The sequence below is a fragment of the Dermacentor variabilis genome, chromosome 10 (assembly GCF_050947875.1).
Source record: "Dermacentor variabilis isolate Ectoservices chromosome 10, ASM5094787v1, whole genome shotgun sequence".
NCBI lineage: Eukaryota > Metazoa > Arthropoda > Arachnida > Ixodida > Ixodidae > Dermacentor > Dermacentor variabilis.
Genome location: NC_134577.1, coordinates 497,708 through 752,395, shown reverse-complemented (window position 1 = coordinate 752,395; position 254,688 = coordinate 497,708). Strand labels below are relative to the sequence as shown.

Sequence of the window (254,688 nt, the reverse complement as noted above, 5' to 3'; positions counted from 1 at the left end):
AGCAGTCTTACGATTTTACAAATCTTGCTTGAAATTTTTTGGAAAACATTTTATTTGCGAGAAAAAAGAAAGTGAAAATGTAGTAAAGCTACACCCTGCTACCTTGTACCACCATGAGAGGACAATACGTATGCGTGGTATCATCATCAGCAGCTGCAAGGTTGTAGTGACTTGTGTCATCCACTAGGGAGGTCACGAATCCATATCCAAAACTCGGTAGCGCCTCCAGTGCCTCCATAAACCTGTTGCCATACTGTTGCCTTTTTTCACGCAGGCGCGCATGTTTGTACTTCAGTCAGCTTCAATCACTGCAGTGTTGGCCTCGCCGTTTGTGAGACTAGCTGCCGTGTCGGACGCAGTGCGACTCCGGCTTGTAGCGGCTTCGCGGTGCAATGGCAGGCTCGAAGCCCCGACAGTACTTCCAAGTGTTTTTGAAATTGTACACGGCAGAATTTCCGTGCTTCATGTCGTCGAAGAAAGGGGAGAAGTTCAAATTCTGCACCACATGTGCCTGTGATGTGAACATCTCGCACGGTGGCAAGTCTGACATCAAGGTCCACATAGCTTCCAAAAAGCATCAAGGATACGTGCGACCTGTGGACAGCCAGCCAAGCCGAGCAAGTTTTGTACACAGTGACAGCCACCTCGGTGTGATTCGTGCAAAATGCCTCTTCGCAGCATTTTTAGTTGAACACAACATCCCGCTGAATGTCAGCAATCATGCCGGACCGTTTTTCCAGAAGATGTTCCCCAAGTGCGAAGAAGCGAAACGCTACGCCTGAAATGGCCGCCAACGCGGAGGCTCCTTGGCTGAATTCCCTAAAACAGCAAGTATTTTTGAACGCTGTGGATGGCAGTAACAATAAGGATATGCAGCTTTACCCTGTTCTTGTGACATATTTCGTTAAAAAAACGAGTAGAGTCGAAAGCTGCCTTCTTTGCCTCGGGACAATCCAAGGGGAAGCGACGGGTCACAAGATTGCAAATCTGGTTCTGGGCGAGATGAACTCTCGGAATTTGCCTGTTGGAAACCTGTTGGCTATGTGTTCAGACAATGCCGATGTCATAATCGGCAAGAAAAACAGTGTTACTACTGTATTGAGAGAGGCTCAACCAGGTTTGTTAGGGGTTGGTTGCCCATGCCATCTGATCAACTTGGCCACCCAAAAAGGAGCTTCATGTCTTCCTATAAAGGTTGATGAGGCTTTGGTTGACATTTTTTTTAACATAGAGAAAAGCTCGAAATGGAAAGATAGACTTAAAGAGTTCCGACACTTAGGCTGTCGTTGGGGGAGTGTTTGAAGAGGCTGCTTAACCAGTAAAAACCACTACTCAGCTTTCTTTTATCTGAAACAAAGCAGTGCAATAAGCAGGGCTTGTTTTTGGAGTCACACCGAATTCCGAAGCCTTCCTTACAAACCCCCAAGAACCCTGCACTGACCCCCCAAAGTCTGCTACACATCTTCACAAGACTGCTGCAGGCCCCTGGGGAAAAAATGCACTGACAGCGATGAACTCTCACTAAAGAGCAAAGGAGCTCATTCTGGACCACAAGCAAAAAACTGAATCTTTATAGCAAGGATTCTGGGGAAGCCAGCCACGTGACCCATGAGAAGCGCCTGTTTTATTTTTTGTCATCGGAGCTAAACAGGGCATGCTGTGTTTTTATCTAAAATGTCATACCGCTTTTTGAGAAGGCAAACTGCCTTCTTCAGGCACAGGCTCCTCAGATTCATGTACTTAAAGGGACACTAAAGGTTCCTATTAAGTCAATGTGCACTGTTGAAATACCATCCCAGAAACCTCGAAACGCTTCTTTCATGCGAAGAAGAGGCTTATTTAAAGAGAAAATGCATTCTGAAGTGTCCGCATACCTCTAGTGCAGTTCAAATCGCCCGCCCTCCAATCGAGGAGTGGGGACGTCATGGTCTCATAGTGACGTTGCGCCGTCGGTGAGTAAAATGGCGCCCGCAGACGGCGCTAAAGCTTTTCTGTGCAAAACACAAATACGCGGTCAGAAACAGAGCCAATACAAAGCCGACAGCAGAGTGAAAGCAGAACTATGGTGGCTAGTGGAAGGGAAAGCGCACGACGATAAGCTGGTTCTTTATTTTATGACGCCAACTTTGACGCTCGTTGCAATGGACGACCCTGACAACGACACATTGGCTCGCGATGCTGGGCTTGACTTCAGCGATTTAAGCACTGATGAACGTGACCTGCTGCTGAGGGCTCGCGCTGCTGGCGTCGTTGCCTACTACTACGACGGCAACTGTATGTCATCGCTGTACATATTCGCACATTTGTAGCTTTTCCTTCCTGAAAACCAAATGCCACACTCACCGCCCCGTCTTCGACCTGGAGTTGTTCTTGTGCTTTGGAGAATGCAGGCAAGACCGACAAAACAGCACTACAGGAAAGCATTGCTTTGAAAGGCACTACACACGACTTCAGCAAGTCGGCGTTGAACTCGTAAGCCTCTGGACGAAAGTGCAGCGAACACACTGTGCGATTTTTCGGCTCTTTGTCAACGCGCTGTGGCAGAGGTACGGTACTTAACCACTTCAAATGGAGAGGTTCCCTCGTTGGCACACAGTGATATGTAACGTTGGATTTGCCTCTGCAACTGCCCTTGGCCAAGTTGCGCGGACCGTTCGCGCATCCCACAACATCACATGGACGTGGCATTCTTGCTGCTTGTTCCAGATGCAGATTTCGCAAGCCAGCAGAAACAGCGCAGTATGACACAATAACAAAACAATTGAAACTCCAAAGCGCGCGCAGCGCAGAGTCGAGCGACAATGAAACCTTTCGACCACCCATACTACTGAAGGGTAACGTCAAAATGTTGTTCTTTCTTAGAATCGAACAGAAGTAGACAAGTAGCATTTTCTTATGTCTTATAACCTAATGAAATGATCTTTTTAATACGAGTAGTTGAGTACTAGTGACATAAATTATGATGAGGAGTGCCTTCGTCATCAGGCTTGTACCGGAATGTCGCTGGGGGTCTCATATCGTGTCATGCATTTACCTCAATTTCTTGGTTACTAAAGCTCTGTTCGCGATTATATTGACACCTTAGACGTTCTAGAGCATTGCTTTATCACCTTAACTCAACTTCATAGTAACCTTTATGCCCCTTTAAGGGCCTCTTGAACCACCTTTTTGAGGATCTCCTGTCTAGATTTGTGCGCCTAAGTGTTGTCATGGCGTGTCATTCATTGCTGGAAGTTGACTATGGAGCTGCAGAGAACCAGAAAGGTGATGAAGACATATTCATTGGCAGCGCAACCTACTCTGTGCTTGAGACACTGAGGTGCATTGAGAGAGAGCAGTTCTTCCCTGCTGCACATCTGTACTTAAAGGCATCATGCAATTACATTCGCCACAAATTCCCACTAGAAGACGTCAATCTCGAGATGGCTGAAGTTGCTCAAGTACAAGCTCTCGAAATTGCTTCATTCAACAGCGTACATCATCCTATTATGGTGTTCCCTGCTGTCCTACCCCAGCAGAATGGTGAATCAAAAGAAGAAGCAATCGACACACTTGAAGACTTGCAAGCATATCAGGTTCCAGCATCGAGGTCCAATGAGACGAAGCGTGGTGGTTCATTTGTGCCGTCATGTCACAGAAATGAATATCATTTTTTTCACCTGTGCCAAATCATCCACGACAAGACACTAAATCAAGCGAAGGTAACTACACTTTTTATTTATTTTTTCTACTTTGACTTTTCTTTGCGAGGACATGATCAGCCTCTTCAATTTTCTTGTTCTTGTTACCCGTGGGCTGCCAGGGACAGCCAGAATGCGTGCATTTTTCTCGTGTTGCCCCGACTACCACGCGGCGCACTTCGGTGCGCATTCGTTTTTCTCTGGCCAAGTGGATTTTGGCCTGGCAGAGTTTTGGACACTTTCTGGCTAACAGATGAGAAGAAGAAACAATGGTCACTCGCCGCCATGACTAGGGACAAGACGGATTGCAATGTGTTCACTTCAGGGCATCACGTTCACTTCGATTTTATTGCAACTTCTCCAAAAAGTCTTTTGTCTTGCCGATGTAGGATACTCAGCAGTGTGAGTTGGGTCTCTGTGGACCAAGCATCTAACATTTTCTTCTATATTCCTTCGGTAGCCACATTAGATGCCAAAAGTAGGCATTCGATTGTGGCCAACATGCTTTCCTTTGTAGGTTCTTTTCTTTTTTTTTTTTTCCATTTCGACGTCCCCACTCCACAAAAGAAAAAAGGACATTGTTGCGGTGCAGCAAATTATGCCGTGATGAAAGTTCAATTTTTTTCTTTCTTTTGCAGAAAGTAATGGGCCAAGCGACTCTTCATTTGCTGGATACACCTATATTATTGCGATATCAATTATACGGACAGTCCAGGTGGGTTCCTCCCGTCGCTGTCATTTTGCGTATAAACTCCAAGGGCTATGATATCGTGTATGCGTCAGTGAAAGCGTAGGGGGGTAGGGGGGATGGGTGAGCCGACGATGATGACTCAGTCTTGTGTCCACAAAAGAGAAAGTTTGGAAGACTTTTAAGCTTCGCCTTTAAGAGCGGAACGCAATAGCATTAAAAGATTGACTGCTTCGCATGCCTCTCGGCAACTGGAACGTACGTAACTGTAATGTTTACCGGGAAACACTGGTTGCAAACACTATGCACGAAGGCGGGCTTTGTGGTAGAAACGCGGCCTCTTGCGTGGGCTGCGACGCAGCGGAGGCAAGCGCCAGGAACCAGGCGCGCTGCTCCATGGCCCCCAAGACACCCACGCGCCGGCGTGTGCAAATGGCGCAAGCCGCGCCTGTTCTGTGAATTGTAGAAGTGTTGGAAAAGGGGGTTCCTTGAGTTTTCGCGTAACAGAATTATGTTTTCTCATGTAGTCAAATTTCAATAAGAGAGCTATCATGTCTGTATGTTGCGTGTATGTCATAGTTTACAATTTTTTTTGCATATTGTACAACATGTGGATGCAACGTCAGCTTGTCTCACGGTGACAAAGGTGACTTGAAACTACACATTTCTGTGGCGAAGCATCAAAGCTATGTTCGCATCACTGAGCAGCAAGACAACATAGTGAACTTCCTCCGGAACAGCTGCGATGACAGTGTAATACTTGTGGAGTGCTTGTCAACTCAACTCTGATGTCAACTGGATGGATGTCAACTCAACTCTGAAACGCAACTCAAGAATTCGGAGGTGGCCAACCTGAAATTTATTTCACAGGCATCGCTCTCGAGTCTTCGTTTCTTTATTCACAGTTTCCCGCAGCTGCTGCCCCGAGATTCCAACGAATCTGCAGAAGATGCTTTAGCTGCTCTTGAAGCAGAGTTTGCCACACTGCAGACGTAGTCTTCCAGAAGACATTCTGAGTGAACAAAGATGGGACGTGCAGTGGTCTATGGTTGGAAAAATGAAAAACACTCATGGAAAACGTGTATCACCAAGTTGCTAAAGTGATGCTAAATTTACTCATGATACCGCATAGCAACGCAGAGTGTGAGAGGATTTTTAGCACGGCGCGAAAAACTAGGACTGAATTCCGCTCATTAATGTGCAACACAACCCTTCAACACCAGCTGCTAGTGAACGTACTTCAGTCTGGACCATGATTTGAGCAGAGTTAGTCAGGCAAATTTCAGAAGTGAGCAAAGTCTGCTACTGCAAGGTCTCTGCAAAAGGACTCAACGAATGCTGCCTGAAAGTTTGAACGAAACACCTCCTCCCCCTCCCCCTTCCCCCCCCCCCAGTTCCATCGGTAGTTGAAACAGTAAATGCAACTCTCCCCCTCTCCCCCCCCCCCCCCCCCTTGGCGTGAATAACAAGTCTCCCGATTTTTTATCTCGCCAGGTTGGCAGCTATGGTTTTAGCTTTGTGTGATACATTAGGCCTACAGCGCAGGCACTGTCTCTCCACAGAACTGGGGCAAGGTGCTGCACAAGCATCTTGGCACGCTGTCATCGCCCGCCGCCCTTCAGCAGATAAACACATTGATGATACAGCACCAAATTAGGCTTTTAAATGGACACTAAAAGTAGTGGCACACGCCTTGTAATAGGTGCAATTTACAGACCCACAAATTTAACTTTTTAGAATCGTTTCACCAATACCTCTGCATTATTGTACCTACTAATGCACAAGTATTGTTGCAGGAACTTTTAACCTGCCTAACAGTACAATGACATAGTCTGGACACAGGACCAACTTTGATGGGGCTGCTGATGTGAACCATATGTGGAACATATTTAAGTGTGTAGTTGTATATTGTCTACAATACTTTGTTCTTGAGAGAACAGAAACAGTAAGAAAAGCACAATCCTTGATTAAATCATAACAATATTCAACTTAAACATAAACTAAAATGCAAGAAAAAGAAACAAAATGTGGGGCATGAATGAAATTGCTTACCTGTCCTTAATGCTTACTTAAAAACCCAATAAGTAAAGAAATCTATTAGTACTTGCAGACATTAACTTGTTTTATGAAAACCCCACCACGATTTTGGCGTCATCTAGCCTTGTTTCATAATACCATTCATTACGTTGAAGTGAATGGAGATATTGTTACTGACCCTATGGAATACTTTCCTTGCTCCTTGAGATTGACATGAAAAAGTGAGCTAGTCCCAATCGTATACCGAACGAGTTCCTTAAAATAGTATGCAGAGTGGGTCTCGAAGTATCTATTAACAATTTTTACCACATCATTTGTACATCTTACATTATGACTGGCTAATAGCTAAAGTAGTGCCTGTCCACAAATTTGGAAGCAAACATACTATAGAAAATACTGACCTATCTTGATCACATGCAACCAGTTGCTAGAATGCATGCAGTAACACCTTGTTATAACGAAGTTGAAGTGGGGAGGGGGTCGTAATTACTTCCTTATAAACATTAGTTCGTTATAGCCACTATCCATTTCTATCCACAATTAGCAAGCAAGAGAGGATGTACTACACCAAATTTCACAGCAGCCCGCACCGCGAAAAAGAAAACAGTCGCCGCACGCTTCTGTGAAGCAGCTGGCAGCTCACTTCGCAGAAAACAAGTCCATGATAGATTTTTGCCACGTCTTCTTCAGGCGAATGATGGCTTTTCCAGCTGCAGCCACTATTTCGAGTCCGTCCTTGCCGTCATCGTGAGTGCCGAAGAAGCGGCGCATCAGGTCTGCTGCATCCAGCGCCTGTGTGGGTGTTGGTACGTGTGAAAAAAACTTTGCGAGGGCGCTGCGAGTGCACTGGATTGGGGTGGAGACGCACTTCGCAGCAGATTCAACATTATTTTGCTGCGGGCGTTGAGATCGACTGCATGCGTATGCTCTTAAAATAATGCTTTATTTCAACCTGCAAATTTATATTGCCACATTTTTGCTATGTATACACATTTGAAGCATGGGTTATACATCATGACGTCTTCAATTTTGCTGTCGTTGTCAAGTGCGTCGTCTACTAGCAAGCACGCGTCGTTTCGGCCAGACTGGGCGGACGCCCAGTTTTCCCGCAGAAAGTCTGTGCTTTTGTGCGCCCGCAACTCTTGTCTGTCAGTACAAACTGTAGTTTTAGCCAGGTGAACTGCTGTATTTAACACTGTTTTCTAAAAGTAACAGGTAATTTTTTCCACAGAAGCTGCCTTCCTGCAACATGAAGCTACGAAGGAAAATTTTATTGATATCGTGTCATTTTATGCGCTTTTCATGTTGGTGGAATATTGAGGACAATCATCATAGCAAGGAGTGGTTTACCGTAAGCCTGAAACATCTCCTAAACAAGAAAAAGCGCCTTTATTGATCAGCAAAGAAATCTAACTCCCCTACTACATGGGACCGATATCATCAATGTACAAAAATGTACATTGAAAACTTAGCTGCTGCAAAAAATAAATTCTTTTCCATCGATCTACATAGAATCCTACAGTCGAATCCCAACAAATTCTGGCGCATTCTATCCCCTAGGTCTCGCCCGAACCAAATAGCGCTTATGGGAACTAATGGAGAACCAGTCGAACCAGATCAGTTTGCCAGCGTTTTGAACCGCTATTTCGTCTCGGTGTTCTCTCCTGTAAGCAACTCTACTGCCATAACTTCACCAGAATCCTCATCAGTGGCGATGCCTATGAACCAGGTTGATACTAACGGTATCAGCAACCTTATTGCTTCTCTAAAACTGTCGTCGTCAGCAGGCTGTGATCATATCAATATTTAACTACTAAAAAACACATCAACGACTTCGGTTCAGATACTACAATTGATCTTTACCCAGTCTTTACAATCCGAGGAAGTTCCGAATGATTGGAAAATTGCCCAAATCATCCCAGTCTTTAAATCCGGTGACTGCAAATTAGCCTCTAATTACCGTCCTATTTCCCTAACCAGTGTGCCATCAAAATTATTCGAACACATTATATCCACAAACCTAATGACACATCTTGAATCTATCAACTTTTTTATTCGCACCAGCATGGTTTTAGGAAACACCTTTCATGTGAAACCCAGCTTGCAGAGTTCATACACGATTTGCTCAAATCCATGGATGCCAACCTCCAAATAATGCTATATTCCTCGATTACTCCAAAGCATTTGATCGGGTCCCACACAATCATTTACTACAAAAACTTTCATCACTAGGAATACCCGTCAACCTAATCCGTTGGATCGAAAATTTTCTTTCAGGGCGCAAGCAGTTCACTTCTACAAATGATAGCCACTCTCCTCTTTCCAATGTAACATCGGGAGTCCCTCAGGGCACCGGCCTGTCACCACTACTATTCCTAATTTACATTAATGACCTCCCTTGCAATATAAAATCGGAATTACGGCTTTTTGCCGATGATTGCGTCATATACAGAGTGATTAGGGCAACCAGCGATTCATCTTTTCTTCAGTCCGATCTTGACACTGTCTCCTCTTGGTGCGATAAATCCCTCCTCTCCTTAAACATTAACAAATGCAAATCCATGTCTTTCACCAGAAAACGCACCGTGAATTTGCACCAATACAGTATTGGCTCATTTTCCATTGATTCCGCATTATCCTACAGATATCTTGGCGTCCATCTAACACCATCGCTATCATGGGTAACTCACGTTCAAAACATCTGCGCTGCAGCCTCTCGCACACTCGGATACCTGCGCCGTAACTTGAAGGCCGCATCCTCCGACATAAAAAAACTAGCATATATAACATTCATTCGCCCAAAACTAGAATATGCCTCATCCATTTGGCACCCATCACAAGTGTACCTCGCCGCTGACCTTGAAGCCGTGCAGAATCGTGCCATCCGATTTATATCATCATGCTATTCAAGAAAAACCAGTATTACTGCACTGAAACACTCCCTAGCCATCACATCACTCGAGTCACGCCGCATAATATCTCGCCTCTGTCTTCTTCATCATTCTACTATCACCCACACACGAGACACGAAAAGCTGCAACCCCCGCACAGGACGTCTAGCCGCCTAAGCCATGACCATAGCATCGCACGCATCAACTGTCGCACCTTAGCTTTAAAGTCATTATTTTTTTCCGGACGTGATAGCACTATGGAATGGCCTGCCAAATACCATCGCATCATGCACTAACCGCAAATCATTCCGGGATAAACTAAATGACCATTTTTCATGAGCGCAAAAGGTTCCTGTCATATTCAATTCGGCACTCTGAACAGCTGATTATATTTTTTTACTTGTTTCCCGTGTGATGCATTTTTCAGTGTATTTTTCTCTTGTATTAATTGAGTGTTTCATATATATATCTATATTTTTTTTTTCTCGTGTTTCAATCCCGTGAATTTTACTTTGCATTGTATACGTGTGACAAGAACATTTAACTGTTACATACTCTTTTTTTGTTATTGTTCTCTTTTGTCAATTTATTCTTTCTCTTTGACCTTGATTTTGCTCCCCCCTTATGTAATGCCTTCGGGCCTTTAAGGGAAAAATAAATGAAATGAAATCAAAGAAAACAATGTTAAAGTGAAATAAACCACGTTTATTCACTGCGTGGCGTAAAGAGATGCAGATGACCAATGCAGTTTTAGGTAAATCTAAGAGTACATAGATATATATATCAAAGACATACGTGCAAGAGAAAAATGACCAAATATTCTAAATGTACTGACTGAAAAACTGAAAACTTCTGACCAGAATAAGCATGTTTCCTTTAAAAGCTGCACCAGCCCCGGTGACACAATTGAATTTCCGTGAAAAGGAACCAAAGCAATTATTTGACGTTAATACGAACAGCAGTGCTAGGGAAAATCCACTGCATATGTTGTCGGGATGCGCGACTCTCGCGCGTCCCCTGATGTTTTTCCCGCATAGCTCCCTTTCCCTGCAATCCGGCTTCGCCACGTGGACTGCGTGATGCCTGCGGCAGTCGGTCTGGTTGAGGCGCAGTACGAGAGATGGCGAGAGTGTTGCGCTGCTAACGCCGCCTCCGGTGGGGTTACTTGGGAGCGAAGAGGAGAAAGCTCTCTCTCTTTGGTTGAGAGCCGGCAAGCGCAGCGGGCGTCCCGCGCAGGCGCCGATCCATGCTTCTGCAAGACCGTCTCGCATGGCCACCTTCGAACGTGCCACCGTTCGCGTGACCGTACGCGCGAACGACCAGGCGTTGGGATCCAGCATGGGGTGAACATATTCGCTCGCTATCCAGTCGCGGTGAGTCGGACTGCCCAGATTTGTCGCGCGCCCATCGGCATGTTTTGTGGATAGCAACTCGGCTAGCAGGCATTGATCTATGAAAGGTGCAGTAAATGCCCTTGTGATTGTTTGCACTGCTCTGTTGTCATTCCATTGTCCCAAGAGCATGGGTGTGAGAATCCCACAATGTACTCGCACTGAATCGGGGAAACCGGGAAGTCTTTACCAATGTAGTCTCCGTGGCTTGTCTGGCATTCTCCTTCAATGTGCCAGCAGGCGAAATGAAGTAGAAATGTATACTCTAATCGAATAGTATTTGCTATTCAAATCGTATTCGAATTCACAATATTCACTATTAAAAATTATCGAATGGACACGGCAGCCCTGCCGTGACGATGTCACCTGAAGTACCTTTGTATGTGCAGGTTTGCGCGTCGACCCTGATCCTAGCCTCCGCCACATCGCCGGTTATGGGGGTCATTGGACGGCAGCGCTCCGATTCCCCGGCTCCGATCGACGAAATGCTGTGGCAGCTTCCTGGATTCATTGCCGACACCCATCGCCATGCACCAAATATGACTGATCATCGCCTCGTGGAAAACGACCTCTGCACACCATCGATGAGCACAGTGATGTCACACCATCGTGATACGTCACCGAGCCTGCCAGCTATAAATCTGCTACCGAGACCTACGATCATCAGTGGACACGGCAGCCCTGCCGTGACGATGTCACCTGAAGTACCTTTGTATGTGCAGGTTTTGCGTCGATCCTGATCCTAGCCTCCGCCACATCGCCGGTTATGGGGGACATTGGACGGCAGCGCTCCGATCGACGAAATGCTGTGGCAGCTTCCTGGATTCATTGCCGGCGCCCATCGCCGTGCATCAAATATGACTGATCATCACCTCGTGGAAAACGACCTCTGCGCAACATCGATGACCACAGTGACGTCACACCATCGTGATACGTCACCGAGCCTGCCAGCTATAAATCTGCTATCGAGACCTACGATCATCTGTGGACACGGCAGCCCTGCCGTGACGATGTCACCTGAGGTACCTTTGTATGTGCAGGTTAGTGCAAAAAGATACAGTTTTCGTGGTGATTACCTTTGTCTAGTTGTGCTGCCGTGTCCACAAGTGCTGCTTGATTGTGTCTGCGACTGTTTTTCAATGGCATGCATACTGCTTAAGCTTTCAGGGGATGTAGAGGAAAACCTGGGGCCTGTTTCTGAAGCTACCCTGAATGAAATTCTACAAACTCAAAAAGATATTTTGGCCAAAGTTACTCAAATTCAAGAAAAACAAACTTCGTCCGAGGCAGGTATAGTGAAAATGCAAACAAGACTCGATTCCATCAAAGCAAATCTCGTGGTCCTAGAGAAATCCCAAATAAGGCTATCAAATATTGAAGCTACTATGAGTGATTGTCAGGCGGAAATTGCTGCACTAGCTAAACAAGTCAATGGCTTGGAAAATAAATCCCGGCGTTGCAACCTGATTGTAAGAGGTATACTGGAAGAAGAAAATGAAAACGAAGAAACATTGCTGAGAAAAGTAAACAATGATGTTTTTGAGGCAAAACTCGGAGAGAAGCTAAGTACCTTAGAGAGAATACACCGTCTTGGTAAGGTGAATGCAGGTAAGCATCATCCAGTTATCCTTAGGATTGGTGATTTTAGGGAAAAATTGAATAATAATTGAATGAATAATTGCTACAAGCATTTCAGAGGTCCATTCTAAAAGAGTGCATGATATTCGGAAAAAACTCTGGAATACCACTTTTGACGAAAGGAAAAACGGGGCCAAGGTAAAGATGGTATTCGATAAGATGAAGGTGAACAATATCCTTTACGCCTAGGACGAAACTACGAAACAAAAGTACAAATGCCACACCCCTTCTGGGAGCGGCAATTGACGCAGGAACAAAGGGTCAAAACCGTTCAAAGTGATAAATGTGAATGCCAGAAGCATATTAAATAAACTTGTGGAATTAGAAAGCCTAATCATAGAACATGAAGCTCACCTAATAGTAGTCACCGAAACTTGGCTGCACAAGGATGTACTCGACACTGAAGTCGCCGCTCCTAACTATAAAATAGTAAGAAGGGATAGAGAAGACAGAGGGAAGGGGGGAGTTGCGTTAATTATCAAAAACAACATAGCACTTTCTGTACTTTTAGATGTGAATGGCGTAGAAGCGCTATGGGTCAAGTTAAAATTGGATACACAAACAGTCTTCATTGGAGGTGTTTACAGGGCTCCAAATGCTCCGTTGGACATCCTGGTAAATCTACGAACATTTATGGACACTTACCTGCCTCAGGATAGTAGGACATTGTTACTTGGAGATTTCAACCTACCCGGCATTGACTGGTGTTCGCAATTACCTGGAACTCGAGAAGTGCCAGTTGTGAGCAGTTACTTGAACTGGCTTTTTGTCATAATTTAGTTCAAGTTGTGTCTGATTACATAAGGATATGTCCTACAACATCATCCATACTTGATTCAATTTTTGTTTCCGAACGAATACGAAGTTCTGTCTGCGAATGTGAAACACTGGAGGGCTTGTCAAATCACAGGATGGTTTTGTTGTCATTAAAGGCATCACCAGATGTCATAAGTACTTCGTCCAAAAAAAAGTTTCTTTAATTTTCATGACGCTGATGACGCTGATGACGCTGCTGTGATAGACTGTCTTGATTATTCATATTCAGATTTTATGCAACTGTATGACTTAGGTGCTAGCACGGACCAACTATGGGAATTCTTTTTGGAATTAGCAGAACGGTGCCTTAATCACTTTATTCCTAATAAAACTAAGCGCACGAATAAAAAGAATCCATGGATAACTAGAGATATACTTCATCTCAAACGAAGACTTAAACGCAAACGTAAGGCTTACTCACCCCTAACCCAAACCCCGAAAATAAACTATGTATTCGCCGCATGAGTCAGGATTTAAAGAGACTTCTTAAGGAATCAAAAGCGAGATTCTATAATGTGACGCTTACAAAATTTCTTCGCGAGTCACCTGACAAATTCTGGTGCTATATAAATCTGTCTGAAGTTCTGCACCCTGCTCAGACCGAGGAGAACGCCCATAAGCGTGCCGAAGATTTCAATCTGTATTTTCCATCTGTTTACATACGTGATAATGGTATACTGCCTCCTTTTAATGTTGAAACTGAAAGACCTCTTATTACTGATTTACAGATTGACGAGCAAGGTGTTCTAAATCTGCTATTACATATTGACATCAAAAAAAGCCAAAGTCCAGATCGTATCCCTAATGAGTTTTTATATGATACGCTGAATGGGTATCTAAATACTTGTCCAAAATTTTTCAGTCTTCTTTTAGTAGCGGATGCTTTCCAACTGATTGGAAGCGAGCAAAAGTTATACCGTTTCATAAAAGCGGAAATAATTCTGTTAGTAATTATCGCCCAATCTCGCTCACTAGTACAGTTTCGAAGTTACTTGAACACATCATATCCAAAAACCTGCTCGGCTATCTCGACCAGAATGATATCCTGTATTATTGTCAGCATAGCTTTCGAAAGGGACTGTCCACGATTACCCAACTGATAGAAATAGTTCATGACCTCGCAGAAACAATAAATTCATGTGGTCAAACAGATATTATCTACCTTGACTTTGCAAAAGCATTTGATAAAGTTTCGCACCAAAAATTGTTATATAAGATTAATGCGGTCTTCAAAAATCAAACACTCACACAATGGTTTTCTGCGTATATATCCTCCCGTGAACAGTGTGTAACTGTTAGAGGTTGTCAATCCAACATTCTTCCCGTTGCTTCTGGTGTTCCGCAAGGTAGCGTCTTAGGCCCACTCCTATTTTTGATCTTTATTAATGATTTACAAAGTAACATTGATGTTCCATTAAGACTTTTTGCAGACGACTGTGTGATGTACAGTACCGTAAATAAAGTTGATGATCAGATTAAATTAAATTTAAACCTGCAAGGAATAGTGAAATGGTGTAACAACTGGCAGATGGAGTTAAACTTTAAAAAGTCTGTGTTCATGTCAGTAACAAGAAAGAAAAATGTTCTTGATTACAATTATCAAATCAACGGTTATATGCTTGAAAGAGTCGATCAGTATAAATACCTAGGCATAACATTTACATCAGATCTACGATGGAATACCCACATTGAAATTGTCATTTCCAAAGCTTTTAAAACACTATGGTACCTGCGACGCACTATGCACAGTGCTACTCCGGATGTAAAGTGCCTCGCTTACAAAACCCTAGTCAGACCGATAATCGAATATGCTAAAGTAATATGGGATCCTCACACAGCAACTAATCGTCACAAGCTTGATAGGATTCAGCGACTCGCTGTAAGGTTTATCTTTAATAAATACCGCCGGAGCCATTCTTCAACAGAACTCTGCCAACAAGCCCTACTACCTATGCTAGAAACCAGAACCAGATATGAAAGACTAAAAACTCTTTACCTCATTATCAATAATTATCTTAAAATAAATAAATAAAATTACCTACTTTGAGATCAAAACTAATGAAACATCAAGGCATCGCCATAGTAAGTTTATCCCATTACCGACTATAAAAAATAATTGTTTCAAGTTTAGTTATTTTCCCCGAACTTGTAGGGACTGGAACTCTCTTCCAGATTCTGCTGTTCGGTTGACATCATTAGCTGAATTTCTACGCCACTTAGATAACTTCATCTATGGCACTAGCATAGGGCGATGAGGTCAGATTGCTGCTGTATAAGATTGCTGTTCTGATTTCTGAGTGATACATTTTTGTTTTTGTTTATGTGTGCATTTCACGAGATGATCTTTTTTTTCTTTAACTAATGTATAACTTTGGTTTTCAATATGTTCTGTACTACTTAGTTTGCTGTTCAGTTTCGTTTTGTTTTTTTCCACTCCTGTTACAGCCCCTGAATGAGGCTGACAGTATTAATAAATGAAATGAAATGAAATCGAATAGCCGTTTCCGTTCGAATATAACGCATAGCAGTACTTTTGAAGTATCGAAGGTGAGGGGCTGGTGCAAGTGAGGACTCTTATTCTGAATGATTGTGCTGCTGGAGAGTCGTGGCTGTTGCGCAGAGGCGCACCAATTCTTGAGAGAATTAACGCATGGATGCTGTTCTGCTGAACAAGTTCTCAGCTGTCATTCAATATAAACGCCCCGTTTTGGGGCAGTCTGTAAATCTGCTAACTTGATTCAGGCAAGGAAAACATTTTTTGTCAGTATCACCATGTCTGCAACCCATTAAAGCTGGGTGCCCAATGTGGTACCACACTTGCCTTCTTCAACAAACACAGCAGATCTACAAATATTTCTATGTGTATGTGAGGCGTGCCATTCCTTTGATTGCTTCATTATTGTTCTTATGATAGTGCACCAGATAATTGAAAGCAACCATTTATAATACAGACGCTGCTTAGTTGAGCGGATGTACAGTTGGGAACAGCATTAAATTTAGGTATGAAATATAAGATAAGTGCAACATGTTTTTCTCAGAAATCAGACTCGAGAATAATTTCTTTTCGATTACACCCGTGAAAAAAGCCGAAGGATGCAGCTACCTCTTCTTTTAATTTTTTTTGTTAATAAAGTTCTGGCATTTAAGTCTGGCGATATGATTATGAAGCACCCTGTTCAGTTCTCATCACCTGGGGTTCTTTAACGTGCACCTAAACAGAAGTACACGAGTGTCTTTTTTTTTTTTTTTTTCATTTCGTTTCTATCGAATTTCGCGGCCTGGTTTGAACCCGTGAGCTCGAGTTTAGCAGCGCTGCGCCATATCCACTATGTAGCCACTAATTAGGCTACCATGCTGCCTTTCTTTCTTTTTGCTGTTGTTAAGCATGGACTGGACAAAAAATTCACACGGCTGATGGGCCAAATATTAGCATGTGTAATAGCTACCTACAACTCTTTTTGGCTCCCGAGGTCCCACCACAATGAACGGACCCGTACCAATACACCGCATTTTGTTACGTGAGGAAGACAGAAACATGAATAGAATGTTGCACTGCAGCTTTTTTTCTTTTTCTATAAGAATACTTTTCACAAATTTGACTACAGGGCGCTGGATGGGGCAGATATGTTTTGTGTTTTAAGTGCCAAGCAGGAAGTTTACACGTTTTTCCGTCTGCGTTTCCCAAGACCTACTGATGGAAAACTATATGCGCCAAATTACACACGAGAGATACATGCTGCTTGAAGAACAAGAAAAATTCTCCAAAGGGAACCCTACAATAACATAGTAGAATGAAAGCTGACACTGCGGCCGCAGTGCACGCACGATCACTGAGGCATTTAAAAAAAATATTATATAGAGAAGACAAAGAAAGGCATCTATTTCTAAGGCATAAATGTGTGTCATATCCAATTATAAACACTGCTTCAGCGGCCTGAACGCATATACCAGCGCATGAAGTAGTACGAATGACCCTTCCCTGAAGTATGGTGGCTAGAAGTTGTTCATACCTGAAGTATCGCCAACAGTTTCCAATGGCGTGACCTTGATGTGGCCCAACCCACTTTGATCGCAGTGCTGCCACAGTATTTTTCATTCTCGCACTCCTCACTGCAAAGATGCGCCGCCCCAGCCACTGAAAACATTTCAGGCGAAACCCACCTGAAATGACCCAGTCGGCTAAGAGTATAAGTAAATAGATAACTAAATAGAGAGAAAAATTATTTTAGCTGTGTTTTTAATATTGCCCTTCCACAGTACCAAAAAAAACACTTTATTGGGATAAGATGCTTGTTAAGCCAGAATGATGCAAAAACAAAAGATGGGTGGCAATGCTGCCCTGGAATTTTATGCACTAGCTCACTGTGACGTCATATGTTGGCGACTTCTGCTTAGGCTTTGTTAATTTTTCATCGGTAAAGATTGACTGCATTGTATTCCAATATAGCCAAAGACTTGGCAAGCCACAATTTTTTTTTCTATATTTTCCCCGAAGACACACCTTTAGTAGGATACTATATACATGCTTTATTAACGATTATTTAGCTCTAGATGCAGCAGGCAAGCAGCAGAAAGCTCAAAACAATAGTGACTGCCAAGAAAAACATCACAGTGACTTCCACAACGACTGCACTGTAGCAGATTTGGCTTACTTCATAAACTTTTCTAAAAATAAACTTGGAGAAGTTAGTCGGTAATCCTCTGGTATATGGCATTTTGTATTGTGACAAGGCAGCGGCGGAGGTACCATCACAATTTCCTTTTTGCACGCATTATTTTGCAACCGTGCACCACCTAACCTTCTAACCTGTTTGACTTTTTTTCACCAACAGAATGTATTTTTTGTAAAGCTTTATTCATCATTCATAAAATCTTACTACAATCTGAAGTTCATAAACTTTAGAAAAACATTCGGAGGAGTTGGCAGGTATGATTACCCGACTCGCTACTGTGAAAGTACAGCCCTACCGTTGGCAGTACCAGACAAGCTTCCAGCATTCCATGCATGCTATACCATCCACAAAATAATGGTGGCCTGGTTTAGCATACGTAAATGTCACAATGTTTACTAACGTGGTTTTGCTGTATGTTGATTCAGCTTAAGAAGTGGGAAAGAATCCTGCGTTTCATCACCTATACTTACAACAATGAGGCATGAGACCACTGGCTACAGTCCATTCTGCCTGCTTTTTGCTGGACTGTCTCATCACGTGCTCGACTCCATGTTCCTGTTTTTCATTCATTACAACTCCATTGCCAAGATCTTCTACCGAGCAGAACAAGCTTGTCGACTTGCTTGTCTGCACAACCTAGCTTCTCAGGACTGCTCAAAGATATAACGGCCATCGCCATCACGTGGTCTTCGACCCTGGTGACCTCGTGTATTTGTGGACACCACATTGGAAACACAGATTATATGAGAAATTGCTTGCACTTTATGCTAGCCCTTACGTTATTCTAGAGCGCATCAATGATGTCATCTACAAAGTATCATGCCTAACAGAAATGGGACGGTGCAGTGCTAAAGTTGAAGTCACGCATGTTGCACATCTTGGGTGCTACAACTGCCACTGAACTACTCGCCCAGCGTGCTTTTTAATGTCTAATTAATACATTCAGCAAACTAATTTGCAAAATATTTTGCTCGAAAATATCATCTTTATAATGCAAACCAGTTGTGTGGAAGCCTGCAAGGGGGATAAAGATTCATGCAAGGGAAATTTGGCATCCACTTGACTGTGGAACAAAGCTACGTTGGAAACCCCAGACAGGTTTCTCGAAAAGAAAGCTTCAAAGTTGATGAATAATTTATCCTGGACCAGGAATCGAGGTTTCTGAGAAACTTGTAAAGGTTTTCTCTATCTTCATGCTATGACAGGGTGGATGACAATTTTACATTTCATACATAACATGTCTTGGTGGCATTTCCGCCATTTCAATTTCATGGCAAATAGCAAAACATAACGTTAATATTCCTAATAAAAGTCATGCCTGCAGCACAAGCACAATAAATATTAATTGTTGATAGGAAAAGGTCGCACTTAGATACTGCATACCAATTTTTCATTTGAAGCAGGTCAATGTTGCCTTTTCTTTTCTTACGATTTCAGTCACTTCTTTTGATGTATATTTAAGAAGAAAACGCTTACCACAACTCCGAACTATACAGGAGATAACGTAATGACCTTAGAAAGCGCTAATTTTGCAGCATCTTAAGCCATGTATTGAGCATTGACATGGTTTACAAGCTGAATTATAGTGTTTTTGATAGTGGGATACATGGCAGTTTTTCTCCAAAAGTTTAGTTGAAGCTCTTTTTCTTTTGAACCTTTCCAAAACTATGTACACAATTGTGTAGATTCTAAAAATGTGTTCATTACAACTGCATTAATTTGTTCAAAACTAGGCCTTTGTTTATTTACCAAAATCTTATGCTTCCTCTCTGGCAATCTGTATATTTGCAGTGCCGTCTGATTAAGGGAGCATTAATTATGCACCTAAACAAACAGCATTTGCCAGTGTCAGCAGTTAAGTGCAAATAAGATATTTTTTCTGCTTTTCTCAAATTCCCCGCGACATTTATAAATTCGTCAAACATGTGAAATTCTTCAAGTTGTACATACAACAAATTAGAAGCTGCCTTGCTCCTAAGAGCACTCTGGCAGGAGCAGAGTTAGTGCAAGGTCACAAATGTGTAGAAAGCACGGTAATGGATGTGAAGTGACCCCCTGCCGATCCTTGGGCTGTAACTGACTGCGTGCGTTCATTCTAATTTTTCTTCCCCTCAGAAATTATTGTGCGTGCCATATGCAACATGCCAGGAAGGAACAACGGTTCCCGATGCAATGACACTTTCAGTGGAAAGGGCATTGCTAGAGGACATTGCTCCTGGTAACATATCATAATTTGGTGAAAGCGACGATGAGATTGGCCAGCAAAGACTTTATTACCATAGTTCTGCCCACAAAAATGTAAACAAGCTGGATGCATTACTGCAAGACATACCTCCTTCAGACAACGTCCAGAAAAAATACTATACTTTCATCACCTATAGCAGTTGCACTTGGTCATGGAGAGAAGGCTGCTAGCGTTAGTGAGAATGCACTCTTAAGTGCACTCAAGATAACAAAGACATATTGACCACTTCAAACCCCGCAGAAGAGTGTCTGTCATTCTCTCGAACACCGCTGGCACATTGCAGAGCCTGAAGGCATATCTCTGAACTGGTAAAGGCCATCAGGCATAATAAAAGCGGTCTTCTCACGGTCCTCCTCATGAACAGCAATCTGCCAGTAGCCAGAGCGGAAGTCAGACAATGAAAAATACTTCGCCCCATGTGGACAATCAAGTACATCATTCATGCAAGGTAAAAGGATACACGTCGTTATTGGTAATTGGTTGTGAGCATTGATACCTGGCACTGTTGCGCAGGTATTGGACAACCACCATGTTGTCCCAGTAAGAACATGTGCAGTGCATCCAAATTTGAGGACGGGACAAAAGGCAAGTAGAATTATCCACAGTGGTGACAACCGTACTTGGGGCCACGATACTGTGGTTCAGAAGGACATCGAGAAGCGGAGCGACAATGTAGTCGCCGTCAAGAACAGATTGCCAAGGGCTCAAAAGCAGTAGCAGCTTATGGCAACCAAGCAAAGTCAGTGGAGCACAAGGAGGGAAGTGCATCATAAACACAACCACTGTTGTAGGGAAGTTGCAATTGAACAACACTGGTGAAGCAGGGCAGAATGGGCTGAAAAGAAGTCTCCGCCCAAGATCAGGTCATGCGGACACCACTCCAGCACAATAAACGAAATGGACAATGGACAGTCCCTACAATGGGAGGCAGGCTGCCATCCAGTGAATATATACAGGATGTCCCAACTATCATGCACCAAGATTTAAAAATATGCTAATGCTACTTAGCTGGACAGAACCAAGGTAATGTTGTTTGCTGTCACTTGAAGATACTTGCGTTCTTTTTTGCATTCTGCCTAACTGCATAATTAGTCTTAGTTAACTAATCAAATTCTCAAATATCATAATTAGATAAAAAGTGTCAAATAGTGTTTTTCCAAACATGAAAGAAGCCCGTACGCAAAATTGCCTCACGGCTGGCCGCTCGAAGCACTTTGCAAGTATTTGCCAGCTTCTTTCCAACAATACTTATGTAGCACGTATTGAGCAACAGAAAGCTGTATGGGGAGTTTTTCATGTTGCTCTAAAATTTTCTCAGTGGCACTTTCAATCTAATTATAATATTTGAGAAGCTGATTAAGACTAATTGTGTAATTAGCAAAAATGCAAAAAATAATCCGATTATCTCCAATCGATGGCAAACAACATTGGTTCTGTCCAGCTACATGGTATTTGCATATTTTAAAATCTTGGTGCATGATGGCTGGGACACCCTGCATATATATAAAATTTGAAAAAAAAAAAAAAGAGAAGTGCATGCAGAAAAACAAAAACAAACATTTATTTTGTGTTTTGGACCTTGACTGAAACATATAAATTAAGTGTTTGTTTTTGCTCTTCTGTGTGTGCCAGCACTTTTTTCAAATTGCTGAACACCAGGTCCCGAAGAACTACTTCTTTCATATATCATGTAACCGAGAGGTAAATTCTCAGACTTTGACTTTGTGGGACCGAAGTTCAGATTCACACGAAGCACTACAAATTTATTTGCTTTTCATCTTTCTTTATAAAGTTCTTGAAAGTACTCTGGGATTTCTGCAATGAACACCGGCGCCAGCAGTGGACATCAAAACGATTAGGGGAGCGAGCCCAAGCAGCTATTGCTGTGAAGAATTAAGTTTCACAACAGCATAACCTCACAAGGGTCAACAACAGTACATCTTCAGTGCATGGCACAGTGTAACTTGGTGCAGTGGGACACTGTTGCAGCAGCACTTGTCATTTCCTGTACTATTGCTGGTGCACTGCCTTGCGTCTTGTTTTACGGCTCCAAATCAACAAAGTGAAGTAGCAAGGCGCAAGCATTACCTTCACCAAGGAAGAACCACAACTCAAGAGACGTTATGAGCCACTTTACAGAATCCAGTGGGATTCAGTGAGCAAGTTCCAAATAACATAGCAGAACTGTATTGCTGTGAAACTGAGGAAAGGTATAATGCAGAAGCCTTATAAATAGGGATGTGTGAATACATGAATATCCCGAAATTGAATAGTGAATGTTTAAGCAATTCAATTCGCAAATAGAATATGTACTATTCGATTTTTTGAATATTCAGTATTTAATGTAGAGACCCACGCAGTACCGCATGTCACGTGCACCAGCTAGCCCCTCGTGCCAGATGCCGTGCAAGTGGGTGCCTCACTTTGTTGTTTTTGTTGCAAAAGTGGCACGCAATAGGTGCTTTGCACACACATTAACCACTGCCCTTCTGATTTCAGAACTTCTGACAGGTGGCAACACTGACCCCGACAATGAAAAAGTGTCCGCTCTTTACTGATGGCGCCGACCGTGGTTGACCTGTGCAGCACCAACAATGGTTACGCATAGAGCAGATATTTAGTCATGTGATGCACGGTCTGCGCTTTCATCTGTTGCGCAGATTGGCCTTGCAATAACCCACCCACCTGCTGAAAAGTGTGGGGATGCGCGACTCTCACACGTCCCCTGATACCTTGTTTTCCCGCATAGCTCCTGCAGTGGAGCTTCGCCGCGTGGCCTGGCGCCCACGGCGGTCGGAGTGGTACAAGTGCAGGGCGAGAGATGGTGCGAGTGTTGCGCCGCTGCGGGGTTACTTGGGTGCGGGTAAGGCAAGGCGCGCTCCGTCTTTGGTGGCGGGACGGCAAGCAGCTCGGACGTGCCGCGCGAGCGCCGATTCAAGCTTCTGCGAGACTGTCTCGCGTGGCCGCCTTCGAACGCGCCACCGTTCGCGTGACCGTACACGCGAACGAACACGCGAACGACCAGGCGTTGGGATCCAGCATGGGGCGAACATATTCGCTTGCTGTCCGGTCGCGGTGAGTCGGACTTCTAGATTTGTCGCACGCCGATCGGCATGTTTTGTGGATAGCAACTCGGCTAGCAGGCATTGATCTATGAAAGGTGCAATAAATGCCCTTGTGATTGTTTGCACTACTGTGTTGTCGTTCCTTTGTCCCAAGAGCACGGGAGGAGAACCCCACAAAAGATAGGAAAGGCTTACTGTGTTTTGTAGGAAAACTGGAAAGCATAACTTTCTATGCAATAAATGATTGCCATAAAACACAGGTATGCTGTTAAACAGGGAATCTCATTGGTATTCAGTACAACATAACATCGCTAATCGTTTAGCTTCAGACAGGAAATAGCACTTCGTTCAACATTTTATTGGAAAAATTTCTCAGGCATTCACATATACTAGAACTGAGCCATATTCACTGTTGGAATACTAATTTGAATTTCCCTTCAACAAGAGTGGACCATACTGTATGTATGTCTTGATTTCTATGCACCCAAGTTTGCCACTGAAAGTTTGCCACTGAAAGTTTGCCACTTTCTTGTTATGCAATGCTAGGAGACTCCCCCGAGCATGTGCAACATGTTTACATGCCAAGCATTTGCAAGCATTAAACTTAAGAGAAATTTTCTGTTATTTCATATCAAATTCAATATTTGAGTCGTAATCTATTCAGTATCTGCACACCCCTACTTATAAAGGATTAAATGGAGCTCGTTTATATTTTCGTATTGTCAGTCTTCAATTTGTAGAAACACTAAATGCACAAAAGCCATGTAAATTCAACAGTTGTAATATCATCATCATCATCAGCCTAGTTACGCCCACTGCAGGGCAAAGGCCTCTCCCATACTTCTCCAACTACCCCGGTCATGTACTAATTGTGGCCATGTTGTCCCTGCAAACGTCTTAATGTCATCCGCCCACCTAACTTTCTGCCGCCCCCTGCTACGCATCCCTTCCCTTGGAATCCAGTCCGTAACCCTTAGTGACCATCGGTTATCTTCCCTCCTCATTACATGTCCGGCCCATGCCCATTTCTTTTTCTTGATTTCAACTAAGATGTCGTTTACCCGCGTTTGTTGCCTCACCCAATCTGCTCTTTTCTTATCCCTTAACGTCACACCCATCATTCTTCTTTCCATAGCTCGTTGCGTCGTCCTCAATTTCAGCAGAACCCTTTTCGTAAGTCTCCAGGTTTCTGCCCCATATGTGAGTACTGGTAACACACAGCTGTTATACACTTTCCTTTTGAGGGATAGTGGCAACCTGCTGTTCATGATTTGAGAATGCCTCCCAAACGCACCCCAGCCCATTCTTATTCTTCTGGTTATTTCAGTCTCATGATCCGGATCCGTGGTCACTACCTGCCCTAAGTAGATGTAGTCCCTTACTCCTTCCAGTGCTTCGCTACCTATCGTAAACTGCTGTTCTCTTCCGAGCCTGTTAAACATTACTTTAGTTTTCTGCAGATTAATTTTCAGACCCACCCTTCTGCTTTGCCTCTCCAGGTCAGTGAGCATGCATTGCAATTGGTCTCCTGAGTTACTAAGCAAGGCAATATCATCAGCGAATCGCAAGTTGCTAAGGTATTCTCCATCAACTTTTATCCCCAATTCTTCCCACTCCAGGCCTCTGAATACCTCCTGTAAACATGCTGTGAATAGCATTGGAGATATCGTATCTCCCTGTCTGACGCCTGTAATATATAAGTTGTAATATACTTGTGCTTTACTCTATAAATTTATAATAACTAAGTGCTTTGTACAAAGGCCATGACTATTCAACATTTCTAATATACTTGCACTTTATTTGAAAAAGTTATTTTCTGCATTCTTGCTGGGTTTAAGAGACTGCCATAAAAGTGACTTCCATCACTGTACTAGGTACCAGCAAATGATAAACATACAGGGAACAGTCCTGTGGCCACAACTTTGAGGTGTGCGACGAGTACACTGTGCTCAAGTCCTCTTTTTTTTTTTTTGTCTCCAAGAACATGCCTTGGCTTCTTTGTCATGATGACCAATTCTGCTGCTCATTTTTATTAGGGAGCTCATTCCAGGAAGTTGACTCTGCCGCTTTGCTGAGTTGCACCAGCCTTTCGTACGTACTGTTGTGTGGTCCATAACTCATACCAAACTCCTATTTAGTTTCACTGACTTCATTTTATTTCTATTATTACATTTTTTTCAATGCTCACTGCTAGGACAATGTCTCGCCTCCATCTCTGTCCTTTACCAAGTGCTAGAATACACTACTGAAACGAACATGCATGCACTGTTGAGCATGCTGCAGATAATAGGTTGGCCCGAAGTCTGAAATCACTGAGTTAATTGTTTCATAGGGTTTAATGTCGCAGAGCATAAGCTGGGCTCCATATTATTTTTGACCACCTGGAATTCTTTTAACATATACTGAAACCCAGGTACACTAACATTTCTGCGTAGCCCTTCCATTGGAATGTGGCCACAAATAAGGACCATGACCTCGTCCTTAGCAGCAGAGAACCCTAACCACTGCAGAATGTGATCACTTACACGGTTAACATTGGCCTCCTAGTTGATGCCCCTTAAGCAGAAGTGGCTAAAAATGTGTATAGTGCTTACTGGTCTTACTGGGAAGAATTTTGTTTCAAGGATAATTAAACAATTTGAATTCGAAAAAGAAAATACTATGCTTAAGATCTGTTCACCAATTACAGGGTTTACAAAGTGTACTTACACTTAGTCTGAATGTCCACAGAAGCCTCGCCTGCCAATAAATTTTAACACAACTGTAGATGGTTCATTTAGTAAAGTGCAAAAACAAGCGACAACACACCACGCCTGATAAAAGTAACAAACGGGCAGTTTTAAAAGGTAAGCCTCGATGGTCTTGATGCCTTGGTAGTCTGGTAAACTCTGTCTTGTATGGAGCCTTTACCACAGCTGCTGTTCCATGACTTGCATTTAATGATAAGCTTTTAAAAGTTTCAATGCAGCATTTACATATGGCAAACAATGTCTGCACTAGAGCAGCCTCCTATACTTTAAAAGCATGCTGTTTTAACACGTCACAGTAAAAACATGTTCAGAAAGTGAACAGTGCATAGCAAGACTTTGAGCAATGAACTCACTGCTGCAGCAGTCAAATATGGGCACCCTTTTGAAACTGCTTTGCACTTTATTTCTCATCTAATTAAAATCGCCAAACATTTTCTACAGGTTCTGGCATAAGATGAACGCAAGTACTCGGTGTATTAACAAAGCATTTGTGCAACTGCTGTTTCTGCTCAACCATACTGTATGCACAGAGGTCCATTACAAATAAAAGTGCTCATCTGTCAGCAGCTTGCTTGAGTACTGTCACTGCACCACATTCCACTGTGCTGGCTGGTCTGTAGGCAGGCTGGAAGAAGCTGCAGTGGTTTGATACAAAGGGTCCTGTGCCTCTGGAATGCACGTGAACAATGAATTACACAGCACCTGCCTACCTCCCAAGCTACCACTTGGCAGCTGCCCAAATGAAGGCCTCTGTTTAGGTGTCAGTGTGCGCCCAGAGGCACTGTCTTCTCCAACGACGTGGTCAGACTTTTGGTCACAGCACATCAAGACACATCAACAATGCCAGCACCAACACTGTTACACAGTCTCTTGAGCCTGTCCACCACAGCACCTAGGAAAGCGTTTGGGCTGCAAGCAACATCGGAAGTGCGGCCACCAACATTGGTAATAAAGGCCACTGGCCGGTAGCTGCACCCGTTTCGTGCGAGTCACAGCTGTCGGTGTGTGTCAGCTCAAAGGACAGCCATGGCCAGAGCAGGCCCTGGGTGCACGCAGGGGGGCTCTCGGCAAACTGCACACGCTGCGCCAACACAGCAATGCAGTAATGGCGCTGGCTGGACACTGCACTGGCTACCAGCAGGCGTGTGCCGTTCTCCTCCCAGCTGCCATGGCACTCAAATCCTGCAGGTGAAAAGTGCCATGCACCTACAGCACAACAGCAAAATGAAACTGCTCTCTGGACTGCACAGCTTTCATCCTTGTTTGGCAAATCCCTTCCACACTTGTGCACAGAGCAAAAGATCTAGCAAAAGATGACTGCTTTTTCACCAATGAGCACAATACAATTACCATATGAAAATTGAATTTTCATGCAAAGCTGTGCGCCAACATGTATCAAATTAGTGGAACAGCATTTTTGCCCCATGTTCACTGAAAACACTGCAATAATTTTTTTCTGTGTTATATGCTCTCTTTCATGTAGTTCTTGTATACTCTGACGCATGATGTTCTAAATGACCACTATGATGCTTGTGCTTGTTACTTGTTATCACAGCATGTAAGACTTTGTTACTTAAACACAATTTATTCATCCTTTATATTGCTAACCTTGCTACTGTAATGCCCTTGGGCAAATGTACCTATAAAAATAAACAAATAAAAAAGGTGCCAGTATAGCTGATGGTGCACACTGGGTGCTGTTCTTATCACGTAAAAGTAACATTTAGCTTCACATTTGCTTTCCTGACATAGATTAATCTTTACTAACATCGGCCCTTCTCGATGCATTTCTCAATTGCGGACCTGTATCCTAATTTATTTCCTTATTCAATATTAATAATATTTGGGGTTTTACGTGCCAAAACCACTTTCTGATTATGAGGCACGCCGTAGTGGAGGACTCCGGAAATTTTGACCACCTGGGGTTCTTTAACGTGCACCTAAATCTAAGCACACGGGTGTTTTCGCATTTCGCCCCCATCGAAATGCGGCCTCCGTGGCCGGGATTCGATCCCGCGACCTCGTGCTCAGCAGCCCAACACCATAGCCACTGAGCAACCACGGCGGGTTTATTCAATATTGTCAACCCTCTACCAAAGGTACCAAGTGAAAGCAAAGAATAAAATACAACACACGCGCACATCTATATAATAAATGTTCTTATGAATGTGGACCTAAAATCTCTTAAAGCACAATTCAGTTTGCCAGCTTTTTGCAGAGTTAAAAAAAAATGGTACTCATTGTTTCTAAAAAAAAAAACATTTTCAGGACAACTAATTTAGCACAGAATTGCTTGTATTTTCCAGAAAGTCATGTTCAGCCATCGTAGATTGCTGCCACAAAAATCACGGGTGTTCATTGTGACATGTAGTGTATAATGTATTCTCCCAAAATATTGTTGACGTGATTTCACCACATCGGCTTCATGTAAAATTTTCATTTGAGAGCAACTCCGCAGAAAAAATTTTTTACAATATTGCTGTCACTAGATGGGGAACAAGACATTGAAAGATAAACCTGAAGACAGTGCTCATGAACTTTGTGAGCTACCTGCCATCTTATCATCTGCTAAGTCATGGTAAATGTATCTTATTTCACTTCACTTTATTACCTTAAAAACCCCATTAGAGGGGTATTACATAAGGGGTGGTTAATAATATAAACATTAGAAACAGGCGTTCATTTTGAGATATGGGTGACAACAGCTTCAGTAAAGGCAGATGGGCTTGTGATGGCTGCGATGGCTTGCGGAAGGCCGTTCCAGTCCCTTGATGCTCAAATAAAAAATGATGCTTGAAAAGTGGTGGTCCGGGCACGTGCGCGTGCAACTTGAAGCGGATGACCGGTGCGATGAGATATGTATGAAGGGGGCGTGATGTACGGTGGGTGATTTAGGGAGCTGAAAAAAAATGAGCGGAAGAAAGAGAGGGTGGCAACCTGTCGACGGAAAGAAAGCGTTTCCAAGCCAGATTGCACTTTCATCGATGAAATGCTGATATCGTATGAATATGAAGATTGAATGAACCTAGTAGCACAATTTTGCACAGCCTCAAGTGCATTTATGATATAAATCTGATGCGGGTTCCAGATGGGAGATGCATATTCAAGTTTCGATCTTACAAATAATTTATAGGCCAACGCTTTTACTTGTTGTGGGGTATGACGCAGATGTCGCCTAAGAAATCCCAGTGATCTATTAGCAGCTGAGATGATGTTAGTAGCGTGCAAGCGCCAGGACAGATCACAAGATAGGATGACACCGAGGTATTTGAATGATTGGACTGATTCTATTGGAACATCAGCAATGGAATAGGTAAATGTGAGGGGGTTACAGCTGCGAGTGAAAGACACGAGTTTACATTTGTTAGGATTTAGGTTCATTAGCCAGCGATTACACCATTCTTGTACATTATTGAGATCGTTCTAGATGAGTATGTGGTCAGATGTGTTAATAACTTTGCGGTAGATTACACAATCATCTGCAAACATGCAAATGTTACATAATACATGCGTTGGTGGATCGTTAATGTAAGTTAAAGAAAGAAGTGGTCCCAAGACGGATCCCTGGGGGACGCCTGATGTTACGGGGAGTCTGCTAGAATAATGGTTATTAACACAAACGAACTGAGAGCGGTTAGTCAAGAATGCTTCTATCCATTTTAGTACGTCGGGGTGTAAATTTAACTGAGACAATTTTAGCAGCAAACGTTTATGAGGAACTGTGTCAAATGCTTTTGCAAAATCCAGGAATATGGCGTCAGTCTGAAGGTTACTGTCAAGGTTAACATGCAGGTCATGAAGGAAAATTGCCAGCTGTGTTTCGCAAGAGTAACCTTTTCGAAACCCGTGCTGACAAGGGTGAAAAAAACAGATTGAGTCTAAAAAGTTCATGATATGCGAGTATATGACGTGTTCCATGATTTTGCAGGGGACACTAGTTAATGATATAGGACGATAATTTAATGGGGTGTCTCTGTTGCCTGATTTGAAGACTGGAACGACCTTGCCCACTTTCCAGTCAGATGGTAAGATGCCTGTAGAGAGTGACTGCGAAAACAACAAAGTTAGGTACGCAGCAGATACATGGTTAATATTTTTTAAGAGTTTGGAATTAATATCATCTACACCTGCTGACGATGAAACCTTGATGTTATCAATAATCGAAGTGATTCCGTCTGCCGAGAATATAATTGGTGACATACGCGCAGTTATGTTAGTAGATGTGGGAAGGTCTGGAGTTGAAGTCTCGTAAATACAGAGAAAAAGGCTGCGTTAAAAATGTCAACACACTCGCTGTCGCTGACCACTTCGCCATGTGCATTTAACACGCTGATCATGCGCACCTCCTTGGGGTTTATTATTTGCCAAAATTGACGAGGGCTGTTCGTAAGCATTTTAGGCAGTTCATCGTGAAAAAAGGAGAATTTAGCTTTCCGTATAGCCCTCAGATAATCGTCCTCGGCCACAAAATATTTCTCCCAAGCAGAGGGGTGTCCGTTTAGTTTGGCTGAGCGGAAGAGACGTTTCTTTTTGTTTTCAAGTCGCTTAAGCGTTTTAGTGAACCATGGCTTGTTACGATTTCCGCGGAATGTTATTCTCGGTATGAACTTATCAACGAGATCACCTAGCTTGTTTGTAAATATTGACCAGTTTTCATTAGTAGAACGCGTAGAACATAACCTCACGAACGTAGGAAGATGCACTCATATCACTATTAATTGCATCATAATTACCTTTATTGTACAGGCAGATTGTTCTGCTGACTAAATGGCGTTTTACGGGTTGAAACGAAAATGTGGCGTGAATTACTTTATAGTCGCTGACTTCAGGTAGATATGGTATTGATCATAAGCTTTCCGGATTACTGGTTGGGATGAGATCTAAGATGCTAGAAGTGCTCAGTGCAACGCATGTAGGTTCTGATACAAGTTGGGTTAAATTGAAATTAAGGCAGAAATCCACAAAATCTCTGGCAAGCTCAGTGCCCATAGTTATGGGGAGGTCATTGCTCCAGTCTATTTGAGGAAAGTTAAAATCACCAAAAAGGAGGACTTCTGCTTGCGGGTGTTGATTACTAAGGTCACTCAAACTGTTATGAAGTTTTAATGAGAAATCTGGAATATTATTCGGAGGCCTGTAGCAAACACCTAGAATGATAGTATGGGGGGAAGCATGAATAATTAGCCATAATACTTCAAGATCAGAAGTTATGTTTTTGGCTACGGAGCACGATAACTGCTGATGCACAGCAATCAGTACACTGCCCCCCCCCCGCATGCCTTTGCGATCCTTTCGGTATACATGAAATTCCGGTAGGTCGGCTAGTACTTCTGTACCTGTTATATCTTCTGTCAGCCACGTTTCGGTTATCACCATTATATTACTGTTGGATGATAAAACAAGGTTGGAAAAAGCGTCACGTTTGGGAAGGAAAGTGCTTGCGTTGGCAAAGATTACAGACAATGATATGTTAGACTTGGGTTTGACAGTGTAGCAGAAATTTTCACGCAGGGAAATTGCTATATTAATTCTTTGACAGACAGCGTTTGCTCATCGTAGACGTAGCGCTTATGGCCCATATGCAGTGTTTTGAATCGCAATGAAAAAGGTAATGATTTGCTTTTCGTGAAAGTTATGAGGTGCCTGCGAGCGTTTTGTACGGAACGAGTGAAATCCTCTCCAACGCTGAAGTTGGTTCCTTTGAACTTGCGGCCGTTAGAAAGAATCAATTCTTTTGTTTTACGGATGGTGAATTTTGCTATGACAGGACGGTGGCGATTAGTACCTGTGCGATGACAGAGACAATGTACGCGCTCAATTTCCTTCAGCTCGATACTAATATTCAGATGACCGTGGCAGTGCTTGATGATAAGTTGCTCGGTCTGGGCAAACGCCTCTGATCCAGTTGATTCAGGGAGGCCATAAAAAATAAGGTTATTGCGTCGTGTCTGGTTCTCGGCGTCATCAATACGCGTTTCAAGCCTGTGTACCACGGTGGCCACTTGAGCGGTAGACGTTTTGACGGTTTCAAAGTCGGAGCGCAGGGAGACAAGATTTTGATAATGCCCCTCTAGATCAGTCATGCGTTTGCCCATATCAGCAATAGCTTTGTCTGTCGACAATAAATGAACTTGCAGGTCTTGAACCTGACTGATTAATTATGACTGTCCAGCAGACAAGTTCTTCAATTCAACTAGTAAAGCGTTGGAGTCCGGCCCCGGGTTGCTTTCGATATTGCCCGACATCATCAACAAGGCACGAATTACATGAGAGCACTCAAGAGCGATAAGAAGGCAGCAGTGCGGGCTCGGCAGCTGAAGCAGGAAATAATTGCTAGACTTCTTACAAGAAAGACTGTAAGCTTTACCAACCTGCATGACAAGAGTGAATGGTTTAGCGATCTGCGTCTGTGCACAGCCGCCGAGCCCACAAGGCGCCACCGGCAGTGCCTGCTCTTTTGTAGTTGACCGTAAGGTTGATGTCGATGACACGTTCATCCATGCTGCATCGAGCACCACCGTCTTCAGTAGCGGTGTCATCGAAAACGCAGATCCTTATGCTTCTCTTCTCCCCATGATTTGTTTGCTTTACCTCCAACTTCAATATTCCTTCTTAATGTGGATGCACCACTCTTTATAGAAACAGTTTGCAATCTTTATGACATCCTAACTTTTAAAACCTTTCGGTTCTTTACTTGAAAAGAAGACTTAATGTACTAGTGGAATAATAATGCCTCCTAGATTGTTGTGGCTTCATCTGACCTAAATGTGCATTCTAAGCGACAGAATTGTAACAAAGTGCTTTTCTTCCTTAATTTGGAATTTTATTATTTTGTGGTTCTCGGCCTTTGGCTCTGGTACAACTGAACATCAGCAAAGTAAATTGTTGTATATAGTCAAGCCCAAGTATAAAAAACACCTTCGTTCCACGAAATATGTTCACTATATTTAGACTTCTGTAACTACTGATAAAAAACAGAACGAGGCATAAAACAATTTATTTATTCTCCAAAATATTGACACGTGTACTTGTTTATCTTTATCGGGTGACTTTTTTTCACCATCTAACAAATGTTAGCGCTCCGCGCAGGACGTGCCTGCATTTATAGAAAGTTTCTTTAATGTTATCGATGGTTGTATCCGTGGTCTGTTGTCAGCGAATCTTGTGTAATCTGATTGCATGTATACATGATGCGAATTGTGTAGTACTTTCTGGAAGACGCACATGCACCAACAATTACTCTGGAACCTTCGATGACTTATGTATAAAAGCCAATGTGCTTGACCTGCTGATGAGATTTCTGATTATCGCCGACTGTGTTCACCACTTTCATTGTGGTTTCATAGTCACTTGCTTTTGTGGGCACATGTTTGCCCAATAAAAGTTAGTTTCGCTGTTCACAGTTTTCCTACTGTGTTCTTGGCGGCCATTACTATGTGGCAATAGGCTCCCTAAAATCGCCCATTGAGCTTTAATTCGGTAATATTGACCCGATAATAGCGCTCTTCAAGTTTATTGACGAGTGGACGTGGTCATGTGTCAAGCTATCTTCACATGCAACATGCTTGAGGAAGGCTATGAAGCCTAAGACAGCGCCAGTGTTGAAACTGTTAGAGGGAAATGTTGGAGCCTTGCTGCAGTTTTGTGGTTATGCTCATCACCTGAAGCCTCCATGTCTGAAAGTTGTCTCAGCTCGCCAACAACTCCTTCTTTAGAGATGGTCTCTAAGACACCCAAACCCTCACGAGCAGCAAAAATAATCTAATGTTCGTCTGCAGTCTACAAGGATATCATTCGTGGCTCGGCTGAGCCGACACTCTGCACTTTGTCTTCGTAGACATCCACTAAGCAGAAGGATATCCAACTTCCCAGCTTTTCAAAAGCAATCTTTTGTTCTTGGAGGCTTGACACCTTTTGAAGATGCCTTCAGCATTTTTGTTCTGTCTAGGAGCAACATCCTGGGGCCTTGCCCTAGACTGATAGCTTTGCTAATACGTTGAGATCTTAAACTTCGTCAATCCCTATTTTTTTGCATAAATCACCATTCTCATCACCATTGGCAAGCATTTGATGAATCGTTTCTTTGATGTCTTTTCTTCCCTTTTTCTTTCTTTTCTTTGAAGTTTCAAACCTCTGGGGAAAGAAAAAAGTTTGTTCTACACTGTTCAAGTGTGTCGGCAAGCACAACCTAAAAGAAGGTCCCATGGCCACAGTCGTGATCAGTGTAAGAATATTCTAATACACTCTAGTCGTGATTACCTCTGTGACACAACAATTGTGACAATCCATGTGCCAGCCAAAAAAAACTAACAGAGCATGAAAATTGAGGTGTGGCTCTGCTGATTGCTTGCGTTCATGTGGAATGCACTGTGTAGGCACCATGCAGCCTCGCTTATCACGTGGCTTTTTGAGATGCTGCCTCACCACATTTCATTCTGTTCTTTGTAACTGAACCAATCAGGGCGCGCTTGGCCGAATCTCACATCACATTGTTATATGTGGGCTCGACTGTATAACAAAGTATAAATCTAAAATGTTTCTCGCACATACTGGTGTGTGGTGAATATGTGGACATACAATGAATATGATATAACGGATAACGAAAGTTTTTTTTTTTTTTGTCAGATGAGGCTTCATGACAACATGATTGTGACAGTGGATGCATGTAATTGTTGCACTGTTGCTCCACCTTGAGCATTGAGATTAGACACCTGTTAGCTTGGCATACAGAAAAGCAGTGCAAAAGTATACTCAGAGGGCAAATCAAACATGGACCGAAACGCACAAGTAGTGTAGTGCACCAATGGTTGCTGTGCAGTTTCTTGCCATAAGCACTCTCTATTCTCACCAGTCGTTGCTAATATGTGTATGCTCAACTAGTTACCGACACAACTGACAAGACAGAATGGCACACTTTATTATAAATCCTCCACAAAGCACTGCTTCGCACCACCACAAAATGCATAATAGCATAGGCGGAAAGTTTTCATTTTTCTGGGGAGGGGGCTAAGGCCCAACCTGCTTTCCAGACCCCACCTTTATATTATAAACGAGATTTATCGAGGCTCGTAGCGACAGCCAGTTCTAGGATGCACCGAGTACAGTCCCCTAGCTCGAGCCTCTGCTGCGTGCTTGATGCTGCTCACTCTGTACTCACGTTTGTTATTGTCCTTACAATGGCCCCTGTCATATGCAAGAGGCATGGGACACAAAAAGAAGAGGACGATGTGCGCCGACCGGTCCGAACGGCACGCGCCCTCGAGGCGCATGAACGGAGGTATGATCGGAGGAGAAGCGGCGCCAAGGTGGTACTATCGACGTGGCTCTGGGCCGAGAAGGTTGGAGAGCCAGCTTCGTACTGGCGACGGGACGACCCATGGAGGTTCGGACAGGCCCGTGACGCTGGCGACCCAGGGTGTGGCCGTCGACCTCGGCAACGTTCGAGCGAGGCTCCCTGGACCTGCTGTAGCCTCCCACGACAGTGCCGGGCACTCCAGGAATTGGATCCCCCTTCTTCGGCAGACTAGCACGGACGGTAGTCCCCGGGGCGTCCCGCCAGCACTTGGAGAAGCGGCGGAGCTCGGTGTTAGGCCTAGCCAGGCAGGCCTGAGTGAAACGTCAGCAACATAGTTACGGACGCCGGCATCCGAGACGGAGAAGCTGGTCAGCCGGTGCCAAGGAAGCAAAACTTGCGGAGTCGGCGGGAGCATTGACGGTGACCAAGAGCCAACGCACATCGGACTTAAGAGGAAGCTTTAGCTCGGGCCCAACTCCAACGCGGCCTATTCAAATACATGTAAAACGCAAAAACATTTTTATGAGATAACCCCTAGACCGATTTTGATGAAATTTGTTGCATTTGAAAGAGAAAGTTAAATTCTAGTGACTGTTGGAAGCGGAATTTCGATTTAGGGCTTGAATTTCCCTAAAACAATTTTCAAATATTTGACCGTTTGAAAAAAATAGAAGCACGAAGTTTACAAATTGATAGCTATGCATCAAGAACTGATATCGCGGTTCTGTAAACGGCATCCATTAGATCATTCAAAGCGGACAAATTCAATATGTCATTTTACATCTTACATGAATTTGTTACGTTGGTTACAATGGTTTTACAAAAGTTGTATTTCCCTATGATTAAATTTTTTTGTATTCATGTGTAACATATCAATTTTGTCCGCTATGGATGTACTTTTAGATGCAATTCACAGAATTGTATTATAATCTTTAGTGGTTAAGTTACAGAGTTGTAAACTTGATAGTTTCGTTTTCTGAAAATTTCCGATTTTTGCCAATTTTTAATAAAAGATTGACGACCTAACTCAAAAATTCGAAACCAACAGTCACTAGATTTTAAGTTTTTCTTTTGAATGCAACAAACCTCGTCAAATTTGGTGCAGTGGTTGCCGAGAAAAACGAATTCTCCTTTTACATGTATTTAGATAGGAGCACTCGAGCTAAAGCTTCCTCTTAAGAGTGACGTGCGCCAATGGAACCTTGTAAGAGCGTTCTTTTTTGTCAGCGTGCAGCCATAGGCCAGGGTTGCCGGACTTTCGCGCGAAACGCGCTAAGGACGCAGGTAGGCGAAGATAAGCACACTGTTTTGGCTAAGCAAGTGTGGATTTTTATTTTTCGCCGATTGAGTTTTGACTTTTCCTTTTCCAGTGCGTTTTATATTGGGGTAGTCATTAGTAAGGTCTGTTTGCTGTGCTCACCTGCGTCTCCCGACTCCGACTCTCCCAACATCCGCACGGCCCCGAGATCACTGTGACAGCCCCGCGGAAATAAAGGAGTCATCCTGGTGACAGTTTTCTGGAAGGACGGTAGAATGGTGATATGGCTTGAGACACTGAACGTGAACGACTTCATGGTTACGACATTTCATGTGCGGCGTTAGCGGCTCAACCAGGTAATTAACAGGTGACATTCTCTCGAGAACGCGGTATGGCCCATCATACTTCAGAAGGAATCTTGAAGCGAGCCCAGGCGTGCGGTGTGGCACTAACAACCAGACGAGGGCATCCGGGAGAAAAGTGGGAGTCGAGTTGATGGTTCTGGTCATCCAAGGTGAATTGGCGGGCCAGCTGGCGACATTCTTTGGCATGTCTGGCGGCTTCCGAGATTGGCAGGCATTCGGATGGTTCCGGCCGGCAGGGCAGAATGGTGTCGATTGTGTGCGAAGGATGACGGCCGTAAAGAAGGTAAAAGGGTGAGAATCCGCTAGTGGCCCGAGTTGCAGTGTTGTAGGTGTAGGTGATAAACAGAAGAACTAGGTCCCAATTAGAGTGATCAGGTGAGACATACATGGTGAGCATGTCACCAAAAGTTCGATTAAAGTGTTCTGTGGTACTGTTGGTCTGTGAGTGATAACCAGTGAATTTATGATGAACAATAGCGCATTCAGCAAGCAGTTGTTCGAGGACTTCAGATAAGAAGGCCTCTGTCGCTCAAAAGTTCATGTTGACTTCCATGACAAAGGAGAAAACGGCGTAGTAGGAAATTGGCAACCTCCTGCGCTGTAGCATTTGGTAGAGCAGCAGTCGCCGCATAACATGTTAAGTGGTCTACCACGATTATCCACCTGTTGCCGGTAGGAGTCAACGGAAGTGGCCCATAGAGATCTATGCCCACGCGATCAAAGGGTCGGGGATGGGCACTGTAAAGGCTCGAGTTCACCGGCGGAGTTGTGTGGTGGCGCTATGTGGCATTGGCACTCATGACAAGAGTGGACGAAGTTTCGAGCGAAATTGTACATTCCCCGCCAGTAATAGCGGTGTCGAAGTCTTTCGTAGGTCTTGAAGACTCCTGCGTGGCCACACTGAGGGTCGACGTAAAATGAGGAGCAGAGCTCTGATCGCAAGATTCTCAGAATTACAAGTAACGAGGTGCATCCTTCTGGGGCATAGTTGCATCAATAGAGTAGTTGGTCTCAAATTGCAATATCAGAAACTTCGTGCCAAAGCGTTCATGACGCTGGAACTTTTGAGATATCCAAGAGAAGGTCGAACAGACATGCAGTCCAGGGATCATTACGCTGTGCGGCAGGGATAGTGTCAAAGTCCAGAGAGGACAATGTGCACTTGCAGCGTCAGCGTCGTAGTGCTTTCGGCCGGAACAATAAAACACGCGGATCTCGTACTCTTGAATTCGCAATGGCCAGCGAGCAAGACAGCCCGATGGGTCTTTTACTGTCAACATAGTGCATGGCAGCCAACATAGTGCATGGTAGTCTGTCACTACGTCAAAAAATCAGCCATTAAATATGGGCAAAACTTGCCAAGCGCCCACACAATGGCCAAACACTCCTTTTCTGTTATGCTGTAATTCGTCTCCACCATGGTTAACGTGCGACGACGTATTGTGTGTGGCCAGGTTGACGCTGTGCCAACACAGCGCCAAGGCCTACACTGCTTCCATCTGTATGGATTTCGGTTGCCGCTTGAGGGTCGAAATGGCGAAGAATGGGTGGCGTCGTGGAAAGACGGCGCAAGGTTGTGAAGGAGTCGTCACACTCTGGAGGCCTGATGAGACATCTCTAGCGCCACCAAGCAGCTGCGTGAGAGGCGATATAATTGTCGCAAAGTTTCGAACGAATCGCTGGAAGTAAGAGCAGAGGCCGATGAAACTGCGTAGCTCTTTCATAGTCGTAGGTTGTGGGAACACAGTAACAGCACGTAGCTTCTCGGGATCCTGGCGAATGCCCTTCTTTGACACGACATGGTCTAAAATTGTGAGCTGACGAACAGAAAATTGACACTTCTTCAGGTTAAGTTGCAACCCGGCGTTGGTCAAGTGAGTACGTGCTGGAGGTGGAGCAGGTGCATTGCGAAATCGTGGGCGAACACCACAATGTCCTCAAGATAGTGTAGCGGCAGCAGCATCGGCGTCGCACGAGGGATGACGTAGACGCTCGCGTCTACACGAGGCTCGAGCGGCTGGCGCTCCGGCACGGGCTAGCGTTCCGAAGGAGATCATTAAAAAGAATGCTACGCTAAGAGACGGACTGTCGGTTCTTCCTCTCCTGCGAGAGCCCGAGACTTTAACGGTCTACGTGGTCGCACGTCGCCACAGTTTGGTGAACCCGGACGTGATACTGCCATACGCTCCTGTGGTAGAGACGACCATAGACCAGACCGACGCTACGAGAGCTCAAGGCCAGAACCCATCCGAGGAACGCGGTGAGCCCTCCTGTTCCGCCATCGCTGTCCGCCTCCCACAGTACTGGGACCAGCATCCTTCGGCGTGGTTTCTTCAGGCCGAAGCGCAATTTCAAGTCGCTGGTATCCGCTCTCAAGCCTCGAAGTTCCATTACGCTGTCGCAGCGCTCTCGCCCGCCGCCATTGACGAGGTGGCAGATTTGCTGAACTCCCCATTGTCTGCCGCCGCCTATGACGATCTCAAGGCAGCACTGTTACAGCGCACAGCAGCTTCACAACGTTCTCGCATCCAGCAGCTTCTGTCCGCTGAAGAACTCGGCGACCGCCGCCCTAGTCAACTTCTTCGCCGAATGAGCCAGCTGCTCGGAAACAACGCGAGATCCATCGACGACACGCTGTTGCGCGAACTGTTTTTGCAACGACTCCCGGCTAACGTGCAGATGGTCCTGGCGACAGCCTCTACCATGGACCTTACCGGACTTGCCGCTTTGGCCGACAAAGTCATGGAAGTAGCCACCCCAACTATCGCAGTCACGTCACCGTCTCCGGGTGACAATACAACCGCTCTGCAAACTCTTCCCTGCTCTTCCGCAGTGCAATCTCCGCTCGACTCCTTGTGTGAGCGCCTGGAACGCATCATCTGTGGAGCGGAACATCGCCACGCGTCTCATCGCCCACGCAGCCGTAGTTCCAGCAGATCAAGACGCACGGGCACTCAAAATGAAGTCTCAACTACAACGCCTGGCGTTTGCTACTACCACCGCCGTTTTCGAAACGACGCTCGTCACTGTCGGCGTCCCTGCGCTTGGCAGGGAAACAGGCCGGCCGACCTCTAACGGCGACGAGTGGTCCGGCCCAACACACAAGTCGCCTTTTCTACGTGACGGACGGAGTTACGGGACAACGATTCTTAGTCGACACAGGTGCTGACGTCAGCATTCTCCCCGCCCAGCGCTCCGACCGAAAAGCGACTCCTGTGTCGTTTTTGCAAGCAGTCAACGGCACCAGGATTCCAGTTTTCTCGTCACGCTCCGTCATGCTAAACCTTGGCCTTCGACGAGCGTTCCGCTGGATTTTACTGGTTGCAGACGTCCGTCATGCAGTCATTGGAGCGGACTTCTTGCATAACTACGGACTCCTTGTGGACATCCAACGACGCCGTCTCATCGACTCCGTGACCCAGCTATCCGTTCCCGGTGTCCCATCATCAGGCACATCGCCCATAGCGCCTATTTCTGCCCTGTTGGACAAACCTTACGCCGCGCTCCTACGCGAGTTTCCCACTTTGACGCGCCTGCCGGACTGGACGCAACCGGTACAACATGACGTGTGCCATCACATCGTCACCTCCGGCCCACCGGTCTACTTCCGACCCCGGCGATTGTCCTCGGAGAAACTCAAGATCGCTCGCGCGGATTTCGAACACATGCTGCAACTTGGCATCATCCGCCCTTCCTCCAGTAACTGGGCATCACCACTTCACAAGGTGCCTAAGAAGACGGGAGACTGGCGCCCATGCGGTGATTACCGGGCACTAAACAACGTCACCGTTCCTGATCGCTACCCTCTACCGAACATTCAGGACTTCACGGTAGCGTTGCACGGTGCGACGATCTTTTCTAAGATCGATCTCGTTCGCGCCTACCATCAACTACTGGTCGCTGAAGAAGACATTCCCAAGACCGCCATCACCACACCCTTCGGTCTTTTCGAATTTCTCCGCATGCCTTTCGGTTTACGGAACGCGGGCCAATCCTTTCAGCGTTTCATTGATTTCGTCACCCGAGGTTTGCCTTTCGTTTTTGCATACATTGACGACCTTCTCGTCGCAAGCTCTTCGGCAGAAGAACATCTTAACCACTTGCGGTTGTTGTTTTCACGCCTTGCCAGTAAAGGAATTGTCATCAACGCCGCCAAGAGTGAATTCGGTCAAACCGAACGAGTTCCTCGGTCATATCATCGGCGCTAACGGCATTCGACCACTGCCGTCCAAGATTCGCGTCATCGAAAACCTTCCCCGACCGACCACACTCACCAAGCTTCGCCAGTATCTCGGTTTCGTCAATTTCTACCGCCGATTCATTCCCGAGTGCGCACGACTTGTGGCTCCGCTAGACGCCCTCCTGGTAAACAAACGCAAACAAGTGCTTCAGTGGACTGAAGAGGCCACCGACGCTTTCACAAGAGTCAAGTCTGCCCTCGCCGACGCCACGCTGCTTAGACACCCAAAGCCAGACGCACCCACTGCCATCAAGACCGACGCTTCAAACAACGCCGTTGGTGCCGTTCTGCAGCAATTCATCGACAATGCGTGGCATCCACTCGCTTTTTTCTCCAAGAAACTGAAGCCTGCGCAGTCCCGCTACAGCGTGTTCGGCCGTGAATTACTCGCTGTTTACCTGGCTATCAAGCATTTTCGCCATTTCCTCGAAGGCCGTGCATTCACTGTCTTGACGGACCACAAGCCCCTTGTGCACACAATGAATCGTTCGGCGTCCTGTTACTCGCCCCGCGAGGTTCGACACCTTTCCTACATTTCCGAGTTTACAACAACGTTCCGCCACATCAAGGGCACCGACAACGTTCCAGCCGACGTCCTCAGTCGTGTCAATGTCGTTTCCACGTTGACATCGGAACCTTTCATCGTCGAGGCCGACTTACTCGCCAGTCAACAGCGTGACGACACTGAACTTCGTACACTCCGGAATTCTTCAACGTCCCTGAAATTGGAAGACGTTGTTGTGACCCCAGATGGTACATCCGTCGTGTGCGACACTTCTAACGACACACCTAGACCATATATTCCGGCATCCCTTCGCAGACGTCTATTCGAAACCGTGCACAACCTGTCGCACCCTGGCATACGCGACACAGAAGCTCCTTTCCAGTCGTTTCGTTTGGCCTCGGCTAAACGCGCAAGTTCGCGACTGGGTTCGCTGCTGTTTGTCGTGTCAACGTTGGAAGATCCAGCGTCACCCCATTCCGCCTGCCAAGTCTTTTCTTCCACCGGATGCTCGTTTTGACACCGTACACCTGGACCTCGTCGGCCCTCTCCCACCCTCGAAAGGCTACTGCTACATACTGACATGCATCGACCGTTATACACGGTGGCCAGAAGCTACACCTATACCTGACATCTCAGCGCCTACTGTTGCAGCAGCTTTCATGTCTACGTGGATCGCAAGGTTCGGCTGCCCATCCACAATAATCACAGATCGCGGTCGGCAGTTTGACTCAGCACTTTTCAACGAGCTACTCAAACTACTCGGAACGACACGTTTTCGCACAACTGCTTACCACCCTCAGTCCAATGGACTAGTTGAACGTTTTCACCGGCATCTCAAGGCCTCCCTTATGGCACATGAATCGTCGGAGAAGTGGGTCCTACATTTGCCCCTTGTCTTACTTGGCATCAGAGCCGCACTCAAGAGTGACCTAGGTTGCTCCTGTGCTCAGCTAGTCTACGGCACCCACCTACGCCTTCCGTGCGATTTCTTTGTCGCCTCCCCCCAAACGCCTATGCCATCACCTGCCGACTACGTTGCCGAACTGCAAGCTTTCTTCAGCCAGATGCGCCCCGTGCCTACACGTTCACAAGAAGCAAGGTCCCCGTACGTTTCTCCCGCACTCAGCTCTGCTACCCACGTTTTCGTGCGTAACTGTGCCGTGTGGAAGCCTTTGCAACCACACTACTCCGGGCCATATTGTGTTCTAGAGCGTCGTCCGACGACGTTTGTTGTGAATGTCAACGGCCGATCAGACACAATTGCCCTGGAACGTCTCAAACCTGCCTACATAGAAGCACCCACGCCATCAGCTCCACCAGTATGCGACGCGACCCTGCTGCATCCTTCGCCGCCGCCAGTGCACGTGACACCCAAGACCAACGCCAAGACACGCCGCGTCACGTGGACTTTCCATCGTTCGTCGAACTTTCCTCCTCTCTAGGGGGGGAGCCCTCTGTAGCGGCAGCAGCATCGGCGTCGCACGAGGGATGACGTAGACGCTCGCGTCTACACGAGGCTCGAGCGGCTGGCGCTCCGGCACGGGCTAGCGTTCCGAAGGAGATCATTAAAAAGAATGCTACGCTAAGAGACGGACTGTCGGTTCTTCCTCTCCTGCGAGAGCCCGAGACTTTAACGGTCTACGTGGTCGCACGTCGCCACAATAGCAAGAACAGATTTTCCGTTTGATGCCACGCAGAACAGTATCCATCATTCTTTTGAATGTAGCAGGTGTGTTGCAAAGTCCAAAAAGCATGACGATGAATTCATACAAGTCATCTGGTGTAAACAAAGACAGTTTTCGGGCGATCGGCCTCTGCCATCGGAACCTGCCAGTAGCCTGACTGCAAATCCAGGGAAGAAAAGAACTCGGCTGGCCAGAGCAACATCAATGCGTGGTAATGGGTAGACATCTTTCAGCGTGATCTTGTTCAACCGTTGAAAATCAACACAGAAGTGGATGGAACAGTCTTTCTTTGTGACGAGTACCACGAGGGAGGCCCGTGGGCTCTGTGAAGGTTGAAAGGCGCCTAGACGGAGCATGTCATTGATATGGTCTGGAATTAAGCGACGTTCCATAGTGGACAGGCGATATGGTCTTTCGCAGCGGTGAGTGAGAGCCAGTGTGGATGTGATGTTTGACTGTCGATGCAAGGTCAAGAGATGTTTACACAATGTCGAAAGAACGGTGGAAATGCTGGATGATTGAGGGAAGTTGAGATCGCTGCGAATGTGTCAGGTTGTTGGCGGTGAACAGGCTGAACACAGCAGTCCATGTTGAGTCGGGTATGGAAAGGGCACTCAGTTCATAGGTGGCAGTAGAAGGCACTTCGTCAAGGACAGAAACCGTGTTGAATCGACTGACGCGACATAACCAAGGCATTCGTGGCGGAGCAGTGATAGTGGCCATAAAAATTATTGTAAATGGGCATTGTGCTGACACTGGCGGCAAGGTCAAGAGCTGCAAAGGGCAAGGGAAGTGCTTTTCAGGTAACAAAGTGATGAGAGGGCACGAAGAAGACCATCCCGTCGAATATAGTACTACACAAGACGGGTGCGAATGCTGAAGAGCATGGTGAAATACAGGTGTCTTCTTTCACAGCAATTTTAGCGGCAGGATGAGCATCGACCGAGGCCAGGTCACCAAGTTGGGAAAGTTCCATCTCAGCCGGAGCGGAATTGACGATGGCATTGTGGCGTGAGAGAAAATCCCATTCTAAAATAACGGCATGGGAGTACGATGAACTCAATCATGTATAAAACGTCCTATACGGTCGCACGGGCTGTACAAGCAGCGGTAGGGCGAATGGGTAGAGCACTCGCCGTTCGAAGCGATAATCCAAACACACGTCAGTTTACGAAGCGAGTGGCAAAACCTGGCATCCATAACTGAAATAGCAGCACCGGTATCGACGAGGACGACCGTAGCGACATCTTCGTTAAACACATCAATGACATTGGCAGCTAAAGGAGGAGGACTTCGGCATGTCGACATTTGCAGTTCTTGCCTTGGGAGTTGCATCATCTAGTGTCCCTCTTCGTTAGAGACGGGTCGTCAACGCATAGGGGAAAGCGACCAGCGACGTGGGGAGGGTGACCGGAGGTGTTCGAAGCGAGGACGGCGATCAGTCTGGGAGTGAGCTGGTAATAGCTCGAAGGGACCGTAAGGCGCATTTGGATCAGGTGGCACATAGGGCGCTCGTCGATCGTCGTGGAACGCCTGCGATCGGCAGTGGCAGAACCTTGCAACATGACTGGGATACCTACATGCAAAGCATATAGGGCGATTGTCCAGCGTACGCCACGGGTTAGCAACGGCAGTGGTGGCCCAAGGGGGACGGGAGCGGGAGGGCAGTGCACAGGCTGCTGGAAGTGACGTACGGGCACGCTGCGAGGGGCCATTCCAGCAACTGTAGCATAAGTGACCGGTGTAGCCACGGGATCCTGCTGGTGAACAGCCGGCAGCGCTTCTGCAACCTCTTCGTGGATCACGTTATGGAGATGAGACGGCAAAGTGCTGGCTTCTTCGCGGTCGAAATCCTTGATTTGGGTTATCAGGGAGGCTTGTTCAGGGCCGGGGGCTAGGCTGCAGAGCAACGCCATATTTAGTGGGGGCGTTGCCTTGTCAGGCTCAATCTCGCCCATGTGAAAGGGAGGAAGTGCACTGTTTTCTGTGGTACGTGAGACAGTGCGGGGAGGGGAGGGAGAAAGAGGGATGACATTCTACTTCGCCAGCAACTGCACATGTGGCGGCTGCGCGCGGCTGTATCTCGAGAGCGATTTGCGTTAGGGGCAGAGTGTAGGTATGTTGGCGACTCGTACCTTTGTGCGTGCTGTGTGTTCTCGGCGCTCACTTTGCATTGAAGATCACTTCACTCGCTGCTGCTGCCGCATTTCCTCATGCAAGCATTTTGACAGCGAGTGCCCACCGTCATAGAGTATGATGTGTTATGTTTGCTGTGCACGCTGACACCATGCTTGTTATCTTAGTTTAGGCACATTCGAAATGCTCTGAAGGCCTGCCAGTACACGTATTAGGCATATCGGTGCTCGTACTGTGACAGGAAATACCGGGTGCACGCATGTACAATTAAGGAATACATTCTGTGTCCCGTGGCAATAGCCCCGTCCCACGCTTGTTATGCTTCACTGCAATGCGTACTGTGCATGCTCCGGCACCTCAGCAACATCTACGTGCTCGCAGCAGGATAAAGGACGGACGCCTCTGGGGTTCCACTTCAGTGGGTCTAGCGGCAGCATCGCAAACATGTGCTACAAATTTGCCTACTTCTTCTTACAGGTATGCAATTGGTATGGTTGTAAATGCTATAGAAATGATGATCGCTTTTTGTTGCTGCTGCCAGACCCTCCCACATTCTTTTTCCCGAAAAGTGCTACCGGTCTTGTGCACATGTTGAAAAGCCTGTTGATTCTTTCAGGCGACATAGAAACTAATCCGGGTCCCATCACTGAAAAAATGTTCGCCGAATTGCTATCAGGACAGGCTAGCATAAGCAACGAAATATCTGCACTAACCTCCAAAATCGCCTCTTTCGATGATCGTCTATCTAAACTAGAGTCACTTGTCGCCAACACCAAAGATGCCGGTGAGCGCGTGCAGGAACTAGAAAATACTGTTTCTGGTCTCTCAGATATGATCCAAAAGCTGGAGCGTAAGAATGATGACCTTGAAAATCGGTCGCGACGGAATAACTTGGTTATTTATGGATTATCTGAAACACTGAATGAAACACCTGAGGCACTTCTTCCTTCAGTACTAAGCATGCTATAGTCAAAGCTTGACGTCACATGTGATAACATCGAGCGTTGCCACAGACTTGGGCAAAAAAGGACAGGTAAAGGTAGACCAGTAAAAACTGTTGGATTTTCGAACTAAACTAGATACCTTAGCTAACGCACGCAAACTGAAAGGTTCAAACATTTACATCAGTGAAGACTTTTCTGCACGCGTACGACAGGTGCACAGAAGCCTATGGCAGAATTCAACGGAACTCAGAAAAGTCGCAAAGAAAGTACGGTTATAACAAGAGCACCTGATTATTGACAGTGTTCGGTACGAGTGGAGCGATGCCAGAAAGTGCATTGTCAGGGCATCTGATTACACTGCTCCCAGGAATTCCAACTGACTTCCACATAAAAGGAAACTAACACTTCTGAACTTTAATGCGCGCAGCTTGGTTAACAAATATGTTTGTTTCAACTGGCTTGTAGAATGTCACAAACCATCAGTAATATGTGTTACTGAGACTTGGCTTCATGACTCCATTTCTGAGAATGAATTTTTGCTGCCTGGTTACTCGGTGTTGAGAAATGACAGGACTGTTGGTCGCGGTGGTGGCGTAGCGCTTTTTATTTCTAAAGATATTAAATACGTTTTGCTGCCGAAGCTTAATGATAGCGAATCGGTTTGGTGCTAGATTGACTTTGGCGGCTTTACTACTGTGATTGGCGCTGTATACCGACCGCCAAATGATGTCAATTCAATCCATGCTGTCACGGATTATATTGCAGTGAACAGGCTACAAAAAAGCCAGTTAATAATATGTGGCGATTTTAATGCCCCCTACATTGACTGGCGTTCTCTCTCTTCTACTGGACGTGATCGACCCATCTGCGACGCTCTAATCAATCTCGCTGTGTCATATGATTTGACACAGGTCGTTAGCTCGTGCACCCGAGAATCTGCTATTTCGGATTTGGTCTTCCTTAGTGATGGGCTCCTGTATAGCGAATGTGACGTTGTGGAGGGCATCTCCGATCACAAGGCGGTAATTGTCCACCTAGATATTGCTCTAGAGCCCAATAAACCAACATATAGTACTGTCCATGACTTTTCCCGAGCTGACGACAATTCTATTGTTGCCTCGCTTGCATCACACTTTGATGAGTTTATGTTTTCGAGTGATGCCTTAGGTGTTGACCTGTTAGTTGAAATGTTTCACAACATTGTCGAAGAGTGCATAGCTAATTTCGTACCAAAAAAATGTGTAAAGCGAAACCCGAAGCACCCTTGGTACACTAGAGAGATTATACAGTTGATTCGCCAGATAAAGCGCTTCCGCCGTGGCTCTCGCACTCAGAATGTCCGAGAAAACTCAATGCTCGCATCACTCAGACAAACTCTTAAGACTAAAATGCAGCACGCTAGAGACTACTACTATAACAACACTCTGATGACATTCCTAAAAGACAACCCATCCAAATTCTGGAAAACGATTGTTCCTCCTGTGTCCAACTCAACTTCTATGGTCATTAACGGACAGTCGTGTTCAAATGCTGTCATAATCTCTGAAGCGTTCAATACATATTTTAAATCTGTTTTTATTGAAGATAACGGCATTATCCCTACGTTTCACTGTGGTAGTGCTTCAGCATGTTTTCCAAAACTTCAGATAACGCTTAGCGGAGTTCACGGCCTCTTGTTAAATATTGATACTAGTAAAAGTGCAGGACCAGATAACATTCCAAACACCTTTTTAAAGAGATACTGTGAATACTGTGCACGGTATCTCACTATCATCTTTCAAAAATCTGTTGAATCGCAAACTGTTCCCAGTGTATGGAAGGTTGCTCAAGTTGTACTGATACACAAATCTGGCATTAGGCAAACAATTTCTAATTATAGACCAATTTCATTATTATCTACTTGTTGTAAACTACTAGAACACTTAATTCATAAGCATATTATACAGTACCTCAACTATAACAACATTCTTTCACATCATCAGCATGGTTTTAGATTGGGTTTTTCCACGGTTACACAACTAATTGAATTCACTCACGACGTTGCTACTACACTTAACAATTGTGGCCAGACTGACGCCATATTTGTTGACTACTCCAAAGCATTTCACAAGGTATGTCATGCTAAGTTACTTATGAAGCTTGACTCTTTATTCAGAGGCATACACGGCAATCGCTTGCTTGGCTGGATAAGAGACTACTTGCATCGGCGGTCCCAGTTTGTCTCATTTAATCAGGCGCACTCATCTTCAGTCGGTATTTCTTCCGGCGTACCACAGGGCTCCGTATTGGGACCGCTTTTATTCATTATTTACCTTAATGATGTCGAGAGTGTTGTTACTAACACTGCTGTTAAGCTCCGTTTGTATGCAGACGACTGTGTCTTGTACTTTAATCGTCAGCGTCAATGCCCAGGAGATGCTGAATAACACCTTCAATGCCTTCTGCAACTGGAGCAAGACCTGGCAAATGGAAATCAACTTCGATAAAACGGTATCAATGACCTTTTCGAACAAAAAGGAACCCCTGAAATTTGCCTACAGTAATGATGAGAAGATTTTGAGTTCTGTCACCGAGTTCAAATATCTTGGTGTAATTTTTTCTTCCAACTTAAAATGGCACAAACACGTCGACTTCATTTGTTCCAGGGCTCTAAAATGACTTGGATATTTAAAAAGAACACTAAAACCAGCAACCAAGGAACACAAACTTGCAGCTTACAGATCCCTCGTGAGGCCCACTCTAGAATATGCATCTGTTGTCTGGTCACCCCACTGGGTATCTGATGAATCAAAGCTTGAGGCTGTGCAGAAGAAAGCTATTAGATTTATTTATAATCGATATGATCGCAATTTCTCCCCTCCTCCGCATGCTGGCCTGCTATCGCTTGAGCCGTTGGCACATAGGCGCACGTGTGAAAGGATTATCATGTTGCACAAAATTGTACATGCTTCTGTCATTGTCGACGTACCTGTGACATTTGTTGGCTCCTCGGCACGTGTAACGCGAAGAGCCAATCCCTTGAATATTGTTCCCTTTCGAGCTCACTTAGATAGCTTCAAATTTTCTTTCTTGCCATTTACCATTGAATTGTGGAACACGCTACATACTAATCTCTGGGAATTACCACTTGAGCGTTTTGTAGACGAAGTTTGTTTACATGTGACATGTTGATTGTATGTTATCTTGATGTACTTACCGACTCCTGCTATGTCTCAATTTTGAGACAGCAGTATTTGTAAATAAATGAATAAATAATACTTTTGCGTATGCTTCACCAAGTAACATTTGTGTACGGAGGCGAAGCTGACTTTTGGGAACCAGCATTATGCAACGCAGCTGCCTTTCCAAGCTTCTAAGCCAATCGAAGGACCACAAAGGCAGAGTCCATGACATTGCTGACAGCAGCGAATTCTTTCAATAAAAAACATGGCATCCAACGGCAAGAAGCTTCATAGTGAATGTCGATGGAGCTAGGCCTAACATTGCCGCCGTGGTGGCTACAGCTGCCAGCGGATCTGTGTGGTTCGAGGCTGCAAGGCAATCAAAATGGCAGCAGTGGTGGATTTGATTAATGCCGTTTCGGACATGCTGTCACGGCAGAACCTCCAGAATATCTGACGGCGAGTCAATGAAGAGTTTTTATGTCTGAAATTTCAGACGTTTTGATACATTGACTCTATGGGGTACATGGTGGTGCCGCGAAGCCGTCCAAATTATCAGGAATCCAGAAAGTCTGTCGTTGACGGTACACTGGCAACTCCTCCAGCCGACGACAGGGCGTCAAAGACGATTCATTACAATTCCTGTCTGTTACTTGAGCCAGCATTACCTTGACTTTCGACCCTTTCATTAAAATTACAGTTAGCTTTCCCTGATAGAAGCACAAATTCCCTGAATTTTCCCTGAGTTCTTCCAGACTACTCAAAATTTCAGAGAATTCCCGGTTTTCTCGGTTGGTAGACACTGTGTTTCTTCTAAGTGACAACAAAAATGTCAGATTTGCACATATTTACTGATAACTTTTTCAAGGACTTCTTTTCTTGCAACTCAAGTATTGGACACTAATTGTCTACAACTTTATGATGTGACATAATATGTGACACTGTATGACAACAAAGAAAAAATAATCCTCAATCCCTGAAAAATCAGTTTTCCGGTGGTAACAGAAGAGTTAAGATGTCTTCAGGCTGCTGCTGAAGCAAAATGCAATAAAATTGTTAATGCAGAGCATTCTTTGACTCCTTCCGAGCACTTTGCAGTAGGTATGCCGGAATATTCTTGTTTAGCCTCATTTTGGACTTCTGTAACAAAAATAATTGCATGACTGACAATGGAATCGAACCTCTGCCTTCGAGCACAGCAGCCCAATGCACTAATCACTAGGCCATGATCGCACGCATACTGCTCTCACGCCAAATCTAACTAGCTCTTTGAGACGTTTCACGCATGCATCACATGCAGATTTGTCGTCTGCTTTCCTCATGACACCTGGTGCTTTGAGATGCCATCTTAGACTACGCAGTCTTTGGCATTGTCCCACATTCCCCAGTACTTTCCTCATACCAGCTAATGCTACATAAAAACTGTACAAATGCCATCGTCAATTTACCATAGACCACATGATACATACAATTACGTAACACTTACTTGCAGATCGCATCACCATCTTTGTATCTCGCTCAAACTCATTAAATACCTATGCAGAACCTAGCAATCGGCATGCCATATGAACTTGCATCGAACGGATGCAGTAATCCTACGTAATCCTTCCATGATTTCATTCAGGTGAGACTCGTAAGAGAACTGACGGTGTATGTCAGAGCCACATCCAAGCAGCAGCTGCAGCTGTTCCTGGTGGTAGCCACAGCCCCAGCTGAGCACCGAGTGGCCGCCACAGCCCTGGAGCAGTCCTGCTGTGGCACCTGCTTGCTGGGGCAGCAAGAAGAGGCGGCCCAGAAGGGGGCCACAGCTGCCTGCCTGGTGCTGCTGCACCAATGTAAGTGGCCGCGACAGCTGCTCGCAGTCGCCCTGCCGCAGCTCCACCACGTGCGCTGCTCTCCTCAGGAGCCCCAGGCAGCGCCTCTGGCTTGCACTGCATAGGGCATGTCTCCTCAGCCAGGGCTGCCACAACACATGTACGGTACCACCCACCACTGATGCATGGCCTGGACCTTAAAGCGTGTTTCAGCTGGGTCACTGAGAGCTGGCAGTGGCTCGAGGCAGCGCAACCGTGTGGTACCCATGAGCAGCACATCGGGTGACAGCACCTGGAGCGATGTGCCAGCCTCACCCAGTGGCTGCCAGGTGCCTCGTGAGAACCAGTCGGGCCAGCTGCACATGTGCCCTGCTGGCATGGGGGGCGGCCACAGGCGCAGCGTGCGTGATCCCTCGGTGGCACCACTCAGGGCGTCGCATGTGGCATCCCCCGACTGGGCCAGTTGCCACCCACCATTGGCCTGCTCGTAAGCGAAGCAGCGCAGCCGATCAGCATCCGTCTTGGCTGCTGCATGCACCAGCCGGCCAACCAGGTAGCGCACCGAGCCCTCTTTCCACGATGCCAGGCATGTCAGCTGCTCCTCTGCATGAGGTGACAGCCTGCAGTCTAGCAAAACCCAGCTCAAACCAACTCACCTCTGCTCTCGGAGCCAAGCACGCTGGCACAGGCCTGGAAGCGCAGCAGCAGCCGGCTGGGCTCTGTACACGATTCCAGACTTGAGGGGGGGTTAGCACAATCGCCACCACCTTGGTTGTAGCTGAACAGGAGTGGGCCCTGCATGGGGCATTCCTGCTCACTGCCATTGAGCCGGAAAAGTGAGTACAGGCTAGCGTCACCCGCAAACTCTGCACACACAGCTGCATGCGACGTCTGGTGCGAGCAAGGTGTTTCCTTGTACTGCAGCACATTCGCATGCTTTGCACTGATGCCCAAGCAGCGCACACAGCCAGTCTCAGACAGAAGAAACTTGCTTTCGCGGCCCTCCAGGCACCGGCCCCGTGTAGATATGTGGGTGCGGTTGATGCGCACAGGCTCCCGTGCTCCTTGCAGGAACCACTCACCCCACCAGGCTGCTGGAAAGTCGCAGCCATCTGCTTGGCGCACTGCAAGTGGTGAAACACACACACGTCTAAGGTATCGATATCATGATATGGAGACAGCATCTACACCTTGTGCTTTTCAGCTCCATCAACATGCAGTCCCCTGCACCAAAGGGCCCTCTGGTGCTTTAGCAAGTATTGCAAGACAGTTACTGGACAGGACAGCTACTGCACAAGACAGTTGCTGCACTGCATGAAGACACACATACACACAACTTTTTATTTTTCATGTGCTCTCATTTGATATATGAAGGCCTCTGCACTTACTGTTTATTTAGAGAAAAATTGCAGCGAATTTGTTATTAAAGAAGGTTTTCCTTAAACCTTTTCCGAGTGCACATGAATTCAGTTTTCCAGCTCGTTATTTTCAAGGCCTTTGTGATTCCTGAATGGAAACTGCATATGACAGCTCACATGACAAGATTAAATACAGTGACATCATCCTACACCAATCTCTCTGTAATGATGAGCTATGTGGGTGTATCCTGCATTCAAAATAGTTTAAGATATTTATGCCTAGACAAAGGTGGTGGCGTAGTGGCTATCGCATTGCCCCTAAGCCCAAGGGCAAGGGATCAAATGCCGGCCACGGCGGCTGCATTTCGATGGAGCAAAATGCAAGAATGCCCATGTGCCGTGCATTGAGTGCACATTAAGGAGAGTCAGACAGCTCTCAGTGATATGACTTTCTTTAAAACGCATAGTATAATATATCTTACAATCAAAGTAGATGACCCCAGAAATTATGCACTTGATTAGGGTCTCTCAGGGCAAATCAAATGTGCCAAGGTAACACGACCTGAATTCAAATGTATGCTAGAGAACAAACCAGTTTTATTACACATTTTGACAGGAAGCTGGTGAATACCTGCATGTATACAACATTTTTGCATTAAGAGGGCCCTGCAGAGCAAAGTACCTTGTGCATCACATTGGGAACATCCTGTGACAATAATTTTTTGAAAATGTTAGAAGAGCAGTAGGATGCTTTCTTTCCCATTCTTGTTTTTCCAAGCACTGTGGAAACTATGATACACAGGCAGTGATGGCATTGCTTCACCCAGCGTTGCATCACGGTGTGTCATGGATGGCAGAATCGTGTTTATAATTCACAAATTTTGTAATCTGAATGCCATAATTTGATTTCAGTGTTTATTTTAACACTTAGTGATAATGACACTCCTGGGGTCATGTTCTTAGATGGTCACTTTTGGCAATATCACTTTCAGAGCGCGCTTACCGGCTGATTGAGCAGAAACGGATGAGCTGGTTAGCCGTTGAGCACTACATTGCGTGAAATAGTATCGGTGAAAGTGATTATCCGAGAATGCGTACCCTCTGAATGACACCTATGAATTATATGTATTTTGTTTTTAGTACCTCTGTATCTTGTCTTTATTACTGTTGTGTACAAAATTAGTAGTCAGGCGCTCTGTTTTGGCCACAGTAATAAACATTACAATTTAATTCAATGGTATTGTGACATCTATATAGAAGGAACAGACAATGAATTCAGCGCAGGAAAAGATACATCAAGGCAAACAAACGTGCAGGCAAACAAAGATGCAGGCATGAATGTGCTAACCAATTCACAATGCACAGTTATCAACAGTGACGTCGATAATTTTTCCAACTTTGTGGTGAACACATACTGTTTGTAATAGTTGGGATATTGTTTAACTTGTTCCTATAAAATAAAGTATCAAAGAGAATACAGAACAATTTATCACTCCATTTAAGCACTTCCAGCTCACAGCAAGTGCTGTCTGCTTGTGAATACTTTGTTAAGCGCAAAAAGACAGACACAAGAAAGACGACAGGACAAGGCGCTACTCTCAACTGACATCATTTTATTGCGTCACTCCTTTATAGACCGCTCAAACCAGAGGAACATGCGCAGTGAGCACCATGCGGTGGAGCCACCAACATCCGATCCCAAGAGCGCACTCATGCGACCGAATCCAAAAAACCAAATTCAGCGCTGTACAAGGTTAAGGAAGGCACACTAATGCACAGTGACCCCAATGACTGAATGAAAAATGCTTCTGATAACTCTCGGGCGGTGGTGTCACGACTCTTCTTCAAGATTGTGGTATCACGAAACATGGGTTTGCATTTGCATGTTTTACAATGCTGAGCCAAATGCGAACCTGTGCCTGTTGGTATGGATCGCTCATGTTCTCTCAGGCGCTCGTTAACACAGCGGCCTGACTGCCCTACATACACTTTGCCACATGACAAGGGAATTTTATAAACCACACCGACGCTGCAGTCTACAAACTTCACGTGGTTCTTTTCACAATCAGGTTTTTTACTTGTTTGAGAAATACGGCTGCACAACATCGACAGTTTCTGAGGAGCGGAAAACACTACCGGAATTTTGTATCTGGTGGCGACATTCTTCAGATTGTGAGCCACTCTGTGGCAATACGGCACAACTTCAGGCCTTTTCTTTTGCGTGCTGCAGTTACTTTTATGCCGCTTGCCTTTCAGTTTTTGAAGCAATACTTCCGAGACTGACGTCACCACCACACTTGGGTAACCAGCAGCCTGCAGCCTATTTAACTGTGCAAGGAAACTCATGTTCGCAGAGTGATGACAAGACTTCTTTAAGGAAGATTCTAAACACATCAAGGCAATGGCGCGTTTCACAGTCTTTGAATGCGCAGACGCGTAAGGATCGTCAATAGAGTGTCATTAACTATTGACGATCCTTATGGCATAAAGAATTCTTTCGAGGTTGTTTCTTTTCTGGAAGACAACCATTCAGTAGCCGACATTTTTTCTATTGACGTCGAAGATCTTTACTATTCGATACCGCATGATGAGCTATTTCGCAGTGTGATGACGTGCATCGAAGAAAGTGGCGAGGTAGATTTTCGCAATGCGACAGGGTTGTCTTCGGAAAGTTTCATGTCCCTTCTTGAATTTTATTTAAGTGCAACTTTTATCGAGTTCGAAAATAACCTTTTTATCCAGAAAAATGGTGTGTGTATTGGTTCATGTGTGGCGCCTGCTCTTTGTAATATTTTTTTATCGTTTGTCGATCGCGCCCTTAAGAGTGCCTTAAACAATGACTCTGTTCAAATTTTTAGATATGTTGACGATTTTCTTGTTGTGATAAAACAGACTAACAACGAATGCTCCGTGACGGTAGCTGATATTTTAACTCTGTTCAATGACAATGGCAAAGGTCTAACTTTCACACATGAGCTATCTAGGGACGGTAAACTCCAGTTTTTAGATTTGCAGCTTTCCTTACAAACAGGCCACGCCTGTTGGATGTACTCGCCACGTGCACGTAAAGAACTTTTACCTTACGCGTCTGCGCATTCTAAGACTGTGAAACGCGCCATTGCCTTGATGTGTTTAGAATCTTCCTTAAAGAAGTCTTGTCATCACTCTGCGAACATGAGTTTCCTTGCACAGTTAAATAGGCTGCAGGCTGCTGGTTACCCAAGTGTGGTGGTGACGTCAGTCTCGGAAGTATTGCTTCAAAAACTGAAAGGCAAGCGGCATAAAAGTAACTGCAGCACACAAAAGAAAAGGCCTGAAGTTGTGCCGTATTGCCACAGAGTGGCTCACAATCTGAAGAATGTCGCCACCAGATACAAAATTCCGGTAGTGTTTTCCGCTCCTCAGAAACTGTCGATGTTGTGCAGCCGTATTTCTCAAACAAGTAAAAAACCTGATTGTGAAAAGAACCACGTGAAGTTTGTAGACTGCAGCGTCGGTGTGGTTTATAAAATTCCCTTGTCATGTGGCAAAGTGTATGTAGGGCAGTCAGGCCGCTGTGTTAACGAGCGCCTGAGAGAACATGAGCGATCCATACCAACAGGCACAGGTTCGCATTTGGCTCAGCATTGTAAAACATGCAAATGCAAACCCATGTTTCGTGATACCACAATCTTGAAGAAGAGTCGTGACACCACCGCCCGAGAGTTATCAGAAGCATTTTTCATTCAGTCATTGGGGTCACTGTGCATTAGTGTGCCTTCCTTAACCTTGTACAGCGCTGAATTTGGTTTTTTGGATTCGGTCGCATGAGTGCGCTCTTGGGATCGGATGTTGGTGGCTCCACCGCATGGTGCTCACTGCGCATGTTCCTCTGGTTTGAGCGGTCTATAAAGGAGTGACGCAATAAAATGATGTCAGTTGAGAGTAGCGCCTTGTCCTGTCGTCTTTCTTGTGTCTGTCTTTTTGCGCTTAACAAAGTATTCATGGATTCGCACCAACTAGCCCGCCAACGCATTGTGCTGTCTGCTTGTGTTACAATGTTCATGTTGATGTGAGCTGCATGGTCCGTGTTGGTCTTGAGGATTCTTTTGCAAGGACCATGAATCGCCCTTGTCACATTGTGGGCTGCAAACCTAGCAATTGGCGGCATGTCAAGCTGCTACAGCGCATCAGGCTGTCTGCATCTGATTGGCACCAGGATCTATGCATCTGTGGCCATCACTTAACACTGGAGGATTACTACCACAATAGGGAGGTTTAGCATGTCCAGTATTCCCGTAATGTCCAGTATTCCAGTATGTCCGGCATGTCCCAGTATTCCGGTAAACGCAGGTGGACTGAGTGTTTTGCCAGATGGCTGTGAGCAGCCTGCAGGGTGCAGCCACCTGATGGCACGGAGCTCAACCAGAAAAACAGAGCTAATATAGCGGTAACAAAGTGTATTCTACTTTGCTTCTGGTGTAAATTTTCGGCAGTAGTGTAACTGTGAACACATTGTCTGTTCAAATGTTTAAAATGTTTTACACTTGGTTACGGTAATATTAGCTCTGTGTTTGGCTGGTTAAGCTCAGCACCACCAGATGGCTATACCTTTCAGATCACTCATGTTTACGATAAATCCCCCTTTTATCAAAGCAGTAGTAGCATGGAGGGGCTTTAGTTTAAGCCATTGCCCATCCATCAAAACTCGCAGCTCGCCTGCATTTAGTGGAATACCGTACAAGCTAAGCACTGTGACGGAACACTCGCAAACACCCGCTGCTTTTATAGCTTTTGCTTGAGATTGACGGTCAGGCAGCTAGCGGAGAAGTTGGAGAGGCTTCGCGTGCTGGCCCCAGACATGGGAAGTGGACGTCACGATATCACATTATGACGCAGAGCCAGTGAAGGCATAGCTTAGCCTCAATCGCTTGGCAAACGAATTGAGGAGAAAAAGCATGGCTAGGAAAGAGGGTAACTTGTAATCGTCTGTAGCTTTCCGAATATGTGACGCTTCACTTAAATTGCAGCACAAATGTTTTACTCAAGCTATACCCTACACGTCTACAAAATTTGTCCGACCTGTTTCGCGGAGCCTTTGCCATATTTCTATTGCAATTTTTTTCTCCACGTGAAGGTCTTTAATATTCTACTGACCCCATAAAAATGCATGTGGTCACAGATGTCACACACAAATCTTTAGTGCATGTAGCTACAGAAAAATTAAGTACTGAGGGCATACGATGACCCAGGCTAATGGAATGAAGTCCCACTGTGAAATCAAAATTAAGATACTGTAGCAGATAAGTTGTACAGGTGAAAGCAGTGTTAGTGTTGGAGATGCTTGATTCGATCGTTTGCAGATGCTGCTTTTTTCTTTTTTTTATATAAATGAAAGTTTTTATTAGTTAGGTAGCTTGTTGTCCAGTTAACTGCCATTGGCATTTAAAAAGCTGTAAACGCATTACACACACTGTGTCACTATTCTAGGGCGCTTTTACAAATGTTGACATAGCTATTGTGACAAACATGGCTGCTTTTCTGTTTGCCAAATGGTTGCTACAGCTGTACGAAATATTTGTGTATTGTAAAAGAAAGGAAATGCACAACAAGGAACAGGGGTCATATTTTCTAACAATGTTTTTCATTTTTTAATATTTCTTCTTGCTCATCGTCATTTCTTTGTTGATTAGTAACTGTAAATAAATGAGAGCCCACTACCATTGCTATTATCAGACGCTATCAGACACTCAGTGGGATAGATGAGTATTGGAGGGAAAGAAGGCTGCAAAATAAGGCTTTAAGATTATTTCATTGCAGTGGTAGTCACTGCAAGTTGTTGAATTAAATACAGTTTGGAAGTGACATAATTCATTTCAAGTCATTGCTGTGAACCCACATTAACATGTAGCACAACTTAAGCCCTAGCATTTGAGGCAAAAGAGGCAAACATTTAGGACGCAAAAGCTTGCTGTGTGCTTAATGGCAGAAAAAAAAGGAGGGGGGGGCGAACACCTTAAATTTCTAGATTCTCTCGGACCTACCTCAGCTGATATTTTACAGAACCGTGCCAAATACAGTGACTGCAATTACTAACAAATGTAGTCCTTCCTTTTAGCTTACTGTGCTTTTTTCCAGAAACGATCAATATCTCATATTTTTTGTTCCTAAGCCCTACAGCAATCCAGCAATTTGCTGCTAGCTGAGGAAACAGATTCTCTATGTGCTTGGGATGTTCGAGATACCACCTTGAGAGTGCTAAACAATCTTTGTTAACCGCCATTGAAGTTTCCTTTAGATCCACACTGTGGGAGTTCCTTCAGTTTGCTGGGCACAGTCAATGCTGTGCCTCCAGCTCCAGGCTCAATCGCCAGTGCAAGGCAATGCCCAAATGTCTACAATGCTCCGGTCTTGGGACATTCACATGCTTTGCTAAAGTGCCGTTTTGGTGCATGTTAGGCGAAGAACTGCGAGTGAGGTATGGCTTCAGCTGCGAAACGGGCACGATGTCAACAAGCGTCGGACTTGAGGATGGATCAAACTGTAATGGTGAGATCTTGTAATTGACATCGTTAACTTGACATAGGACTTCATGAGGCCCTGTGTAGCGATAGAGAAGCTTCTGGGAGAGGCCGACCGGACGAAATGGTGACCAAAGGAGCACCCAAACACATGGGGAAAACTTAACATTGCGATGGCACCGGTCGTAACGCTCTGGCTTTTTATTGGGGGGAGGGGTGGAGGTTTTTTTTTTTCTTGTTCTCGATATTTCTGTTCGCAGTTTGCTTTTTCCCCACCAGGCATTAATTTTTTAACACATTCTGAAGTTTTGCAATCGTCAAAGCGGAAAGCAAAAATGGCCACCAATGAAAAATTTGGATTTTTTTTGGTGATAGTGCCTATTAGATGGCAAGACATTTTGTATACCGTAATCTTTGTTACATTATTTTCTTTGTAGATACAAGCGTGTCTTTACAAACGTTTTTCAGTTTTGTCCCACAATCTTTATTCTAGCGATATCTTTTGTATCGCATACATCTCGCTAATAGAACTTTGTGCATGAAAAGAGCACTCATTCTAGCTCTTGTTTATGCATTACATAAAATATTGAGCGCAGTAGTTCCTTCATAAAAAAAAAAAGATCTGGCGTAACCTACAAAAAACACCTATTTTCCCCATGGTAAGAAAAGAGTTAAGTGCAGTGTGGCATTCTGAATAGTGTTCATAGTGTTCTAGGCAATAAATGCATTAACTGTCCAGACATTTCGTGCTCCTGGGAGTGAGAGAGCTCTATATGTATGGTAAGAGCCAGCCAGGCCTTTCAGCTCGGTGCTTTAACCTGCGGTGGGTCTATCACTGTACACTGTCATGTCGTTAAGCCCCCTCTCTGGGTGATTTACAGACACCGTACAGAAAGACAAAAATTGAGCCCACATTTTTGCACCCATCTTGGGGCCCGATAGCAACTTCCACAGGGGCACTTTGAAAACAAGACTATGTATGTGAAGGAGACTAAGCTTACTATACAAACAAGAAAAAATACAGGCCGTGAACAAAAGGCAGAAAGAAAGCACATGCATCTTTAGACATGTGTACAAGAGGAGCAACTGTGGCACGCTGGCCTCTATGCAGATGTCCCAAAAGAAAAAGGCACTTGCTTGCAGAGGCAGAAAGCAGGAGTAAAGCACATTTTTTATACCAGAAAAGCCTGGAAATGCAAGGGCGACTTCCCAATGGTGGTTGTCACTTCTTGAGGGGGTAACAACGTGGCGGCCCAAAGCAGTCAGAAACACCGGGTGTGCTCTGTTTTTCGGATCGAGATGACTGGGCTGCAGCGCTGGCTCATCTGCCCAGCTGGTGTTGCTAAGTGCATGGGTGTGTTTGAGCACTATGTCACCAGCCTCAAAGCAGACGTCACAGTGACTTTGGTCATACTGAGTCTTCTGCTTGGCTTGGGCAGCTCCCAAGCTGTTCTTGCTCTAGAGAAAGCTCAGGCAAGCCAGGCACGAAGGTGCACTGCATATGAGGTAAGGTCTCCTGGTGCATATCAACCCCTGCTTAGGGCTGCACAACAATGGTTAGCAGATTCACCAGTTGCCCGCCAAAAATTATGAAAGCGTGGAACAGTTTTCTGCCATCAAAATGACAAATGCAAGTTCATTCACGTGGTCTCCACAATCCTTCTGGCTCCTTGCAAAGGCCGTGAGCATCGACTTAACGTATGAGTAAAACATCGGATGAGGTTGGACAGGGTTGGTAGGGTGACACGAGTTATTGCTTGATCTGAAGGATTGTACACGTCTCGCGGAACATCCGGGAAGTGAAATAGGATGTGTTGTCAGTAACCAGACGCCCTGGAAATCCAAAGTGCTAAACTTCATTAATTTGTCCAACACTGCCCGACCCATCACCTTACAGAGTGGAAAAAGTTCCACCCACTTCGTAGCAACCACTACCAAAACATGCTGAGAGCCTTGCTTACTCTTTAGAACTAGTCCCGTTAAGTCGCAAGAAGCAAACTTCCAAGGCCGCTGACTGTCAGTTGGCTTCATTAAACCTGGCAGACAGTCACCAGAAGATTTCACCATCTGACAGATGTGTCAAATCCGGCAATGACTGAAAAAAGTTCTACTTCATACCAGGGCCAGGTGACACTGGCAGCTGAGTCTTGCAAAGACCTTTGAACCATTCAGGTGTCCAGCCAGTGGTTCATCATGAGCAGAACGCAAAGTGCGCATTTCAGATTTTTCAGTATCACCACCTTAAATGGATCAATAAACTCCTCCTCAGTAGCGACATATCTCATCATGAGCCCATCGTTGTCCAGCAGTTAGGAATATTTGGGACTACCAGCAATACAAGCTGGCTCAGGTTCTACTGGGCTCGTTGCAACCTCAGCAACGTTATGGCACTCCGTTTCTGCTACTCTATGTCGTCATTGTACGTAACTGTAGAGGGATACTTGGCGCGCTCATTATTTTTGCCTTCTTGTCTTTGAGACTTGCCGCATAAGTGTTGGGAAAGCGGGGGGTGTGTGACCTCAGGAGTGTCTCTTGGGGGGGGAGGTGACAGCATGGTTTGGACACCTCAGACAATGGTTTCCCTGTGCCTGGATCTCGTGCAAGCCCTAAGTACACGGGCCACGGGTGTCTTGTGTGTGCACTAGAGCACTGCACAGGCTCAGGTGTGTAAAGAGCTGCCACTTAGTATACATTACTTATGGGGTTGTTGGAGAAGTATGGGAGAGGCCTTTGCCCTGCAGTGGGCGTAACCAGGCTGATGATGATGATGACTTATGAAGTTCTTTTTTTTTTCTACAAAGAATGAACATTGTTTCCCTGTAAGGAAAAATAGATTATACAAAAAACTACCCTTCAAACTCTTTCCCTGTTACCGCTTCTTGCAATTGCAGTATTACCACTCTCAGTAGTATTGTTTCAATGCTAACGCAAGGGGTGTCTCTATCTACTTGTGCGTTTATTTTATGCTCTGTGCTCGTGAATTCGACAGTTTGTGTGTGTGTGTGTGTGTGTGTGTGTGTGTGTGTGTGTGTGTGTGTGTGTGTGTGTGTGTATATATATATATATATATATATATATATGTATTGTAACGCACGGTTGAGTGATGCTACTTTAATAACTTTACGTTGGGCGAACTTGTACCCGACAAACAGCTAAGCAAGAGCCTCGCTAAAATGTCCACAGTCTCTTTCGCCGCAGTCCCGCACTTCTTCTTCTTCCCTCGTGTCCCGCGCTCATAGCACGTTGGTCCGATTGCGCGTGCCTTGTGAGCTCGTGTTGCCCGCTTCACTGCCACTATATTTCGCATTAAAACTTCTTTGTGGGCGAGTTGGTGCATACTTGACATAAAAATTTAAAATAAAAAAAAGCGCTTGTGTCCCGCCCTTCATACTTTGTGGTTGCATGTGTTTGCGCTGTAACAATTTTTATGTCAAATATCTTTCGCAGGTAGCAGTATACAGCTGGACGGACGAAGGAAGCAGCTGGCACGCGTAATTTGAAATCATCTTGTGTCATTCTCCCCCTTCCAAGTGTGCATTGTCCCGATGCTCATACAGAAGGCAGTGGTTTCTAGACTGTCATGAACTCGCAATGTTTGTAGGCGGAAGCAGTTATTGCCTGTCGTAGTATGGTTTCATTCGGATGACATGGACGATTTCTGTTTGATTCCGCCGTCATGATGAGGTTACTTGACCTTCTGGAGCAACTTCGTAGTTCAATGGACTAATTCGGCGAATTATCCTATACGGGCCAAAATAACGATGAAGCTTCTCGGATAGGCCGCGCATCCGTACGGGAGTCCACACCCATACTTTGTCTCCAGGTGCATACTGGACGTCTCTTTGTCGCAAGTTGTATCGGTCCGCGTCAGTTTGCTGCTGCTCCTGAATGCGGTGTCGCGCCAGCTGCCGTGCTTCTTCGGCTTTTTGTGTGAAGTCGCTGACATCATCGTCATTTTCTAAGGTCTCATCTACTGGTAGCATTGCATCTAAGGTTATGGTGACGGTCCGGCCGAAAACGAGTTGGAAAGGTGTCATTTGAGTCGTCTCTTATATAGCGGTATTGTACGCGAACGTTGCGTATGGTAGTATCCTGTCCCATGTTCGGTGCTCCATGTCCACGTATATTGACAACATATCAGTCAGTGTTCTGTTCAGTTGTTCAGTCAGCCCATTTGTCTGAGGATGATATGGGGTGGTATGTCGGTGACTGATGTGCGTCAATTTCATGATGGCCTTTGTCAAATGCGCAGTAAATATGGTTCCTCGGTCCGTGATGAGAACTTTAGGAGCGTCATGCCGTAGTACTATGTTAGTGACGAAAAAATCTGCTACTTCACTGGCCGTTCCTTTGGCAAGAGACCGTGTCTCGGCATGTCGAATTAGGTAGTCAGTTGCAACTACGATCCAACGCTTTCCTGATGACGATGTGGGAAAGGGGCCAAGTAAGTCCATTCCCACTTGTGCGAATGGAGTTTAGTTCCGGTGGCTGTATCAGTTGTAGGAGACCTGCTGGCTTGAGTGGTGGTATTTTAAGTCTTTGGCAGTCCCGGCAGGTTCTTACGTAGTGTTGCACAGAACTCAATAACTTTGGCCAGTAATACTTCATGCGGATGCGAGCGAATGTTCTGCTCACTTCTAAATGTCCTGCTGATAGGTCATCGTGGCATGCTTCCAATATCTTGAGTCGTAACTTTGAAGGTACGACGAGCAGAAACGTCTCTGCACTATGTTCAAAATTTCTTTTGTACAGGACATTATTTTTCAGGGCGAACGACGACAAGCTGCGGACAAAAGCTCGTGGAATGTCCACACGATGTCCTTCTAGGTAATTAATAGGCAGGCGTAACTCCGCGTCGGATCGCTGATGCTGAGCCATTTGTGATGTTGTCACAGCTCCTAGGAACAAGCAATCCTGTTCATTTTCCCCAAGCGTAGATTCCGTGTATTCAATCGGTGCACGTGACAAGCAATCCGCATCACTGTGCTTGTGACCGAACTTGTATACGACCGTTATATCATATTCCTGCAGCCATAGACTCCATCTTGCCAGCCGTCCAGATGGTTCTTTGAGATTCGCCAGCCAGCACAACGAATGATGGTCGCTGATAGCTCGGAATGGTCGGCCATATAAGTATGGTCTAAATTTGCTGATGGCCCATATCACCGTGAGGCATTCTTTTTCCGTCGCTGAGTAGTTCACCTCAGCCTTCGAAAGTGTTCGACTGGCATACACAATGACTCGTTCCTCTCTGTTTTGCCACTGAATGAGGACGGCACCGAGGCCTAAATTGCTTGCGTCTGTGTGAATATCAGTTTTGGCTTCCTCATCGAAATGAGCAAGAACTGGGTGGTTCTGAAGACCCTTTCGGAGCTCATTGAAAGCATTCTTCTGCTCATTCAACCAGACGAAAGGTGCGTCTTCCTTTGTTAGCCGCGTTAGTGGTTCGGCGATCCTCGAAAAATTTTTGACGAAGCGTCTTTAGTAGGCGCAAAGTCCTAAGAGTCGCCCAACAGCCTTTTTGTCGGTTGGTTTTGGAAATTTCTCCACTGCCGCAGTCTTCTCAGGGTCCGGGCGAATGCCTTATGAACTGACGACATGGCCGAGGGAAAGAAGCTCGCAAAAGCCGAAATGACATTTATGCGGTTTTATCGTCAGACCTGCTGATCTAATAGCTTCCATCACAGCCCGCAGTCGTTCTACATGCTGCTCAAAGATAGTAGAATAAACCACGACATCGTCAAGATAAACGAGACAGGTTTGCCATTTCAGACCGGTGAGCACAGTGTCCGTCATCCGCTGAAATGTAGCAGGTGCGGAACAAAGGCCAAATGGGAGCACTTCGAACTCGTACAGTCCATCTGGCGTCACAAACGCCGTCTTTTCACGATCTCATTTGTCCACTTCTATCTGTCAGTGGCCGGTTTTGAGGTCCAGGGAGGAAAAGAACTCGGCATCTCGTAGTCTATCTAGAGTGTCATCGATTCTTGGAAGTGGGTACACATCCCGCTTTCTGACGGCGTTCAGCTTTCGGTAATCAATGCAGAAGCGCTAGGTCTGGTCCTTTTTCTTTACAAGTACTACAGGCGACGCCCAGAGACTTGCCGACGGCTGAATTACATCGTCTTCTATCATTTTCTTAACTTGACTACCTAGAGCTTCTCTCTCTTTTGGTGACACTCTGTAGGGATGCTGGCAAATAGGCCTCACTGATTCGTCAACAATTATACGATGTTTAGCAATAGATGTCCGCCGGACTTTAGATGACATTGAAAAACATTCGACGAATTCTCTTACGAGGGTCCCTATTTGCTCCTTCTGTCTGGCCAATAGGCGTGGTTCGATGTCGATGGCTGCAAGGACAGAATCCACATCTTGGAAATTCGATGGTGAAGACTCTGGCATGCTGAAATCTGTAACTTGGACGAAGTTATTAAGGCTGGCAATAACGGTTCCCTTCGCAACATGTTGCACCTCATTTCCAAAATTAGTGAGCAAAACGTTGGCACATCCGCCACGCAGCTGAACAAGGCCTCTTGCCATGCAGATTCCTTTTTCGAGTAGGAGATTGGTGTTGCTGTCTGCAATTCCTTCGTAGTCGCTGAACGCGTCACTTCCTGACTGTGACGGCTACGCTGGATCTCGGAGGAAGCATCATGTCGTCATCGGCAGTGTAAAGGGCGTCGAATTTTTCTTCAGTGTTGAATGCTGCGACAGCGTGCTTGGTTGAAAAGGAAACACATGATTCCCGCAAGTTGATTATAGCGCCATTATCCTGTAAGAAGTCCATGCCAATAATCAAGTCTCTCGAGCACTCGGAAAGCACGATAAAGCTGGCGACATACATGAAGCCTCGTATTCCTATTCTAGCCGTACACTTGCCCATCAGGTCAATGAGGTGTCCTCCTGCTGTGCGAACTTGTGGCCCTTTCCAAGGAGTCAGCACTTTCTTCAGTTTCCTGGTAAGCTCACTACTTATTACCGAGTAATCTGCACCTGTATCCACTCACGCGTTCACTTCGTAACCATCAACAAATACATGTAAATCGGAAGCAACGTCGCTCTTATGGCACTGGTTTCTGAGTGCCTCGTCGTCGCTCGGAATCATCGATGGAGGTTCTTCTCTTTTCGCGTCGGCAGCGGCCTTACCTCCCGAGGCCGCTGACTCTAGTTTTCTCGACGCAGGCTCTGTGAACAGCGTCTTGGGGAGCTTGAAGACGGGCGGGGGCTCGGTGACCGATGCCTCAACGGCGCTGTTGATCGAGGTTGGTGTTGCTGGTAGGCGTATGGGAAGCTTTGATGAGTAGACAGGTACTCTTCGATTTCAAATGGACACTCACCACTTCAAGGGCAAGGTGCGTTCACCAGAAAACCACGAAGCCCTGCCTGGCGATAGTGGCACATTCTGTACAGGTGGCCAGCCTCAACACAGTGGTAGCAAAGAGGTATTCGGTGAGGAGTGCGCCATACATCGGTCTTCCTAAATCTTCTTTCGGGTGACGGCAGTTATTTCGAGGCATCGAGCTATTCATAGAGGAAGTGGCTGCGACGTCAGCACATCTGGGAGTTTGCCGCAGCACATCGGCATACGAGACGCTCGGCTGTCGCAGTAATGGCACTTGGGGCTGCGCACTCAGCTGTGGTTCCCGGACCGCCTGTCTGACCTCTTCATGAACCACGTCTGCCAGCGAAGAGGGCGTTGGAGCATTGTGGTCAAGCTGTAGCCTCTGAAGCTCTTCTCGCACTACAGATCGCACGATCTCCCGTATGACCTCTATGCTGTTTCCGATGGCAGCTGGAACTGAGCCTACAGAGGTGATGTTCATTTCCCTGTTGTACATCCTTGATCGCTGTTGCAAGGTGCTTGCCATTGTGGTCCTCAGAACGAAACTCAGCAATGAAGCGCGGCGGGCTCCGAACCAACCCTGCGAATAGTTCCTGTTTTACGCCTCGCATTAAATGGCATAGTTTTTGTCTTCGCTCATGTTCGGATCAGCTCGGCAAAATAGGCGCAACATGTCTTCTACATACATGGCCACGCTTTCATTGTTCCGCTGATTTCTTGCCTGCAGGGCAGCTTCGGCCCTCTCCCTGCGGTCAGTACTCGGGTAAATCGCACGCAACTCCCGCCGGAAAGCATCCCACGAGACAAATGTTGTTTCGTGGTTTTCAAACCACGTTCGTGCGCTGTCCTCTAACGTGGAGTAAACGGTTCGTAGCTTGCGCTCTCCGTTCCATCCATTGAACTCAGCAACGCGCTCAAAGCGTTCCAGCCAGTCCTCTGCGTCTTCAAATGTGTCGCCATGGAAAGGCTCTGGCGTCATTGGCGAGTTCACCACGATGTGAGTTGGCGTGATTTGAGTTGCCATCTCGGTAGCGTTTCTGTTAGCAGATGCTGATGCTCCGATAGAATCCGGCAAAGGTGAAAACTCGGGGGGCTCACCACGTAGGCGACGGCTGCTGCGTTGGTGAACAGGAGTCAATTCGATGGGTCCAAGTCGCCGTGAGTCCGGGCTCCTTTCTCTGAGTCGAGAAGGGCTTGAAATCATACCCCGCACCTCCACCAGAACGCACAGTTGAGTGACGCTACTTTAATAACCTTACGTTGGGCGAACTTGCACCCGACAAACGGCTAAGCGAGAACCTCACTAAAACGTCCACAGTCTCTTTCGCCGCAGTCCCGCACTTCTTCTTCTTCCCTCGTGTCCTGCGCTCAGCACGTTGCTCCGATTGTGCGTGCCTTGCGAGCCCGTGTTGCCCGCTTCACTGCCGCTATCTTTCGCAGGTAGCAGTAAACAGCTGGACGGACGCAGGAAGCAGCTGGCGCGCGCAATTTGAAATCATCTTGTGTCAATACATATATATATATATATATATTGTAGTGGGTAATATGCATGTGGCACAGTGCAGACTGCCACCGCTGCAGCGCGAGACCCGAGCTCGGGCTGCTGATGCGAAGCGCTAGGACTCGTGATCTAGAGCTACCTGCGATCCCTTGAACGAGTTGCAATAAACCCCATTTCATTTGGTGGAGCTGCGGGGTAACCTTGAAAACTGGAACTCCGAAGCCGGATGCTACCGACTGCTGCGACCGTGTCTGACGAAACCACCCAGGAAGATGCACCACAGCCTCAGACGGTCATCGTTTTCAGTGCATTGCGCCAGCGTGATCCTGCCAATCTTTAGCGGCACTGATGATCATGACGTGGAGGATTGGTTGTCATCTTACGAACGGGTGAGCCAGCATAACAAGTGGGACGACGTCACCAAGTTGCACAACGTGCTCTTTTACTTAAACGGCGTCGCGAGCCTCTGGTTTCGAAACCACGAACATGATTTCACAACGTGGAGCAGATTCAAGACAAGTTTCACAGAAGTGTTCGGGCGACCTGCTGTGCGCAAGCTTCGTGCAGAACAACGCTTACGGAGGCACGCACAACACCTCGATGAAATGTTCACAAGTTACATCGAAGATGTCATTGACCTGTGTAAGCGCGTGAATCCGTCAATGGCGGAACAGGACAAGATAAAACACATTATGAAAGGCATTGATGAGGACGCATTTCAAATGTTGTTAGCGAAGGATCCGCATACCGTGGGGGGGGGGGGGGGCCGAAGTTATCAATTTGTGCCAAAGTTTCGACGAGCTATGGAAACAACGCATCTTAGCCCGGCGCCCACCGCCTACGGAAGATTTGTTAGCAGCATTGGTTATTGGCGACAACCATAAAACTTTGCTGACGCAAACAAAACAATTTGTGCGCGAGGAGGTCGCGCGACAGCTCTCGATTTTGCGGACCACGGAGAAGCCTTCTCAATATTTGGCTCCAGCAATCCGACAGATAATTGAAGAGCAAGTGACCGAAGCTCTTCCACCTCCGTGTCAGCCGGCTCCCGTGGCCGCGCCTCTGACATATGCTGAAGCCGCTGCACGGGCGCCTCGTCTGCCGGGATTCTCTCCTCCGCCTTCAGCGCCTCTCCAGCCGGTGTTCTCTCATCCGCCTTTGCCTCGCCAGCCGGTGGCTCCCTTTTTCAGCGCACAGCAGGCAAGATACAAATCCTTGGCGCACTGCTGACAACCGCCCAATATGCTATGCCTGCGGTACACCGGGACATGTAGCGCGCTTCTGCCGCCAGCGCTTGCCGGCCTTCGTGGGCACCGCGCGACTACCCAGCTCCGGCTTCCGACCATTTCGTATGCCTCAGCGACCACCACCGGAAGTCTACGCTGCTACGCTGCATACCAGCACCGCAGTCACAGCTCTACAATACTCGTCGCTCGCCTTCCCCTCGTCGGCGCTCACTCTCACCCATGCGTCGTAGGCCCAGTGCCAGTACTACTGAGGCGGAAAACTGATTTCCGCAGTTCCTGAGGCATGAACTACGTCATCGTCGGAACATCAAAGTCCTCGTTTTTCCCCTGCTAACGTTATTGAAGTGTCCGTTGATGGCGTCAAATGTCTTGCGCTCGTCGATACAGGTGCTGCTTTATCTGTGATTAGTGAGAAACTTTGCCGTGAATTACGGGAGGTGACCATGATGCCTTCGGTACTATTGCTTAGAACAGCCAGTGCACAACAACTTCAGCCAGTCGCTATGTGCACTGCCGGGGTGCTGATTTGACACATTTTGTATTCGATTGATTTCTTCGTGTTAACTTGTTGCTCCCACGATGTAATTCTCGGTTGGAATTTTCTGTCGCGCCATCACGCCGTCATTGACTGTGCACGTGCTGAGGTTCAGTTCTCCGTTCTGTGCGATTTGCCATCTCACGACTTTCAAGTTCAGGATGTTACCAGAATCTGTATAGCTTCAGATACTGACCTTCCCCCTCACAGCGCGGTATTTGTCCCTCTTTTATGTGCATCGCTTGCCGAAGCGACGGTCATGTTTTCACTCGCTGCCGTCTTCATACGCCGCCAGACTATATTGTTGCCTTTCGCCCTCCTCACGGTTCACCATGGGGCTGCAGAAATACTGATTTCTAACCCAAATTCGTACACTTTGGCTTTGCACTCTGGCGAGACTATTGGTACCATCCAGACTGTGGACGCTGACGTTATTGTGCATTTCCCTGTTCCCGTCGACGTGGATACTGCCAACGTAACAGCACTGGCACCCCATGTGCCATCTAACCGAGTATCACCGGATGTTTTTTGTCCCTCTATTGCCGATGACTTTGAGCCGACACAACGTGAGCGGCTTATTACTCTTTTAAATGATTTTCAGGCCTCTTTTGACTGCAACCAAGCATTATTAGACCGCACAAGTACCGTCTCTCTCCACATTGATACGGGACATCACGCACCATTACGCCAGCGTCCGTACCGCGTGTCATCTATCGAGCGTCATGTCATCGCCGAGCAAGTTGAAGACATGCTTGAACGTGGTGTTATCAAGCCATCCTGCAGCCCTTGGTCGTCTCCTGTAGTACTCATTAAGCAAAAAGATGGCTCGATTCGTTTCTGTGTGGACTATCGTCGCGTCAACAAGATTACACGAAAAGATGTCTATCCTCTACCGCGCATAGATGACGCCCTGGATTGTCTTCATGGTGCCGAATTCTTTTCTTCTTTGGACTTGCAATCAGGCTATTGGCAAGTGCCAGTGGATGAATCCGACCGCTCGAAGACAGCTTTCATTACGCCTGATGGCCTGTATGAGTTTACAAAAATGCCATTCGGCCTCTGCAATGCACCCGCGACATTCGAAAGGATGATGGACAATATTCTACGAGGCTTCAAATGGAAGACGTGCTTGTGTTATTTAGACGATGTGGTAATTTTCTCCCCCGATTTCACCACTCAGCTCTCTCGTCTACGCGAAGTCCTTACTTGCCTTACCACCGCCGGCCTTCAAATTAACTTGAAAAAGTGCCGCTTCGGAGCTCGCCAGCTGACCATACTTGGCCATGTCGTGTCCAAAGACGGCGTCCTTCCCGACCTTGACAAACTTTGTGCTGTCGAAGAATTTCCGCGGCCGACTACAGTGAAAGAGCTCTGAAGTTTTGTCGGTCTTTGCTCTTATTTTTGACGCTTTGTGCGCAATTTTGCCTGCATCATCGCTCCCCTGACGAAGCTCCTGGCTGGCCCTGGTGACCTTCGCAACTGGACTCCGGCATGTGACCAAGCCTTCACCATTTTGCGTTGTCGGATTACCTCACCGCCAGTTCTACACCACTACGACCCGAGTGCACCGACTGAAGTTCATACCGACGCCAGCGGCGTTGGTCTTGGAGCCGTCCTTGCACAACGGAAGCCTGGCTTTCCAGAATATGTGGTTGCATATGCGAGTCATGCTCTCACGAAGGCAGAATCCAATTATTCTGTCACGGAGAAGGAATGTTTGGCTATAGTTCGGGCCTTAGACAAATTTCGCCATTACTTGTATGGCCGTCCGTTCGACGTTGTGACAGACCACCACGCGCTCTGCTGGCTTGCATCGCTGAAAGACCCGTCGGGGCGTCTTGGACGTTGGGCTCTTCGGCTCCAAGAATTTGACATTCGCGTCATTTATCGATCCGGGTGCCAACATTCTGATGCAGATGTGCTCTCCCGTTCGCCCATGCAATCCGACAAAACGCCACCTTCATCCAGAGAGTGCCCGGTTGCTACACTTGCTGTTACTGACATGCCGTCTGAACAGAGCAAAGATCCGTGGATTGTGTCTCTCATTGACATTCTTAGCAGTTCTTCAACGTCTACATGCCCTCAAGCCCTTTGTTGCCAAGCCACCCACTTCGTGCTACGGGACGCCATCTTGTACCACCGAAACTATCAGCCAGACGGTCGCAAATGGCTGCTAGTCATCCCTCGCCATTTGCGTTCCGACGTATGCACATATTTCCATGCAGACCCACAACAAGCTCATGCTGGCGTCCTGAAAACCTACGAGCGGCTCCGCCAGCGGTACTACTGGCGCAGCATGTATTCTTATGTCCGCAAATACATTCGGCCATGCGCAGCCTATCAGCGATGCAAGACATCTTCTCATACGACAGGCCCTCTGCAACCTTTACCGTGTCCTGCGCGTCCTTTTGATCGGGTTGGCATTAACCTTTATGGGCCTCTTCCATGCAGTGCTAATGGAAATCGTTGGATAATTGTCGCAGTAGACGACTTCACAAGATATGCTGAAACTGCTGCACTTGCTTTGGCTGCTGCTCGCGACGTCGCCGCATTCATCTTACAGCATTTCGTCTTACGGCACGGCGCATCGCGAGAACTGCTCAGTGACCGAGGCCGTGTCTTCTTGTCCGAGGTTATTAATGAGCTACTCGCCGCGTGCCGCACTATTCACCGCACCACTACGGCACGTCACCCACAGACTAATGGTCTAACGGAACAATTCAGCCGCACTCTTGGGGACATGCTCGCCATGTATGTTGCGTCTGATCATTCCAACTGGGACGATGTCCTCCCTTTTGTGACGTATGCATACAATACCGCCGTTCAGGCTTCTCACCATTTTTCCTTCTTTATGGACGTGAACTACCATATCACCCGGATGCCTCTGAATTCACCCCTCTTTCCGAAGTTGCTCGCCATGCTGAAGAGTGCCGCCAACTGGCTCGCTCGTTCACGTCGGATACCCAAGGAATCCACAAAATCGCCACGACAACGATCAGCCCACACAGTCCTTCGCCGTGGACTCTCACCTCTGGCTTCAGCTGCCCTTCCAAGCCCAGGCCTTAGCCCAAAGCTTGCTCCGAAATATTAAGGTCCGTACCGAATCGTCGCGTGTACTTCGCCTGTGAATTATGTGGTCGAACCGGTGACGCCATCTTCGGACAAACGCCGCCGTGGCCGCGAGACCGTTCACGTCAGCTGCCTGAAGCCGTACCACGACCCCCTTATCGTATCATCACCTTAGGTCGCCAGGATGGCTCCTCTTCGCCGCGGGGGAAGTTGTAGTGGGTAATATGCATGTGGCACAGTGCGGACTGCCACCGCTGCGGCGCGAGACCCGAGCTCGGGCTGTTGATGCGAAGCGCTAGGACTCATCATCTAGAGCTACCTGCGATCCCTCGAACGAGCTGCAATAAACACCATTTCAATATATATAAGAAGCCAGAAAACAATGATACCAAGGACAACATAGGGGAAATTACTCGTACTTAATAATTGAATTAAAGAAATGATAAATTAATGGAAATGAAAGTGGATGAAGAAAACAATTTGCTGCAGGTGGGGAACAGTCCCACATTTTCGCATTACGCGTGCGACGCTATACCTATTGAGCTACTGCGGCACCGTTTCCCCATCCATTTTCTTGGGTATTTCTTGGGTTACTAGGACTAAGCCTGGGAGTGTTAGCCAGTGCCATCACTCACAAGCCTTGGCAGCAGATATGGAACATCCTTTCTGCCCAGGCATGCATATATATAATATATATATATAAACATTAAAAAAAGAAAAAAAGATGAACGTTATGGCAGATGTTCTTACCGAAGTTTCGGCCCAAGGACCGGCCTTCGTCGGAGTGAATGCAAGTGTAGTCGCGTCACAGTTATATCTCTAGACACCAGACACTTATCACTTTATCCCACACAAGCATGCGCATAATCAAGCCCTAGTCAAACAAAATGCAAAGCGAATACATCGTGAAAAAATTTAAAAAAAGCCTGGCAGTTCCAGAAAACACAGCAGATTGGAAACATCACTACATGTAATCACGTAATCATGTGGCGCTAAAGAAGCACAAGCTGCACATGAGCAAAAAATGAAGGCTAGCGCTATATTACACACTGCAGCAGAAAACAGCATTTCAAAACGCACATGCAGACAGATTTAACAATGCACACATGGACAAGAACCGGTATATCATGCATTATCAACCCAAAACTTTTTATTGTCACAAAATTGCAATAGTCACGCCCGTAGCATCAGTCATCATGCGACCCGTGCAGCTTATGCCAACCGCCGGGCACAAATCTAAACTTTCCCAACATAGAAAAACCTCGTACAAGAGGCCACCATGACCACGTGCACGACTAAAAATATATATATAAACTGGTCAATCTTAATTATTGATGCATCTTAGTTTTCCTGTTTTGGTTAATACCACAAAAAATAGCGTTGAACTTGTATATCAGGTAAGATTTGCAGACTTTATCGGAGTGGGAAGGAAAACCAGATTCCAGTATGGTCACTCTAATACTGTCGAAAAAGTGTCCAGTTGTACATAGCTGTTTTGACAGCAGAAGGTGTGAGAAATGGTTTGCACGAGAACTATGATTATTAAATCGGATTCTAAATGGCCTTTCTGTTTGACAAATATATCTTATGTGGCATGTACCACACTCAAGCAGATAAATGGCGTTTGATGTGTCACACTTGAAGCTGCCTGTGATACATAGCGCGAAGTTTGAAGCAGAGCTTTTTGCTGTTATTGTAGTTAGCATATGTGGGCATACATTACAGTGTGGCTTGCTGCATGGACTACAACCTGCAGGTACATGGGCACCAATTTTAGAAGAGGTTATCAAATTGCGAATGTCTTTTTTAGCATCAGCACACTACTTGCGGTGCCTCTGGAAAAATTGTTCTAAGTCTTTCACATTGGCCTAGAATATTTTGATGCCGTTTGAGAATGGCAGAAACATTTGGAAGTGACACCGAGTGCATCGAAATAAGGTTAGTTGCAGGAGTGGTCGCCACCGGCTTTGGCTTCACAAGAATATCTTCCCTTTTCAGGTTACTGGCGCATTTTATTGCATCATCAATAATTTTCTTAAGGTACTGGTGGCCCACGAGTGTATGCTTTGAGTCTGTGCAGTTAGCATCAAAATCTTTTTGTTCAGAGCATATACACCTAAAACAGTGTGCCTGGCTATAGGGGATTGCAGGGACCCAGGATGCCCAAACAGTTGGACATCCAAACATTTGGACATCCTGGGTTCCCTAGCTTATGAATTTTCGGTAATAGGTAAGAGCAACCTGCTACTGGACTGAGTGACATTAGAGACTGGAACGTGTTTTTGTCTATCAACTTTTGTTGACACAGCTCCAGCAGCGTTTCTTCAACCCTGACCTTTAAGGCACTAGTTAGATCATTGGGAAGAGTTTGATAAAACACAGATAACTGACTATTCGCTTCATTGATATAGTCCAGGCAGTTTATTACTCTGTTCACTCCTCCTTTATTGGCTGGTTTGATAACGTCTTGGCATGAGCTTAACTGATCCAAGGCGCTGGTTTCATTTCGAGATAGGTTGTGACAAAAGGGCGCATGCACTTTATAGGTGTTAAGAATATCCCTCTGAACTGCTTGGATATATAAATCTAAGCATTTGTCTCGCTCTCGCTGGGGAGTACAATGTTTTTGAGAGGGAAGTATATTACGAGTACCGTTTTCACATGATCGTCCATGAAATTCCCAAGTAACCTCAAATTTCACGCGAAATTACCAGTCTTTGAATAGCTGGAATTCACTGATACCACCAATCGCTGGACAAAAACTTAATCCTTTTGAAAGTACAGGAATTTCTACTGACGACAAAGACGCATTCGAAAGGTTTATGATATTGCTATTCTGCGGCGACGCATTATTCTCGGAATGAAGTTCCTGGTACTCCGAGTTTCCTGTAGGTGGCGAATGCCGTCGTGTTGCATACATTAGGGGAGTTCTTACAGGAAATAGCGCCCCTCTATATTCGGCGGGCGCACTGTCGGGAACTTTGTCACATAACAGCTTTCTAAGATTTTGTTTTTCTCAGTGCTTCTGTTTTCTGTGCCTGATAATGTGCTAGAGAAGTTTTGTCCAGGGAAGAAAGCAAACATATCGCTTTCTTTATTAAAACATGTTGACACACAGGACTCATAGTGGGATATTAAGATGTGGATTAGTTCAAATGATGCAGTATTTAATGCATGCTGCCATCTAGTCTTATTGGCACTGCATAATTCAGAGGCTGCTGGGTGTAATTTGATTCTCTTACCTCGTGGTATAATTGAAGCATTTAGATATCTCTTTAGCACATCAATATGGGATTCGGCACAAACACGCTTCTCAACAGTCTTTCTAACTACAAGGAAGTCCTTCGAATGGGCGGGAAAGGAAACATTACTGGTGTGTAGTCAATTTGAAGCAGTGTTTGTCCTGGCACTATGCACCATCATGAAGGCAATGCAATCCCTGGAAGGAGATGCACCAGAAGTCCCGCTGGACAGCCTTGCCGCGATGCTGTCAGGACACCGTGGTGTCACATCACCTAAGCTTGCTGCAACAGTCTGTGCCCAGTGCAATGGCAGGCACAGGCAAATCCTTACTGTGGAAGCACAACATCGCTGTCTGAACTTGAAAAGGCAGGGTTTGAGTACTCCTGCCCTTTTGCGATGTCTGGAATTTGTTGCAGCCTGAAAGCACTGAACTACAGTCTTGCCAATCGGTAGAATAAGGGACGCACTTCTAGAGCATAGAAAACGGAGGTGGCCAGCCAACAGGCTAACACCCTCGAAGCTAGGATGGAGGCCATCCACAACCAATACTCGGTACTTCATCTGCTTTTGCTTGCTATTCACCATGTATAACCTTAAACTTTTTTATCTTGCTGCAACAAATTATTAATCATGAGCCTCTTTTAAAAATTTGTGTAATCATTATTGTTGGCAACGTGAAGTGTGGACAAGAGCATTAAAGAGAATTCCCTGGGCTTGCTTCTATCCGCTTTTTCATGTTAGTTGTACACTTTGTCCTAAAAAGTCTTCCTTTGCTGTTTTATTGTCACTGTTCTCTTATTGTGATGACTTTTCATGTATCACATAAGCAACATTTCATTTACATTCTTGAGTATTACATGCTAGAACCACCATATGATTACAAGGTACACCGTAGTGGGGACCAGATTAATTTCGACCACCTAGAATTCCTTAATGTGCACCTAAATCTAAGTACATGGAGTACACGCCCCCATTGAAATGAGGCCCACCGTGGTAGGGAATCAAACCCACATCCTGGAGCTTAGCTGAGCAACAGCTAAGCTACCACCATGGCTAAAGCAATATTTCAATGCGTGTACACACTGGATTTTCCATCTGATCGGTCATTACAAAGGGCAAGGCATCAACGATCATCATCATCAACAACAAATTCCCTTCAGCGTGCTCTGCCAGGCCTGGTGATGCACACGCAGGCCCTGGCTAAGCTTAGTAATGAACGTCCAGCCTGAGCTCGGTCATGTGCACCAGGGCCGGGCTCAGGATTAGTCTAACGGGCCCGGGCCAAAAATTTAGGCCTTTGCAGTGCTCCAGTGTGCGCATGCAAACGAAGAACACTGTGTCCACCTAGCGTTGTGACCCTTTATCCTCTGCCTCCCATTTCTTCTTCCCGCTTCTTGGAAGTGAGTGCCGTCTTTGCAGCTCCTACTAGCGCTGCTGCTGCCAATGCCCCTAGAGCATCTCAGCCCAACACGGCCCGAGAGCTTCGGGACTGAGCGGGAAGGCTAGGGGACATTTTGTCGTTTTATTTTCTAGGAGGAGGGGTTCCGTGTGTGTGTGTGGGTGTGTGTAGCCAGACATTACTTTTAATTTAGCAGTCTTTTTGGGCACTGCTTTTTGTATAGTTTCCACTTTGAGTTACAGTTAAACCTCAATATAACGAACTTTAATATAACGAAATTCCCGATATAATGCAGTATTTAACGTAACCTATAGTCCATAGAACACAGTGTATATATAACCTCAATATAACGAAATGTGGTACGCGATGTCAATATAACGAAATGCACTGCCGCAGCAAAATAATACCGAGATAATAAACGGAAACTTCCGCGGACGCAGGTGGTCAAAGGCTCTTATTACATGCGGCTCTTCGCAAACGCACTTCTCATGTTGAATTCCAATGGCGGAGTCGGAGCAGCCGACGGACTCCGCGAGCGAGCACTCGACTCTGGCGTAGAGCAACGCCTCCAAATCCGCGAGTGGAACACAACCTGCGCCGCCGGAGCAAGGCGGAAGCGGAACTTCTATCTCCGAGTTACCCAGGATGCCTTGCGTGTTGTCATTTCCTTCCGCTGTTTGCTCCCAGCCCCGCCGCACCGGTCACTTGTTTCTTCAGCGCCGTTCTCCTGTTGCTTTTTTAAAAGTGCGGAATGGATATCTCGCCAGGCGTGCAGCATCTTTTGCTTCCTCGCGAGTCGTGACCGGTGGCGCCTCCCAGCAGGCAAACGTGGTAAAGGAAATGCGTCACGCAGAGTTCCGGTCCACTCCGCCGATTTTGGCGGAGCATCTTTTTCTGCTCCACGGAGTGACTCCCGCTCTGAATCCACTCCGACTCTCTCATTGGAACACCTTACTCCCGCCCTCACTCTGTCATTGGAACAAACTTGCTCCGAAACGAGCAGAAAAACTTGCTCCGACTCCGCCATTGGAATTCAACATCAGATAGCGCACCGCGCAACAAGAGCGACCGCCAAGTGGAGCCGCAGAATGTTCCGTATAAAGTTCAACTGCAATAAGACCCTATCGCGCCCCGCGCACTGTGTGATTTAGGTGCGAAAGTGTGCGAGGGAAAGACAAGAAAGATAGTGCCTTCACGAGTGCCCCCTTCCCGCGCGAGCAAAGGGAAAGAAGGTAGGGGAGCTCGCTCGCGGTAACGCGATCAAGCGCGCGCGCGAGCGGGCGTGGTGGAGGGGGCACAAGTTGGCGTGCGATTTGGCCGCAGCTGCGCCGCGTGTTCAAAGAGTGGCCGTGCCGAGACAGCGCAGCATCATGTTAGCTGTCTTGCCGTGCGTTTAGTATTGGAGGTTGCGTTATCTTGAGTTTGGGTGACTCGTTGGAGCGAGAGGCAGACGGAGCATTCGCTCCCTACTGCCGGCGCTTTTCATGGTAGTGTTGTCCCTGTGCGGGTGACGCTATCAGCTGCTTGGGCGGATTGCGCGCGTGAGCGTGGCTGGATCCGATGAATTACCGCCGATGTGAAGATATCAACGTACCTGGCATGAAATCGTATCATTCGTCACCGACACCCAAATTAAACAAAATGAATTGCTTTCTCAATCAAATTTGCTTTTTTGGAGAATTCAGAAAATTCTGCGGCCCCCTTCCCGTGTAAGAAAAATCTATCGGCAGATGTACTTGCATAAACAGTCAAATTTCAATACAACGAAATTTCGTTATAACGAAGCAAATTGCCGATTTTACGAAGTTATATCGAGGTTTAACTGTATTTGCTTTCACACGATTTTTTCTTTTTTCAGGAAGGTTGGCCTGTGTCTGATGCTTGCTGATAAGCGCGAAGTTTCCTTTGTATCACATGCCACCAGCTTATTTATCAGCCGGTAGGGATGCTTAAGGGGAGAGGGATGCGGTACAAGTAATTCCTTTCAGTTGTTGCGGTGCCTCCGGCTCCGGGCTCATTTGCCAGTGTGAGGAAACCCCCCAAACTCCTGTCCCTCGGCCCCGTGCTGTTTTCCTGCGCGCCAGGTCCCGATGTACCGTGCTACACTGCCTTCTGATTTGGTCGTGATGTAGGGGAGAAGCTTTGACTGGGCTAGTGTGGTCATAGCATGCGGGGAGTCAAGCAGCAGGAAGGACAAGTGCTGGTCACAAGAGGCAGGCGGTAAGATATGTGTGAAACCATCCCTTTGTACCCTCAGCGCTTCAGCCTTGAAACATTTACATTTTTTGCCAGGTTGTATGGCTTGCTGAGTGGCTCTGCCTTCCGCCTTTGCAGTAGTCGTAGGTTCTTGGTGCGTCACATTCTGTGTGTCTGACCAGAGTTCGTGGTGGCGGACAGGTAGTGTCTGCAAACACACCTTGGCCCGAGTGTACGAACCCTTGTTTAACACGGTGCAGCACCTGCCTTCCGTCCGCCATCGGGGGCTGCAGATGCTGAGTGTGCTCTGTGTGTTTAAGTGTAGTGTTGCATTTTATGGCAGTGTGTTCTAGGCGATAAATGCATTAACTCTCCTGGACATCTTGTGTACCTGGGGAGAGAGAGCTCCATACATATGGCAAGAGCTAGCCAGGCCTCTCGGCTCAGTGCTCAAGCCTGCGGTAGGTCTACCGCTGCGCACTGTCATGTAGTGTCATGAAGGCCTCTTTTGGGGTGATTTGCCGACACCGTGCAGGGAGACGTAGAGTGAGCCCATAACACTTAGTGTTAAAGTTTAGACTCATGGGTTATGCTTGACATCGTCTGCTAAACATTGAACAACTTAGACCCTAATTGCGCTTACTATAGTTCCTGATGCAAGAGTTCAAATTTTGAAGCAAGTTGCTCAAATGGTTACGCAGGGTTGTTTAGTTGTTCACATAGCCAATATAATTGTCACTTTAAGAGTATTTCTCGAAGCTTACACTGGACGTTGGAACATCGGCTGAATTAAAAACATCAGGGAGTAAAGAGGCTGTAGTTACAGTGAAATCTTGTGATAGAGATTTGTTTCCGACTAACTCCCCTTGTGGCAGACACAGTGAGGTGCTATCACGCTGTCCTACCAAGAATGTCACGCTGTCAAAACCTCCAGTGGAACAGCTCAAAGCCAATAATGTTTTACAAAGCAGAATAACGAAGAAGATTGACTGAATGAAATCTTAATCAGTGAGACTCCATTACAGAGTTGTTTGATAACTATTACTTGCTGTGAAATTTTTGTCTTGCTCAATATATAACTAAACTGAAAATGCAGAATTGGCGCATCTGCAGCAGGTAGTTAACAAATATGCTCTATTCAAAAAGAAATAAATGGGCTTCAAGCAAAAGTGCTATAAAATAAAATTTGGGACAAGAATTCAAATTTTTGTAGCAAATTAATGTCATTTTTATAAACATAAGAATGTTGCTCCTTTATGGTAATGTGCACATTGTCTTAGATTTTTAAAAGTAATATAATGTATGCGTGACAATATTACATCATCACCAAGCACACTGAGAAAACGACACTTAAAAGTATAATTTCTACTGAGTGGTTATCGACCCGGTTCTCAACCGGTTCGAGTATAGGCGTCAGAAGTGTCCTTCAAGTGGGGGTGCTCAAAACATTTGTGGAGGTGCAAGTTTTAGCTGGCTTCCCTGTGGCATGCAAGTTCACATCTCATCAACCTCTTATTACCACTATGCTATGCCTGAAAACAGAAGAAAATAAAACGTCAGAAGAGTAAAACAATGGTTCAGCAGAAACAAAAAAAAAATGATCTTACTAATGAGTGTAATTTGGATGGAAAACAAGGCACAATGATTCAGAAAGAAAAATGGGTCTTTCTGGGAACTTTATTTTTTATTACCGTTATTACCGTGTTTGTTGGACAACCACTTGATATCCCCTGTATAATTACAACTTCATAATACTTCTATTTGCTCCAAAAGCCAGGATAACAAACCACCTGTACATAAAACATTTTTGTGCAGGGACCAGAAGCATCCAACTTCTGAATAAGACCTGTTTTATATACAGTCAAGAACAGGTTAGTCCCGTGTACGTAGAAGTAATTATTGCATGTAGAAGGCAGTAAAAGCTACAAAAGATGACAGATGGAGAAGTAAGAAAAGTGGCTTAGAAACAAAAGCAGCAACTGTAATATAAAATCTCTAATATTTGAAAGAATGCAGAATACATACTCCTATTTGAAGTTTCACATGTCAGCAGGCGTACTAACATGAAAGGTCCTCTTTGTAATTATCAGTAGAAAGAAAAATATCTTGTAGTTTCACCCGAGAGGTGAAGCATCAATTGCGATAGTAAATTATGAGACAGTTATATGAAGTAAAGATAGTAGCTTTAATGACCGTATATACTTGTAAACATTTGCTTACTAAATAAATTAACAAGCATGGTGTCACGCGCGCGCACAGGGAAACATGAACACATCTCACTCAGTGACTGTGGACACTCACTGTCAAAATGCTGGTGTGAGGAAGAGCAGCAGCAGCAGTGAGTGAATTGCCCTTCATTTCGTCTCTCTCTTCAATGCAAACGAAGTGGCATAAACTCTGCACACATGAGCACTCGGTGCACCTAGACTCTGTACCTACTGCAGATCGCTTTCAAGATAGGGCCTGCACAACCAAACTCAAGCCGCTGCTGAAGTAGAACGCCTACCCCCACACCTTGTGCGTGATGGACAGCGGTGCGCTTCCTTCCCACCTTCCCTCCTTGCATGTGCGAGATTGAGCCACAATCTTTCTCGGCGCACCCTTGCACACTTTCACTCGCACTCACAGGATATGGCATGCGGCCGCAATATTATCGCACTTCGACCTTATACGGAGCATGATGGTGAAAATGCGCCTGGAGTGTCCATAGAATTGAATAAAAATAATATAATGTAGTAGTGTCATGATCTAGCATAAGCAGAAAGTTGCTGTGTGTTCAGGCACTCTGGCGACGAATTTGTTCATGCTTTTGAAAAACAACTTTCCAATTCTCTGTTGGTGAGGAAATGCTGAGCATGCAGCTGCAGAAGATTTTTAACATGAGTCTATGTCATTTGGCTGCATAAGTAGATCTTATTTACTCACCTCAGCATGTTAAAAAAGCACTCCCTCGAAGCCGTTGCTGTAGGTACTGTTAAGAGGTGCTCCACAGCCCTGATCACCTGTTCTCAGAAATTTATTAACTGTTCTTAAAAATTTCTTACGGTTTGAGACTTGGCCTTTAGCGCTGTTGCGACATCTTCTACAAAGTCACGTTCATGCCGGAGAGATCCTTTGGCAGAAGCGCAAGTAGTGTCATTAAATTGTTCAAGTCAACATGACTGTTGTAGATACCAAGCACATCTATTAGCTCCTCCACTATGAATCGCCATCCACTGGCACTATCAATAAGCGTTGATTCCAGTTTCACCAGCATGTCCATCCCAGGTTGGTCAAACCGATGCTTTAATTCAGGTGACACCAAGTCAATTGCTGCAAAAAATTATTTTCTGAGGTTGGCCTTCTCACCACGCACTACAGGAGCAGTAACAGTTCTCGTCTATACAAATAAAGCAGGTGCTGTTACAATTCTTGTCCTAGGTGTCCTTTGTTCCAGTACAAGCTTAACGGCAGCGTCTTTCGAATGTTCTCTTATTCTGAGCTCCAACATTGCATGACACAGCTTTGCAGCTGCTTGCTTTCTTTCAGATGCAGTGTGCTTAACCTTCGGGAGCGACCTGGAAAGTAGTTCACAAGACCTGAACAGCTCCACTGATATGGACACATTGACATCACATATTTGGAGTGGATGTTGGGTCTTTCCTGCATAAGGATAACAGTAACTGAAGGCTCAAGGAAGAGGGAGCTCAAACTTGTCCTACCTCCCCGCCTCCAAAGCCCCTGGGTTCGAGTCATAGCTTCTATTCAAGAGCTGAAGGTGAACCAAAGTATCTGTACCACAACCCAAGCCAAACTGTATGGAGTTTCAGTTCAACACCCTGTCTTGGGGCCTTGTATCGCACTATGCTGGGACAGCTTGCCTTTGGGATTTTGATAACAAGAATGCAAGTATTCAAGTTTCATTTCTTTGATAGAGTTGTATATTGATAGGTAATATGGTCACAAGGATGAGGGGAGTGGGAGGAGGTTGCCTGGTGAGGCTTTGTACCAGAAAGTATGACAGGAAGCAGTTGTACACTATGTTGAGTAGATTCATGTTTCACGACGGTTAAATGTGCGCTTATTTTTGTCTTGATCCTTCAGCAAAAAGAATCTTTGCCATTTGTCACTGGTCTAATATTTGTCATAGTATAGAAATATTAGCTACAGACACTGGATTCGCTCTGTAAATATGAAACTAATTAAAACCTAGCACTAGCAACAAAAAGCTAATTTGCAGCTACAGTGACCACCACATCAAATGAAAGAATTCGCTCTTGCAGCCTGACAAGAACGTAGAAAAGGCTTTCCCTGGAACATGAGATGTTACGAAAGTGCTTTGATGTAGAGGTGACGTCTGTCACTTGTTCCGTAAGGACAATATTCTAAGCTGTATTTTTGCAATAGTTATATTTTTCTTGTGCCCTCCCTACCGAACTCATGGAAAAGCCACTCTACGAGCGCTAAAATTTTAGTTTAAAAAGAAATGCTGTGCTTGCATGCATCACATATTATGTCAAGAAAACTTTGTTTTGTATACTTCTTTGCATCTCAGTTCTCGTTTTGCTTAACCCTTTACGTCTCGTGGATGAGCAAGGCACGTCTACACATTAAGCACATCGGCTACCGTGGATGACCTGGGCTGGTCCATGCTAAACAGTGCCGAGTTTATCTCGGCAAAGAAAATCTGAGCGCCTCATTATGTTTTGCAGCCACAGAGGGCTCTGCAAAAATTTCAGCAGAACTGTTCGCAACAAGAAAAATGCAGGAACGCCCTGCACAGCAGCACACAAGAAATAACTGCTGTAGCCCACCCGTGCTGCAGTAAACATGTTGAAAGGTTTTGATTTTTCTAGGTTTGATGCCCAGTTGGTCAACAAATATGCACAACTACACATATAGTGATGTAGCACATATAGCTGCTACATATATTCCTAGAACAGTCCAGCCTCTTTGCCTTTTCTTAAAGGTTGCTTTCCAGGCTGCTGTTTAATTTCCTCAATGAGTCATCAATGTTCACTGAGCATCTGAAGACCTGATCAGTATACATTAGGCATATCCATTAGACATCTGCAATTTAGCTAACACCAAATACATATTCATACTGCACAATACGAAATCACTTTAGGAGGATGGTTTGCTGGGTGAACTGGTATTCCTTCTTGAAGAATGTAATCACCCCAAGAACATTGATGCACAGCATACAAGTGGTCATGTACATATTGTGGCTCTTATCTGGCAGTCATGGCTCGCTATTACTTATGCTATGGTGCGAATGAGCAGTGCTGGACAAGTCTGCACAATGATAATGGGGGATTTGTTAGACTGATAAAAGGTACTACCATGTTTAGTAGCACAATGGTAGGCCATAAATAGGTACACCCACAGGTCGGCAAGCCACATTTAGTGGCTTGATTTTTTAGCAGAGGCAAAGAAAATTAAAAATAAAGTGCTTTAATGGCACAGAAGTGCAGTATTCTCGGAAGGCTTGATGTCGCCACTGTTTCATGGTCAAAACAGCGACATGTCGTAAAGTCATAAACGGCATTTAATTGGTGGTGTGTAAACTCCACACAAAACACATGCCACTGAGGCATGATTACAATGTATTATCAAAGAATACACAATGTATAGGAGGATTCCATTGGCATTTAGAGCAGTCATTTGCAGTGCCCCATTGCCCTGGAGGGCGTCAGTACAGTTTACAGGAATACAGAATGCAGTATAGGTTGATTTGTCAAAGCTGTCATTTGCCTGCAAGTGTTCCGGGGAACATAAAGAAAATTCATTCGTTTATACATTGATATGCAGTACATAAGTATGGCACATCACACCTGTCATCATATAGCTCTTGTGTAGCTCTCTTCATACAGTCTCTTGCTAATAAGTACACATGAAACTGCTGATAGGAAGTGAAAACAGCCAATGAAACTTTGTCCTGTGCAGTGATCGTACATGCAGTGTACTTTAAATGTGAGCCAACTTAAACTCGGAGTAAGACCAACAGTGCCTCATAATAAGAGTGCTGGATCTAAAGCATACACCAAATTGGCATCGGTGGTTAATTCGGCTATCGAGAGCCCACTGCCTCAAAAAGTGTCTTCTCTGCAATGCTTTAGGTTGAGCCTTGTATGTTTTGTGGGGCCATTTTTCCACTCCCTAGTTTAGCAGCTATAATACGAAGCCGAAGTGATAAGCACTAACCAACACACGATATTCCCGTTTTAATTGGAATATGATTTAATTAATAAAGATGCAGCTAGCACAGGAACAAAGCACAGTGCTTTGAGAGGTTGGTTAGTAATTCAGCGTTATTCACAATTATTCGGTTCTTGTAGTCGGTTCACTTTCTTACGACGCACTCCAGCTGCATTGATACTTTGTTCCCTCTTTGGGACAGGCTGGCTCCAGTAAAAGCAGCACGATCGCCTGCGCTCTGGATTCATTTAGTTAATCTACAACGCGCACAAATACTCGCGATTAGCCACCGTACGCGTCGATTCGGACGAATGCAAGGCGAAGAAAATCTAAGTAGCTGCTTTGAACACGCGTCCCCTTCCAGTGCAACCAAAACGCGCCCACTCCGCGAGTACGACTCGGTGACCCACCGATGTGCACCGCCAGCAGCAGGAGTAGCAGCGGGAGCCGAGCTCGGGCACACCCGGCTGCAGCCATGCCGCGGCCGGTCGATGACGGGGACGTCGGTCGTCAGCACCGCCACCGTGGCGCCATGGCTCACCGCCGCCCCGATGCCGCCGACTGCCCGGAACAACGCTGTGCCGCCTCCAGCATGAGTTCCTCGCGCGCGGGGACCACCACCGCCGTAGTGTAGTATCTGCAGTGCAGCAGCAGCACGAGCCGATCGGCTGCATCAATCAGCCGTTCACCGCCATGGCCGCCGCCTGTGCACTGCCCCTTTTGATTGTTACTGCTCCGGCCATCCCTTGTACCCTTGTCCAGCGTTTTGCGGACGGCTCCGCCCCCGAAGCACGCGCGCACCGCGGAGCCAGCGGAGCCCCGCCTGGTTTTCTAAAGCCGCACGATCGCATTCACTGCTCGCGAGGTTTGAAAAAAAATGTGGGTTCGCGTGGTTTGAGAAGTTGGCTCTTCTATGTGTACTCTACGGTCGAGGGTGAAGCTGCAGCTGTGATTCACGTTCCTTGAAACAAGGAGTGAAATTAGGTGCCTCGTTGTGTGAAAATGTGCTGCTTGACGCGTACCAGATATATAGTTGAGTGGTTGCGTGGCAAGACGCCGCCAATATTTAGCATATTGATACGTGTTTATCTTTATCAAGTGACTACGTTTAAGCGCCTAGCAAATGTTTCATGTATGCGCGACGCGAATGGTGTGGAACATTGTGGAAGACACGCGGGCACCAGCAATCAGATTTTTGACGATCGCCGACTGTGTTCGTAGCTATCGCCGTTCTTTGAGCGCAGCCTGTTTTTGAGGGTACAGGTTCGCCCAACAAAACGCTAGTTTCGTCATTCCCAGTTTTGCTGCTTTCTTCACCGTCACTGCTACGTGACATCTAGTTGGTGGAGGTGCTGGGTAGTAGTGACTTTGAAGGAAGCAGCAAAACTGGAATGACGAAACTGCCCCAAGAGCATGAACTTATGCCTGATACAACCAGGAAGACTGTGCCCGTGGCCAACTCAACAACCACAATGGCAACCCCAGCGTCACCGTGTCGTACTTCAACAACCCAGAGAGCCCCCTACCTTCCGTGTAGCTATGTCGGAGGATCCGGATACCTGACTCGAAACCTTCGAAAGGATCTCGACCTTCAACAACTGGACCTCTGAGTATAAGCTACGACATGTGTACTTCTCCTTGGAAGATGCCCCGAGGACTTGGTTCGAGAACCAGGAGTGCACCCCTACAACGTGGGACCTGTTCCGCAGTAATTTCCTGAGGACGTTCACGAGCGTTGTCCGAAAAGCCAGTACCAGAGTTCTGCTGGAAACCCGAGGGCAACTACCCACAGAGACCATCGCCATCTTCACGGAAAAGATGGCCTGTCTTTTCCGGCACGCCGACCCGGAAATGTCCGAAAAGAAGTGCGTTTCTTGATTAGAGGCGTAAGCGTAAAGCGAGAACTTTTCGCCGGACTTATCCGCAACCCACTGAAGACCGTAGCTGAGTCCTTGGCAGAGGGAACGATGATTGAGAAAACTCTAGAAATGCGCACTAGGCAATATAACCGCCAAGTTCTCACGCCACAGTGCGCCATCCAAGCACTGGGCTCCGGTGACCTCCAAGAGACCATCAAGGCCATTGTGCGCGAACTGAGCAAGATGTTTCCGTCGTCGTAGCGTTAGGTGTCCTCAGTCACTGACATCCTCAAGGACGAACTGCGACGATCACTGGGCGTTTCCGAAGTGCAGCCCGAATCGCCGCTTCCCGTTCCAGAAGCGATGACCTACGCCGCCGTCACCCGTCGTCAAAATCCCCCTCCGTGACCGCGCCAGCACGCCTCAATTCCGTCGTCCACCGCCGCCGCCGCCAGCACGCCCGCCCGCCCGTCGCCCAGCGTAGCCAGCCGAGGAAGACGGACATTTGGCGCACCCCCGACCACCGCCCGCTCTGCTATCACTGCGGGGAAGCCGGACATGTCTACCGCCGATGCCCATACCGCAATATGGGACTACGGCGGTTCGCCGTCAACGCTCCGCGCTCGCAGCAAGGTGAACGCCCTCGCGATATCGCCGTCTACCTCCCCGCTAGTCTGTGGAGTCCTCAACGACCCTCCCGTTCGCCATCACCAGGCCGCTGCCTGTCGCCGCAGAGCCGTCCATGCACTGGCCCAGCGCGAGGCCGCTCTGCGAGCCCATATCCGCAAAACTAAAAGCAGCAACCGATGGAGGTGCGGTTGGTGTTCCTCGAATTGACGAAGATCCTCCGCCGCCGAGGAAGACGCCCAAAATCCTGTCTAGACGACATATCAACGAGACGCCGCCATCCCGACGAAGTCTGGAAGCAAATACGCCGACAAAAGACGACCTGACGACGTCACGTACCAGCCACAGGTCAACACGACGCAGCCGTGATCTTACACCAAGACCTAGGGCGTAGCCGGGGGGCGAGGAGGACTTATGGGGCTTCAGCCCCCCCCCCCTCCCCCCGAATTTTTTTCGTGTTGTCCATGCACCGCCGACCAAAGCAACCCCCGGCGCCGGAAATCGCGCTGGATTTTGTCTAGAATGTCGTTTTCACGCTCGAAAAAACATTTCACCGTACACATTGCGAACTGGGGCTGGATTTCGTGGCAACGCCCATGCACCAGGAGTCACATAACGCAAGCAGCCCCATCCGATCACAAAGCTTCAAAGGCGTGTTGATGGCAAACCCCCACCTACCCCAACCCCGTGGCCGGCCGCACGCACGGGCAGCAAGCATTTTCAGCGATAGCACGGAAGGACGTACGCAAACGCACGCGCGCGAAACAATCGATTAGCTGAGTGCTTGGTGATCTGTTGGTGTCGCTAGATCTTGATTACCAGATTCTATTCAGTGACACTGTGATTCTCAGCCCCGTGGGCGCCGGCTTTCGCGTTTGCGGCTTCTTCATGCACGATGGTTTACTTCTGCATATCGTTGTGAAAGTCAAGCGGCCGAGCTTCAAGAGGAATTTCATTTCATGAGTTCCCCGTGACCGATATTAGAAACCAATGGTTATAGTTATGCTTTATGAGCCTATGATTATTCTTACGGTTTAGCTTATGGTTATGCTTTATGATTTAGCCTATGGATATGCTTACGGTTTAACTTATGGATATGCTTATGGTTTAAGAGGAAGCTTTAGCTCGGGCCCAACTCCGACGCGGCCTATTCAAATACATGTAAAAACGCAAAAACGTTTTTCTGAGATAACCCCTGGACCGATTTTAATGAAATTTGTTGCATTTGAGAAGGAAAGTGAAATTCTAGTGACTGTTGGTCACGGAATTTCTATTTAGGTACTGAATTTCGTTAAAAAGATTTTCAAAAATTTGTAAGTTTGAAAAAAATAGAAGCATGAAGTTTACAAATTCATAACTCTGCATCAATAGAAGATATCGCGGTTCTGTAAGCGAGATCCATCAGATCATTGAAAGCGGACAAATTCGATACGTCATTTTATATCTTACGTGAATTTGTTACGTTGTTTACAAGGGTTCTGCAAAACCTATATTTCCATTTTACAATATTTTTTGACATTCATGTGTAACCTATCAATTTTGTCCGCTTTAGATGTACTATTAGGTGCAGTTCACGGAATTGTATTATCAATTTTCTTTGCCGAGTTACAGAGTTGTAAACTTGATAGTTTCATTTTTGGAAAATTTTCAATTTTTGCCAATTTTTAATAAAAAATTGACGACCTAAATCAAAAATCCGAAACCAACAGTCACTAGATCTTAAGTTTTTTCTTTTAAATGCAACAAACCTCGTCAAATTTGGTGCAGTGGTTGCCGAGAAAAACGAATTCTGCTTTTACATGTATTTAGATAGAAGCACCCGAGCTAAAGCTTCCTCTTAAGTTATGGATATGGCTTACGGTTTAGCTTATGCTTTATGATTTAGCCTATGGTTATATATGCTTATGGTTTCACTTATGGATATGCTTTGGTAAGCTTATGGTTATGCTATACGTGTGCCTTGTGTAGTGATGCAAATTGCTTATGAATGATATATACCATAAGTTATGCAGGATTATTAATCTTTATTCATCGTTGTTGGGCACATTGTCTTGCGATTTCTGTACAGCAATAAACAGCTCTCTGTATCGGTAGTGTCACTCTCTTCTCCTTCCATGTTGAATGCGCACGCCTGTTCTCTGGCAAGCGGTTATATAGTCGGCCTCCGCGATAAACACGCGCTTGCGGCGAATGTCAAACGACGACGCATAGCGCGCGGCAGTGGCCACCTGCGCCGACTCCGAACACGCTTACGGAGCCAATTCCGACATACGCCGGCTCGCGCGAAGCGTGGTGTCGACTAACGTAGCGAAGCTTTTCGTTTCAAAAGCCCAACTCCAGAAAAGTGCTTAAGACGAAGCTTTAGCTAGGGCCCAACACCGACGTGGCCTATTCAAATACATGTAAAACGCAAAAACGTTTTTATGAGATAACCCCTGGACCGAGTTTAATGAAATTTGTCGCATTTGAAAGAGAAAGTTAAATTCTAGTGACTGTTGGAAGCGGAATTTCGATTTAGGGCTTGAATTTTCTTAAAACGATTTTCAAATATTTGACCGTTTGAAAAGAATAGAAGCACGAAGTTTATAAATTCATAGCTCTGCATCAAGAACCGATATCGCGGTTCTATAAACGGCATCCATTAGATCATTCAAAGCGGACAAATTCAATATGTCATTTTACATCTTACGTGAATTTGTTACGTTGGTTACAACGGTTTTGCAAAAGTTGTATTTCTCTATGATTAAATTTTTTTTATATTCATGTGTAACATATCAATTTTGTCCGCTTTAGATGTACTATTAGATGCAATTCACAGAATTGTATTAACATTTTTAGTGGTCAAGTTCAAGGTCAAGAAAATTTTCGATTTTTGGCAATTTTTAATAAAAAAATTGACGATCTAACTCAAAAATTCGAAACCAACAGTCACTAGATTTTAAGTTTGTCTTTTAAATGCAACAAACCTCGTCAAATTTGGTGCAGTGGTTGCCGAGAAAAACGAATTCTCCTTTTACATGTATTTAGATAGGAGCACTTGAGCTAAAGCTTCCTCTTAAAGTGTAGTGACTATCTGTGTGATGGCACAATAAAGCGCCCTTGGAATTTTTCAAGCTAGACTTTCGTTATCATTTGGTAAAGTGGCGTAAATAAATACGTCAATAACAGCACATTTTTACGATTGTGGCATGCACTGCAATTAAAACCACTCACGTTCTGCCGCGCTCTCAGTGGCACGTCACTTCAGTGAACGTGCCGAATGCAGCAAAGGAACGCGTGGGCCCTGCAAAGCGGTACGTAGTGCGTTCATTGCGTCCGGCTCGGGACTAGCGAAACCTACAGGAGAATGAAGTGCGGGTGCGCTCAGACCTCGGCTAGCGCGGAAAGTGCGCACCAGACCTTATTGGCACCACAGCACTAACCAACATTTTACCAGACAATGAGGGAAAAGAAAAGCTCTAAGGGATTACACTATTTCAATCCTAGCAGCCGCGCGGCCGCGCCTTCAAAGTAGTTTAAAATTTCATTGCACTGCACAGCGAAGATACCAAATATCTGGGGCGTGTATCGCATGTATCGACGCGGATTTTTCTAGCCGCACCCTGTCAATAATGTGAAATGCCGAGTTTACTGCAGCTCCTCTGCGAATTTTCACCGTCATCGCCGTACTCCTAAAGGCAGGGCCGGAGCGTTTCGGGCGTTGCTGTGAGGGTGAGCACTGGCGGCCTCTACCGGCACGCTTGGTCCCTACTCAATGATCACGTGGTATTTCTTCGGCCGCGCGCTGCCGTAGGCGACCACGGGATGCGCAGGTCGCCCTTTATACAGTAGGTCGTGGAATAGAGTCCGGCCGTGCGCCAGCCATAGAGTTTCTAAATAACTACCCTAGAGGGAAATGTGGCGCTAGTGTCTACGGGGGTTTAGTGTTCCTGTATATGCTCCCGCGGACATAGAGTTTCTTACAAAAATTACTAGAGAGAACTCTGGCGCTGCAGTCGTTGTCCTACCATGGGAATGATGGGAAGAACATGGATTTGTCTGATCTTCGTGCTTGTGAACTCAAACGTTCTTGTGGCTTTGTATATTGGCATCGTTCTCGGAGAGACAGGACACCTTGAAGACTCGCTTGGCAAGCACTGTTCTGTCTGTCAAAATGATTTATTTTCTACTAAAACGGTACGTAAAAAGCTGCTTTGGTTTTATTATTACAAAAAACATGTTTTGTTTAACTATAAGAAGTTGTTATTGCGTGTACGATTCTATGTTACGTAAAACGTATCAGCGGGCCGCTAAAGTTGGAAGACAGACGACAAGGTTCGCGCTCGCTTTGGAACAGTTTGTCGTCTGTTCTTGCTTTTCTGCACTTAGTCATGCATTGTAGGTGACTAAAGGTGTAATATGCGTGAATGGAAACATTTGATGAAGATTTTACTTTGAGAACGCGTTATTTGTGTAGCCATATCCACGTTTTAGACGAAGCCTCTTACAACACCTGCCAACACAAGCCTCGCAGACACATATACCATCATTCCCATGACGGCACGGTGGCCCCTTAAGAAACTCCCATAGACGGTGGCTCCAGATTTCCCTCTAGGTGTTATAGTGAGAAACTCTATGGTGCCAATTGCCCGCGAATGATGGGAAGTACAGACTTCGGATTGACTTCTATCTTTAGACTAGCGGCGTTTGCTTGCGGCGCAGTAAACGAAGCCATACTCAAAGTTTATCGCGTAACATCTAATTTTATTTCCGCAGTATCTTATATAATGCACAACACATTACATAAACTTTGTATGACTGCGATTGAAGCACGGTTCACTTACTCGGGTTCACACCAGGGTATGCATTCTTGTGCAATTCTGTTCCCGATTTAGCGCCAGAGAATAATTATTTATTTATTTTTGCAACAGCAGTAACAACCGTGCATTTATTTATATAAATATGCTCATCAAGTATTTATGGAAATAAAACTTTTGTGCTGTGAGAAAGTGTTGTGCCCTTGAGAGGACTGCTACAAGTGTCGTCTGCTACTACGCCTGCTAGCTGCGAACGCGAGACTTTTCTCGCAAACGACAGGCATTTGCGAAATCTCTCGCTCTTTCGAAAGGCTGCGCCGGCTGTCACGATTGCTGAACGTCTTCAAGTACATTTAAGCACCTCTGCTGCACTGCTAGCGGGTATACTCGAGGCCTCCTACGAGTATTCTTCATTTTATTTTATGTTAACGTACTGCTTCCAAAGCGTTACGGCGGGGCTTGGCACTTACCCATTTTGCGACAGTAGATTACAGCCAGGAAGCAGCAACCTTTCCTACTACAAGTTAGCTTGTGTTCTCAAAAACACGCATTTCAATGAGCACATAAACGAGCAATGCACAATGAAGCCCTCAATAAAAGTTGGTTGTCTATACCTTGTATCAGTAGTGCCTTCTTTTTCGTGTTCTCAAGTTTCATAAAGCACGCAACGCTACAGCGCCAACCTAACACTCCTTACAAAAATAAACCAAGGTCAAAACGGCCAAAATACGTTCTTTCAACGTTTACGACGCCGTCGCTTTCTCGTCAGGGCTTGGACACCATACCGCGACACAAACATTGTCCGAGCCGCTGGCCCAGTGCGCTATCGCCACTTCGAGCAACAGAACAAAGGCAGATAGCTTTGCGTTGCGCTGTCCCACTGCCGGTTGTAGCAATTGCTCTTGGAACGAAACGAAAACTGCAAAAAAATACTTGTAAACTATAGTTCGCCAGTCAACAGACTGCCAATCCGTAGCCTGTACTTCCCATCATTCCCATCATAGTTTCTAACTACATTCCCATGATGGTTGAACGATCCAATGCCTCGCAGCGCCCATAAAGTTTATCACTATAACGCCTAGAAGTAAATCTGGCGCCACCGTCTATGGGAATTTCTTAAGGGCCGCCGTGCTGTCATGGGAATGACGGTATATGTAGGGTGGCTAGAATTGGGAGGTGTGAAGACCGCGGCGTCGCCGCCATTGCCTAGGGAGGCCCCGCTGCGCGTTCCTCCCACTGGGGGAAAATTTGGCGCTTCCGTCGGGGGCGCGGGTAGGGTGGCTAGCGCGGGGGCGCCGTAAGCTTGTCACTCTCGTAGGCCACGGTGCAGTACAATGTAACTCTCGTGGTCGGTGTAGTGCAGCTGCGTTTTTCTCGCGTTTCCTAAGCTTTTCTTCAAAGTAGGTGGTGTGAACTGCTGTCGCTATCCCCTGACATCCTGTGAACATGTTGCAACGATATGGAAGGTCGACAGCAGTGCCTTGATATTGAAAGTTGCACCCAAGTTGACATGTTCACACATATACCCTATGGATTTGAAAAGATGCGGGTAAATCTGGCCTTCAATATTATCAACAGTGCAGTTGTGCACGCCATGAACTTACAGAAAGAAAAAATTGAGCAACAGTGCTCAAATCTAGAGCCAACAAGGGTGTTCATTGACGTGATGGCTCAAACAATTGAAGCCATGACATCACGGTTTCTAGCTGAAGCTTTGAGGTATGCACACAGCAACTGTGCTCAATTTCGTGTGACGGTGGTAAATGCTTTTCGTGTTGTTTCAGACGTGGCAGTGCTCAAGAAACTGCACTTAACAGCATGCTGGCGTTTCTGGATCAGTGGGAGGCCCATGCTAAAGGGCTCGGCTTCTTAAGGGCACATCAGGTCTGCGTGTGACCATACATTCCACTGAAGACCTCTTGACGTATCTAACTGAGAAGGTTGAGTTCAGGTTCTTGATGACTTCCCGCCTCAGTCAGGATTGCCTGGAGCGTTCATTTGGTATTGTGAGACAGTCCAGCGGAGCCAATGATCACCCCCCTCCTGCGCAGTTCATCATTATAATGAAGTATGCAAGCTTATGCATTTCAGTCTGGGGGGGGCTTCAGTATCCCTTAGTCTGTCTATACAACCTCATTCAGACACTCGAGGACAGGTTTACTCGGGCATTTAGTACTACGCGACTGCACGCAAAAGTTGTCAAGAATTTATTGCTTCTAGCAGCCAATGTGGCACAGATTTGCTGCAGGAAGCATTCCGCTGATCTAACAGGATCGGTGTCTAGGTTTTATTGAATAACACGTATTCACTTTTTAAAAATCAGTGTGTCATCCACAACAAAGCCAAGAAGGTTAAGCCTTGTGTTTTGTAAAAATGTGATATGCAATTATTGTGTTATTTCCAATAAACATGTATTAAGTCGCAAGAGCTTTGTACTTTCTAGAATTTCTTCACCACGTACAATGCTGATATATTGCATGAACTTCTTCCATTTAATGTTACAATCCCAAATATGTGACTTATGTGTGGGCGACACATTCAAGGTTATTCCAATGCGCTGGCCTTGCGCGGCGGTTCCTATGAACTATACTTTCGGCGAGGCATAGGCGCGCTAATCTCGGCAAGAGGTGGTCGCAAAAACCATTGCTGTGTCCGCTGCGTAGTCGGTGCTCGCTGTTTCCATGTGGAATGAGAGCAGCGAAACATTAAATTGTCTCAGCATCTACAATGTAGAGAAAAAAGTCTGGTCAGATTCTAACGCATTCAAACGCTAAAACTAAGCGCTACCAAATCAATTTCCCGCCCAGAGGTATGCAGACGCCGCGAGAAACTACGGCGCCCTAAACGGCGCCCACGGCGCCCCGGCCGGCAGCGCCGTCACGCGGCAGGAACGCGTTTTCGGGCCAGCTTCCGGAGGTCGGTCTTCACACCTACCCATTCTAGCCACCCTAGTATATGTGTCTGCGAGGCTTGTTTTGGCTGGTATTGTAAGAGGCTTCGTCTAAAACATGGATGTGGCTACACAACGCGTTCTGAAAATAAAATCTTCACAGAATGTTTCCATTCACGCATATTGCATTTTTACTCACCTACAATGCATGAGCAAGCGAAGAAAAGCAAGAACAGACGACAAACTGTTTCAAAGCGAGTACGAATCTTGTTGTCTGTCCTCCAACTTTAGCGGCCCGCTGATACATTTTACGTTTCATATAATTCTACATGCAACAACAAATTCTCATAGTTAAACAAAACAAGCTTTAGTGTAATAATAAAGCTAAAACAGCTTTTTGCGTGCTGTTTCAGTAGAAAATCAATCATTGTGACAAACTGAACGGTGCTTGCCTGGCTCTCCGAGAACGACGCCAATCCGAAGTCACAATATACCGGTATTCCCATGCATACCACAGCGCAGCAGCGCCAGATATTTTCCTGGACATGGTGAGAAACTCTATATATGTGTGCGAACATAGAGTTCCATATTAATATAACCAGAGGGAATTCTGGCGCTGTGATCGTTCAACCTTCATAGGAATAATGGTAAGTACAGGCTACGGATTGGCATTCTGTTGACTGGCAAACTAGTCTGCAGGTATTTTTTTGATAGTTTTGGTTTCGCTCCAAGCGTAATTCCTATAACCTGCAGTGGGACAGCGCAACGCAAAGCTATCTGCCTTTGTTCGGTGTCTCGAAGTGGCGATAGCGTGCTGGGCCAGCGGCTGGGACGATGTTTGTATCGCGGTATGGTGTCCAAGCCCTGACGAGAAAGCGACGGCGTCGTAAACGTTGAAAAAACGTATTTTGGCCGTTTTGATCTTGGTTTAATTTGTTAAGAGTGTTAGGTTGGCGCTGTAGCGTTGTGTGCTTTATGAAACTTGAGAATACGAAAAAGAAGGCACTACTGATACAAGGCATAGATAGTTGTACTGCTAGTGGCTTGACAATCAAATTTTATTGAGGGCTTTATTATGGATTGCTCGTTTATGTGCTCATTGAAATGCGTGTTTTAGTACTTTGAGAACACAAACTTACTTGTGGTAGGAAAGGTTGCTGCTTCATGGCTGTAGTCTAGTGTCGCAAAATGGGTAAGTGCAAAGCCACGCCATAACGCTTTGGAAGCGGTACGTCAATATAAAGTATAATGAAGCATACTCGTCGGAGGCCACAAGCGTCCTAGCTAGCACTGCAGCAAATGTGCTTAAATGTACTTGAAGACGTTCAGCAATCGTGACAGCCGACGCAGCATTTCGAAAGAGCGAGAGATTTCGCAAATGCTTGTCGTCTGCGAGAAAAGTCTCGCGTTTGCAGCGAGCAGGAGTCGTAGCAGACGACACTTGCAGCAGTCCTCTCAAGGGCGCAACATTTTCTCACAATACAACATTTTTATTTCCATAGATACTTGATGAGTACGTTTATATAAGTACATGCACGGTTGTTATTGCTGTTCTAAATATAAATCAATAATTGTCGGGCGCCTAATCGGGAAGAGAATCGCATAAAAATGCATACCCTGGTGTGCCCTGGTGGCCTATGCTGGTGGCAAAGCATAGCAAACCGTGCTCAAAGTCATACAAAGTTCATGTAACGTGTCGTACATTACATAAGATACTGCAGAAATAAAATAAGATTTTACGCGATAATATTTGAGTATAGCTTCGTTTACTGCTTCGCAAGCAAACACCACCAGTCTAAAGATCGAAGTCAATCCGAAGCCTGTACTTCCCATCATTCCCATGTAGGTTGAGGCAACGCTCATGAGAGCCCCCGTAGATACTAGCGCCACATTTCCCTCTAGGGTATTTATTTAAAACTCTATGGGTTCCATCTTCCTAGCAGAGCTGTGAAATTGAAACACTGAAGTCTGTTTATCAAACTATGGTGTTATCAAGAGTGGGCTGCGTGGAGTCTGTGGGGTACCGTCTTCTACTGCTGTGATTGAGTCAACGTCGACTTTTAAATGCACCTTAAGTATAACTATTGGCGTGCGTTGCAGATATAGTGCCATCTTTAAAGTATTGTGGTTTCAGCAAAGAAAGCAGTGCGTGAACATAATGCGTAGTGACGACGACAGGTGCAGTGACAGGCCTCGGTCGTCGAGCCACTCGAAAAAGTTCCGCATGAATGAAGGAGATTGGCTTTGCGTCGATTCGCAGTAAGTAGCATAGCTCGTAGTTGATGCTCTTGCGATGCTTGCCTTCCGCCTTTGCACGGCAAGTGCTTACACTGTTGACAAGGCTGGAACTCGGTGTTTACTACACGACCTTCTCTGTCCGTGTTGATGTCGTTTAGGACAGCAAAAAAATATTTGTTGTTTGTTTTAAATGCGCAGATGTTGAGATCTCCCAGTGTGCCACGTTAAACAGGATGGAAAGGAACTGTCTTATAGGCCCAGAACTTGCGGTTCAGCCTGTCTAGTTGCGGTGATGACTTCGCAGAAGAGCAGGGGGAGGCGCTCCTCGAAAATAATATTTGTACTAGAGACTTCAAAGTACGCCCACCTTTCAAACAGATCATAAATATGTCATTAGCTTTTGTGTATCTGCTGTAGTTCGTTAGTTAGATCCTACAAAATGGCAAATTATTTGATTTTGCGGACACTTTATGTGCATGAAGTGTTCGTAAAAAGCTTTAACTCTCTGTAGACCGCCAAGTGCCGTTAGCTATCCGAACGGCGTGTACAAATTACTTGGAACTATGAAAAAAAAAATGAGGACGCTATAACTGATCTTTTTTCACGATTTCACGAAAGTAGCCTTGTACTCTTATAATTATACTAAATTTGGCGTTTGCTTTTGAAGGTGTGTATAGTGCTTATAACTACTTGAAATTGCGACATCTCCAAGTAGCACTGTCGAAAGCACAACGTTATATTTCAAGGAATTGTGAAAGAAATTAGTTGAAATGTTCAAATTATTTTGCATGGTTCCAGCAATTGTACACACAGTTTGGCTAGACATCGGCACTGTGCGAGCTACAAAAAGGTAAACAAGCCCCAGCATGGTGTTTTTTGTGAAAATTTAGTGCATAAAAGAGTACCCAGAAAGAGAACTGTGTTTTGCCATTGGGCATCGCATAACTAAAGAAACACTATTAACAGCTACACAAAAACTAATGACATATTTGAAGGGGAGTATGGTAGCGCGATTAAAAGATGAGACAAAAGAAGACACATAGGGACACACACAGTGCTATTGCTGTGTGTGTCCCTATGTGTCTTCTTTTGTCCCATCTTTTAATTGCTCTACCGTACTCCCCTTGAAGATGCATTACCAACAAGTCCACATTGCAACCCTCATGACATATTTGAACTATATCCTGCCATTGTGCATCACATAAATAAAGGAAACTTAACAGCTACACAAAAACTATTGGCATATTTGAAATGGGCATCAAAAACTTTATTTGGCTGAATTGTGAAACCTCTAGCACAAGTAATAAAAAAGTTGTTTTGAGGAGTGTCTCCTTATGGCATTGCATAAGCCTAGTAGGGTTTCTAATAGTTGGTCTCTCTTCACTCCTATATTTAAGCAAGCCTACTTAGGTATTTTCCCTACCACGGTTGCGCTTTAAAACCAACAGCGCGCGCATGCTATCCCATAGATGAGATGAATACATATATATAGAAAAGTATCAGTCATAGCTCTCGTAGTATAGCCCTCTGAGCCGTTTCCCTTTTCTTTTTCTTCTCTTTTTTTTTTCTTTGAAAGAAGTCCTATTAGGGTTATTATAATTACACTAAGGTATTTCGCCCTCGCCAGCAGCAGTACTTGAGATAGCTATTCCGGCGGCTAGCTTCCCACGCTATGCGTGCCGCCCCCGCACCTGTTTAAGCTTTTTCCTAGACGCTAGAGCTATACAATATCCGCGCAACCTTGAGCGATCGGAAAGCGCGTTTTCCACCCTGGGCCGGCGGAGAGGGGAGATTTCGTTCCGGCCGCGAAGCTCTCTACATCTCAGTAAGGTGCCTCGCGGTGGTCTCGTGCTGAAGATGCCCTCTCGGTGAGCGCATATTTCCCCCCTCATCTTTTAAGAGATTCAATACATACAAGCATTTGTCTCGCAAACCAGATTTATTTCAAGGGAATTTCCCACGTCTCAATAATTTCTCTCGTCGTATACGAGTGCTGATTGCCGTGTTATAGTTTGTTAACGAAGCTTCCCCTCAAGTCTAAATATTTTAAGGCAGTTTTCCTAGTCTATAAAGCCGCTCGAGTTCACGCTGCTCCTCTGGCGGCCATTTTTCATAGAAATTATGCCTTCCAACCACTCAGAATGCCGGTGACAACTTCACGTTTGATCAATTCTGGATATTGTAAATAGTAAACAGCTACTTTTGCTTACAAGATCGGCCATGACATTGAAATTGCTGATACAACGGAAAGCATTGCACCGGATGCACGTATATAGAACTGTGTATGTTGAGCGAGATAAGAGCTGCACTATAGGCATCGCAGGCAGTTTTAATTGGAGGCAAACTTGGCAAGTGCGCCTCGAATGATAAATTGTTTTGTCTAAACCGAAACAGCGCGAATTGGTAGGCTGCATGAAAGAGAGACATTCTTATTGAATGACAGGAAGTTATTCGGCATATATCTGGCGATCACTCAGGAAATGGTTGTTGTGGAACAACGAGTCGGTTCTGATGTACTTCGCTATAAAAACGCGCGAGATAGTGTCGAGCAGCCTATATTGGCTTTTGTGTGTGTATATATATATCAATTCTAAATATTGTAAGGCAGTTTGTCGTGTGCGTATCATGGACACGCATGCTTATATCGCCTTCCGTTTCCCTACCACGGTTGCGCTTTAAAACCAACAGCACGCGCATGCTATCCCATAGATGAGATGAATACATATATATAGAAAAGTATCAGTCATAGCTCTCGTAGTATAGCCTTCTGAGCCGTTCCCCTTTTCTTTTTCTTCTCTTTTTTTTTTTCTTTGAAAGAAGTCCTATTAGGGTTATTATAATTACACGAAGGTATTTCGCCCTCGCCAGCAGCAGTACTTGAGATAGCTATTCCGGCGGCTAGCTTCCCACGCTATGCGTGCCGCCCCCGCACCTGTTTAAGCTTTTTCCTAGACGCTAGAGCTATACAATATCCGCGCAACCTTGAGCGATCGGAAAGCGCGTTTTCCACCCTGGGCCGGCGGAGAGGGGAGATTTCGTTCCGGCCGCGAAGCTCTCTACATCTCAGGTGCCTCGCGGTGGTCTCGTGCTGAAGATGCCCTCTCGGTGAGCGCCGAGAGGGCATCGGCGCTCACCGACTGCCGCGGACAACATCAGTCCCTTTCCACATAAGTATGAGGCTCGGAGCAGGAGCTTTGGCGCTTGAAAGTAACCGTTGGCTTGACGAACCAACCGACTGAGCTACCTTTCCGGGCAACATTGAAGGATCACGAGTTCAAATCACATGTTATGTTCCTTTTTTTTCCCTTTTTTTCCCCTTTTAATGTATTTTCCTTCCTTTTATCACTGTACGGAAACCCTCCTAAAAAAAAAAATTATATATCCTCAATTATGTGTGGCCACACATGTGCAGGTCATAAATACCAGGTTCTCTAGCCGAGTGCCATCCATGCGGTATAACCGAGCTCAGATTGGTCCACCTTGACTGATCAAATAGGGCACCACTGTAGGTTAAATGAGGCGTACAACTCCTGCGGGACCCGCCGTGGTTGCTCAGTGGTCATGGTGTTAGACTGCTGAGCACGAGGTCGCGGGATTGGACCCCGGCCACGGCGGCCGCATTTCGATGGGGGCGAAATGCGAAAACACCCGTGTACTTAGAATTAGGCGCACGTTAAAGAACCCCAGGTGGTCGAAATTTTCGGAGTCCTCCACTACGGCGTGCATAATCAGAAAGTGGTTTTTGTCACGCAAAACACCATAATTCAATTTTTAATTTAACTCCTGCGGGGACGGTAGAGTATCCGTCTCCAGTGCAAGAGGACCGTGATTCAAATCCCGGTGCCGCGCAATTCTCCACCGGGAAATACAAAAAAAAAAAAAAAAAAACCGTGTGTTGAGAAAATTGCACAAACAGGCCTAGAGTGCGGCCTGATCCCGGTGACCAGAACCGGTAACGCACTCTCTCACCAGAGCAGGATTGGCCACCCTGGTGCAGTACTTGGCCACAACCTCCTATATGAATACAACAATCAAACCCCGGCCCTCAGTCCCCAGCAGCCGCGAAGCAACTGACCACGGCAGCGGTCAGATCTGTAACGCTGCAGAGGGTGCTAAGAATACCTGGCTCCGGACAGGCCGCCATTGGAATCTGAACCTGGCAACGTTTAACGTTAGAACGCTATCTAGTGAGGCGAGTCTAGCAGTGTTATTGGAGGAATTAGAGGGTAGTAAATGGGATATAATAGGGCTCAGTGAGGTTAGGAGGACAAAAGAAGCATATACAGTGCTAAAAAGCGGGCATGTACTGTGTTACCGGGGCTTAGCGGAGAGACAAGAACTAGGAGTCGGATTCCTGATTAATAAGGAAATAGCTGGTAACATACAGGAATTCTATAGCATTAACGAGAGGGTGGCAGGTCTTGTTGTGAAACTTAATAAGAGGTACAAATTGAAGGTGGTACAAGTCTATGCCCCTACATGCAGTCATGATGACCAGGAAGTCGAAAGCTTTTATGAAGACGTGGAATCGGCGATGGGTAAAGTCAAAACAAAATACACTATACTGATGGGCGACTTCAATGCCAGGGTAGGCAAGAAGCAGGCTGGAGACAAGTCAGTGGGGGAATATGGCATAGGCTCTAGGAATAGCAGAGGAGAATTATTAGTAGAGTTTGCAGAACAGAATAATATGCGGATAATGAACACCTTTTTCCGCAAGCGGGTTAGTCGAAAGTGGACGTGGAGGAGCCCGAATGGTGAGACTAGAAATGAAATCGACTTCATACTCTGCGCGAACCCTGGCATCATACAAGATGTAGACGTACTCGGCAAGGTACGCTGCAGTGACCATAGGATGGTAAGAACTCGAATTAGCCTAGACTTGAGGAGGGAACGGAAGAAACTGGTACACAAGAAGCCAATCAATGAGTTAGCGGTAAGAGGGAAACTAGAGGAATTCCGGATCAAGCTACAGAACAGGTATTCGGCTTTAACTCAGGAAGAGGACCTTAGTGTTGAAGCAATGAACGAGTATCTCATGGGAACCATTAAGGAGTGCGCAATAGAAGTCGGTGGTAACTCCGTTAGACAGGAAACCAGTAAGCTATCGCAGGAGACGAAAGATCTGATCAAGAAACGCCAATGTATGAAAGCCTCTAACCATACAGCTAGAATAGAACTGGCAGAACTTTCTAAGTTAATCAACAAGCGTAAGACAGCGGACATCAGGAACTATAATATGGATAGAATTGAACAGGCTCTCAGGAACGGAGGAAGCCTAAAAACAGTGAAGAAGAAACTAGGAATAGGCAAGAATCAGATGTGTGCGTTAAGAGACAAAGCCGGCAATATCGTTACTAATATGGATGAGATAGTTCAAGTGGCTGAGGAGTTCTATAGAGATTTATACAGTACCAGTGGCACCCACGACGATAGTGGAAGAGAGAATAGCCTAGAGGAATTCGAAATCCCACAGGTAACGCCAGAAGAAGTAAAGAAAGCCTTAGGAGCTATGCAAAGGGGGAAGGCAGCTGGGGAGGATCAGGTAACAGCAGATTTGTTGAAGGATGGTGGTCAGATTGTTCTAGAGAAACTGGCCACCCTGTATACGTAATGCCTCATAACCTCGAGCGTACCGGAATCTTGGAAGAACGCTAACATAATCCTTATCCATAAGAAAGGGGACGCCAAAGACTTGAAAAATTATAGACCGATCAGCTTACTGTCCGTTGCCTACAAAGTATTTACTAAGGTAATCGCAAATAGAATCAGGAACACCTTAGACTTCTGTCAACCAAAGGACCAGGCAGGATTCCGTAAAGGCTACTCAACAATAGACCATATTCACACTATCAATCAAGTGATAGAGAAATGTGCAGAATATAACCAACCGTTATATATAGCTTTTATTGATTACGAGAAAGCGTTTGATTCAGTCGAAACCTCAGCAGTCATGGAGGCATTACGGAATCAGGGTGTAGATGAGCCATATGTAAAGATACTGGAAGATATCTATAGCGGCTCCACAGCCACCGTAGTCCTCCACAAAGAAAGCAACAAAATCCCTATAAAGAAAGGCGTCAGACAGGGAGATACGATATCTCCAATGCTATTCACAGCATGTTTACAGGAGGTATTCAGAGGCCTGGAGTGGGAAGAATTGGGGATAAAAGTTGATGGAGAATACCTTAGCAACTTGCGATTCGCTGATGATATTGCCTTGCTTAGTAACTCAGGAGACCAATTGCAATGCATGCTCACTGACCTGGAGAGGCAAAGCAGAAGGGTGGGTCTGAAAATTAATCTGCAGAAAACTAAAGTATTGTTTAACAGTCTCGGAAGAGAACAGCAGTTTACGATAGGTAGCGAAGCACTGGAAGGGGTAAGGGACTACATCTACTTAGGGCAGGTAGTGACCACGGATCCGGATCATGAGACTGAAATAACCAGAAGAATAAGAATGGGCTGGGGTGCGTTTGGCAGGCATTCTCAAATCATGAACAGCAGGATGCCACTATCCCTCAAAAGGAAAGTGTATAACAGCTGTGTGTTACCAGTACTCACATATGGGGCAGAAACCTGGAGACTTACGAAAAGGGTTCTGCTGAAATTGAGGACGACGCAACGAGCTATGGAAAGAAGAATGATGGGTGTGACATTAAGGGATAAGAAAAGAGCAGATTGGGTGAGGCAACAAACGCGGGTAAACGACATCTTAGTTGAAATCAAGAAAAAGAAATGGGCATGGGCCGGACATGTAATGAGGAGGGAAGATAACCGATGGTCACTAAGGGTTACGGACTGGATTCCAAGGGAAGGGATACGTAGCAGGGGGCGGCAGAAAGTTAGGTGGGCGGATGACATTAAGACGTTTGCAGGGACAACATGGCCACAATTAGTACATGACCGGGGTAGTTGGAGAAGTATGGGAGAGGCCTTTGCCCTGCAGTGGGCGTAACTAGGCTGCTGCTGATGATGATGATGACTTAGGTATTTACTAGCTAACTCATTAACCTGGTATTGTGCTTTATGTAAATATGAGAAGGATGCTAGGAGAAGGGTCGTTGAACATTTGCACCATCATAACATAAGTAGCTGCAAATATAGAAAGAACATTCAGTTCATAGTTAACCAGTTATATGTGACTTCATTTCTGATGTGGTCATATGTCCTTGAGCCCTTTACAAACATACCTGTGAGTGAGAAATTATGTCCTACATGCAGTATGTCCTCCATGCAGCACTCGTAGCAGCCAGAGTATGCTGCATTCTTGTGAAGAAAGTGAGATGGAAAAATCAGTGTGGCAGAATCGAAGAGCTGCTCGCATTGCTATTAACAATTAGCTTTGAATTGCAACACTCAGTATGAGCTTAGGCTGCATGGGCATAAAAGGTAGACTTTCTGTATTGCATGTGCCCCAGTAAAGGTGCCTCAAGGTATTTTTGTGCCCAGATCCACTTAACCAACACAAATTATGGTGCTACCAATGATGATGATGACGATTTCTGTACGAACATTCCTTTTGAAATGTGGCGGTGACAAATAGTCAAGTAGCCTGCTTGAACTAACAAGTTTACTGCAGCAGAACTGATAGTTGGGCGAGTTGGTACGAATTCATAGTAAAATATAAATACAGCGCTCGTGTGTCCCCCCTTCACTGTGTCCTTGTCAATTGTGTGCGCAAAAATATTTTACTAACAAGTTTACATTCTACAAGCATTCTAGCATTTTGCCTATCACTCCTTGATCTTATCTTTCCTAATTAAAACTCTACATTGTACAGTTACATATTCCTGTAACTACCCTGGCTGGCTCTATCAATATTTCCAGTGCTGACCGCTTAATGCTTCCATCCACTTTGATTCCCAGTGCTTCTTGGAAGTTCCTTACAAAGTCTTGCTTGGTGAATATCTTGGCATCAGGATGTGCTGAGTTGTTTCTAGACTTTTTCTACAGCATACACAATCGGATCCTCAACCTGTTCTGAATATTTGCTCTGGTATGCTTTTGTCGTCAGGTAGCCAGCTCGGGCCTCAAATAGCAAGGCACTGCCCCTTGTGCTATCGTACATATTTTCCTTCCCGATTTCTTTCTTGCCATATTTGTAAATCTGCCATGGACTTTTTCTTTCCATCCTTTGCATCCAGTTTACCATTTCAGTTTCTCTCACTTTCTAATTGATAATTCCAGATTGTCTATTTCTGTGTTCTAATATTGTATACTTGATTGACCTTGCCGGGAACCAAGGGGTCGCAGTGGAATGCCAGAATAGGAGGACCAGCGCAGCAGGCTTTATAACAGAACTACGCTTGCCATGCTTGCGCATCGAGCATGAGCCGCCTGTCTTTATTTTACTCGTCTTTCACAGCCGGCACCAAGGAACCGGCTGAAAGCGCCAGCCTCAGCATTTCCGCATTGCAGCATCGGCGGGTGCTACAGGGCCCCCTGCCCAGACGAAAAGGCAAAATGTACGCGGCGACGAGGTGGAGATGGGACTATCTTGGTGTCATGTGAATTGCTGGATACGCCAGTAATATCTGCGGTAAGCTCCATGGGAGGCGTCTCGAGGTAGGCTGGTTTGAGGCGCTCTAATGGGGCAATTAATAGAATGATGGCGGACTTCCACGTCTTGTGGAGGATCCGCTTGCTATTCGGGAGTCTTCCATCTGCACCTGAGCTAGATATTCCCAGCACACAGCAAATGTAGAAGTGCCAAGGTAGGTGATGCTTGAAAGTGCGTCAGCTGCCGCGTTGTCGGTGCCTTTGATGCGCCGGATATTGTTTATGAACTCTGTTATATAGGCCATTTGGGAAAGTTCACATGCGACATACTTGGAAGAGCTCCTGCGGAAAATGTACACCATAGGCTTGGGATTGGTTAGAACGTAAAATGGCTGGCCCTTCGAAAAGTGCCAGATGTGCTGGATGGTGCAGTAAACGGGGAGCAGCTCGCGGCTAAAAACAGTGTAGTGAGTCTCGGCAGGTTGGAGCTTCCAAGAAACCCAATGGATGCCACTCAGAATCAATTTTCTGTTAGAGAACAGCGCCAATAGTCGTGCTGGTATCATCCACCATGATGCAAGTGGGCACATTAGTCCTAGGGCGGATGAGGAGTATCGAATCGGTGATGGTTTGTTTAGCAGCCCTGTAAGCAGCTTGAGCTTCTGGAGACCAGGAAATCATGGATGAGGAGCTTTTGCTTGTGATAAGACGGTCAGTAAATGGGTGCAGCAGCTTGGCGCAGTGCAGAATAAAGCAGCATGAGAAATTCACTAGGCGCAAGAATGCACATAGCTGGTGAAGGATAGTGTGTGTCAGAAAGAAGACGGTCAGTAAGTGGGTGCAGAAGCTTGGCGCAGTGCAGAATAAAGCAGCACGAGAAATTCACTAGGCCCAAGAACACACATAGCTGGTGAAAGATAGCTGAAAGTCTTTGACGGCCTGGACGTGAGAGGGGAATGGATGAATTCCCAGTGGCAAGATGTGGTGGCCCAGGAACTCGAGCTCGGAAGACACGAAGACTCATTTCTGGGGGTTGACAACCAGGCCAAATAGTTGAAGGTGTTGAAAGAGTTTCCGGAGGTGATGCTCATGATCGTGTGGAACAATACTCAAGATGAGGATGTCGTCAATGTAGGCGAATACAGCAGGGAGGCCTCGTGTTGCCTTGGCAATGAATCTTTGGAATGTTTGAGCTGCGTTGGGTAGCCCAAAGGGTATGCGCACATACTAAAACAGGCCAAAGGGTGTGGTAATGGCTGTATTCAGGATGTTGACAGGCTCAGCGGGGATTTGGTGATACATATGCCTTGACAAGGTCCACTTAGCTAAAGATCTTGCATCCTTCCAAGTGGCCTGTGAAATCTTGGCTGTGTAGAAGGGGATAGCTATTGTGGACTGTGTCAGCACTGAGTGTCCGGCAAGCGCCGCATGAATGCCGGTCACCCGGTTCTTTCTTGGGCACCAGATGGAGTGGGGAGGCCCAAGCGGTAGACAAATGACAAATAATACTCAGCTGGAGCATGTGATCAAATTCCCGTTTAACAATCACTAACGCTCACAAAGAGGTGACGGGTGGACCACGCATGACAATGTGGTGGGTTTCACTGGGCTTGGGTGGCTGATTTAAATTACTGGGCCTCGTGACCTCGGCAATGTCTTCAAGGATCTAGTATAGGAGCATGGTGGGATCAGCATGCGGATGCCAGGGATGGAGAAGTGTGTCTTGCTGTCAATCATGTGATGGCAGCACATGCTTACGCTTAGGTCGAAATAGGTCAGGCAGTCGCAGCCGAGGATGGGTTGATTGACGTTGGATACGATGAGTACCCATTAGAATGTGTGCCATAGGCCAAGGTCAAGAGTGAGGCAGTGCAGACCATGCATGGCAATAGAAGTAGAGTTCACCGCACGAAGCGTAGGTCTAGGACACTTAGAAGTGCTGTCACCTTTTGGGGACGGCAGTATGCTGACCTCAGCACCCGTGTCTACGAGAAAGCACAAGCTGGAAATGCAATTCATGACTTAGAAAAGGCGGCCGGATTATAAGGCGAGGTCGCATGCCACCATCAGTGACCTTGCATTGGAAGGCACAGTGCTGGAAAGTGTGATGATACCAGCAGACAGGCGAGCTTCGAGGACTGTGGGAGCAGGGACCGCTTGGGGAAGATGAGCAGCAGCTAGGATGTGAGGCGAGTCATGCTGATCATGAGAGGACATATGTAGGGCATTGATGGAAACAGCGAGCTGTTTGATCTAGGACTTGCAACATGACTGAGGACTTTGACATTGAAGAGAGGACAGCGACCGAAGGAGAAGTTGCATCTGTGGACTTGCTCAGCAAGCTGAGCGAGGCGGTCGAGGCTTAAGTCCCCTGCAATGGCCGAGACAAGGTGGGTGCACTGCAGCAAGCGCTGCAGAAGAAACTCCCTCAACAGCGCACTGTTCCAGTCGACATTGTTTGTGCCCAGGATCTGCTGCATGCTATAGCAGCTGGGAGAGGCGGCAATCTCCAAGTTCCTCGGAGGTGAGCAGGTGTTGGCGGCGTTCTCTCTTGGATGCCGTGGTGCGGTCCGAAATATTCTGCTTAAGATGCTGGTACGAGGCATAGCCAAAGGTGCAGTGATGATGTGTGCCACCGCTTGAGACACCTCAGGAGACAGGTTGCAAAGTAAGTGGCAAAACCAAGAAGTCTCCGATGTGATGTGAGGCAGATCCAACATGACTTCGACCTGGGTGAACCAAACCTGCGCGTTCTTGGGCCAGAATGTGAGCAGGCGTAGCTGGAGAGCTATGACATCTCGTGGGCGTGAGGTGGCATCAGGCAGAAGATTGCCTGAGGTTAGTAGGTTGCTGGGGTCAGTCATCTCTTAGGCAGGAGTCCCCACTGTCGCTAACTGAGGGGTCGCAGCGGTGCACCAGAACAAGAGGACCAGCAACAGAGGACCGCAATTTTAGAACACAACTGCCCGTGCTGTGCTTGTACTGGCTGTGCACGCACCAGCCATCTTTATTTTCTTCGTCTTTTGAAGCCGGCACCAAGGCGCCGGCTGAGAGCTTCGACCTTAGGGTCCCAGCGTTGCAGTGTCGGTGGTTGCTACAACCTTCTTGACCTCATCCTCCATTCCATGTCCGTGCTTTTGAGGTACAGGTATTGGTGCTATTTAGCCGCCATTTTGTTTCATCCATGTTCCTGTTTCTGTCTTCAAAGCTAATTTTGCTTTGCGTTTCCCCGACTTGAAAAGAAGTCCAACCCATGCCACCCTGCACTCGCTCATTTGTGGTTTTGCCAAGGCCAATCTGCCCACCGACCTTTGGTTAACATTCAAACCCAACAAGATCTCCTGATTTATGCAAAGAATAGCATTTGCGAACATTAATGCTGGAACTATTACTCGTTTCCAAATTCCTTGCACTACCTCATATTTATTATAGTCCTAAAGTGCTCCATGTTTCATTATACAGTATTGGCAGCATTTTCCTTCCCCTTCATCCTCAGATGATCATCTTAGTGGAATTTTGATTAGGCTTTTCGTTTTTCCTTTGGTAATGTATTAACCCAGGAATTCCTTTTCTATAGATATTACTTGCTGTTGAATTGATACCACATCATTACTCATCTCTTCATTAAAAATCATAATTCCCAATTTCTCGGTGCTAAAATTAAGGTAGGGATATATTGCTTCATTGTCACACATGTTTGCAAATCTCCATAAGCCCTTTGCATTGTCTGCTAATTTAAATAGGTCGTCCACATAGATCAGGGGAGGTATTTTGTAAGAGTCCACCTAGTGGACTGTCGATTTCGGCCGCTGCTGATTGGCTAGGGCCGCTCCTCTCCTCTTGTCTCGTACAGCTGCATCCAATCAGCAGCGGCCGAAATGGACAGTCCACTAGGTGGACTCTTACAGAATACCCCCCAGCTCAGAAACCCATTGTTGCACCCTGTGCCCATTGCAAATGTAAGATAAATGAAAACCAAATTTACTGTTTTCCAGTTATCTTTGTATACTGTTACCATAAAGTGTGAACAGCAATGGGACATAGCTAATTCTTGCTTCATTACATAGTGAATTTCTACTAGTTCTTTGCATTTCTTGTCTTCCCATAATATTTGTGTACATTTGTACAGTCATCATCAATATGAAAGGGCGCATCTAATTTTTTTCTAACGCCCTTAGGGTCTAAACACACATGCCCTCCATGAAAGTGTTGTTTGGTATTGTCATTAAAAAAAAAAATTGATGTTCCATTTGATATTGATGACGACTGTACCTATGGGTGATTCCACAGGAGATGAAACATGCATGTCCTCTTGATATTTTTCTCTGGTCTGTTTTCTTTTTGTCATGTAGTAATATTCAAAATGCATGGAAACAAATATTTTATTCCCTAAAAGTGTTCCCAGCAAGCCAAAAAAATATTTGAAGGTGGTGGCACTGAGTCCGCCTACTGCTTACCAAAATATTTTCCAATATCACGACCGAATTAAATGCAAACTAAAAACGTTGCGTCGAAAATTTTTTGTGCTCATATTGATACGATTCACAGTAAATTAGTTCCATACATTTTTTTATGTTGTCCACAAACTAAAATTTTGTAAGAAAAATTCCAAACATGGCCCAAATCAGAAAAATTTTGTAACTTTAATGTGTTTTGGCGCGATTTCTATTTCACACAGAAACTTGAAAAACATCTCAAACATTAGCTTTCTCTTTGCAACATTTATGCAAGATATTGTTACGATGTGGTGCGTTTATTTAAAGATGAATTGATGAAAAGGGGCCGCGCCGACACAGAGTCACTGCAAAGACACACGCACTTCGTTCTCCTCTTCCTCTGTTCTTCCTGTAGCTTTAGCGTAACACTTCTCCCTTCACAGACGAGGCTCGCTGGGCGAGTATTGCGTCCACTCGGAGTCACGGGGATGACAGCGTTTAAGGGGTGCGACGTGAACAAGCTGCGTCTTCTTGGACCGGTAGCCATTAGAAACGAGACAAGCAATCGAATAGGTCATGTCACTTAAGCGATTGGTGATGGCAAAAGGTCCGGTGTAATGAGCCAGAAACATCTGGCACAGGCCACGCTTTCCAAGTGGTGTTTAAAGCCATACAAGTGTTGTGCTAAAGCTACAGGAAGAATGGAGGAAGCTCGAAAAGATGTTCGACACAGGCTATAATCCAATGGTTGTTGTTAGTTGAGCATGGGAATGGACCGAGAAGGTCCACCTTGACCATTTCAAAAGGAAATGGTGGCGCCACAGGGTGAAGGAGTCCGACCGGAGCAGTATTACAATGCTCGAATTGCTGGCACTTGTTTTAACTGGCCACATACTTTTCTCTATCCCGTCGCATACTAGTCCAGTAGAACCAGCCCTGAATGTGGTGGTATGTTCTGGTGAAACCTAAGTGCCCAGCGGTTGAGTTGTGCATAGCACGGAAAATGTGGGTGCTCAAATTCTTAGGGACCATGAAGAGGAGGCGGGCGCATCAGCTGCATAATTCTTCTTGTAGAGTGGGCCATCTTGGATGACAAGGCCATTATTAGTTGAGCACCTGAGGCGAAGAGGGCATCCAGGTTGCGGTCGTCACGCTGCTCTTCCCGGAAAGGGGCCAGGTTGGGAAAAAGAATGTCGTCAATGGCGGCCAGAAACACATTGAAATTGTCGGCGTCACATGCACTTGTTGGTAGAGGGAGCCTTGAAAGATAGTTGGCATCTGCATGATGTCGGCCACTCTTGTAACGGACTGCAAAGTCAAATTCCTGCAAACGTAACGCCCATCGAGCAAGGCGGCCGAACGGGTCGCAGATACCAACCAACCAACATAGTGAATGGTGATCAGTAATGATCGTGAAGCGGTGCCTGTAGAGATATGGGCGGAACTTCTGGACTGCAAAGATTACAACGAGACACTCTTGCTGAGTGATGGCGTAATTCTGTTTGGCCTTGCTCAATGAACGGCTGGCATAGGCAATGGCATGCTTGGCATCACCAAAACACTGGACGAGGACTGTTAATTACTACACGGTTCTGCTCCTTTTACTGAGCCAGCACTTGAGAACTACTGTAATCAGTATATCTGACATGATTTTCCATGTGTGCATCCATATCTCTAACTAATATTACCTGACCGGTTTTCTGAAGTCATTTTTATAACTTATAATACAGTCAATCAATTCTTTATTTTGATCTCCGTTATCACTAGTTATTTGTATGTAAGCCACTCTCAGCTTCGTCCTTTTTTCTGCAAACATATAGCCAATCCATAAATGCTCCCTGCATGTCTTGATCTTAATCTATGCTTCTTCTCCCGGCCGCGGCGGCCGCATTTCGATGGGGGTGAAATGCAAAAACACCCGTGTACTTAGATTTAGGCACACGTTAAAGAACCCCAGGTGGTCGAAATTTCTGGAGTCTTCAACTACGGCATGCCTCATAATCAGACAGTGGTTTTGGCACGTAAAACCCCATAATTTAATTTTTTTCTATACTTCTTCATACCTCATCTATAGCTTCATCTAATGAGCATGCCTAAGCCTTTGCCTTTCCTCCACGCAGTCATTCTGTTGCACCCCTCTCATAAAAAACCATCCATAAGAAGTATCTCAAAATCTCATAGGTGCATTTCAATCAAGGCATTCATGTTAACAGCTTCATCATTCAGCTGCATTTGAGTTTCTAGCCATTTATTAGGCTTTCAACCACCCAGCATGCTTATGTAACAATTTGTATGATCTCTTATTCTTTGTGCGTTGTTTTTTAGCTCCTTGCACTAACAGCTGTATAACAGTATAACAGTATAACCAGCTGTGTCTTACCAGTACTCACGTACGGGACAGAAACCTGGAGGCTTACAAAAAGGGTTCTACATAAATTGAGGATGACACAACAAGCTATGGAAAGAAGAATGATAGGTGTAACATTAAGGAATAAGAAAAGAGCAGATTGGGTGAGGGAACAAACGTAAGTTAATGACATCTTAGTTGAAATCAAGAAAAAGAAATGGGGGGGGGGGGAGCATGGGCAGGACGTGTAATGAGGAGGGAAGATAACCGATGGTCATTAAGGGTTATGGACTGGATTCCAAGGGAAGGGAAGCGTAGCAGGGGACGGCAGAAAGTTAGGTGGGCAGATGAGATTAAGAAGAAGTTTGCAGGGACGACATGGCCACAATTAGTACATGACCGGAGTAGTTGCAAAAGTACGGGAGAGGCCTTTGCCCTGCAGTGGGCGTAACCAGGCTGCTGCTGATGATGATGATGACTTTAAATGTGCTCCTGACTGGTGTCATTCAATAATTAATCTTCCTTTCTTTGTGCCTGGGGCCTGCCCAAAAAGCTACTGCCATGCTGAGAATCGACCTCCAACCAGTGCAGCTACATGCTTGCTAAAATATATCCCGTCATACACAAAAGCACTGTTGCGGCACAATCGGTGCACTTCCTGGTTCATGTCACTGATGTCAGTGCCATGACAATTAATGTCACCTGTGGCAGAATTGAGTGCATTCTGATCTGCAGTGCACCCAGATGTAGGCCTTAGTCACAAGCAAGGGATGTAAAATTTAGCGGCTGAATATGTTGCTTGAACAGCTAGTGCGTGTAGCAAGCATAAATGGAAGGTTGCCATTTGTCATTTGGCTTTAAAAGGGAGTGAGAGGTTATGGTTCTTTCAGCACCGGTCCTGCATTGGGCCCTGTTCATTCAGAACATTCAGTGATAGCACTTAAATAATAATTATAGGGACACTCAAGGCATCATCACACTGTTGATGCTGGTGTCGTGCGGTCCTGGTATGAACGGCACTTGCACAGTCTGCGTGTTGAGAATTAGAAAGCCTCCAGAGACGTGTAGTGTGTTTGACTGCAATAACGGCAAAAACAAGTGGATGCAAGATCATGCTCCACTCAATCGGCACTGCTAGAGCCAGGGCATTGTGCTGGCTTCTGTTGCTGGCATAGGGGTTGTGTACAAGTACATTAGTGCGCTCAAGCAGCTGTGTGTATACCACACCTTAGTGCGCACTCTGGTCTGAGTTAGACCGACAGTACGCATCAAGCCAAATCTGTGTAATCATTTCATTGGGTGCTGAAAAATGCAGAGGGTTTTTTGTCGGTCTCATCTTGAGGTGGGGGGGGGCAACACCTGCAATTCTGCTGCCTGCATTCATTATCATTACACCAGCATTGTGACAAACCTGGTATCTGCCAAAGCACAGCTCCTGCTATGGAGCAGCAGTTGTCTTGTGTGCTGCGTTGTGCCATATTGTCTCTACACAATGTTACTACAACACCGTGTGAAGAGCTTCAGTGCGGCATCAAACCTTGTTATTTCTTTCAGTGCTTCATCTTCAAGCAAAACTGCCATTTCTTTTTTTTTTCTAACACATGATATCGGTGTTCTGGGCATCCCTTCAAAATTTATAGTTTCACCATGTTGCCAGTATTCCAATTCGCAAAAGGACTATTGTCAAAAAACACCCACACACTTTTCTTTGTGATGCTTCTCTCTCACATTTGCAAGTTCTCTTTCAATTTTCTTAGTTGGCATTGACTAAAAAAAGAGCACACATAACAGCTGCAGAAAGAGATCCAGCCTCATGTCTTCTTTTCAAGTCATTGCCAATGTAAATGACTGATGTCATGCTTAGGGGAGATGCCGCCCTTAAAAGTAAACTTTTGAGCCAGTGTGCTGATGTTGATGAAATTTTCCAGGATGAGTAAACACTGCCATTGTAGTATATTTGAAATTTTATTGCATTAGTACACATGAAAAAGAAGTGATGTTTGTCAAATTGTACAACTAAGCATGTCAGCTTAGAAAAACTATCACTTCTAAAGTGATTAAGATATATTTACTCTTTTTTCTTAATGAATACTTTATGGATGTTCTATAGTACAGGGTAAGGGCATCATCTTGCCATTTTATGCATTTTTTGTAAACATTGCATCATTTAAAAACTGCTGTTTCTAGTGTATGTCAGAAATTACTTTTTTTTTTCTGTTGGACACACTTTATAAATTTGATATGTACACAGTCTTCTTCCTTATATAATTTGTCTTGAAACCACCTTGCAAGCTTGTTTTGGCAACGCAGTTTAGAAAGAATAGTTGCCCTGGATTCTAAGTTTCAGGTAAAAGTTCAAACTGAGAGAAAGACCTTTCAAAGTTCTAAAGCATGCTACTTTATTTCCTGAGTGGCGCTCTACCTTTTCTATCATCCTTCTTTCTCTACACCTCTTTTCTTTTTTTCTTATGTGCTGGAACATGAAATCGAGGGTTCGACGGAAGCCCGTCTGGTCGGGATGAAGCATTGAAGAAATAAAACTAAGGACACCGACCAACAGAAGTGCTAATAAATAAATAAATCTAAAAGACGTTTCGGCTTCGCTACGGAAGCCTTGTTCACAATGGGATAAGCGAAACCTTGTCTCGCGTTCTACGCAGTTATGACGTTGAGGTGGCGCACATGCCCGTGTGTAAGCTGAGGCAAGCGCTCGGCGGCGGCAAGGACAGGCTTCCGAGAGATTCGTTTCCCGGCGTGGTCTATAAGATACCCTGCGCAGATTGCGACTACGCATACATCGGTGAATCGGGCAACTTCAAACAGACTGAGACAGCATCAGAAAGATGTCGAAAAGAAACGTACAGTGTCAAATGCCCTTGCCGAGCACACGGATGCAACGGGCCACAAGATCGACTGGGATCGCTCGAGAATTATCGGCCAAGAAAGAAACCTAAAATTGCGGCTGTATCTGGAATCACTGGAGATACAAAAAACACGTCACACGCTCAAAAGAAATGAGGGAACCCTCCCCCCGTCATACACGCGCTGCTTACGTCACGTTCTGTAGCATACATAAGCTTCCATGAACCTTCCGTCATCTCATTGTGAACAAGGCTTCCGTAGCGAAGCCGAAACGTCTTTTAGATTTATTCATTTATTAGCACTTCTGTTGGTCGGTGTTCATTTTATTTCTTCAGTGCTGGAACATGTTCACCAAAGACCCGTTACCCATCATTGCTCAGCAGCAGTTGCTTCAATCATTCTCCTGTGTTGCTCAGTTTTAGAGCTGCCAAAAGCCCTTATCTGCTCTTGTGAGATGCTCCCCTTAGTGGCTTGCTCAAAGTGCTTCGTTGTCTGTGCTCCATATTCCAGTTCCGGCTTCTTGAAAACTCTTGTCGGAAAACTCTGTCGATGTCACCTGCACCCTTGCTGAACTCAAAGGATCACTAAAGCCACATCATAAGTCAAGTTAAAGTGGTTAGAAAAATACTCAGAAATGTTTAAGGCGCCAATATAATCTATAACGGAGCTTTAGTAAGCAAGAAATTGAGGTTAATGGGGAACACGATTTCAGACTACTGGAATATTTTAGTGCTAGTCCAATCTAGTGCTGTCCCAATGACATAGCAACTCCTCATTATAATTATGCCACTTGTACTCAACCACGGATAATAAAAATATTGTTGCATTGCATTATAAGATGGAAGAAAATGCTAGTTGTCCAGTACTATTCAGTTCTTAGAAAAAAACCTCATTGATATTGTAACGGATACAAAAGGCGCGGACAAAAAGAGAGAAGAGAAGACGAAGAGAACGAATGGTTTGAGAGGCCGGGCTGCGCTACGATCATGCTACGATCATCATCCATCGCCTGTAAATAAAATCATTTTTTTGCAACTCTTCGTAACAGTTGTGGTGGAGGTGCGGGGTAATCGACACCCGAAGACGGAGGCTGAAGCAGAAGTTCTTCGACGGAGCCGTCGCCTTGCTGGACTCCCACCGAATCTACCGGAGTTGAATATGTCCCACGACGCAGACGAACAACGGCCCATTCCAACAGCTGTGCCGACAAGTTCCGTTCTACAACTGAGAGATGCGCGTCCCTTCGCCGGAAGATCGGACGAAGACTTCGAGAAATGGCTCATCCATTATCACCGGGTGAGTGCCGCCAACGAGTGGAACAGCGCTTCTCAGCTTTCGAACGTCGTGTTCTTTCTAACGGATACTGCGTTGTTGTGGTTCGACAATCACGACGAAACGTTTACAACATGGGGAAGATTTATTTCCGAAATCAAAGAGCGATTCAGCGACTCCGCGACGAAAAAGAAAAGGGCAGAACAGACGCTACTGCAACGTGCGCAAGTGCCAGGCGAAACCTGCATGACCTACATTGAGGCGGTAATAAAACTGTGTAGGATGGTTGACTCTGGAATGTCTGAGGAAGACAAAGTCGGGCACATCCTGAATGGAATTTCCGAAGACGTTTATAATTTCCTCATCGCAAAGGACAACCTGGCTTCCGTTGCTGACATCTTTCGGCACTGTCGTACTTTCGAGCAACTGAAGACAAGGCGCATCACACCGAAGTTTGACAGGCTAGCCAACGTGACGACAGTTGCAAGCGTGGACAGCAAGCAGCCCCTCGATCTGGCATCAACGATACGACAAATAGTTCGGGAAGAGCTCAGCCTGCACGCGCAAGTGACACATCCAGGCACTCATAGCTTCAGCCTACCACCAGATTTCGAGCCAAACGTGGCATCCTTCTCCCCGTATCCTGCGGCGAGGGGCATTGAGAATTATGAACTCGCGCCCCGACAGCAGCCATGTCTCTATGACAGAGGCCCTACTTACGACACTCGGCCACAAGAGCAGCCGCATTTTTACCCCCGAGGCCCTGTGACTTCTGTCAGGCCGCGACAAGAACAGCACCGACCCTACTACCACGACGTGACTTATGAACGACATAACGGATTTCAGCGAGTAGCAGAGACACATTATCCACATGACAACGAACTTTCTCGCCACCCGCATCAGCCTAGCATCTGTTTTGAGGAAGATGCTGTGAACCGCGATTCTCCCGTGTGCTACAACTGCGGTTCCGCAGGCCATATAGCTTGGTTTTGTCACCAAGGCCGTCAATCACATAGGACACCACCGATGTTCTCGCCACCCAGAACCCATACTTCATATGACTTGAAGACGACCGATTTGCTTCCAATGGACCACTTCTCACACGCGACCAGACGCAGCGATTCGCCAGCTTTTGAGCGGAGTTTGACGCCACCAAGTAACCGTCCCTGTCGCTCTCCGTCCCCTCGGCGCCGTTATTAGCGCAAAGTTATTGCCGAGCAAGTCAAGGAGATGATGAACAAAGGTGTTGTTCAAGAGTCGTCTAGTCCATTGGCAGCCCCAGTAATCCTGGTGCGAAAAAAATATGGCTCCTGGATATTCTGCATGGACTACAGAAATCTAAACGCAGTGACGAAGAAGGATGTATATCCACTACCACGAATCGATGATGTCATTGATTGCTTACACGCTGCTTCTTACTTCTCAGCACTTGATTTGCGATTGGGGTATTGGCAAATACTTATGGACCCTGCCTACAAGGAAAAGACCGCTTTCATGACTCCAGATGGCCTATTCGAATTTAATGTAATGCCTTTTGGCCGTTGCAATGCTCCTGCCACGTTTAAAAGGTTCATGGACACAGTAATACGTGGTCTGAAGTGGGACATATGCATGTGTTACCTCGATGATGTTGTAATCTTTGGCCGCACGTTTGAAGAACATAACGAACGCCTCAGCCTCGTTCTCGACTGCATTGAGAAAGCTGGACTGGTACTAAACTAAAAAAAGTGTTGGTTTGGCGAACGTCAAACACTGGTCCTGGGACACTTAGTCGACAAGGATGGCATCAGACCCGATCCTCGTAAGATTGAAGCAGTGAGCTCCTTCAAGCCACTGCAGTCAGCAGGAGAAGTCCGCTCATTCATTGGCCTATGTTCGTATTTTCGTCGTTTTGATCCCAGGTTTGCCGACATCGTTTACCCGTTGACAAGTATTTTGCGACAAAGTGCATCCTTCAATTGGACGCCAGAGTGTGACGCATCATTCTCTCAACTGAAGTTTATACTAACGTCAGCAGCCCTCTTGCGTCACTGCGATCCATCTTGCCCGACTGAAGTTCACACTGATGCTAGTGGAATCGGGATAGGAGCGGTGCTTGTACAATGTCACAGTGGCGCAGAACATGTTGTCGCATATGCCAGCCGTTGCCTGAGCAAATCTGAACGCAATTACACGGTTACGGAACAGGAATGCCTGGCAGCCGTTTTCGCCATACAAAAGTTTCGGTGTTATCTTTACGGTAGACCATTCAAGATTATCACCCACCACCATTCTTTATGCTGGCTGATCGGTTTGCGGGATCCCTCTGGTCGCCTCGCACATTGGGTGCTGCGCCTCCAGGAATACGACTTTGTGGTATCGTACAAGAGTGACCGTCGTCACGCTGACGCTGAGTGCCTCTCTCAGATTCCTTTTGCTTCTACCGACTGCGATGCTGAGAATTTTGATGACTGTCTCGCTGCTCTTACTTCTATGTTACCTGACGTGGCAGACTTTCAGCGAGAACAACGGAGTGATGTTACCCTCCATCCGCCTTTTGTCACCGTCCGTACTTCTCAAGGCAGCGGTCGCTTTAGTGTCCGTGATAAATTGCTCTACAAAACTAATTACTCCGGGCATGGAGCACGTTTTCTGCTTGTTGTCCCCGAGAGTTTCCGCTCCGACGTTCTACGCGCCATGCATGACGATGTGACATGCGGCCGTTTAGGCTTCGTACGAATGCTGCACCGCACCCAGGAGCGCTTTTACTGGCCCAAGATGTATGAAACAACCAAGCGTTATGTCGCTAGTTGCGAAACGTGCCAACGTCACAAGCGACCGACCACCGCAGCTCCGGGTCCCCTTCAGCTATTGACACCGCCCAGTACGCCGTTCGAGCAAATAGGCATTAACCTCTTGGGTCTATTCCCGTTATTTAACTACAACAACCGTTGGATAATTGTCTGCGTAGACCATCTTACATGATATGCAGAAACTGCAGCCATACTGTCTTCTACCGCCGCTTGCGTGGCGGTCTTCCTGCGGTGTTCTGTGGTCCTTCGTCATGGCCCACCACGTGTCATCATCAGCGACCGTGGTCGCCGGTTCACTGCTGATGCCATTGAAGAGTTACTTCGTTTGTGCACTTCACAGTTCCGTCATTCCACGCCGTATCAGGCACAGACCAATGGCCTCGTTGAAAGGACGAACAGAACGTTGACCAACATGCTTGCCATGTACGTCTCCTTCAATCATAAGAACTGGGACGACTTGCTTCCATTCATCACTTACGCATACAACACGGCGAAACACGAAGCCACGAACTATAGCCAATTTCATCTCCTGTATGCAAGGTTACCGCGAAGCCCTCTCGACACTTTCTTACCCTTCGTACTGCACACTGACGATTCTGTATCGAAGACTTTGTGTCTCGCCGAAGAAGCCTGTCGAATAGCTCATCTTCGTACTCTGGCCTTGCAAAGTCTTTCGAAAGAGCGATACGACGACCGTCACGTACAAGTATCGTTGGAAAAAGGTGACTTGGTTCTTCTTTGGACACCGCAACACAAGCGTGGATTGTGCCAAAAGTTCTTGTCACAATATTCAGGCCCATTTGTAGTCGTGGACCGCCTAAGCGAACTCACTTACGTCATAGCTCGCCTTCTGTGCAATGGTCGGCGATCAAGCAGAACACTCATATTGCTCGCCTGAAGCCTTTGTACCCTGCTTGTCCATCCTGACTCGCCCCACGCACTTCGTCTGCTTGCGGGGAAATGTAACGGATACGAAAGGCGCGAACAAAAAAAGAGAAGACGAAGAGAACGAAGGGTTTGAGAGGCCAGGCTGCGCTACGATCACGGTATGATCATCATCCATCGCTTGTAAATAAAACCATTTCTTCGCAACTCTTCGTAACAATATTACTTCGTAACGTCATGGCGGATGATCAAAAGGTTTAGTTCTAGCTCGACCCCATGTCGCCCGCACTCGCACATTTTGGTAGTTTGGGTATCAAGTAGTGCTGCACTTTTTTTGCTGTCTTGCAAAGCTCACACTAAAGAGTCAACCTCATAAACACAATATTCAAGCGACACAACAGACAGACCATATAGCGCTGTCGCATCTTGCTGTGGATCAAAATATACGAGTGTGACATTGTGAAAAAAATGTGGCAGCAAACTTTCATTGCTGTCTGAATACATTGCACACAAGTAAAAAAAATCCTAAACATGCTGCGAGGCCAACATTCTAACCACGCTAAAGCATGCATGTGTACAATGTCTTTTTTTGCACTAATTTTCCTTATCAGCAGGAGAAGGTAGATGGTTGTGTGTTTTTGCTTGGTTTGAGTATGTCGTCCTGTGTAGTGGGTTCACTTCTTTAATTGTTTTTCACAATCTGTTGCACCAGGCATAACTTTAAAGTGCCTAGATAAGTGCTTTTCAAGCATGCTAGAAATGAAATAGCTTAAGTTCTCGTATCTGATAACCATGTGAGTTTTTGCATGGAATCTGCATTCTCTGAAGTTCACGAAACACACTGAAAAATTGAAAATTCTTAATCTTTTCTGGAGCTGTATGCCTTTTATGATTCTCAAGCTGCATGCAATGCCGTAAAAGTAAGTTTTCAATCAAGAGAGTTGATTTGTGCATGAAAGAGTTAACCACAATGCAACGTCCATTTATGGTTGCTGCAAGCTGTTGTGAAGTCAGGGGTCCGAGGGGCCATGAAGGTTCCATGGCTTGTGTCGTGCCGTGTGCCGGGAGAAAGAGAGGTCTAGAATGATGTCCGAGCAATGAGAAAAAGGGTTTTGCACAGTGTATCTACCCAATTTCAAGACTGGCAAGACTGTAAGATAAGCTGTGGAGCCACTAAGCGGGTATTGTGTGTAGGTTTTAGTGCATTGTGCATTGTGTGAAGAATTCACGAATTTCTGTTCCTAATTTTGTGAGTTACAGTGATTTCAGTGAGCTGTGTTTGTTTGTTCGTCATGGATAGTAAAGTTGAGTAGAGAGTAGCCATTAAGTTTTGTGTAAAACTTGGCAAAACAGCCACAGAGACCATGAACATGATTCAAACAGTTTACTACAATGATGCCTTCTTCATCGAATGTTCTCGTGTGGCATCATCATTTTCGTGAAGGTCGGGAGGTGATCAGAGACAAGCACAGACGTGGCCATGTGGTGACTGTTCAGACTGACAAAAATGTTGAAAAAGTGCAGGAAAAGCTGGCTGAAAATCGCTTTCAGTTCTTCAGGATGGTTGTGGAGGACCTGAACATTGGCAATTATACTACAGATATTCAGAAGATCGTGGAAAAAGATCTACAGAAGAGGAAGATTTGTTCCAGATTTGTGCCTCACAGTGTGACAGCAGAGCAAAAATGCCGGGTGTCTTCGTGTCAGGAGGGGGTCCAAATGGCTGAAAATGAGCCAGAATGGTCTAAGAAAATCGTAACTGGTGATGAATCACTCTTCCACACATATTATCCTGCCACAAAGAGAATTCCCCACTACCAAAAAAAAATGTATCCGCATCCAGAAGTCATGTGTGAAGACAATGCTAGTGGTGTTTTTCGACTGGCAAGGTGTTGTGCATAAAGAGTTCTTTCCAGAAGGACAAACTGAACGCTATGATATACGGAGACATTTTAGCATGCATACTGTAGAGAATGCAACAGATTCGTCTGGAAATTGTTCATTCAGGTGACTGGCTCTTGTTGTACAACTATGTACCATGCCACAAAGCCATTGAAGTAGAGACATTTTTGGCAAAAAGACAGGTGACATGTTTCAACCATCTGCCCTACGCTCCTGACTGGGCGCCAGCAGACTTTTTTTTCTTCTTTCCGAAGGTTCAAATTACATTGAAAGGACAACATTTTGACTCAATTTCGGACTTTCAATGGGCAACACTTCCAGAGAAGAGGACTTCCGGAAAGAAATCCAGAAACTATGCAGCCTTGCAATTGCTTGTATATAACAAGCAGGGTCATATATTGAAGATTAGCAGCCAATCAAGGCAATTGTCTTCTGCATTATTTTCTGGTAATGCCAGGCTTGAAATTTAGTAGCTAGACTTTGTATGTACAAATTTGCATGATAATCATTTACAAGAACAGCTCCATGATTTTCTGAGCCCACTACGTGCTAACATCTTTGCATGTCCGAGCACCCTCTTCCACACTCCAGCTCCCATTTTTAACCAGTTATTTCCCCCTTTCGCTCGTTGAGGGAATTCAGTGTCCTTCTTCTCTGCCAATTGTAACTGTCACACAGTCTGCATAATCACACCCTTGGTGTCGCACCTCCCCACTGGACTCCGCCTCTGGTGGCCTGCCCTAGATGCAATGAAGATGCAATGTCATGTGAAACCGGCTTCGACACTGTTCCCACAAAGTCGTCAGCGTAGGCTCTCTGCATGTTGCACATGACCGATGATCCACTAGAGTTCGGGGTCTCGTTCGTCAGCTCTGGTTCCTCAAACACACGAAGATGAGACACATAATCACTGTCAATTAGCTTCAGGCGACGCTGGTTTCGTCGCCAGCTCTTTGGTGTCAAAAGACAATGAAGCCTGTATGGCATTGCATAGCTGCAAGTTTGCCAGCGAAGCATCCTTTGTCCATATAGGCTGCCATACACAACAATGCGCTATCTATTCAAGCGTAGATAATCAGCTGCCAATTTTGTTTCTTTATAGTGAAGAAGGCTTCCATATGGAAGTCAAAACTGCGTATTGTCAGCGTTCATTTTTACCTTTCGCAACACACATGCCATTATGATTAATGCTGAACAGATGAGCTAATAATTATCAAACCTTTTACTTCATGTAGCTCCTAGAAGCTTTAAATCTACAAACTGACCACTTGGTGATTCTTTATTGTGCACCCAAAGCACAATACACAAGCATTTTTGCTTTAATTTGGAGCTCTCCACTCTGGAGTCCCTCAAAACCCACTGAGCAGTTTTGGGACATCAAGCCCTGCAATTAAATTTAATTAAAGATCTGAAAATATTGAGGAAAGCTGATCCTTTTTGGCACTGTCACTTGGGTCATTGTCACATAGACTTCGATAAGTATGCACTTAATCTATAGTGCTGCCATGTGTTCCTTGATTTAGAGCTACTGTAGTTATGAAATGAACAAGAAGTAAGAGAACTGAGGGGCCCAATTTTTATTAATCATATAATAAGAAGCCAACAAACAAAGATACCAAGGACAACATAGGGGAAATTACCTATACTTCCTAATTGAAATAAAGAAATGATATTGTCATGTGTACTTATCTTTATCGGGCGACCACGTTTCACTGCCTAACAAATGTAATCGCACAGCGCGGGACGCGCCTGCATGTATCCGAAGTTTCTGGAAAGTTATCGATGCTTCTACCCGGCTGTCTGTTGTTGCCGAACCTTGTGTTATCTGATTTCATCGCGTGACGCGAATGGTGTAGAACTTTGTGGAAGGCACGCGGGTCCAAACGATTAGTCTGGAACATTTGACGACTGCTGTATAAAAGCTGACGCGCTTGACCCGCTTATTAGATTTTTGACGATCGACGACTGTGTTCGCCGCTCTCGTTGTGCTTTAAGTGTAGCCTGTTTTGTGGGCACAGGTTCGCCCAATAAAAGCTAGTTTTGCCTTTCACAGTATTGCTACTGTGTTCTTTGACGTCACGACCACATGACAATATTGTAATGGAAATGAAAGTGGGGGGGGGGGGATGGATGAAAAAACAACTGGCCGCAAGTGGTGTTTCATTCTCGTGTGCAACGAACAGACTGGACAGCTGGGTTGTAAAAAAGCAAAATCACCCACGCCTTTATTCTGCATCGTTATTTATAGTCGAAGGTGGAAAGGGTTAGTAACAGGGAGGGGCAGCTATATGCACGTGGCAATCGTGCATGTAGATAGCACATGCGCTTTCATCAGATACGATACATCCTCTTTCCAAACAGTAATTACATGACGAAATTAATACCGCTGGCTCGTCTGCTGGAACTGCTGGTCATAACCTAGATGCTCTGGCTGCCACGTCTGTCGTTGGGCGCGTCGCAGTGGTTGAGGCGACGGCTGTTGAGCTACCACAGGCGAGGCTGCAGTAGTAGTTGACGCCACACCTTCAAATGGGGTCTGGTTGTCGGTCATATCTTCGTCGTCTGATGAGCCAACCTCATATGATTCCTTCGTCGCCAGAAGGCGCCGACGGTTGCCTCTCAGCAGAGTATTGTTCTCTGTGCGCACATAGAAGGATCGTGGGCCATCCGATCCGACCACCTTGGCTTTCCTGGCCCATGATGTTCCATTCAAGCGTACTGCGTCATTGTTGCTGAGGCCTGGTAAGGTGCGCCTATGACGACTTCTCTGCCTGTGTTTCTTGACGAGAGTCGCCGACATTGGATTGAAGTCAGGCAATGGTGTGCGCAGCCGCCTTCCTTGCAGCAGTTCCCCAGGAGACAAGGCCATCTTCAACAGGACTCGCCCCGTAATTTAACAAGCCCAGCCAAAAACACTCTCCTGCAGCTTTTGTTTTCTTTAGAATATGTTTCGGCCAATAGACCATTGGCCTTGCTCTAGCTTTGCACTTACCTGGTCTAGATGGCCTGCGTGGATCTGTTTCAATATGTTGCCACGCATGCTTGTCGGTATGACTACTTTCGTCCCTTTCAATAATATGCCATTTACTACGGACAGCTCGACAGCCACTGGTTTCAGGGGGCCATCAACAGGTTCTCCCTTCGCAAGCTTTCTTAACGCAGTGCCAAGATGTGGATCGAGAGCCGTTTCCTGTGCAAGTTTTCTAGCTGTCATTTCACTTACGAGTGCTGATACGACCGTGACGGCATGGATCTCGATGTCACTCGTGTCCGAAGCTGCCTTGAGTCCTGGAACAGGTGATCGGGACAGCATATCAGCAAGGGCCATTTGTTTGCCTGGAATAAATGTTAGCGTGTAGTCATATTTCATCAATCTCAAGAAAAATCGTTGCACTCTGGGTGGCATATCACTTATGCCTTTCTTTCATATGTTTATCAGTGGACTGTGGTCACTCTCGAGGATGAGGGGGCGGCCATAAACAAAATGATTGAACTTTTCGCAACCGAAAGCTAAAGCCAATGTCTCTTTTTCAATCTGTGAATATCTTTGCTCCGGTTCTGTCAAAGCTCTTGACGCATAGGCGACCGGCTGCCAGCAGTCCCCACGACGTTGCAGGAGTGCCGCACCAACACCACTCTGTGAGGCATCTGCAGTTACTTTTGTCTCCAGACTCGGATCAAATATAGCAAGCAATGGTGCATTACTTAAATCCCGACATATAGCCTGCCATTCTTTTTCATGGGTTGGTGTTCAATCAAAGATGATGCCTTGTTTGACGAGGGATCGTAAAGTAGACGTACGCTGCGAGAGTGACGGTAGGTACTTGCTGAAGTAGTTAACGACTCCCAGTAGTCTTTCTACCGCCAATTTGTCCTGAGGTTGTGGCATATTTAAAAGACGGTCTACGAGATCTGGATTTGGCCTTATGCCCTTGTCACTAATGATGTCACCCAGGAACAGTAGTTCTTGCAGGCCAAAGCAACACTTGGATGCATTGAAAGTAAGGCCTGCTTTTTCAGCTGCTTCTAATGCTCTGCGCAGCCTCTCATCGTGTTCGGCCCTGGTCCTTCCCTAGATTAACACATCGTCTAGATTCATGCATACACCGGGCAGGCCATCAAAAACCTTGTTAAGGGCTTTTTGAAACACTCCGCTAGCCGAAGCTATACCGAACGGTAGTCGAAGAAAGCGATAGTGGCCGAAGGCCGTCGCGAATGTGCATATCTTCTATGACTGTTCGTCTAATGCGATTTGATGAAATCCCGCATTTGCGTCGAGATGCGAAAAAACTTCGCACCTGCTAAGTCTGCCATGGTCCCAAAGTTGCAGTGCTGCACTTGTTTTTTCAACTCTCGTAGAAACTGCTCAAAAGGCTCCGCCTCACCTATCCCAGGTACCATTCGCTTTTGCTGGTAGCCTTGCATCCTACTTCTGACACCATGTTTCGTTCTCGTGTGCAATGAACAGACTGGACAGCTGGGTTGTCAAGAAGCAAAATCACCCATGCCTTTATTCTGCATCGTTATTTATGGTCAAAGGTGGAAAGGGTTAGTAACAGTGAGGGCCAGGTATATGCACGTGGCAATCGTGCATGTAGATAGCACATGCGCTTTCATCAGATACAATACAGGTGGGATACGAACCCACGTCTTTACATGACGCGTGCGATGCTCTTACCAATTGAGCTACTGCGGCACCATTTCCCCATCTGCTTTCTGGGGTATTTATGTTTTGCTGCTGGAACTAACCCTGGGAGTGTTGGGCAGCACCACCACTCAGTTGTTTTTTCGTCCACTTTCATTTCCATTAATGTACTGTTTCTTTATTTCATTTAGTAAGTACAAGTAATTTCCCCTATGTTGTCCTTGGTATCTTTGTTTGTTGGCTTCTTAATATGTGGTTATGGGAGTACAGGTAGCTCTGTCTATGTTCTGTTCATTTCTTGTCCTCGTGTGCATATTTTTGGCTGATAGCTGTCATGGATTCACAATTCCAACTAACCCAGATCAACATCTTATTATGGAAATAAAAATTATCCACAAGGACTGTGGAATATCGTAAGTACCTTTGTAGTTACTTGCCAGCTCTTGTCATGCTGCCGGTACTCTCTTGCTGCTTGTAACCACCCCACTTGATTGTTGTCATCTGCAGTGGAAGGTGCGACAAGTTCAGGCTAGTACTCATTATGTTTTTGCTGCAGGTGTGGCAACGTCAACTTTGCACGCAGGACCAGCTGCAATCGTTGTGGTAAAGGTGGGTGGCCTGAAGTACACTCATAGTGAATGCACATCTGCTAGCTATGTGTGCACTTGACACTGCAGAGTCTGTGTCTTTGGTATTGCCTCAGAGGTGATGGCGTGCTCCTGAGCACGTCATAGGTTTTATTTTAATGTGAAGCATTCTTTGCTTCATCCCGGGCACTTTGCGGTAGATGGGTACTTCCTGTCTCGCCACACTTCAGACTTCTGTAATAAAAAATATGCATGACCGACAGTGGAATTGAACCTTGGCCTCCGAGAACAGCAGACCAATTTTCTAACTACAGGCCACGATCACACGGATACTCCTCCTGTGCAAAAGCCGACTTGCTCTTTGAGATGTTAGACGCTTGTATCACATGCCAGTTTCTCGTGTTCTTTTTTCGTGACGGCTCATGCTTTGAGATGCTGTGTTATACTGCACCATCTCCGGGATCGGCCGACATGTGTTACCACAAAAGGTTGTTCATTGTATGACCCTTGATTCTTTTTTGACTAAGCTGTCTTATCATATCTTTGTTACTGCGTGACGAACTGTGGTTTTTACATTGTGTTCTATTGTCGCCAAGAAGTGCATTGTCTATATCACTGTACATGTGTATGAATAAGCTTGTTTTTAAACCAAAGCCAAGACCTCTTGTAAACAATTATCGTTGAACCCTGTGTGAATGATGTATTTTTCCCTTTTATGAATGCACCCTTTCCTACCAAAGCCTTCGTTAAGGCTAGCAGTATGTCCCTAGTAAGTAAACAAACATTCCCCAGTACTTTCCTTTTCACAGCAGCTATCGCTATGTAGAAACTGTGCAGAACTGTGCTGCCTTTATGATCAGCCCAAGTAAACCAAGTTTTCTTAATGTTTCATCGTTGTAGTGAAAATGTCCTCATCTTTTTAACATACACCATAAGGCATAGCCATAGTGTGTATGATCGTATAACGTGTAGTAGCTGATGACTTCACAATCCATGTTTCTGTCACTTAAACTCACCTAGTACTTATGTAGAACCCAACAAGTGATGTGTCCTAAGCTCGCGTCAAATGGCCGGAGTACAAAATCATGTCATTGGCGTCACGCAATCGTCACCATCGCCTTGCTGCTGTCGTCACGCACATGCTTGAGTCGGGCAAATAGCTGTTCATCTTACACAAACACATTGGCCCACCCAGTAACGCTTGGTTTAATTCTGAATGATTCTGGGTAACCATCTGCCAGCGAAATGCTTTGCATAACATTGATTCCTGCAGTGCATGGTGTCTGGTTAACTTTTTTTTTCAGTCACAGTTGCATTCTAGTGGATATGTAAAAGTGCTCATTTACATGGATTTAGGCATGTTTAAAATGCACTAAAAACACAGTGAAAATTAACTAGTGCCCTCAACTAATGTGTTGCTTATAGCTTTGGTACTTCGCCAGTCCAATTTGAGGGGTGTAGTGGAATACCGAGTAACTTGTCAAATTGTACACACTTGCCTAGTAGGTCCTGTAAGGAAGCATTGAAATAATTATGTTATCCAGATATCCAGGGAAAACATGGGGAAGGCGGGAGATGGAAATTCACGACAGTAAGCAGAAATGGCATATAAGGATATCAAGAGAACAGGCTATAAGCATGGTGCACCATTTGCTTCGATATCACACTTGCACGGCCACTTGCTGATATTGTTAGGTTAAGGTGCTTGTGCAAGCAGAGGCCCTAGGCCGTCATAGTAATATCTTGTGTGGCTGAGGAACAAGTAGCAATGCCAAGTTGTCGGAGGAGGGAATGCTGGCTGTACAGGTCAAGCATTTAAAGGAGCCTTGAAACACTTTCAATAATCATAAAATGGTCTCACTATTACTAGCGCTCTGGGAGCTACACAGCAGAGAAGCCAAGAGGGCAAAGCCTCAGCGAAAAGAGTGTCACGGCGACAAAAGTGCGGGCTGTGAAACCTAGTGGTGGCTACGGCAGGCTGCGCTGTGCAGCATGTCGCTGTCATCTTGGAGACCAAGCGCAGCAAACGCAGCTAGACACAGTACAAAGATGAAATGAGTTTTTATGTCTTTGAGATCACAGACCTATGTATCTTTTATTTATTTGACTAAAGTTTAGCAATTAAGTATTACTGAGAATGTTCTTGGAATCACAAAATCAGCCACTGGCATTTTTTCGCCAACTGCTTATGATGATTACATTACAGATGCGAGAGCAAGCAACGATTCACTGCTTTTGACAAGAGATTGTTAATTTCCTGCTGCATGCAGTGCAATAATATTTGGCTCACATGTTCCCAGAAGCCTCGCTAACAGAAATTTTTTTGCTATGTTAAAAAAAATTCCAGCACAACTATCTCACAATATCTGTTGATGGTAATGCGTGAACATTGAATAAGTTTAGCAACACAATGTGTTGTCACCATTGCAACGAGTTATGTATGAGGCATGTACTGCAGCGGTACGCCTCTTTCGTGCTAAGAAGACTTCGCACCTTCTTGAGCCACCGCCGCAAAGCCTGCGAGTAGCCTCCAAAATGCATGGTGCGCTGGTGCATGCGAACGCTCAGAAACGTGTCATACGGCAATTGAACTCCTCTCTCCCGCTTCATTCTGGACTTGGTCGACCCCGTTCGAAATTTTTAAAATGCATGCGATTTTCCAGGTGCTGTAGAAAGTGTTTGATATACGCAATAATTCGATATGTCAAGGTTTTACTGCATATATAGCAGTGATGCTACCACTGCGCCAATTGTGCCGAACTACACTGAGAGGCAAACTCTGCTGCATCCTGCTACAGTTCAGCAAAATGTGAGAAATCTATGCCCGCTCTGCTCCAAAAGACTTGCTCTTGCTTTAAAAAAAAAATGGAACTATGCCCTCAAGTGCCCTTTTACCTCACCAGCTAACGTGGCTTCGCCTGGACCAGTGGCTGCATTATCTCTGCTGTTGGCCAAGTCAGGGGATTGTATTGATCTTTCTTCCGTAGGTTGCTGTATATATTCAATACCTTACAAGCCGACGTGTGCAGATTGCTTAGGCAACTGGACAGCCTCAATTTTCTAAAGGCAGCAAGCGGTCGCGTTGACGCCAAGCCAGACCCTGCGCGCCTGTATGACCAGTGTAAAACAGCGGTCAAAGTTTCGGACGCTGTATGGTGTCTTGCTCGATTTTTCGAACATAACCTACCCATTGGGACAGGCATGGTGGCCGTGAACAACTTTTCCACTATTCAATTTGTCGCCTATCCCCCACTTTTCCTGGCGTAGTGATTTCGTGGCCTAAGAATGACTTTTGGCTGCTACCAAGAACTTGGTCGACGTGGCATCAAACAGCAAATTTCGCCATTGGATACTCAAGAAGCACCACCGGTTAAACCTTGCTGTATTGTATATGGCCCTGACAAAACCTGCTGCCAGCTGGCACGGTGGCGGGCAGGTCATTGCGGCGAAATGGCCTCTAAAATGTGTTCGGACCAGTAAACTGCTTCTTTGATTGGGCGTGAGATCTCGGGCTTGACTAGTGGCCAGAAGCCGAGATTCGGCCTGCAGGTGACATGCCGGCATCTATGACGTATGCTTTTGCAAGTTTGCTTTTGCGCTTACTGGGCGGGAAGGCGAAAGCTTGCATGTAAGCAGAAAGCTCCAAGCTGAATTCACTGATCACAGCCTAATCCGACAGCATTACATGTGCACAGTCAAGGGTCACACGCGTATATCTGCACTTTGTGACAGTGCATGATGCACACCGAGCTGCATGACATGCGAAAGCGAACTGCTCCAGCAGTGTCAACCATCATAGTATTTCATGTAGTTGGTTGTTAGGGGTTCACAGCACAGGGAGAAACAAGTAACTACTTCATACCGCTGGCAGTGCCTTTGCTCAAAACAGTGCTCCACCTTAAAGAATACATTTATAGGAATAAGATAGCGCTGAAGGTTATCAAAACGCTTCTGAATTCTGCATGTAGCATGTCCAAGTGCTTCCATGCTTGTTTAATCACATCAGTGCTTCATTGCAGTCCAGAGTAAAGATTGCGATAAAAAAAGAAGGCAGGGGAGGGGTCATTTTTACTGCTTGAATTTATGAACCAGTGACCACTTACTGCTTTCACCTGCATTGCCAATGTAAAAGCCCCATATAGTATAGGTTGCAATCACTTTCATTAAAGGGAAGCTGAAGAGTCTGTCGAATTCAATAAGACGCTCATACACAGATGCAGGAACCTCATAAACCATGCACGTAAAATTTTGGGCGGCATTTTTCACTTAGGAACGACGTAATCGGCGGTTAAAATTGCGCTGTCGCTCCGCCCCCCGTCAAGCGCCACGCGCTGCTGCTAATGCTGATGATGCGAGCAGAGACCGGATACCGCGGCGTAGAGACGTCAGCGCTGGTGTTCCGCTCCTTCACAGTCTCCGCGACATTATTTGACTGTGCTTGTTTCTGCGTGCGTGCCGTCATAATCTACCTCGCTCGAGCCTGCATTCCTTTGATTGTGTGTATGTAGAGTGGTAGTTGACGTGCGCAGCATCAATTGAAGTGGTGGGCCGATCATGTTGGTGTTCTGTGCAGCCTACGGTTGCACGAACACCAGCGGCCGCGAAGATGTTCCATTACTTCTCGCAAGACAAGAAGCTTGCAGCTAAGTGGGAGGTTGCTGTGAATTGAAAGAATTTCAAGCACTCAAGAACAACAGGGCTGTGCTCTAACCTCTTCCATGACAAGGATTACTACCAAAGTTTATCAATAATGTGTGAATGAGTGAGAGTACAACTTTCTGCTAGCAGGCTTTCTAAACGCAGCGCGAAAAGGTCGGGGCAACGATCGCACAAAGGTGGGACAGGTGCGGGCGGACGGATGGTAACTGGCCTTGGAAGACCTTATGAATACACGAACTCGTCCAAACCTGGATTTTGATTTATTGCTAGCTCCTTCGTGTTCGCACACTGAACGGGAGGTACATGTTCATCACCCACCCTTGACGCAGGTTTCGTCGCAAACCGCCATTAATTTTCTATTCGCACGTGTGTTGTGAAACAGCCAACATGCAGCTACCATAATGCAGAGCAAGTGTAAAGTTTTCATGTCTTTGAAAGCTGGCGCACGCCTGGACGCTGCGCTCCCCCTCGCGCACAGAGAGAAACCGGCTGTCTCACGTAGCCGATGCAATTCGCCGCCTTTATGGCTCCGGTTACGAGTAGCGTGCAGATGGCGCTGATGAAGGCCACTACACGTACTACAAGAGCCAGAAAACTTTTCCCGCATGTAAACCGTCTGTGTAGATTGCCGACAGCTTTGGGACAGGGCACAAATGCCGACGATCGCATCCCTCCTTACGTTTCACAAGGAGGCATGCAGGAACATAACAGTACAGTTGTTTGCCCGAAAACGAACTCACAGGATCGCTGAATACAGCTTTGCAAAAGACATACTCACCAAAGAACATTTCTAACACGAGGAGATGCTAACACTTCACTTTCGTTCGCGTCAAAAGTACTGCTTGCTACCAGCATCTTTTGCTCCTTGGAGAGGCCGGCTACGTATACATGTAGGGAGCAATGCCAAACTCCTCAGAGAAACGCAAGCTCTCGAAATTTACCATTACCGTCTCGCCAAACCACAGCGCCAAACCACCTTGCACCGTGCTTCATGCGTGGCGGCAGCGGCCAGTCCGGACGGACACCAATGTTGACGTCACGAGGCGCCCGACCAATCACAGGCGGAAACGAGGTGCGCGAGCTGCCCGAGTCTGCTGCTGCACTTTTCATCGAAATAAAATCTGTTAGCGCTTTCTTTCACTCAATTTCGATGCGATACACGAATTTCGAGGGTTGAAAACCATTGCGTACAGCTCTTCACTCATTTTTTATGGAAAACTCTTCAGCTTCCCTCTAACCTGCTCCGAAAGTTCATTTTACTCCTCCAATATACATTTCTTGGCTGCTCCAAAAGCTGCTCCACAATGGGTTGGGCCAGCAGCATCACCGATATAGGTACGGTTCTTCTAACGGGGAAGAGAGGGTAAGGCAGGTCTACGCGACTACACGGTTCTGCGCCTCCAGCTCTTAAAGTTCTGCGCGTCCTGACGGCCATTTTCCTTAACATCATGGCAGCTTTTGACTGTTTTTCACCCTGCCATTCTCGCAACTTTGGCTAGCGTTGGCCTCAGAGGAAAGCTATACAAGTGGATAGAAAACTATTTAACAGAGCTGAAAATATTTATGAGTACTCCGAACGGACCTACACAGTCTTACGCACTGGAGAAGGGCGTACCCCAGGGTGCTGTGCTCAGCCTGCTCCTATTCAATCTCACCCTGATACACATAACAAGTAACCTGCCACGAGGAGTACACATCACAATCTATGCCGATGATATCTGCATCTGGGGCACATCAAGTTCATGCTATATCACCCGATAATGACTTCAAAAAGCTACCCATGTATTTGGCTCCCCGAGGTCTTCACTTCTCGCCAGAAAAAAGCACAGCCATGGCTTTCACAAGAAAGAAAATGACCAAATATCCTCTCTTACCCGGTGGATGACTGCGACCAGATGTACGGTCTCAGCGATTCCTTGGAATTGTGTTAGACAGAAATCTCTCTTGGTCACCTCGGATAAAAAAACTACGTACGAGAATTGCTGCAGCAGCACAAGTTTTCAAATTCATGGCGGGAACCTGATGGGGCTGCAACTGCTGCTCAATGGTACTGGGGGCGCGACACCGCTGGACGCACTATGTGCTCACCCCTTCTTGTAACACAGGTTGCTCTCACTGTCTGGCTCGGCCCGCTTGGAATGCTTGTCAAAAGTGTTCCGGGAACAAGCACAACGGATGAAGAAGCATCGACACACGGGCCTTCCATCCAGCCGGGTGTTCTACAAGCCGGAATCGTCTCCCCGCCAAAACTGGAGCGCCTCGGATTCGTTGCCTGGCAACCCGGAACCACAGCAACAGTATTTAACCGCCCACCTACGTCGCATTCACCGGGGTGCGACACCGCCGGACGCACTATGTGCTCACCCCTTCTTGTAACACAGTTTGGTTACGTGAGCCATTGCGCATGCATGCGAACTTCAAACCCATTTTTATTTGAGGTGTCGTGCCCCAGTGACACCAAGGACTGGCTATTTTGGTTTGTTAACCGTTGTACGTCCACGGTGTGCCATGTTGCGTTGTCACAATTGCTGTTAGCTTTGTCAGGCGACGTGGAGTCGAACCCAGGCCCTGATAGTGTTCAGGAATCTAGTACCCAGACCGACGCAGGGGATATCTCTGCTGTCTTGCAGATGCTTACCAAGCTTCAGTCAGGTCAAGAAAAAATTTTGTCGGATTTAGCGGACATACGAACTAAACAATATGCCACTGACGAAAAAGTGAAGAACTTGACGGAACGTGTCGACCTTCTAGAGCAAGGATGCTCGCAGTCCAGTAACTCTTCGGCCGCTTCGAAAGCCGCATCTGCAGAAATAGCTGCTTTGAAAGCTTCCACGGATGATTCTGAAAATAGGCTACGTAGGAACAACCTTCTCTTTTTTGGTTTTGAGGATAAACCGCTGGAAACCTGGAAGCAAGCCGAAGAAACTGTTGTTGCGTTCTGCTCTACTAAGCTAGGTGTATCGCTTGACCCACTAAACATTGATCGAGCGCATAGACTGGGCACTTACAGTGAAGATAAAAACCACCCCATAATTGTTCGCTTTGTTAGATTCAAAGATAAAGATGCGGTATTGGGGGCGGGTCCGAAGTTGAAGACAAGTGACGTTTCCATCAGGGAAGACTTCTCTCGTTCAGTACGCTTAGCCCGCAGGAAACTCCGAATCTGCAAAGGCTCGGTCCTCCTCGTACAAAATAAGGCACGATAAACTTCGCATGGACGGGCGAAACTTCATTTACGAAGCTGATAGTGATAATATCGTGCTGCAAAAAAAGTGAACTGAAAACGGCGTCGAGCGATCCCTGTTACTGAAGTTAACGGTTCCGTCAGCATTCCCCGATGACGCTCCATTGAGCATGTGCCGTGCCGTCTTTCATTGGTAAACGTTATGCTTATCAATTGCGGAAGCGTCAAGAACAAAACCGACGAGTTAACAGGGCTCGTATCATCTTTTGGCCCTGACATTGTTATCGGGTCTGAATCTTGGTTGGATGAATCGATTTCCAGCTCTGAAATATTTCCTGCGGAATACGTGGCCTATCGCAAAGACCGCAATACGCACGGTGGGGGCGTTTTTGTTCTGGTCAGGCACAGCTTGCCAAGTTTCATAGTTGACCTGGGGGATAACAGCTGTGAATCTGTTTGGTGCAAAGTTGTTCTAGAACATAGTAAACAGCTTACAGTTGGAGCATTTTATCGTCCGCCTAATGACAGCAGCAGTCGTACCTTTAATACCCTTTCCCATTTATTACTTACCATCTCAACTGATTACGTTCTCGTCGGTGGTGACTTTAATATGCCAGATGCGCAGTGGATTAATAAGCTGCCAGTACTTCCTTCGTGCTCATCCTTGTCGTCGGCTTTTTACGATCTTTTCGCAACGCATGGTCTTTATCAATTCGTGGAGGGACCAACACGTCGCCATGGCAATGCCGCTTCCACCTTAGATCTTCTGATTTTAAACTCTCCTTCGTTGCTGCAATCTGTTTCCATAGTTCCCGGAATAAGCGACCATGATGCAATGGTTGCCCGTCTCGTTGCTCCCAAGCCGTACATACCGCCACCGAAACCCAGAAAAGTTTATTTCTTTGATAGCGGAAATTACTCTCGTATTGCTGAAACGCTTGAGTCAAACTTCGATACTTTCTCAGAACAAAGCAGCACTGTATCTGTCTCCGAGTTATGGCTGCTGTTCAAGGAACAACTTTTACAGCTCATTGACTTGCACATTCCATCTAAGCTTCTTTCTGTGAAACACCGAAAAAATAAACCTTGGTTTGATAAACCCATAAAGGTGCTACTCAATAAGAGGAATCGTATGTTCAAACGGTATAGAGAAAAGCCCGATCCACTGCAATTTTCTAAGCTTCGACAACTTGGTTCTGAAATCCAGATGAAAATCGCAGAAGGAAAAAAGCGGTATTTTGACTCTCTTGGTTCTAGAATAAAAGAAAATCCAAAGGAACTTTGGAAACTAGTGAAATCAAACAGTAAAGACGATGTTGGTATCCCTCCATTAATCCACAATAGTGCAGCTGTTACTAATGATAGAGATAAATCAAGCTGTTTTAATGATTACTTTGTTTCTGTGTATTCCACGCTAGTACCTCAACATCTTCCAGTCTTCTTGAGCAACGCGCTTGATGATATGCCGGATATTGATATTCACCACTTCGGAATAGTCAGCCTTCTCCAAAAATTAAAACCACACTCGGCACCAGGTCCAGATAGGATACCCAATTTTGTTTTGAAATATTGCGCATATGTCATATCAAGGTATCTAGAAGTACTGTATCACAAATCTCTTGAAACCTCAGAATTACCTGAAGACAGGAAGATGGGCGACATTGTTCCGATTCATAAAAGCAGGCCCCGTGACAGTGTCATGAATTATAGACCTATATCCTTAACATCTGTGTGTTGCAAAACCCTGGAGCACATAATTTACACTAACATCTTTTCCCACCTTCAAAACAACAGTTTCTTTGTTCCTTACCAACACGGGTTTAGAGCTGGTCACTCATGCGTAACTCAGTTAGTGGAATTTACCCATGACATACTCACATCATTTGACAAAGGTTTACAAACAGACGGCATACTATTAGATTTCCAGAAAGCGTTTGACAAAGTGTCCCATGTTCTCTTACTTCATAAGCTTTCACTTCTTGGTTTACCAGAAAAAATACTTTATTGGCTCAAAAACTACTTGACAGGTCGTTTACAAAGAGTGGTAATTAATGGCACAGAATCAGAATATGCATGCGTATCTTCTGGCGTTCCGCAGGGTTCCGTCTTAGGTCCTCTTTTATTTCTTATATATATAAATGACATTGGCACAGGAATCACCTCGAAAATCCGGCTGTACACAGACGATTGCGTCCTTTACAGAGAAATTAATAATCATTCCGACCGAGTAGCATTACAGACAGACCTAAATAAAATTTCTTCATGGTGTGACAGGTGGCTTATGTCCCTCAACACTTTAAAATGTAAGCATATTTGTTTCACCCGCAAGCGGCAACCAATCCGTACACAGTATTACTTGAACGGCTCCCCTTTATCAGAAACACGCGAAGCTAAATACTTAGGTGTCACATTTTCCGCCGATCTGACATGGAATCGTCACATTCAAAGCATCACTTTAAAAGCAGGGCGAGTACTTAATTTTATCAAACGGAACTTAGGCAAGCGCCACTAGATGTCAAGAGAACACTTTACCTAAGCAACGTTCGCCCGATTCTCGAATACGCGTCTGTTGTGTGGGACCCGCATACACAAATTCTTGTGAATAGCTTAGAAGCGATACAGAAACGTGTGGCCCGTTTCATAACCGGCATTTACTCGTTTCCAAGCAGCATCACAGAAATAAAACGGCACATATGTTTAGAAAATCTTTCACTACGCCGTGCTGTTTCCCGCCTCTCTTTCCTTCGAGATATTGTCTTCAATCGCACACCACTAAACAAAGAGGCTTATTTACAACCACCAACATACTTATCCAGGCGCCGCGTTTTATACTTAAGATAAAAGAAATATGCGCGCGCACAACAACATACCAAAACTCCTTTTTTCCCCGTACAATACACGAATGGAACCTGCTGCCTCCTGAGCTAATTGAAGTTGCTTCTGATGACACATTCCCCACTGCTCTCCAAGCATATGTTTGCAGATAAATATGCACTCGCCATTTGAAATCTTCTTTCATGTTTGTTTTGCAATGTTAGCCAACGTGCTGTGACAATGAGTGTATCTTGTTACCTGGGCGAAATTTGTTCTTTGTGCTGTCTCATGTGCTCCCTCAGAATGTAACACATGTATTAGTATTGTACCCATGGTCTGAAGTGTATAACCTTTTAAGAATGTGCAATCTTGTATTTTATATTGATTATCTGTCCTCCCTACTGTAATGCCCAATGGGCGAAGTAGGTATGTAAATAAATACTTGAAAAAGCCTATATTGAAGGCACATTGTGCTATTGCCTACCGGTGCTTCAGAGATTATTACTGGCCAACAAGAGGACTCTGGAAGTCGCGCGGAACAACTGCCTGTGGATTTACCTGGGCCTCCCGAAGGGCTCTTCAGCATCGGGAACAGTAGCGGAAGCAGGATGTCTACTGCTAAATGTCATCGTTTTCCAAGAAACAATGAGTACCCATCTTTGGCATGTGCTCCAAGGGAAGAAGCACTTCATGTACCGTGTCCACATAACCCACAGTAAGTCTGGCTTTTGCCAAGCTGTGCAACTCTTGCACCTTCCTCCGATTATTCAGCCGCAGAAATTACTGCCTCCGACTTTTCCTCCCTGGACACTTTCTCCTCTAGATATAAACCAGTTTATACCTGGCCTAAATGTGACAAAGAGTCGCATGCCACAGGCCACACTGCAGCAGACCACTCTTCTCTACTTAGCCGAGAATTATACTCGGCACACCCACATCTACATTGATGCCTCAACCACTCGGGAGACTTCATCCTGTGGTCTTTATGTGCTCTCAACAAGACAAATGCTTTCTTATCAGCTGCAGCAGAGGACATCCTCAACGACAGCAGAGCTTTGCAGCATCAAAGAAGCTGTCCTCTATATTTTGCGCCGAGCCGTGATCAATGGGCAACGTTCACTGACTCTATAGGAGCACTACAAACATTGTGCAGTCTGGTAAAAAAACAATCATTGCCTGTTTCTTTCGACATTGCGTACTTGCATCACTTGGCCATTGCATCAGGCCACTGTATCAAATTTCAGTGGATACCTGCTCATTGTGGTATTCTGGCCTACGAAAAAGCAGATCAAGAGGCACGCAAAGGTCTTCAGCACCAAAACTATAAGCGCATTTATTTCACTAGATCTGATGCTTCTCAACTAGCTAAAAGATTTGCTTCTGAAGAAAAGGACCGATTGTGGAGCTTGCCAACCCAACATTACCCTTTCCTTTGCTCAGTCAACCCAAATCTCAGATCCAGACTCCCATCCAGCATTCCTTGCCATTTGGAAACTCTATATCATCGTCTTCACCTGAACTCCGCCTATGGAAACGGCTTATGGTACCGCTTCGGTCAAGTGACAAGTCCACACTGCAACAACTGTGGCTCAAGTGAAACCGTGGAGCATATCCTGTTTGAGTGTCAAGCGTATGCCGACGAGCGTGCGTTCTATGAACATTTCATGCATTCGCTTACGCAGGGACTTTTGTCATTTGACCGTGTCTTAGGCCCTTTAGAATTTCTCGCGCAACAGAGGTGTGCGATGACCTTTTTATTCATATACTTGGAAAACATTGGTCACCTCGACAAACTGTAGTTCTCCTCTGTCACCCTTATGTACCTTTCATGCAGCGAATTCTGTCACCTCATTGTAGGATGATGCATACACTGAAGGACTTTACCATAGCACGCCATTGCCCATGAGTCAGAAAACTCAGTGCCCACTTTTCTTTTTTTAACCTATTCCTTTTTTTTGCTCCTCTCTCTCTCCCCAATTCCCTTCCCCATGCAGAGGAGCATGTCAGCGATGTCTGTACACCGGCTAAAATCTCTGCCTTTCATTAAAGGGTTCTCTCTCTCTCTCTAGCTCTTAAAGCTTCAAGTTGAATGCACCAAGTCAACACTGTTCATAACAACGCACCTGTAGATGTGTTTGACATGTGGCCAGTCGACACCGTGGTGCCTTTGCTGCCCTTCACCGTGATCATTAGTGTTTGCAGAAACTGCTCCGTATGGAGTTGGACGCTGGTGTGAGTGTTTCTGTCATTGCAAAAAAAGCGTCTTCAGGAGCTGCTACTGTCAGTGACTGCCATGCGATCAGATGTGCTCCTACAGAGCTACTCGGGTGAGCTCACACAAGTCCAAGGCAAAGCAGATGTGGCAGTACAGTCATGACAGAAAAGCTGTCCTACCTTTATTCCTGACTCGGGAAGGTTCACCAACACTGCTAAGTTGCAATCGGATTCGAGAACGGGGCGTTGACATTGCTGTCTGGGAAGCAGATATTCATGCTGTTTCTGATTTTAAGGATGTTATTTCAAGCATTTCCTGAGCTACTTGAACAGAGCCTTGGAACTTTCAAGGGCCCAAAACCACAATTGATGTTCCTTTTACTTTGATGATTGCAAAACTTTAGAATGCGAAACTTCAGAATACGTTAAAAAATTAATGCCTGGTGGGGAAGAAGTGAACTGCTTAGAAAAAAAAAAAAAGTTCTCCTTCACCTCTGATAGCGCAGTGTTTCTGTGTGCAGTGCAGAAGGTTTTGAAAGTGGCATCTCAAACCATTTTTAGCAGGCTAATGATGCCCAATGGGTGCCGTATGGAAAGTATTAATATTCGTTAAAAAACTGGACAATTTTGGCTTCAGAGGTCTTTCTCGCATTTTTTCAAGAATTACTTATCCAATGGCACTCTGTACATTAGAATAGATGATTACTTGCAGTGTGCCCCAGGGATCAGTGCTGGAGCCATTATTGTTTGATATCTACATCAACGATTTGACATGATTGCCCATGAATTCTTTTTGTATGCTGATAATACTGCGCTTGTTTTACCGTGTACAAATTATGATGTAGGAGCTCATGCTTTACAGCAGGATATTATGTGCTTGTTAGATTGGTGCAAAGAAAATCAAATATTTATCAGCAAACACAAAATTAACCTTCTATGTTTCCATAGTTCTTATAAAGCATTAACGTCTTGACATCCTATTTTCCTGCATGACCCCAGGGGTGGCTTGCACGAACTTTTAATAACGAAAATAATGAATTTAAGAATGTGTTCTCAAATGTTCCATAGACAACACCTAGTCTCAACCCTGCAGGGGCGTCTGCGTCAGCAGACGTTTGGTGTGTTTTGACACCATGTACCCGAGCACACGAGGGTTGGACCCTCCCGCGTGTAGCCGTGCGTGGCTTAGCCGTGTCTAGGGAAAAGGGGATCCTGGGGGTTGAGCCAATGCTGGGTGTTCGGACCTTTAAGGGCCCCCCGGCGGAGGCAACACACCTCTTCGGCCTCAGCTTCACATAGAGGGCACCTCCAGACTGACCCACCTGGAAGACATCGGCAGTTGCCTTTTCCTGTCTCTCCCTCCTTGAATCTTCATCTTTATCTCCCACTTTTTGACCCTTCCTGTCTCCTTATCTCTTCTTTTTACTTCCTTTCTCCTGGCGGCAAGGGTTAACCCTGTGTGGCTATCCAACCTTGGGTACACCATATTCGGTTATAGTGACGGCGTACGACTGGCGTCGTGCAGACTTGTATTCAAGCTCTGCCGCGTCCCCTCGTTGGGCTCCGTGGTGGGCGGTCGGCGCTGTTGCCGAATTTTTATATATTTTCATGGAAACTTCTTTCCCCCCACTTCCTGATCGCCCTCAGAAACGAGGGCGCACCGAAGATTTATTCCAGTTTTTCGGACGCCAAATCCAAAACTTCCCCCGCTTTCACGTTATTCACTCTGAAAAGTCAGACAAACCAGTGCGAACCATTTCACCATTCCTTGTGTCAAAGACCTTGACTTATGTTTTTGGTCCAGGTTACAAGGCATCGAGGATGGCAAGCGGCGACCTCCTCTTGGAGCTCCGCGACCAGAAGCAATATGACAAATTACCAAAGCTAGTGTCACTTGGGGAGACCCACATAATAGTAACACCGCACCGTACAATGAACACTACCCGCGGTGTTGTGTCGGATGATGATTTGCTTGAGCTGACTGAAGCGGAACTCCTGGAGGGCTTCAGCGAACAAAATGTGATCGATCTCAGAAGAATTAAGATGAGGCGAGAAGGTAAAGAGATTCAGACGAAGCACTTAATAATCACCTTTGGTTCAAGTGTCTTGCCCGAGTCAATCAAGGCCGGGTATATCAAGCTCCGTGTCAGGCCGTACGTGCCAAATCCACTCCGTTGTTTCAAATGGCAGCGCTTCGGCCACAGCTCGCAGAGCTGCCGAGGCCGCCAATCTTGTGCTAAATGCAGTGCCCAAGAACACACTACTGAAATTTGTGAGAACGCTCTCCACTGTGTAAACTGTGATGGGGAGCACGCCGCGTACTCGTGGTCGTGCCCCTCTTGGAAGAAGGAAAAAGAAATAGTAACGATCAAAGTAAAAGAGAATATATCGTTCAAAGAGGCATGCAGGCGGGTTTCATACCTGCCCAAGAAAAGTTTTGCCGATGTGACGCATTAGGGGGCAGCGACACAGCGGCCACCGGCGGCTGTCCGACCCACAACCAGCGAATCGGCAGTTACGCCATCTGCCCCCGCGGCAGTTGCAGCTAGCGCTGCTCCGTCAACCCACCAAACGGGGGCCACCGACCCCGAAGGGGGGCGCAGCTGAGGCTGCCCCAACCTCCCCTACCCCTTCCAGCGCTGGCAACAGCCGGCGCAGCCAAATCCCCCAGGGAGCCCCATCGACCTCCGGGCTGGTGGGCGCAGGGGTCTTGCCCTCCAAGGCAGGACCCTCGCTGGTAAATTCTCGCTCGCAGGAGCATGTGTCGGGCGCCTCACAAGAGGCAATGAACACTACACCTATCCTTAAGGCGCACCAAGCGCCTAAGGAACGGCGAGGCTCCCTCGAACGCTCCAGAAAGGGCAAAACCCCGATTACAGGGCCTCGAAAGAGCTCTGTAACCTAAGGCATCATTTCCGTTTCCATAAACACGGCACCAATTTTGTTTAATATGGATACACAAATCATTCAATGGAATGTCAGAGGTCTTCTTAGGAATCTTGATGATGTGCAAGAACTCATCCATAAACACAATCCAAAAGTGCTGTGTTTACACGAAACACACTTAAAATCAAAATACACAAACTTTCTTCGACAGTATGTTACCTTTCGCAAAGATCGCGATGATGCTGGCGCATCATCGGGCGGTGTTGCGATTGTAATTCAATAAAGCATAGCGTGTCAACGTTCACAGCTACGAACGGCCCTTGAGGCAGTGGCGGTTCGAGCTGTTCTGCTAAACAAACTTATCACTATTTGCTCGCTTTATATACCCCCCCATTACAAACTAAGCAAACATGAATTTCAGTCCTTTATAGATGAATTGCCAGAACCCTATATTGTTCTTGGCAATTTCAATGCACATAACTACCTGTGGGGCGACCATCGTATAGATGCGCGAGGCCGTCTTGTTGAACAGTTCCTTCATTCTTCTGGTGCATGTCTGCTGAATAAGAAGGCACCCACATATTATTATCTCGCAAATAGAAGATTTTCTTCAATTGACCTCAGCCTAGTTTCCCCGTGTATACTGTCCGAGCTCGAATGGGAAATTATCAACAATCCTTGCGGAAGTGACCACTTTCCCATACTGCTAAGAACACCTACAGAAAACGAATATCCACCACAGGCTCCTAGGTGGAAGATCGATACCACTGACTGGGAGAAATTTCGAGCTCTCACTAGTATCTCATAGGTTGACATGTCTTCGTTAGAAATTGATGCTGCTGTGGAGTATTTCACAGCCTTCATAATAGATGCAGCATCTAAATGCATATCGGAAGTAAATGGCTTGGCGTGTAAACGGCGTGTCCCGTGGTGGAATGACGAATGTAAGATCGCAAAGAACAAAGCGTGGGGGTTGCTACGCTCCTCTCCCACTGCGGAGAATCTTGTTAACTTTAAGAAAATAAAGTCCCAAGGCAGGAGAACATGCCGACAGGCCAGAAGAGAGAGTTGGCAAAAGTTTTTATCGGGCATCAACTCTTATACAGATGAGGCCAAAGTCTGGAATGAGGTTAATAGGATAAGAGGGTGACAAACATATTCACTCCTTTTGGTAGACACACAAGGCGATACCCTGCAAGACCAGGCAGACTCACTTGGGGAGCATTTTGAGAGCGTGTCAAGCTCAACAAATTATTCACAATCCTTTCTCAAATTCAAACAAAGAGAAGAATGTAAGCCACTCGTCAGAAAATCTCGACAGAATGAACCATACAACCATCCTTTTAGCATTGCCGAGTTGAGAGCTGCCTTGAGTGCATGCAAGAGCTCTGCACCGGGATCTGACAGAATCATGTATGAAATGATCAGAAACTTGCACACTGACACCCACGTTACACTACTCGCACTCTTCAACAATTTGGGCTGTGGGATACCTTCCAACCACATGGAAAGAAGCCATTGTCGTCCCTGTTTTGAAACAAGGCAAAGACCCTTCTTCAATGGCAAGTTACCGCCCGATAGTCCTCACAAGTTGCCTTTGTAAGGTATTTGAAAAAATGATTAATCGGCAACTCATTCATTTCCTTGAACAGAGAAAAATGCTTGATCCCTATCAGTGTGGCTTCAGGGAAGGGCGCTCCACAACTGATCACCTTGTACGTATTGAAGCAAACATCCATGACGCATTTGTACACAAACACTTTTTCCTATCCATATTCCTCGATATGGAGAAGGCATACGACACAATGTGGCGCTACGGAATCTTGAGAGACCTGTCAGAAATGGGAATCCATGGTAATATGCTAATCCTAATAGAAAACTATTTGTCCACTCGTACCTTCCGGGTAAAAGTCGGCAATGTCCTCTCACGTCCTTTTACACAAGAAACTGGTGTACCCCAAGGAGGCGTGCTCAGCTGCACGCTCTTTATCGTGAAGATGAACACGCTTCGCGCTTCATTACCACCGGCCGTCTTTTACTCTGTGTACGTGGACGACATTCAAATAGCTTTCAAATCTTGTAACCTCGCAGTCTGCGAGAGACAGGTACAGCATGGCCTGAACAAAGTGTCAATGTGGGCAGATAAAAATGGATTTAAGATCAATCCTAACAAAAGTTCTTGTGTTCTTTTTACAAGAAAAAGAGGCCTGATCCCAGATCCTTGCTTAGAACTATGTAAACAACAGATACCTGTAAACAAAGAACACAAATTTCTAGGTATTATACTTGACTATAGACTCACTTTCGTCCCCCACATTAAACATCCTAAAGAAAAATGTCTGAAAACAATGAACCTAATGAAACTTCTATCCCAGACTACGTGGGGTAGCGACAGGAAGTGCTTAATGTATCTTTATAAGAGCTTGATTCGGTCATGATTAGATTATGGCGCCGTGATCTATCATTCTGCCGCCCCAAGTGCGCTAAAGATGCTAGACCCTGTTCACCATCTAAGTATTCGCTTAGCCACGGGCGCTTTCAGGACAAGTCCCGTTGAAAGTTTATATGCAGAATCGAATGTGTGGTCACTTCATCTCCAGAGAACATACATCAGCCAAACATATTTTCTGAAAGTCCTCTCTAATCCTGAACATCTGTGTTATAATACCGTTAACGAGATTACATGTGCTACACTCTTTCATAATCGTCCCTCCGTAAGACAGCCTTTCTCGCTGCGTGTGAGGGAGCTTAGTCATGAAATGCATGTTCCACTCCTCGAGCTTCGCCTAATGCATCCAGCCAAGCTGCTACCTCCTTGGGAGTGGCAGCTGATACAATGCAATATATCCTTCATGCAAGTTACAAAACACGCTCCAGAGATTGAAATCCAGATGCATTTCCGGGAACTGCAATACAAACACTCCTGCACGGAGTTTTACACAGACACACCGAAGTCACACGAGGGGGGTGTCATATGCAGCCGTCGGTCCGTCCTTCTCGGAATCCGATTTACTGCATCCGGAAACTAGTATCTTCACGGCTGAGGCCTACGCAATATTGTCGACCGTGAAGCATATAAGGAAATCAAAACTAAAAAAATCAGTTATATATACGGACTCCCTTAGTGTTGTGAAGTCTTTGATGTCGTTCTGTAAGCACAAAAATCCTATAATAATTGAACTCTATTCCGTCTTATGTAAAGCATATGTATCTAACCAGCATGCGATTATATGCTGGGTGCCTGGCCATAGGGGCATCCAGGGTAACGTTCTAGCGGACCAGATGGCCACATCAATTGCATCACACACTGTTAATTCTACCGCTGCAGTGCCTGTCACAGACCTGAAACCTTTCTTAAGAAGGAAACTGCGAAACTACAGGCAACGCTTGTGGGACCTGGAAACAAATAATAAGCTGCATGTAATAAAGCCACAATTAGGTTTCTGGCCTCCTGTAACAAAATCACGCCAAACAGATGTCGTGTTCTGTCGTCATAGAATAGGACACACATTTGGCACCCATAATTTTCTACTCACCGGAAGTGACCCTCCAACCTGCGGTAGATGCGAGGAGAGGCTTACCGTCCTCCACGTCCTCCTGGAGTGTCGGAAAGCCGAATCTGAAAGAAAGAAACATTTTCCCTTAGCATACCGGCAGCACATTCCCCTTCATCCAGTAATGTTACTCGGCCCAGAACCGCTATTTGACACCAACGCAGTGCTAAGTTATCTGAGCGATGTTGTGTTGCATGTTGTTAGCCCCACATGTTCGTAGCGTCTCCTCTCTTCAGAGGATGGCGCTGTGATAGTTCTTTCGTATAGCACTTGCCTCTAGGCCCTTGTGTTTCAAGGGCTCCGGCGAGGCAACAGTGCTCCAGGTATTTTTACCATCTCATATATTTTCTATTCTGTGTCATTCTTTTACGATGGATTTTAATGTTCATAGTATTCGTCATTTGTCATCGCCATAATTTTATAGCAAGTAGATTTTACGCACTTTACAGCGACTATTTTTAGGTCACTTTACAGCCAAGTCACATCTTCCATAATACATCGTCAGCATTACCACTTGTCATGGCGCTCTTTGGCCAAACCTGGCCCTTGCGCCACAAAACACCACACATCATCATCACCTAGTCTGCATAAGAATGCATTCTTAAATTCGTTATTATTTTCGTGCAAGCCGCCCCAGCTACCAGAATTGTTATTGCCCTCCCATCATTCTAATGCAGCGTGCTAAATATCTGGGTCTTCATTTAAATGACACTATATCCTGCAATACCCAAATTGAATACGTAGCAAAATGCTTAGTTTGTCTTTAAATGTATAACTTAAGATCTATTTGTGATGTCCCCCTGAGGAAGGCTGTTTATAAGGCTTTTTGAGGATCTGTTATTATGTATGGTTTAACAATTTACGGTTCTGCATCTTCTCACAAATTCAACTCATTAAATTCTAGCCTACGGAAAATAGGGGTTCTCCTGGCATATGGCAGTATTGTAGAGAAGATCCATTAGACATTATGCACTACTTCAGCATGCGTGATGTACAAAGACAATTGGCATTCATTGCTATAGCTAAAACTACTACTCTACTACTTTCCAAATTGAAAATATTCAATTTGAAAGTCGCATCTTTGGAGAGGCTTGCTGCTTATAGGACACCGTGGCATGCACTGCAAACATAGGGCATTATAGTTGCAGCCCATGTTCCATGAGCTTTGTGGTGCAGGTGTTTTTCTGAAGGCCACACAGTTTTCCGTAGTGCTCCTTGAATTCCACACTGTGGGTACTGGAGCACTTCCTGCTTATTTTTTTTTCTTTTTCTGTAGAGCTCAAGGTACATGTGGCTATGCATATCGCACATCTTTGAGCTTTTCCATTATTTTCTTTTTCAGACACTTTAATACTTGTACGTGAAGGACTCATGCTCAAGTAATTTGTGACACTCTTCACTGACTCCATACGTTGTCTTTCCAGCAGCACAAGCCATTTCCAGCAGCAGAAGTTTCATCTATCAAATTCTGGCACTAAGATGGAAAGCTGTAGATTTTGGTCCCAGTTTAACATCCAACATGAATTTTGCCTTGCATATGTGATAATTAGATGTGCATCATTTTTCGGCGAGGCTTGGAGATACTAGCACAAAAGCTAGATGTCAGCCCCAACACCACTCGTACCCATTGTAGTTTTGAGATGTGCCTGGTGGTTAGAGCCACAGAAAGGCAGTTCAGTTCAGTGCGACGTCGTCACATGGCGCACACTGCTACGGTGGCGAAAAGAGGATGCTCTAGTGTCTAGTATCCAACACAGTCAGCGTGCGACTGGCATGGGAATAAAACATGTCCTATCAGGCCGGAGCAGCTAGACCATATTGCATTGCATGCTAGCTTCGCTGACTGGCAGCATGCCGGTCTACAGTTCGGGGGGGGGGGGGGGGGGGGGGTATTTTGTAAGAGTCCACCTTGTGGACTGTCCATTTCGGCTGCTGCGGATTGGATGCAGCTGTATGAGTGAGGAGGAGACGAGCGGCCCTAGCCAATCAACAGTGGCCGAAATGGACAGTCCAATAGGTGGGCTCCTACAAAATACCTCCCCAGGTGTACTAAAGAGAGTGCATTGAGTTCATGCCATCACCAAATGAAAAAGCGCTCACTCACCTTTCACTTCTGTGCATGCGCTGAGGCAGCAGTTGATTGCCGTACTGCTGTGGGTGATGTTCAACATGGCAAACTATACGAGGACAAATTTTCAGTTATCCTGGCATTGCTGGCGTGACGCATCTGATTTTGGCGGCAGCTACCTGGCATGCTGAAACACCAAACTATATCCATGCGTTAAATCTGTGTGGTGTATGTTTCAGAAAAACTGGATCTGGCATCTAAGCGGCAGCTGGGTCACGAGATTGGCAAGGCAGCAGCCGAGAAAAGTCGTGGTCTGTTCAGTGCTGACGACTGGCAATGTGGCCGCTGTGGCAACGTGAACTGGGCTCGCCGTCAGTCATGCAACATGTGCAATGCTCCCAAGTTTGGCGAAGTGGAGGAACGCACAGGTAACAGTGCTTTGTGCAACACTTGTAATGCAATGTCTAAGGTACCATTCTCTTCATGTTGCAGGCCTTGGAGGGGGCTACAACGAGCGTGAGAATGTCGAGTATGTGGATCGGGAGGAATCAGATAGCGAGTATGATGATGTGAGTGTTTTCCAGCAATCCACATTCACTGTTAGTTTTCTATCAATGGCATTCAGCTGTTCTGAAAACTACATGTGTGTAGTTGTATGTTGTAAACTTGGCAAATTTGTACTGGCAGTGCGGGCATGGCTGTATTGTGTACTCATCACTGTGATGACCTCTTGAAATTGACTCACTTAGGGAGATTTGGACATGATTCATATATGATGCTTTTTTGTCAGGCACTAAGACTGTCTCATTGCAAACGTCATGGCCCTTCTACAGTGTTTGAATTGGAGTATTCATGACTTTTTCAAAAGCCTTGTCTAGCATCCCTAACTTCTTGGTTACTGGGCCATAGGAAATCAGTTAAGTAAAGTTTTGTTTACACATCGGTAAACATTGCCATCATAACAGTTTTATGAGCTGTGCCATGCAACATACGAAATTAAGATTGCACTTCAACGGTCCGTTGGCACTCGGGAGTGTATTTTTCTGGAATAAAAGTTCCACAGGAGGTAATATCATCAAAACTGGCCTCCAGTGATGTCTGTGCTGCTTTAACAATGGCTTAAACATAGACAGGGACATTGTCAACTTTTTTTGCGAGTGTCGCCAAAAGGAGACAATGAAACTGAATTATGCTCCGAAATTGCTAAAATTTACCTACCTGCAGAGTGAATTTTACATAATATAGGCAAACATAATGTAATGCAAATACCAATACATTTTATGCTCATATGATACCATCATATTGCAAGCAAGCACTCCCCCTAGGATCAAAGATAATCCGAGAATAGTTGGTGGGAGTGCCCTTGCTCTATCTTGGACTGAAATTCAAGATGTCAGAAGAACAGTTGTGACCAGCAAAATACATCATAGCCATCCTCTTGCTTAAAAGTTTTGTTTAATGTGCATTAGCTGTTTTTACACACAACAAATTCACACTGGCAACTGACGCATCTGACTAACATGGCGACTGAGAAAAGTTGTGCAAAGAGATACCGGGGCATGGTGACCTCACTACAGGGCTAGACAGAAGTGCTGCTAAACAATAAATATCCCGTCGTCAGTAAATTGCATTGTTTTCTGTAATATAAAAATTAAAGAAAAAAGAAAAGAGCCTGATGCCAGTGAAGATGTCTGAAGCAGTGAACAAGGCACAGTTGTCGGAAATTTCAAATCACTGGAAAAGTTGAGGGGGGTGGGTTGATTACTCGTAATTTTTCGGTAGTACCCATGCACATGGAGGACTAAATAGTGAATTTACCAGCGTGGTATAGAGGAATTTTATTTTAGTTTACTGACGTGCACTCTCGTTGTAATGAAACTGGATATAACGAAGTAAATGAAGTTCCCCTTAAAATCCCTATAGAGATCCATGTATTTAAAACCTCGTTTTGACGAAGTGAAATTGTCCTGCCAATAGATATATATAATGAACTACATTCCTCCTCACAACCAAAAAATACCTGACCGTTGCGCGCCAAATACATTGCTTTCTGCGAGATTTGGCACGTGTTCGCCATGGCAGTTCAAAACTCCCGCCTCCCCGTGTCGAATATGCCCTCAAGCAACGCTGGTCTTTCTCACTGCACACACACAGACTCGGTTTATGTTATGCCTCCAAATTTTCTAGGCTTTCATGCTGTGAAAGCAGAATTGAATAATGCCACACAATCTTGGATGACATTGTTTACACGGCAGTGGTAAATCCGTGACCTTTATGCAGGTCAGGTACTACATTGCCGCCCCTTGATTCGCCTGAATGCTGTGTGCAGTGCAGTGTGCGAGACTTGTTTCAGTAGGTTGGCACTGGCTATTGTGCAGGGGACGAGGTCCTAGAATGGGTTTCCATGGTCCATTGTTTAGGAGATGTGAGGTGTTTATGGGTGTGTGTAATGGTGGTGCAGGTGTGGCGACGTGGCAGACAGCTCGAGAGAAGCTGTGCATGTGCCTGTGCCTGTGGAGCCTCTGAGCAGTGTCTTTCACTTGCATCACTGGGATGGAAGGTGCAGAAGCATGTACAGTGGCAATACGCCTAACTGTGATGCGTAGTGATTGCCGAAAAGCAATCTGCATGGCACCCGTGTCGTCACCGCTGATGTACCAGCACTTTTGTGTGTGAGGTAGTTCAACGCATGCTGATAGTAATGAGTGCATAGCCAACTGCACACCATGTGCAGTGCAGTGTGGAAGGGTGCACAAAAGTGTTCCGTCAGGCCAACAAAACCTGTTTTGAGTATGTGACCTGGTAAGCTGGTGCGAGGCGCATCAGTACCAGCAGACAGTGTGCGAAAGGGTGCCTTGGAAACACTTGCACCTGCATGACTGGGGCACCTGCAGCCTGGGACAAGGAGCAAAGGTAGTTGAATGCTGGGGTGTAAGGTAGATGCCGAGTGCAGTGATGTCGGTGACCAAGTGTTGCATGCGTTGCTGGCTGAGGGCAGCAGCACGCAGGCTGCTGCGGCGATGCCATTGAGAGTGGTTCGTGTGCAGCTTGGGAGCATGCCCTGTGCTTAGTGTCATCTGCAGCAGGCTCATGTGGGCGCACATCAGGGACAACAGAAGACAAACTCAGCTGCCTTTGAGAAGCTGACAGTGCACATGCCTTCATCAATGTGCTGTGAGTGACCCGGGCAGGAGAGGGCGCATGAGAAGAGTTGTTCAGGTCGTCTGCCTGTAATGTCAATGCTGCAAAAACTGGCAGTGTCCACTTTGGTAGACCAGATGGGCTGAACTGACACATGAACTGACACAAGAGGTTGGCACTTGGCCGGTAGTAGATGACACTCTAGAGGGTAACAAAACGCTTATGATGCTGCATGCAATTGCAGTGGACTCGAATGGTGCCATGCGCACTTGATAGTGTTCAGACAAGGAGTCACTATTCACCAGAACCACCACGCTTGCCTATGTTTCGTATGGCATGCGTGGCACAATTGAAGGTGGGATGCCAGGCGGTGCACGCTTCGATGGTTCAGAAGCCAATACCGCAACGAAAGCAGCAGGTATTGGAGGGCTGGTTCAGGAGTTTGGCATGCCGAAGTAGGTCGGGATGTGTCCCATTTCAGGTCGTCATAAGGTGTTGTGCCCGGAAATCGTACTGGCAGGAGGCAAAAGATGTCGGCTGGGAAGATGTATGCAAGAACCTCATACTTGAATGGCTGGATTATAATCAGGTTCTGAGCCAGAACAGCCTCTACTGCAGTGAACCAGCTGCTGACATTCTCAGGTTAGAACTAGTTATGCAGTGGGGTTGGCCAGCCTGCCATCGACGTGTCATCAGGAAGAAAACGAATCATGTTACATCCGCATCATGTCCGCAAGTCACCAGGTGTTAGCGGCAGGTAGATGTGGGCCGTTACCTTTATTTGTAAGCGACGGCGATGTACAGCAGCGGCTGGCCAATGGAGCAGCAGCGTGTCATCATCCTGGACAGGTCAGCGAGAACGCTCTTCGGTCTGAATCACCCTCTTTGTTTGAGGCCATCACGAGCAGCTGTTGGGGCGCTGCTACATGTCCTATTATTCACCTGCTGCATTCTAAACCTCACCATAAAATTTATTGCAGTAAGTTTTCGTACTTATTGCTACTCTTCCAAACGTCCGCAAATTGAATGTATTTAGTGAAACTACAGCACTTACAGCATTAATACATACTCTATGGGGTTTTATGAAAAATAAATTTTAAAAAATGCATTTGTGAGTACAATGTGACACCTCTGCCTCAGCACAATTAACCGTAGCATATGACCTCTGTGAGTGCAGACAACTATTGATTCATCACAGTCACAAAGCCCATGCCCTTTACAGGCAACTTCGGCCATCCTTTTGTAGCTCTGAATAATAGTGTTTCTGAAGCAACTTTCGTAGCTTCAATGTCGCTAAAATGTTGCCAATTTTTTTGTCGATTTCAGCTGCCCATGTTGTCATAAAAAACTTGTTGGTCGCTAAATAGAAAAATTTGTTGCCAAACAGACCAAAAAGTAGCTAAATCTTGTTGCAATATTGCTAGAATGGCAGCACTGTTCAGGATTGTTTGTTGCTTTGATTGTTATGTCTAAATTTGACATAATAGTTCTTCAGAAACCTGCAAGGGGAAGATAAGTAATTAAATAATGTAAAATGAGACATCCACCCAATCATAGCAATTGCTACAAAGGAAACCCATACGGGTTCCTCAAGAGAAACGCCTCGCAGCTGAAGAAAAATTCGTCCTGGTCCGGGACTCAAACCCGGGACCACTGCATTTCCGGGGCAGCCGCTCTGCCATCTGAGCTAACCAGGCGGCTAGCAGAAGGAACTCGTATTTTGGGGGGGGGAACCCGTGTGGGTTTCCTTTGTAGCGATTGCTATGATTGGGTGGATGTCTCATTTTCTCTTAATTAATTACTTCTCTCCACCTTGTTGGTTTCCACAGAACTATTACGTCAAACTCTTGCCTTTGCTTCGAGTTGTTGACAAATTCGACTTCACCCTGCCATCTGCTAGCCGCCTGGTTAGCTCAGATGGTAGAGCGGCTGCCCCAGAAAGGCAGTAGTCTCGGGTTCGAGTCCCGGACCAGGATAGATTTTCTTCAACTGCGAGGCTTTTCTTTCGAGGAACCCGTATAGGTTTCCTTTGTAGCAATTGCTACGATTGGGTGGATGTCTCTCATGTTCCCATAATTAGTTATGTTTGAATAATATGAAGGGCAACTTTTTTTTTTCCCTAGTAGGCTGCTTTTTTATCCATTAATGTTTTCTACCGTATACAGTAAAACCTCGTTAAACCGTACCTGCTTAAACAGTAGTTTCGTTTTAAAATTAGTAAAGCCAAATCCCCGACACAGTGGCCATTGAATATAATTGTTTTGTATCTGCATAAACTGTACCAGCTTATTGCGTATGTATCGTTTAACACGTAGTATTTCCACTTTTTGTCGCACAAACACGGCGGTGCGTCACCTCCATCAGGCGGCCCGCCAGAACAACAAGCCTCAGAGATCAGAACAATGGCCTCCAAGTGCCCTGTGCGTTTGCTCGTGAAGCCACATCAACAACAACATCATTTTGGTGCCATGCCAGTGAGCGTTGTGGTGTCATGCAAGCAAGTACTCGCGTCATTACCGAAACTTGGATAAAAAAAAGACTCCGGGTGCTCAGCATAGAAGAAAAATTAGGCGCTGTTCGTGCTATCGAACGTGACACAAAGAAGTCGGCGCTGGCACGCGGCAGGGATCTGCTGTTGACTAAGGTGTGTGGCATTTGGAATGTGAACAAGTTGCTCGGCAGCACTGCTGCGACCGCGAAGAGATGTCGGCTATGAGGTTCGACTTTTCACCATCGTTGTCTCTGTTGTTACTGAACTGTCACCTAGCAACAGTGATGAGAACGACATGGAAAGCGACAGCATGGACGATTCAGGCCCGACAGGGGCAGAAGTTGCGCGTTACGTCAGCCTCATGACTGCAGTCATTGCAATGAGAACAGCACCCCGCAATGAAAAAGGCGCCCCGCAACTTCTGCAACACTAATGCGCTCATGCATAGAGAATATGCAACGCCAACAAGTAATCTGCCATGCGAGTGTTTACCGAGGGGGCTGGCTGAAATGCTCGCTCGCAGCTTCTGAGGCTGCTGTCGTCGCTACTAGGCCGCCAGGGCATCAAATGAAAATAACACTTTTGTCGTGCAAAGTGGATAAATACTGCATGTTTTTTCCCCTTTCATCGCGCTCGCTTTGAGTTCCATTTTTGACAGGTAAGTGGGCAATCTCATGCTATTTCGGTTAGGCAGTACTACCCTTTAGTATGTACTTTTTCTGAGCTCCAGCCAACTACAGTTTAACAAGGTTTCACGTATATATATATATATATATATATATATATATATATATATATATATATATATATATATATATATATCTTGTTACGGAGGGATGAGAGAAGAGAGGAAGATTGGAGACGCTGCCTGCTGCGTGTTGTTGTTGGTCAGCCATCTTAGTCGTTCTGACTCATCCTGTATATATTGACACGTGCACTTGTTTGTCTTTATCGGGCGACATGTCTCACCTCCTAACAAATGTTATCGCACAGCGCGGGACGTGCCTGCATGTATCAGAAGTTTCTAGAATGTTATCGATGCTTCTATCCGCTGTCTGTTGTCGCCGAATCTTGTGTTATCTGATTTCATTGCGTGACGCGAATGGTGTGGAACATTGTGAAAGACACGCGGGTCCCAGCGATTAGTCTAGAACATTGTATAACTGCATTGTATTACTGCTGTATAAAAGCCGACGCGCTTGGCCCGCTGATCAGATTTTCGCCGATCGCCGAGTGTATTCCCCGCTATCGTTTTTTGAGTGTAGCCTGCTTTTGAGGGCACAAGTTCACCCAATGAAATGCTAGTTTCGTTAATCACAATTTTGCTGCCTTATTCACCGTCACTACCACATGACATCTGGTGGAGATGCTTTACGTTCATGTACCGGATGCCCCCGACAAGCCATAATCCAAGCCCGGACCGCAAGGACAACACCAACGTCGTCCCAGAACATCGAGCAAGCAGCTGGCTACAGCAGCAGCCCCCAGAACACGGTCTTCTACCAGATACAACCAAGAAGACAGTCCAAGAAGATCGTCCAGAGATGACCAAGAAGACATCCAGAATGGCAGCCTCAGCGGCCCCAATAATTCTGCAGCAGCCCAGGGAACCACCGACGTTCCGCGGTTCCACATTTGAGGACCCGGTAAGCTGGCTGGAGACGTATGAGAGGGTCGGTATGTTTAACAGCTGAGACGGCGACGACAAGTTGCGACATGTCTATTTCGCATTGGAGGACGCCGCCAGGACGTGGTTTGAGAATCGAGAAGCCACCTTGACGACGTAGGACCTGTTCCGAAGCGGCTTCCTGCAATCATTTACAAGCGTCGTGAAAAGAGTGAGCTGAAGCTCTACTGGAGACCAGAGCACAGCTGCCGAATGAGACGATCGCGATCTTCACGGAGGAAATGAGCTGTCTGTTCCACCACGCCGACCCGGAAATGTCTAAAGAGAAGAAAGTCCACCTACTGATGCGTGGAGTAAAGGAGGAACTTTTCGCCGGAATGGTAAGAAGCCCACCGAATACCGTCGACGAGTTTCTTCGTGAGGCGATGAGCATCGAGAAGACACTGGAAATGCGGAACCGGCAATTCGACTGCTGCACCAAGTCAACAAACTGCACCAGAGTTCAGTCATTGGCCACGGACGACCTGCGCGAGTCTATTAGGGCTGACGTACGAGAGGAGCTTCAGAAGATCTTCTCTTCATCGCAACCTCAAGTGGCCTCCATCGCCAAAATTGTCAAAGAAGAAGTCCAGCGATCGCTTGGAGTTCTCGAGGGGCAACCACAATCATCACAGCCCCAGCCAAAAGCGATGACCTACGCCGCTGTTGGAGGGGGACCTCTTGGAGGTCCCCCTCCAAGACCGCGCCAGGGCTCTGTAAGGCCGCAATTCCGTCGACTACCGCCGCCGCCCCCAGCACGTCCACCCGTCTCCCAGCGCAGCTATCCGAGGAAGACAGACGTTTGGCGCACTCCTGACCACCGCCCTCTCTGCTGCCACTGCGGAGAAGCGGGTCACGTCTACCGACGATGTCCATACTGGGAGATGGAACTGCGAGGTTTCACTGTGAACGCTCCACGCCCGCAGCAAGGTGAACGCCCCCGCGATATCACCGACTACCTCGCCACGACTCAATGGAGCTCTCGACGACCGTCCCGTTAGCCATCATCTGGCTGCTACCTGTCGCCACAGCGCCGACCATACACTGACCCAGCCTGGGGACGGTCAGCGAGCCCATATCCGGAAAACTGAAAGCAGCAACCGATGGAGGTGGGGTTGCACTGCATGGAAAGAATTACTGTTCATGACCTGACTTACCCTGCCACCTTCAGCAACCGATGGAGGTGCGGTTGCTGTTCGTCGAACTGACGAAGATCCTCCGCCGCCGCCGAAGACGACGAAGAAACCATCTCGACGACCTAATGACGACATGCCGTCATCCCGACGAAGTCAGGAAGCCAAGACTACACCGACGAAAGACGACTTGACAACGCGACGTTACAGCTTCAGTTCAACACGACGCAGCCGTGATCCCATGCCAAGACCCAACTGCAGCACCAGACAAAGAACCACCGACCTCGACGTGCTTCTCGACGGCCACACAGTCACTGCCTTACTCGACACAGGGGCCGATTACTCTGTAATGAGTGGACACATCGCTGCACAGTTGAACAAAGTTAAGACTGCATGGGAGGGCCCCCAAATTCGGACTGCTGGAGGACACCTCATTACGCCGACTGGAATCTGCACGGCAAGAATTACTGTTCATGACCGGGCTTACCCTGCCACCTTCGTTATCCTCCAATAGTGTTCACGAGACGTCATTCTCGGCATGGACTTCCTGAACCAACGTGACGCAATCATCGACCTGAAGTCGAAGGCGATAATGCTGTCGGAAGATCGAGTGATGCCGCCGAGGAACTCTCGTAGTCACCACCCCTTAATGGTGGATCCACACGATGGACGAAATCCGTCTTTTTCGCGACGGACGGCGCATCACGTCACTACGCGTCACGGATTTGTGCCGTCCGCGCGTCGTCCGCGACCCTCACGGACGGAAAATGCCGAGCTATTTTTTGGGGGTTTTGGGGTTCGAATGCTGCAGATTTAGCCTAACATGCTCTACAGTCTGGCAACAGCGCGGCTTTGGGATCTTTCTGAAACAGCTTCATCGCTGCTGACACCATTCGTGTGTGTTCGCGAGCGTGCGACTCGCGCAAGAGCAACTGAAATGAACCTGAGCGACGACGCAACTTTGTTCTTACATCTCGTGGAGCAGTTCCTGGAGCGTTGTGGCATTACATCTCGTGGAGCAGTTCGTGGAGCGTCGTGCGACATGACTCTCACCAACTACACGGACACGAGAGCGTAACAAGACCTCTTTCGAGGAAACAAGTACTCGTCATCATACAATTCAGACAAAACAACAGTCATTGCAGCCAACCGTCGTTTCCTTTCGATCTCCATTTTCATTCAGAGTGAAAAACACGTATGACAGTCTTTGTTACACCGATGGCGCCATCTAGAGTGAGTAGAAACAAGCAATCATTTTAATTTATGGCAACTGAGATCCGCCCGGGCCGCCGCAAAATCTTTGAGGCCATGTTCAGTCAATACAGCCACTCTAAGCCTACACGCCGAGAATCTGAGTATCGCTTTTGGAAACGGTGCCCACTCATCACAAATACATTGCTGTCGAAGCTTCTGGACACAAATTTAAACAAAATACAAGCCTCAGTTTGAAAGTTACGGGCCACAAAGTGGAAGACGACGGCTTGACAGGTTCTAGGAGGACGGCAGTCGCTTCGGGCGGTGCCGCCATCTTTATTTTTCCGGCGCGGTCGTCTGCTCAGTCCGTCCGTCGTCTGAATGCGCTTCGCAGCCGGACGGGCGGCGGAATAAGCGTCCGCGGCACAGATTTGCGCGGAGCCATCCGTCGTGTGGATACACCATAAGCGTGCTTGAAAGTCAAGTCAGTATCCCGCCCCACTCCAGCATTGTCATTTCCGTCGACACCAAAACACCTGCCGACGTAGGTCTCATTGAGGGTGACCAACGTCTATTGCTAAACCGTGCAATTTGCGTCGCAAGAGGGATTGCTCAAATGCACGGAGGAAAAACTAAAGTGTTGCTGACAAACTTCCGCCAGGAGTTCAAACAAATCAACAAGGGCACTACGATCGCGTACATCGAGGAAATTCTGGAAACCAGTAATGTGTTTGTCCTCTCGGATTCTGCCGCATCTACCCCGACGACCATAGTTCCCGAACCAGTCTTCGACATAAATCCAAGTCTCCCATGATTAAGCAGCAACAGCTCAGAAGTCTGCTCCGACAATACAAACGCTGCTTTTCGACGTCATCGAGGATTCGACAAACACCGGTCGCAAAGCATCGCATAATCACCAGAGAGTGCGCTCATCCCCTCCGCCAGAGCCCTACCGAGTTTCGACGCGAGAATGTGAAGCTATAAGAGAACAAGTCGACGAAATGCTGCGCGACGATGTCATCCAGCCGTCGAAAAGCCTGTGGGCATCTCCTGTAGTCTTGGTAAAGAAAAAGAACGGAACCCTACGTTTCTGCGTCGATTATCGTCGACTTAACAAGATCACGAAGAAGGACGTATACCCCTTTCCACGGATAGACGCATTAGATCGACTCTGCAATGCAAAATACTTCTCGTCGATGGACCTCAAGTCTGGCTACTGGCAAATAGAAGTCGACAAGAGAGATCGCGAAAAGACCGTTTTCATCACGCCAGACAGCCTCTACGAGTTCAAGGTCATGCCATTCGGACTGTGCTCGGCGCCTTTCCAGCGCGTCATGGACATGGTGTTAACAGGATCAAAGTGGCAGACCTGTCTTTTTTACTTGGAGGACGCCGTCGTCTTCCCCAGAAATTTCGACAATCACCTTAGGCGGCTTGCGACAGTACTAGTGGCCATCAAGTCATCAGGGCTCACTCTGAAGCCAGAAGAGTGCCGCTTCGCTTACGATGAGCTTCTGTTCCTAGGCCATGTCATCAGCAAGTCAGGAGTCCGCCCCGACCTGGAGAAGGCTGCTGCCATCGCAAAGTTCCCAAAGCCCATCAACAAGAAGGCTGTGCGTCGGTTCCTTGGCATGTGTGCCTACTACAGGCGCTTTGTCAAGGACTTTTCAAGCATTGCTGAGCCGCTGACACATCTAACAAAATGTGATGTTGAGTTCAAGTGGGAAACGCCGCAGGCCGATGCATTTGAAAACTCAAACGACACACGCAGTCCTTGCGCATTTCTACGAGGATGCAGATACCGAAATCCACACCGACGCCAGTAGCCTAGGCCTCGGTGCTGTCCTAGTCCAGAGAAAAGACGGACTTGAACGCGTGATAGCTTGCACTAGCCGGTCGTGTTCAAAAGTGGAAGGCAATTATTCTACAACTTAAAAGGAATGAACAGCAACGAGCAGACCTGGAGCTGAAAAACTTCGTTGAGTATTTGGAAGGGCACACCGACGTTGTCTCTAGGGCATTCAAGCGAGAATTGCCTTTGTTCTCGCTTCAAAACAACCTACCCGTAAAGAAGAACTTCTCACCAGTCCACACCAACTACCTTCTTGTTGTTCCCTTAGGGCTGTGTCCAGAAGTATTGCACGCCCTACATGATGATCCGACCGCTGGACACCTCAGATTCTGCCAGACACTATCGAGGATACAGGAAAGGTATTCTTGGCCACGCCTGACCGCTGACATCGCCCGTTATGTAAGAACATTCCGAGACTGTCAGCGACGCAAGACACCACCGACAAGGCCAGCGGGATTACTACAGCTAATCTTGCCTCCTTGCCGACCATTTCAGCAGATAGGTATGGACTTGTCGGGACCCTTTCCGACGTCCACAACCGGAAATAAGTGAATCGTCGTGGCGATGGACTACTTCACCCGCTTCGCTGAAACGAAAGCACTGCCGAAAGGTAGCGCAGATAAAGTGGCGAAATTCTTTTTCGAGAACAACCTGCTGCGACATGGTGCCCCAGAAGTCCTCATCACCGACAGAGGAACGGCCTTTACAGCCGAGCTCACCCAAGCCATTCTGCAGTAGTCAGACAAGGCACAGGAGGACAACTGTCTACTACCGACAGACGAATGGTCTTATGGAGCGCCTGAATAAGACCCTCGCCGACATGCTAGCAATGTACAGTCGACTCCCGTTAATACGAAGTTCACGGGGACCGCAAAAAACTTCGAATTAAACGAACTTCCAATTAAGCACAAAACACAAAAAACAGCACTTTATTTGTGGCGAAATCGAGTATTTTCTCTAAGAAAAATAGTCTGTCATCTTGCTTTGCTTCTTCTTGCCGAATCGCGCTGCTGAAAGCAAGTTCTGCAGGCTGTAGATGTGGAGGAACGCTTCCTCCGCGTTACCTTCAGCGGCAAAGAAGCGCTTTGCAAGAGCAAGGCCCGCAGCTACATCGGCAGCCTTAAGTTGCGGCTCGCCTTCAACGTCATCGTCGCTTTCCTGATTCGCTTCCTGGGGCCGAATAATCTCTACAATTTCGCTATCCGTCAGCGCACCGCACGTTTCGACCGCCTTGTCTACGGCAACGTAATCTTCAAAATTGACGTCCCCGAGAGCATCACCAAAATCAGTGCAGTCAAGCTTGCTTGTTGACGCTTCCTCCGCTGAAATTTCAGAGGCATCCTCCGAAGAAGCTGCCACAAAACCGCAAGCCCTGAAGCAGTTTGCGATTGTTTCTTGCTTCACAATATTCCATGCTCGCGCCAACATGTGGATGGCACCAAGCAGGCTCACCTCGTACTTTGTGGAGCTATCCATACACAAAATCATGCGCTCGAGGAGGTGCCACCTGTACAGGACTTTAACATTCATGATGATGCCTTGGTCCATTGGCTGCAAAACAGCCGTTGTGTTTGCAGGCAAAAATGTGAGGCGTATTGCACTCAAGGCTGGCACATTCACGTGAGCACTGCAGTGATCGACAAGGAACAACACCTTGCGGTTCGAAGCAGCAAACTTGCGGTCCAATTTGCTTATCCAGCTCTTGAAGATTTTGGCCGTCATCCACGCTTTTTTGTTCACCTCATAGTCCACAGGCAGCGTCTTCACGCCTTTAAAACATCTCGGCTTCGCGGCTTTCCCGATCACAAGTAACTGGCATCGTTCCGTGCCAGTCATGTTTGCCGCGATCAGCACCGACACTCTCTCCTTGCTGCGTTTGCCCCCAGCACAGTCGTCGTCCTTGAATGTCAGGGTCTTCTCTGGTAGAAGCCAATAGAAGAGTGCAGTCTCATCTGCATTGAAGATGTCTTCCGGTCTGTATTCGGCGAGATATTCACGCAGCTTTCCGTCCTTCCATGTGGCGCATGTTTCCTGGTTAACGGATGCCTTTTCACCACACACGCTCTTGAAAACCAGGTCATGGCGATCTTTAAAGCGCATCAGCCATCCATCTGACGAAACGAAGTCATCGATCCCCAACATTGCTGCAAGCATTCGGGCTTTCATCGCAACGATGTCTCCGCTGAGAGGAAGTTTGTTGCTCCTGGCCTCCCTAATCCAAACCAGCAGAGCCTTCTCCAACTCTGGACGCTGCGCACGCTGCAAGACTAATCTCGCACAATCTCGCCACTGCCAGTATGCAGCGCTGCATGCACCTATAGCACCTGCATGGCCTCTGGCGGGAGCCGCTTCGCCTACCGCCGGAGTTGATCGCGGAGGCCACGGCAGCCGTAGTAATGAATAATCGCGCCGCTCCAAGAAGGATGGCGTTGCGGGTGGCTGCGGTGGCGATGACACCAACGCGGAGCTCGGAACTGTTGCAACACTTGAAAAATTGCACATTCTACCAAAGAATGACGGTCACCTCGAGGATCCCGGCTGAAAATTAACTTCCAATTAAACAATATTACTGGATGAGGACTTCGAATTATCGAGCGATTTCTTCTATAGGATTACATGCAAAACTGACGGGACCAGCACTTCACTTCTCATTAACCGAAAATTCCAATTAAGCGGCTTCGAATTATCGGGAGTCGACTGTACGTCGACGTTGAACACAAGACCTGGGATGCCATCCTGCCGTACGTAACATTCGCTTACAACACAGCGTTGCAAGAAACAACACAGATCATGCCGTTTAAGCTTGTTTACGGCAGGAACCCGACAACGACGGTCGACGCCATGCTGCTGCACATCACCGACGAAGAGAATCTTGACATCGCCAACTATCTTCAGCGCACCAAAGAAGCCCAGCAGCTCGCCTGCCTACGGATCAAGAACCAGCAGCATACCGACAGCCGACACTACAACCTCTGACGACGCTTCGTCGAGTACCAGCCCGGCGACCATGTTTGGGTTTGGACCCCGATACACCGATGAGGAATGAGTGAGAAACTATTGCGACGCTATTTCGGACCCTACAAGGTCTTTCGACATATTGGCGCACTGGACTATGAGGTTGTGCCAGACAGCATTTCGCATTCACAGCTGCGCTGCGCACGATCTGAAGTGGTCCACTTGGTGCGTCTTAAACCATTTTACGGACGCTGACAAACTTCCTTATTTTGTTGTTCTCTTTGCTACTGGTGCTTTTCTTTATTATTTTCGTTTGCAGCATCGGGTCGATGCTCTTTAAGAGGGGGGTATTGACACGTGTTCTTGTTTGTCTTTATCGGGCGACACGTCTCACCGCCTAACAAATGTTATCGCACAGCGCGGGATGCGCCTGCATGTATCTGAAGTTTCTGGAATGTTATCGATGCTTCTATCCGCTGTCTCTTGTCGCTGAGCCTTTTGCTATTTGATTTCATTGCGTGTAGCGAATGGTGTAGAACTTTGTGGAAGACACGCGGGTCCCAGCGATTAGTCTGGAACATTGTATAACTGCATTGTATTACTGCTGTATAAAAGGCGATGCGCTTGACCTGCTGATCAGATTTGGTTTCTTGCAAAACTAAGGTTCATTCCTTTGTGTGGACACATTTACCCATCAAATATAAAAATTTAATTGGAAACAAAAAATGGTCATGGGACCTCGATTACCGTTCTTATCTGAACATGCCCATATATATATATACACACACACATATATATACATAATTTTTTTATTTGTTTTACAATACTGCAGACTCTCTTGGGTCCAGGCATGAGTGAGCAGATACAATGCAAAAAAGAAAAAGAAAACATTGAGTAGACATTCACTACAAAAATATAGAAAGAGCAAAAAAAAAACAATGCATCATTCAGACATAGCTCTCAATTTTGCGAGGAACACTTTCAACATTGGGGCTATCAACAACGTACCTCGGTAACAGATTCCAGGCTGCAATGGCGCTGGGAAAAAATGAATGAAAAAAATGAAAAATGTATCAGTATTTGTACGATACAGTTCGAGCTGTTTGCCATTATTGCAACGAGTGTTGGCACGAGAGACAAGGGTTATGTAGGGAGACAAATCAATTAGTAAAATATCATGATGCATGAGATACAAGAGCTTCAGCTTTGATTCGGCCAGCCTAGACTGCAGGGACTTGAAGCCAAGAAAACTAACCATTTCTGTAACACTGTCAGTTCACCTGTACCTATACAAATGAATCTTGCAGTCATCCTCTGTATTTTCTTTAGCTTGGCAATACAGTCGAACCCGGCTATATCAAACTCGCAAAAAAAAACGCCTATCAGTTCGATATAGAGCATAATTCGATATAAGCCTGCTGAATAATTGGATGTCATAAAAGCACATACCATTTAAAAAATCACTTTATTGGTGGAATGAGCTCAATTTCGCATGAAATAGTCCTGCATTTTCTTCTGCTTGGGCAATTTCGCTGCCTGTGATGCACGCACTTCTCCACATTGTCTAAGGAGTCGGAGATGCTGAGGCCGCAACCTTCCGCATTCCCGCAGAAGCACCGGACTAGTGTGAGCGCACCAATCACTTCAGAGGACGTGGGCAAAGGACCGTCGCTGCTTTTCTCATGGTGCCCAATTTCACTTGTGCTCAGTACGATGTCGCCAACGTAGTCATCATTTTTGGGCTCTGCCGTGGTCGCAACACCATTATTTGCACTCACGAACTCGTCCACCTTTGATTCACCACCAGCTTCCAGAAATTCTGACAGCTCACTCCAAAGTTCGGCAACACCAGCAACGACTTCGTTGCATTCATCAGAATTTACAGTCATCACCGAGTATGCGGAAGCTGGCACGGCTGAAGCAATTTCGGATGAACCACTTATACACGGCCATGCGTACGCGTCGGGCGCCACGGGCACTGGGTCGCGAGTTTGGCCGCTTTAGCCCTATTCTCCCCCTTATTCTTCAAGATGGTGCTGTGAGTGCTCCTTGGAATCTTGCACGCTACGGGGACATTCGACTTGTAACCGCGTTCGACCCGATTTGATTTCGAGCTTCACGATGAAAGGCGAATTCTGCCGCTTCATCACGGCAACGATGCGGGAGAAGGCCCACAAGACGCACACACAATGAACCTGAAAAGCAGCGAGACAACTCGCACTTCGCCATCTTGCACGACGAGGCCACAAGAGCCTCTGATTGGCTGTCTGAGCAAGCGCTGCCGGTGGGCCAGGATCATTTTTTGCAGGGGGGTGTCGACGGCTCGCTCAATGCAACGCAAGCACGGTAGGGAGAGCGGTTGGATGGAGCCGCGCCGCCGGGTATCCCCGCCACCGTGAGGGAAAGCCAACTTCTGGGGGCATTTTTCCGACGCTTGACGTTCAATATATCGGGAGTCGCTGCTATTTTTGTTCGATGTAAGTAGAATTTTTGCTATATACTCATTGTAACTATACCTTGTCCAGAAATTGTTCGATATATAGAATAATTCGATGTAAACAGGTTCAATATAGTCGGGTTCGACTGTATTCTGTTTCGTGTGCAGGTTCCACAAAGTTGATGCATACTCTAAACTGGGCCTAACAAGTGTTTTATGAGCCGTCAGCTTAACTTGGAGTGGAGCGTTGCAAAGCTTGCGTCAGAGGGCTCGTAGGGCTCGGAGTGCAGTACTATATATGCTACTTATGTGGTCGTTCCAATTAGCGTTCACATGATTGTTACTCCCATGTACTTGATTGCTGGTACTTCCCTTATTGGTGTGTTTTCTATGTAATAAGGGTGCATCATGGAAGTAGTCTTGTTACAAATACGCATTACACTGCATTTATTTATATTTAAAACCATCCCCCAGTCCTTACACCAATTAGCAACACTAGTAAATTGTCATTAAGTTGAGTTTGGACGGCGGGTGATCGAACCAATGTGTACAAGACAGTCATCTGCGAAGAGTTCGATTTTTATGTGCTGGTCGACAACATTTGCAATATCCATTAACATAAGAAATAAAATAGGTCCTTGAACGGAGCCCTGGGGCACGCCTGATGTAACTGGGAGAAGTTCTGAAATGCCGTTATCAACTTGGACATACTGAAAACGATTATCAAGATAAGCATTAACAAAATTAACAAGTTGGCTATTGATTCAAGTGTTATTAAGCTTTTGAAGAAGTTTACTGTGGGGTACTTTATCGAACGCCTTGGCAAAATCCAGGAAGATTGCATCAACCTGGTCCTTATTGTTGTTTGCAAGAAAAAAATCGAGGCAAGTCGTTATTAGCTATGTGACTGTAGATATTCTGCGCCGAAATCCATGCTGCGTATCTGATAAAAGCTTATCTTCTAAAAACTGTTCAATATGTTAGCAGGTCAGATGCTCTAAAAGTTTACAACATGTTGAAATTAGGGATATTGAACTGTATTTTGACAGATTTGAATGATCATTTCACTTAAAAACAGGTTTAACACAAGCGATTTTCCAGTTGGAAGGAAGTACACACTGGGATAGTGAGGCTTTAAAAATCACTCACAAGTACTGGGATACCCATTCCGCATAACGGAAAAGAAATGCTGCGGGTATGTGGTCATGGCCACTTGCTTTTTTGGGATCAAGGTTCAGTTATAAGCTTAATACTCCTTCCTGAGAGACATGTCCTGAGAGACATGAAGATTAGTCATGACGTCAGCCCTCTCTGGTTCAGGGGCCGAATTGTAACTATTCTGCGCTATAACCGATTGAAAATACTTATTAAATTCATTGGCCACCTTTTTTGCATTCGTAACATAGGAGTCTTAACAACCAGTGATATGCAATTAAACTGGCCACCACTTTTTACTAGGTGCTTCATTTAAATAATTCGTTATTGTAACAAAGAAAAAAGAGTTCTTCGCTTGCTTCATTTTGTTTTTCAATTCGGCACATGCAGTCAATAACACTTCATTTGGGCCTAGTTGGTACATAATTCTGAACTAAACGTAACAGCGCAAACACCTAAGACGAGCCACAAAACGAAAGACACGACACACACTGGCGCTGACTAACAACTTCCTTTTTTTCTTTTCGTCGTCGATGCATATGTATACCTAGGCCATAGAACCCTAGCCTCATACGCGTCGTGCGCTGTCGGCGTGGTTTATGACATTCCACTCTCATGTGGTAAGACATACGTTGGCCAGACAGGGCGTTGCGTCAATGAGCGACTCAGAGAACATGCGCAAAATGTAAACAAAAATGTAGATAAAGGAGCGCACCTGGTAGCGCATATAAACTCTTGCAGCAATTGTGAGGCGCGACTTGATCAGACGATAATTCTTGGAAAAGCAAGAATGAACATGCGCGGCTTGCCTTAGAGGCCTATCACATAAAAAGACAAGGAAATAATTGCATTAGTGACACATCTATGTCCCTGCGCCCTTCAGAAATTGATTTCCTACGTTTGCATATACGATAAGTTGGCAGATGTCAGTAATGTATTCTCTGCACCTGCGCGGTTCTGTGGCCTAGGTTTATATATGCATCGACAACGAAAAGAAAAAAAGGAAGTTGTTAGTCAGCGCCAGTGTGTGTCGTGTCTTTCTTTTTGTGGCTCATCTTAGGTGTTTGCGCTGTTACGTTTAATTCAGACATACAGTCAAACCTGGATATAACGAAATTGAAAAAAGTTAATAATTTTTCATTATATTCAGGTTTTCGTTACATGCAGTTTCGGGTTAAGACTGGTAAGGATCATGCCAAAACAAAATAAAAATGCGACAGATATCAATTGAAGTGAACTCGCCATTCAAAGAATTTATTTAATAGAGAACAACTGCGTAATTTTTGCTTGTTTTTGCCCGATCGAAGCCACTACTCGGCGCTCCAAAGAAACTAAGGCATCCAGGGCTGCTTCATCATCCTGCGAGCCGACGAAATGGCGCAGAACGTCCACCGCGTCCATCAGTTCTTTCGTGGTAGGCACCGCACAAGTGTCAGGCTCTGACGGACCGTCACCTTCAAGGCTATCTTTATCTTTAACTGTTTCCACAAGTGCCGCATCAGTCCTCTCTTTCGTAGACACGGCGCCGTTGTCCACGAACAAAAAAATCGCACAGTTCGACACCGTCGCCCACCCCACTGTTCATGCGTAGTTCATCCCATGCTTCTGCGACCTCGGGTGGCCTTGAAGGTTCGTCTTCAGGGACTGTAGCTTGAATGGCCTGATTTACCTGAGCCTTGGCAAGTGATCGCCAATTGCTTTGCCACGACGCAGCAATCATTTGGATTGCTTGGTAGATATCCACTTTCGTTGGCCGTTCAAGGCGGATGTCCAGGAGCATCTTTTGTATCAATCGATGACGGTAGCAGCATTTAAAGCTGTTAATAATCCCTTTGTCTAAGGGTTGTATGAGAGAAGTGCAGTTAGGTGGCAAATACTGCAGCTCGACGTTCGAAAGCTGTAGGCCTTCCACATGGTGCGCGGAGCAGTTGTCAAGCAGCAAACAAATGCTGCGGCCTTGTCATTTGACATCCTGGTTGAGCTCCTTCAGCCAGTCGGAAAAAATTGCGGCGACATCCACGCTTCGGAGTTTGCCACATATTTTACTGGCATCCGCCTTGTTTGTTTAAAACATCTGGCCTGGGCATTGCGGCCAATAACCAATGGGATTCGCTTGTCGCTACGATCAGTGTTGGCGCAAAGCAAAACCGTCACGCTGAGTTTACTTTGCTTTCCACCGCGGCAGTCTTCTCCCTTTAGTGACAATGTGCGGCTCGGTAACATTTGATAAAACAGGGCCGTCTCATCAGCATTATAAATGTCGGCAGGTTCATAGCGGCTAAAAATGCCAGGAAGCTTCTCGGCCACCCACGAGGCAGCAGCATCGCTGTCTGCGGAGGCAGACTCACCAGATATCACCTTTCCGACGACACTGTGCCGGCTTTTAAATCCTTGTAGCCAGCCGTTACTCGCTTTGAAGTCGTCGTGGCCCAGGATGCAAGCAAAATCTATGGCTTTCTGCTGCAAAATCACGCCACTTATGGGCACGTTTTGTGCTCGTCTGTCCAAAAACCATGCAAACACGACGTTGTCCACATCAGCATAGGTCGACGTCTTCATTCTTTTCTTCTTGGCACTTGTGCCCGACTCCATCGCAGTGCGGATACCTTGTTCTGCACAAAGAATGGTTGACAGGGAGCTGGCTGGTATATTGAAGCGGGCAGCGACATCCTTCTTTTTTTTGCCGGCGGTAACCGCATTCAAAATCGAGAGCTTATCTTCAAGCGACAAAAGTTTGCGTTTCTTCACAGTGGAACTCATCACAACGAACCGACACCCTAAACACACACCTGCACATGCACGTCAACACGCTGACGAAGAAGGCTTATCATAAGTGCGCCGCAAGACACCACAAAGGATGGCTGGATGGATGGATGGATGTTATGAGCGTCCCCTTTGGAACGGGGTGGTGGGTTGCGCCACCAAGCTCTTGCTACTATGATGCCTAATATCCTACCTAGGTTAACCAATGAAAAAAGAAAAAGAAACACTATGAACTACCACGTCCAAATTTTCTGATCCCCTATGGCGAACTGTGCTTTTGTACGTCTCCGTCTTTTGTCGTTTCCTTACTTTTCTTCCACCAATCCTCCAATCGCCTCTTACTAATGTCTATTGCGAACCTGTTTGCTTTACCACTGCTCCCGCTGAACCCAAGGGCTTCAAGGAGGCCAGTGGTGCCTAAATCGACCGCTGGGTAGACGTCTTCACATTCTAATAAAATATGCTCCGTCGTTTCCCTAGCTTTACCACAGCAAGCACATGCTTCTTCCTTTCTATATCTCGCTTTATAGGTGCGTGTTCTAAGGCATCCCGATCTCGCTTCGAAAAGTAATGAGCTTCCCTTTGAGTTATCATAAATGGTTTCTTTCCTGATTTCGTTTTTTCCTCTTAAGTAGTTACTCATGGCAGGTTTCTTTTCCGTTGCCACCACCCATGAGATTAATCTAGCCTCTCTGACTTTCTGCTTGACCTTCTTTGTTGCTGTGTTGGCCACCCCACAGGCCGCATACTTGCTGGTAAGCTTCCTAGTTCTTTTCCTCCACTGTGAATCAATGTTTTGCCTGTACAGATACCTGAACACTCTCCCAGCCCATTTACTTTCTTCCATATTCCTCAGCCGTTCTTCATACTCAATTTTACTGCGAGCTTCCCTCACTTCAAAACTAGTCCAGCCCATATCCCCCTGCACAGCTTCATTTGCAGTCTTCCCGTGAGCGCCCAATGCGAGGTGACCCACTGACCTTTGGTTTCCGTCGAGTCCTGATTGTACCTTTGACTTAAAGCAAACAACCGCATTTCCAAAAGAAAGTCCTGGAACCATTACCCCTTTCCACATACCTTGGAGGACCTCGTACCTATTGTCAGAATTTGTCATAGTAGTGCCACCTAGTGTCAAGCTACAAAATGAAAGCTTAAAGGTTGCTACGCTTGCCACGCGGCGGCGCTAGCGGTGCTCAACATCATCATCATCACCAAGATTTGCTTGTTCGCTGCAATTGCAAGCGTTCTGCTCGCGGTCTACTTTACCTTTCGATATAAAAACTTACTTAAACAATATTCATTAATGTTGCGCACTGCGCGGTCAAATTTTGGGCAAAACATTACAAGATACAGCTCGATGATCTGCGTTGCAAATTCGTTACATCAAGGTCAACCGCCGCAACGCGTTCGTTACATGAAGGTCGCCTATACATGGGCTTCAATGGGGGATGTGTTGGGGAATTGAAAAATTTCGTAAAATCTAGGAATTCGTTACATAGAGGTTCGTTACATAGAGGTTCAACTGTAGTACAGATATGCCCGAAACCGGCCACTGGGGCATCTGCCTTAATCGCTTTAGTTTTCTTTTAACATGAATGATATCTCGAGTGATCTCGAGTAACAAGGGTTATTCTTTTTCTTCTTAACCTTGTACGGCATAAACCTATCTAAACAGTGCAAACTTGAAATGGTGTAGAATTGTGCGTCTGTACTATGAAGCCGTTGCCTTTGCGTTTCTGTCCGATCTAATCCTCTTGCTCTCCGGAGATGTTGAACATAACCCAGGCCCCGACAGAGACACAGTTTCTTCCCTTTCCCAGACAATCAAAGAACTAAAAGAAATAATTTCAGAAATACGTACCAATATAAATGAGCTCAGAGAAGCCAACGTTCTCAAAGACAACACAATTGCTGCACTGACAAAGCGTATTTCTGTGCTAAAAAACAACCATCAGGTCGAAGTGATTGCGACTCGACATAATGATGCCATCAAAGAGATAGCGCTGCTAAAAGCCGAGAGCACTGACACAAACAACAGAATGCGCCGTAATAACTTGCTTTTCCTCGGACTGGAAGACAACGAAAAAGAAACATGGAAAGAGTTTGAGGAAAAAATAATCAATTTCTGCGCTAGCAAGCTGGAAATGCATCTAGAACCAAGCGCTATTGAACGTGCCCATCGCATAGGCAAATACCGTCCTGAAAGAAAGTGCCCTATAATTATCAAATTGACTCATTTCAAGTTTAAGGAAAACATTCTGGCCTGTAGGCGGAAACTAAAGACAACAAACTTCGCTATACGTGAAGATTTCGCTCCTGCTACTCGCATCGCACGTTCTAAATTGTTAGGTTTCATACGACCACAAAAATGTGCGTTCAAACTGCACGTAGACAAGTTGCTCGTCAACAATAAGCGCTATCACTACAACCCTACTTCTGACAGTGTGATTGAGACTACGAGACCATTCATAAAGGCGCGTGGAAACAGCACATCCCAAATAACAAGACACGAAAACATGCAGTGACGGACAACGAAGCCTATCACTTCAACCTCATCCCGCAATCGTCCCTCATCTTTACCTCTCCTTAACATAGCCTTCACTAACATGCGCAGTTTGCTACCCAAACGAGAACAACTTCGCAGCTTCACTCACGACATCGATGCCGACATCATAGTACTAACTGAAACGTGGCTAAACGGAGACGTAAGAGATAGCGAAATTTTCCCTCCTAATTCCGGCTATGTTCTGTATCGCCATGATCGGAGCAACTGGAGAGGAGGGGGTGTTCTATTAGTTATCAGACACACCTTCTCATTTTCCCTGATCAGTCGGGATGATAATCTCGAACTATTGTGGACTTGCGCTTACAACGGTGCTGGAAAGACAATTTTTGGCGTGTGCTACAGGCCGCTGGACAGCCATCCGTCATTCTGCGATTCACTCCGTAAAGCTCTAACCGACATCACTGTCAAATTCCCTAACGCACCTATTCACCTCTTTGGCGATTTCAATTACCCTAACATTAACTGGCCTCTGCTTTCTGTAACCAACTGGTCACCGTTATCCGAAGCTAAACAATTTATTGATGTTATGCTAGACTTCAACCTACATCAGGTGATATTACGTCCTACAAGAGGAAATAACACCCTTGACCTTATGCTCACATCTTGCCCCGATAGCGTAAGGAGCATTACCACACTACCCGGTCTTAGCGATCACAACCTCATCCATATCTGCATGACAATAGCACTTAAGAAAAAGTCACCCACAACAAAAATAATAAAAGATTACAAAAGGGCGGACTTTGACGCCATAAATAACGAACTCCAAAATTTTTTTAATGATTTTCAGCAGTCTTACTTGTCAAGAACTGTTGATAGCAACTGGGAACTTTATAAGAATGTATTGCTCAACCTGGAAGCTAGATACATACCAACAGTTCTCGTGAAATCTGAGTCTAACAATGAATGGTTTAATAAACGACTGAAAGCTCTCCTTGCTAAAAAGAAAAGGCTTTACCGAAAAGCCAAACTTACAAATAACTCAGAAACATGGGAAAAATACAAATTGTGTGCTAACCAATATATTCAGGAGCTGACGATAGCCAAAGATAACTTCTTTAGTCATGACCTTCTGACGATTCTACGATCAAACCCCAATAAATTCTGGCGCTTACTTTCAGTAAAGACACATTCTAGACAGATTGAACTAACAGATCCGGATGGTAATCTCATTAATTCTGAGAAATGCGCATCAGCTCTTAACGACTACTTTACCTCAATTTTCTTCATCACTAATGACACTCCCATTGAACCAATTACCACCACTCCCAGTAAAATTAATGCCAGACATCAAGATCAACCCTGATGGCATATGTAGCCTCATTAATTCACTCAAACTAACCACCTCAGCTGGGTGTGATGGAATCAACGCCAAAATACTAGTTAACACCAGTAACATTTCTAGCCAGGTGCTACAGCTAATATTTACGCAATCCTTAAAGGCTGAAAGCTTGCCCGACGACTGGAAGAAAGCCCATGTCGTACCAATCTTCAAGAGTGGCGACCGCTCCCGTGCTATAAATTATCGCCCAATTTCTCTGACCAGCATTCCTTCTAAACTTCTAGAACATATAATCCCATCCAATCTAATGTCTCACCTGGAATCTATTAACTTCTTTTACCCTCACCAGCACGGCTTCAGAAAACTATTTTCATCCGAGACCCAACTCGCCGAGTTCACCTATGACATTCTACATTTCATGGACCTTCATTTGCAGATTGATGCCATTTTCTTGGATTACTCAAAAGCATTCGACCGCGTTTCCCACAATCACCTACTTCAAAAACTCGCATCTATCGGAATCCCAAATAGCTTGCTTACCTGGCTTGAACCCTTCTTAAAAGGGCGCACACAGTTTACCTCTGCAGATAACCATAATTCATCTCTTAGCAGCGTAACATCGGGTGTGCCACAGGGTGCTGGTTTATCGCCTCTACTTTTCCTCATTACATCAATGACTTACCTGCTAACATTAAGAATAAATTACGCCTTTTCGCAGGTGACTGTGTCCTATATTCCCCAATCAAAGGCTCGAATGAAATCGCCGCACTACGACAGGATCTCGATTCCATCGCAGTATGGTGCGAGAAATGGTACATGCCGCTTAACCTTACTAAATGCAAAGCTCTGTCATTCACCCGCAACCACAGCTTAACTAGTCACACCTACACAATAAATTCAGCTCCTATCAATCATACCCCGTCTTACAAATATCACGGCGTTCACATGACATCGACACTATCATGGGCAACTCATATTGACACCATCTGTTCTAATGCTTATCGCACCCTTGGATATTTAAAACGCAACCTGAAAGCCGCATCACCAGAAATAAAAAAGCTAGCATATCTAACATTCGTACGTCCTCAGTTAGAATATGCGTCATCTATCTGGCACCCTTCCCAATCATATCTAACCTATGACATAGAAGCAATACAAAATCGCGCTGCTTGGTTTATAACTTCCAATTACTCTCGTGATACCAGCATAACCACACTAAAACGTACACTTGAACTACCATCACTTGCTTCCCGCCAGATCATCTCTCGTCTCTGTTTGCTTCACACCTTTTATTACCATCCACATTCCAGGCATTCCCTGTTAAACCCACCCTTACGTAAATCCTCTCGCTTAAGCCACAGTCGTCCCATAGCAAACATTAACACCCGATCGTCTGCCATGAACACTTCATTCTTTCCCGACGCTATAACCCATTCGAACCATCTCCCAGAAGATATGTCATGCACTGACCGTAAAACGTTCCACGAAATGTTATATAACCACACTGCTTAATTGCCGATCCCACCGACCCTTACTCTAACACGATGTTCCCTTTTTTTTTTCACAATTGTTCCTGGCTTGTATTTGTTTATTGTTGTTTCTTTACTGTTCTGTACATTTCTTCTAACATTGTTACAAGGATTGAAGCCCTTCCTTATGTAATGCCTCCGGGCCTTTAAGGTGAAAATAAATGAAATGAAATGAAATATAGACTTGAACCTGGACCACAATACATTTACAGTCGAACCCGACTATATCGAACCCGTTTACATCAAGTTATTCTATATATCGAACAATTTCTGGACGAGGTATAGTTACAATGAGTCCCTTTCAATGAGTATAAAATTTCACTTACACCGAACAAAAATAGCAGCGACTCCTAATATATAGAACGTCAAGCGGCAGAAAAATGCCCCCAGAAGTTGGCTTTCCGTCACGGTGGCGGGAAAACGCAGCGGCGCGGCTCCATCCAACCGCTCTCCCTACCGTGCCTGCGCTGTGTTGAGCGAGCCGTCGACACCCCCCTGCAAAAAAATGATCCTGGCCCACCCGCAGTGCTTGCTCAGACAGCCAATCAGAGGCTCTTGTGCCCTCATCGTGCAAGATGGCGAAAGTGCGAGTTGTCTCGCAGCTTTTCTGTTTCATTGTGTGTGCGTCTTGTGGGCCTTCTCCCGCATTGTTGCCGTGATGAAGTGGCAGAATTTGCCTTTCATCGCGTAGCTCGAAATCATAAATCGGGTCGAACGCAGTGACAAGTCGAATGTCCCCGCAGCGTGCAAGATTCCAAGGAGCACTCTCAGCATGATCTTGAAGAATAAGGGGGAGATTAGCGCTAAAGCGGCCAAAGTTGCGACCCAGTGCCCGTGGCGCCTGACGCGTACGCATGGCCGTGTATAAGTGGTTCATCCGAAATCCGCCTCTTTCGTGCCGCGACGGCGCATGCGCCTTGCCCTAGAAACGTTTTGGAAGGGTCGCGTGTTTGGCCGCGTGCCAGGAAGTCCCCAGAAAAAAAAAAAGCCCTCGTACGCGCACTGCTGCAAACACTCAGGCCGTGTACCACGTTGAAACTCAACTGGTATCTCGACAACGGTGCGGTGCCAAAAACGTGCGTAACGTAAGACCGCAATTCCACTTTAAAAGAGAAACCGGCCAGTGCATCATCCGAGTTGTCCGGACTGCACCGTGAGCCACCGTGAGCCGCCTTTATTGAATGGCTCACTAATTTAACAAAAAAACCGTGCGTTACACTTGGGGTGACACATTATTATAAGTAGATCACATTGCTGACGAAGTCTTTTTGCAGCATCGGTCCTCACTTGCTGGTGGTGGCAGCGCGTTCCATACTGCACGTACTCGTAAGGCCCGGCAACAGTGGGTCGATAGGAGACCAAGAAGACGCTCACACCCATAGAGGAAGGAAAGTGAGGAAAGGTCCTACCCCCCTCCGCGCGCTAGGAGAAAAGTGTGGAGGAAATGACGTAGTAGGTTCTCCTTTCTTTTGCTGTTTTTTTTTTTTTTTATTTCTTTGCTGTAGCGGCCATGCCTTTCGGGCCACAATGGCGGCTTTGTTATGGCTCTGTGCGCTCACACGTGTTGCTCCTTAGGTTTCGTACTGTGGCAAAGGCACCGTGCGGGTAAGTTTGCATTGGTCTCCGTGTTTTGTTGCACTGCGTTATCTGGACCGTTCTCTACCGGATGTTGCTGTGGCCAGGTGGGACAGGAGGAACTAAAGTTCGTGAAATGAACGCGCATGCAACGCTGTATGTAATGTACCATGCCACGGCAATTGCAACGGACAAAGGAATATCCGCTGGAAATTTTTCACTCTTTGGCGGAATCATGCTAACGTGCCATCGCAAGCCGAAACTGATGCGTTTCAGAATCTGTACAATGAATGCCTTGCTGGTCAGTGATTCCTGCTTTTGACAGCACATATCGTGCATTTGCGGCAAGTAGAACGTACGTTATGAATGCATACTTCGTGTTCAGTAACAACTTGCTTTTGTGCATGTTAAAACACATGTTGCTTAACTGTTGCGTGTTCTTCGCAGTACTTGCGACAGCATGAAGACTTTTAAGCAGAGCGCGTTCGAGGTTCATGCACACCTACACAGATGTACTTCAATACACATGCTGATAGAGTGTTACGCAGAATATGTGCATTTTGCTGCCCTTGGCACCGTGCGCCTGCCAGCCGACGCTCCATCCTGGAAGATGGGAAAGAAGCGGCTGCTTTGACTTAAGGAACGAATCCTCCCTACCGCAGGTGTATCTTATCTGTGCGCGCGAGAAGCGCAGGGAAGTGAAGGTTAGCGGATGCGCTGCAAGAGTTGGCAAGGCTCCACAGAATGTACGCCTGCGAACACATGAAACGGCTGTTCCATGGTTACACGTAGGTCGGTTCTACGCGCATACTGTTCTGCACCATGCGCCGGCTATCGCAAAACTTTGTTTCCGTGAAGCTTCACTTACCGTGGTAAGAAGGCACATCAGGCTGCAGTCAATTAATGAGTCTAAACGCGGAGTCAGAAATGACATTCTGCCTCCTCGCCGGCGCGGTGTCGTAGTGATGCGCGGCCACCCGAAGTTTGTTCAATAAAGCACGACGATTCCTCAAGCGAGAATGTGTTTGTGCTTATAAACTCCAAATGGATCGCAAATGGGCCGGTGTGTCGTATGTGTCTCCAGTGCATTCTTGCAGTGCAGTGAGAATGCGTACATTTTTTTTTTTTTTTTCGTATCGCCACACGTTTAGCTTGCAAGTCCATCTGAGAGCCCCAGGATGGCTAAGCAGAGAAAAGCAAGTAGAAGGCAGCGATAGGTGAACTTTTTTTAAAAACGTGCTAGAACTGGGCAGCGGCCGGTACCTGTGGCTGAAAAGAACAGTTCGCTGGCCTTTTAAGGCATGTTTATTTTGATAAAAGCCGGTAAAAGCAGCCGATTCGACCTCACGGCCCAATCTGCGAAGTTAATTATGAACTTCTTTTACCATGACTTCGGCAACGGCAATGCAATGAGACATCGCGATTGTTTAGTATTGCTGCGGAGCGCGCATCCGAGCAGCCCGGTTGCGCGCAGCGCGGTGTTGTTTCGCGAGAAATGTAAACATGAGAGGAGAGCTGGCCCGATAGGCAGATCAACGCCAACTTCCGGCTTCACTTTAGCTTCACAAAGAGTGACATCAGGGCCTCTCCTGAGTTTCCTTCCTCCGTGCTCACACCAATGATTGACCGACTATTGTGCGTCACTGAAACCTTTGTATCATACCAGGTCGACAACGTCGCAACCGACGAGCGTGAGTTGTACTGTGACAGGCTTTCTTATCAAAGGCACCTGCGCAATCAGCTTGCCTATCATCGTTCAACCGAACCCCGCGCGATCGGCTGTCGAACTGAAAACACAATAGCGACAGCGTCTTCACTTGTATATATAGTTAATCATGCTCAAAATTAGTCAAGCATGCCTACCAAGTTGAAATGCACAAGCTTTAACCCTCTCAAGCCGTGCCCACGAAAGTTGAGCTAATGTCGATCCTGTTCAGTGAAGGTTAACCTGACGCCATCGAATTCGTGCACTCGCTACCGGCGGACCTGAACTGAAAATGTAAGCAGTTAGGTCGAACGAAACTGCTTTTATAGTTCAATTCTGGCTTTAGCGATTTGAAATCAGCTACTCTTCACTTCGCACAGCGCGTACACAATAAGCGGTAAGCGGCGACACAGCGCTTTGCCAATATCTGTACGTCACCATACCTATAGGTTGTCGGCCGCATTCGCTACGTATATGGGTGGACCTGTACATGTTGCTTTGCTGACACATTTCTCAATTTCGGAGATGCACTGTTTGCCCTTGTGCCAAGCGGCAAACAAGAGACAATGTATCTGGTATACAGCAGCGTAAACAACCGCCTCGTTCATTTATACCAACACTGTGTGACCAATGGCATCCACACGTTTTCGTGAGAGAACAACATGGCCTACAAAAGTGCACTTATACGAGCACAGTTTTCTCTAATGCCCTATGGCACACGAAAACTGTAAGTATGATGGAGTTAAATAAAATCGGGAATGTGTTAATTAACAGCCCGTAATATATGTATCTGGATCACGGTTGCCATTGTTTAAGTGGTTCGGCCACTCATATTGACGCGTGTCGGGGTGTAACAACAAGTCACATATGCGCAGATATGCATGTTTTGCTACATTTTGACACTATTTCATATCAGCAATGGACATTTTCCACAATATTTGACAATGACAACGACCTGCGGTTGTAGATGTCGATGTAAACAAGTGCACCGCTTTAATAAATCCGACGTAGAAGGCTGCGCTCGAAGATTTTTTGACTATGCGAAACATCTAAATAATGTGTAAAAAGAATACAAAAAGTGATGTCCAAGTGCAGAAATCAGTGACAAATCCCAAGGCAGCCATGCCGCCAAACAGAACTCAGCGTGCCTTTATCGGCCGCACTGTTTGCAAAACAGCGCACTCAGGCCTGCTCACCCAGTAGTCATAGAATGCTACATGGCTTCAGGAATGACATGCTGTCCCGAAGAAGCAATTAATGATGATTCGCTAGCCACGAAGCGCACAGCCAATGCGCACTGAATGTGGGTGCAGGTACACAAATCAACCGGCGAAAGCCCCAGACCCTTCCAAAACGTTTTCAGCGGCGTGCGGCAGAGGGCAGCACAGGAAAATGAAAGAAATGGATTGCTTCAGCCGTGCCAGCTTCCGTGTACTCGGTGATGACTGTAAATTCTGATGAATGAAACGAAGCCGTTGCCAGTGTTGCCGAACTTTGGAGCGAGCTGTCAGATTTTCCGGAAGCGGTTGGCGAATCAACGGTGAACGAGTTCGTGAGTGCAAATGATGGTGTCACGACCACGGCAGAGCCCGAAAACGAAGACTAAATTGCTGACATCGTACCGAGCACAAATGAAATTGGGCACAACGCGGAAAGCAGCGATGGTCCTTTGCCCACATCCTCCGAAGTGATTGGTGCGCTCACACTAGTCCGGTGCTTCTGCGGGAATGTGGAAGGTTGCGGCCTCAGCTGCTCCGACTCCTTAGACAATGTGGAGAAGTGCGTGCGTCACAGGCAGCGAAATTGCCCAAGCAGAAGAAAATGCAGGACTATTTCATGCGAAATTAAGCTCATTCCACCAATAATGTGATTTTTTAAATGGTATGTGCTTTTATGACATCCAATTATTTAGCAGGCTTATATCAAATTATTTTATTTATTTATTTCAGAATACCGCCGGCTTCCATTTGGAAGCCCAGGCAGGAGTGGTGCAAACATCACGTGATTTCAAACTTTTTCCTCAAGGGGATAAAACAATATAAGTAAGAAATATAAAATAAAAAAAACAGCCTAATAGGCAAAGTAAACATATGCAAATACGCAAAAGAAATACAATAATGCCGTCACATTGCTGCCAATAGGAAAGGCGTAATAAAAGAGACATCAGAATATGTAACAAGCAAAGATACAATGAATGCATGACATTACAAGCACATCTGTACTGCAGATAAGAAGGAATCTGGAGTGGCTGAGTTGACCACACTTTGCAGAAGAGCGTTCCATTCGCGAATTGTCTTGGGCAGGAAGGAATAAAGATATGCGTTTGTTCTAGCACGCGGCAATAATATTGTTTGATTGTGCTTACCTCTGGTCAGTTGCGATTTGTTAAATTGCATGTAGTTGTCAAATCTCATTTTAGTGTGGTTGTTAACTATGTTATACATTGCTTGTAGACGGTGCATTTTGCGACGAGTTTCTAGTGTCTGCAGCCGAGATCGCTATATCAAACTAATAGGCGTTTTTTTGCGAGTTCGATACAGCCGGGTTCGACTGTATACATAATCCAGGGTGTCTACCAACCGGGAAAACCGGGAATTCTCAGGGATTTTGAGTAGTCTGGAAAAAATCAGGGAATTTGTGCCTCTATCAGGGAATATTAGTTGTAATTTTATTGAAAGGGTCGAAAGTTGTAGTGATGCTGGCTCGAGTAACAGGCAGGAATCGTAATGAATCGTTTTTGACGCCCTGTCGTCGGCCGGAGGAGTTGCCAGTGTAGAGTCAACGACTGACTTTCCGGATTCCCGATAATTTGGACGGCTTCGCGGCACCACCACGTACCCCATAGAGTCAATGTATCAGAACGTCTGAAATTTCAGACGCAAGAACTCTTTGTCGTCCGATTTTCCAAACGTTTTGCCATGATTGCAGGTGTCAAACGGCATTAATCAAGCCACCACCACTGCCATTTTGATTACCTCGCCACCACGAACCGGCGCTCACGCACGCAGATCCACTGACAGCCGTAGCCATCACTGCGGCAACGCTAGGCCTAGCTGCTTCGACGTTCAATATGAAGCTTCTTGCCGTTGGGTGCCGTTTTTTTTTTTATTGAAAGAATTTGCTGCTGTCAGCAATGGCACAGACTCCGCCTTTGTGTTCCTTGCGATTGGCTTAGAAGCTTGGAAAGCACAGTGCATTGATAATGCCGGTTCCTGAAAGTCAGCTTCACCTCTGTATAGAAATGGTACTTGGTGAAGCATACACAAAAATTTTGCAGTGAAGCATAACAAGCGTGGGAAGGGGCTATCGCCACGGGACAGAGTATGTATTCCTTAATTATACACGTGTGCACCCGGTATTGCTTGTCACAGTACAGTATTGCCTGTCACAGTACTTCAGAGTGTTTTCAAATGTGCCTTTGGCGGTTTGAGCCCCTAAGGGCAGTAAATGACGTGCATTTATTTTTTCCAACTGGCCGATTTTTCTAACGTTTTTGCAGCCCCTAGGGAGTTTGAAAAATTGGCCGTTGGCTGTGCAACTGACCAAGGAGATGCTTTAAATGGTCAGTGGGGTGAACGAGTGGCGGAAGGAGGACAAGAACAGAAAGTACCTGCGCATTGAGGAATGAACGGGAAAGGAAGCCTGCTGGCGCCGTTTTGAAGGAGCTTCAGCTCAAAAAACAAAGTGTTGCCTGATGCCGAGATGCAGGTGTCCCTCATCCAAGCCAAAATAAGCTCTTTAAAGCAGTGAAACACAACACTGAGGCATTGTGCGCAAGCTGAGAGTATACCTCAACTGTCCTGACATAAATGTCAGGACAGTTGAGGTTGGCTCACGAGCAGTTGAGAGAGAATCTCAATTGTGACAAAGTTCGGGCCTCGTACCACTGAGCTTGCTATCAATTGATAGAAATAGTTCATATTCGAATATATTTGCTTCTGTATGCATCTCCTTTTTATTTGTATTTGAGAATGTCGGACTCCATTTGCAATTTTTTTCGAAGACATATTATTTGCTGTGCATTTTACTAATGCCCCTTCACTTCTATTCTCTTTTTGAATAACATAAACGCTTCTCCTTAGTATTCAAATTGGATTAGGTCGTTTTTAAAAAATGTTTTCATATGCTTACTAGGGAGTGACAGCATCGGGCAATATGGTTTCACCCCATCTTGACATAGAACATAGGTCTTCGTCACTCAGGGAATCTTGCAAAGGCACTCAGGGAAAACCTGGAGAACTCAGGGAATTTGGAAATGTCAACTTGGTAGACACCCTGTTATCATCAGCACCGAAATTGTCGAAATTAATTTCTCAATAGTCCAAGATGCTCGTATCATCTGCTCGGTTGAAGTCTTTCACAAAACTAGAGTCCTTCTTTGCTTTCGCTATTTCTTTTATTATAGAATAGTCGCAAACACGAGTATATGGTCAGAGATTCCATCCATAACACTGACCTCGAAACACTCTATTTTAAGAGTTTAAAAATGATGAGTCGAGAATGTGGCTTGATGTCGCAGGAACTCTAGTAGGCGTATTAACAAACTTGTTCATGTTACATAAAAAGGCAGTATTAATTAATAATTCTGAGTGTTTGTTATGACCACCAGTAGCTATGATATTGATCTGGTCAATGTTAGGCAGGTTGAAGACCCCATCCAAAATAAATTTGGCTTGATCACCCTTGAAGCGCTGTACATAGTCGCAAAGTTCTTGAAGGAAAGCAAGATCAGCATTCGGAGGCCGATACCCCACACCAATTACAACCCTATTACCAAGCAATTCGGCCTTGCAGAACAAGCTTTCATGGGCCGGTATGCCTGGCAGTAGGATTGTTTTTTTTTATATGTTCTTTAACCACTATCACAACTCCACCGCCGCGAGTCTGTTTATCACATCTAAAGATTTTGTATGACGGGGGCACAATATCGCTGTCCTTGACATCAGCATGTAGCTAGGTCTCGGCCAGTGCTATGTGAGGATCGAAGTCAAAAAGGAGGGTTTCAAAATCGGTCACCTTGTTGACAATACTTTGGTAATTTAAGGATACAAGCCGTAATGGAACAACTGTTTGGGCTTGTCACTTAGGTGCGTTGGCGCCCTTACGCCTAGTGGCTACTCGGCTTTTCTTCTGGATGCCTGAATCAACCAGGACACTCGAAGTGGTATATATAAATATACACAGGGTGTTTCCGCTAACTTTAGCCAGAGTTTTAAAATATGCTGATGCACTCTAAGACAATGCGACCAAATGCATGTTGCTCACTTTTGTACGTAGTGTGTCACGCTATATTTTGTATTTTGCTTAATTATGTAATTCGTCAAGATTAATTAACCACCTTCTGAAGCAATGAACCTAGGAAAAAAAATTCCAGTCAGAATGTTGCAGAGCAGTTTGCAAAATGTCCGAATAAACGGTTTGTGTCTTTCTATCTGTTAAGTATTAGTACTTTTCAGCTTACTGATGATGCCCATGAAATACAAAAGAACACCACATGACATGCCCGCTTGCATGTCATGATTGCACTGCTTCCAAACGTTCCATACACAAACAGCCGTAGGCGCGCTACCGCTTAAAAGGTGATGGGGCAGCAACGTAGGCGTTGGCTGTGCCATTTGCGCGTGATGTGCTCCCTTCCCGACAGTTCGTTATAGTGATAAGCAGACGCAGTGGTTATCGCTTGTGCTGCCAGAAGCAACAGGTCCATCATTTTGTGATAGCTGTAAGCAAATTGAACATCCCTAAATAAAGAAACTCAGTTTCCAGAAGGCTCAAAATGGTAGAATAACAGTATCCTAAATGGCCAGGTGCAGTCTTTCATTGAATTTATGTTTATTTTGCATGCGCTCTCACAGCAATGGCTCGAAGAGGTCACCTTCTGCAGTGATACAACACTGGGATCTTGTGAGAAGGTTTGCTATCACTGCCTTGAGCACCGTTGGTAAAATGCTGCAACAGAGTTATCGTCTCCTGTAAGGCTTCTGGACTTGTTTTTATCACGTAAATCCTAATATAGCCCACAAGAAAAAAGTCAATAGGGTTGAGGTAGGGTGACCTTGCCGGCCACAGGACTGGCCGGTTACTCCCTATCCATCACCCTATGAAGGTAACATCAAGCCAGGCTCGTGCTTGACTGCAGCTGTCGGCTGGGGCCCTGTCATGCTGATACCAAATTGCATCAAGCTGGGCTAGTGACATGTTGCAGCAGAAGTCTTCAACTGGCCCTTTGGGGAACTTGTCGGGTCGGAGTGTTGGTAAAAAACACTGGGCCAATGATTGTGCTGTCATATATTCTGCACCAAACATTAAAAGACCACTAATATTGGTAGCAGGATCTTTCTAGCCAGTATGGATTTTGCTCATTCCACTAGTGTGTGTTGTGGATATTATGTATTTACATTGCAATTTCTGGAAAAGTTCACCTCGTCAGTCCAGAGTACCTTTGTGAGAAAGTCAGAATCCTGCTCCGCCTGAATCAAAACCCAATTCGTAAATTCGAGACTCTTTTGGAGGTCCCTTGACTCCAGGTATTGATGCAACTGCAGATGATAGTGGTGCAGTCCCGAGTAATCTATCAATTTCCAGGAAATGAGGCGGACCACCTTTTGGGCTCTCAAAGCCCAGTACTTCCCCACACAGCCATCGGAGCCTCTGCCACCCTACACCGGCACCCCGAACGAGCTCCTAGATGAGGACATTCGTCTACATGAAGTAACAGCGGCAATAACGGGCTTGAGGCGCCACACAGCCCTGGGAATGAACTAAATCACCAATAAGGCACATGTCAATCTTGACAACCCCTCGCTACTAGAGCTTACCGCTCATCTTAACGAAGTATGGAGGGAAGGAAACCTTCTCGAGGACTGAAAAATGGCCTAGGTTTGCCTGATACCGAAGCCAGGCAAGCCACCGGCTATTGAGAGCCTACGACCGATCTCCCTCTTTTCGTGCACATCGTTCGTGCACATCTTAGAGCACATCGTTCTCAACCAACTACAACCATTCCTGGAGGACTCGGGGAAGCTTCCAACAATGATGATAGGTTTCTGTCCACACCTCTCGACTCAAGACATCCTATTTCAGCTGAAAGAGGAGGTGATTGTACCAACAACCTGCAACTCCCCCCCACGGCTATCCTCACCTTAGGTCCTAAAAAGGCGTTCAATAATGTCAAGCATACAGCAATCTTACAGAGGCTAAACATGCTGGGCTAAGGGGCAAGGATGTATTCCTATACCAGAGATTTCCTTTCAGATAGAAAAGCCATCCTACAGGTCGGGGACCAAGCCACGAGCCCCTTCCTACTGGGTGGGCGCGGCACACCACAGCGCACAGTGTTATCCTCTCTCCTTTTCAATATCGCCCTGATAGGCCTTCTGCTGCTCCTCGATAACATCCCGGGGATCCGGCATGGCCTATATGCCGACGACATTACCATCTGGTCGTCCAGAGGGTCCATCGGGGCAATGGAGAGCCGCTAGTTGGAAGCGGCAGATGTGGTGAGCGACTATGCTTAGTCATGCAGCCTCAGCTGCGCTCCCCAAAATTCCAGCTACTCCTGGTCTCACCGCGAAAGAAGCACGCATCCGACTCGCCCACTATCAACATACAACTGGAGGGACACACCATCATTCTGTTTCAGAGCGTAAAAATATTGGGAATGGTTTTCCAGTCGGATCGCACCAACACAATATTAATTTGCAAACTTAAGAATACAACAGCCCAAGTTATCCACATGATCCGGCAAATTACAACCAAGGCAAGAGGCATGGGGAAGGTGGACACGCTTCAGCTTGTTCAAGCCTTCGTCGTGTCTCGAATAACTTACGCTATTCCATACGCACTACTCAATGCAACGGAATTCAAGAAAATCAACACAGAAACGCATATAAGCAGGCGATGGGCCTGCCGATCAGTACCTCCACAGAAGGCCTTCTATGACTAGAAGTGCACAACACGGCTGGTGGTTACGGAAGTGGGAAGGTCCATCCTCTTACGCCTGGGGCCTCTCTGCCCCTCTCAGCCATCCGCCGCCTCAGACTGCGAGCTTACCCCATGCAATCCGGAGCAACATCACCGTACGTCCTCTGCCTTGCAACATGCACCGAGTGCACCACGCACAGCGAAGTGAGGCCCAGGCCCTGGCCATACACAACCAATACGGTACTTTACCCTCTACAGCCTACATGAATGTGGGGTCTTACCCCAGACGTGCAGCCACAACAGCCACCGTAGTCGTCAACAAAGAACATCGGAGCAGCATTTCGCTCACCCGAAACAATCCCCTCCAAGCCGAGGAAGCGGCCATAGCCCTTGCGCTCTCCCAGACAGAGGTTGAAGTCGTAGTGAACGACTCCCAACAGACGTGCCGCAACTTTGCTAGCGGCAGAATTCATACCATTACGCCCCAGCTCATCACGGCATTCCTGGCAACGAGGACACCAACCACGTGGCTCAAGATTTGAGCTACCGAGCCGATGCCGAGGAATCTGAACCCGAGCGCATGCACCCTCTACTCTCGTACCAAGACATCACACAACACTACAAGCTAACTCACAGAACATATGCTCCCCCTCACAAGTCACTACCTAGAGAGCAGGAGCAATTCCTCTGAGCTCTACAGGTCAATACATTCACCCAGCCAACCAGAAATCACCTCATAGCCCCTACACAATCCTCTCCACAATGCCCACCGCCCCAGTGCAGAGTAGCAGACTAGAGTGCACTAGCTCAGGTCGACCTCTCTGTCTCTCCTATCAATAAATTCTATTCATTCTCCACAATGCCGCTTCTATGGAGAGCCTGTGTTTCTCAGGCACATAGTAGGGAGTTGCAGAGCGGTACCATTAAATCCTCCGAACCCTTACCACACAAATAAACTTTGGGAGAGAGCCTTGGCCAGCTCCGACCTCGAGGATTAGCAATGGCTGATTTCGAGGGCCCAGGAAAATTGGAAAATTGCTGGCGCTTTAACAGCCGATGTATGATGGTCTGTTTATCACTGTCTGGAACTACCACCGCCACCACCTCCATCAGTGGCTTACGCAGCGCAAGCAATAATGGTTGCTAGCTTAAATCGAACAGCCAATGCTTGCGTCTTTGCCCTGTCGCTTTTCAAGCGGCAGTGCACCTATGGCTGTTTGTGCATGGAATGTTTGAAAGCAGTGCAATCACGACGCGCAAGTGGGCATGTCATGTGGTGTTTTTTTTATTTCGCAGGCATCCGCAGTAAGTAACTTAACCTAACCTAACCTGCTTCTGCGCATCGGCCCATGGCCTGACACTGCAATTTCAATGCGGGCAACAAAACTATTGTTGAAGTTCCTGCAGGACACCAAGCTCGACGAGCGGCTCTAGCGAGGCAACTGTCTCATGTACGTAAGCACTCACCAGTTCTCTCTTATCATCATCATCCATCCCAATACTTTCACTCCCCTTCCCTCTTCCCCAGTGCAGAGTAGCAGACTAGAGCGCACTAGCTCAGGTCGACCTCTCTGTCTTTCCTATCAATAAATTCTATTCATTCTCCACAATGCCGCTTCTGTCGAGATCCTGTGTTTCTCAGGCACATAGTAGGGGGTTGCAGAGTGGCACCATTAAATCCTCCGAACCCTTATTACACAAATAAACTTTGGGAGAGAGCCTTGGCCAGCTCCGACCTCGAGGATTAGCAATGGCTGATTGCGAGGGCCCAGGACGCAGCCCGAGCTCAAGGCGTTCTGCAATGAGGACACCTCTCCAAAGCGGCATTTAGCTAATAAAAATGTCTATTCTTTCTCTCTCTCCAGCTGTTTACAAAATCCTCCAGGCAGTTGAGTTGGACACACCGATCTGTGCGCTCATGCTACGCGTGCTAGCGTGTGGATTAGCTGCCATGAATGGCAAAACGTTGTAGCAAACCTCATCATTTATTGCAAGCTCTCTGCCTCTTTCTTGTGAAGCTGCGACTCGTAGCTGTTGAATATAGTCATCGGGCTTGATCGAATACCCAAGCGCCAGCTTCGAAATATTCTTGCAGCCTGCCGTCTTCGTCCGCCTGTAGCTCCTAGGGCAAGGTTCATGTCTGCTTGTTCCTCGTTGGAAAAAGGCATCACAAAATTGCTGGCGCTTTAACAGCCGATGTATGATAGTCTGTTTATCACTGTCGGGAACTACCACCGCCACCACCTCCATCAGTGGCTTACGCAGCGCAAGCAATAATGGTTGCTAGCTTAAATCGAACAGCCAATGCTTGGGTCTTTGCCCTGTTGCTTTTCAAGCGGCAGTGCACCTATGGCTGTTTGTGCATGGAATGTTTGAAAGCAGTGCAATCACGACGCACAAGTGGGCATGTCATGTGGTGTTTTTTTTATTTCGCAGGCATCCGCAGTAAGTAACCTAACCTAACCTAACCTGCTTCTGCGCACCTTAATTGGGTGCGACGTCAATTGGATGTGGTCTGGTGAACTCGAGTAATGCCACAATGCCTAAACTTAACACTTAAAGGGACCCTGAAACGATTTTGACAATTTTGTACAAACATAGCGAGTCGTTAGAGTAGGTCGTTCTGATCATACATTGACACATCTACGTGCTCCACGTAAAGCATGTAATTTATTATAAGGTTTTAAAGATTTACATTGCTGCCGATCGCAGCACACTGCTCGGTGTAATTTTCAGCCGCTCCTACCCATATGACATAAATCACCCAATAGCCGTCAGTATGGTGAGCTATCCGATTGGCTGCCCAGGGTGCATCATCAATAATTTTTCCCTCTTTATGGTGAAGAAGTTATGTTCGTAATAGTTGGACTGTTGGTTAATTAAATTTCTATAAAAGGAAAGTAACAGAAAGATGATGCACAAGAACAATTTTTCACTACACTTATTAAGCACTTCCGGCACACAGTAAGCATCGTCTGCTTGTGTTACAACGTGCTCGATTTTGGCGAGTGCTCCGTGGTCAGAGTCTGTCTCAGTCTTTTCGTGAGCACTATGATTCAACTTTGTTGTGTTGTGGACTGCAAACGTAGCGACATTGTGTCCCTCTGCAAGGCTGCAGACGTGCGGACTGGCTGCAGCGCATCGGACTACCGCTATCCGATTGGTGCCACGATTTGTGCGTTTACGGCTGTCACTTTACACCGGAAGATTACTAACACAATAGCATTTCAAGTGTTCGGTATTAGAGTAAACGCAAGCGCAAGGGAACAGGGCCAGGCAGACACCATGCAGACCATGTGAATGGTCTGCGCGGTGCAGCCATCTGGTATCACAGAGTTCAACCACACACAGTAGCAGTAACGAAATGTATTCTTCTTTGCTTCTGGTGTAAATTTTTTGCAGTAGTGTAATAATTAGTACGTTATTTTTGTAAATGTTTAAGATGTTTTACACTTAATTAGAGCAATGTTAGCTCTTTGTTTGGCTGGTGAAGCTCTGCGCCATTGGGTGGCTGGACCGTGGAAACTGATCAGGCAGCTCACGTACGTCTATGCTAAAGTTCCTTCATCAGCTTGAGTTTATGCCTCCACCATTCCGTCAAAATGCCCAGCTCGCCTGTGGTTACCAGAATTTCAGACACGTTCGGCACTGCGACAGAATGCTCGCAATGCACGCTGCTTTTATAGCTCTCGCTTGGGGTCGACTGCCAGGAAGCTGGTGGAGAGTTTGGAGAGGCTTCGAGTGTGCACTCCTAGAGAATGGGAAGTCGACGACATGACATGCCATCATGACGCAGAGCCAGTGAAGGCGGTGATTAGCCCCAATCACTCAGCGAACGAGTTGAGGAGAAAATGCATGACTGTGGAGGAGGGTAACTTGTAATCGTCCGTAGCTCTCTTAATATGAGACGTTTCACACAAATTGTTGTGCGAATGATTAACTTTAGCTGTACCCTACACATCTACAAAATTTGTCCGAACTGTTTCAGGGGCCCTTTAATAGATAAAAAGACAAACTGTTTATTCGGGCGTTTTGCAAACTGCTCTGCAACTTTCTATTTGGAATTTTTTTCCTAACTTCGTTGCTTCGGAAAATCGTTAATTATTCTTGATTAATTACCTAACTAAGCAAAATACAAGAAATAGTGTGACACACTACATACAAAAGTGAGCAACATGCATTTGGTTACATCTTCTTAGAGTGCATTGGCATATTTTTAAACTGGTTAAAGTTAGCTGAAACACCCTGTATACAGTGTTTTATGAGAAACCCTTCTCATTGTATGAAATTTTCACTCGCGCAAGTCCGTGCACTCTATTTCAGACCTATCTTTCACAGCAGCTGGAGTGCTGTCTGATCTCTTAGTTTTTAAAGACCATCTGTGCAAATACACTTGTTCATTATTGTAAAATGCTGTACACTATCATACTGTGTTGTATGGTATTTTATTTGCATTGTATTTTACATTACTGTGAAGTACTGTACAAGTACTGGGCCGTGATTTTGTAGTGAAGCAATTTCCCGGTGATAATGCATTTTGGCGTTTTTGTGTTCATGAGTGGCCGCGTTTGACGCTCTGCCCAGGGCCAGAGCGAAGAGTTTCTTGACAGCTCACATACGCGAAAAGAATCGAAAAGCATTAGCTTTGGCAAAGGCATCGCTACAAAATCGCGGCCCTGTACAAGTACTGTACAAAGCATGCGAGGGCTCCACAGTTCAAGATACATGACTAGGCCAACTTGCTTACAGAATGAAGCTGATCGAGCATGACAATCAAGTGCTAGCTTGGATGTTTTCTAACCTGACAAACATTGCTTTAGAAGCCTAAGAATGCAGAAAGATAGGAAATATGCACTTGCTGCAAGGAGTCAAAATAAATTATCACTGTACCATAGGCAGATGCTCATTTTCACATTTGCAAAACTACAGCTTTCCTGCGTTGTATGGGAATCACCATGGTTAATAATATCTGGCTAGAGGGAACAAGGCTTTTATACAGAAGCCAGAACATCTTGAAATAATTCATCATACTTTGGTATCATCACAAATGGACACGGGCAAAAGGAAGAAACACGACAACACAGGCGCTGCATTTCTTCCATTTGTGCATTTGCCAGAAGTACGATGAATCCTAACCAACTTGCCCACCTTTTCTATCTTGCTTCAGCATCTTGAAAGATCTGATCCTATTCTTTTTGGTTGGCATTTTCACCATTTGTTTCATTCAATGTGCTTTCTCCCTACCAGACGAGATGGCATCAAAACAGCAATTTCATGGCTAATATTCATGCCACTAAATCTGAATTTTTTGATTTGGTCAAATTTAACAAAATGTTGCCTATTATTATTTTCATTCACACTTTTTGGAAGTTTCATTGAAATTTCACATAAGAATTTTCGAAAATTCAGTGCACTTATGTCTGCTTTAATTCTATTTAAAACACCTACAATTAGGCTGCAATTTTATGTATTGGGGTATATGTTATGGCTAACATGTCTTGAAATAAAACAGTAGAAGTACCAAAAATAAGCATATTTATGGTAGCAAGGAAAGGGGAGGTTTAAAGGAGCACTGTCACACATTTTTGAAGTAGTAGAAGCTCCAATAGACATTTCTGACACAAATTACACTTGGCAAATAAGTTGCAGGTTGGGAAAAACAATTTCTTAATTTGATGCTAAGGTTGTTTATGAGATGTTGGAACTAGTGTCTTCGAGGTTCGAAAGGTTTCCCTATGCCCAAGGTATGATTGCACTTTTTGCTGTCCGAGTCTCGTTATTGTTTTTGTTCTTTCTTAAAATTGGAAAGTGGTTCACTGCTAGAATTTTTTCCTGTTTTCTTGAGTCATCTTATTGGGGCGTTGTTTCCTGTTCTCGTGTGTGATGACGTCATGTAGTAGAGTGAAGTTGTGGTTATCAATGTCTGCTTTGCACTGTAGCAATATTGTAGCCTCATAAAATATCATGACCGTTAAGGCCTCGTGCAAGTATTTTATTTGTATTATTGTCATTTTTACAGATAGAGTATAGCCATTGTTTTCTGGTTGGGCTGTGTCCTTGGTTTCAGTGTGAGTTTGTCACTTTGAGCTAGATGCACATGAAATTTTAACTGTGACATTTTTTGCTTGTTGTTGCATCCACGCATTTTGTAATACTCCCACGTGTCTAGCAATGTAATGGTCATTGTGGGTGCTGCCAGTTATTGATTGCCCTTTCTGCTTGTGCCCCGCTAGATTGATAGTTCTAATCGAAGGTGTGTTAAAACCAAACATATGTCCTCAACAAACATCTTGACTGAGCATATTTCGGAAAAGCGTGGTTCATCCCATTTCTTGTAGCGGAACCTACCACTAGTATATAGAGAACCTATTTTGGTAGCACCACAGATGATGTCAGATGAAATTGAAAGTGGGGCACAGATCTCTTTACTTAATTGGAGCTCAAAGATACTCAAAGATGTGATAAAATGCCTTATGCTTTTTCTGTAGTCGCTCTTGCCTTGTCGCTGCTGTGCTTACTGTCATCAGCCCATATGTTTGGTGCTCACGCAGTCTTTGTCCGTGTTATTTGGCCTGGCTCTTTACTCATTTTTCTCATCCCCAGTTCGGCCGCCGAAAGAAGCGGGCTCGACGAGATGATGACCGGGCAGCCAGTCCTCCCTCCCGGCGATCAGAAAGGGAGGATGAAGAAAAGGAGAATGCTGACAATGATAAGGAGGAGGAAGAGGAGGAGGAGGAAGAGGAGGAGGAGGAGGATGGCGGAGGTGATCTTTCCAAGTATGACCTGAGTGGCTGGGATTCCCCTCACAGGTGAGGGGCTGTAAATTGCAGCCTTGGCTGCTTGACATGGGATGCACCTTGCCAGGCAGGCACTTTCACCTTTACTCAGAACAGCTGTCAGTATATGAAGATGTTTTGACAGGTTCATAAGTTCCCCACATCGATGTGCATTTGGTGGTGACACTACAGCAGAGAGAAGTTTAGGCAGTCAAGTAAACAGGAGTATGGTGACATGTCCTTGCCTTGACTGAAGGGCATGTGAAGGTTCAAGTGTGTTCTACTGCTCTACTGCTCGACAGCCTGTGTTCAGCTACCCTAAGTACATTACTTTAATCACAAAAGGTCTTGGAATGTTTTCAGAGATACTTAAAAAAATTGAGGAGCCATTCCACTCTGTGAAGGTTGATCACCACCGAAGCTATAGCACATCACACAGGGTAAAACAATGGTACATGTACTTATTTTCATAATTTTGTAATGATAGTGATGACAGCTTTCTGAGTACTGCGTCGTAATGCATCTTGATTTGTTTTTATTATTATTATTATTATTATTATTATTATTATTATTATTATTGGCGGAGTGCTTGAAGCCTGCTCCACCTCCACTATGGCATTACACTACATCCAGGATCGGCCCACATTTTTCCCCACGAACAAGACAAATGCATTGCAGGGTAGAGTAATACAGCCTCACTGTAAAGCTTAAGCTTGATGTGTGTTAGACTTGCCACTCATTTCGTGGCTAACATAAGTTTTGAAAGGTAAGTGTTAAGGTAAGGGTTGACAAAAGTAGGTAAAGGTACTTCAACTCAAAGAGCAGTTGAATCTTGTTGCAATGAAATTGTTTGTACCTGCAAAATAATTTCCTGTAGTGGGAATTTGTATTGAAAGTGGTAATGAATAGTCATGAAAAGGGGGAAAAAAAGAAGTCCAGACAAATACAAATTTTAACGCGGTAGCATTAAAGGCCCTGTTTCGCAGAAAATGTAGTGTCAGCACTGACATTGGCGTCCTGGGAGCAAAAATTGCCGTATATATATTATATGGCACTAACATTCTTCTTCTATCACAAAAGTTGCCCATACCTTGTCTTGCATTCTTTTCAATGTTATTCCTCAGAATTTTGAGCATGACAACCCACACACGTCATGAAACAAAGCACTGGCGGCGCATGTCTTTTATATTAAATCTTCTCAGACTGAAATATTGAAAGTGCGAAGCAATAACAGATCGACCCATGCGGGAGGCCACATTTCTACCACAAAGCTTAGCTTTGTGCATAGTGTTCACCGCCAGCGTTTCCCAGTAAACATTATGGTTACATAAGCTGCAGTTGCCGGGAGTCGTGAGAAGCAGTCGGGGATCTTTAAACGCTATCATGTTCCACTCTTAATGGCAAAGCTTAAGCATCCTCCAGATCTTTTTTTTTTCAACTGCGAAGCTTTCTTTCTCAGAAACTCATATGGCTTTCTGTTGTAGCTTTGTGCTACAGTCAGATGGATGACAACTTTCCCTTTCATGAACCTTCATCCACCTTGCGGGTTTCCACAAAACTTATTTGCCAAAACTGGTAAAAGAAAAAAAAAACGCAAATCCTGGCTAGTGCTGCATGAAAAGATTTGTTTACACAAATGAGCCAGTGCTCACTCCTTTCTATTTTGTGGCTGAGGCACTGCAGTGCAGTTCTTAAAAGAAGCTTTAGCTCAGGGGCTCCTAAGTATGAGGGAGAGAAATCCTTTTTCTCGGCAACCACTGCATCCAATTTGATGAGGTTTGTGCCATTTAAAAAAAAGAAAGTTAAAATCTGGCTATTCTTTATTTTGGCCATCAATTCTGAATAACGATTTTTGAAAATCATAAATTTTCAGAAAACAAGAGAATCAAGTGCACAACTCTATAACTCAGCAATAATAAATATCGCAATATTGTAAATTGCTACGAATAGTACATCTAAATCACACCAAATTCATGAATTATATGTGGTTCTTAAAGGGAAGCTGAAGAGTCTGTCGAATTCAATAAGGCGCTCATAAACTTATAAACCATGTAAGTAAAATTTGAGGGTTTTTTTTTTTTCAATTAGGAGCGACGTAATCGTCGGTTAAAATTGCGCTGTAGCTCCGCCCCCCGTCGAATGCCGCGCGCTGCTGCTGACGCTGACGATGCGAGCGGAGACCGGAAACCGCGGTGTTGTGACGTCAACACTAGTGTTCCATTCCTTCGCAGCCTCCGTGACCGTGCCTGACTGTGCTTGTTTCTGCGTGCGTGCCATCATAATCTGCTTCGATCGACCCTGCATTCCTTTGTTGGTGCGTCTGCTTGTATGTAGAGTGGTAGTCAGCGTGCGCAGCATCAACTGAAGGGGTGGGCCGATTATGCCGGCTTTCTGTGCAGCCTACGGTTGCACGAACACCAGCGGCCGCGACGATGTTGTCTTCCATTACTTCCCACAAGCGCGAAAAGATCGGAGCACGAAAACAAAGACGGCATGAGTGTGGACTGACTGATGATAACTGGTGTTGGAAGGCCTTATGAATACACGAACTCGCCCAAACCTGGATTTTGATTTACTGCGAGCTCCTTCGTGTTAGCACGCTGAACGGAAAGTGCATGTTTATCTCCCGCCCTTGACGCAGGTTTCGTCGCAAAGCGCCGCGAATTTTCTATTTGCACGTGTGTTGTAAAACAGCCTGCATGCAGCTACCATAACACAGTGCAAATGTAGAGTTTGCATGTGCTGGAAAGCCGGCGCACGCAAGGACGCTACGCTCCCCCTTCTCTCGCGCACAGCGAGAAACCGACCGTCTCAAGTAGCCGACGGAATTCGGCGCCTTTACGACTTCGGTTACGAGTAGTGTGCGGATGGCGCGCAGATGAACGTCACTACACGTACTGCATGAACCGGGAAGCTTTTCATGCGTTTAAACCGTCTTTGTAGATTGCCGACAGCTTTGGACAGCGCACAAATGCCGATGATTCTATATTCTATGCACAGAGTGCATTGATGCAGTTGCGATACTTGGCTCCTTCTTCATCAAGTGCACATTAATAGTCAGCATCAGCATTGATGGTGCTTTGCTTCGAGAAGCTAGCGTGTTCAAAACACTGCATGGTCAAGGTGGGTTCCACTTGCTTCCATGTATACACATAAGACATATGGCACCGAGGAGGTCGATGGAGTACTCCTTGCCGTTTTCGCAGCAAAGGAGCATGCGCTTGAGCAGGTGGTGGCAGTAAATCTTCCTCGTGTGGTGAATGACGTCATGGTCCATTGGCTGCGAGATCGACGTGGTGTTCAGAGGAAGAAATACCATCCTAATAGCTTTCAGGTGTGGGATGTCACCATGCGCCGGGCAATTATCAACAACGAAGAGTACATTCCTGCCTGTGGCCACGAACTTGCGGTCAAGCTGCCAAACATAATCTTCAAATATTGTGCTTGTGATCCAGGCTTTCTTGCTGTGCCGGTAGATAAGCTCATCCCTTGGCGGCAGCTGTGCACTTTTAAGACAGCGAGGCTTCCCACTCTTTCCAGCTACGAGTAGCGGAAGGTTGTGTTTACCGCACATGTTCGAGCCAAGCAGAACGGTAATTCTTTCCTTACCCTGCTTTCGACCCTTGGCCACGGTGTTCTTCGCTGCGAACATTTTTGTGGGCAGCATCTTGTAAAAAAAGGCTGCCTCATCAAGGTTGTACACATCGTCTGCACCGTACTCGCTAAGCAACGGAGCCAATGTGTGTTTCTTCTAGTCGTCGACGACGCTCTCGTTTGCGCTGCCGCTCTTGCCACAGATGGCTACGAAGGTCAAATTATTGCGCTCTTTAAAACGGCTGAACCATCTAAAGAATACATTGTTGCGCCAAAAAAGGAAAAAAAGACTTGGGAAGGAAGAGTACGAAAAGACAGATTGAGCGCTGAACTTCAACTGATTTTATTCTTACAGCAGGGCAGGGAGAAAGAACAAATGCGCATGCGTACATCAGTGTTGCCCTAGAGCGAATCCAGTGACGTTTTTAACAGTTGCAACTCATTTTCAAACAGAAAAACAGACGTGTCACTAATACAACTCGTGCCTCTCTTTTTAATGTGATATGCCTCCAAAAGTTCTCTTGCTAACGTATCACCACTCCTGCCAAGTATCTTTATCTCACGCAGCAGTGGCTGGCATCTGCCTTCCATGCAAACCGTGCAATGCGCAGGTAAATGCGCATTACCGTTATTGATTACAGACAATTCATGCTCCCGGGCCCGGTCATTAACACATCTCCCCGTTTGTCCAACGTAGGTTTTCCCACATTTTAGCGGTATTTCGTAAATAACGCCCGTCGCACATTTGACGTACTGTCTAGTGTGCTTTTTCTGGCATCCTGACTTTTTGTCAACGCGGCTTATGCGCGGACACAGTCCAGCCAACTTGCGTGGTGCCGAGAAAACAACTGGCACACCAAACCTAGTAGCGACTTTCTTCAAGTTGTGGGAAAGCTTGTGGACGTATGGCACCACTGCGGGTTTGCCTCGTTTTTGGTCGGGCCTAGGCGCATGCCTTTTTCCCTTCACCTTCTGGAGCAATGTTTTAGACACCGCCCCAACGACCGAGCTCGGGTAGCCGGCTGTGTGTAGCCTCGCCAATTGCTTATCAAAGCTAGTCTGCATCGTGTGGGGGCACGACTTCATGAGAGCAGATTCAAGTCGTGCCCCCACACGATGCAGACCAAGTCTTTTTTTCCTTTTTTGGCGCAACAATGTATTCTTTAGATCCCAACCAACTCGCCCAGCAACAAGTTCTACTCGGCTGAACCATCCATTGCTACACTTGAACTCTTCGTGCCCAAGTTGTAGAGCCAAGTCGTTGGCCTTGTCCTGCAGTATCGTTCCGTTGACGGGAAGGTGGGCTGCGTTTGCTTTCTGCAGCCAGCAAAGTGAAGCCGATTCCACATCTTGATACATGGAAGCCCATGCTCGTGACCACTTCGAAGAATATGACTTGCTGTAGGCCTCCAGTACCTTCGACTTGTTCTTCAATATTGTGGACAATGTCAAGAGGGGCACGCTGTGCGTTTCAGCGAACTCGGTCTTGGAACACGTGTTATTACCTGCTTCTTTGGTCAAGCAGAACTTCTGCTGCAGCATTAAAGTCTTATACTTTGGCATCTTCGCTCACTGGCACTTTTGCACAGTTCAGAAAAAAAAAGAAAAAACCACGCTAGCTGCAACACTCCTAACCACTGTACACAAAGAAACGGCGCAGACCGGCGTGTCCCGCACACACATCGCCGCAGGCGCGGTGAGAGAATGGGGGAATGGCAACCAGTGGCAGCGGCACGGAACACGCTCTGACGCTGCGACTGTGAGGAGCATGCAGAGTGGGGGACAAGAGCACGTGCCAAAAACCGGTATGCCCGCTGTGTTGCAGTAAAGCATGTCTTCTCATCTGCAGGCGTGCGTTTTGGCGGTGTGTGGGGCGTACCGTGGACTGATTTTTGTGCTAGCAGTACTACGAGTCAGGCGCTTTGTCTAGGAATAATCGCGATTGCTATGTGGCATCGCCTCGTGGCTCCGAATGGCCGTCGTTTCGCCGGGTTTGCGGTGAAATGGGGATCGGAAATTGCTGCATAGCACCCCAAATCTTCGAATTAACCGGGTTGGCCTAGGCCGCCGGTTCGAATTGTCCGATCAGATTTACATTGGAAAATACAGACCGCAAAAAACCTTTGAATTTTCAGGATTTCGAGATAACCAAGTTCAAATTAACGAGGTTTTGCTGTACATGAAGTAAACAACTAGGCCAAACTGGAGTTCTTCTGAAGCTTGTATGGTGAATTGCAAAATTTTGCCCTTATCTATTCGGCCGACAGTTCACAGTAGTTTCTGACCACCATGCCCTTTGTTGGCTCATCTCTTTGAAACATCCTACAGGTAGAATCGCTTAATGGGCACTGTACCTGAAAGTGTAGACCTACACGGTCATATAGAAGGTGCACAAAGGTGCTGGCTGTTTGTCCCACTACCTTTTGGCCGGCTGTGACTCTGCATGCACTGAATCCCTCGATTGCGTCTTTTCCATGAGCCAGTTATTTAACTTCACCAACAAACACCGTCGGGATGCGTACTTAAGAGAAATAATCCACCATCTGTCATCCTCTCCTAGCAACGCCTCTTTGTGCATGTTCACCCTGAAGGATGGTGCCTTATAATAATAATAATAATAAATAAATTCTTTATTTGTGGATTTACAGGGTACAAATAAGTGTTAACGTGTGGATATCTCCATAAAGAGTACCCTGACGATCCTGATCTTCTCCTAGTTATACCATCACACCTGTGCTCTACAGTTTTTCGTGATCTTCACGATGCCCCAACTGCTGGCCACCTTGGTGTTGCTCGCACACATGGCCGCATGTGCCATCGCTTCTATTGGCCTGGCCTAGCTCGCTTGGTGTAGCGTTATGTCAGCACCTGCAAGATCTGTCAGTGCCGAAGGAAACCGTCTGCGCTTCCTGCTGAGTTTTTTTAGCCCATCGACTTCCCACCTGAGCCCTTCTGATGTGTTGGTTTGGACCTTCTCATACCCTTTGCTACGTCTGCTTCAGGGAACAAATGGATTGCCCTCACTACCGATTACGCAATGTGCTATGCAGTGACACAAGCGCTGGTAACCAGGTGTGTTACAGACGTGGCAGACTTTCTGCTCTGTGATGTAGTTTTAGTACACGGTGCCCCACGTCAATTGCTGACTGACCAAGGCTGTACCTTTCTTTCTAAAGTCATTGATGATGTCCTGCACTGCTTTTCCATGCACACAACATCACCACATCTAACCAGCCCAGATGAATCTGCTCACCGAGTGCTTGAATTGGACCTTAACAGACATGCTTTCAAAGTACATGTCGGCTGACCACCGTGATTGGGGCTTTGTACTGCTATATGTGACTTTCACATATAATTCCTCCCGCCACGACACTGCTGGATACTCTCCCTTTTACCTTTTGTTCGGACGTGAACCGACTTTATGTTTCAACTAGTGAGTATGCATGCAACTCTTATTGCCCGGTCTGATTACACATGGCAGATAGCCTGTAGTAGGCTTGCTGCTTCCCAAGACAGTCAGAAATGACCAGCGACTCCGTGACAAACGTTTCTTCCCAGGTGCCCTCATGTTACAGTAGAACCTCATTAATTCACAAGTCGTTAATTTGAAATTTTGGATAATTCGAAGTAGCGGCCCCGGTCCATCCAACAACGTATTGACATGTGTACTTGTCTTTATCGGACGACACGTTTCACCGCCTAGCAAATGTTGTCACACAGCGCAGGACGTGCTTGCATGTGTGGGAAGTTTCTGGAATGTTATCGATGGCTCCATCCACTGTCTGTGACCGAAACTTGTGTAATCTGATTGCGTGTGTGCGCGGCGCGAATAATGTAGAACTTTGTGGAAGGCATGTGGGTCCCAGCGATTAGTCTGGAACATTCGGCGATTGATGTATAAAAGCCGACGCGCTTGACCCGTTGATCAGATTTTCGATAATCGCCGACTGTGTTCGCCACTCTCGTTGTGCTTTAAGTGTAGCCCGTTTTGTGGGCACAGGTTCGCCCAATAAAAGCTAGTTTTGCCTTTTACAGTATTGCTACTGTGTTCTTTGACGTCACGACCACGTGACATCTGGTGGAGGTGCTGGGTATCGATCCCAGTACCTCTCGCAAGTCCGGACAAAAACACTCCGATGCCGATTGCCTATCACGCGCCCCCATTGACTCGCCGCCGCAAGATGACGAGAATGACAACACCTTCCTTGGAATGATAAGTGGGGAAGACTTCGCTGAACAGCAACGGGCAGACCCGGAGCTAAAAGGCCTTGTCGAATATTTGGAAGGGCACACCGACATTGTCCCCAGGGCATTTAAGCGCGGATTATCTTCCTTCACACTTTAAAGCAATCTACTCGTGAAGAAGAACTTCTCACCAGTCCGCGCCAACTACTTTCTTGTTGTTCCGTCGGCGCTGCATCCAGAAGTACTGCGTGCCCTACATGACGATCCGACCGCCGGGCACCTCGGCTTCTCTCGGACGCTATCGAGGATACAAGAAAGGTATTACTGGCTGCACCTAATCGCCGACGTTGCCCGTTATGTCAAGACATGCCGAGACTGTCAGCGACGCAAGACACCACCGACGAGGCCAGCCGGATCACTACAGCCGATCAAGCCTCCTTGCCGACCTTTTCAGCAGATCGGGATGGACTTGTTGGGACCGTTTCCGACGTCAACGTCCGGAAATAAATGGATCATCGTGGCAAAGGACTACCTCACCCGCTTCGTTGAAACTAAAGCTCTGCCGAAAGGCAGCGCAGCCGAAGTGGCACAATTTTTCATCGAAAGCATTCTGCTGCGACATGGCGCCCCAGAAGTCCTCATCACCGACAGCAGAACAGCCTTTACAGCGGAGCTCACCCAAGCCATTCTTCAGTACAGTCAGACAAGGCACAGGAGGACAACTGCCTACCACCCACAGATGAATGGTCTTACGAAGCACCTGAATAAAACCCTCGCCAGCATGCTAGCAATGTACGTCGACGTCAAACACGAGACCTGGGATGCGGTCCTGCCGTACGTAACATTCGCTTACAACACGGCGGTGCAAGAAACAACACAGATCACGCCGTTTAAGCTGGTTTACGGCAGGAATCCGACGACGACGCTCTACGCCATGCTGCCGCACGTCTCTGACGAGGAGAATCTTGACGTCGCTACCTATCTCCAGCGCGCCGAAGAAGCCCGACAGCTCGCCCGCCTGCGGATTAAGAACCAGCAGAGGACCGACAGCCGACACTACAACCTCAGACGACGCTTCGTCGAGTACCAGCCCGGTGACAGTGTTTGGTTATGGACCCCTATACGCCGACGAGGACTGAGCGACAAGCTTTTGCGTCGCTATTTCGGACCGTACAAGATCATCCGACATATTGGCGCACTGGAGTATGAGGTCGTGCCAGACGGCATTTCGCTATCACAGCGGCGCCGCTCACGACCTGAAATAGCGCACGTTGTGCGACTCAAGCCGTACTACCAGCGTCAATGAACTTTGAGGCTTCGCGTAACTGACCTTTCGACTTTGTTTATTTTCGTTGTTTTGTTACTTATGTTTATTAAGTGTCCTTTTGTGTTTCGCTCTCTTATATTTGTAGCATCGGGACGATGCTTCTTAAGAGGGGGGTATTGACACGTGTACTTATCTTTATCGGGCAACCACGTTTCGCCGCCTAACAAATGTAATCGCACAGCGTGGGACGCGCCTGCATGTATCCAAAGTTTCTGGAAAGTTATCGATGCTTCTATCCGCTGTCTGTTGTCGCTGAACCTTATGTTATCTGATTTCATCACTTGACGCGAATGGTGTAGAACTTTGCAGAAGGCACGCGGGTCCGAACGATTAGTCTGGAACATTCGACGGCTGCTGTATAAAAGCGGACGCGCTTGACCCGCTGATCAGATTTTCGACGATCGCCGATCGTGTTCGCCGCTATCATTGTGCTATAAGTGTAGCCTGTTTTTGTGGGCACAGGTTCGCCCAATAAAAGTTAGTTTTGTCTTTCACAGTATTTGCTACTGTGTTCTTCAACGTCACGACCACGGGACAATATTATGAAGTCTCGATTCCCCGAGAGCACAGCAAATATTTAATTACATTAGCTTTTAGTACAGCCATTTCAAAACATGCGCCAAGAGCAGCACGCTTCGGATGTGAAAAAGGTTACGTATTTCGTTACTGAAACCTGTTGTGGCCGTCTATCGTACCAGATGCCACTGACGCCTACACACACTCTGTGGCCATGGTGCCTAAAGCTGAGTCCATTTAGTACTTAATGAGACAACAGGGGAAAAAACATCCCGAGTGTTTCCAAGAAAAGCGAACAATCGGAGGGGCCAGTTTTTCAGCTTTCAGTGACACGGTCATTGTACACCCTTCAACCACCACACCCCGCCACCTCTGCATACAGTGAAATGAGCACTAGCCTTTTTCACGTCCATAGCCACGTTGCACTTTACGACCATTTTTGGCAGGCCATGCAAAAGGTGCTGTAAATATTCATAGGTGGTGCTCTTGAGTAATGGAAGCCTCATATCATAACTACGGAGTCGACAGCTACCTAAAAAAGCAAGAAAAGGGGGACACCAAGTTTGTGTGTCAGTCCTCCCTTAAGCTCTGAGCACATTCGCGAGTGTGTGTGGCCATGAAGTGCATGTGCCATTCCTGAAAACAGCTGCGGCATATGCTGTGTTTATAGCTTGAAATATTTACCATGAGAATTTAACGGAACACTCATTGTGCAATGCTTAACATCTTTTGTAGTTGGGAGCACAGGTACAGGGATGGCTACTTGTGCTAGGTACTTCTATGCATGTGCATCACTGGTGCACAATTGCACAAATTTGTGCCATAGCTCTTTGCTCCTGTTACACTTCCTTTCCATTGACTCACACCCTCTATCATGCAATCATGTTCATTGTGGGACATTAAGTGATTGTACAGTTGAACCTTGTTCATACGTTCTGGAAGAAAATGCAAGAAAGAATTTACTAACCAGACAAGCTACATCCAACATAACTAAAAAATTTGGCAGCCTCAACTGCAGTCTACATCTACATAATTCGAGTTACATGAAGCATTGCGCCACGTAACGCTGACACATGCTGCGCTGGTGGGGCCTGCAATGCCTGAGACACGCATTGTTCTTCCGACTTCGGCAAGCTTATGTTTGCACTTCTCAAAGTTGACCTGGGGCAACGGTCTCTTCTTTTGGGGCTGTTGGGCAGGAGGTTTTGATGTGCCCACTCGGTGAGAGACGCCGATGCGGAACGACCTAGTGGTGGTTGAGCAGCCTGAAAAGCACTTTGTCATTCTTCTATTGCATACTGTTTTAAGACAGCAACAGGAAACCAAATCAAAATTGAACTATGTTGCAATGCTACAATACGATTCTGTCAGAGCGAAACATGACGCTCACTTTGTGCTGCCTGCAGCAAGGAATGGCGGTACAGTTTGGTTATCGCCATTTAAAAGCACACGGTACGCTTCCATCGGCACTACACCAAAGTCACCATCAAACAATTCGATAAATGAAGACTTTTATCGCAATAGGGTTGGCAGCGACAGCTCTGGACGCAATGTGCTATGACCCACTAGATTTACTAGTACTGGCGGAGGAAAAGGGCAGGCTTGTGCTGCGAGGAAGCTGCCATGGCGGGCGCCTACTGCTCTCGATCATGCGTGCCTCATTCCTTTTCTTATTTGCACAGAATCTAGCAGCCAGATAAGTTATCGCACAATGCAATTTGGTGATGTACTGAACATTGGTGCTGAAAGATCATGCTTCCCAAGAACATATTCACTGCTAAAAAAGAAGCGTAACTGTATTGCATCATTTTTTGTGTTCCTGATCACGAACGTTGGCACCGCAAAATCCTACTAAACAAGAGTCTATCAACCAGGTTCTACTGTATTTGGTTCCCTGGTGATTTAGTTTGCCGCAGTTCGAATTTTAAATGTAAAATATACAGTTAAACCTTGATGTAATGAAGTTTGTGAAATGGACAGTTCGCTTCATTATATCGAAATTCCATTATGGTGAAATTTGATCTTTTATGCAAATAAGTACAGTCCCTGATGGATTTTTCTTATATGGAAGGGGCCGCAAGATTTTTCTTAATTATCGGGCAATAAGAGTGACTGATTTGAATCATTTTTTGTGTTGTTGATCGTGAATGTTGGCACCAGGAAAGCTTACGTAACGGGATTGTATCAGCGAGGTTCTCCTTTATACAAATGTTTATATGGAAGCAGGATGCAAAAGCACTTGTATACCGAGCTTTGGCTGCATGTTACGAAGCCTCAGGCAGTTTAACTTAAAGGGACACTAAAGGAAAATATCAAGTCAAGCTAGATTAAAATATTAAGCTTATGTAGTAACGAATTTGTCATTCGTAATGAAAATAGAGCTTTTGTAAGCGAAGAAAAGATGAAAATGAAAAATCAGAGTTGTGCTATGTGTTGTCCACTATGGTACCTCTCATGTGCAACGTGAGAGCTTCACAATCACAGAGAGCAGCCGCTATGTCTTGCGTACCGCCACTGCAAGTGGCATCACGCTCCTCTATTTTACAATTGCCGAGGCAGGCGGGCAATGTGTGTCAGCCACTTGTCCCATTCCGGCTGCAGAAGCTCATATGACCGCTATTCTGAACCAAAACAGAGCCCAGAGTGGATCACGCAAGCGGAACACCTGCTGCCGCCAAGCAGTATGCTTGGTATGTAAAGTAAATAAAGAGTTTACGAAAGACATAATGGCATAAACAGAGGTTGTGGGGAGATGACGTGAAGTCCTCTGCTTTAGCACAGGTGGTTCAAATTGAGGGGCAGCAGCGAGACCTTCTGTGGATATTTACAAATGCAACAAGGCGATATGTTGGCATACAGAACACGATAGATTTCTAGACGAATACTCTATGAATCTATCTCGACTGAAAACTTTCTTTTAGTGTCCGTTTAATCTGGAGTCTCCTACTAGGATTAGCTGCGAGCAAGGGCATGTAAAATATACGGCTTATATGGTTGTGCAGCAGCTGACTTGGTCATTGTGCAATGCAGCCCCGGCTCAAGCGGCAAGCCAGAAGAGGAGCAGTTCCAGGAGGAAAAGGCAGCAGCTGGAGGAGCGTCCAGGTCCAGGTTTGCAGCAGCTGCGCTGGCTGGGAGCATGTGCAGCTGTTGCCTGCCACTCCAATCTGTAGCCCTAGTTGCATGTACACATTATATTCCGGCAGAATGTATCTCGCAATGAATGTTGACGTTAATGCGATTAGCATTGAAACAGTGTAGCAACATCATATTGTCACGTGGTAGTGACGGTGAAGAAAGCAGCAATATGGTGGAATACAAAACTAGCTTTTATTGGGCGAACCTGTGCCCACAAAAACAGGTTACACTTATAGCACAACGATAGCGGCGAACACGGTCGGCGATCGTCGGAAATCTGATCAGCGGGTCAGGCGCGTCGGCTTTTATAGATCGTTCGTCGGATGTTCCAGATTAACCGCTGGGACCCGCATGTCTTCCACAAAGTTCTGCATTATTCGCGTCATGTGATGAAATCAGATAACATAAGGTTCGGCGACAACAGACAGCAGATAGAAGCATCGATAACTTTCCAGAAACTTCGGATACATGCAGGCGCGTCCCACGCTGTGCGATTACATTTGTTAGGCAGCGAAACGTGGTTGCCCAATAAAGATAAGTACACGTGTCAATATTGCAGACGCCGTAACACGTCATGCATGCATCCTGTATGCAGCTGAGCTCCTCTCGCACTTCCGACCGAACATGCTGCATCATCTAGTTGTAGCACTGCACAGTACATGCATGGCGCATGTGTGAATATATATTCAGAGAAGATTGTCTAAATATAAATGGAGTGGGTTGGATTCTGCCCAGCACCTGAAAAATGTTCAAGGTTTTTTTTGATTGAAGAGCGGCACATACCCAGTGCTACATTTACAGTTACCCAAGTTGGTGTCAAATAGTTTCGTAGCGGAGCAGAAAAAGGATGCTGCCCGTTGAAATCCAAGAACCAACTACAGTCGCCGATGGACTTTTCGGACTCAAGAAATTCGGACTTGATGGAACATCCGAACTTTGTAAATGTGCCATCAGGGTTCCCATAGAGCTAATGCATTTTCACGACCGGATTTTCGGACGACGTTAGCCCACAAAGTTCTATTTTCTGGACTAAATCATTCGTTCCAAGTAGAGTGTATTAGAATAGGGGAGTGGGTCCAACGGAGGCCGCAGCAAGCAATGAGATTGAAGCAAAAAAACGTTGAAATTTGTGGCGCCGCTGCAGTCACCTTCTTCTTAAAACCCCTCCTTCCGCTGATGTTCCGGTCAATCCGGTGCCTTGGCAGCGCGGCAGAACCGCGCCTACCGACGGTGGTTACGGCGGCATCGAGCTGTCATCTGCTCGACACGCTGTCATCTGCTCGATGCACCGTCGTGCTTATGTTTTTTTTTTATGTCAATTTTTGTTCCTAGTATATGCAGAAAAAGAAGCATACAATAAAATCACTGCTTTGCCATGAATTGAGGTTCCTTGCTTCCGTCAAACGATGCTGTCTGCACGATGTCTACGTGCGCAGACGGCCGTCGCTTATGTCTCTGGTTTGTCTTGTAACTTGGTGACTTGGCAGAGTGTTCGAAGAATGAGAGGATGAGCACACCTCGATGAAAGAACTACTGTTGTGTAGTGGGTTGCAAAACCGTATACAGTAGATTGAAAGGTCAGGGCAAGCTCTCGCTCTTTAACTGAGCATGTGTTGGTGGGCTAGTTGGTCAAGCATGATTACAAAGACTCAAAGGCACCTACGTGCTGTCTCGTGTCCCCCTTCTTCGTGTGTTTTTATTCGGCGCCGTCTTTGTAATCTCGCTCTTTGGAGTCCCTAAAGATGAAGAAAGCTGACGTGTGCAGAAGCTCAATCTTCACCACACCGATCGGCCTTTTGGATGCCACTGATTCCATTTGTGAGCTGCACTTTGATGCAAAGTACATACTTATGCATTATGTGCATATCATTGAAGGCCAGGAAGTATCTACACAGCGTGGAAAGCCTGCGCTTCAATCTGATGCGGTATCCATAATCTTTTGCTGTATTTTCCGGAGTATCTCTACGAGCACCCCTCACAAAGCGCAGAGAGAAGTGCATTCTCGAAGAGAACACTCCCGCTCTCAGTTGAACCATCATTGAGATTGGAGGCATGTGATAATGGAAACCTGCGCAAGCTCGAAGACATAGATAACCGGTAAAATGCTTCCTAATCCAAGCAAATATAAACAATGTGTTTTGCTTTATTCACCCAGGGGACCTGGGAAACCAACTACATCTCAGGCGTATGATGCATAAAAATAGGGAAGAAAATGGCTATTCCATAAATATTTTCAAAACACACAATTGACCTACAAAGAAATGTGCTGCAGATAACGAATAATGTTGCCTACTTTCTCCCTAAATGTCAAATTGCATGGTATGGTAAATGCGTGGTATGGTAGCTCGCCTGATGGTTGAACATAACCACTGAGAGGTTGTGTGGGCCACTCGAGGCATACTTGGCCGTGCGGAAGTTGTCTTTGCACATGTGGTCGCCGTGACACGTTCATTACAACAGCACCGGGTGTCATGTAGTTACTCGGCTTGTTGTGAATGAGTACTTACCTAACTGGATGCTAGGAAAGGCGGCAATGGCTGCGAAGAGTGGTTGAGCCGCTCTGCGGACTTTGGTTCTGGTCAGTTGGTTGTCGTCTTTACATGTGACATGAGGGTGGAGGTCGTGGTTTCATGGTGAGTCAACCAAATGACAGGACAGGCACGGTGAATCGTGGGCAGCCATTACTGCCGTTCCGCTCACGCCAGTGTACAGTGAGTCAGTTTCAGCAGCGCTGAAGCCAATGATAGGGCCCGAAGCTTGAGAAGGTTTGGCTTTTCACGTTGCAAGTTCTGGGTGCTGAAGCGGGACACCTTGAAAGTCGGCTGTAATTGTGATGGGCTGAGTGTAAGGTGTGTCACCCTGGTGAAACGTCGACTGAGGCAGCTCAGGAGACTAGGGAAGTGTAGGGGAAGTGAGGACGGGACCTGGGCGCAGTTTTGGCTGACGCATTCTTGGAAGGCGATGCCGGGGAAACACTCGGAGCTGTACAAAAATCAGGTAGACTGTGGTAGAAATGACAGACCACGAGGAGTAGTTGCCGTTGGGGTAGCACTCAACGTAGCTGGCGCTGTGGTGGTCAAAAGTACCTGGAGTTGTGATTTCACAGCTGCGAGAATGTGTCGCGGCACTTCCCATGCTCGTAGGGCCAGCATGAAGGTCCGCAGCACGTGGTAAGCCTGGGGCCCTGGACGCGGGACATGTCATGTCGGTGCAGAACGGGCACAAGTATAGCTACCAGTATTTGGTACTTGTCCTGCTGCGATGTGGCGCTATGGAGGTAGAAACTTGCCCCCAGTTTGAAAAGCCAAATAGTAAAGCTTCCAGGCCAGAACTTGGGGAGCTGCAGTGTTTCCAAGATGCAGTACACGGAGGTTTCTTGCAGTCAGAACGCCATAATAATAGATGGGTCCAGGTTTTTGGCTTACTTGGTGCTTGTTGAGTGCCCGGTACAATCTTCTGGAACGCATTTTTCCACGGTCCATTGTCACCACTGTGGCGGAGCAGGAAAAAGATGCTGCCACATTGAAATGCAAGTACGAAGTACCTTTGTGGACTTTGTCGTCGTCGGAACATCAGCACATTGGTGCTGCGACAGTTTCATTGATGAGCACCACATACCTAGTGCCACATACCTTGCAATCAAATTTGGCGTGAAAGAGGTTAATTGAGGAGCGGCACAGACCCAGTGTCGCATATCCAGTGACCCAAGTTGGTCTGGTGGTCGGTTTCAAACTCGGCTTCCTCAGCACAGCAGCCCAATGCTCTTTCATTACACCACAGACTACCTAGCGACCCAAGTTGGCGTCATAGCAGTTAGAGACGCAGATAGGAAGACTGATAGATAGCCAGCGAAAAATGCCCGAGGTATCTTAAGTATCATGATTACGTTGTGCTGAGTTTTACACTGGCAAAAAAAAAAGGGACACAAAGACGCAGGCGGATGAAGTGCAATGCTAATCACATTAAAAGGGACAAAGTGGGGTGACTGGCACTACTGAAGCATGCTGAAACATGCCTTTGTGATGAATGGCGACAAAACTGCATATGTTTGGGGTGTGCCTCATGAATGACACGCAGCAGGCAGTGTCAAGCAGTCGTGACCAAAGATGGCTGAACCAGGCTTGCTGCAATGTGATATTGCCAATATCAAAGCTCCCTGAATCTTTGAAGGAACCAGAGGTCCAGGTTTTGCAGATAGAAATGATGCAGGCAGATGGCACAAGTGTTGACAAGTAGCCATTGAGAAAGGTCAAACCCGGAACTTACAAGGGGAACTTCGTGGTGATCCATTCTGGGTCACCAATGTGTAGAAAAAAAATTTTTAGGACACTTAAACTTCGCCTGTGAAGAGTGGAACGCGATCGATTTCAAAGATACCTGACTGCTTGTCACACTTCCTGGCAACCGCAGCTTTCTTGTAAATGCGCGGAGGCGAGCGTGATGGTGTTGTTGCAAGGAACTGAGTCGGCCATGCCACTTGTAAAAGGGGTTTGTGTTTGCGTTTCAGAATTATGTTTTCTAGTATATACAAATTAAACTCAGATGCTATGATGTCTGTACGTTGTGTTTAGGGCTGTTACGACTTTGAGGTGGTCCTGTAGCGCCCGTCACCCGTTTCGTGACAGAGCGTTGGTAGCGAAGACTCCGAGTCAGGCGTCCATGAGAATAACGAAAGGGACTTTATACACTATATACAGGTCATTATACAGGACAAGATCGGATTGGTACGGGGGCCGAGAGCTCACAGCAAACGCGACTGTTCCCGCACGGCGACGTCCGGCGAGACACTAACGCGTGACACATCTCACTCCACTCGAGAGCGGCACTCGGCTCCCGGTGGGTCGATGGATCCGGTTCTCCAGGCGGCGGCGGCGGGGCTTATAAAGCCCCGAGAAACGATTGTTACTCAAACGGCCCAATACAAAGCCAGCACTCAACGGTCGTCCGAGAGGTCCAACCAGCGACCGCGCTGGCCACCCGCTTCAAAGTTGCCGTGCGCGGTGACCTCCAGGGAAAAGGAAATACAGCGCCGGGCTGTCTAGCACTTTGTTGCACGTTTGGACATGTCGCTTGCCGATGCTTCTCCTCAGGATGCCGCTGCCTGACGGCTCAGCATCTTGACTTGTCAAGGGAGAGTTTAGGGCGCTGTGCCTTTCGGCGCAGCCCCGGGTTTGTCCAAAGGGCGTTCGCAGGATAAATTCTGCATCTTATAGATTCAGATTTTGGGCTGGTGGTAATGGCACAATAGGACATACAATTTTTCTGATGTATTTTACTTTGAGGAATCAATTAGTTCAGTAATGCCGTGGTTGTGGTTCAGAATGATTTTTCGCCAAGCAATGTCCGACGCCGACATTGGATTTTTTGCGACACGAGGCCTGCAATGCCATGGCATTAAAATGATGAGACTCGGGGAGCGCTAGGCAAGAACTGATTTAGTGCTAACAGCGTGCACACTGTCAAGGTGTTCTCTTATGTCATCCTTTTTGTCGTCGGTGCTGCGGCGCACCAGAGCCACCACACCATCTTTAATTCTTATTCTGTTTGTATATTTGGGCACCTACCCAGTGGCACATAACTGGAGGTATAGCCAGGCATGTTCACATACCCTTGATAAGTTGTATAATCGGCAAAGACACCAGCAAGATAATCACGCCCACTTCGAGAGATGAGCAGTTTTGATGGCCGAGAGGGCGGGAAACTCCACCGTGGCTTGGCGGCTTGACATCAAGTGAATGATTCGCGGATAAAAAGACCAACCGGAGGCCCTCCTTAAATCCGAAGCCAGTTGGAAGAGCTCTGTGCACCTCCAAGTGGCCTGATAGCATCCCTATATGAAATCGTTTTGTGGCCCCTTAAGAAGCATTAAACAAGCTCGAAGATGTTTTTCTCGGGCGATCACTTTCAGAGATAGTTTCAATTTCGCGAGGCTTGGCTAGTCCCGCCACTGAACGCCTCGAAGTATATGGCTGACAGCACTCTTGGCACTGATAGCAAGCTTGGCACAGTGCCAAAAACACTTGTCAGGGATGCTTTCGGTGCCAAGTCACGCGAGATTTCACGATGCTATCCCTGAAAGGGATTGCCCAAGAGAACTTGTTTCCAAATTGTGATTTCTCGAACAAAAATACCATTCTTCCTTTCATCTCGCATTACATTCACAGTATTTTTTTTTTACTGAAAAGTCAACCCTCACGTTACAATTGTGGCTGCGTTACATTCGAGTAAGTACAGTAATAAGACATTAAAGGGAAGCTGAAAGGTTTTCCAGAAAAAATGAGTGAAGAGCAGTACGCCATGGTTTTCAACCCTCTGAATTCGAATATAGCATCGAAATTGAGTGAAAGAAAGCGCAAACATATTTTATTTCGACTAAAAGTGCAGCAGCAGACACGCCCAGCTCGCGCGCCTCGTTTCCGCCTGTGATTGGTCGGGCGCCTCGTGACGTCAGCAATGGTGTTCGTCCGGACTGACTGCTGCCGCTACACACGAAGCATGGTGCAAAGTAGTTTGGTAGTGTTTTGCTGAGACGGTCATGGAAATTTTCGAGAGCTTGCGTTTCTCGGAGGAGTTCGGCGTTAAGTTCAAACTCTACGAGAGCGATTTTGCGCGCGACGGTGACGGGCGACGGCTTCGAGTGACAAAACGGGCCGTCACTTGAACAAATCGCTCTGTGTTGTCGCTCAATCACTCGTTTCTAGAAATCTAGAACTTTTCGCCTGGAAATGCTATGAGCGACTAGCCAATTGTGCGAAGCCGAAACTGGATGTACATAACTCACATACTACTGTTTGTCGCACGGAACGAGCAAACTATTGAATTTTACACGTGCAAGAATAAGAACCTAGTGCAAGACCTTCAGAAATATTTTGGGCTCCTTCTTCAGTAAAATACATCAACCTAAATTGATAAAGCATGCGTCACGCAAGTTTCGGCGCGTATGTTGCTGCCCTCATACCGGGAAGTCGTCGCTCAAAGCCGTCGCTCGCGTGGAGTTCGGCTTGCAGATGACGAGTGAACGCGACAGCCATCGCCTCACTTGTAGCGATGTCGCTGTCACGTGCAAGATCACTTGTAAGGGGTTTACACTTGTACATACTACACGTACGTACATACTTGTACATACTACATGTACGAGCCGATTGCGAAGAGCCGGCCTCTCCAAGAAGCAAAAAAATGCTGGTGCAAGCACTGCTTTCCACGCGAACGAAGGCGAAGTGTTAGCATCTCCTCGTGTTGGAAATGTTCTTTGGCGAGTATGTTTTTTGCTAAGCTGCATTCAGCGTTACAGTGAGTACGTTTCCGGGCAAACAACTTTAGTGTATGTTCCTGCATGCCTCCTCATAGAACGTAAGTGGTGATGCGATCTTCAGCATTTGTGCGCTGCCCCAAAGCTGTCGGCAATCTACACAGACGATTTAAACGCTGGAAAAGTTTACAGGCTGTTGTAGCACGTGTAGTATAGAACCTTCATCAGCGTGCCATCCGCACGCTACTCGTAACCGGCGAATTCCGTCGGCTACATGAGATGGTCGGTTTCTTATGTGTGCGAGAGAAGGGCGAGCGCAGCGTCTTGGCATGAGCAGGCTTTCCAACACATGCAAACTTTACGCTTGCACTACGTTATGGTAGCTGCATGCAGGCTGTTTCACAACACACGTGCGAATAGAAAATTCGCGGCGCTTGGCGATGAAACCTGCGTCAAGGGTGGGCGATAAACATGCACCTTCCGTTCAGCGTGGTAACTATATTTTTTTAGGAGAACCCGAAGCACGCATTATTGATAAACTCCGGTAGTAATCGTCACGGAAGTGGTTAGAGCACAACACTGTTGTTCTTGAGCGCTTGAAGTTGTTTCGTTTCACGGCAGCCTCCCACTTAGCTGAAAGCTTCTTGTCTTGCAGGAACTAATGGAACATCGGTACATCGTCGCGGCCGCTGGTGTTCGTGTAAGCGTAGGCTGCACAGAACGCCGGCATGATCGGCCTACAAGTTCAATTGATGCTGCGCACGTGAATTACCACTCCTATATACACACAAATAAAGGAATGTAGGGTCGAGCGAAGCAGATTAGGACGGCACGCACGCAGAAATAAGCCCGGTCAGGCACGGTCGCAAAGACTGCGAAGGAGCGGAACACCAGTGTTGACGTCACTAAGCCGCGGTTTCCGGTCTCCGCTCGTATAGTCAGCGTCAGCAGCAGCGCGCGGCGCTCGACGGTGGGCGGAGCTACAGCGCAATTTTAACCGACGATTGCGTCGCTCCTAAGTGAAAAGTCCCCCCCAAAATTTTACCTTCATTGTTTATAAGGTTCCCGCATCCGTATATGAGCGTCTTATTGAATTCTACAGACCCTTCAGCTTTCCTTTAAGTACTTGTCTAAGCAAGACAGGCAAAGGAACACACACTATAATATAATTACAAAAGTAAGTGCATTGTATACATAAAGAAGTAGCGTTATCCACAGTGTGCCTGATTTGTATGTTATTGGGTTTCTGCGATTTACGTACGCTGTGTTAACATACTTAGTAAGTTTGATGTACCTAATCTTTACATACACTAAGAAATATTGTCAAACATGGCGGTATCCACGGCTCCCGCTTCAGTGTGAATCCTCGTGATTGCTGTGCTCTCGCTATCGTTTGTTGCCAGTAACTGTTGAAATGAGCATTCGTTTTCTCTAAACGCAGCTGAGGCACTACTTGTAACCAGAAAGCGCATTTAATTTATGAGCTCATTCGCCGATTTGTTTGACCCAAGGCATCAGATCGTACCTTATTGTTTAACATCTCTATTATGTACGCATTCCTGTATGTTAAAGGGGCCATGAAGCACCTTTCTAACTAATTGTTGAATTATATCACTATTAAATTACATCGCCTCATGAATCTCCTGCTGCAAAAAATTTTCGCATCCTTCAAGCACAAGTGAACTCAGATGTAATTATCAAACCAATCTGCAGCTTTCTGTTTCCTTTCATTTCCGCTAGCATGCTGGAAGCTACACAGGGAAGAAAGAAAAGGGGTGGAAGGGAGCAATGCCTTGATCAAAAAGTCTAATGCGAGACTGCTCGTTATGGTACACTATGGCAGCTGTGGTATCTACGCTGCACTTTTTATCTTTGAGGCCATGCATAGCAGACTCAGCAAGGTGCAACTGTCATGTTTAGACCGGCAGGACAAAGATGAAATAGTTTTTCTCTCTTTTTGAAATTGCAGGCATATATACTTCATTTACAATAATTGTTTAATGAGAACGCTCATGTGATCGCGAAATCACCCAATAGCTGTTGTAGGTCCAGCTGCTTGCGATGGCTGCATGACGACAGTGCAGACGTGAGAACAAGTGATATTGCACTGCGGCATGCAGTGCAATAACATTTGGCTCATATGTGCACAAGAACCTCTCTAACAGATTGCCAAATTTTTCTTACTGTTCACTAGGAACTACAGGTGGCAGCACCATCGCTGCGTTAGTGTAGATAGGCGGTAGATGGCGCGCACTGAAATGTACATGGCGGCGTTCCGCTGTGAACTATGTGGCCCTGTTTTCTGGTAATGAAACGCGCTTACTGCAGTAAACTGATCTTGTATTGCCCTCCGATGCCTGCATTTGCACGAAATGCGCAGGATGTTTCTATTTACTTAAAAGAAGTGCAAACTGTCATTCAGCAGGGAACTGGCGCTCCACGAGACAGCCTCTGCTTTGGCACTTGGGGCTTTTTGTGCAAGTTTTCCTTGCGTTCCACCTACTCTTAATATTTTTGCTCAAATTAATAATTGCCACATTCTCTGCGAATTTTTGCGCTGGTTTAAAAATGTCTGTATTTCAGTAAAGGTAAATTAGCAAGTTAATGCGCTCTACATCACCAATTATACACATGTATCTTTATTTTTTTATTCGCTGTGAAATGCAAACAGTGAATGAGTTCAGGTAGGCAAGCTAGGCAACTGCAGTGAGTGACAGTATGTTAATATCATCAGGTTCCTTCTGACAAAAATGTTTTTATTGCCATTGCATGATTACTAGCATGACAGCGATGCGACAAAGTTCTAATTATTTGAGGAGCTAGAATCATTAGGTTCGCTTATTTCAGCTACTAATGGCCACTCTTGCATCAAGCTAATGCCACAATGAAGAGCAAGAGGAAATTATAATAGCCGCCTTTCAATTCGGTGCATGTTATGATGTCCTACGTCTGTAGACCGCCGTGCCACATATGATCATCATATACCTTATTTTAGCGTTGATTTTATAGCAGAAAATAAGTACAAAAACTAAAAATTTAATTGCGAGGCAAAATGAAGTCACCGTAATGGTATCAGAACCACATATTAACATATTATAAGAACATCTCTGGTTGCATACTCACTAAGCGAGAGTCATGCAGTTATCATAATGCAGTTATTGTAATATAAAGTGTACGATGTGGTAATCATGAGTGCATGCTTACATTACAATTGTTTTTTTCTACTGCTGAGTGATGTTCATGCCATCTCGTTCATGCTTCGTGGTATCGCAGAGATTGTGGAGTATTCATCACATTGTGACAGCATGACTAAAGTGCGTCTCAGCATTCACGTCTCATTGCTACCACTTCATCTGCCTAAAATTAGGTAAAATGCTCTTTGTGAAGCATAAAGCGACAATAAAATTGATAGATTGCTTTGAGCAAAGGATGGAACAATCATACATCGCATTCTGTATATGGGCAGTCACTGATCTTGGCTACAGTGCAAGAATGATAGTGCATGGCAAAGTACATCCTAAGAAAATGAAGACTAGCGTTTATTACTGTGTTACAACCACAGAAGAAACAATCTTTAGAGATATTCACACCGTACATGCACATGTAACCATGTAGCGCCTAGCAGAAGGTGCACAGCGCAATCCGCATTATTTGTGCTTCAAGTGCCCACCAGGTGGCTACTCTGCTTGATCTTGCGACCAATCTTTCGAAAAGTGTTTCAAGGCCCCTTTAAACTAATAGTGTTAAACGGATGTGTACCTTAATGTTCTGCAAGGTTGCTTGGGTTTAACGTGCATAAGGCATGAGACACTGTTCTATATTTCTAGTTTCTGGACCATCTAATCCTGTACTGTAGAACCTGCGACTGCACACCTTTGCTGGAAAAAAAAAATGTGCGTTCTGTGCAGATCTGCTGATCAGTTGACAAGAGAAATTATGGAAACTCTAGAGATGAAAAGATCTTGAGAGACTTGTGTCTGCGTGCCCTGTGTTATCAGCATGCATGTGCTTCTTATCGGAACCTGGCGTGAACGTGCTGTAGTTATGGCATTTCCTTCTCTTTATACCCACATGCAGCTGATGTGTGTCATCACTTTATTGCATTTATTGTGTGCGATCAAGAAATAAACTCGTTTGCAAGCCGCGTGCATAATGTTCATGCCTGCAGAATTTCCCTAGCAACTTCCATCAGTTCAATTCGGTTCTACTAGCATTTGCATTTTTTTTTCTTTTCTTGCAATTCTGCATTACGAATTTTTGTAATGCTGTGCTAACAAACTTAAGTACCTACAATTCTGAAGCTCACATTCATTATCAAAATCACATTAAAAGGTCAATTTTGCATAGCATATCTGAAAATGGTACTTTCATTGATAATGGGGTAGTATAAGAATATAATAAGTCTGTCATCCACTGGCCTGCAGAGGCACTCTGCATTACTGAAAAACTGAACAAATTCTGTATACTGAAAATAGCTTTACATAAATGTGTAAGGCAAAGAAAGGTTCATGAAAGAAAAATGAAATTTTCATCCCCTGATGAATGGCAGTAGTAGTACCGTTAATCAACAGGAACTGTACGGTGCTCTTACCATGACATCACCAAAGTTAAAAAGAAGCATCGCCTTGTTTATATACATAATGAAATTGTTGTATTTCTTACTTAAGCTTGTTACATGGTGTTGTTAAGAAAGTAAGGCAGGTGAGAAAATGGCCTCCTTAAAAAAGAAAAGGGGAAAGGTGGTGGCAATAGCGACCAAAGGCTTAGCTAATGCGATCCTGTGGTATTTCCGTGTGCTTTATTGTAGCTGTGGTTGTAGCTCTACCATAGGGACCTTTCGTGCGTGTGAAATTGCATAAAAGTGTTTAGCTGAAGGTGGTTCTAGGATTTCAACGGGATCAAAAATGATAGCATACTTAGTTGCCACGCGAAAAGACTTAGATGGAGTAAAAAAATTTAACACCATAGCTGTCTCCACCTTTTTGCACTGCAATGAAGTACATGTTCATGGCAGCTCGCCCAGATATGCATGCTGCAACAAAAGTGCTGGGTCAGACAGTTAATAGCATGGCACTTATGCTGAGCGATGCAGACACCTGGTATGGCAGGATGAGACCACGTGCGATGAGTGGTTGAGCATCGTTACTAGATTAGGTTGGTTTGAGGTGTTGTGAAGCCTTTCGCATGCTGCTTTCAGTTACTATTGTGTGAGCTCTGCATGAAACATGTCATATTCCTTTTTTTTTTTTTTTGGTCTGTTAAACGAAGGCCTTCGAGCTCAAAACACTTTAAAAAATACTGGCTGGCCTCAGAGCACCCTAAATAAGTTACTATAATATTTTCTCTATGAGCCAGTGTCTATTTCGGCTGTGTGTATGATGTCAGGACGCAGACGGGGGGACGGGGGTCACTTGGGAGCAGGAGATGGGCCCAGCAGCAGCACCGTAAATTTTACATCAAAATTTTATGTATAGCCATCGGATCTTTCTCAAAAATATATGGAATGAACTTTGGACAATGTCCATACGTAAATGCTGTGCATAAATGCTTGTTGCATCATTGTTTAAAATCATTTATAATGTTACGATTTACAGGGGTAGCAACAAGGCGGCGTCCTTGCGGTTGCCACTTTCTTAGCCCAGCTTTTGCTAAAGAGTCAGTCAGATACTATCTCTATGGCCAAAACGCCACAATGTTCTGTTTCCACATGAACTCCTCCTGCGTCATGATGCGCACACAACCTGGGAAACAAACTCAAAACTGGTTTGGATATAATAAAGTCATTGTAAATTATTTAAGCGTGCTCTGGTGCTTCCCTTTATTTGTCAAGGCTTTCCAGATTGAGGACATTCCTTTGACGCAAAAAATGCAAAGTCTGAAACGTTATGTCAGTGCTTCTTTAATCTCGTCCACAGTTATGCTGTCCAATCATGCTTAACTTGTGTGCTTCTCGTCTTTAATGACGCGTGTGACAGAATGATTGCGCGAAGATTGAGACACAGCTGCAGCGTCGGACGTCTGTTTTGTGCTGCTGGCGCAGGGACATCCGGGACTGAGGAGGCAGGAAATAAAAGCTGTGGCAGCAGAGACCCCCTGGTGGCTCGTTGAACAGTCCTGCTAACGGACGACGCTGAGGGTTCGCTCGGGCTGCTGGGCTGCCTCGAGCAACAGGCAGCACCCACACGAGCCGAACAAGTCGTGCAGGGCGGCCAGCCGCTGCCTGCAGTGATTTGCGCCATGTAATTGTGCTCGGACACACGCGTGCTCGCTGCTTCGATTATCCGTCCCTGACAGTCCCGGACTGCCTGACGATGCTTTCAGCCAATGGGCGTCTCGGGCAGTCCTGGACGGTCCAGACGACAAATCGAAGAGGCCCACTTTCTTACGTACATGGCGCCCGGCAGCGGGGGTAGGCCGGCCAGATACACGAGCGGTCCGTCTCCGCGGCCAACGCTGAACAGGGAGTCGGCCACCACTAGGAGGAAGCCGACTCCCTTGCCCCGGAGCATGGCGGGAGTCAGTAGCAGCATGTTGCACAGCGCGCTGCCGCAGTGCACCACCAACAGGGCTGCCGTGGTGGGCTCGCGCTGCTGCAGCGCGCACAGGGCGGCGGGCAGTGCGTGCCAGCTGGACCCGGCCACGGCGGCCACGCACAGCGGCCACGGTAGCGCGGCCAGCAACCGCTGCAGGTCGCGGCGTGATGTGGTGGCGCCCACCAGGACGGCCACTAGGAAGGCGTGCAGCGCTAGGCCCGCCGCGGCCAAAGAGGCGCCGCCCCCCCACCACGCCGCCTCCTCGTCGGCCACTCGCAGCGCCAGTGACAGGGCGCCCAGAGGGCATGCCCTGCAGCAGTTGATTATGCGGTGTACAGGGCGTTTCCACGAAGGTTATAGATAAAAATAGCTTTCAAAATAAAGGTTACGGCGCCAAGCAGACGACGACCAAGTGAGAGCCAAACAGCATATACGGGCGCCCGTAATGACGTTTGTGTCTCACTTCGTCCTCGGCTGCTTAGCGCCGTAACCTTTGTTTTGAAATCATGAATCAACTAGCTCAGCAACAATTTTTGTTAAAAACAGCCATTTAGAAAAGAAAGAAAAATGGCGGCGGTGGCGGCCATAGGGTGACGTGTAATACGAGGTATATAGTTGCTAATTAGCAGTATAAGCCCCATGCAAGCGACCTTGCGTGCGACAGCGATAAGCGATGCGATGGAGATGGCAGTCGCGTTCGCTCGTCGCCTACAAGTCGTAGCCCATGCGGGCGACGATGTTGAGCGACGTCTCCCCGGTGTTGCCGGTATGAGGGCAGCAATATTGCCCCAGAGAGCTCTCCACATGCCAGTTACGAGCACTCTCGTGAGGCACCTTTGTCAACTAATGCACGCAATTCATGACCGTCTATTGTAATGCACAAGTCTGAGGAAATTCTCTGTTCACTTATCTTATTAATCCGCTTCTGTTCGTCGCGGCTGCTCGGTAAATATGACGGAGGATCTTGGCTCTTTCGAACGTCGGCGGCCTCGCCTCCACAGGTCGCTCGCTTCAGTTTTCCGGACGTGGGCTCAGTGAACGACGCCTTGGTGAAATCGAGGATGGCCATGGACTTGGTGATCGGTAGCGTGCAGACGTTGATGATCGGGGCTGATGTTGGTATCTAGCAGCCGGATCCTGTTGTCGGGTCAAGTAGTCCTGAATTTCGGTGGGTCTTTCGCCATTACGGGGACAAGGCGCATTTATCGTAAAGCCGCGAAGACCTGCTCTGCGATATGGACTCATTCTGTAAAGGTGTCCAGCTTCCCCGCAGTGGAAACAGTGGCGTCCGGTCGGGTGCACGCCACACGTCACTTTTTCGTGGCCTCAGCTCTGCTAGAAGGGGTCCACTGCGCAGAGTCGGCTGGCGGCTGCTGGGGGTCGCGAATGGAGAACTATGCCCGGTCGGTTGACATAACACATCAGCGTACGTTGGCACGCGACGTACGGGTGGTGGTTGGTCATGATGGACAGGCGGTTCCTCGCGTCCTGGCTGCAGAATGGCGTGGCGAACTTCATCTCGAATGACGGCGGCGAGAGTTGAAACTGTCGGCGTGGCTTCCGTTAGCTGCAGCTTTCGAAGCTCCTCCTTTACGATTGATCTCACCAGTTCCCTTAGTGCTTCGGTGTTACTGCCTGGACCTGCTGACAGGATATCGGCCGGTGCGCTGGTGACATCACGATTGTAGTGATGGGCACGCTGCTGCAGCGCCTTCTCCATGGTCGTCGCTTCGGTGCGAAACTCAGCAACACTGTGTGGTGGGTTGCGGACGAACCCTGCAAACAGCTGATGCTTAACGCCACGCATCAGATGGCGTAATTTCTTCTCTTCGGTCATGTTTGGATCCGCGCGCGTTAAGAGACTGGACATGTCCTCGATACACATGCCGACACTCTCGTTAGTGCGCTCGTTTCTGGCTTGTAGAGCGTGCTCTGCCTTCTCTCGCCGATCGGTGCTGGCATACGTGGCAAGCAGCTGTCGCCGAAATTCTTCCCATGAAGATCGCGTCGCTTCATGATTGACGTACCACGTCCTCGCTGACTCTTCTAACGCGAAGTACACGTTGCGAAGCTTCCGTGTCTCGTCCCAGCCGTTGAAATGTGCCACTCGCTCGAAGTGCTCTAACCAGTCTTCCACATCTTCGAACGTATCGCCGTGGAAGGACTCGGGCGTGCGTGGTGGGTACACGATGAGCTGGGACGATGCCACTGGGCTGTTCATGGTTGCACCGTCGCTGGTAACTGTTGCTTGCACTGCTGCAGCAACAGGAAGCGGTCCGAACTCGGGTGGGTCTCCTCGGATGCGGCGGCTCGTGCGCTGGTGTACTGGAGTCAGTTCCCTGGGTTCCAATCGCTGAGGGTCGGGGCTCCGTTCTCTTACGAACTGGGGACTTCCAATCATACCCCGCACCTCCACCAAAAATGTAGCACTCTTCAATGAAGTACACTAAACACACTGGTTTATTGGGGGCGAACTTGTGCCCGGAAACTCAATATTAAGCATTCACACACTTTAAAAGAAGAGTTAACAGAAGCCTATTCCACAGTCAACCGCATCTCTCCGCCGAACGCACTTTTCACGCGCCCCGAAGGCCAAGAGACACGCCGTGGCTTCTCATTGGACGGCAGACTCGGGCGCTGCCGTGAGCGCGTGCACTGGAGACACGCGCTGTATCGCCACGCGCGAGGCGTTGCTGGCGCTCTTCTAATGGCGATGCGACGAGTAATGGGTTTTAGCGATGAGGCGCTTGGAAAGGTGCCTCACGAGAGTGCTCGTAACTGGCACGTGGAGAGCTCTCTGCGGCATTTCAACAAGTTGGAATGTATCTTCTTGGCCCGTTCCCAACATCATCGTCAGGGAAGAGATGGATCGTAGTAGCGACGGACTATTTAACACGATATGCTAAAACTGGCTGCCTTGAGCCAGGAACGGCAGTTGAAGTTGCAAATTTCTTCGTTTCTAACATAGTACTGCGACATGGTACACCAATGGTCGTGATTACCAATCGAGGAGCGGCCTTCACAGCTGATTTGATGCAATGTCTGATGAAGATGACTCACACCAGTCACAGAAAAAGCACTGCATACCATTTCCAAACAAACGGCCTGACGGAACGTCTAAACCGAAGCCTGGCCGATATGCTGTCCATGTATGTCGACCTCGAACATAAGACATGGGACGCATTCTTGCTTTTCGCCACTTTCGCCTATAATACGGCAGTACAAGAGACAGCCCAGGTCACTCCATTTCAACTGGTCTATGGCCGCACAGTAACAACCACACTGGATGCTATGTTGCCGGTAGATGATAACAACCCGTACGACGTCGACGACTTCCTACAACGAGCTGAAGAAGCCCGGCAGTTGGCACGGTTCCGTATCCGCCAGCAACAACGTAGGGACGCAAGCTACTACAACCTGCGCCGCAGAGAAGTTCAGTACCACCCGGGTGGCAAAGTGTCGGTATGGACACCAGTGCGTCGTCGCGGACTATGTGAAAAACTCCTTCGCCGATACTTTGGACCTTACGAAGTTATTCGCCGAGTAGGTGACCTGAATTACGAAGTCATCCCTCATGAGCAAGAGCGATCAAAGCGGCACATCCATGCGGAGGTCGTACACGTAGTCCGCATGAAGCCTTACTACGACAGGCAATGAAAACACATCTTTAGATAAATTTGTTTCATACGCATCGGGACGATGCGTTTTCGGAGAGGGACTAATGCCGCAGAGAGCTCTCCACATGCCAGTTACGAGCACTCTCGTGAGGCACCTTTCCAAGCGTCTCATCGCTAAAACCCATTACTCGTCGCATCGCCATTAAAAGAGCGCCATCAACGCCTCGCGCGTGGCGATACAGCGCGTGTCTCCCGTGCACCCGCTCACGGCAGCGCCCGAGTCTGCCGTCCAATGAGGAGCCACGGCGTGTCTCTTGGCCTTCGGGGCGCGTGAAAAGTGCGTTCGGCGGAGAGAAGCGGTTGACTGTGGAATAGGCTCCTGTTAACTCTTCTTTTAAAGTGTGTGAATGCTTAATATTGGGGGGGGGGGGGGGGGGGAGTTTCCGGGCACAAGTTCGCCCCCAATAAACCAGTGTGTTTAGTGTACTTCATTGAAGAGTGCTACAATATATGTGCCGAAACTAGCGTCACGCGTGCTTTATTAATTTAAGGTGATGTATTTTACTGTAAAAAAGAGCAGAAAATATTTCTGAGGGTCCTGCAGTAGGTTCTTATCCTTGCACGTATAAAAATTTAATCGTAAATTTGCTCCTTCCGTGCGAGAATCTGTAGTATTTGAGGGATGTACATCCAGTTTCGGCTTCGCGTTGTTAAATAGCCGCTCGTAGTACTTCTGGCCGGCTAGCGACGAAGTCAAGATTTCTAGAACCGAGCGATCCGTTCAAGCGACGGCCCGTTTTGTCGCTAGAAGCCGTCGCTCGTCGCGCTCAAAATCACACTCGTGGGGTTTAGCCTTTAAACTTTGTTTCAGCGGGCTCTTCGTAACGGAAAAATTGAAGCGAGCTATCCGTACAAGCTATATCAACTTTTGAATGTGAAAAGAGCGATTACCTGCGGAACTTTGGCACGGCGAATTTCGGCTATCGGAGCGCGCGAAACAAACTGATCGGAGGCTGCAGCGCACGCGTAGCCGCGTCCCTCAAGGTCAGCAGTTCTGGGAACGTCCGCGGTTAAGCGTATTTTCTTTTTCAGGTCAGAAGTTCAAAGGTTAATCATATTTCTGTCAAATCGCAACTAATTACCCCGTATCACCCCATGCTCGCCACCGCTGACGGCATGTACTTTTGGTAGAAAACGGCTATCTTGAAATTTATACTTAGTTTTCATAGAAACACCCAATATATAACGAGGTCGATGAGCGGGAAGAGCACCATGCGAGCAGGCCGTTGAGAAGCCGCGCCAGCGAGTCCCCCGTGTCGGCCAGCAGTGTGCGCAACGCCCGGTTTCCACGCTGGCGCGCCAGCGCACATCCCAGCAGCGCCGACGCCGACGCTACGCCCAGCAAGTTGCCGCGGTCGCCGCGCACCTCCGCCTGGTAGGTCGGGTTGCGGCCTGGCTCCCGCTGCCCCGCCTCGAGCACGAACGACTGCAGCAGGTTGTCGGGTACCGCATTCCTGCGCGGCGTATTTTAGAGCTGCGCCCTGCCCTCGGAACGGCCGCACCTAAACCAGTCGAGCGGCTCGACCCTTGGCTCGGCCGACCCGGTTGTCGATGGTGCCCAGCTGGCGAGCAGCAGGCCCATGATGCTGGCGGACAGCTGCAGGCCAACTGCAGCGGCCAGCAGCCGGCCGGCCGGCGGCACCAGCAGCAGCCGGCAGGCGAGCAGCGGCAGCGTGGCGGCGCCGGAGACCCGTAGCAGTAGCTCTCCCGGCACGGCCAGCTGCCGCCGGACAGCGCGTGGGACCAGCAACACGCCGATCGCCGGGCCGACCACCGTCGCGGCCAGCGCCACGGTCTGCTGCTGTTCGTTGCGTCGGCACTTGTGGGCGCACGTCGCGGACGACACCATGTTCTGGCTGGTGTCTAGGCTGCCGCCGCTGGCCATGGGCTGCGTGCAGCCATACTGCGGAACGCGCTTCGCGCCAATCGCACTGCGCGGCAGGCCTGTTAGTTCGTCATCACAGACACACCCGGTATATAATCAAGTCAATAAGCAAGGAGAGGTGACGCGCCATGCGAGCACGCCGTCGAGCAGCCGCGTATCGGGTATGTTTCAAACCTCTTTCCCGGGTCTATCCCGCAGGTAGTGCATAGCCGCGCCAAAATAATGTAATCATTTTCAGGTTCGAGCTCTGTTATTGTTTCAAACTTTTAATTAAGCCTGGGAAGATTTGAGATAAAATGCATCGTTGTGAACTCTACAAAATTACACCCTTTGAGTCGTATCTTGCCACGCAACGATTATCATCATCTGTTTTGCCCGCGTTTCCTTTCTTTAAAGCTGCGAGCCCGGTACTTCCAAGTCGCGAACGGCATGAGTTATCAGCATGACAGAGCATTCTCGATAGGAAAGTAGCGAGAGCAGTGTTTTCAAGAAAGGAACGCAAGCAAGACCGATGACTATAGGTGTGTGGCAAATATACAACCGAAAGGGTTACCTTTTTTTTAGTGTTGTGTGGCAAGTATACACCCAAAGGATGTACATTTGTTTATGAGTGTGGGTGTTTTGTTTAATGGCATTTGTTCCTGGGCTGCCATTCTCAAAATTACGAGAAATAATTTTTTGTCATGAATGTGAGACCAGGGGGGGGGGGGTAGTTTGTAAGAGTCCACCTAGTGGACTGTCCATATCGGCCGCTGCTGATTGGATGTAGCTGTACGAGCGAGGAGGAGACAAGTGGCCCTAGCCAATCAGGAACGACCGAAATAGACCGTCCACTTTTGTGGACTCTTACAGAATACCTCCACCGGTATGAGCAACTTTAGTGATAGAATGCTGTGGCATTATAACCCGCGTATATCGCATGGTGTGCAACATACATACGCCGAAACATATGCGGAACCTCACGGCGACGACGACGGCAAAACTTCGCTTGCAGTGTCCGTGTAATCGCAATAAAAAAATGGTGCTGGGCAGGCCATGTAATGCGTAGGGCATATAACCGATGTTCCATTAGAGAATTGGTACTAAGGGAATTGGGAAGCGCAGTCGAGGACGGCGGTAAATTAAGTAGGTCGATGAAATTGGGGGAACTTGCGGGCGCAACTTGCAATCAGCTAGCGCAAGATAGAGGTGATGAGAGATCGCTGGGAGATGCCTTCATTCTGCAGTGGACGTAGAAATAGGCCGATGATGATTAAACTATTGGCGAGGGGTGTGGGGGCCCGGATGAAGTATCGTAATCAGCCGCGACCAATGATCGCGTGCTTTACTGCATGAAACTGTTGGATTATCAAATATCGGAGCTATTGAATCGTCTAGAAGCTGTCGAATTTTGTTCTGTAACAGCCACTCATCCCGACATGTTGGGGAAAACGACCTTCAGAAAGGCCGACAGCTGGGCGAGTCGATTTGTTGGCCAGTCCCCCATAGTGGATAGGAGCCACATATGTGATAGGAAGAAGACCAATCATTTTGGCAGTACTTGTCTTGTGTGGTCTTCTCTTTTTTGTTTCTTGCATCATACATCACGAAAGAAAAACGGCATTTGTCCAATGTGTAGAGACATTACAATCCCATTACAAAACTGCCCTGATTTTTTTCAATCTGCATGTGTCATTTCTAACGTCTGTCCATTTTATCTTAAGGATGTTTCGGCATAAAGCTGGAACCGCGTGGCGCGTTTTTGAATTGAATTTATTTCCATATTGAATGGGGTAAGTCTGAACTAAAAAGTGAAAGTGAAGTTCGCGAAAGCATGACGCGCGGCGAACGCCCGCACCACCGCTGACTCGTCAGCACCCACACGAGCTAGAGCCCCGTTTCAGCCACCCTACATGAGTACGGCTAAAGCCCCTTGAACTTGGCACGGTGGGCGCGCAGGGGTGCGCCGCGTTTGCCGGGTGTTCCGCTGAGCTCTTCCGCGAAGATGCGGACTTGCGCTGCGCTCTCATTGGCGGGCGCGGCAACGCGACGCGGCGCGTTCTTTATTTTTTGGTCATATGTACCGAAAGTTTGAACTCTGTAGCATGATCTTGGATTGTAGCGCGAAGTTACACGGACAGAGATTGGAGGAAAACAGGTCAGGCTGTCCGTGTCACTTCGCGCTACAATCCAAGATCATGTTACCGTACCAACTGGCCCACCTTTCTGTCCTTTTGAACGGTTATATGCTTTGAAAATATTGTTACGGGGTTAAAAACAGTCAGACGTATATTTACAGGATGTTTACAATAATCGTAGCGGCTGACAAGATGATAGACAGTGCGCAAAGTCCAGAGCGTCGTCGTCTTCCGACCAAGCTGACATCATCTTCGTCAGCGTGTCACATGACCCCCGGCGGCGGAAGCACCGGCTCGGTGCTGGTTAGGAGGCGCGCGAGTGATACAACTTAAGACGCGCGACATGGATCACGTCGGAGCGATGCTGAACCACGGTTGGCTCAAGAGGGGCGATTTCGTACGTGACGTCAGTTACTTTACGCAAGACACGGTAAGGGCCAGAGTAGCGTGAAAGTAGCTACTCCGAGAGGCCAACGCGTCGCGACGGCTACCAAAGGAGAACCAGGGTGTCCGGTGTGTAATGGACGTCACGATGGCGGGCGTCATATAAGCGCCGCTGATTGTCCTGCGACTCCACAACTCGACGTCGGTCAATATGGCGTGCTTCTTGAGCTTTGAGTATGGCTTCACGGGCGTACTCGGGCGTGGAATTCAGGCTAGCAGGCAGAATGGTGTCGAAAGGTAGCGTAGGGTTGCGGCCAAACAAGAATGGAGAGAAGCCGGCGGTATCATGGCGAGACGAATTAAAGGCGAAGGTAACGAACGGCAGCGCAACGTCCCAGTCACGATGGTCAATGGAGACATACATGGACAGCATGTCAGTAAGGGTGCGGTTAAGGCGCTCGGTTAGACCGTTCGTTTGTGGATGATAAGCAGTAGCAAGCTTGTGTTTACTCGCGCACGAGTGCAGAATGTCGTTGACAACTTTAGAAAGTAGCGGCCTCGGTCGGTGAGGAGCTGTCGAGGGGCGCCGTGGGGAAGGATGACGTTCTCTAGGAGGAAGTCGGCAACATCGGTTTCACAGCTTGTCGGAAGAGCCCGTGTGATTGCATATCGGGTGGCGTAGTCTGTTGCTACAGCAATGCACTTGTTTCCCGAATCAGACGTAGGAAAAGGGCCTACTAGATCAACACCTACACGGAAGAATGGAAGAATGGTTCTGATGGTACGTCAAGTGGTTGAAGGCGACCAGCAGAGAGAGTGGTCGGCTTTTTGCGTCGTTGACAAAGGTCACACGCAGCGACATAACGGCAGACGTACGGTAAAGACCAGGCCAATAGAAGCGCCGACGAACGCGGTCATAGGTCCGTGGCACGCTAAGGTGACCGGCAGTCGGGACATCATGAAGCTGGGCAAGAACAGTCTGACGCAGATGCTCAGGCACAACGAAGAGTCGGGCAGGGCCGTCTGGGTGCATGTTAGAGCGGTACAATATACCATCTTGGAGTTCAAACATGCGAAGGGAAAGATCGGGCGTCGTTGAAGTGAGCCGTTGAATAAGGTCTTGTAAGGAGGCGTCCCGACGTTGTTCGGCTCCAATATCGCGAAAAGCAGCCAGTGAGAGAACGGTGACAGGTATGCCGGCCGCAGAAACGTCAGGAGGGTCGACAGGATGGCGCGACAAGCAGTCTGCATCTTGATGTAACCGGCCGGTCTTGTACACAACGGAATAGTTGTATTCTTGAAGGCGCAGAGCCCAGCGGCCAAGGCGTCCTGAAGATCTTTGAGGGACGAAAGCCAACACAGAACGTGGTGATCAGTGATGACTGTGAATTGGCGGTCGTACAAATAGGGGCGGAATTTACCCACTGCCCAAACGAGAGCCAGACACTCGCGTTCGGTGATGGATAATTGCGCTCAGCAGAGGAGAGAAGGCGGCTGGCGTAGGCAATAACACGTTCTCGCCCTTGTTGTTTCTCTGCCAAGATAGCGCCAATACCGTGGCCACTGGCATCGGTACGGACTTCTGTTGGAGCTGACGTATCAAAGTGAGCGAGAATGGGCGGGGACGTAAGCAGCCCAATCAGCTCGGTGAAAGCACCAGCTTGCTCAGGGCCCCAAATGAATGCAGCGTCTTTCTTGAGGAGCTTATTTGAGAGGGCGCACAACGTTCGCAAAATTTCGGACAAACCGACGGAAGTAGGAGCAAAGGCCCAAGAAGCTGCGAACATCCTTGGCACATGTTGGCACGGGAAAGTCTTTGATGACTGCCCGTATTTTATCGGGATCAGGGCGTGCCCCAGAAGAATCGACGAGATGCCCGAGCACAGAGATTTCCCGACGACCGAAGTGGCACTTGGACGAATTTAATTGTAGCCCTGCCTGACGGAAAACAGATGGATCGTCGATAGGCGTTCGAGGTGTGTCGCAAAAGTCGGAGAAAAAACGATCACGTCGTCCAGGTAACAGAGGCAGATGGACCACTTGAAACCATGTAGGAGGGCGTCCATCATTCGTTCAAATGTGGCCGGGGCATTACATAAACGGAAAGGCATCACTTTGAACTGATACAGGCCATCGGGAGTAATAAATACTGTCTTCTCGCGGTCCATGTCGTCGACGGCAATTTGTCAGTGGCCGGAGCGAAGGTCGATGGACGAAAAATATTGTGCTCCATGCAGGCAATCCAGGGCATCGTCAATGCGTGGTAGCAGATAGACGTCTTTTGTTACCTTATTGAGGTGTCGATAATCGACGCAAAATCGCCAACTGTTGTCCTTCTTTTTAACTAGTACAACAGGGGGATGCCCATAAGCTGCAAGAAGGTTCGATGATGTCTCGAGAAAGCATCTTGTCAACTTCATGTTGGATGATTTGTCGCTCAGTAGGTGAGACGCGGTAGGGTCGCCGATGGATCGGGCTCGCATCACCGGTGTTTATTCGATGTTTTACGACAGATGTTTGTCCTAGAGGGTGCTCTCCAAGGTCGAATATGTCCCAGTATGAGGCAAGGAGGCAACGTAGTTCATTAACACGCTGGGGCGGAAGGTCGGGAGCAATCATTTTTGTTAGGGCATTCAAGTCTGAAGAGACAGGGGGCGAAGCAAGAGTTGAACACGAGGAGCTGTTACAAGTTAAAGTCGAAATGTTGTAGTCTCTGGCCGGCGTTATTTACGCCAGGGATATTCCGCGCGGGAGTACTTGTGTACAAAGTCCAAAGTTCACAAGTGGAAGGCAGGACGCGTTGTCCGAAATGGTAATGACGGTGTGAGGAAAAGCGACGTTATACGATAGCAGGACATCCGGATTAGGGGATACGATGTAGTCACCGTCTGGTATAGGTGGAACGGGGGAGACACCTATGTAGGTAACGGCACGGTGTGGGAGGCGAATATGCTCTGTGGAACATAGCCGTATCGGAGCACTATCGGGAGGGCCAATAGCAGCAGGTAGAGCCGAGTTGCACAACACCAGCAGAACAGTCTATCAAAGCGGAATGTGTAGACAGAATGTCAAGGCCCAGAATGAGGTCGTGAGGGCAATGCTCTAGAACGTAAAATAAAACAGAAGTATGATGTCCGGCGACACTCACGCGAGCCGGACACGCCAATAACGGCTGGTGTTCCACCGTCGGCGACTTGGACCACAAGTGACGGGGCAGGAGTCAGGACTTTCTTGAGACGATTCCGAAGCTGAGCATTCATCAGATATGTGCGCGCAAGTGTCAATCAGAGCCGTAGCAGGTACGCCATCCACATTCACTTTAATGAGGTTCTGATGTGTGGGCAACATCAGAAGAGGATTTTTGCGTCGGGTCGGTTTGGCAGCATCACCTCCAGATGCTGCACCCGTTAGTTTTCCGGAAGGGTGCGCCGGAAGGAGCTAGGGGACGGTGATCGGCGAGATGGGGGCGATCGGGAGAAGCGGCGACGTGGCGAAGGAGAGCGGATAGAGCGGGTAGGCAGAGAAGTGTCGCCAGAATGTACTGGCTGCGTTTTCGGGGGGAACCGAGGAGCAGCATGAGGGCCGTGGGATGGGAGGTAGGGCCAGGGGGTCGAAATCCACGAAGACCGGCAGTGACGTGAAATATGGCCGATACGGCCACAAGTGAAGCATATAGGCTTGTCGTCTGGAGTGCGCCATTCGGCTGGATTGCGATACCGCGTTGGGGCATTCAGGCTACGGGTGCGTATGACAGTGCTGGACGGAGTGTAGCCAGGTCGATTAACTGGACAGACGTTGGTCAAGCCAATGTTGACCAATTCCTGGCGCACGACGGACTGTATCAATGAGGCGGTCGCCTGGCAATTGTCGGGGCCATGGGTTGGGGTTGTGACAGGAGATGCGGCCTCTATTTCACGTCGGATGATATGTTAGACGTCATCAGAGCGATTGGGCGTGGGCGGACTGTGGTGGTCTTAGGTGGACGTGGCAGCCGTGTTGGGAAGGCGGGGAAATGGCTGGGCAATGCGGCGACTCTTGGCTTCATCAAACCGCCGGCATTCGGTAATAATGGCTTGCATAGTGGAAGAATTCTTGAAAACGAGGTGAAAGGCATCATCTGCTATGCCCTTAATGACGTGTGCAACTTTATCAGGTTCGGACATCTTCGGATCCTCTTTGCGGCACAGACCGAGCACGTCCTGGATGTACGTGAGGTAGGATTCAGTGCACGTCTGGACACTCGAAGCGAGGTCTATTTGGGCGGCGCGCTGACGTCCAACAGGCTTGCCAAACAAATCTTTCAGCTTCTGTTTACAAATGTCCCAGCTGCTTCTCCTCGTCGGTCTGAAACCATACGGCGCGCCGTGCCCGCGAGATAAAATATCAAATTAGCGAGCATGATGGTCTGATCCCAGTGGTTGCTGGAGCTCACCCGCTCATATAGTTTAAGCCAGTCTTCAACATCAGTGTCGTCGGTGCCAGAAAAGGTTCCTGGGTCGCGGGATTGTGCTAGAATGACGGTGGGCGTAGGCGCCGACGGGCCCGAAGCATCCTCGCCTTGTGCTGGCATTGTAGATGCAGCCAAGGAGCGCCCGCTGCGTAAAACCGTCTTGATAATGATCCCGCAACCTCCACCAAAAATGTTACGGGCTTAAAAAAAGTCAGACGTATATTTACAGGATATTTACAATAATCGTAGCGGCTGACAAGATGGTAGACAGCGCGCGAAGTCCAGGGCGTCGTCTTCTTCCGACCAAGCTGACATCTTCGTCAGCGTGTCACAATATTTACGAAATACCTGCTTTTTCCCCAATTTTTATGCGTTATACAAAGCATTTAGTTGCTTTTCGCGGTTTTCTCGGTAAACAGGCACGGTGTTTATATTTCGTTGAAATAGGAACCGTGTCCTGAGTGACGAGCGAGAAATGCTTGATCTGTGGGGGCTCATTGCAGCCCTTGTAGAATGTTACTTATTCAAGCGTTCCAAGGTGTCATGCTGCCGTTATTCAAGATGTATCCCCGATAAAACTTAGACCGCTGCTCTGACCTAATTACAGTTACAACCGAGGTCAAATTTTGCGAACATGGGGATAACGCTATGCCAAGTGTGTGTGCGATGTTAAATGCGTGTTGATTGAATGCAGCTTATGCAAAAAAAAAAAAAAAATCTTAGAAGCGTTCGAAAGTGTTGAGCTGCCGTTATCAGCTGCGTTTCCCAAATGTTGAAGATAACTGCATTTCACATACTTTATATCTAGAAGGAATGGATGCAGCTTAAGTGCAATATGTGTCGCGAAGTTTTAACGTTTCTGGTTTATTTAGAAGGGTTACAAATAATCATTGAACCTTCGGGTTTCTTTTCTTTTTTTAATGCATGTGTATATCGGGGGTTTGCCTGGTGTCCTCACTGAACTAAACAAAGCAGCTTTGTGTTTGGTAACAGTATTAGAAAGCGATGCATGTAGGCAAAGTGGGTAACTGTAGAAATAATTACGTGCGTTCTGGAGCGAGTGTGTCTAACGAACGGGGCAGAATTTAGCCCGTTGCCCTGGCTGAAATACAAATGTCACAAATATCAAATTTAGCGAAAATGGGGGGGGGGGGGGAACACTATAAAAAAAATCTGCGAAGGTAAACGAGTTAGATCAAGAACAAAACTTTAGTAAATGTCTTCTGTTTTAAAACGCGTGATACGGCCACTATCAGCTGTGCCTCGCATTGTCCCGATGGCTGTAGGTAACATGTTTAGATTTCGCGGGAATGGGAAGGATAGTCATGGTAAGTGCGATGTAGGACAGAAGCTTTGCGTTCCTGGTTCAGTCAGAAGCTTTGCGAATAATTACAGTACCCTCGTGATTTTTTTCTATTTTCATGCGTCATAAGACGTTGGTAATTGGTTTCTCCGAGGTCCTCAGTGAACTAATCAAGGCACCTTGGGAATATTTGGCGAAAATAAGGGGCGCGTTATGAGTAATGTGTAGGCTAAGATCAAAGTGAAAAGGCATAATGGCATTTTCAGTAAATTACGCATGCAAGCAATCGGGAGCTTTGTCAATGTGTTTTACGACCAAAGCACAATTTATGTCGCTGCTTTGGGAAAACTAGGAACGAACCGAGATCAAGGGATAACGTAAAGTTATTACAATGTGTTCATATGTTCATATTCCCATTTCCTGATGTCCAATTTACGTAACCACCGACGCAAGCATCGCGTGGTAGCCCGCGGCGTTGTTTTAAGCGCCCAGTCAAACGGCCTCGTCTCTCTCTCTCTCTCTCTCTCTCTGTCTCTCTCATGGGCGCCGCCATAATGTGTTTAATAATTCGTACGCAGTGGAGCCATCTGTGGGCATTTTGCATGCTGGCTTGGGCGGGCGCGCTGGGTTTCGCTCTCGCACAGTATGTTACGTGGTGTCTTTTACGTGGAAAATGGTTCTGTGAGACTCGCTCGAGTGATTGAAGCCTGCATGTCGGAGTTTTTGTTGGCATTGAGGTGCATGGGGCACCCAGCGCGATATGCGCATGCGTCTTTGAGCCTACAATAAGCCTTGGAGGTGAGCTACGTATTTTTAAAAAATTAGGTTCACGTATGTGACCTTACTGCTACATTCTCACTGTAACTACGAGCTGTGTTTTAGCAGCAGTGAATGCCTGTCGTGGTTGCATAGTGGCTATTGTGTTGGGCTGCTGAGCACGTGGTCGCGGGGTGGAATCCCGGCCACGGCGGCCGCATTTCAGTGGAGGCGAAATGTGAAAACACCAGTGAACTTAGATTTAGGTGCACGTTAGAAAACGCCAAATGGTCCAAATTTCTGGAGTCCCCCACTACGGCGTGCCTCATAATCAGATCGTGGTTTTGGCCCGTAAAACCCCATAGCTTAATGTTTAGGATTGAATAAAGGAACATACGCAACGATCGTAACAGCGTGAGTGCCTTTCTGCGACGGAATAAGTGCTCCTGTTTATACCTTTACAAGCCCTCAAGTTGTCATTTTAGACATGACGCGACTACCTCGTTTGGTGGACGTCGTTTAGGCCCTCGAATAAAATAGTTTTGTTGCGATAGCAATTACATGGACACCCCGAGTGAATTTTTGCCGTCGGCGTCTGGGTGAAGTTTGGTATATATTTAAGGATATGAGTGCTATATATTTCACGCCATATGACATGCGGTATATACGGGTTATACTGCCACACCATTCTATCACTAAAGTTGCTTATGTCAGGTCCTACATCCTTGACAAAATTGCTCCTCAGAATTTTGAGGATTGCAGCCCGCAAATAAATGTCGTGAAAGAAAACACTGACAGCCGCATGCATATTATCTTAAATAATTTCAAACCCAAGTATTAAAAGTGCGAAACAATAATAGAGGTCAAACCTGAAAATGATGTATTTGGATTGGTGCGGCTGTGCATTACCTCGGAGATCGGCCCAGGAACGAGGTTTGAAACATACCCGATACGCAAAAGTGGTAGTACAGTCGCTAAGACGTTGACTTTAATTAATAAACATAACTGAAGTTGTCCAATGGCAGGATTCAAACGCAGAAGCACTAGCACAACAGCTCCTTTTACTTATTCGGCTTACGTTTAGGCCATTTCTGCCACTACAGCTACGAGTCTTACACTTAGCGTAATATACTAGCATGTTTCTATCGCATTCATTTCTTCGCCCTTTGTCAAAACTAATATTTTTACTCGGTAATAACAACATACCGTAGTGTGAATCACACTTGTCGAGCGTTCGAGTGGCCGGATGTGGACTGCCCCAGCATACGATGCAGTGGTAGAGGCTGGGTGGAGGATGCGGCTTGACCATGCCCACGTGTTTAAGAATTTGCAAGTCACAAGGGCATGAAAACCCCCGTTTCTTTATTTTCGGTCTTGTTCGTCTTGTCTACGACGCACTCGCCCGTTTTACGGAATTCTTATGCGATCCCCTTGGATATTGCTGCTTTAAAAGGCGAGGCTATGCCAACCTCGTGCAGTGATCCCTGTGTTGAACCACGCCATCTGCCTCATACCGGTGGCTGACGTAAACATAGCGCTGTGATTTCAAGTCTCGTTAACTTAAAATACCTGAGAACGATGCCGGTGGCTTACCCTAATGTCGATGGAGTGTTTTAGTTTGGCGTTTTTCCGCTCCGCTGCTGAGCGGAGCGGAAGCGCGAATGCGCTTGCGCCCCTCCGTTTAGCCGAAAGCGGGCTAGCGGAGCGACAAACACGGTCCGCTTACAAGCTGCCTGAGAGGAGCGTGTTGCACAGCGCATTCGCTAGCGTTGGCATCAGAAAGGATTGGATTGGATGCATAGGCAAGCTCGCTTGCTATCACGTGGCTTTCCTCAAGACTGCGCTTTATTTTCCACTGGATACGTGGAACATAAATGCGGCTTGAGATTTTGTGGCTCATGGACGTGCTTTTCAGGGCTCCGCGGCGGCGACGAAATCGTTTTTGTGCATGCTTTGAGCTTGCTTCTGTTTTTGATTTGCTCATTTTTCTTAACCGTTAAATAATAATTGGGTAGGTTTTTTTTATCTCTCTCTTGTTTCGTGTATATTTGGTATTCCAGGATAGTCAGAGCGTCCTCGCGCCACGTGTTTCAACACGTGCAACCGGGTGGGACGTTGTCCTTATAGCCTTCAAATAGTAGCTTGAAAGTGACGGCACTAATAGTGCTGTCAATAATAGCTATCAATAATTTTACTGTGTGCGTTTTGGTAGGAAAGTGAAAGTGTGGCCGCGTGGTTGAACACGTACGAAAGCGTGTCATACCTTAAGTCTGCGGCATTGTTTTTAAAACATTGGTGAGAATTAGTTTCCGACATTTTAAGGATTTAGATCCTGTGCGTACCGGCTTTAGCTAGAAGGCACATGCTCTGCATTATAGTATTTGTATTAGAAAAAAGCCGTGCAATACATGGCCAGAAAGCCGGGAAAGCGGGCATTCTGCGGGCGGTCCCTCAAGGCAGATAAGGGGACGCATGAGAACGGAGAGGGAATCGAGTCAATCGGCACACACTGTCGATGCTAGGCTGAAGAAAATGGAGGCTTTCCAGGAAGAGCTTGTCAAACAGGTTGAAGAGCTCAAAAAGGAGCTAAATAGGAAGCGTGATGCACGGAACGTAGTGGGAAAAGGACGAAGTAGCCAAGGAAAAGCTGAAAATGGCCGCCATTGTGAACGAGGATGGTTGTGACAATGGAGCGCATTCCGCCGACGTGACAGGAGAGGAAGTGCCAGCAAAGTACATGGAATGCGTGCAACGTGGTGAGGGGTTAGATGGAAAGAGCGGCACCTACCTTGGCGCAACGCGAAAAAAGCAGGAGCGGAGGCGTCAGTGCCACTTGTCAAAGCTGAATCGCGCGCAAACGGACAAAGGGAAGCAGGAACTGAGAATGAAATTATGGGGTTTTATATGCCAAAACCACTTTCTAATTATGAGGCACGCCGTAGTGGAGGACTCCAGAAATTTCGACCACCTGGGGATCTATAACGTGTGCTGAAGTTAAGTACACGGGTGCTTTCGCATTTCGCCCCCATCGAAATGCGGCAGAGCCATGGCGGGGATGCGATCCCGTGACCTCATCCTCAATGGCCCAACGCCATAGCCATTGAGCAACCACGGCAGGTCAGGGAGAGGTAGGAGAGAGTGAAATGGTGATTATCGCCGGCGACTGAAATCTGGTTAGATGCTCAGAAGCAATTTGGTGAGAGGGTGAAAGGCGATAAAAGAGTGGTGGTTGGGACATTTCCAGGGTGGACACTGGGTTCTGTCATGGAGCGCGTAAAAGAAAAGCTCGCGGAAAATGCCCACGTGCGTAACCTTGTCATGGTAGCAGGTGGGCTAAATGACGTCTTAAACAGGAAAAGGACAGGACTAGCCCGGTGACAGCGCTCGGCGAAGGGGGTGGACGACTTGCGCGAGCTATCTCGTCGGGTGCAGATCGTGGTGTGCACGGTGCCGAAGGTGCCTATACGTGACAGTCGCGTACAAAGAGCCATAGTGGTTGCTAATTAGGCGATATGGAAAATGAGCGGAGAGAAAGGCTTCGAGGTTGTCGAAGTAAACAGGCAAGTGAGAAGTTGTGGTGGTTTTAAACGAGACGAGATCCACTTCAATTACAGGCTGGCACGAGAAGTGGGCTGGCGACTTGGTGGTCGCGCTGTTGCTTTCTTAGGGGGCCCGCGTGCGCTCAGGAGGCCAGAGTAGATAGTAATGAAGGAGGTCCCCTAGGGAAACCTCAGAAGTGCATCGCCGTCGATAACAGAAAAAGGAGGAAAGCAAGAGAGGTCGCCATGCAATAGGCTACATAAACATGCAGGGCGGCAGAAAAAAAGTAAAATTGGGCACCATATTGAGCAACAGTTAAATAGAGAACAAATAGGGGTGTATGATCTTACAAAAATGCACCTTAGAGACTCGGAAGAGCCGCCAGTGATTGAGGAGGGTGCAACAGAACTAAATCGGAAAGGGAGGGGGAGTCGGAATGCTCATCCATCAGGGAGCCAAATGGAGAAGAGTAAATTCACAATGTCAAGAGCATCTTTGGTTATCAGGTACAATGAGTGGGAAAGAAACTTGTCTGGGAGTTACATATTTGTGGACCGGAAAAAATTGCACAGAGAAAAATAAAGAATTAGTAGAATGCATAAGCGCTGATAACAAGGGTTTCGGGAATGGTGCTGAGATTGTCCTATTAGGTGACATGAATGCCCACATACAGGATTTAGATGGCTATACCGACAATAACGGGAAGTCAATGCTAAACCTTTGCGAGCAATATAACCTCGTGATCGTTAATATAGGGCCTAAGTGTGAAGGGCAGATCACGTGGGAAGTGGGAAACCGGCAATCGACCACTGATTACTGTCTGATGACAGAAGGAATTCACGATAAGTTGAGAGAAATGGTCATCGATGAGGAAGGGTTTAGCAGCATAGGGAGTGACCATAAACGCATCATTTTGCAAATGGGATATGTAGTTGGGAAAGAGAGCAAGGAAAGCAAAATGGCCAGTCCAAATTTGAACGCTGAACAAATAACAAATAGACTCTTGGCAAATGGCCAAGAGTGGGAATATAGTGAGCTTCAAGTTGCAATAACGACAGAAATACGGAAAGAGAAACAACACTTTCCTTGGAAAGTAAAAAAACCGGAAAGCTGGTGGGACAGGTAGACACGAGAAGCTATTGCCGAACGACAGAAAGCATCCCGAGAGCACAGGCAGGCAAAAAAGGCGCATTTGCCGCAGGATAAAGTAGCCAGTAAATGGGAAATATACCGGGAGATAGAGTCTATGGTTCAAATACTGGTGCAAGCAAAGATAAAAGGTGAAAGAACGTTGGTTGTCAGAAATACGTGAGAACAAGAAGGCCGCACCTAGAATATTTTGGAACCACATAAAATTATTAGACAGGAAGTCAACAACAACAACAAATCCTAGACGAACATGGGAACAAATTGAAAGGGGAAGCGGCATTAAATTGCATCCGAAAAGTGACAGTCGAATCTTTCCAAGAAAATGACGAGGTTGTGTTTGAAGAAAAATAGCATGAAAGAGAAGCAGGTGGAAAAGAAGCTGGTGCTGACAAATTTCAACTGGAAGAAAGCCGAAGAGTAAATTTCTAAGCGCACAGCCACAGGGATAGACGAGGTTCCCGTTAGGTTGGTTAATGAAAATGAACTAAGACCAAATAATAAGGAAGCTCTTGTGAAAACATTGAAAAAAAACTTTTAAAAGATAGACGAATACCAGAAAGTTGGCGACAAAGTAGAATGAATTTAATTTATAAAGGTAAGGTGGAGAAAGATAGCATTCACTCGTATAGACCGTTGACCATTACATCGGTAATATACAGGCTAGCAATGCACATGTACTCAATCAAATTAAAGCTGAAGGCATGGGCAGAGAATAATGGCATTTTGGGTGAACTGAGAATGGCTTGAGAATAAGGCGTTTGGATGACAACTTATTTGTTCTTACTCAGTGTATTGAAATATCAAGAGTAGAAAGCAGTTATATGTGGCCTTTTTAGACATTACAGGAGGGCATCGCAACGTAGACCGCAACATTTTGTGGGATATTCTGGAAGGGGAAGGCTTAGGTAACGATTGTCTACAGCTTTTGAGAGAGATTTACCTATAAAATACCGTTTGCGTTGAATGGGAAGGGATGAGGAGCGCGGAGAAACTTCATATCAACAAGGGACTGAGGCAGGGGTGCCCTTTATCCCCACTGCTGTTTAGGATGTTCATGGTGAGGATGGAGAGGGCGCTAGAAGGAAGTAGTATCGGGTTTTATCTCTAACACAAACAGGCATCTGCAGTAGTAGAGCAGCAGCTTCCAGGTTTATTTTATGCAGACGATATTGTATTGCTAGCTAACAAGCAAAGCGATTTGCAACGTCTGGCTAATATCTGTGGACAGGAAGGCAAGAATTTAGGTTTGAAATTTAGTGTTAGAAAATCAGGTGTTATGGCATTCTATGAAATCAGCGAACAGACAGTGGCAATACAGGGCCAGCAAGTACCTCGGGTAAGATAATATAAATGCCCTGGTCTATGGATAAACGAAGGGAATAGATGTATGGAAACCGGGAAAAATAACAGTCAAGGGGAAGAAAAATGCAGCCATAATGGAGCGCAGAGAGCTATGGGGATACAATAGGTACGAGGTGCTCGGGGGTATGTGGAAAGGTGTAATGGTTGCACGACTTACTTTTGGAAATGCGGTTGTTTGCTTGAAATCAGGGGTACAAGCAGGACTCGATTGGACCAAAGGTCAGTGGGACACCTCGCATTGGTCGCTCACGGGAAAACTAGAAATGAAGCTGTGCAGGGTGATATGGGCTGGACTAGTTTTGGAGTGAGCGAAGCTCGCAGTGAAATTGATTATGAAGAACGACTGGGGAATAAGGAAGAAAGTAAATGGGCTGGGAGAGTGTTAAGGTATATGTACAGGAAAAACAATGATTCACAGTGGAGGAAAAGAATTTGGAAGCTTACCAGCAAGTATGCGGCCTGTAGCCTGAGCAAAAAAGAACGTAAAGCGGGAAGTCGGAGATGCTGAGATAATCTCATGCGTCGTCTGCTAGCGAGCGCGCGACCGTGGCGCGGACGCTGACGGACGCCCAGTTTTTCTCGCAGAAAGCGTAAGAAATTCTGTGCAGTAACATTTTATATGGTTTTACTTGCTTTGGTGCGCCCCCGACTCTTGTCGGTCGGTAGCAATTATAGTTTTAGCCGGGTGAACGGCTATTTTTAACACTGTTTTCTAAAGGTAACACGTAATTTTTGCCACAGCTATAAGCCGCCTATCTGCAACATGAAGCTACGGAAGACAGTTTTATTGATGTGTCATTCTACGCGCGCTTCTTGTTGGTGGAAGATTGATCAGGGACAATGATCATAGATAACAGTATTATTGTGAAGTAAACGAGGTTTATTAACTGTGTGGCGTGAAGAGATGCAGATGATCAATGCACTTATAGGTAAGTCTAAGGGTACATAGACATACATATCCGCGACATAGATTTGAGAGAAAAATTATATATACCAGATGCACTGGCTGAAGAAGTCCAGACCGGAGTAAGCGTGTTTCCTTTAAAAGCTGCACCAGCCCCCAGGTGAACCAACCGACTTCCCGAGAAAAGGAATCGACAATTAGCCACGTACAGACGAAACATCAACAGAATCGTACATGCATATGACAAAACTGAAGAAGCCTTTATCGATGAGACAGCCGCAAGGTATTCATCTCGGGCTAAGGCAGCAATTCACCCAGATTACACAGGCACCAAAAACACAATTAGACGAAGAGATTAGCGAAGCGGAATTGAGAGCAACTCTACAAAAGCTTAACACTGCATTCGCGCCGGGACTGGACGGAATAACAGACAAGACAATCCGAAATCTCGATGATGCCTCTCTAGAACAACTTGCCAAGTATATTGCCACGACAAACTTGGTGACATTCAAGTTGCGCGCCCTTTGCATTGGGCACTGTGCACGCCGTACAGTGGTGTTCAGCAACAGGCAGCGATCTTCGTGGCACGGGCAGCCAGTTGGACCCGGCTCGCATGCGCCACGCGCACGAGGTGTCACGCGAGGAGAAGAGGAGGACGGTTCGAGCCCAGTTTGAGAACGTTCGCGACTGCCGCGGATTTCTGCACGACCGCAGTGACTTTTGCTTGTGGGCACAAGTTCGCCTTTAATAAATATCCTTGTTTTACTAACATCGTTACAATATAAACGAATGCTAGCAATCCGGTACAATGCTACAACAATGAAAACGGCCCAGATTATTCTATTACCTAAACCAGGCAAGCGGCTACAGTTGGAGAACCTGAGACCAATTTCACTCACGTTCTGTGTGGGCGAACTCGTGGAGAACGTTGTCCTAATGAGACTGACCCACTGTCTCGAACGACGCTATCCCGCCTACAATGTTTGGCTTCCGGAGAAATTTGTCTACACAGGATGCAATGCTCCAGCTTAGGCATCGAATTATAGATAACACAAGTTGGAACACCCAAGCTATCCTAGGACGATCTAAAAAAAGCTTTTGACAGTTTTACCCACGAAACAATATTAAACAGAATAAATTAGCTAGGCTTAGACCAGCGATTATGCAGTTATATACGAGACTTTCTTACTAACAGGAAAGCACACATTAATATAGGAGACCTTAACTCCGAAGAACTACAGATCGCAAGCGCAGGTACGCCCCAAGGTTCAGTAATATCGCCGATGTTGTTTAATCTGGCTCTTATCGTATTACCAGTAAAGCTAAAGGAAAACGATGGCATCAAGCATACCATCTACGCTGATGATATCACCCCCTGGCTGAGCGATGGCAACGATGGACAGGTTGAAAACACATTACAACGTGTAATAGAAGTAGTTGAACAATACCTAGCAGGAACCAGACTGGCGTGCTCGGCAGAGAAATCTGAACTCATTTATGTACCATCGCGACGTGGCCGAAAACCACGCAACTGCGAGGAACGCACGAAACAATCCGGAAATTCACCCAACTACGGCAGATGGTATGCCCATACCCAAGGTTCACAAGATCAGCGTATTGGGCCTCATCATTGAAAGTAACGGCTACAATGGAGCGATCATACGCAAATTAGACAATATAACATCTTAAATCATGCGGCTGAATAGCCAACAAACAGTGGAAGGAAAGAGAGCAATCTGCTTGGACTAGTCCAAGTGTTCATAATAAGCAGAATAGTATACGTGGCATCGTACCTACGATGGTACTCGTCAGAAAAATACAAATTAGATTGCTTAACCAGAAAAATCTGCAAGTAATCGGACTCGCCATCAAATGGAATGGCACTCAATAGTTATTTGAATTATTGGACGTTAATATGAACAACACTGCTACGAAAAAGATTGCCCATGTACTCCGACTGAATCGGGGAGACTGGGAAGTCTTTACCAATGTAATCTCCGTGGCTTGTGTGGCGATCACCTCCAGCGTGCCAGCAGGCGAAATGAATGAGAAAAATAATAGTCCAGTCGAATGGTGTTTGGTATTCAGAATCCACTATTAAAAATATCCAATATCAGCTTCCGTTTGAACGTAACGCATAACAACACTTGCATTCTCGAAGGTGTGGGGCCGGTGCAAGTGGGGACTCATTCCGAATCATTGTGCTGCTAGATAGTTGTCAGGAAGGAAGCGTGTACACCACGTCTCGAACAAGTATAACCCTTTATTGCCTCGCCTCGGCCTCCCCACCTCTCCGTGTCCGTGTTGATGAAGTCGCTCTGTCCGATGGCGTCATCTCTCGGCCTTGCGGTGGTTGTCTTCGCCACACAGTCCTTACACGTATCCCCACCATGGACGTCCGACTCTGGAGTTTTGCAAGACGCGTAGCGCCACCTGCCGTTGCGAAGAGGCAGTAATTGAGTAGTGCGAAGCCCGACTCCCTTGCTAAGTTGCCTATGCAGCTAGCGACTGCGAAACAACGATTTAACTAGATTTTGTTCCATATTGCGAGTGTTTTGCGCATTTAACACCCAGACAGAGAGCTATGAATTTCTACGGTAGTCGGACGCGCCGCCGAACTGCCATAAAGCGCTTTCTGGCTCACTCTTCAGACTGATGGCGGAAACGACGGCGACCGCGATAGCTCCGCGCGCTACGAAGAAACGCCGCAATCGACGCTACTGTTGTGTTGTTAATTGCCATGAACGTGAAGGACGGAATAACAACGTTCAGTTTTACCGATTTCAATCGCGATCGTTTGAAGGGGAAAGGCGAGAGCGCTGGATACGGGCCGTTCAACCTGTTGGGTAATCGGATTACTTGCATTCCCCACAACACAGCGGCTCGCATGAGAAAGTGCGACAATTTTGTTCTTCTGTAATTGTGTTGCGTAGCCCTGACGGGGGACCGCGGTAACTAAGCGAAAACTCAAGAATCTGCAGCCGCCACTTCGTCGGTAACAGAAAAAACAACGTTGCGAACTATCCTGCTTATGTGCCATCGATATCTCCACCTTTTAACAGACGTCCGCCTCCGCTTGACTCAACAGGTGGAACGGAGAGATCTGGCAGGTCAGCTTGACCAAACATTTTGTTTCGTTTAAGAATTCGAAATCCTGTTCTAGAGCATCGTTGTATCGTGAGCTCATTTCTACTTTTGGTATTTTGTATGTCCTGCGCCGATACAACAAGCATGCTTCGTAATGTGCTGAGCCTGCTCGACTGCGTTTTTCAAATGTGAGCAATAAAGTTGCTGCAGAAGCACTGGATGAGTAATTGCGAAGTAACGCACGTGTGTAAAGAAAAAAAAATTCGCATTTATTTACATTTATTTGTCCGTGCTTGTTACTCGAAGCGTCTGCGAAAAGTTCATACTGAACGATGCTGTAGCTCCTGCGAGAAAGATACAGCGCGTAGGCACTGAAGGAAGCTTACTTTCGTTATGATCGCACGCTGTTTGCTGCCTTGGAAAACGTTTTCTGTTTGCTGCCCTGGAAAAGGCTATGAAAGGATTTACTCTCTGTAAATAATTGCGAGACAAAACATTACGATAAAATACATAAAAATATGTGAGATATTTAAGTCTTGTGTTCAGGACATATTCAATATGAACCAATTTGAAATGCTTAGATTTTTATGCTGATATGCTTATAAACAAACCTGATGCTCTCTGTACTTGCGAGTTGGAGCACGCCGAAATAACACTTGAGACTTTATTTTATATTGTACACGTACTTCGCCCTGCTGAGCTTCCTTCCCGACGCGTGGATGGGCGGAAGAAGCTTTCCAGGTCCTTGATTTTTAGGAAACCGTGTCTCAAAACAAACGAAAGAGAGGGGTCCATTGTGGCCTATGCACCTAATTTGCTTGCGGACAGCTCTCCTTGCACTACTCAGTTAGCGCCAAGGCTGCGATGGGGGCGCTGGTGACGGGTTTTTCCGCAGCGCCGCCTGGGCAGTCTGAGGTCTATAGAACGCAAACCCGTCGCGGGCATGTCCATTCGGGGGTCCTAATACGCTGTCGGTTGGTCAGCATGGGCTATCCCTGGACGGCGCCCTGTCGTTGGGTCTCGGGATGAAGTCATTAGCACCGGCATTCTTTGTAATCCTATAAGGACCTGAACGTCTTTGTGCGAGCTTCGATGAGACGCCTGTTGCTGCATTAGTTAAAGTATGGCTGTCCAGGAGAACAAGGTCGCCTGGTTTCAGGCTAACTGGCCGCCTGTGATGGCCGTAATATGCCTTTTGTTTCGCCTGAGCGGCACTTTGCTGTCTGTGAGTAAATTCGAAGGCCTGGGCAAGGCAGTGGCGAACTTCTTCGGAAAAGGCATCGTAAGCCGCAGCAGGCGGTTCAACGTTGTCCTTGGCGCGAGGTGGTTCCCGTGGAGTGCGCAGCTCTCGACCATAACACAAGAAGGCAGGCGCGTAGCCTGTCACAACACACTGCGGTGCGGAGAGCAAAGGCAATTTCGGGGATGCGAGAGACCCACTCCCTGTGGTTTGTGAAGTAGGCCCGGTGGCATTCCTTAACTATACCGTTATGGCGTTCTACCATTTGTCCAGCGGCGCGGTAAGGCACGATATGACGGTCTTTTATGCACCATTGCTTCAGGAGGCCCTTCCAAAGCGTACTGACAAATGGGCGCCCGTTGTCGCTGGAAATTTCTACTGTTACTCCATGCCGAGAGAAGGCTTGCTGCATACAGTCAATGTTTTGGCTGGTAGCGGCTCTTAGAGTAAACAATTCAGTGAACTTGTCAACCACCACCAGCAGGTACTGGTGGTGCCGTGGTGTGAGTGGTAACGGTCCAATGACATCTACACTAAGTTCCTCCATCGGTGTAGTGGCCCACTGGCTGCTCATAAGGCCCGCTGGCTTTTGGCAATTTGCCTTGGAGCGCTGGCAAACTTTGCAGCGTCTGACATATTTAGATACATCTGCTCGCATACGCAGCCATACGAAACAAGAAGAAACTCTCCAATGTCTTGAAAACCACATGTTCACTGGTGGGGTGATCATGCGCCATTTTCAGCACCAGAGTCCGCAAGCGCTCTGGTAGCCAAGGCACCTTTCGGTTCTCGCTGTGCTGAACGAGTAACTCAGTGACTCCAGTTCAGTCGAAGCGGCCAAGTCCTTGATTAGGCGTGATTGTAGGTCGTTCTCTGGGAGCGTTGTACCTTGCATGACACTTTTTAGCTTGGGGAACAGTGGATCACGACCTTTCTCAAACCAGGCATTCTATATTGTTGAGGAGAGTCACATCGTCTGTGATAGACAGGGGGGCAACTGTCTCGAACTTAGTGTGTTGCTCAGGGTCTTGAACGGTAATCGGGAACAGAGTTTCGGGTCGAGTCTGGCTTGGGTTGTCTGGATAGTTCAAGGGGGCTCTGCTAAGGGCATCTTCTGGAATGTTGGCTAGTCCCGTTCTGTGTTTGATCTTGCAGTTAAAACCTTGCAGCCTAAGGACCCACCACTTGATTCTTGGTGAGGCTTGATTTGTCTGAAAAAAATCCATGAGAGCTAGAGAAGAATGGTCACAACGGATTTCGAATTCCGCGAATTCTACGCAAGGCCTGAATTTATAGACTGCCCAGACCACTGCCAAGGCCACTCCCATTCCTGAACAGAGTACTTTTTTTCTGCCTCGGTGAGCACCCTGCTTATAAACGACACGGCTCTGAGTTCCTGAGGGCTTGCCTGGAGTAGCACAGCAGCTATTACAATACCACTGGCATCTGGTTCCACCACGAAGGGCTGGTTGAGGTCAGGGAGGTTCACCACGGCATCTTTGCCCAGGGACTGCTTCATGCTCTGGAATGTGCACTCTTGCTGGTTAGTCCACTGTCAGGGTGCATCTTTCTTCAAAAGACTGGTGAGGGGGTGAGGCTGTGAGAGAAAATCGAGGTATAACGCTTCGATAATACCCCGCCAGGCCAAGGAAAGCCTGCAGTTGTTTGACTGTTGCTGGTCGAGGGTAGTGCAACACAGCAAGCACTTTGCCTTCGTCAGGTCGACACTGCCCAGGTGAAATTATATGTCCAAGGAACCTGAGCGGATGGTGGCAGAGTTGGGTCTTGTCTGGGTTAATGGTGAGGCCTGCGCCTCTGATGCGCTCGAGTACGCATCGGATGTGTTCCACGTGGTTTTCCAGCGGGTCTGAATACACCAGGACGTTGTCGAGGAATGCCATTGCAAATTTTTGATTTATACCATCCAAAACTGTCCATCATTGTTTGGAAGGTTGCTGGTCCACCTGCCACTGCGAAGGGCATCCTAGTGAATTCGAAGGTGCCCTGGTGACAGATAAATGCGGTTTTGGGGATATCCTGTTCGCACACTGGGATTTGGAAAAAAGCCTTGTGAAAGATCAAAACTTGAAAACCATTGTGCCTGACCCAGCTGTGCCAAGAACTAGTCAATCCTGGGCATAAGGTAAACAGACACCCTTGTTCGGCTATTGAGTGGCCAATAATCAATGGCGAGTCGGAAGCCACCATTTTTTTGCGACCGAAACAGGAACACTCGTCCACTGACTGGTACTCGGGCGTATGAGGTCTTGCTCTATGAGGTCACGGATGCAGTTATCCATAATGGCCTGTTTTTTTAGCATTGACAGGGCGAAGCTTGCAACGTACAGGTAGGCTGTCCCCAGTATCAATTCGATGTTCAGAAAATGTGCGCCCGGGGGTAGCTTTAACAATTGGGCTGAAAGTCTCGAGCACCTGCGCCAGGCGTGGATCCACATTCACCTGAGCCGCAAAGCTAGCAGGGTCATTGGCGGTTGGGACTTCAGAGGCTCAGGTTGCTCGGCGAAGATTGCTTGCAGGTCATATGATTCTTCGCTGTCTAGCTCCCCGTTAACCTGCTGCTCTCCTTTGACGAAGGGTAACTTGCACTGCGGTTAAGTTCCAATTGTCCAACCTCCCAGTGCAATATGAAGCGATATTCCAGTCACCGTCAGGAAGTCCCTCCCGAGTACAATGTTTCTACAGAGGTCGGGCACACACGGGAACCGCTGGCGGCGGGAGCCTGCCGCCCAGTGGATCTTGCATCGCAGCGAGGAAGTAGATTGAGACCAGCCTAGCCACAGCCTGTATGGGCGAGGTTGAAATCGCCGCCGATGAGTAGGGGGTGCGTTCCAGCTACGTGAAGAGCCTTCTTAAAAAGGGTGAGAAAGCGACATTTTGCTTTGTCCTTGGGGCTATTGTAAATGTCCATAAGGAAGATGCATTCTTTCCGTTTACGATTGTGAATTAATTCAAGGAATAGTTGTTCGATGTGAGGACTATTGAGATCATGTTGAATAACAGGGACACGACGCCGTACTAGGGTGGAGACCCGGCGAAGGGGGGTGGGTGGTATGGAAGGTTTGGTGACCGGGGAGCGTGGTGGGGGCATTATTGTTTTTTTTTTTTGCAGTAGGATAGCATCCGGGCGGCGGGTATGTTGGCACACGTATTGATTGAGTACCGGTTGTTTCTGGTGAAAGCCTCGGCAGTTCCACTGCCAAATGAGGGCGGCTTGATTAGTGAAAGTCATAATGGAAGATGGTGGATGTCGCCACCGGGTCCGGGAAGGGTCGCAGACGCGGGTGGCATGGCTAGGAGGCGTGAGAATACGAGTTCCCAGGTTGGTCACTCGTTGGACAATATCAATGAAGGCATGCTGGATGGAGTCCAGTGCATGTTGGAAAGTGCTAACAGTTAGTTGTTTGAAGTGAGATGAGCATGTCTTTAACTTCAGAGCGGACTTCGCCCGTGGCTCCATCTTGCAGGACTCTTCTTGGGGGCCGGAGTCGTGGAGGCCTCCTGACTAAGGGCGGGGACGTTCTGTGCGATAGGTGTAGGGGTTGGTGCTTGGGCTTGTTTGAGGTCTCTAACCTCCTGTGTGAGTTTAGTTAGGAGATAGCGTAGGATGGCGTTCTCGCGCTTAAGCTGATCTATTTTTTGGGTTATCTGGTGAAAGAGGAGGGGAGGTGGCTTGTGTGTTGGTGATCTTACGACCCTCTCGCGAGGTGCCCTTGAGGGCCTCTGCGAAGCTCACCTTGTTGTTGGTAGACGTGATGCATGAAGCCGATGCAGACCAGGATCTTGAGCGTTTCTTGGATCGAGATGGAGTTCTGGAGCGGGAACAGCTCCCCCTTGACGGCGTGCGGGAGCGTGGCCTGGTTTTGTGTTGAGGGTGAAGGTGCCGGCTTGTTTATAGGTGGCTTGGCTGGTTGCTCGTCGTTGGCCGATACGCTTGTGGATGACGTACGGGGCTTTATAACGAGCAGCACAGCTTTTGTCCGCGGTGAGATGGGGACAACCACAGAGCGAGCACTTAGGGTTACAGTTGTGGTCGGCGGGGGGGGGGGGGAGGTTGCGGACACCACAGCCCCGGCATATCTTAATTGTTATTTGGGAAGGGACAAATGCCATACGGTGTCCGAGGCGGCCACACTGGTAACAAATGTCAATTTGCTTCCGATATAGCGAACTTGGGGGTAACCGTAGCGGACCTGTTAAGGCACATCCAGTCCGTCAAAAGCGATGATCACTGTTGTAGTAGAGGCGGTGCGCTTGGCTGCCAAGGCTGTCGGGTTTCGGCCAGTGACAATTTTGTTGCGGATCTGCTGGGGGGTCTCCGTGAGTGGGATCCCACGGATGACCCCCTTCGTCGTGTGCTCAGCTGCGGTTTCGTAGACATTCACCTCGTGGGTTACGCCGTTCACTTGGATAGAGCGGATGCGAGCGTACCAATCTGCATGGTTCGGGTGAGGTGTGCTGACGACAACGATGTGTTGCGTATTCGGGTAGACAGTGTCTTCTAGGCTTTCTTCGTCCGAGAGTTTGGCTGCTTGGAGAATGGCTGCGGTCATACGGGACTGCCGATCTTGGCTATATGAAGGACGCCTTTGGGGCGGATGGCAATTTTGATATCCTCCGTCGGAAGTGGCGGCATGCGGCCCGGCTTCAAAATTTAAGCTTTAACGGGCTGCCTCGCCCGAGAGCGGGGCCGGTTACATAGGGTTTCAGATGATTCATCGGTCAGGGTCAAGTTATCCGTGCCACGTCTTGAGCGGCGGGATCTGGCAGTGAGCCAGCCAGATTGGGCGGTCACTTCTTCCGGCGAAATATCCTGGTCGGCGACCTGGATCTCCATAGCGAAGACAGGTGCGGGCTCACACTGGTGGGAGATGTAAACGGCGCAGCCGGCGCAGTCGATGGCCTAACGACCGACGAGCTAGGCTTAGCGCGGCGGCGACGTGGCGGGTGGACAAAAGGTGCGGTTCCCTGGAAAATGGAAAGTCTCGCCTGAAGACGAGGTGTCCACAGAGTCCGGAGAACTTCAAGAATGGTTTGGTGAAAACTTTAGGACGCTAATCACAGAAAAAATCTGCGAAAACATTTGAGAAAGCCGGAGCCGACATGAAAACGTCCGCACTCCTCGGCCTCTTCTTCCTCCCAGATATGGTGAGACTCTCAATTTTTTTCCCTTGCCTGAATCAAGTTGGCAGACTTACAGGCTGCCCCAAACGTTTATTTTGAACGACAGCTAGGAATTTGTTAGCAGAACCGATTAGCATCAGTGCGTTCTCAGGAACTGGTGCGCCTCTGCGCAACAACCACGACTCTGTAAGGACTTTGTGGCGAAGACAACCACCGCAATTTAGCAGGATGCGTTGTTGGGCAAGTTGCTTCATTGTACTTGAAAAGGTGTTTCCCTCGAATAAACCTCAGTTGTTAGTTTGCGCCTGTCTTCTTCCTTGTGATCGTCTACAAATCGCATCCAATCTTTCCAAAATCCACCGCAAGGCCGAGAGGTGGCGCCACCGGACAGAGCGACATCATCATCACGGATACGGAAGGGTGGGGAAGCCGAAGCGAAGCAATAAAGGGTTGTACTCGTTCGAGACGTGGTGTGCACGCTTCCTTCTTGAGAAGTGGGGGCTCGTTCGGGATTGGAAATGGATAGCGTGAACGTTCCAGAGGAAGTAGTGTAGTACTTCGTCAACCAGACAGACGGTTCGCCCATCCAGCGGGAACAGGTCGCCTCCCGGCTGCGGCAACGACTGATGACCGTGACTACCGCGCCGGCAGGCCTAGGGGTGCCGGTGGCTGCAGCCGCCTGCCGTGACTTGCACGCCATACGTGACAACAGAGCCGCCGAAGTTCTCGGGATTCAGCAACCTACAGTCGCCGGGGTGTTCCTCGAACGTTTAGAAAACTTTTGCCTCGTGTCTGGTATTGACTCTGCCAGAAGACTTAGTAACCTGGTCCCGGCCGCCTTGGAGGGCAGCGCTAAGCCGTGGTGGCGCTTTGTCGGCATTTTCGCCACTTAGAAAGAGTTCACACATGCGTTCCGCGCGGAGTTCACTTCAATCGATTCAAAGCGCCGCCTGAAGGGAGAGCTTCAACAATGCACCCAGCACCCAGGGAACCTAAGGGAGTTCATTTCGCGATATCCGCATACTACGACCGCATCGGTGAAACCGTACCAGAAGAGGAAAAGGTCCAGCGGGTTCTCCGCTAAATGCACCAGCAATTACAAGATCTCGCAGGAGGGTCAACCTTTACAACATTGAGGGAGCTCGCGACGGTGACGGATGGCTTGATGGAAAGAGCGTGGCACCGATGGCAGTACAAACCACCACCACCACCACCAACAACAACAAATCAGGTCGCAAGGGATTTGGCATTGCAACCACACAGGGCAGTCGCTAACGCTCTCGGACCGCGGCCCATCTCGGCGACTGCCACCGTGGGCACAACTACGTCAGCCACAATGTCTCTGGCGTACCACTGGCCACTACACCCCGCAGCGGTCCAACCGTTCTATCTTTGTGATCAAATTCATCCCGCCCCCACCGTTCCTACGCTGACGCAGCCGATCGCCCATACCTCGCCACCGGGTGCTCGTTGTCAGTGGCCCAACACGCGACAAGTCCGCTGCCAGCGCTGCCAAGGGATCGGCCATGTTGCCCGCCAAATGCGCCACGGGTAAAATGGGCCGCCAAGGTGTTTTCAGTGCCATCAACTGGGGCACGTGCGGGCCGAATGCAGAGAGAATCGGTACTCGGGAAACATGCATTGGTAGATGCTACGCCGGCAGGCATCTACGACAGCGCGCCCCAGGTTGCGGCCACGTACTGCTGGCAGAAAGGAACCCCTTCTCGACATCCCCATCGGAGCAACGACATTCCAGGCGCTCGTGGACACGGGATCCAGCGTTAACTTTCTGGGACAAGCGACGGCGGCCGCTGGAGCCACAGGAGCCAGTCACAAAAGAGAGGTACGCACGCTCCGCCTGGCCACAATTGAGGCTATAGATGATTTGCCAGGCTTTGGGATTAGGATAACGTTGGCAGCCTTCCAGGCAGCTGGGAGGGCGCCATTGCGCCAGCAATCGTTGATGTAGTCAGTCAGATTGGACACGAACTCATCATCGAGATTGCGAAGGGTTTTCTTAGTGACCCCGTCTGGGCCTGGAGCAGAACGACCGTTAAGCTTGCGAAGAGCAGCATATATTTCAGATACGCTAAAATCGGCGTCTATTGTAGGGTTGGGATTACCGATGTAATTGCTGTGTGGACTGACTTATCCCCTGGAGGTATATCTAGTGCAGAGGTAGTCAAGGACTTGTTGTGGACCTTGCTTAAGGGTCTCCGTATAAAGGAGTTTCTGCAGCCGATCCTGTTGAGCGGTGCGGATGGTGGTATTGTCAAGCAGATGTTTGAGGAGTTTCCACGAGGATGGGCGATGAAGTTGTCCATCCACCGTGTTACACAGCTCAGTCTATTGTTGCCGGCATAGGGTTTGACAATGCTTCTCAATGGTGGTATTGAGTTTGGAGGTCTTCTGAGGCGACGGTTTAGGCGCTGCCCCTTCCATCGAGCTAGGATGGAGGCCTTAGTCTCCAGAAGATGGGCGAGGTGGCTATCCATGCGTTCAACTGGCGCATCTGCAGTTACCACCAGAGTGGCCGTTTGAACATCAGTGCGTAGCGCTTGCATCCCGGTGTTAATGTCGGCAATGTTTTCTGCTGAGGTAGCACCAATGCTTATCTTACGAAAAACATCCCAGCCGGTAATGCTGAATTCTTTAGTGGGGGCAGGGGCGGCAGCGAGTTGGGTAAAGAGATAGCAAGGATATAATGGTCGCTGCCCAGGTCTTGCTGGATATTGGTCCAGTGTGCATTATTGATATGTTTGATGAAGGTGAAGTCGGGAGTACAGTCCCGGGTAGTGGAGGTACCGAGGCGTGTGGGAAAGGAGGGATCCGTGATGAGCGCGAGGCCTAAGTCGTGGTAATCTTGCCAGAGGTTGCGAGCTGCAGCTTCCGTGCGAACCTAAGGCCCATGTCCCTCGCTTCATGCGTAGGCAAGGTGATAAAACATGCCTTCTTAGCACGCATTAACAGTTACCTCGAAGACAACTCTCTCTATCCCCACACCATCATTGGATTTCGCCCTCACCTTTCTACTCAAGACGATATGTTGCAGCTCAAACATCAAGTGCTAAACGACCGTTCCCGTTACATGAAAGCCATCCTCGGACTTGACCTCACTCAAGCCTTTGACAACATTTCCCATGCAGC

General features: G+C 46.7%; 3 protein-coding genes across 8 annotated transcripts; 1 reads left to right on the top strand and 2 right to left on the bottom strand.

Moving 5' to 3' along the window:
* Positions 1-25,731: 25,731 nt before the first annotated feature.
* Positions 25,732-87,460, bottom strand: LOC142559717 (uncharacterized). Of its 3 annotated transcripts, XM_075671291.1 has the most exons (6): positions 86,258-87,460; positions 51,934-52,401; positions 51,454-51,880; positions 51,111-51,394; positions 36,590-36,686; positions 34,768-35,480 (listed from the first exon to the last, which is right to left on the bottom strand). In XM_075671291.1, exons 1-5 carry the CDS (start codon positions 86,322-86,324, stop codon positions 36,637-36,639), a joined length of 1,296 nt encoding a protein of 431 aa, XP_075527406.1. In that variant the 5' UTR covers positions 86,325-87,460; the 3' UTR covers positions 34,768-35,480; positions 36,590-36,636. The 3 variants fall into 3 exon arrangements, with proteins under 3 accessions (XP_075527405.1, XP_075527406.1, XP_075527407.1); XM_075671290.1 differs by lacking the exons at positions 34,768-35,480; positions 36,590-36,686 and adding an exon at positions 25,732-27,056 and having other exon boundaries at positions 86,258-87,458; XM_075671292.1 differs by lacking the exon at positions 36,590-36,686 and having other exon boundaries at positions 86,258-87,459.
* Positions 87,461-97,878: 10,418 nt separating this feature from the next.
* LOC142559715 (zinc finger Ran-binding domain-containing protein 2-like) lies at positions 97,879-220,101 on the top strand. Of its 4 annotated transcripts, XM_075671282.1 has the most exons (7): positions 97,897-98,278; positions 128,457-128,509; positions 150,106-150,294; positions 150,359-150,435; positions 193,834-194,039; positions 206,659-206,736; positions 220,053-220,101. In XM_075671282.1, the coding sequence occupies exons 1-7, from the start codon at positions 98,178-98,180 to the stop codon at positions 220,066-220,068; spliced, it is 720 nt and encodes a 239-aa protein (XP_075527397.1). In that variant the 5' UTR covers positions 97,897-98,177; the 3' UTR covers positions 220,069-220,101. The 4 variants fall into 4 exon arrangements, with proteins under 4 accessions (XP_075527398.1, XP_075527396.1, XP_075527397.1 ...); XM_075671281.1 differs by having other exon boundaries at positions 97,891-98,278; positions 206,659-220,101; XM_075671284.1 differs by lacking the exon at positions 206,659-206,736 and having other exon boundaries at positions 97,899-98,278.
* Positions 219,947-226,186, bottom strand: LOC142559713 (uncharacterized). Its single transcript, XM_075671280.1, has 4 exons — positions 225,725-226,186; positions 225,434-225,676; positions 220,403-220,855; positions 219,947-220,232 (listed from the first exon to the last, which is right to left on the bottom strand). The coding sequence occupies exons 1-4, from the start codon at positions 226,105-226,107 to the stop codon at positions 220,130-220,132; spliced, it is 1,182 nt and encodes a 393-aa protein (XP_075527395.1). The 5' UTR covers positions 226,108-226,186; the 3' UTR covers positions 219,947-220,129.
* Between the last annotated feature and the right edge of the window lie 28,502 nt (positions 226,187-254,688).

What these genes read in the sequence shown, in the direction of transcription:
- LOC142559717 (XM_075671290.1), bottom strand. Translation starts at nt 86,324, where the DNA reads ATGGCTGCAGCCGGGTGTGCCCGAGCTCGGCTCCCGCTGCTACTCCTG. An exon ending in GCTTGGCTCCGAGAGCAGAG is followed by an intron (nt 51,881 to 51,933) that starts GTGAGTTGGTTT and finishes CACCTCATGCAG; the next exon opens with AGGAGCAGCTGACATGCCTG. An exon ending in GTCCAGGCCATGCATCAGTG is followed by an intron (nt 51,395 to 51,453) that starts GTGGGTGGTACC and finishes TGCCCTATGCAG; the next exon opens with TGCAAGCCAGAGGCGCTGCC.
- LOC142559715 (XM_075671281.1), top strand. Translation starts at nt 98,178, where the DNA reads ATGCGTAGTGACGACGACAGGTGCAGTGACAGGCCTCGGTCGTCGAGC. An exon ending in CAGATAGCGAGTATGATGAT is followed by an intron (nt 150,436 to 193,833) that starts GTGAGTGTTTTC and finishes TCTCATCCCCAG; the next exon opens with TTCGGCCGCCGAAAGAAGCG. An exon ending in GGCTGGGATTCCCCTCACAG is followed by an intron (nt 194,040 to 206,658) that starts GTGAGGGGCTGT and finishes TGTGCAATGCAG; the next exon opens with CCCCGGCTCAAGCGGCAAGC.
- LOC142559713 (XM_075671280.1), bottom strand. Translation starts at nt 226,107, where the DNA reads ATGGCCAGCGGCGGCAGCCTAGACACCAGCCAGAACATGGTGTCGTCC. An exon ending in GAGCCGCTCGACTGGTTTAG is followed by an intron (nt 225,677 to 225,724) that starts GTGCGGCCGTTC and finishes TACGCCGCGCAG; the next exon opens with GAATGCGGTACCCGACAACC. An exon ending in CTCAACGGCCTGCTCGCATG is followed by an intron (nt 220,856 to 225,433) that starts GTGCTCTTCCCG and finishes CAACTGCTGCAG; the next exon opens with GGCATGCCCTCTGGGCGCCC.